Source organism: Sebastes fasciatus, chromosome 10, assembly GCF_043250625.1.
Source record: "Sebastes fasciatus isolate fSebFas1 chromosome 10, fSebFas1.pri, whole genome shotgun sequence".
Lineage (NCBI taxonomy): Eukaryota > Metazoa > Chordata > Actinopteri > Perciformes > Sebastidae > Sebastes > Sebastes fasciatus.
This window is the reverse complement of record NC_133804.1, coordinates 18,821,813-19,077,746: the sequence shown is the minus strand read 5'-3', so window position 1 is coordinate 19,077,746 and position 255,934 is coordinate 18,821,813. Positions and strand designations below refer to the sequence as shown.

Genomic DNA, 255,934 nt, shown 5'->3' with positions numbered 1-255,934 from the left:
AGAAATGCTTGTTAACAGCGACACATGTGGCCGTTAAGTCAACGAAAGTCAGCGTCGGGCTCGTGCTTGTGCTCGCTCTAATAGACATGAACGAGCATCGCTCAACACAGTGAGGCGACACACGTCAACTAAAACCACAATATCACTCTATATTTCACCTGCTTGGCAGTAATGTTAGCTGACCAGATGAAGGTCTCTCCATGAATCACTGCTGATCCTAGTGTTGGCTTTTCCTGCTTCAGCCTCCAGAACTTTGCGGTTTTGGTGCTTCCATGTAGTTTGTGTTGGAGTCTTGTCTGAACAGCATAGCCACACGCGAGCGTGCATATGCCAGCGCGCATGGGACACCGGTGATTTATACGTGTAAAAAGTTACAAACTGTCCCTTTAATTTGAAACAAATAAATAAAAAATAAATGTTTTTAGGGGCCTTCGGGTTGAGATGGCGACCATGAACCGCAGCGTGCCCAGTTCATCAGGAACATTTGCTGCATGTTGTTTCCCATCTCTAGCGGCCCTGAGGTAAGTGTGCTGTGCTACTTTAGGTAACAGTTTGGACACACAGTCACCTTGGGTGAAGTGGCCAAAAACTGCGTCTCCAAAGCCAAAGCACAGCAAAGCATTTCTTCCTTTGAAGCTCCCATCTTTCTCTGACTTATGCCTCTTTCCCTCTACATATATCAAAGGTCACGGGTGAGTCTGAATGTGCCTGTCAGCGCTGACACACACACACACACACACACACACACACACTGAAAGTTCAGGGTAGTGAAGACACAGTTCTTCTCCCTCCAGCCAAACTGGAGTCTGACTCTGGCTTTGAATCGGTCCACCCTGTGGCTCCCAACAACCACTCACACTTAATCCTTACTAGCGAGTACTGAATGAGCGCGTGCACGTTTCTGTTTGTGTGTGTGTGTTCAAGAGGGGAGTCAGTGAGAGAGAGAGAGAGATAGTGACAGAGTGTGTGCATGTTATGTGAGTCCGTATGTAGCAGCATGGATCTCACTACATGCGGATTATGGATGGTTGGTTATAAATATGGAGATGCAGCAGCAGCAGCAGCGGCGGTACAGTCTGATGGGTACATATCCCATCAGTCTCAGTCTGCTGCCTGACGGGGCCACATCATCTCCTGGCTGCCACAGAATGAAGAGATCAGCCAGCTACTCCAGCTATATTTGGACAGTATTTGTGTGATACATGCAATCTTCCTCGCTGGCTCTCCACCAACTTATTGGGTTGCCCTTCAAACTTTTAACAGGGAATGAAATATAGTAAACAAGCCTGGTAATGTTATATTTTCAACACTGTTTTCTTTTAAAATCTGATCCGTGCTACAGTATGACGCTCCAAATCCTCCCAAACGAAGACTTTTCTGACGCCACTTATACAATATTTTGAGACACCAATCAGCTGCTGCTCGAAAGCTTCAGCCACTTTAATCTGAATTTGTGATGGTGTGAGTTTTCTATTTAGATCTTTCTTGAGTGATTGGACTTCAAGTCGGAGCAGCAGTCGGAGCAAAGCAGAGCACAGCAAAGCTCTGGGTGCTAAATTGAGGGATAATACATTATTGAGCCGGCCACATGGATGAATATTTTACATGATTCTTCACTGTTGACGCCGACTGTTAGCGTGCAGGACTCCAGGATGACGAACTTGTCGCAGCGCATGTGTCTGTAGGACTTCATTTCATTTGCTTTTTGTGCTTAAACCTTTTGAAAAATAATTCTGAAACATGCTTTACTTGTTTTACATCTTTTTTTTTGTTGCAATTTTTGATACACCTCGTATATGAAATAAAATAGCTTATTCTTGCTCCTCTCTCTGTCTCTTTCTGTTTTGCTACAGTCGTTTCGCGGGACCCTGTCTACCAAGAAGCAAGGCTGCAATGAAGGGACTTCTGAAGTGGACCACAGGCGCATGCTGGGAAAAGTTAGGGTGAGGTTGTGAAGGGTGACATGGGGGCATACCGCAGAAGGGCGGATGGTGAATTAGGAGAGTCTCTTGCGTCGTCAGGAGCAGAACGGTACGTGCCGGCGGCCAGTCGACCGTGGATAAGTAAAAGAGACTTTCCTCTAAATAATTCATTCCAATGGGAGCCTTCTGAACACACACACTCATGCATGGTCCTCTCATACACATAAATGGTTGCTTCTTGACGTAGAAGACCGCAACACACACTCACACATGCTCCCAAAGAGCAGGCTTCTAATTTTACTCTCTGATGAATATTTATAGTGGAAGAAACATTGTCTTAGAATTAGGAAAGAGCATTTTGGTGGAACAACAGAAAATGCTTCGGGCACTTTTTTGGGGGTTTGAGATGAAACACAAAAAAATGTATGTTAACTTTTAGATAAATATATACTGTACCTTGATAAATAAAGGAGCAAAAATCTTGTTTCTGAATATTTCTTGCCATCTTTGCGTGACTTGCGCTGCTTGAACAGGAGAGGTGGGCGGCAGGGCACATGAATTGTTTTTTTTCCCTTCCTTTCTGTTGATAGAAAAATACCTAATAAGAGAAACATTGCCTCTCTTTATCACCCTAAAATAGCTGCATGGTATTTATTCTGCGTGGGTTGCTGATGTATTGTTCACAGTGATATTCAGCGCTGGTTTTAATATGTGGGAGATCAGGATAATGTAGAATATAATGTAGGAAGAAATGCAACTTAGACTTAGCTATTTATGACAACTGCTACACCATCAAGGAAGCGTGCTAACTCATGCAGAGCTGGAGTCCTTGGTGTTTGTAAGCAGAGAGAGACTACATACTGAGAGACAAGTCAAGAAAACCAAGCAGACAAGCGCTATCTAACACATGGTTCCCAACCTATTTGACTTGAAGCTCCCCCTACTTGTATCTAAGAAAATCCGAGCCCCCCGACATCATCACCCCCCAAAAGAGTTACAAATCCTGGAACAAAATCCTCAATTTGAATAAAGTGATTCAGTGTATTAAATGTGGTAATCCTTTTTATTAAATCATCTTTCTTTAATGAATAGAACTCATCAGTATGTCAACGTAATTAAGCGATGACGTCTTGACAAATTCACCAAGCAAATGCAGATGAATAATATGATCTTTTTTTGTAACTTAAATGCCGTAATGTAATTAATTTACTATAATAGTGTTAGACCTCAAATAGATGTTTTGTTATTGTGGGTAGATATAAGTCATTTATGGTGTTGTTAGATAGCTTTTAGACTGCCCCGTTAATGCAGGTGCGGGCCTCCTTTTGTGTGCATCAAGCTGGAGAGCAAATGTTGTTTTTGAAAGGCTAAACGCCAACAAATATGGATTGAAGGAGGCAATCTAAAAAACACTGTTTAGACCTCTGCTCAGGTTGGAGGTGGGCTGGAGCGTTGATGGGAATTTTTAGGTCATAAATCATCATCTGCCAATAAGAATGATAAAGGTGTAATTTGTCACACCTCTAACAGGGTCAACAAAGCTAACAGGAGACCCAGGAAGATGTCACTCAATAGGCCTTTCTCACAGTATGTTAACTCGTCATAGTAGGAACAGCACAGATGCTAGTAATGACACTAACGATGGCTCTGTTGAACCGGCATGCACAATACCAGGACCCTGAAATCAAAGCAGCTAAATGAAGTCCAGCCATCATTTATTTCATTATCTACACCTGTGCTTTTCCTACTGTGATATGTCAAAATGTCTTCCAGTGAAAAAGGCCTATTAGTCTAAACACGCCCACACAGGAGAGCAGGAGAGGTCTATTCAGCCAGATTAACTGAAAACACCTGTGTGGGTGTACAGAGGCTTTAAATGTCAGGTGATGCTCCATCCACAATATATTAGACGGTTGAACGGAGGAGAAGGTTGCTGTGGGCTGCAAGTCAGTTCAAATGGAAATCAAAGGTGGCAAGTTTTTGTTATGAAAAAAATAAGTCCGTAAAAACCATCAGCAAAATGTCTAAAGACCTACGGTACTTCTCAAACCTCTCCTGACATATAACCCACTCCTTCGCCATCTATCCATTTGCTCAATACAGTGTTGCAACAGTTTTACGAAAATATATACTGTAGCTACACTACTTCTAGTGGCACTTTGGATCTTTTGTTTGACTCTTACCTTGATTTTTTGATCCAGCACCTGTTGAAGTTTTTTGGATGTGTATACCCTACACCCTCTTCATCTTACATTTTAACATAATAAAAAAGACATGTAGGCCTACTAGTTCAGCCCGTTCTCATTCCCAGAGCGTCAAATACCGACGCTTTGTCACGGCCGTCGGCGGCACCCTTTTGCGGCGGAAGGAGACGCACCAGGCTTTCCGTTAACTAGAACGTAAACCCATCCATAACAACAGAAAACGCTCAGAGAGAGTGCTGTGGTGACGTAGTTTAAAGAGCGAAAGCGACACACAGGGCGGGGAGGGGAGGTGGATGGGTCAAGTCACATTTTCACTGTACAAACGTAATCATTTTAATCCCAACCATGTTGTTTTTTCCTAAACCTAACTAAGTGGTTTTGTTGCCTAATCCTAAACAAGTGTTTTTGATTAATTCACATTAAGCATGTGTTATCTGAGACCTAAAAGCGACGCTGAGGGGTCTAACAAAGACTCAGTAAATGAAGAGTTGGGATAAGAACGTGTTGGTTAAAACCATCAACACAATGTCTAAAGACACCTGACATATAACCCACTCCCGCGTGACAGAAGGTGCCTCATTATCCGCCTGTCTTGTCCAGAGGCAGTCGAAGGTTACACAACATTTCTGTTACTCGAGATGAGAAATGGAGACTGATTTCTCCCGGGACAGCAAAGCACTGTGAACTCCTCATGGACACTGACACACAGAGACAGACACCGAGAGACAAAAACGCACACCCAGCCGTCCTCTTTGTTGACACCCCAGGGTGCAAAGCCCTGAGCGGTAACCACATCACTGGGGCACATATACATACATATACAGATATACATACACTCACAGGCAGGCAGACACAAATACACACTGTATATTTATGCAGGCCGATAAAGTAAACACTGACGAAAATATACAAATTCAGATTTACATATTTGCACATCGACAGGTGGACAATCACAATTTTGCATATGTGCACATGCAGAAACACATACATAGAGACACTCATGCATATATGCACAAATACAGATGAGACACAAAGCGCAGCTGACTCACATCTGATGTCAACATCTTTAGTGTGCCAGAGTTCATACACTGCCTCCCAACTGGATCTGGACTGAAGTGTACTGACACACACACACACACACACTGGGAGTGCACAATACAGTATGCATCGTAATACGAAAATGCGGAGCTGAAAATAGATGGTATAGCAATTGCCACGTTATCAATTATGTCTCCCAAAGGGTTCATTCACAGTGTGTGCATACATTAGATGCCAGAGGGCATGATTACATTACGTACATCAACACTGAGAGCTGTCACAGGTCCTGATTGTTGCCTGAAAACATGTTGATTAAAATAAGCATTTGAAAATTGTTGGACCAAGTCAAGCCGACATTTGCTCAGGGATATTCTGATTGAAGCAGTCGTTTATTCTTCAGTTTAGGCACCACTTGTAAAAAAAAAAAAAAAAAGCTGAAATATTTCTTCATTAAAGAGATTCTGTCGCTTGAGTTTGACTTGTGAGGCTACACTGTGGTGCTTTAAATGTTACTGTCAATAACAAGCTCACAATGAGAATGGTAACAAGCAGGAATCATTTAAGCAGTTTCAGTTTTATTTGTCATATGTAGGTTTACACGGGGTTACAATGAAATGTATGGGATGAGAGAACGGGTCAACTCAGCAATGAAAGCAATAGTGGAATAAGATAAGATAAAATGACAGTAATAACATAGAATAACATTAATACGATAGAGAGACAATGATAAGATAAAATGACAATAAGTTGTAATATAAAAAGTGATGACATAAATAGAATATAGTTCTATTTTCATATGAAAATGAGGATTGTGTGTAAAAGTAAGTGACAGTATCTCCAACAGTATTGCACAAAGGTAAAGACAAAGAGGAATGAGATATGGGTTATGAGGTTATAATAAATAATAAATATAGCATACAGTTCATAAAGTGGCTCAATGTTGCATATTAACATTTGTTAATTAGCACTAAACACAAATCACAGGTGAGGCTGATGGGAGTTTTATTAGTATTGGAAAAAGTGAAACTTCAACTTGATGATTGTGTAAGAGAAAGAGAAAAAAACAGGGTTAACCAAAGTTATCACTTGCAATCCATCTCTCATCTATCATAAGTGAAACTTGTATTGTTGCACTCCCAACACACACCATTATTATTTTACACGGCTGTTGCACATGATTATAGCTCCTTAGTCCAGTACGTTATCTGAAGGAGACGGTATTGTAACACCGTCTGGCGGGCTTGAGTTTCAAACAGTGCATGGTCTTTTGTTCTCGTTGCGTCAGTCAGACGAAGACAAAAGGAAAATCACAGCGTGACGTCTCGATCAGAGTATCATGTTAGAGGTCAATAAATATTTTGTGTGTGTGTGTCTGCTGAGTGAGAAAGCTCAGTTTGCTGCTAACCAGCAGTGGCTGACAGTGAACCCTCTTATCCTGAAAGTCATCCATCCCAGAATGCACTGGTCTCATGCTGAGCAACCACTTTCTCCTAAGCCCCATTTTTCATTTTCTTCTCTCTTTTGTGACTTTTGACAAAATTCCCAGTGACTTCTCCTTCTCTCTCATCTGGTCAGAATCTCTCCATCTATTTCGCTCTGCAGTTCTTTGGTTCTTTATGATGATTAAAATATCAAATAACTGAACTCTTGCATTATTGATGAGTGGGGATTTTGTGCATCAGATCACTTAAAAGTTTGACTAATTTTGCAAAAGTTTGCGTCATCTAAAGCCACTTTGGCTTCCATCGATACACCAAAGCTTAAAAGGTTATCAGTGCTGGAGTTAGCATCAGTGGGCTAATAGTATAAGCACGCGTGAGACCACTGACTTTGTGTTTTGCTTTGAAGCTTGTGTGAGATTTGATACCCCTCGCTGTATCCCTCTCCTACCTTCATCACCAGTTTTTAAAAATCCTTAATAATAACAGATTAAGATTAAAACCGCAGGCTTTAGGAGACAGCTAGGGCTGTTTCCTCTCATTTATTAAATATTTCTGCACCAAATAAAATTATGCAGACTTTAATTATGAGCTCAACAACCGGCTGAGAAAACAAAACAACATTCACACACACAAACAAGCTTCAACGTGTGGCAAAGACACACACACACACACACACACACACACACACACACAGATGCAGAAAATGTATTCTCCCTTCACTTTCTGTCTCCTCTCTCAAACACACATTAACTAACACACACACACACTGTGCAGCTGCCCACAGTCGTCTGGGAAGGGGCCGGCAGGTTTCCAGCCTGAGAGAAATTTTTTTTCCGAATGATTAGAGGCGGACGGGACGATCTCGGAGGCAGCAGCTGCCCGCCCCTCGGCTCCAAGTGGAGCAGAAAATCAGGATAATTTCGTTGTGATAATCAGCCTCCCGTTATCCCCGTCACTTCACCCCATGGAGGAGGAGAGAGGGAGTGTGTGACATACAGAGAAAGAGACAGCGAGAGAGTAAAAAGACAAAAATGGGTGCTGCTTAGTGCTTGTTTAGCTTTATGTATGTTGGAGTATGAGTGTCTATATTTTGTGTTTATCTTACTATACTTGTCAGTAACTAACCTACAGTGATATCCTCATTTCACCCACATCACAAGACCATGCAGACGCTGTAGTTTAGCTTTTATTTGTTCAGGTTTTAAGATATGAGTCACAAAGGTTTCTGCCTGGATTTGAAAACTCTACTTCTCTTTCCAGAAACTGTGTCCCAGTTATTTTGGATAATCCACAGGCCTCACTGTCGACAGTTTTCACTGGAACTGGAACTAGAAAGTCCCAATGAAAACTATTGAACTCTGTAGACTTCCAGAGTAAACTGCTTCTTGTCTTGGTGTGAGGCACAACGTTCAGAGGTGGATTATCAAAATGTCTGCACATAAGAGTGAAACTATTTACGGCAACAGTATGGTGAAGACCCTTTCCTGTTTCCTGGCTGAGTGGGAGCAAATCTTGTAGAAAGCCTTCCTAAAATATGTTGAGGCAGCAACATGTTAATTCTTTATGACAAGTGGATGCAGGACCAGCTTAAGGCTTATAGGCCATATAGGCGGTCGCATAGGGCGCCACCTACTGGGGGGCGCTGGTCGCCCTCTAAAAAATAACATAAATTAAAAAGATAATAGGAATTATTTAAAATCCAAATTTCGTCTAGTGCAACAAAAGGGCTAGAGCCGGCTTTGCGTGGATAATGTTTAGACGTCCACATACTTTGTTTGGGTTTCTGTCCATAAGGTACACACCAGGCTATAATTTTTGGTATGTTCGTCAGGTGGCAAGTGGAAGGGGGCAGGTTTTTAGACATTATCCTAAACCTGAACATCCACATTGTCTCAGTGATCCCCCTCATCAGTGTGTGACAGGTTGCTCTGTATGTTGCGCCTCTTTGTGCAGGTGTGTGTGTTTCGGATAGTTAATTCTTTTATTGATTATAGAAAGCTGCAAAGCTCATGGACACTAACCCATCTATTTATATCAACAGCTTATTTCTCACCTCTTTGCACTCTCTCAGAAGTCAATTGGTAGCACAGTACAGATTTCTCAGCACACAGTTCTTCATCCAAAGTGTTGTTGTTCACAGCTGTGATTTATAAACCACCATCGCCATCAGTGTGTGTTTGTGTGGGGGATGCCGTTGCTCTCTGCTCTCAGCTTTCTGTTCTCCCCTTTTTTCCTTCTATCTCTCTGCATGAATCAGACCTTCTGCTCGGTTGTTCTTGTCCTTTATACGGATTGCTAACTGCAGTGTCACTCATGTCACAATTTAAAAGAAGAAAACACGATCAAAGTAATACATGACTGTGATGCAGCATTTGGCCGCTCAACCTGCTGCACTCACAACAACACCTCACAAATAGATGCGCTCTGGTCTTTGGTAATGTTCCCATGAGTCTGTGCAACCTGCTGGTCACAGCTCTCTCACATGTTGCTCTGTGATACATGAATACACAGACAAAGAAACACATCCTGGGATAGACAATGCCCTCATGGCTGACTGAGTGTCTGACACTGGAAACATCTGGCTGTGATGTGACAGTGTGTGCTGTTGAGCTGGTTCACTGATAGGACTACTTCTGTGCACAACACACAGAAGTAGTGTGTATGTGGGCATGTAGAAGGAGAATGGTATTTTATATTTTAAGTTAAATGTTTGAGTTCTGTACTTGTGAAGAGTAAACTTTGAAAGAAGAACAGCATTTATGGTTTAACGCACTGGTTCCCAACTGGGGCCCACTAGGGGTCGCCAAAGCTTCAGACGGAAAATCGTATTAAAAGTTCCTTAAAATAACAGGAAAAGTCATTTCTGATACAATATTCACAGGAAATAATCTGCTAAAAATTCATCCAAATCACTTGTTTTACATCTTTTGTGTACTTATTGCGTTCACTACTTGGGTACAATTTATTAGTTGTGTAATGTTATTGTTATTGCATTGAATATAATATGAATGCATTGAATATAATATGAAATATCCATAAAATATGTCACTTAGTCAGGGGTCGTCAGTTTACTCAATGATAGAGAAGGGGTCCTTTAAGGAAAAAGGTTGAGAACCACTTAACGGATCAAATATTTCATTTACATTAATTCAGACTTTAATGTTTTTGTACTGAAGCACCTGAATACTTGTGTTTCTTCACCCACTATTCTTAATTCATTAAATATAAAATGTTCAGACTTTTCTATAACAACTACATGTGTAAGTAAAATGTCCACAGAACATAAAATTCACTGCACAGGTTTTATGGACTTTTGCATGTAGCTGTATCAGGTAGAGGACAATACTGTAGGACTGCAACTAACGATTATTTTCATTGTCGATTAATCTGTCGACTAATATCTTGATTAATCGATTAGTTGTTTGTCGATCAATTGTTTGTTTCCTAAAGCCAAAGATGACGTCCTCAAATGTCTTGTTTTGTCCACAACTCAAAGATATTCAGTTTACTGTCATAGAGGAGTAAAGAAGCCAGAAAATATTCACATTTAAGGAGCTGGAATCAGAGAAATTTGGCTTTTATTTTCTTAAAAAATCACTCATTGATTAATCGATTATCAATATAGTTGCCGACTAAGTTAATAGTTGACAACTAATCGGTGCAATACTGTATCACATAACACGCCACGATCAGTAACAGCAAATATGATTCTAGCCAAAGTTGTCACACTACTGTAGGCCTATTGAATGAATATTATGACCAATAACATGGTGAAAGAATACATATAATAAACCATGATCCTGATACTGTAAGAACACAAACATGAGTTTCAATTGGAATATTATAATAGTAATTTTTTGACATGCCTGTTGTGTAATCTCTAATGAATCACAGATTAAATTGTAGCTGGAGGGGATCTTTAAAAGACAGAACAGGACTCTGCTGTCATGTACTCTCTAGTAACATGATGTTAGTCCTCCTGTTAGCGCTCTCCAGTGGATGAGCAGTGACAGTGACATGAGATACTCAGCTGATCATCTGCCAATTAGATTGGGAGGCTGTTACTACTCTGTTACTGGGGGGCATACAGCCCTCTGCAGGGAATAAGGTAGAAGTCGCATGACATCCAGCCTTTACCAACATATCCTAATGATATTTTCCTAAAAAGGAAACAATGCAGAAATTAATTATATGTGGGAAAGTTCCTCCAAGACTTTAGTGAAATGTGCAAAAAAATGTTTATATCAGGAATATTCATCTATTTAACTATTGCTTTATTTCCACATCTATGCACATATATATAGCTCCATGCTTGTATGCATATATGTTTGTCTTTGTGAAGCACTGTGGTGCAAACCTGTTTGCTTTTTAAAGTGCCAGCCTATAAAAATGAAATAAACTTGATTATTATCACAATATTTTCTATGCACATTATACTATAAAACCCCTCTCTTGAGCAGACCAGCAACACTGCAAAGATTTTAAATTAAAAATGACACGTGCTTTAGGTTTCAGAGCGGCTTTTAAAGGGACTGTTTGTAACTTCTTACACGTATAAATCTACCGGGTCGGGATCCCATTCGCGCTCGCGTTTGGCTGGATCTCTGCTCCTCTGCCTGCTTGCCTTCACTCACACAGCGCGCGCGTTTTCGCTGTCTCGCTCCACCTCTACACGTGCATGCGCGCACACTAAACACTGCAGAAGACTTCGTAGCTCTGAGAATATCTAGTGAATGTACAGTGGACATTTGTGCTGAAATAACTGCTGCAGCTCCTCCAGACCAACAGAGGTTTCCCGTGTCTTGTGAAGTGACGGAGCTCCGCAGCGAGAAAGGTTATCGTCTCCGACCGGGTGCCGGTGTCTCCCTGCGGGCGCAGTCGGGAAGCGATAACGTTTCTCTTCCTGCTTCAGCCCCGGCACCGACCCGCTTTTCCTGCTTCAGCCCCAGAGGCTGAGGCACTGTTTTGAGCGATGATCGTTCATGTCTATGTAGAGCGAGCACAAGCAGGAGCCTGACGCTGACTTTCGTTGACTTAACGGCCACAGGTGTCGCTGTTAACAAGCATTTCTGATTCTTACAAACAGTCCCTTTAAACTCCACGCCTTCAGCCCCACCCTCCTCCTCCTCCTCCTCCTCCAGAGAGTCGCTCCTCTGGCCGCCGCTCACCGTGACGCACACACCGGGTCCACATGCACCCTCACACCGGCTCCCTCCTCTCTCTCTCAGTGTGAAACTGCAGCAGAGGGCTTGTTTTCCCGCATGTTATTGTGAACAACTGATGGGAACTTCGGAGCCTTCCCCACCTCGGTGTGTGCACTTCCTCTCCAGCTGAACAGCCGAGAGAGTGAAACACGAGGCGGCTGCAGGAGCGCTCCGGTCGGACAACATGATGAAGTTGTCGGTCCTCCTCCTCCTCCTCTGCCCGCTGTGCCTCGCAGACATCCCCGGTAAGCAAACTCTCATGTGTTTTTCTTAATATTTTAAGTATCCGCTGCTACAGTATCGTTTCTGTTAGAGAACAGACAGACCATGTGGTGTAACATGTCTGATAAACATTCAAATGACCTCCGATGACCCAAAAAGTAAAACCTACTCATCCATCGCTTATCCAAAGATATTCTATTGTTACTTTTACGCCAATTTGTTATTACTTTCCCCCTATCCTCTTTCATGTCTGTTCTTATTGTGTAGTCTATTTCTACTCAAAGAAAACATTTCCACCCTTTCTTCTTCTTTTTTTGTTTTTTTTGAAAGCTACTTAATGAGAAATGTAGTTTACTTTATCTAAACAAATACCTTATTTTTAACCTTATATTTAACATCAGATCTTAAAGGATAAGTCTGGGGTTATTCCATATTTTTCTTATTGGCAATGAATCACATGAAAAAACCCAAACTAACAATGAATATTATATCCTATTAGCCAGTATTGCCTCATATAGCCTTTTCCTCTGTGCCATAGACCTCCAGTCTTGTACAAAAACTATTAAAAACACATAAATGAACCACACTGTTACACTGGGAGACAATTTTATTTTATTACCATGATCTGTAGTTTATTTGGACTCATCCTACGTATACTGTCCAGCAGTCAGAAACAACTTGCTAGTGCACCAAATCTGTAAATTTGGCTCCTTTTTTTTTTTTTTTTTTTAAATGTAGTGATAATAATGAAACAGAAATATACTATTTGGATCTAACAAAAGTAACCAGATGTTATCAGAGTTTTTTTCCACTGCACTCCTGCATCAACCAGATGAGATTTTAAGCAGCATATCTGTTCAAGAACATCAGCTCTGTTTGTGCTGTACTGTAGCTGGTTGGTCATCAGACAAACAGGAACACAGGTATATCCGGTGTCGGTGTCCAGCTCTCAGGAACCTCTCACCTTGAAAGCACAGAGAGACAGACAGACAGTACAGAGTGGATCCAATAGGACTGAAATGCCCTCTAACTTTGTGTTTGCTTTGTGGACACTTTACATTTATTCCCTCATGAGTCCAGTCAGATGATGTCAGACAGATGTGAAGCCAGAGGTGAAACCAGCTGCAGGTTAAAGGTCTTCGCTCCTCCTCACCACACACATTGCACATTACATCCCCCTGTGTCTGACATGATAGCCGTCTTTTGTCAACATTACTGTCTCTGTTTCCTCCAGAGACATCATATCACCTCGGGCTGACTGACTTCACGTGGTTACACTGTATCATCTCTGTCCCCTCCCCCTCCATTTGTACTACAGAGCAGAGCTGCATCAATCACTCCTCATCCTCTCTTTTCAGGCTTTTTATGGATGAAGATTAGCTGGATTCGAAGGGAAACCACTGGATTTATACACTTATGTTTTCTCCTTTTGTGTTATACAACACATTTGAGGGATTTACTGATGAGTTGAAGTAGCTAAACACAGTCTACAAGCTTGAAAATAAATCCATTTCATTTTCATCAGGGTTACTGTCCACGGTGCCGGAACATATTTCAAAGTTTTATCCATCTTTTCTTTGCGCGAAGGTCACCTTATGAAAAGAAGAAGCAATTCAAAGTATTTGAATGTCAAGGTGCTGCTGCTGAACTATAGTTCACTCTCAGACTGTACCTTTCCAGAAGTATCTTAAAACTACTTCTCCAAAGACCTACTTTAAAGACAGTACCATCACTCTTATGTTTTTAGGACGTTTTAAAGAAAACACACCAAAAAGATACTCAACATCAGTAATAGAAGATAGTTGTTATTGTCTATTTTCCACTGCTGTCCACTTTTGTTTGTTTTTATGTTTGTGAGAAAGCTTTACTCTATTCTACTTTATTCCCCAGTTAAAACAAAGCATGTTTTAAAGTAATGAACAGTTGCTAATCCACATTCCTCCTCTTTGTTCCAGCACCCAGTGAGTTTGTGTCCTTGGCGGAGATGGAGGACACCCTGCTGAAGAAGCTTTTCCAAGGCTACCAGCGCTGGGTCAGGCCCATCCAGCATGTCAACGACACCGTCAGGGTACGCTTCGGACTCAAGATCTCCCAGCTGGTTGATGTGGTGAGGAAACATCTGCAATCACACAAGCACATATCCATGCACTTCTGTATTCATGACGAGATTTGTAGTGTGGATCCAAACTACAGTACAAGGTGCCACAAAACCCTCAAACTTTACAATGTTGTGTTTAAGATCTATTCACGATCTTATGGTACAGTAGGCTTTTAGACTTACTAAAGAGGTAAATCACACGGAAACATATTAAATTATTAGAAAAACAAAGCTTCATGTCACCCATGTCATCATGTTTTTAAATATTTAGCTGAATATAAGCATGTTACAGCTTCAGAGACCAGATGTAGACGATGAATGTGACATATACAGCATGGAACATATTTTTTCCATTTTGGAAGTTACTTAAGGAGAAATGTAGTTACAAACTAAATGTGTTAACCCCAACACTTTATGTAAACAAACACCTTATTTTTAACCTTATATTTAACCTCAGATCTTAAAGGATAAGTCTGGGGTTATTCCATATTTTCTTATTGGCTATGAATCACATGAAAAGACACAAACTAACAATGATTAGATCCTATTAGCCAGTATTGCCTCATATAGCCTTTTCCTCTGTGCCATAGACCTCCAGTCTTGTACAAAAACTATTAAAAACACATAAATGAACCACACCGTTACACTGGGCAACAATTTTATTTTGTTACCATGATCTGTAGTTTATTTGGACTCATCCTACATATACTGTCCAGCAGTCAGAAATAACTTGCTAGTTCACCAAATCTGTAAATTTGGCTGCTTTTTTTTGGCTTAAAGTGATAGTTCGGGTGTTTTGAAGTGAGGCTGTGTGAGGTACTTCTCCATAGTCAGTGTATTACCTACAGCAGATGATGGTCGGCACGCCCCCAGCTTGGAGAAGCAGACAGGAGTTACCGCTCGGGAGCAAAGCAATGTATTACTGTGGGCGGGGCCGGCAGGAAAACATATTTTGGCCACCTAAAAAAATCTTTATCAGTTTATATAAGTGTACGCTATATTTACAATATTTTCACCTGTTTACCTTGCTGTGAGACAGCTATATATTATCTGGGGAACTGAAGCTGTTATTTATGCTCTGACCAAAGCCACCAGAGTACATTGAAAAAAGAAAAAAAAAAACATTGAAAAAACTTAAACTGATATTCATATTGATATATATTGATCGTATATATTTTTTTCTAATAACGTAGAACTAATGATTTATTGTAATGATGAATAATATCGACCTCTATGTGTCGTCATATTGACGGAATAAGAAACCAACAAGATAGGAAAATAGATTTGTGGTATTTTTATTTACTTATAACCTAATATCATCGGACACTCAACGTCCACAAGTCGTTAAATATGCACTACTGTTACGCCATGTAAACAAACCACGTACCTATCAGCTGGGCGGTCAAGATCAGAATAGAGACGTAACCGCTTAAAAGATGGGTGAGTTGTTTGTGTTTTTTAAACAGAAAACACAGGTTTTATACTGAGATATTTACTGAAAATGACATACAATACAGCCAACAGTAGCTTAAGTAAACTTTCAAGCTCCTGGTGATCTCTCTCCAGCCAGCTGTCACCTTATTTAGGAGTTTGTAGTGAAATGAGGAGGTATTGCATCAGATAACTCCTCATTTCAACTTCACCAATCAGCCGTTCCGCTCAAAATGGCACGCTGTGCAGCACGTAGTCGCTCACAGCCAGTTAGTTCATTTAAATAAAAAACAATGCGATCAAACTGATTTAGTCACTGACGCTTGCTCACATCGCATTCTGTGTGGAAGGTATAATATGTAGGAATCCCCAACCTTAAAGTTCAAACTGCGCCTATGCTTTTAGGTGGCTAAAAATACATATTACTGCCGACCCCGTCCACAGCAGTACATTGCTGTGCTCCCGTGCGGTAACTCCTGTCTGTTTCTTCAAGCTTGGAACGAGCAGACCGCCATCTACTGTAGGAAACACACTGACTATGGATAAGTACCTCATACAACCCCACGTCAAAACACCAGAACTATCGCTTTAATTTTGCTAAAAACTATGGGACTCAGCTGTTTGTGGAAATAATTTATCATTTAATTTAAAATACTTTAATTAAAAAAAGAATACATTGTGCATGTATAGTGACTAGCTTTTGAAAATGTATGTCTTCATTAGGAAGCAATGGGCTTGGGACTGAGAGCCACAGACACAGTGGTGAGACACTGGCAAGAAAGCACCACAGTGCTTCTATTTATTTACAGATGGGCACAGTTGGGTTTGATCTTTTTATGGGATTCACTGACAACAACAAAAATAGAGAACATTTCCAGCTTTATCCTTCAGAAGAAAAGAATAAGTTAACACACATGGAAATATGAACCACAGTTCGATGCGGTTGGTTCTTGCGTGCCGAGCAGTGTCGCTGTCCGTGGTGCTGAAACCAAACAAGCCACTGGCAGCTTGACAGTGTGGAGCTCTCCGTGGTCCTGAAATAGATCTGGAACACTCTCTTCATATCTACAAACACACAGTCTCCGTCTCTGGAGTGTTCCTTTAATATTTCAGAGGCTGGCCGTGATAGGTTGAGATGGTTTAGGTGTCCAAGAGGAGAAAAATAGAGGATGCTAATGGAGGAGACGCTCTTCTCGCCTTGAAATATTCATCTCAACCAGTTTAGATTTAGCTCTTCAATCCTTTCACCTGACACGTAGGCTGGGCAAAGACAATCAGCGATGAATTAAACAAAGGCTCCTTATGGTTCTGCAGAAACCATCCAACTCAGTCTGACAGCTGAGGCCTGGTCCGGATACGCTGAACAGCATCTTTGTGCATCTGTTTCTTTCTCTCAAGTCTTTTGCTCTCAGTCTTTTTCCAGTCTCACCTCCAGTGATGTGGAAATAAACCTGTGTTAACCACTCTCATCTCTCTATTCCTGTCTTCATCTATTTACCTCTTTGCTGCATCTATATTGCTTCAGCTTCAAGGTTCACTTCACTGCACCCACCTCCGGTTTTATGTTTCTTTTTCTTGTTTGCTAAGGAAGTGGTGGAGACAGGTAAATGAGATTCTGTCTGATTTCATGGCGAGGGAAAGGATGATTCTGTTTACGTTCAACCAAGCTTCTCATCGAGTCAACTAATCAAATCTAACATTGTGATGGAAGCACCCAGATCAGACTTCACAAACAACCCTAAAAAGGCAGTCTTGCTTTTTGTTAGTAGAGACAAACATATTCATGTGAACATAACTGATATTGTTGATTAACATTATTTTAAACTACTAATATTTGCATTTGTTATCTATATTGATATGTACTGTAGCTATCTGAAAATCAAGTGGGAGATATCAGAGGCAGTTTTACTTTTTGTATACCGTGGTCCATGTATTAATGACTTAACAATAACATTGGGAGTGATGGTTTGTGTCAGTTGTGTGTTTTTGTTTGATCATGAAATGTGCTTATAACCTACATGCTGTTATCTCGCTTCTGGGGTCTTTCTCCCATTTTTAAATATGACTCTTTTGTCTGTTTTAGGATGAGAAGAACCAGCTAATGACAACTAATGTTTGGCTGTGTCAGGTGAGCAAGACACAAAAAAACAGCTGAGGTGAAATGGTTACCATCGACCTCACCATTCGTATCCACGGGTCAATAAGAGGGAACATGATAATATTGATATGGATTCGCTAGTGTCTCTTACAGTCTAAATACACAATACTGTCTCTATTCTGTCAGATAAATGCAAATCTCTTTTGATTGTATAACACAGTAAAGGATAAGTATTTTAAAAAAGTATTAACTTGACAACAGAATTTGACTAAAAGGCAATGATTTTTCTTTGTAAAAATATTTTAAAATTAGTTGCATTATGCAATAAGGCAATATACAGCCATTAGTTTCTTCTAAACAAGCCCTATGAAAGTTTTAATTTTAGTATTTCTTTGTTGTTTTGTGTATAATAGAACACTCTAATGGATTTGATCCTATTCCAGGGATGAACTTATTAAAATATGTTTCATCAACTGTGATGCCTGTAAATGCAAACAAAAGTACTATTGTTTAGTAGGCTATTGTAATTAGGTCTAACGATACTGCATCCTGTGTCCTCTGTTTGTTGACCAGGAGTGGACCGATTACAAGCTGCGATGGAATCCAGACAAATACGGAGGAATCACTTCCATCAGAGTCCCCTCTGAAAATATTTGGCTCCCAGACATCGTCCTCTATGAGAAGTAAGACTGATTTAATGTGTTAGGAACCAACTGACTGACTGACACTCTCTGCCCGTATGCAAATTACAGCAGCAAAAAGTTCATATACTGATATATAGAATCTAATTTTCAAATTGTAACCACATTTGAATACTCTAATGTAAGCTCTAACGCACTAAAATAACGGTTATGCTATACTAAGTTATGATCAAAAGTGCTACTTTCAGTCCATTCATTTTCAGTAATAAATAATAATAAAGTCAAACCACAAAAGATGCATAAAAAAGCCAATATTAATACAATCACCAGATTCTGTAAATGTGATTCTGAGACTTATTTTCTGTCTTCAGTGCTGATGGGCGGTTCGAGGGCTCCCTGATGACCAAAGCCATCGTCAAGTTCAACGGTGCCATCACCTGGACGCCACCCGCCAGTTACAAATCCGCCTGCACTATGGACGTCACCTTCTTCCCCTTCGACCGCCAGAACTGCACCATGAAGTTCGGCTCCTGGACATACGATGGCCACATGGTGGACCTGGTCCTGAGAGACAACCAGGTGGATCGGAAGGACTTCTTCGATAACGGCGAGTGGCAGATCCTCAGTGCCACCGGTGCCAGAGGGAACAGGAAGGACGACATGTATTCGTACCCCTTCATCACGTATTCCTTCATTCTGAAGAGGTTGCCGTTGTTCTACACACTCTTCCTCATCATCCCGTGTTTGGGTTTGTCCTTCCTGACTGTCCTTGTGTTTTACCTTCCGTCGGATGAAGGAGAGAAGCTGTCGCTCTCCACCTCCGTCCTCGTGTCGCTCACTGTGTTCCTCCTGGTCATAGAAGAGATCATCCCCTCCTCCTCCAAGGTGATCCCGCTCATTGGAGAGTACTTGCTCTTCATCATGATCTTCGTCACTCTCTCAATCATCGTCACTGTCTTCGTCATCAACGTGCACCACCGCTCCTCGGCCACCTACCACCCCATGTCGCCGTGGGTTCGCAACCTCTTCCTTCAGATACTGCCGAGGTTGCTCTGTATGCGTGGACACACCGACCGCTACCACTACCCAGAGCTGGCTCCGGAGAGCCCCGAGCTGAAGTCTCGCTCCGGAGGTCGGAAAGGAGGCCAGAGGGGGAACAGCGGAGCAACTTCTGAGGGGAAGGAGGAGGAGGCCTGGGCGACCATGTTGGACAAGGCTATCTCCTCAGTGCGCTACATCAGCAGACATATCAAGAAGGAACACTTCATCCGTGAGGTGGGTTCAGCTGGATCAAGAAAGACTGGAGTAATCATTAGAATAGCTCTTAATGTTTTTATACATTGTTTTCAATCATCTCCCATTTCTTCTGTTTCCCCAGGTGGTACAAGACTGGAAGTTTGTGGCCCAGGTGTTAGACAGGATCTTCTTGTGGGCTTTCCTCACCGTCGCAGTACTGGGCACTGTCCTCATTTTCACTCCAGCTATCTACATGTTTTTGAAAATCCCTCCGCAGACTGCAAGTGAGGATCCACCTTCACACTAGTAGCAATAACACTCTCACAGGCAACTGATGATCCACCTTCAAGAGTCTATGAAACATTTGTTACCACAGGTGTTTTGTAAAGGAGAACTTTGACTCTTTGATGGTTAGGTTTCTTCTCTAGATCCACTGTGTAAAATGTTCTGTCTGTCATTAAGTCATTATGTCGATACTTTTTATGCACATTATAGCATATTTCAAATTATTGTGATGACATAGGTTGCGTCAAAAATTACAAATTAACGTGCTATTAAGTACGCAAAAACAGTATGTGAGATTCTTTAGTATGTCCGAAGCCTTAGTATGAAAACAATAGTACATGAATTTCAAAATATTTCTGGTGAAATATTACAGTATGCAACGACATAAGGCGGCATAAATATCCCACAGTGCAATGCGGTAGAGACAACAACGTTCATAACAGATGTTGACGGACAGCTCTGTAATGTCAATAACGCTTCAATTAAAGTGCAAGTATAAGATTGCAATTTTTTCCAAGCGTAATATTGATTTTAAATTAATTTTAGACTTAATTTGAATACGTTTTTAGACTTTGATTCTCACAAACCGTCGTTTTGGTCACATGAGGTTGGCACGGGTTACCATGGTTACGTCTCCAACCGGCAAGGAGGATCTCAGGAAGTGACGACATAAATTACTTAATAGTATGCGATTTCAAATAAAGCCATAATGTTTTGTTTTTAGATAAATAAGACAGTCTTAAAAAAGAAAACTGGTGCAACCTGTATTGCTTTTCAGCCAAAGTCATAAAATTCTACACATGGTGGCTTTAAGCAGCATGCAGCTATCAGTACACTAGATTACACAGTGGTCATTTTAGAAAGGTATTCAAGCTTAAAAGTAAATAAAAGGAGAACTAAAACTAATAAAAAGAGAAATCAAACTATACAAAAATTCACCACAAATTCCGCGATTGGCTTTATTTATGTTTCTAAATGGTATTGCCTTTGATTTGGTTTATGTGGTGGACCATCTAAAATTCCCAATGTCAAACTATCCCTTCAACAATATTATGTTCCTTTTATACACAGCTATTCAGTAACTTACTGTAGCTACGTTTTAGTTGTACATTATATGAAAAAGAAATTATTTAATCTCTCAAGGTACCAACAACATTTGAACTACCGTACACACACTACCGATGCAACAACCTGTTACATTACAGAAAAATACATTAATAGGTCTAATTTGTGATGTCTGAACAGCTTGTATTATTTTTTTCTGTTAAATTCTGTGTCCTCGTCTTTCTCAACCTCCTCAAACACACATTTTGTTATATTTTGCTCACTGCAGTTAGTGAAACCATTTCAAGCAACATAATATATAGTGTAATGAATAGATGAAGACTTATTGGACATTTCTTACACAATCCTCAAAAGTGCAGTATTTGTATTGTTCAGATGTACTTTATTGCACTAATAAAGTTGTTTTAAATACATGATGCTTTATTTTTTCATAATTAATGCCATATTTACCTCTGCTCTATTCAATGAAAATTAAAATCCATAATATCATATCTTGAACAGTGTCAACAATTGAAAAAATGAAACGGTCCAGTCACAGATAACAAAGGGACAAAAAAAAGTAAAGTACTAATAAAAATATAGATGAAAAGGGTGAAGTGACAGCACCATCTAGTGGTAAACCAGGGAGATGTAAAAAAAATAAAAAAAATAAATGAAATATCAATTCCAGTGTTCAACCTATTTTCATTAATTACATACAGTGACTTTATTACAAGACAATGACACTCCTGAGGGAATAAAGTAGACTTTTTGCAACTATAAAAAACAACATTTCATTTGCTTTGAGTTTTAGTTTTATTGAATAAAATGTTTGATTGCATCATTGTTCTAACATAATCATCATAAAACTACTCTAATTCACAATGAAATGAATATATAAAAACATATATTAAGCTGTACATTTTACACAACTGCAGCGTTTCATATAAAGGGTATTCAGTTCATTTTGGCATATTACGTTTCTGTTTATCTTGTGTGCAACAGAAGTGTAGCCTTAATATGTGGATTGTTGTTCATTGCCAAAAATCCTGACAAGTACTGTATATCATCTTATGCACCCTTTTAACCATTTTAAACTCTAATGTCCCCTTTATGCAGATACAGTATATCTAAAGGCAAAACTAATACGTTCCTTCATAAAAGTTCATGGTTGAGGCTCAGAATATGTTGCTCCTAAATCACACTAGGGTAAATGTTTGAGCTTCAACCACTTGGAGGCACTGCATCATTTGATCTCAGTTTTCCTCTTTTTGTGTTTTTATCTGTGTTGACCCGTCTGACTGTCCAGGTGAGCTTGTGCATTGCGCAGCATCTCCATATACAGCCTGTTGTTTTCCCTGCAACATAACCAGAAAGGAGAAAAACACGGAAAAATGATTAAAACTTTAATGAAATGTGCTCAATTATATCATTTTAATAGCATATTAAAAGAAAGTTATAGCAGGGACAGCGAGACTGCTCAATGGCAACAAGAGATAACGGTTTTGAAAAGAATAAACTGATTTAGCAAATATATTTAATTAAAACTATAATAACGATTATTAAGTAAAGAACTTGGTAGATACTACCTCACGTCACAGTGGCACAGTGGTGAAGTATGGCACTAAGACTGCCTTCACTTGCAAAATAAAACATTATGAAGTCACTGCTTTTATGGTAAATCAGTGTAAAACATTGCAATCATAAATTATTGTGATGTGATATGAGTGTATATACAGTATAATGAGGTTCACATTGGAAATAAGTGTTGCATTATACTTTCATGTACTAACCTCTGGGCTGACTAAGCATCCAAGGACTGTTGTCTTTTATACCCAAAATAAAAAACAATAAAGGTGCATAGAAAAAGCCTAACAACTGATTTGCTGCTGAAGATCTCACTCACGTTGCCACAGAGCGGTCAAACATCATGTTACTCATGTCCATGTAATACTGAGCATCTGTCCGTATTGCCGTCCAGTACTCACTGGCCTGAGGAAGAAAGATACTTTGTTATAAAATTGCCTCTTTAATGGCTTTTGACTACACACCCTTAAAACTTGACAACATAAAAACACAAATTGGACCCTTTTGTATTTCCTGTTGCGATGTTTGTTAATGCAGTAGCTGACAGGAAGTAGACTTGGACCAAAGCTGTTGCCCTAGCAACAGAATGGCAATGTAAAAGGTCAATAAATCATGCTCAAACTCTCTAATCTATATATTCACACCACATAGCGCAGTGTTACCTGTTCCTGAATGGTGTAACCCCACTGGTTCTGAGGGTGGTGTGGATCCCAGTATCCCGACTGTCTCTTCAGCCTGATGAATCGCTTTGCCTCCTCCTCCTTCATGAACGGGGCGGCAAAAATCCCTAAACACAATGTTAAAAAGAAATGAAAAAACTGTTTTCATTTCAAATAATCAAGTCATTCTTTAACATTTATAGTAACAATAAAAAAACTTAAAAATCAGATCAAACTTAACACAGTTGGTTAGAAAAGAGATATCACATGTTGAATGGTCATAGATAATGCACATGCAGGGTAAATCCAAATGTATTTAAACTAACCAGATTAAATTGCTCAGTCAAGTGGATTATCATGGCCCTAATTCATCAACACATATTAATTAAACACAATTAAGATTCAAAAACATAGTCATTCATGAAAGTGTCTGACTTACCACTCAAAAGAGCAAACAGGATCACAAACCTCATGTCTATAAAAAGTTAAACAAATCAGGTTTCTAATAAGAAAAGTCATGCATAATAAACATACAACTCACAGAAATAATACACACAGACATGCATAAATTGTTTAAAAAAATAGCAACTTCTTCCTTTTTGCCTTTTCTCAATAAATAAGCAATAGATAAAGAAAAAAAAATAATGAAGTTATCAAAAAAGTAGCAGAAATGTGAGATTTACCTGCAGTTTGTGAGAACAGTGAGCTGTTGATCAGATGACTGTCTGAGTGTCTTCAGAGCTCAGAAATCTCTCATCTGACTGTGAAAGTGAACAAGAGTTTCATTCACAGATGTTTACCAGGAACCAGAGAGGAGTGAATGGCGTCAGGCATCAGGCCGCCAGCCGTTCAAGGGAACTACTTACTGTATATGGGAGCCAGAGCTCTGACAGGCCGTCCCAAAACACACACACACACACACACACACACACACACACTGGAGCTTCTCCACAGGACCAATTCAAGCTCTCAGGGTCAACATAAAGACGCCTCTGTCTGGACCAACAGTCTGTCGGTGAACAAACTCTTGATTTGAACGAACCCGATATGTTTAGGTAATGACAGCAATCTGTTGTATCAATAAAAACTTAATACAGTAAGACGAAATAAATTAACTTCAGTGCACAAAATGTGCACACTAGGGCTGCAACTAATGATTATTTTCATTGTCAGTTAATCAATTGATTATTTTTGTTATTAATCGATCAGTTATTTGGTCTATAAAATGGTAGAAAATTATGAAAAATTTCATTCAGTGTTTCCCAAAGCCCAAGATGACGTCCACAACTCAAATATATTCAGTTTACTGTCATAGAGGAGTAAAGAAACCAGAAAATATTAACATTTAAGAAGCTGGAATCAGAGAATTTATACTTTTTTTTTCTTAAGAAATTAGTCAAACTGAACCAATTATCAAAATAGTTGGCGACTAATTTAATAATTGACAGCTAATCGATTAATCGTTGCAGCTCTATGCACGAAAATGCATTTTTTGTTGTTTTTGTTGATGTTAGTTTTTGCATTAATATATCAACTAGTTAACTATTCAGATACCGACATGTTGCATTCATATAATTTTGATTGTATGACATGTTTGTGGTCACTGGAGAATGTGTGTTTATTAATATACAATAGTTTTGTGTACATCAACATTTCTTCCACTGGGTGGGGTTCTAACCACGTTCATGGTTGGTAGGCATTTCACATTTTCTGCTCCAGGCATTTCCCCCATGTGTGACACACATGGAGTAAAAATGTTTTTTTTTGTTTTTCCACAATATTTTGGAAGCTGTGTCAATGGATTAAAAAATTCAGTAGAAGGAAGCAGACCTGTTTAAAAATAGTCTTTTGCAAAAGCACATATGTGAGCTCAGTACGTTGTGGACTTGAAATCAGGAAGAGAAGTGAGAAAAAATAAAGATATTAATTAAAACTGTCTAACTTAAAACCAAAGGGGGAAACATTAACAGAATATGCATGTATGTAGCATCACCTAAGGGAGGGGGATTTAAAGCTTGGTTTTTGAGTCAAGAAAGGCTCGCTAAGACCTAAAAAATTTCAAAGCAGGTCCTGAGAGTATTAATTTGTGATTTTTACTTTTGAAGGTGCTGCAGTAAAGGCTCACATCCTTTAAAGTATGAGCAGGAGGCTTCCTGTGAATTTCTTCGTGTGATGTAATATTTACACTCTCGTTCAAGACGCAGCCACAAGAAAATGACCACCTAAAAGCTGAAGTGAGGATAAGAGAGAGAGACAATAACTAAAGGTCCAGCAGACCACAACTCATTAATAATTTAAACTCCTTCTATTTATGAACCTTAGCATCTCTAAGTATGAAAAAGTGTGACAGTATTTTATTGCATGTAATTGTATGAGCTCTTCTTTGAAGAATGTTCTTTGATCACGTGGTTGTCGTCCACCCACACAGTGCACGACTATTGTTTGCTGTTTCGTTTGTGTCTGTGTGACTCTCTGCGTCTCTCCCTCACCCTTGTGTGCACTGCTGACCTTTTCCACAGTAAACTCCTAAGTGTGTGTGAGAGGTCTGACCTTTCTTCGACATCCCATAATAAACTGAGTCGCTACCTTGCCAGTGTAACGGAGACAAATGGCTGGCTGGCAGCAGGACAACTGAGGAGGAAGTGTTTCGGGAGGACCAAGATGCACTTCATCATGTGGGCGGATATTCATAGAAACCTGAAAACAACATGTATTAGAGGAGAGAAAAAGCCTTACATTAAAGGTGCTCTATACAATATCCAGAGCATTAATATAGCAGCAAACAGCTATTGTCTATATAAAAATATAGAAGAGTCTACCTGAGCAGAGGATGAAGTCGCTCTTCCTCTGTATGTGTTGTAATCAGAGCTTCTCCGTCCTTTGTTGACATCTCCAGGCTGGCTGCACGTGCTTTTAAGTGCATGTGAGCGTGCCCGACTGGCTAGCTCATGACCTCTGCTCTGCACTGCTCTCATATGGCGGTTACAGCGGATAACGCTATCCCAACCAACGGTGTTGTTGCGGAAGCATAGCTCCCACCCTCAGGTTACATCTCAGGTAAACACTGTTAGCTCTGTCAGCACTTTCGCCATCGTTGCTCTGTTAGCACTGTTAGCACTGTTAGCTGCGAGCCGCCGGCTGGTCGTGTCTAGAAGGTAACACGCAAATTGCCAAACTCTTGCGAGAAGGTTAAGGTTAGGCATTGACCTTGAATAGTTAACGTTAGGAGAGGTCGTTGGGCAGCGAGTCTCGCCAGAGTTTTTGCTAGTTTTTGCAATTTGAGAGTTACCTTCTAGACACGACCCCACCGACGAGAGCCAGTGAGAGACAATAGAAATGCTCCCAATCCCGTATTTAGCATCTTTAATTGTTTCTTAGGTCATTTTTCATTTGTCATATTTTGCAAGTATTTCAGAAAAGATCCCAAATGAAAAGTATGAATGCACAATTGCAGACACAGACACATAACATGCACACACACACACACACACACACACACACAAACACACACACACACACACACACACACACACACACACACACACACACACACATAGAAATACAGATTTCCAAAGCATGCATACATACACACACACACACCTTGGGTAGCTCAGGGACCCTTGTGCTCTCTGCCACAGCGAAAGCTCTGCGTCTTCCACACATCAAAGGTAGCGACTCAGACAAAACTAAAACTCATCTGACCTCATTCTATCACACACACACACACACACACGCACACACACACACACACACACACACACACACACACACATATGCACCCTGCTGGGACAGGCGAATATTTCAAATATTTGATTAGGGAAAAGGGGTGATAAGGGTGTTTAACAAAATATAGGATTTAAAATGTCATACACAATTTTTGTCATGCTTTTGTCATTGCTGACTTTATGTTTTGACTTTTGTTCGTGTCTCTGTTGTCAGCAATTATCTGTCCGCTAGGTTTGTTTTAAGTAGTAGAAGAAGACAAGAGGGTTGTGGAGAAAAAAAGGGACTGAGAGAAGAAAGAAAGAAGCAATGGTTACTCCACAACATTTAAGTCCATTAGCAGAACACTTCTCATTTATAAAAGATAGAGAATAAACAGCTCCCTCTGGTCTCTTTTCTGCTCTTTCCTCTCTGCTATTGCTCACTTCCTATCAGTGGGCCGCCGGTGTATTTAAAAAAGCCAAAATATGGTAGGTCCAGCTCAGTATTGAGAGGGTCAAAATCTGCATTTTGGATTCAGATTCACAGGAACAAGACGATTTTAAAAACTAAATCTACAAGTATTTCTCTCATCTTTGATGTTTAAACAAATATAGTTTGGAAAGCACCTGAGAGACAAACCTCCGAGGTACTTCTGAGAAGTGTTCTTGCTTTGTTGTTTTATGTTGTTTTAAATGTGTTGTAAAAAAAAAGAATTGAGGGGTCAGATCTAAGTCAATCTCTGTTTCTGTCTGAGTCAGTTGGCTGGTGGTGAGATTCTGCACCCTTTTTTTTTGTGTATGTGGTTTGTGAATTGTTTCTCTGGTGTGTGACAGTATGTGTTGGCAAGTGTTTGCAACCCCTCCCCCCTAAGGGGAAAAATAATGTTGAGAGGAGGCAACACACGGGGAGACAATTTATATTTATGCTCCAACAGATTCACAGACTCACTGCGTAAACACACACACACACACACACACACAAAGAAAACGTTTGCATACTGAATCTGAATGTATTGCAATGCACCAAAGCTATAAATGTAATTCACAGTGAAATGTGAAGTTTATAATAAGCCTGACGCCATGGTTAACAAACAATAAGCTTCATTTTATCATGCGCTGATGTTTGATTTTCACGTCAGTTAGGGTATGAGATTTTCATGGTACGATAACCATCTCAGAAAATATCACGCTTTCACGATATTACACTATTATTTTTATTATTATTACTATTATTAGTAGTATCAGTTACAATGACCCATAAAGAATGAGAACATAATTATAATAAACAGAATTATAAACCTGATAAAAAATAGCATGTAATAGAATGTATGTTTACATGTTAGCAGCACTTGCATAATTAACTACTAAATGAAAAATGAAAATGAAAAAAACATCAGCTGTGAGCTTCTTAAATAACTCCCTATGATTATTAACATTGAACATATACTGTAGGTGAGCGACAGCGCAGCCAGGCTGATCCTGTCTGCACCTTTGACTCACTTATGTCATTTTTTTTCAATACAGTACATGGTATGTTAACCGTCATCTTCCATACCACCAGTATACCGTTGCAATCAGTTTAAAACTTCTGCAAGCAGTATGTTTGCATGTCCTGTATAAATAATTTTGGATTTCTTCATGTTATCTTTCTTGTTTGATTACTTTGATTCCTTTTCATCTGCATGTTACTGCTGGTGACACAGAACAGTGCTGCTCGTGGTTTCAGCACCATGGACGGCTCTTCATTAAACTTCAGTAAAGTTATTGGTAGTTTTAACAAAACTTTTAGTTCACAGTTGGATCAATATGTTTTCCTCTGTGAAATGAGGATTAGTTTAGTGTAAGCGCCTTCTGACTGGCTAGAAGTTTGCCCAGCGAGAGCGTGTACGAGGATGAAGGTTGCGATCAGAGGTTTCCCTGAGCCCACGGCGGCTGTCTGCCCACCTACAGCACAGACAGACAGATATGGGATTCTGTACCAAATCACATCTAGCAGCATAAATCTCCTCTGATGGAGCTCCACGAGACGTAGACATGTGGGGTATGAAAAATAGCGAGAACTGGTCTAATACCGCTGGCACAGGACTGCTTCTTAGATGATATGCTCCTGTTCCATTGAGAGGCAGAGAAAGGGAGCCATGAGGGGGAACGCTGCACATTTGTGCGAAAATGTTCTCACCGCCTGTCGGATCCTATTTCCGACTGAAATTATTTATGGACTGGAATAAATAGGTCATTTGGTTATGAGCCAGCTTGGCACAAAAAAGGTGACAAATAAGGCAAATATGCAGTTGATGAACCTCTTTGGAAATCCTGGAAGTGGGAAATTGCAGTGTGGCACACATGACATTCATAAATGCTGGTCTACAGCTGTGGGAGAAGGAGGGTTGGGTGGTGATCTGATTCTACTTTAAGGGCCAAGAGTTTTAGGCCTGGTTGTGACCAGCGCTGAGAAAACTGACATCTGTTTTGTATGTAATGACTCCATGGCCTTGGCTTCAGCATTAATTGATTTTTGGCCACTCCGCGGCAGCTCATCAAGCTGTAAACACATGAATTTATAAAGATAATATGGGGAGTGTGTTTGCCAACCGATGCTTATTTACACATCCAGCATTAGAGCAACATTAGCCTTCACTGGGAGTTGTGTCTTTGTCCACGTGATGAATGTAAGGCTAATATGTATGCTTCTTTTGGTCTGTTTTCCTTCAATTGAAGTGCTCATTCTAAGGTAACAAGAACACAACGCGCTAAAGAAAACATACTTATTGAGGTTATATTCCATTTCTGCCAATAGATCCCCGTAAATGTTACACTCTGGTCCTTTAAAATAACGAATTTGACCTATTTTTATTAAACACATATTGATTAGAGCAGAAATAACTTCACAGAGATTTCAAAATACTAGAAATATTGTTAAAGTTTGAATCAACTTTGAATCACATGAAGCAAAAAAACTTCTGCATGGCAACTTCTGGCCACACCCTCATGTGTGATGTCACATAGCTGCTTTATGCCAAAAATAAATAAACAAAGCATTTAATAATGACATTACTTACTTACTTAGTCCTTGTTGCGCCGGGTGGCACATAGGGCAAGGACTAAGGATCTCCACTCATCTCTGTTCTTTGCTTCCTTCTCAGTGCTGTTCCAGCTGTATCCTCTCGTCTTCATTTCTCCTTTGATGGTTCGCCTCCAGGTTGTTTTGGGCCTCCCTCTTTTCCCTCTGGTGTCCAACGTAATGCCACTTTTGTCATGTCATCAGATGGTTTCCTTAATACATGTCCAAGCTATCTCCATGTTCTTCTTATCAACATTGTTTCCATGTCCAAGCACCCTGTTGTTTTGTGTAGTTCATGGTTTGTAATCTTCCTTTAGGCCAGAATATCCTCATGATCTTTCTGAGGCGGTTATTGTGAAAGCTGGAAAGCTTGCCTATATGTCTCTTTCAGTCATTCTCCAACACTCAGCACCATATAGAAGGACAGATAGTACACAGCTGTTGTATAAGTTTATCTTGGTATTTCTAGTTATATGTGTTGACTTCCAGATGTTTCCAAGTCATAACAATGCTGCTGAGTCTTTTATATTATATTTAATAATGACATAATAACACTAAATCTGTATTTGAAGTGATAAACTGACTATCAATAAAAGTCACAATTAGTGATGTGTCGTCGCGAACGAGCCGGCTCTAATAACCGGATCTTTTAAGTGAACAATAAGAGTTCACTTAAGTATCACTAAGTTTTTTTTTTGTTTTTTTTATTAATTCAAGACAATGATAGGACGATCTTCTCCCCGCCACGGGCACTCCATGCACTGACTGTGACTGAATGTTGTTTTAATGACGTCCATGTGACCACTCAGGTGATGACAGACAAGGATCATACCATCAAGCAGGGAGGGGCGGGGGTGCGCGGCGCGCTGACGGTCTACAGGTACAGAGCAGGAGGGAAAGAAGGAGAGAAAGAGAGAGCGGTGCGCGAATAGCAGACGAGATGAGTGACAGTCGGAAACGAATCAGCATGTAAAATGATGATATTCTGGAAATTATAAGGTTTAGTATAATTAAATTGAATACTTTAAGTGATATATGTGCACACATACTAATCATAGGTCAAAACTGCACTAAATTTGGCTTAATTATAAAAGGCAGAAGTGGTAAAATGAAGAGCCGTTTGGGAGCCGAAAGAGCCGGCTCTTCTTGGTGAGCTGAGCCAAATGATCTGGATCACTAAAAAGAGCCGGAATTCCCATCACTAGTGACCACGGTTTGGAGACAGGTGAGTGCAGGAGACACAAAACTGACTTTATTAAGTTAGTAAAACTTACACCAACGTCACTTGTTAAAGTCAATATTCTACTAAAAAATGAATTAAGCGTACATATTGTCAGTTTAAGGATTTAAATATCACATGCAGCAAAAGTAATCTAGGCTATATTCAATTAACGTTAGGAGGAAATTAGAAACAAGCACTGTGAGGTCTTAATTTCACAATTGAATACTCTGCAACAACTCTTGCATGTAGCGAAGTGATTATATCCATCACATTAATGTAGAGACTTTACTGTAGTTCTTGTTATCACCTGTGTGTTTACCTGTGAAGGTATAATTTAACTCAGCAGCCATATTTCTAGCTGACTCCGGCTCGGACGCGCGTCCCCGTGCAGCGCTCTGTGTGTGTGTGTGTGTGTGTGTGTGTGAGGGAATGTGTTTGTGAACCAGCGTGAACGCGCACAATCTCAACTCCACACTCATTCTGGTCTGTGAGGGTTTTTTTCTCCGTCTCTCCCTCCTCTTCGTCTCTCTCCAGCCTCATGTTCACACCGCCAACAAGCCGGAGCTGATTCCCCGTCTAGCCGACACTGAGAGCCCGCTGCAGGGGGCCGGTGGAGAGCGGTGCCAGGATGAAGTTATGGGGACCATGTTCGGTTGGATTTTATATTTGTGTGGCCATGCTGTTCAAAGGTAGGTTTGGGGAAAAGTGATGAAGTTTTCTTTTCTTTTAAGACACTTCTTTCAGTGAGTGCATGAGCTTGTTTAGATAAATGAATACTAAGACATTATTAATTATACAGGGGTTTGACATATGTTTGGGATAATCTAGAGTTTATATTGGCCTTCATCTGTTATTTCTAAAGGGACTAATGAGCCTTGGTGTGGTCTTTGCTGGAAGCATTTTCTACCATTTGGCAACTTGTTCTTTTGGATTATAAACTATTAAAATGAAAGGCAACATTTAAACCTGAAGTTGATTAGAGATAAACAAAACAGAATTTGCATTTCATGTTGGGATGACAAAGTAAAGGAACTTTTTAATAATTAATTATGTAAAAAAAAAAAGTTATAAAGCCCAAAGAATCACTATAATTTGTTTTATATAGTCACCAAATGTCCTATTGAGTAACACTGGCTTCTGAATCCTTGAATGACAAATCAGTTTTAAAAAAACTCCACCTCTGTCTGCACCCTGAATGTACTTCAGTTACCTTGTGTAAAAGGGAGATTTATTACACTAAGAGTTATTTTTAAACACTGCACGCGTGTCTGTGCGTTAATGTTTGATCATTCGTGTGCAATTAGATGTGCATGCATGACTCTAATTCTCTCTTAAGCCCCCATCCCATCTGTAACATCTGGGTTGTTTACTTGCTGGTTTGTGACACAGCGGCTTTGCTGAAGATATGCTTTCGAACCCTCCATGTATGTGTGTGTGTGCATACAGTATATGCATGTGTAAACATCAAACCACCTTCTTCACATCTCCATACCGATCCAGTCAGTGGTCATCTTGTTGTGAAGGAGGAGGGGGAGGAATGGCTTTAATGACTTTAAGACTGAAGGGAGAGATAAAGAGGATGGATTACATGCCAACCAATGACAGGATGCCGCCACTGTCTGTCATGAAGAGTGTTGTTGTCTCATGGTGGGACAGTGTGTCCTGTCTACTTTTAAAGTAGCGAAGGCACTGCAAAAGATGAAGCTACACAAGTCATGTAATTTAATACTGAGTCTAAGAATCGTACGGTCTTTATTTTTATTCTCTTTTAAACAATTCACAAAAAGGTGAGAACGATTCAGCCCTTTTAAGTTCACTGTCTTTTAAAGAATTTGCTGCAGAATTGATGGAAATGGAAGAGATAGATAGATAGATAGATAGATAGATAGATGGATTTCACCTTTATGTTCACTTCAGATGGCTACCTAAATCTAACACAGACACCCCCTACAGTGTGTTTTTTGAACAGTGGATGTCATGGCGAGTCACGTCTGACTGTTGGCAGGAGAACAGGCTTTGCTCATGAGTCTTTGGTCATGGGGATTAAAGAACCAGCTAGCCGCTTGTAGGCCTCGTATGTTCACATTCACTGCACCGTTGATAAGCAGCTTTAGTCTGTCGAGGGAAACACAAGACAATAACCAAAAGAGGCGAGATAGGACAATTTATTTTCTCGTGACAACTTGAGCTCCATGCAGCTGTGAAAAGACAGATGATGAAGTGAATTAGACTTACGTTTACTCCTCAGGCTGTGGACATTTTTGTTTTGGTTATAACTAAATATAAAAGACTCAACAGCCCCGTATTCAGGTGCAGCAATATACCTGCCAATGAATTTATTGTCCTGACCCTCCCTGGTAATCGTGAAGTTGGCTGGCACAGATGCTGTAATAATATCTGCTTGATTTCAATGCGACGCCTCATCTCTCTCGATGTCTTCCTCTGTCTCTTTCAATTATTCTCTTTCTCTCTTGCTTGCCTCTTACTTTTTCCATGCTCAGCAATACTTACCCCGAACTCTACGCTCTTTAATCACAAACTTTATGTTAAATGCACTTTGTATGCCCTTGTTCAGTATTTCAGTCATGTGTTAAGGTATTATAAGTGCTGCTGTTCATTCACTGGCAATGCTAAAATAGTAGACAGGTTGCACTGCCTTCAAGTTGCCTCAAAAGTTTAAAACTCTGGAACTGGACGTCCTAAATTAACAGTTCCTGGTAACGTGTGGAGGTTTCTTTGAACAGTTTTAGTTCAAGATACAGTATGCAAGGCATGGTAGGTTGTGTCCAACGTGGTGTAGAAGTATGGACATGGTAGCCACGCACTCAGCGTTGCAACACAACGAAGGTTTTAGCTCCTGGATTAGGATTAAACATCCAGTGGTTTTAGAGCTCTGAGCCCTCGATAATAGATTATAAATCTCCTGTATGAATCCATCCATCCAAAACTCCATTAAAACACAACACCATACGCTCTGATCCCTGTTCACCACTGTAGATTGTCACATGATGCTGGAAATGATGTGCTAATGGATGTGACTCGTGGGTTGCTTTAAGCATCACACGCACACAGTGGTAATGAGCATTTGTACATGGAAACCCATTCACTGACAGAGAAATACACAAAAAGACAGAGTCACACAAAGAAGTGAAAAACTTTACAAGTTGGCTGCAGAAAGTGGAGCGGGTTGAAATCGCTCATGTAAAATTGATTTTTCAGGATTACTTTTACTGTCCCTCATCTGTCTCTGTTCACTCTATCCCCTCGTGTCTCCTTGACACATCCCCTTCACCCCTCATCATCATTACTGATGACAATGACATGCTACTCCTCTCTTGCCTTTTTGTCTATTTTAGTGGTTGCAGGTTTCAGATATGAGCCTTTTTACTTACTTACTTACTTACTTACTCTTAACTAAAATGTTATGACCTGTCACATTTCTTATTTTGTTCATCATCTAGATTTTACTGTACGAAGTCGTATGTGTGTACATAAAAAACAAACAAACTACGGCTGCCCCCTCTTCGTCGATTAGGTGACTAATCGTTGTTTTGGTCTCAGTCGACTAAGATTTCTTTAGTCGATTTGTAATTTTTTATGCTTTTTCATGCTGAATGACTTACTTCCAAGAAACGTATGAGCACATCTCTGGTAAACAAAAGATTTTAAGTGGTGCTTTTGTATGATTCTTTGTGGTGAAACTCAGTTTCACAGATCTGTTGATTTAATCAAGAAATCGATTAGTCGACAAAATCAGTTTTAGTATACTAAACAACGCCATCGGTCGGGATGGCGTTATCAGCTGTAATAGCTGTGTGCACAGCAGTAGCCGTGAGTTATCCAGTGGGGAACGCTCACATGAACTAACATGCACTAAAAGCATGCGCGGCCCGCCTACATAAAGAGAGCGCAGAGAAACTCAGATTACAACACACACGGAGGGCGAGCGACTTCTTTTTCTGCTCAGGTAGACATTACTCCTCTATATCTTTACATAGCAAATAGTGTTTGCTGCTTTATTAATGCTCTGGATATCAAATTTAGCACCTTTTAAGTTTTAGCACTTGTGTAATTACTTCACAACTCTATCTTGATGAAGTCTCACAAGATGTAAAACTTTTTTTTTTAACAATTTTATCTTTGCATAAGCATTGGAGAAAGCCGTGTAACGTTTTTAAAGGAACTTTCTTTATGTCTCTATAGTATTTTCAGGGACTTTTAGGACCCGTGGATGTTTTGCCCTACCTTCACTTTGTTTTCACCTCCCTCCAACCCAAATCATCTTTCTCCTCCCTGCCCCTCCTTTACAATCTGTCTCCCTCATTTTTGTGTCTCCTGTTATCAACTTTAATCATCTCTCATTTCTCTGACTCCCCCCTCCGTCTCTCCCCGTCTCTCTGTCTGTGTTATTAAACAGGTTAGGTAATGAGTAGCCACCTGGCTTAAGAAGCAGGTTTAAAGCTGCTAAACATCTGGACACTTCACTGCTGACCTCCCCTGACTCCTTCCCCTACCAAATGATTGATAGTGAAATAATGAGGTGCTAGACCAATGTAGAAGTGACCTTAATTTACACTGATGCACACTTGGTTAGTTTTAGAGGCAGCACTGTGCATATGCTACACATACATGAGATTTCCTACACATGCTGATCCATACACAATATAAGTAGGTTTTGTCTTTTGAAGGACAGCATGAATACAAGACAAGGTGCTTTTTACACAGAGAGACACTTTGTTGCAGCCCATCAGACATTATAGTGTCTTGAGTCCCATTATTTTTTACCTCGGGGTGCTTTTCTTTCAGACAGTTAAATGGCAGTTGTCAAGGTCTTTGCCATAATCTGAAGGAGAGATAGATGGTCTCTGTTAAGGTGGACACACCGGTTTCAGAGTGTACATTATATACTATATTCTAGAGCAGAGGTCTCCAGCTTTTTTTCCTCGGAGCGAACTCATAGCGAACTCAGTGAACTCATAGCACCAAGTTATATATCCCCAATAGCAGACATAATTTCTTTGAATAAAGTTTCAGCCATCGCCTCTTATAGTCCAACCATAGGCTAAGGGTTTTTTGTGTTTCGTTAGGATTTACGCAACTAAACAAAGCCTCTGTTGCTGCGTTGGCCTTCTTCGTCAGTTTGATAAACAGAGACTGTTGTCTTTGAGATTGCCGTTGTTTTCAGCTCTTTTATCTTCTCTGTTCGTAGACTGCTACCAGCCGGAAAGTCCCATGAAAAGTTGCTGTGGACTTTGGTGATGTTACATCTTTTACCGACCGACACAGTCGTATCGCAAATGAGACACGCACACATTTGTCATTCACATTCGGGGGAAAAAACTCAGTCAGTACTTGATGTACCTGAGTGTTTTATCTGCTGCTATTTTTAATTTAGTAAAAAATCCCAATGGAATGAGGACCAAATTAAGTTCAGTTGCAGTTTCTGTTTTGTTTTCTCATGCACTCTCTCTCTCTCTCTCTCTCTCTCTCTTTTTTTAAACAAAATTTGGAAGAACACATTTTTATGTGAATCGTGATTGCAAACAATCAGCATGTTGCAACAACACCGAGTTCATAACTCTTGTTCTAGTGTGTATTATTGTTCCAGCTTCGAGGTGTAAATTATATCTGGCAGATGCAACAGCTTCAGAGTCCGACAAACAAAAATATATTGTGGGAGTTTGGCTTTAATCATATCGCTCCTTCCACATCACCATTGTGTCGTGTACATATGCAGTGCTATTTATTTTTCTCTTTCTGTTTCTCTCATACTCTCTCACACATACATAAGATATTTGCATCAGAATGGCTGTAGTTGTGTAGCGTTTGTCGTGGTGTTGACTGTCCAGGCCCTCAGGGAGTGGCGGTCTGTCAGTGGTTTCTTTGTGCAGCCCTGTTCCCCCTCCAGGTTCATAACTCTAGTCCCTCTGTCCCAAAGCATTCTGGGATCAGAGCCCTGTTATGTTGCAGACCGGATAATAGACTTGGCTCTTTACATCATTTTTTTTAGATTTAGCAAGCGTGTTTACCACATTTACTAAACAAGATTACTCTAAATAATGAGGGGGTTGTTTCACAATAATGTGGTGTTTATGTTAGTGCTTGGAGAAGCCTCAAAGGAAAGCACTTGCTGTCAGCATGTAAATTAATGTTGAGCTAAACTGAAGTGAAATTTTCAAAGCCTTTTACTTCTATTCTAATCATCCCAACCCTTTTGTCACCACACGACATGTCTGTAGTGTTCACGATTTCATCAGGATTTGTTACATCATTGGGAACGCAGGGGCCACTAGAGGCCCCATGTCAACCCTGCGTACAGAGTCTGTCTAGCAGGAAAGATTAAAGCCGTGGCTGAAGCCAGTTACACTTGAGCTGTAGAAAAACATGGACATAGCATCTGTAATGTCACATTCTGGAGTATAAGCAGCAGAAATAGAGCTGTGATAGGCTGAGACACCTGCCAATCAAGCAAACACAACAACAATAAATAGACAAATCTGGCGACTGGTCTGTGTGTGCCACCATCTGGCGGTGGTACCATTACTGTGGTGGTGCTAACCGCGTTAACGTGGCGAATGTGTCCGTGGTTGCTCGTAGTAACTTACTACGTAGATAATGGTTGGCGTAGATAATAAACACAGATGGGAGAATATTTTGACTGCAGAACATTATTTGTTTTTGAGTGGACCAAATATGGATTCAAGCAGAATATTTCGTTCTTTGTGTTTTTATCTATCTTATTTCAATAATTTTGACTTTTAAACTGAGACAATTACAGAGAGGAGAACTCAGCGCCATCGCTCGCTCGCTGTTTGTATTTCTTTAAACCAATCACAATCGTCTTGGGTGGCGCTAAGCACAGGATGCAGCGACGATGCTCTTGCGAAATAGTGGTGATAGAGGAAGGGGAGAAGAATGCCGGCTGAAATAGGCGGCCAATTATAGGCTTATACCCACAGTCTACATCTGGTGAGTCAGACTAGCTTTGGTTGAACTTAAAAATGCATTTTGCATGGAATGGTGCTTCATGGCTAGTATGGACTGTAGTGATTGAAGCTACAAATAACTTTTTCAACCTACATATTGGCACGTGAGTGTTGTATTGAGACAGACTACAAAAAATGTGAACCCATCCTTTAAAGCACCTCCGCATCAACCTCAACATTCAGCAATTGTGTTTGTGGCTTTCCATTCAATAATGTTTTCAATATACCTGTATGCACACCAAGCATATGTTTAACATCAAAAATGCCAGAGTCATTTTCTATCGACTAATCGTTTCAGTAGTTTCCGATCAGTTATTTCACTAAGGCCTAATAGTGCTAAAATCCAGTCTTACATGATACAAGAAACCTAATCTACAAGTGCGGTACAGTATCTTGGCAGAAAGAGACTAAGGAACAAAGCCATGATCATTCCTCTGCATGCTTTCATCCTGCCAGTTGTGTGTGTTGGACAGCGGCTCAGCCTGGATGGTTTAGCAGTGTTTGGATAGCCTGTGTCTGATGAGCATGTTTGGAAGCCTCATCTGAACACATTGACCCAGTAAAAAATATTCAGATGGGACCGAATCGCCTAGCTGATTTTCTCCGTGAATGCCAGTGTGTGTGTGTGTGTGTGTGTGTGAGACAGGGAAAGTGAGAGAGAGAATAATTACGTGCCTGAGTGTATTTTCATGGTTCTTGTATTTCCAGATGCCACCTGTAATGAAAACATATACCCCGTTTTTCAGTTCCCACACATCAGTTGTGGAACAAAGTTCCCCTTCTACCTGTTTATTTGGCCTCACTTGCCCTCTACCTCGAGGCGCTTTCTATTAAAAACCAACCATTTGTCTGCAGATGATGCTAACTAACTGGCGAAAACACTGTTCATGACCGTGAATTAATTTCCAGCTTTTTGTTTATTTCCTCACAACCTAATCGGCTCTAGAGAGCACTCATTCATTGCAAATAAGAACAAAAGTAAAAGTCAATTCAGGACAAGGCAGAGCGACTGAAAAGGAGGAATAGAAGTAACAAAAGGGAGGTGTATATAGAGAGAGGGATCAAAAGAGGGGATATCACAAGATTTGGAAAGGCTTGTAAAGGGATAAAGCAACTGATAGAGGGAGAGAGGTGCAGTCAAAATAGAGAAGAATGAAAACTGTACAGTAGAATAGCAAAGAAGTGGGATATTATTCCAAAGATTGGAGTGAGAAGGTGTAAAGAATTGGGATTAGAGGTGGAAAGCTTGAGCGGGATTGAGGGCGAGAGGATTGGAACAATGTGCTTCTGATTTTCCCTTTTATATAGTTATTTATATTTGCATATCACATTAGAAACTGTATTGAATCCCACCATCTCACTGCTTTGTGTATGTGTGAATACACACATCTCCCTCTCCAGCTAACGATCAGCTAATGTTGACAGATCTGAATGTGCATTTTAGACTAAATGAATAAACTTAACAAATTAAACTTGCGAGCACACCCAAAGTTAAAAAAATTCAAATTCTATTGACAAGCATACAATTCAAATCTGTCTCTTTTCTCAGGGTTCACCTAAAAGCGTTTTTGGGAGCTTTCAAATGCACCTCACTGTTTTCTAGGGTTGGGAATCACCAGAGACCAGAGATACAATATTATCAGGATACTTAAGTCATGATATGATCTTATTGATTTTGAGTATTGCGATAAGATATATTGCAATTCATTACCTTCTATCAACTGCAGATTATGCCGTTTGTCAACATCTGTTAAGATCCAATTTTCACTCTGTTCATCTCAGAGTTTTCAGTCCCATATCTTGAGGTCAGAGGTCAACGGACCCCTTTGAAAATGGCCAAGCCAGTTTTTCCTCGCCAGAATTTAGCCTAACTTTGAAGCTTTATTTAGCGTTCTTTCCAACAAGCTAACATGACATGGTTGGTATCAATCGATTCCTTTCCATTTTCTAGTGTCATTTGATACCAGTATCTTCACTCAAGCTTTAAAACTGAGCCTGCTACAACCTCTGAAGGACAGAATAGCGTCCGGAACCGCCGATGGGCCATCGGATTGTTAAGAGGTATATAGTAAATAATAAAGATTGATGCTTGATGTCCATGTATCGATGCGATATTTTTGCAATACTATGCTGTATAGATTTTTTCCCCCATCCCTACTCTTCTCCTAAGTGTGTTTGAGTTGTCAATTGAAACATAAAAGTTCCTTGGAAACAGAAACTCTGCACTTTCACATTTAAATAAACAGAGCGCTACTTTCACTTCACTTCACCATGTTGAGCTACATTCCTCCTAATTAACAAATCTTTGCATCGAAATGAGACTTAAAATAAGTTGTTCTTCACTTGAATTCTGTGCGTTGTCATTTTGCCCATCTGCTCTATTTTGTATAATACAACAGAAAGCAGACGTGCAAAACGAGTGATATATTACTCTCCTACTCTGAACTGCAGCTGCAAAAGTGAAGCCAAAACATCTCAATCACCCCCTGGTGTCTGGCTGGCTCTTGATTTGATATGCAGCAGCTATATCTATGATCGGAGCGCACATTTTAAACGTCAATATTGCAGTCGGTCATGTTCATTTAATTGTGGGAAGCCAAAATGGTGATTGCGATTAATATTTGATTAATTGTGCAGCCCTACCGGATGGTTGTCAATTCTTAATGTGCGCTTTCTAATCCTATATTAAATAGTGGGTCTCGTTCCAAAAACATAATTTCTGTCCTTGGTATTTTAATGGCTCTAAAACGTTACGAGTTTCTCCCAGTCTGGAGTGATTGGAAGCCAGGGTGACTCTTTGTCTCACCACCGCAACACACAAAGAAAAATGCATGAAGATATACAGACCAAATTTACATTTCTACGAGTCTCACATTTTTCATTTCCTCTCGATTGTCTTTCACAAGAATCTGCAAGATAGCTCCCACGTCCAATATACTTCTAATAAATGTTGATGTCGAGGAAACCTAGTCAAAAAGAAAATTGGCTTGGTCTCAAAGGAGGCCTTGTGAACGTGTGAAATGTATTAATATTTTGTGGGTTTTCTGCCGAGCAGACATAAAATGTCCTCTTGGGTGCTGATGCCCTTGAGGACCCTGATACCCAGAAGCAGTCTGGCTCTGCTTATTAAACTAGAACTAATTTTCTATGCAGACATCCTGCAGCTCAGTGGCTACATCAGTGAGGTTAGGTTAACATGCATATATGTTAACATGTATCAGTGTATACAGGGTTGAACACAAACACACAATGTTTTACCTGGTTCGATGGGACATTGTCTGAAGTTAAAATGAGCACAGAAGAGATGAACAAAGGTGACAGTGAATTCTAAATACTACGTTCTTACTTTGACTTATTATAACTTTTTAATAGGGCTGTCAATCGATTAAAATATTTTATCACGATTAATCGCATGATTGTCCGTGATTAATTGTGATTAATTGCACATTTTTATCTGTTCCAAATATACCTTAAAGAGAGATTTGTAAAGTATTTAATACTCTTATCAACATGGGAGGGGACAAATATGCTTGCTTTATGCAAATGTATGTATATATTTATAACAGGAAATCAATTAACAACACAAAACATTGATAAATATTGTCCAGAAACCCTCACAGGTACTGCATTTAGCATAAAAATATGCTCAAATCATAACATGTCAACCTGCAGCCCAACAGGCAACAACAGCTGTCAGTGTGTCAGTGTGCTGACTTGAGTATGACTTGCCCCAAACTGCATGTGATTATCATAAAGTGGGCATGTCTGTAAAGGGGAGACTTGTGGGTACCCATAGAACCCATTTTCATTCACATATCTTGAGGTCAGAGGTCAATGGACCCCTTTGAAAATGGCCATGCCAGTTTTTCCTAGCCAAAATTTAGCGCAAGTTTGGAGCGTTATTTAAGCTCCTTCGTGACAAGCTAGTATGACATGACACACACGGTTTTCTAGTTTTATATGATACCAGGATCTTCACTCTAGCTTTAAAACTGAACCCGGTACAATCTCAGAAGTATCGACTGCGTTAATGTGTTAAAGAAATTATTGGCGTTAAAAATTTGTGTTAACACGTTAACGTTGACAGCCCTATTTTTTTAAGATATAAAATTAGAAAAATAATAATAGTTGTGTCTGATTCAGAAATGTAATGTTTGAACCCAGCCATATAAACAACATGTATGATCTGCAAAAACATGATTTAATTAGTACCTGGACTTCTGAAATGATTCTGGAGATATCCAAACATTGTTTCTGTCTGGCCCTGCTTCAAGAACAAACCCATCTCAGGCTGTCAGAGCTCATAAAGATTCAGGGACAAATGTTGAAAAAGATGAAAGGTGAACTTTTCAGTGTCTTTTGGGAAAAATATTTGCTGGTAAATAATTGGAGAAATGCTTTGATCAGCGATCAATAGAGTCAGTTCAAGCATCAGCTTTTTCAGTCTTTCTTCACATCACTGGCTGTAGGGGGTGATTTCAAAGGGCATATTTTTTTTTTACCTTTCTGGAGGGAACAGGAAAACTGCAAGTTTTTAGTTTGCGATGACACCAGCAGACATTCAATAACGTTTTGACTCTGAGTTTGTTTCACTGAGCTCAGAATGACTCCTGATTCTCTGCTCCTCATATACAATATGTAAAGAGTTTGACTTTAGTGTATTGAGATATTTGTAATTAATGGACAGTTGTGCTGTTTTACTGGTTTAATCATAATTGACAATTTGAGCAACTCCACTAATCAGAATCAGAACAAGACAGATTGGTGACCCTGACATTTCCTGTAATGACCACCATGGCGTTAAACTGATGGAGTATTGATCTGCTTTAGTTGCTTATCATTAGCATGTCTGTATTTAACACAAACACAATTGATCAGGACACACTGGTTTTCTTGTCTTTATCAAGGAAGTAAGTTTAATAGTAGTTGTGTGTGTGTGTGTGTGTGTGTGTGTGTGTGTGTGTGTGAGTGAGTGTGCATGACAGACACTAAAAGGTCAAACCTAATGAAGATAGTGATTCAGTTTAATGTCAAAAAGGTCATCAGGTCATGATATTGATCCTATTTTTCCCCCCGACATCGTTCACATTCCTGTTTTACAAGACGGGCTACACTAGATATAACTTTGTGTTTTTTGTGTGCTTCCGTGGAGTTTGTGTTGGAGTCTGAGTTGTGGTGGAGGCTGGTCGTTTGTTGGCGTTGGTAGGCTCCGTTTCTAACTGAATGTTAGCTATGGTTGCACACCGTCAAATATACAGGCACTCGCAATCACGTGTTGGATTTTACCAAAAAAAAAATGTCCCGCATTCTTCTCATTAAAAGCAGTCTACAGGCTGATAGAGGAAACCCAGAAAGTCGCAGAAGGTCTCATTTTTTAGGTTAGGTTACAACCTGTTCACACATTGGCAATAAAAAACAGTGTAAAAACTTACATTCGGTTCCTTTAAATGTTACATATTGTATATTTTCTGTATCCTATGTTCAGCCTTAATTGGTAAAACAGTCATTCATGTTCTCACTTACATTACACAACAACAAAAATCAATAAGAAATACGACACTGTGTTACTGGCGTAAATCCATCTGATACAAACAATATATGTGTTTAAAAGATAACATTTAGGATAGAAAAGGCTTTTAAGAGTCTTCTTCATCTGCTCTGAGGACCACCTCTTCATCGTGCTCTTTACATGAAAGGTCATGGATGGTGAACAGAGAGATGAGCAAAGAGGATGCTGAACAAACGACAAATCTTCCAGCTCCCCTACTCCCTCTGCCCCCTGCTCTCATCCCCTCCCTCTGCTGGAGTTTGTTTGATGAGGCCTCTCGCTGGGTTTGGAAAATGATGTCTTCTTGCCAGCTTCTCATCTCAGCTTCATTAGTGAGATGTTTTTGTATTTTTTTTAACGAAAAAAAAAGAAAACCCAACAAACTAATGGATGTATCCCTTCATCCCTGGCGTATGCTGCACGCGTTTGTTTGCGAATTAAAGTTGGCACGGTGGTTTATTGTATTTGATTATTTAATTCCTTTCCGAACACGCTTTTATGAGACGAGCAACAACGGAGACTGAGCTTTCAATTCTTCTTCCCTGACTTTATTAGTTTTGTTTTGTCTGTTAGGACCTCAGTTCACAATTCGCAGTAATAAAACACAGGGGAGACACAGGAGGAGGTTGGCAGGATAGCGGCTGTAGATGAGGCTGTAGTTAAATTTGAGTGCACGTGAGTGTGCAAATTACATTGCGAATAGATGGACAGATTTATGACTTTGTGGTGCTGCGTATTGATTTATTGAGATTGTGTTTTGTGTTTTCAGAAGCCATCAGCCATTAGAGCGCTTTTCCAAATTTAACATGCTTACAGACAAAGAGACAGAGAAACAATATGGTGCAAAAGTGTGTCTGTAAGTGTTCATAAATGTGTGTCTGCAGGAAAGCCATTGATCCGTTAATCCAGCTTCCACATAAGGTACTGGAAGATGGATAGACGGATGCCTGAATAGACAGGATACGGTGTGATGTGTTAATCAGTCTGTATGGCTCCTTTAGGAGCAGAGAAAAGGATTCTGCTGCGCTGAGCAGCTTCTCGTAGCTCCTCTGTCTCTGACCTCAGGCTCAGTCCTGCCATAACTCTCCTCATTACAGTCTTAATGGGCCAATCAACACCGTGCCGGGCCGAAGGCACACTCCTCTCGTCTTCCCAGCTTTAGAGGGCTCCCCTCCTTCTCTGTAATCCTCTCGTCTTATTTCTCACCCACAATACATGTCTGTCTGTGGTATTCTCTCTTTTTTTCTGTTTCACTTCCTTCCACCATTCCCCAGTGTATGTGTCATAATACTGTCTGAGCATGGGGGTGACCTCTTGAGCACATTGACAGGTTGTGTATGTAGGCTACTGTATGACAGAGAGGGTATTACTGGGCTTCATGCAACAATCTCTCTAAATTTATCATATATTTTCTCTTAATTTTATGGTAAGAGAAAAAAATAAGTCAACTCCAGATGCACCAAACGTTCTTAACCATCAAAATTTGCTCTTACCCAGATGTGCTGAATGATGAATCCCACTTGATCATAAATTGGAAGTGCCTGGCCAGTTGTTTATTATTAGCATAGGTAATACCCCCCAAACACTATATATCAGCAGGTGTTGTGTCGTGTGCAAATACTCTGGCACATGCCCAAGAACTGGAGAGATGCCAGCAAAAAATGCTGTAAGAAGAAGAAATGAGATGGATAGACAGTCAGACTATGGAACCATCATTTCAAGGCACACAGAGGGGGTGGGCGGCATATGCATTGAAACATAGGCCTCTATTACTACGTTACTGGTGCTGTTAAATAAAGTTAAACAAAGTAAACGTGATTTTCCAGGACTGGTGTTACAGAAAAATCAAAAAGCATCAAAGAGCAGTATGTAAGCCACGCAATATCATCCAAAAGTTTTTATAGTCTTAAATGGGATCAATGGACCAATAGTGTTTCTTTAGCCCCTACATTTAATAAACCAAGCATTATAATTACTCTAAAACGTATAATAATCTAAATTTGATTATATTATAATCATGTTTTTTAATGTTCCTCAAATTTAAAACTCATGTTTCCTTGTATTGGACAAACAATTTGTGGACTGTGACAACAAGATGTTTATTTCTTATCTCGGTGAGAGTGCTCTCGACTACTCAATAACATTTTCTCTTACAAAAGAGAAGAACAACAATAAGAAAACATTGGTGTATCCCAGAAATCAATAGGTACTAACAAAATAAGAACTAATCCTGGATACAAACAAAAATAAGAGATCATTTGTTTGTATGTCGCTTCCAGCATGAGGCCCAATATGTGAGTGTTATACAAAACTGTGTGCTGTTTGTAAGTGTGTGTTCACTTGCTGAAGTGTTTGTACTCCCCCGGTTCATATGCATGCCTCTGAATAATTTAAAATCTGTCATTTAAGAAAACTATCCAACTCGTTTGCCCAACAAAATCCTTTCAAAAACCCTTGGATGGTGTAACAAAATACATGGTTAAGGCTGTTTTTTCTCAATTGATGAATTTAGCTTTTACCCTACAGGGAGGGTATGCATAGGTAAATATACCAGACCATAAACACACTATATTCAAACTGCAGGCCTTAATGATCAGTTATGCTTGACATTGTGGCCAATATCTAATACCAGTCTGAAAAATATTTCTTCTGAATTGACCTCCATGTGTATAGAGTCATTACACAGATCCACTCCCTCATAGTTGGACATTTTGAATGCTCTTTGCTTTGACACTGCAGCCTCCTAGTCATTAAAACAGATCTGTGTCACATGTGACGGACAAAAATAGTGATTGTACTTGCAGTGTGAGCACATTACCAAGAAGCACTGAGCTCTACCGCAAATGATTTTTGCAGAGTGAGGTTTTTATCCTGTTGCACTTCAGTTTTTAAAATGCACTATAGTGAGATCAGTGACTCCAAGGTCATTAACAACGTGGTCTGATTGTGTTTGTGTGTGCGTATTTTGGTACAAATGGGCAGTGTGAGATGTGAGGTAGAGATGATCAATAATGGCGATGAGAGTCGGGCCAACAAACACATCATCGTAATCACCCTGGACCTTAAGACTACACCGACTCACAGCCCTGCCACTCCGTGTGTGTGTGTGCGTGTTACAGTCTGTGGATGTATATGCCGATGTCAGCACATACACGTGTGTATTTACAGTATTTATTATTCATTAAAACTTTCAGCTCAACAACAAACCTTCCTCTTATACCTTGTTCATACCAAAAGGCAGGTTTACATGAAGTACTGTAGGAATTGGTGGCATCTTGACGCAATCTGAATAGACTGAATAGGTTCAGTATATGGCAGTGTGTTTGAAAACCCATCAGGTAAATTATAATCTGGATGCCAGCAAAGGAAGGGTAAAAGGTTAGGAAGACCATTAAAGCTACTTTCTGGATTAGAAAAATATGTTCCAAAGTACAATTAGCAGGAAAGGTATAGCCTAAGCCAAAAAATCCTGTCCTGAAACACCATTAATCCAGCACTAGATTTACGGTTTAAAATGCGAATGAAAAGACTGCACCCCCTGTGTCTGTAAATCACGGAGTGACCTTCAGAAACTGCAGGGAGGGGTGTACCTTCAACTCTGAATTATGAGGTGACTGCTGGTGGTTATGTGTGAAAAAACAATTCCAAAGATCCGTTTACTACTTTTATTGGAGTAAGGACCTTTGAGTCACAAACTTTTACCTATAAGGTCAAGAATGAGCTTCCATTCAAGTGTTGGTGCTTAGTTTTGATCTTTCTTTTAGTGCAGGTGATGCTTTGTATTCAAACCATGTTTCCTCTTGTTTTCTCCAGGATCGCTGCAGGGAGAACACCAGAGGAGGCTGTACAAGGAGCTGCTGGCGAACTACAACCGACTGGAGAGACCTGTGGTCAACGACTCAGCCGCCATCCTGGTGGAGCTGGGCCTCACGCTGCTGCAGATCATAGACGTGGTGAGGGAGGGAGACCGCTTGTATTCTTTATATGATGTGTGTGTGGCACGGTGTTTAGTTTGGGTAGAATGCAGGAAGCAAGATATGAAGTTTGTGTTTTGTTACGGTGCGTTGTTTAATGGAAAGCTGAAGTGGAGTTTTCCCACTATGCTGATGACTTGCATCATTTACATTTTAGGTTTTTAGCTGAGTATCACATTCATACTTGCCAATCTTGATACCTCTTTGCTGCATCCCCTCTCTCTACCCATTTTTCATGACGAGCACTATCATGGTCAAATAAAGGAAAAACAAAACAAAAATAATCTTTTAGAGAAAAAAATAGGGACTATTTTATAACTAAAGCGGGGGGTCTGGGGTTACTTCCCCAGAGATATTTGAGTTTCAGAGACTTTCTTTCCTGCATTCTGGTGACTTTCAAGAATGAAAATAACAAAATAACAAGTATGCTGCAACAGCATTTTTATGTTAAATAGGCCTACTTTTAATTTTACTTTTAATTCTCAGGAAAAAATACAGAATAATTCGCCCCTCTGGCATGGACTTGTGTGAATCTCTGGCATAAACTAACATCATTTTTTATTCATTCAGTCATTGTTTTGCCCTTGTTTGAGTATTTCTTTGTCTTAGTATTCTCCATTTCTCTCTCCTTCTCTCACTCACTGAAGGCCCTTTCAGACAAAGCCCGACAACAGCACCACTGCGCTCTGAAAAACCATGGTTTGCACCACGCCACGATGGCTTTTCGCTGCGTCAAGCAAAGCTCAACTCTGGGTGCTGCACGCTGGGTTGTGCGGCGAGCGCAGGTCGAACCATGTTGTGTCGCAAACAGCCCTCTTCCGCCGGGTAATAACATTAGGTATAGCTGTATCTATTTTCCAGGTGAAAACATTAGGGCTTTTACACACTGTACAGTGCCAGAAACAGGTTGATATAAAGGAAAAGTTAAAAAAAAGTATGAAAATTTGCAATAAATCGGGAGAAATACGGGAGAATTGTGACCCCGGGAGGAAACCTAGAGAGAACAAAGAAAAATTGGATTCTCCCAGGAAAATCGGGAGGGTTGACAAGTGTGTGGTGGCAACTGTAACAGTAGCTTTAAGTCCCACAACACAATCATCACAGTGAAGAATCCAAGAAAAAGTGAGAGAATATGCTTGAAAGAGAAAAACAACAATTGAATCAGTGAAATAAGTGACACAGGATTGTGATTATGGAACGGTGTTAAATGTCTGACTTCTGTCACATAAAGACCCTCTGGACTGGGACACATAATTGTTCTTTAGTGTTCCCAGGTTTACTTTCTACCTGAAAGTCTACTGGCTGCAACTTTACCCTAACTGATTCATTGTATGTCTGAATTTATCTTTTAAAACCAATGTCCCATTGTTTTTAATCTTTATCCACCGGGGAAAAGCTGGCTGAGCATAGTTGTTTTAATTTTGCTGCTCCAGTGAAGCAGAGTGGGGTTAGGGCTGTGTTCAGACCGTCAGTAGCCCTGCGTGAAATAACGCATGGCTAATGCTGGCGCCCATCAATGTGGCGGCGCTGCCAACACATGGGGCTTGTCTGTGAAAAAACATGCAGGTTTGTCTGTGAAAAAAGTTGAACCTTGAAACTTTTGCTGCAGGGCAACATCATCCAGCAAGTCACTTTGGTGGCAGCTTTGTAGCATGAATGCCATATTTGTGCTGTTTACCTGGCAAATATTGTGATGATAGATAAAATAGTTGTCGCCGTCCAGTTTAAGCCTTTAAAGGCATTAATATGTTACTCAAACGGGACTTCCTGGATATCTCACCATATCCGAAACAACACTCACCAACGCAGTCCGTTACATTCTTTTAACCCAGTGCTGTTTCCTGTCTAAAGTGTTTTTCTCCTCAAGATTAGTTGTTGCATTAACGTTGCTTATTTACTTTTCCTTCCACATTTGCTCATGTTGTCTAGACTATAGATGAGAGGTGTCTAACTCTCCCCAGGGCCGCTGTGCTAACAGTGTTTGTGTCTACCTGAGTTTGACACCCCTGACACATTCCCAATTTATGAAAATTACCATTCCTCCATCCCTCCACCGCTTGACCCAGAAATCAATCCAGGTTTCCTATCTTTAATGACTTTTCAAATTGTTAAAATTCTGCTCCGAGTAGCAGGAGGCTTTCAAATGAATCCTCGACTCATTAACCAGCAGAGAGGACCAAAAACCTGCGAGACACTCCATTTTTCAGCCAACCTGATAGAGACGGCACTTTAGGGACGTGTTAGTATGTTTCATAACAGCCAGATGTCTGCTCTGATTTGTCAAAAGAAAAAAACGGATGTACTGGGTGGTATGGAGAAAATGTTCCTGGTAGTTGTTGTTGTCTCATCTTTTTCTTCAGAGGAGGATGGAAGAGATGGAAGATGCATGTTTTAATCCTGTTTTAATCCGATTCTCTGGAGAGTCTAACAGAGACAAGTCAAGTGGACAAGTAACCTGATTTATGAACTGTGGTTTTGTGGTCATTATACTGTAAGAGACGGATGGGCCAGACACCATCTGGAATTTATGGTAGGTAGTAAAATGACAGGATTTTATTGTTGCCACTAACGATGCGTGAAATGTCAGAAAATGCTGAAAAATGTGGATCAGTGTTTCCCAAAGCCCAAGATGACGTCCTCAAATGTCTTGTTTTGTCCACAACTCAAAGATATTCAGTTTACTGTCATAGAGGAGTAAAGAAACCAGAAAATATTCACATTTAAGAAGCTGGAATCAGAGAAATTTGACTTTTTTTTCTTAAAAATTACTCAAACCGATTAATCGATTATCAAAACAGATTAATTTTATAGTTGACAACTAATCGATGAACGGATTAATTGTTGGAGCTTTAAACTAGATTTTTTGGAACACAGCAAGGATTCAACTCATTCAACCTTGCCAGAGGGACTGAATTTCAGCATAAAAAACACATTTCAATCCTCTTAAAACACCTTTCAGCCCATCTCTTAGCAAATACCTTGTATTCTTCCCTGTAGCCTCCAGACAAGCTACTAATTTGATGCTCAGAGTTTAGATGTGATGATTTTTTTAAATAACAAAAGAGAAAAATATCTGAAAATACCTCTTGTCAGTGTGTGGGGTTGCTTCAATTATGTAGCAGTAACTGATGTGCTAGTACACTGTAACTTTACAGGTCAGTTGTCATGGGAACACCAATGTCCGTTTAACTTACTTATTCATCAGCTTTAATGTAAACAGCGTTGACTGACTGGTGCCTTCATGTTTCTAGGTCAGGTTCTAGGTGTTTACAGGTAAATAATGTCCATACAGAGACTCCTATAAACACACATGTGTTATTTATATATGCATAATATATATATATATATATATATTATATATTCATGTTGAAACGGAAAATAATCATTAAGAAAAGTGTATTGACGAAAAGACATCAATAATAATGTTGAGTGTTTATAGAAAAACAAAAAATAGCTACACATACATCTATAGATAACATGACAAATCAATATGCTGAAGATGAGTACTTATTAATACAAGACAACAATACAATATACCTATTAATTTACAAGATTGACCTTTTGATGAGAGAATGACTTACAATAAATATTTTACTTGAAGTAGATGAAGAAAAGTGAGTGTGTTAGTGTTTATATTGAATATATGCTCACTATCCACATAATGCTGCCGGCAATCTGCTGCTCTGACCTTGAATAGGTGAGTCAAGTTAATATTTTCAGGTTATCAATTTTATACAACCCACAATTTTCATTTCAACAAATTGCAAACACACAAACCACCGAGGGATTGGAAATCTCTGCAGAGACGCACATTTCCAATCATTACTTTCAGCTGTGACTTTTGCTCGATCATCTGGGTCATCTGCTTTCAGAAAAGACATTATAGAAGGGTTTGCCGTATGTGTCTGCATTTTCAACTCCAAGCTCAGAAAACGGACAAAGAGAGAGATAAACGGATAAATAGATGCAGTGCGTTGAAAAAGAGGAAACTTCTTTGATCTGTTTCAGCCTTCCTTTCTTCATTGCAGTCAGTCCTGTTCTGACTTCTCCACTCTGCACTCGGAGCTGAAACTCTGAGGCTTGCAGAAATGCTAATTTCACCCTGCGGCTAGAATATTAGCAACATCATTTCCCGAATGCTATAAGTACACTTTGAAAACATTTCTGAAGTACATTATTTGATAAAGACGTGGGTTTCAATCTGCATTGTTTTTCAGCTTCATTTTGGATAAATGATTTATAAGCAGAAATTAACAGTAATTACTTATTGTTAATAATAACTCAGTAGTAGTATTGTTTTTAACCAGGATATTGTCTCACTGAGATTAAAAGTGCTATTGATAACATTTAAATAACAATAACATTCACCACATGAGCATGTCTAGGCATGTTGGCATTCGCCTTAATTAAATAAACAGACAGACGCAGATGAACCTGCTGCAAATCTGTTTATTGTGCATCAGTGAGTCGAGCAAATAAACACTGTGAGCATTCCTGTTGTGATGTTATTTCGTCTGTGAATATGATTGGATTTTTTTATATTGGAGCCAGCATGGCATTTTACAGTCCATCGCCACTGTTTGAATCCACAAGGACTCTACTGTGTTTTAGTTTTAAAAGGGTTGAGATGGCTCCACTGTGAAACCATTCAACAGAACTACTCTTGGTTACATAAAACCAGCTTTTACACAGTTTTACATAGCCTGGTTTGTTCTTCTTTGGATATGCAAAGCAACTGCACTGATGACAAAGCCCTTTTCCGCGACATTAAATATGGATTGGCCTGCTTGTCTTCTTTTATACAAAAGAAAAACTTATTTTCTCTTTTCCTCTTCTTCTTTTTTTTCTGTTTCTGTCCTCAGGATGAGAAGAACCAAGTGCTGATGACCAACGCCTGGCTGCAGCTGGTGAGTCGAAGTTTGAGAAGGGCACGCTATTATCAATTTAATATGCTTTAATTATATTTCTATTTTTATTACATAATTATCTTCTGAAGACGCTGTGACTGTTTTTCTCAAATTACTAGTGCCACTCCATTAAGTGCTTGTTGATGATATTGAATTTTAACTGTGCACGTCCTACATACAATTTAGTTCCTGGATTCATTCTTTGTACTTGCTCACAGTCTAAAAGCAATATTCATAATCTGATATTTACTGTATATCCAGTTAGTATTAGTTAGTGTTAGCTTATTTTCGGAGCTCACAGTTTCACACAACATACATCAATAACTTAATAATTTAGCTACTTGGCTGTAAATGTTTATAGATGTTTACATTTTTTAAGCCCTCAAGTATGCCTGTATGATCAGAAACATGTTTACAGGAATAACCTTTTCTATCCATTGCTTGATAACTTCAGAATTGCTGTTTAATTTTGAAAACTAATACTGCAAGAATCCTTTTACCCCTCTATTTTTATTTCCTTCTTGGCAAGATACAGCCCTTTTTATTTCTAGTGAATGTGCCATTTTCTTATAAAAGTTCAATTAGATTAATTCAACTAGCCACTGGACATTACGGGTTTTGCAGAGCACGAGAGTTATTGCATCCATTTTAAAAATCATCGCAAAGTATTAAGTGAAAATCTCTCCGTCTCTCTGTCTCAGTACTGGACCGACATCTACCTGAGCTGGAATCCAGATAAATACCCCGGTGTGCAGAACCTGCGATTTCCTTCAGACCAGATCTGGACCCCTGACATCCTCCTATACAACAGGTCAGAGCTGCTTTCTCCTGCTCATCACCACCTTCCTTCCTTCCAACAATATTTTCATAATAACAATGAATCAAATGACAATGTGAAAACAATGTGACAATGAAAAGGGTCGCTCGTAGTGATGAGCCTACAGAGAATCTGAATCTGCAGCTCCTCTCGGCTTTACGGAGCTTTATAGTGAGTTTCAGCTCATTGTTTAGCTGTCCGGTAGCAGCTCTACTGTTTTCCTTCACTCCCACCGCTCTCATAGTGTTGTTTTCAGCTGCACAAGCTGTATTTGCTTTTGGCGAAAAAGCTCTATAAACCCACTGTATAATGCCTGCTCAGTACTAAACAGCAGACAGACACAGTTGGTGAACATAGTGGTGCATTTAGCAGCTAGAGAGCAGATATAGGAGGTTGGTGGAGAACAAAACAGAGAGTGAATATGGGTCTTGCAGGGGACTAAAACATGACTCCAAATTAATGATAAGGTTGCTCCATCATCACTGAATGTAGAAATAAACAACTGTTTGTCAACAACTTTGTCTTATCAACTTAAAAGGTGTTTCCGCTGCCACCAGGTGACCAAACAAATCAGTATGCAAGTTTAAATTGGAAAGGTTGTGACCTTTTTCTTTACTTTTTAAATATTCTCTTTTTTGAGTTTAGTATAATTACATTTTTTCTTGTTGTCAAACTTGATAAAATAGGTGTTGTAATCCACCAGTCAGTCCAGCAGATAAGCACACCTGTCAGCGTGTTTTCTTACTATTTTTATTTTTTGGGTAGGTGTGTTGGAGTGATTTGAAATATCAGTTTAATCCTTCAGATGTGCCGCTGTTTTATTAGATTCTGTCTTTAATCTCCACAAACCAAAGCCGTATCAGGGTTCCTTTAAGCCAATGTGATAAACAATCACACCCAATCAAACGCAAACTCTGTGACACAGGCAACAGGAGGAGACGGGTCGCTTTAAAAACTTAAAAAGAAATAAAAAATATATTTTTTTCTAATTTGCATTTTAGGAAATAATTTAGCTACAGAGCATACAACAAAATAGAATAAAATAAAAATAAGATAAAATAAAATAACGAATATCAACGAAACAAAGGAGGAATAAATGAAAAATAGAAAAAAATGTTTAACTCAACTATATCCTATGAATTGATAATCATGTAATCAATAGCTTTCTTTTAGAAAAGGAAAAAAGTATATTACGACTTTTGATGTCCTTTTAATTAAACATCTCACTTAAAAACAACCAGAGGTGTATTAAAAGATCAAACATTTTGACAAGTATTTTGCTTTATTGAAATATGATTAACATGTTGGAAGTGATTTCACACTCCCTCCATCATCTACCGTTGACAGAAAATCAACTGTCGATCAGTGAAATAGCTGACAAGGGCTGCCAATCTCCTTGATGATTTGATTTGGACTCTCATGTTAACAATAAAGATACTAATGTCATTGAATTGAACGCTGATAAAGAGCTATTGGTGTCAAAATGCTACATTTTTCATTGCGTTTTTTAAGAATTAAGGAAGAAATACGGGCTGAGGGCAAAGTCCGTATTTTAATAAATGAGGTTGAGCGAGCTCATTGCATTTTTTGATTCAGGTCAGGCTGTATTCGCAGTTCTTCGTGCGGCGTTGCAAGGCTTCTCAAGTCAATTAGTAATGTAGGCCAGTTGTTTTTCTCCAAAAACAACTAATTGCGTTGCGTTTGCATGCTTGAGTGAGAGACTGATGTTCGGGTCTGAGGCTGAGGGGGAAGGACTACGAAGATTCAATCACAAAGAGGGAGACGATGACACAGATGGGATGTGTGGAGAAGCTTGTAAAACAGAAGATTTGATGGATTTGAAACATTAAGTGAGGTTAAGAGAGACTGACGGCTTTGCAGTTGGTTTTCGCTGATGCTACTGAGAGGATGGAGAGAGTTTCTCTTCATGCCCATATTTCCCCCAATACACTCAAACACACACATGAACATCACAGGGAATATGAGGACAAAACAAAGGTTTTCGGGGGGTATTAACCCAAATTTTAAAAGCTCTGCTTTCAGACCTGCCATGGATTATGCATCCTAATCTCCCCGCTCCCTCTGCGTCCTCTCCTCCCTCTCTACCTCCATCATCCATCCCGTCTTACCATCTCTCTTCTCATCTCATCCTTTTTGTGTTTCCCTCCGTCTCTCTTTCATAACTCACTGTCTCACTATAATTCACTCTATTCAATCAATTCTTTCTCTCCATATTTTTTATCGTCCCCAGCCTTCACCGACTCCTCTTTATAAATCATCCCAGCTCCCTGTCTCTGTCTGTCAAGGTGGCGGCGTGTTACTCTATCCCTCTTCTCACAGTCTACCTGTTTGTGTCTCGCTAGTTTCTCGCTGTCTTCTCTTGTGCTGCGTGTTATAAATCTGTTCAACAGCCCTTTTTTCAAAACAAAAAAAAACCTACTCCTAATTTGCTTTGCTAAATATATACTAGAGGAAAAATAAGTGCTGCGTGGTTGAGTGCACAGAGCACAGGACTCAGGACTGTGGTTTGTGTCCTGCACATGTTGTCAGGTTTAGGCTTCAAAAGCACTTGGTTAAGGGGAAAGTTCATCATTTTAGTTAAATACTGAACAGGACTAAGAGTCTGCAACATAGCGGCTTTGTGGGGCTGTGCGTACTGTACTGTACTGTACGTCAGCATGCTAAAACACTCACAATGACAATGCTAATATATTGATGTTTAGTAGGTGCAATGTTTACCATGTTAAACATCTTAGTTTAGCGTGTTAGAATACTGATATAAACACAATGTAGAGAAATATCCTTTGTTTCGCAGGTATTTGGTCATAAACCAAAGTATTGGACAAAGTAAAATTTTGATCTGATGATGGTGCCAGCAGAGTAAAAGGCCGTTCACATGCCGCGTCTAAAACGCGTGGAAAACGCCAGCTGTGATGCTTTCATTCTTTTATCTAAGTTGCTTCGGAGGTTGCGCTACTATCGCGCTTGCTGTTACTATGCAACCAAAACCTGTATGCTGCGATGATGAAGTTGCTGTAATTTAGCAGTAAAAACCTCACTGACTAAACTAAACAAAGTTAAATGGATTTTCAGCACCATAAATCCATCACAGTAGCTTTACTGCTTCATCTGTCTGTCAGTTTGGCTCACCTTTCAACCGGATGTTGTGATGTTCTTGAACGGAAAGGGTGAAGCAAGTAAATGAGTCCGTGGGACAGATCATGAAGATTAAAGGTAGCCCTGAACTAAAATAACTTCCAAGAGGGCTGTCCTCCACCAGAGAAATTCTTAGTCGACTAACTACTAATAACACTCATACAATTTTGTCGACTAATCGATTAGTTAATTTAATCAACAGATTTGTAAAACTGAATTTCTCCACAAAGAATCACACAAAAACACCACTTTGAATCTTGTGTTTACCAGAGATGTGCTCACAAGTTTCTTGAAAATAAGTCATTCAGCATGAAAAAGCATAAAAAAAGACTAATGGACTAAAGAAATCTTAGTCGACCAAAATAACCCATGGTAACACTTCATTTTACAGGTCCGCAAATTTCATGGTATTTAGGTGATAATTAGCAAGTAACCTATTTGAAATTTCTTTGGAATTACTGCCAAATTACCCCAATATTTACCTAAAAATGGATCAAAAATTACTTTATTATAAACATTATTTAATAATTATATGCTAAAATAGAATATAATCATTAAAATAGAGCCTTTAGGCTTCAGAAGTGGCTGTGAGCTGCTCTTCATAAGAGGTGGCAAAACCAAAAACGTTATTTGCTAATTATCATCTATTTATCAGCCGACATGGAAATAAAGCATATCAATTAACTTTGTATTCTTTTCCTGGAAATGTATTAAATAAATTACCAGCTATTGGGAAATAGCGGAATATAATTATTAAATAATGTTATAATAAAGTAATAAAGGAACAGTTAGTTTACATCCGAGCTGAGAGGTTTACGCGCCTCCTGGGGAGAGATGCAAATTTACAGTTTTCAGCAATAATATGGATCGCTGCTTGAAACCCACACATGCACACCTAACTAATTACACCACACACCTCTAATCTCTTATGTCACTAATACACAGTAAATATCCGTGCACACACACAAGTTGCAAACAGACGCACACTCTTCAACACATACACACACACATACACGCTGTCACACTTTTACAGACAGTAATGGCTCAACACGCGTCATTACGCCGCGGGCCATCAGTGCGCAGCCAATAACACGCTACTCTCACTGTGTTGCATAGCAGATGCATTCAGGCTTATTAGCATGCAGCTCAGACGACAGCTCGCCATAAATCCATTCATTCATTTCTATTGTTTTATTATGAAGTTAATGATGTTTAGGAGTGCCGAGGTCAGATGCCATCTCAATATGTGATACGTTCAAGGAAAAGAAGAGAGAGATAAAAATCAGATATTGTCTGTGATGAGTCACTCAGCTCTTAATATCCCAGTGTGAAACCTCTCATATTGTGCTCACACTGACTGAAAATGATGTTTCACGCATGGATAATCTATACTGTGAGTCATGGATTTACCATCCCGACCATATGCATGCATACTGCCTGGGGAAAATATGTTGTTATTCACCATATTTGGTGAAAAGTAAAGGTTTTGTTCTGTGACTGACAGCTGAAATCTTCCAATTCAGATCAAAGAGTTAAAATTATTATACGTCCAATGGCTTTCAGCATGGCTCAGACTAATTAGTAACGGCAAAGATACTCTATAACAAAGATGACGCATTACAAGCTCCGCCAGTGGTTAAAAATGATTTACATTTCCTGTCTCCTGAGTGGGCGGGGTCATCATGCAATATCACCTCGTTTGGAAGTGTATAATGTATTTATATTTTCTTTTGCTAACATTAGACGTTTACACAACTAATAGCCATATTTAGCATTACGAAAATTTGTTATCTACGGCATTAGCGAACGTTAGTTGCCAGATCTTGCGAGAATTTTCTCCTGATATGTCCGTCTGAAAATTTTTATTTTCATGTCAGAATGTGCAGGAAATATGTGGCTTGTGAAAAATGGGTCCAATATTTACTTTGGTGACTATGGGGCAAATGAATCGGTCATAATATTTGTTCACGTTCACTTCTCCCATTGGATTTAATCGACTCAGGACATGCTGCTAGTCTCCTAAAGGGGCGCGTCGGTGGCGAACGTGACACAGATACAGGAAACTGACTCCCACTGCTCCGTCTCCTTTCTGAACTTTGCTAATGCGTAAACATTATTAACTCAGCTCATGAAAACTGAACCTTCTGATAATCAATTGAAGATATTGGTGTATGTGATATAGAGACATTTAATCATTCCATATACATTAGAAGGTTATGACAAATGTGGCCTCCACTGAGACGGTTTACAATAAAGCTCTTTCTCTTCACTGATGAGAACCAACCGTACACTTTATGTTGACTCCGGCTCGTCTGCTCCCTGTGTGTTAGGCGAGCACGGGTTGCCTTCGTGTGTGTGTGTGTGTGTGTGTGTGTGTGTGTGATTGTGTTTGTATAAATGATATCCTGATCTAAAAAAGCTATGTAAGCTGTTGACCTCCTCTCTCATTGGAGGGAAAAGTCAATGGTCTCACTTGACTGGGGATCGATGAGGCACATGAAGGACATCCAACTCAGGTAGACCACGGACAGAATCCTAATTCTGCCAGCAGGGACGGTAGATGTACAACACAGACGGAGCGTAGCGACAGGCCATAAAGATGAAAGGAGAATTAATTGAATAAATGGATAGTCGGAGGGATTTTTTAGATGGGTGGATGGTTGACTGAATGGACAGATGGACGGATTTGATGACTTTTCTGTGATCACTCAAATGACTAAATACTTTAGAAATAAAATATAATATGCACTGTCTTTAGGTGCATGTTTTCAAAGTGCATTTTGGTTTGTAAAGACCTCATGAAGATGATGTCACAGTAAAAACATTTTCCTGTGAATGAGGTCAAACCCACATTTTTTCTGTAACTTTGATGCTTGATTTATACTTGTGCGGCGTGCATTCTGTGCGAGCACCTCTGGTGCGCACCAGGCATATACTGTATAGTTTCTTTTTGATTTGGACCCGTGGTTTTCAAATCCTTCGTCAGGCGGCTTTGATTAATTTGACGGGTGAATCAATAGCTTCATATAAGTCTGGCCCAACACTAAAAAAAATCCTGTGCTTAGAATTAATACAGTTTTTGTAACGGATGTGAGGTACGTGTCCGGAAATGCCACCTCGGGCCTAAAACTTCTGCCTGGTCACATTTTTCGAGAGGTGTCTCTGCAAACCACCTCTGGAGGTCTGCACAAGCTTTTCTGCAGAAGTATAAATTAAGCATGAGGCTCCTCTTTTTCTATGAAAACAAATTAGTGAGCTGATGACATCATGATCATGATGAGCCTACACTATTTGTAGCCTATGTATGTGTGTACAAAGATGTACTAAAGCTCAGATTGACGGTATCAAGTGTGCGTACCGTCCTATTGATATTATTCTTACTTGACAAGGTGAGCTTCTAGAGGCCGAAGAGACAATGGAGTGCCTGTTGACATCTAAAAGCCTTACTGAAATTCTGCTTATCATTAATAATGCAGTTTAATCAGTAATATAACATAACATTATTTTTGCATGCTGGAGTTTTCACACACAAAAGTGTTTAGTCTTACAACAATTATATCACATATCCTTATCCCAACATAATGATCCCAAGCTGTCAGTTCACTCTTGAAGATGACAATGGAGATTTTTATAAGTAATCCATTCATCATGGGTGATGCACTGTATATGTGCTCTGGCCCTATAGGAATAAACATCCCACTGTGAACTGAAAACATACTGTACTTCTAGCCTACATCTTCCTTGATCAGCTAGTTAACCACAGAGTCTCACGGCTGTCAAACAGACTGCCTAATGCCAAGAGCCCCTGAGGCTGTTTAGTTGAACGCTACAATATATTCCTGGGATATGACATAATGTACATGGATGGATAGATCTTTGCTTGCGTGCCGACCATATGTAGCTGTCAACTGTGCATGGCTAAAAGATTCAGGGAAGGTGTTAGCTTTCTCCTATGGAGCAATTTAGTTCTCTCTTTCCGATTTGAAAAGTTTAGAAAAACAAATTTGCAAAGAAATAATGTCAAAGCTAACAGTGTTCTGTAGTACTCCTTGTTGCTCTTTAATCATCTGTGACCTATGTAAGTCAAATCATGACTTTAAAGGCACAAAATATTGTTTAGGGCTGCCCCCTCTTAGTTGATTAGTCGACTAATCTTCTCGGCTCTCGCGGCGGAAAAGAGGAAGGAGAGGAGGTATTCGCCGCAAAATGAAAAAACTCTGCCTCGATAACCGGCGTCAGTTACCCCCCTTGCCCTCGGTCTTTTTATGTAATGCCCAGTCTTTAAGGCGCAAGATTGACGAGCTGGAGATCTGGGCAAAGTACAAACGTGAACTTAAGGAATGCTGCCTGCTCGCGATCACCGAGACGTGGCTTAATGAGAGCGACCAGGACAGCGACCTGGCTCTCACTGGATTCGGCTGTCCCATCAGACTGGACCGCTCCTCTGAAGCGACGGGGAAAAGCCGCGGAGGTGGGGTCTGCTTCTATGTAAATCAACGGTACTGTAACAACATCATTGTGCGGGAGAAAATATGTACCCCTGATATAGAGCTACTCTCCATCTCCCTACGTCCTTTTTATCTGCCACGTGAGTTCCCCCAACTGTTTTTTACTCTTGTGTACATCCACCCCAGAGCCAACGCCAGTGCTGCCACTCAGCTGATAGTGGATGTATCACACAAGCTGGACTCTATTTGTATTGATGCTCCTAAATTTTATCTTGGAGATTTGAATCATGTCCGACTAGACAGAGTTTTACGGACATATGAACAATATGTAAGTTGCTCCACCACACAAAAAAACACTATCCTCGACTTGTGCTACGGAAATGTGACGGGAGGCTACAAGTCCATACCTATGCCAGCTTTGGGAGCTTCATATCACAACAGCATATTTTTACTGCCTACATATAAACCATGCTTCAGACGCCAGGAGAGAGAGGAGAAGGCTGTTAAGATCTGGACAGAGGACAGCATCTCCTCCCTCCAAGCCTGTCTTGACTGCACAGACTGGCAAGGCTTCTTTGATGCTTGTGGTGATAACATTGATGAACTTATAGAAACTGTCTCATCCTACATCACTTTTTGTGTTGATTCTGTAATCCCCTCTAAACAGGTTGTTATTTTTCCCAATAACAAACCATGGGTAACAAAAGATCTTAAATCTGCTATTAATAAAAAGAAAAAGATCTTTTTCACTGGCAACCCTCAGGAGAAGAAGGTTGTCTCCAAAGAGGTTAAGGTTGAAATAGCCAAGGCTAAAGCCAAGTACAAAGAAAAAATAGAAAGTCAGTACGTAAATGGCGACCTAAGGTCAGCCTGGCAGGGGATTAAATCTATGGCCTCTATTAATCAGCAAGCAAATACATCCAAGCAGTTTATTAGCATTAATGGAGTTGAGGATGTAGACTTGGCGAACACTTTTAATTTGTTCTTCTCGCGGTTTGAAAGGTCTGACTTCACTCAGGATGTATCCAGGTTGAGGGACTCCCTGGTACCCCACAGCGATATATTGATATCTCAAGAGCAGGTCAATTGTTTATTTAGGAAAACGCGGACAAGGAAAGCTTCTGGCCCTGACGCCATCTGTGGTCGCACTTTGCACCACTGCTGATCAACTTAGTGAGGTTTTCACTAAGCTCTTTCAGATTTGTGTTGACAGCTGCCAGTTACCCAAAATTTGGAAATCCTCCACCATAATTCCCATTCCTAAAGTTAAAAACCCCAGGGAATTAAACCAATTCAGACCTGTTGCACTCACTTCCCTGGTAGTGAAGAACCTGGAGAAAATCTTAAAGGAAGAGGTTCTTTCCCTGGTGGAGGGCAAACTGGATTCACTTCAGTTTGCATATCAAACAGGTAAAGGAGTGGAAGACGCTAAACTCTTTATCCTGGACAAAGTTTATAGACACCTGGAAACACCAAAAGCTCATGTCAGACTCTTATTCGCTGATTTTTCTTCAGCTTTTAATAAGATGCAGCCTCACATTCTGATTGAGAGGCTTGCATCTCATTTTAACCTACCTCACCAGCTTTTAAAATTGGTTTTAAACTTCTTAACAGACAGAACACAACAGGTTTTAGTTAATGGTATTATGTCTAATACCTCGGTCTCTAATACAGGTTCTCCGCAAGGCTGCGTCCTTTCGCCATTGCTTTTTATTTTGTACACAGATAGCTGCAGGTCTTCTAAGGAGGGCAGCTTATTAGTGAAATTTTCAGACGACACTGCACTCCTGTCGCTCCTACAGGGGGCAGAGTCAGATCATGGCTGCGCTCTTCCTGCCTTTGTCGAGTGGTGTGACAAAAATTATCTTGATCTTAATGTCTCAAAAACTAAAGAACTTGTGATTGACTTTAGAAAAAACAAGATTAATCCCACTCAGAGTATAATTCATGGCGACGATGTTGACATCGTGCACTCTTATAAGTACCTGGGCACAGTGTTTGACTCTCATCTCAAGTTCGATGTAAACACTGAGTCCATTGTTAAACGAAGCCAACAGAGAATTAATTTGCTGCGGAAAATCAACTCCTTTGGTGTGAGTAGATCTATCCTGTGCACTGTCTACTTGTCATATATTGAGAGCCTTTTAACCTTTTCATTTATTTGCTGGTTTAACGGTTTGTCTATGAAGGACAGGAATTGCCTAAATAACATTGTGAAAGTCTGCTCCAAAATCATCGGAGCCCAGCAGAGCAACTTAAACTCTCTCTGGGAGAAACGTGTCCTCCAGAAGGCCAAAAACATTATTAATCACAACCAAATCCTGTCTAGTGAGTTCACACTACTGCCTTCAGGACGGCGCTATCTGCCGCCTCACAGAAAGACAAACCGCTACTCCAAGTCATTCATTCCTTCTGCCATTACACTGCTGAACGCAGAGTAACTATCATGAATGAACGACAACAAAAAAATGTTTTATTTACTTTGAATGTACAATTATTTTGCACTAACCACATAACGGTTGTCTGTGTTTGCATTAGGTACATTCTTGGAATACAATTTGCAATGTGCAAATACTCTTGGCACTTTATTCTATTCTAATTATTTATTTATTCCGTTATTCTTTTATCTCGTCTCGTTTTTATTCTTGTATTCATTGTTTTTATTGCGAAGATTTTTAATTTTTAATCTTGTACTTTTATTGTTCTGCACCTCCCCATATGCCACCTACTGTGTTCCCTCTGTCAATGATGATTGTGCAGTATGAATGTGTGTATATGTTTCGGTGGACTGCAGAAACTGAATTGCCCTTCGGGGATAAATAAAGCTCTCTGTATCTGTATCTGTATCTGTAATCTATCGTTTTGGTCTTAGTCGATTAAGATTTCTTCAGTCAATTTGTTGTTTTATGCTTTTTTTCATGATGAATGACTTATTTCTAAGAAACTTATCTGCACATCTCTGGTAAACATTAGAATTAAAGTGGTGCTTTTGTGTGATTCTTTGTGGAGAAACTCAGTTTCTCAGATCTGTTTATTAAATCAACTAATTGATTAGTCGACGAAATTGTGTGTTAGTCAACTTAAGAATTTCTTTGGTTGAGGACAGCCGCAGTATTGTTATATTACATATTATTTCTTAGTCTGGCATTGAGATCTCGCTTTAAAGATCAGTGCATTCTACATATTTGTAACATTACTTAATCATTTATTCCACCCTGCATTGCTCTCTCGCTGCCTCAGGAACACTCTTGACTTTGTGACTTCCCTCTTTTTGTCATTGGTGTGTGTTCGTGTTCCTGTGTGAGGACAGCAGCAAGTGTTGAGTGAGTGAGAAGAAAGCTTTGGTGACTCATGTCCCATGGTACAGGAACCTGTCACTGCCACCATTGTCATTGTCGGTCAGTCTCTGTTTCCACCTCCACTCTCACATGCCCACAGTACTCTTTCTCCAGTGTGTGTGAGGGTACGCTGTACAAACACGACCACTTCCTGTTCTCCCAGGGCTATCACTTTAAAATCTTAAAATCTTTTTTCCTAACAGTCATTAAAAGAAAATTGTTTCTGATTAGATGATACAATAGTTTTCAGTATATTTCTATCTTGAAGCAAGCTACAATAAAGTAGAAATATATTTGTGTGCTTGATCTAATTTATCTTTTTTCGCTAAGTTTAAATATCTTGTATTGTTCTGTACACCTCTCCTTTTCTGCACATACATACTTGTACATTATGTACTCTCCAATATACACACACACACACACACACACACACACACAGTCCAGGACATGCTGTGCTGGGATGTATTTAAGCGCTGATTGCGGGAAAGCGCACACCTTCAGATGAAGTAAGGCCAAAGCTTGAATAATTCATCGCATAGCTCCGCCTTGGCCAACCCACACATCCCTCCCCCAGCACCCGGAGCCACAGCTGATAGCAACACACACACAGAAGAGAAATAAATTACCACACTTAACTTTACCGGTAAAAGGTAAATCACTCAATCTCGAGCAAAGGCAGCGACAAATAAAATGGGTCCGTCCACAAATTCTGTTAAGATGCACGCAACGTCCTTTTGTCAGGGCTGAATGAGGCTCCAGGATGTTTCAGACACGCTGGCGTTATCGCTCTCGCTGGGGATTGCATTGTGTGTGTGTGTGTGTGTTGATTTGTGTGTGCATGTATAGGTGTATTGTGTGGGCCTTCATGCTGTATATGTATGTAGAGGTCAGTGTGTGAGGTTGAGCTCTAAATTGGTGTGGATTGTAAAGTGAAAAGGACTGTCAGGACTACAATGGGCTTTTGTAAGGCCTACGATGACACAGGACTTTACTGATAGTGTGTGTGTGTGTGTGTGTGTGTGTGTATGTGTGCACGCGCACGTGTGTGTGTGTTTGATAGGGGCATTTCTGCTGAAAACTGACAGCAGGACTTTGAGACAGGGATCGTGCCCTTTTATGTCCCCATTTGTTTGCTCAGTATTTGTGTGGGGTTCGCATTTTTCTCTACTGCTATAGATGCATTTTACCATCATTTTCTAATGCCTACGGCTGTCCGCTCAAATGTTAAGACACTTGAAACAGTTATATGAACAGGAGATGGGTTAAAGGATGATTGATGATGATATTTGCCTCCTCAGTTTGAATTGTACATGATATTCACAATGTTCAAAGGGATTCTTTCCCCAAACCCTACTTAAAACTATCTAATCTTTGGACAATGTTTAACCAGGTAACCTTTGGTTCTGAAAAGTGAAGCCAATGCTGAAGTGCTTTAAACTTGCATTCTTTCTAATAGCCAGCAGGGGGCGACTCCTCTGGTTGCAAAAAGAAGTCTGATTGTATAGAAGTCTATGAGAAAATGACCCTACTTCTCATTTGATTTATTACCTCAGTAAACATGAGTTTAAGTTCTCAATCTCTAGTTTCAAGTCTTCTTCAATACAGCATGATGTTCATTTAGTAAATGATGGTCCCATTTAGAGTGGAATAGACCATAAAGCAAGGTATACTTTAGGGTGTGTCAAACTTGCAATTGACAGGTCGCTACCACGGCGTTGTCCGGTCTGGGAGTTGTCTGTGTTTTTGTCTTACAACTTTAACCCTTTCACAGTGTGATTCAGTTCATGAAAGTTAATTACAGTATAACCTTTTTGGTTGCCTAGAAATGCCTTATTACGGGTTCGGTTGTACTTAGCTCCACCCTCTCGTGTCACTTCTGGTTGCAAAAAGCCAAGAAGTCTTCAAAACGGCAGTCCCCAAACCAATGGGTGATGTCATGGTGACTACGTCCACTTCTTATATATATATACAGTCTGTATGTTTTTTTTGGACCAAATGTGTTCACACATTTTTTTAAATCCAAAACCGGGTTTTACCCAGAAAACTGAAATTAGTGAAGATTTTATAAATGCTCTTGTTCCCTAAATGTTGCATGGTTTTGTATACAACTATCCTTAGAGAGCAGGGGTTGGCAACCTTTTTGATATAAAGTGCCATTTCTTTATTTTCTTGTTAATCAGTGGGCCATTAAGGTTAACATTGAGTTAAATTCTGACACCACATCAAAATTGAAATCTCCAACGGACCTGTAATTTTATTCCATCCATATAGGCAACGTGCATAGCAACATAAAAAAAAAATGTTTTCTCCTATAATCAGGACATTGTAATTCTATATGAGAGCACTATACAAGAAGGCTGCCATCCTTTTGAAAACATCCACATCTGTTGTGAAATCATTAACCCGACAAACCTTCCACCAATCGTGTTTATCAGCAATAGACTTGACAAATAAATGTATATTTTTAACCCCTTGTGGTTACAAATTATATGCACAGTTCCCATTCTGAAGACGACCTCGCTTAATAGTAAATCAGACGCAGAGTGCGGGTCAATCAAACTACCGTAAATAACAGGCCGCGCAATTGCCAATGGCTGTGAAAGAGGTAATTTGGCATGCGGATGAGAGGTCACGTCTACATTTCCAAAAAACTCTCTTCCACACAGTGTGCCATTGGTTAAGCTACCGTGTGCCTCTACCTAAGGTTGCTGACCCCTGCTGTAGAGGTTTTCATTCAATTACCTCCATGCAGACTGTAAACAAGTGAGTAAAAAATCAGTGAACTGTCTTCTGAGTGAATCATCTGAGAGAAAATATGAAACCCATTGTCTGGCTGATGAAAATAGATAAAGATAAACTGGTTATGAAAAGAAAAGCCTGTTATAAATTACTTAAGCCTGACCAGAAACTAAAACGTTAACAAATATGTATACCACCATCTTCATTACGAGTTTCCCACTTATGAGACACACTTGATTGTAGAAACAGAATTCGGATTTCAGATACACAAATTGGTTCGCTGACAAGGGTAATAATCATCCACCCACTTTTTTTTTATTTTTATTTTTTTAAATTTTATTTATTTTTAGTTAATATTTTTAATATTATTAAATATTTTATTCAATTATTACTTTTTTCTGTTGGTAAGGCACACTATTCTGTGAACTGTAAATATGTATTATATGACAGATTGTTTATTACAAATGTATAATTTTTATTCTTGTACTTTATATGATCTCTCATGTGGAGAGTTGTGTTTTGCAAGTTTCAATTGTTAAAAGCACAATAAAAATCGTGTTATGTAGTGGTTATGTAACTGTAAATGGAGGCATGTAAATCCAGATGACTAAGACATTCAATTAAATAACATTAGTATCTCTGTTAGAGTTAATGGATAATCCAAAACAGATATAGCTCAATGACAAATTGTATATCCTATATTTTGCGGTCATAATTTTGAGCTGATCTTTTAATCTCTTCAGCTGCCCGAGTGTTATCATATAAAAGAAGAGGAGGAGAGGAGATGCTGCCTTCCAGATAGTTGCTGCAGTGGAGAATCAATTAGTATGAACAGGATTTTGTCCGTATACTGTACAAGGAAACAAAACAGAAGACACTGCCTAAGTTCAGACTTTGCCTCCGGCACTTTATTTAAGAGTTCACACACTCGTCGACACCAGAGGAGCTACTCTTTAATTCTTAATTAGAGTTCAACTGGAGTTTGCCAGAGCTGCAGTGTGTCTAAGGTTAGCTGTCTAGGCGTTTTCTCTACTGTGAGCATCTGTCCCCAAAAGTTGTGTTTTCTACTCCCAAGACTTTCAGAGAATATAGATTCTACTTCAATGGTTTCATTGATTTTTGAGAGTCTGGTGAGTGAAGCCATCTGAAACTTTGAATATTTGAACCTTAACTAATACAAAACCTGTCCATAGCTGCCCTCATATCATCCCAGCAGGTTGTGAGTTGCAGATCCTTGAAGGACACATCTGTGGTGTTTTTTTCATGTCACTGATTTGGTTCCTGTTAGTGCACATTTGGCATAGCGGTGGAAGTGAATATTTAATTTCACTGCACCCTGGATTTCACCTGGGTTTTAACTGTGCGTATGTGGGGTGACGGACCGGAGCGGCAGGCTGGTTGCTCCACAGATGGCTAGTAGATATGTAGATATGGATATATCACTTCACTGCTCGCCGATGTGGCAGGTCAGGCTGAAACAGCAAATAGACCGGCAAACGTATTCAAATACACGTACAAAAACAAATGACCTTAAAGTGTCTAAAGAGCCAGATAATTCCGAAACAGCGAAAAAATTAGTGAATGTTGAACTTGCATTCTTCAGGTAGCCAGAAACACGACTCAAAATGAATGATAACATTTACTACAACATTGCCATAACTGCGTGGCAGTGTTGTAGTCAAGACCACCTAAACAGAGACCAGAGTGTATGGAGACTGAGACAAGACCAAGACTTTGAGGGGTTGAGACCAAGTCAAGACCAAGACAGGACAAGATAGAGTCCAGACCAAGACCAGACCCATGCGAGTCCCACACTGCATGACACACTAATGATAAGATGTGGAACATGCAAACCAGAGGCACTCCTCAAATTGATCTGAGAGATTCACATTTCCATAAAAACACCATCAGAAAACAAATGAAGATTCTTCTTCAGTCACCTATTTTATTGCCATATATATACTGTATGTGTGTGATGTATAAGTGTACCATGAGAAATGTCTTGATAAAGGAATTAAAAGGCAACGCAGAGGTGAATTTTATGTCTAGGAATTAATTTTCCTTTGTTTTCTATGACACACAAATACAAACACTAAGAAGCTGAAATCAACTTAACCGTCTTTATTCAACACTCATTTTCCATGTTTTACCATCTACCTAACATAACACAAACATAACATAATACAATTTCTTGTGCAAGCATCATTTTTTTCTGGGAGACTCTTGTCTTCCCCTAGAAACTATCAGTACAGAATGTACCAAACAATATGGGAGTGCATGTGAATATTTGTAACAGTTACAAATGTTTTGAATTAGAAATGAGTCAAGTTATTGGTTGCATTTGAAGCAGGACGTTTTACTTCCAATCACAGTAATGATGTTAACAAATAAATCAGACAATGCACAGGCAATTAAGTGATATCCCCGAAATTGTGGTCTTGACCGGTCTTGAAATAAAGTCGCTTTGTCTGAGACAGAGACAAGACAGAGTAAAAATCCAGCTGATTCCGAGATGAGACCTTCAATAAGTGGTCTCCAGACCGGTCTTTGTGCACTTATTGACCGAGACCAATCTTGAGTACTACAACACTGACTGCTGGATTTGCAAATAAGCAACTGTTTGCTACAAGTTTGCCATATCAACTTAAAAGGTGATGATATGTCCATGTTATGTTCACAACTTGTTTCTGCTGCCCCCAGGTGGCCAAAAAAAGGTTGGAGCTTTAAACATACAAAAACGGTTACTGTTCTTCAAATTAATGTTGTATTCCTCTAACTAACTTTTCTTATTTTGTAGATGTAATTTGTCTTAATCCATTGCGCAGACTCTCTAATTTTATTGTGTCTTTGTCTCTCGACGATAGTACAAATTGACACAACCCATTTCAGTAAGTAATTGTGGTACCCGAGCATGATGTCAAAAATAATTAAAAAGGCAATAAAGAGATTTCAGCAAGATAGAGCTTTAGCTCACAGCAAGATGATGAAACGTTTTGAAGGTGCACACACACAATACTCTCTCTTATTCTCTCCTCAGTGCGGACGAGCGGTTCGATGCCACCTTCCACACCAACGTACTGGTGAATGCGTCCGGTTACTGCCAATACATCCCTCCTGGCATCTTGAAGAGCACCTGCTACATTGATGTGCGCTGGTTCCCCTTCGACGTGCAAAAGTGTGACTTGAAGTTTGGTTCCTGGACGCACAACGGCTGGCTGCTGGACCTCCAGATGCTGGATGTGGACACGTCCACCTACATACCCAATGGGGAGTGGGACCTTGTGGGTAAGACAAGTCAAGTAAATTTTATTTGTATTGCCCAATATCACATATTTGCTTCAGGGGACTTTACAGTCTGTACAGCATATGACACCCTCTGTCCTTTACAGTACCACCCTCTCATCGGATGAGGAAAAACTTAACCAAAGAAAAACTTTTAACAGGGAAAAAACTGAAAGACAGATGTGCAATAGATGTTGTGTGTACAGAGTAACAACATAATGAAAATACAACATAGGCAATCCATATGACAAAATTGCCATACAGTATATAGTGTGAACATTAATGAAGAGATGGATCCAGGAGGATGTCAAGCAGCTTCCAGGCGTCGCCAAACAAAAAGAGCCTGAGCAACACGACCTACACTGTTTTTCTCTGCAAGTGCAACCGTCAGGATAGATGGCTGCACTTGAAAACCCTGTGTCTTTGTATAATTCAATAAGTATATTTTAGCTTCAAACTGGTTTCTCTAGTTGTCTCCTAAGATTTCTCCGTCTGAGTCATGAGATGAGTTGAAAAAAAACTTTGAAAACAATTGTTTCAGGGGGTATAAACATAAGGCTGCTGTATTCAGTCTATGCAATAAAAGTGGGATACTCCATCACTAGACTCCTTAAAGGGATAGTTTGGGTGTTTTGAAATAGGGCTGTATGAGGTACTTATCCATAGTAGGTGTATTACTTAGATGACGGTTGGTGTGCCCCCAGTTTGGAGAAACAGAGCACCGACACCGGAACAAAGTAATACAGTGCTGTGGATGGGGACAGCAGACAAACGTATTTCAGCCACCTAAAAGAAAGGCCCACTTAAAAAAATCAATATCCATTCAAGTGTACGCTATATTTCGAATATTTTCCCTGCTTTATCTTGCCGTCAGACCCTTTCCTTCTCCTTTACGACGGGGAACTGAACTGAAAGTGAAACTTATCTATGCTCTCCCCAAAGCCAGCATGCTCAGTTGACAAAAACAGTGTAGATACGTTTCCCTTTCAGTTCAGTTTGCCATCAGAAAATATTCTAAATATAGCGTACACTTAAACGGATATCATTTTTTTTTTTTTTTTTTTAAGTGAGCCTTTCTTTTAGGTGGCTAAAATACGTTTTGCTGCTGGCCCCATCCACAGCAGTACATTGCTTTGGTTCGGTGTCGGTACTCCGGTCTGTTTCTCCAAACTGGGGGCGGGCCGTCCTCCATTTACTGTAAAACACCTACTAAGGATAAGTACCTCATACAACCCCACTTCAAAACAGCCAAACTATCCTTTTAAGTCAATATTTTCCAAGAGTTTAATCCATCAGACAATGCTACACAGATGGATACATAAATAGACTCTACATTTGTGCTCCCCCTTAATTACACCAGGATCAGGCCTTGTCAACTTCCTGCGTTCAAAGTCTTTTATATAAATGATTCACCCGATGGGATATCATTTGTATGGTTGCAGCCGGATGATCTGGAAAGGGGAGAGTTTTTGGAAGACCCCCCAAGCGGGGTGTTTCCAGCTGGGAGAGAGTAGCAGCAGATCGCAGTGCTTCTGCCCCCGGGGTGATGGTTAGCTGGAGATGGGTGTCAGACAGCAGCAGATGGCATGCAATGGGAACGTTTGACATGTTGGCAGGTGTGTGTAGCCAGGCCATATGTGAGAGCAGCACGCCGCATCCCCAGAGTTGGAGTTCAAGGTGAGACAGTTCAACCATAAAAAATCTAAACTGATTCAGCTTTTTTTTATCTTGTTTTATGGCTTGCTGAACATTTTTTACTAACAATACAAAGATAAAATAAAGGCAGAGCAAAGTTCCAAGCCTGGTCTGAGTGGAGCATCCCATAAAATATTTAGACTCATCTTTTCTTTTTCCATCTGGTTTACACACATTGTAGATGCTATTTAAATCTTCAATGGCTTTATTAGTCCACATGACCTGTATGTGTTGTGCTCCTCTCTTAGGTGTGCCAGCCAAGCGCAATGAGCTGTACTATGACTGCTGTAAGGAGCCCTACCCTGATGTGACGTTCACGGTCACCATGCGCCGCAGGACGCTATATTATGGCCTCAATTTGCTCATCCCATGTGTGCTGATCTCTGGCTTGGCCCTGCTGGTCTTCCTGCTACCTGCAGACTCTGGAGAAAAGATTTCTCTGGGTGAGTGAGGCTTAAACACAAATAAACACACACATATTATTCACATGAAATGATTCTGCTTTCGAAACATTTGAAAAATGTGTTATTGATCTATAAAAGAAACATAGAAGTGTGAACATGTTTGTACAGTTTTTAAGTACAGGGCATTTGGTAGCATAGCTAAAAAAGCTTGGAGTAATTTGGTTTTCAATCACCGAGAGTAATATATAAAATTGAGTTTGAATATGTATATAAAGATGGACAACGCGTCTCCACTTCCTCCCACTGTACAAAAGTGACGCCAAAATATCCCGGTTATGGGAGCTGCTGTCTTGAGATTTTGACGTCATTTGGAGCCAGAGTCTGTGCAGTAGTGATCGAGGTGCTGGAGCCACAGTATATACACAACCGCCCGAACCAATTACGAGCCGTGCACGGTCGCAGCTTGTTAGTGTGAGCGACCTGGCTCCCACGTTAGCACCACGGTAGCTGTTTGACTAGAAAGACACAACAACACACAATAATATCTCTAGAACTACATTTGTTATACACATGTTCTATTACAAAGACTCGTGACGGTTATGGAAAGTTGAAGTTAAATATCCTCTGTCGTACAATTCCCGGACGACTACTTCACTCAGAGCAGCTGCCAATCACAGCTGTCAATCATGATGTCACACCCCCTTTTTATAGCATCAAATAACTAATTAAAACCAAACCTATCAGAAAAATGAACATTTGAACATATATCAGCGTGATAAGAACTACCTAAAATTACAAAAAACATCTTTGGGAAAGATGTATTTGACGTGTACTTTGACTTTTTAGCTTGGCCCATGTCCCGTCCGCTAACATGGATGGGGCAGGATTTATGACTTTTACTGCAGCCAGCCACCAGGGGGCGATCCAGATGTTTTGGCTTCACTTTTGGGGAGCTTTCATGTCGTCCATCTTTACATACACTCTATGGTTCAAGCTTATACAAATATAATACACCAATGCATAAACGTATTAAAGCACACACATATTTGTCTTCATGAATCATGTAGCAAGCCATGAATACTCTACATGCATGTCAAATCACCTTGGAATAATTGAATTTCAAAATAAGAGGCTCGCCATTTAAATTTTGGATATTCTGTCAGAGCGAGTGAGTTTTGATGGATAGCCGTCTGTGAATGAGCAGTTACAAAGTCAAAGTGTTTGAGGGATTTCTGGAGCGGTAACCCACCTTTGACAGAGTAGCCGGCAGCTGATAAATGGTTGTAGTCACGAGAACATAACTGATTACATACATAAGTAATTACAGGACTGATTTCATACACCAGTGACCCCGATCACATCATTATGTATATGCTCATGTTCTCTCTCTCTCTCTCTCTCCGTGTGTCTCTCTTTATCTCACTCAAGGCATCACTGTGCTGCTTTCGCTAACTGTCTTCATGCTTCTGGTAGCAGAGATCATGCCTGCCACGTCCGACTCTGTTCCTCTCATCGGTGGGTTATATTTATGTGTGTTGTGTGTGTGTTACAAATGCAATGTACTGTATCTCACCAAAGCTATCACTGATGTGTGTTTACCTCCTGTGAAAAGCTTCTCTAAACGGAGGGAAAACGGCTCCTTAGAATACAGGCAAATTAAAGTGACTGTATTATCCATTCAGTACATCAACACACAGACTGACAGTCCACAATAACAACTTGACTGTCCTTCTGAGTATTAGCTAGTAGGGGGAGATAGCAGGTCAGCAGTAGATGTCACATAGAAGTGGTGTACATCATCTGAAAGCTGAGAACCTGAAGATTAATTTGCACTTCTGTTCTGGAAAAGCCATCCATCTCTGAATGCTCTAGGTTTCTAGTTTGTGACTGCAAAGTTTCATGAGGCTGTGATTATCCTAGAGGTCACCATAGGTCATTTTAGACAGTCAAGCTCCAAAAAACAAAACGCAATGATACATGATATAATACAATGAAGTGGCTACTATGGGGAATAACATCATCACACATGAATACAATTGGGCTCATTGGATCCACAAGAGTCTCAGCTTTGTAGTGATACCCACTTAATGCAATTCCAAGACTGTTAAGGGCAGCAAGTATGCAGAGACCATTTTTAGTATCGGCGAAAATAACACATTTATACTGCATGCAAAAAAACTGCATGGTTTTTGCCCCAAACTGCTTTTTGATTATCATGAAGTGGTTATTTCTGTAAAGGGGAGACTCGTGGGTACCCACAGAACCCATTTTCATTCACATATCTTGAGGTCAGAGGTCAATGGACCCCTTTAAAAATCACCATGCCAGTTTTTCCTCGCCAAAATTTAGCCTCCTTCCCGAAAAGCTAGTATGACATGGTTGGTACCAATGGATTCCTTAGGTTTTCTAGTTTCATGTGATATGTGAAGAGTACCTTTACTCTAGCTCTAACACCTGCTACGGCTTCTGAAAGACAGTAAAGTCGGTTCCCATCAGCCTCAAGGAGTGGAAGAGGTTAAATGTAGGCAGTTGCCTGACCTCTCTATATGCTATAAATGGTCTCCTGATAAAAATCATAAATAAAAACCCGTCTCGGTGTCTGGCTGGGTTTTAGTCTGAGCAGCCTGAGGGCGTCTATGCATCATTCACAGCCTCCCTGTATGGTGTGTGGAGTAAATTGGGTGGCCAGAACTAAAGCTGTCAGAACCATTAATAGGCTAAGAAAGGTCTGATTGTCCACTGGGGAGTCGAGAAGGAAACGGGGATAGAAGAAGAAATAATAAATGGATGAAGAGAGGCGGAGAGATGAGTAACGTTTGGGGCTAAAGTTCTCAGACAGAAAGGCCTCAAAGGCTTTGTGGAGCAAGTGAAGAGGCAGACAACATGTCAGTTTGGTTAACACTCCTCTCACCAGGCCATGAAGACTTTTTTTTTCTTGTATGTGTGTGCGAGATGCTTTGAATTATAACTGCTGTCCTGTATGTAGTGTGTCTTATCAGTTTCTCTTGGTCAAAGTGAAATATATTATGTGAGTGTATTGATGTGAGTAGTGTTTGGTCATGCTGAACACGGTCACCACTACACCCTGCCCTCGCCGCTGATAAATGCTTTATCAATAGAGTGATTAATCTGTGTTTTTTATTTTCTCTCGACCTCAACACAAGGCCAACTGGGACACTTTTAGCAGCCCTGTTAAAATGACTCATGCCCCCTTTACAACACAGTGGCTGAATGTGGATATGAGTTATTGTAGCCGCTTGAGCTTGACTGGGAATATATAAAGCGAGTGTCCAACGCCGCTGCCAGAATCAGGCCATATGTCTTTTATCATCAGCCCTTAATCACCAGATAAGCATAGTGTGTTCATTTCATTTTAGCTAATTTAGTTAGACCTGTCTCATCTGTTTCAAGGCCATTTGGCTCAGCTCATTTTAATTCTGTTCGGTTTTAACTCATTTTTAATTTAGTTAGTTCAGCTATAATCAGAAATGTGGTTTTGTTTTTGGAATTATTGTACGTCATATCTGTAGGCAGTCTTCTTCCAGAGAGAAAACAAAGTGATTAGTTATTGACCATAAAGCATTCAGGACACAGCAAATAGAGTGGTGCAGGAATGAGTCCTAAAACCCGGAAATGAGTTAACATTTTAGCACTTCGGTTCCCTCCTCTCAAAGTCAATGGGTTTTTGAATGGGCTGTCAAAGTTAACACATTACTGCAAATTCGTTTTAACGGCACTAATTTCTTTAACGCATTAACGCAACTTTCGACTTTTAGAGTGTAGCGGGCTCAGTTTTAAAGCTAGTTGTGAAGGAGGCTAAATAACGCACTCGCACTGGCATGGCCATTTACAAAGGGGTTCCCTTGACCTCTGACCTCAAGATATGTGAATGAAAATGGGTTCTATGGGTACCCACGAGTCTCCCCTTTAGACATGCCCACTTTATGATAATCACATGCAGTTTGGGGCAAGTCATAATCAAGTCAGCACACTGACACACTGACAGCTGTTGTTGCCTGTTGGGCTTGAGTTTGCCATGTTATGATTTGAGCATATTTTTTATGCTAAATGCAGTACCTGTGAGGGTTTCTGGACAATATTTGTCATTGTTTTGTGTTCTTAATTGATTTCTAATAATAAATATATACATAAATTTGCATTAAGCAAGCATATTTACCCACTCCCATGTTGATAAGAGTATTAAATACTTGATTTCCCTTTAAGGTACATTTTGAACAAATAAAAAATGTGCGATTAAATATTTTAATCAGTTGACAGCCCTAGTTTTTAGTTCGATGCCTGAAATAAGGTCTGCGGTTAAAACAAGCTTATGAGATTTTAACGTTTTGTTCTATGATATAAAATACGTCAGTAAATATCGCACTCATGAATTTTGAAGGTTTTACGTGTCTTGAAAAAGGCACCTTTACAGCCTCGCTTTGTGTACTCACTCATACGACCGTGATGTAGTTTGTTTATAGCCTAATGTTAGCTTTTTACTTCTGCCGATTGCATTCACACTTCAAAAATCATAAAAGTGGTGTTCATTTGTGGAGATTATTATAAGATATGATGATTATGATAAGTATCATAAACGTGTGTTTGCCATATCTTTTCTGCAATAATCCCAAACCAGATGGAAAGCTCTCATTGGCTTTTTGTCGAGGGAACCAGTACGATTCTAACTTCCTGGTTGGCCTACAAAAATACGTCATCCCTGTAGCACTCTATAGCCTTCCACCTCTCATAAACACATCCTTTAATGCTATTTTGTATTTGCTGGATGTTATTTCTTCCCTCATCTCTCTCCCCACCTCTTTGTTTTATCATCCTCTGCCTCACCTCTTATTTGATCCTCTCCTCTCTCCTTAAGCACCCCTCCCTTTCTCCTTCCTTCTTTCTTTCCATGATCCTAACAAATAAGGTTGGACTGCCTTGGTGTTGAGTTAATGCTTCCCTCCTCTCTTACTGTTCCCTCCTTTGGGTGAAAACATGCCTCCAGAACCAGCGCTAATCTCTCTCTCTCTCTCTCTCCTCTACTTTTTTTGGTTTGTTTACCCCTATTCTCTGTTTTGTCACAATTTTTTGCACAGATTCCCCGTTTCAGTGTGCATCTTTTCCCCTCGGCAATATAACCTCTTGCACAAATTGATCAGCTTTGCTTTCCTTTCATGTTACAGTGTGAAATCGACCTATTTCTGGAATTAATTCCCGTTTAATGTTTTACCTGTTAGTACATGCTCATTAAATGTGAGCGTTGGGTAGTTCAAGAGATAGGGGCATGACCTTATATGCATCTCTGAGCAACACTGAAAGTATTGATGTTGATGTTTTTTGTGCACTCGGCAGCCCAGTACTTTGCCAGCACCATGATGATCGTAGGGATGTCTGTGGTGGTGACCGTTATAGTGCTGCAGTTTCACCATCATGACCCTCACGGAGGCAAGATGCCCAAATGGGTGAGTGACTGAAACTGATTTAATCAGATAATCATCTCTGTTGTCATCGATAACGTTTAGCACAAATTCCTGTGTTTGTATGAGTGTGTTATTGTGTGTGTTTGTTTGTGAAGATTTAATAGTTTTGAATTTTCAATTAGTTTTTATAAACTGAAATTAATTTATGTTCATTTTTATTTTATTTTTATTAGTTTTTTACCCAAGCAATATATTTTTGTTTTAGTTTTTCTTAAAGGATACAGTTTTTATTTAGTTTCAGTTTACAAAAAAAATATTTTTCACTGCTTATTTTCGTTTTAGTTTCAGTTTTAGATTACTATAATAACCCTGAATATGTGCGTCACTGACGGAGCCTGATCTCTTCAGGTTCGGGTGGTTCTGCTGAACTGGTGTGCCTGGTTTCTCCGTATGAAACAACCTGGCGACGAGCGCAAGCGGCGCGGTTACAAGTACGCCTCCCAGCACCACTCCAGCACCAGCTCCATAGAGATGGGCACCGTACCGAGCCTCAGTATGCCCCTCTCACAGACGTCCTGCCCGCCCTGCCCCACTGGCACCTCCAACGGTTCCATGAGCCTCTACTTCGGCAACTACCACCCCATGGAGAGCCCGCATTGCCCGCCTTCCAGCGACTCCGGGGTAGCGCTAGGGGGGCGTGCCCGTGGCTCCGTCAGTGATGAGGCGGAGCCGTCTGGAGGAGTTGGCGGTGGCGTCGGAGGCCTGGGGATGGGAATCGGCTTCCCCCCGCCGGAGATCCAGCGCATCTTGGAGGAGGTGTCGTACATAGCCCAGCGGTTCCGGGACCAGGACAGGGCCGAGGCCATCTGCAGCGAGTGGAAGTTTGCGGCGGCGGTGGTGGACCGGCTGTGCCTGGTGGCCTTCTCTCTCTTCTCCATCATTTGCACCTTCACCATCCTCATGTCAGCACCCAACTTCATAGAAGCTGTTTCCAAGGACTTCACATAGCTGGTTGCAGCAGCAGGAGAGAGGGTAGGAAGATGAAGAGAGAAAGCAATGAATGGTGCCATTTGTGGTCCCCAACCTACAGTCTGGGCACCTTGTTGGGAAGGAGCCATGCAGCGTTTTATGAGAAAAAATAACTCAAGAAACTACGTGTCATATAGTCAATTGAACCAATCAGGAAGCAAAATATTCATGATTGATGAATAAGTAATTACAAAGACAAATCATTATGTTACATCCCAAATTAAGAATAGAAACATACATTCATTGTTTCACTCTGTCTTGATGTCAGGGACAAATATAGGTTGGACATGCAGACTAAACAACAAACCTGGGGAGACTAGAGGTAAAAGGTTGGGAATCACTGGGGCAGCAGAGGAAGGATCTGCATAGATTTTCTTTTTTACATTGTGTAAGATATCAATAAGGGAAAGATAATGTGGCAGTCTACCCGGAAAACAGTATAAATATCATTGTTTTACCTGCACCATTCATTTAAAAAACTGCTTAACTTACTGTACAATGACTCAAACAGCACCACAGTCCACCTCACCTCTTCTCTACTTCATTTGAAGACATAGTCTTGTCCTGTATGTAGAAATCCACACACACATACTGTATGTACAAATATCGCCTCAGTCTGAGCTCAAACACCGACCATTCACCTTCTGAACTCTTAATAAGGAAATCAGACTTTTTTCTGATGATGTACCATCCCCGTAATGATGTTAGGTTAGTTATTAAAATGAGATGTTTCACTGTGAATTTTATTGTTTTTGCTTTCACTTCGATCAACAGAGCATTGAACACAAGCGTAGAGGCATTTTCTTTAGTCATCAGAGTAGGAATGCTTATTTAGGATCACTTTTCACTTTGCATTGCCTGTTTTATTTTAGAATATGTAGCATAATAAGAGTTTGGGACAGTGTAATAATGAAACATCCAGTTTATTATATCAGAAAGTACTGTGTCGACTGGTATGTACTGGTGTTGACCAGTAACACAACATGCACCGTCTTTCTAAAGTACAGTCAAATACTGTATTTTTGAACTGTACTTTAGTGGTCTGACATTACACGTATTGATTTAATTGTTGGAAACAGGTCAAGTAAAAGTTGTCTAACTGCTGTAAAAATATCAGTGTACCTTGTTGGACTTCACTGTACATAAGTGGTCACTGAAGATGAAGAGAGATGTGACTTTTGAACTTCTGACACCACAGACAATGGCTAGAGGCTCGACAGCAAGAAGAAAACTCCACAACCCCATCCGCCACTATATCACTGGAGAATATACTGTAGATTTATAAAAGGCCCTATACTGTAGTTTCAGTAAGTTTTGTCTGTGTTTTGTAGAGGGAGCCGAGTGACTGATTCACACAACACAGTTGTTAACGTGTTTAGTGCCACCTCCACCTCCCAGCCACCTCTTCTTTGTCGTCATTGGTCTCTTTATCTCTTTCTCTGTCATTCCAAGTGTGAGTTTTTGGCTCTCGGTGTTAATAAAAGTCTATTTATTCTCTGTATAACAGGCTCTTGATAGATCTGTGGAGGGAGGGGAAGAAACCAGTAGTTTGTTGCTAGTCATCTGGAAGATCCGCCACAGAAAGTAGACTAAGCATATTCACTTTGGTGAATAAATTGAAATTACAGCGTGTTATGTTGTGGCATTCATAGCATAATAGCTGAAACCTCTTCTTAGATTGCTACAGCTGCCGGGTTAAACAAATCAACAGACTTTTGCTTCACTAACCAACCAGTACTTTCAAATCTGCAAACTCCATCCACAATTTTTAAGTAAAACAGAGTATATGCAGCTTTACTGGGAGCTGACGAGTAAGAAAACAGATCGGCCAGATGTCTGAAACGCTAAATTAATCAGGATAATGCAAAAAACATTGGGAGTGAGTCATTTATCTGGTTGTGAAACAGTTGCAATAATGGCATATTTAAAGATGAGCACATCCACAAACACAATGTCATCATCAGTGTCACCACTATTTATTAGCAAGACTAATGAGACATTAAAGTGTCTCCAGCTTTCATAACTGTACGTTCATTATGTCGTCGTGTTAATGGGACGGGATGTGCTAATTTAATAGGAGGGCAAAAAAGGCATAAATTCAAAGTCGATGCTTTTGGTCAAACAGCAAAATAACCTGGTCAGAGAAATGTAAAAAAATTCCCTTTATTTTAGATAGTGGTAAAAAAAATTCTTTGTTCTAAGGAAGGGAAATAAAATCCTGAATGGGAGAGTAAATCAAATATAAATCTGAGCTGAAATATGTGTTTAAATAAGCATGAAAGATGAAGAATGTGGGGAATGTTTTCCTCCCGTGGTCTAGGAAATATGCTCAGATTTCTTTTTTTGTGTGGCCAACAAAGGCTGCCTCTCAACTTCCAGTTGTTTGATGTTTTGTGGATGAACTCCAATCCATAATGCAGAACCCACATTTCAGGCAGAGCGGCTGCATTTATTCCTTTAAAGTCAAGGTCAACTTTATTGTCAATTCTTCCACGAGTGCGGGACATATAGACGATCGAAATGGTGTTTCTGTCAGACCACGGTTGTTGGTATATAGAAGTATTAAAACAAAACAACAAGGGTTTAGAAATAAACAAATCAAACTGGGGTCGGGGTACAGTCAGTGCTCCTCTGTTGTGAATACATAGGGACGCTAAAGTGCTGAGTTATGCCTCCTGCACTGTGTCAGTATTCTAATCCTTTATTAACGGGGCAAGGGAATAAAAATGAGTGAAACAGTCCATGACGGAGGCCGATGAAAATACAGCAGCACTTTGAACAAACTTTCTAAACAGAGATTCACTAGAAAAATTAGAAATTACCCGTAGATGTATCAAACATCAAACTACCGGTTAATATTTGGACTGATCGTACTGTATATAGACGAGCAGCTGTGTTAATATTGCAACCGTGTATCCCCATACAATTGCACCATTAAACTGATGTTCCACTGGCCCAGCTCTACAGTTTTAAACGGGATGTGCTGTTACATGTTTAGTGGAGAAGACACGTACATATGTGTGAGATGAGAAGTCAAAGAGGAAAGGAATAAACAGGGAACACATTTCAGGTGGGTGACGATGGCAAATAGGAAAGAACCAAAACCAAATACGATGTGATGTACATTCATTCAGATGAACAGTGTAAAATAAATCCTATTGGAACTTAAATTGTGTGTTTTAAATGCTCTGTTTAAATAAAAAGGGAGAGATTGGACTCAACCAGTCAGTAGGCCACACATAAAGAATATTACATAACTGAGGATAAACATTAATAAACAGAGAATCCAAGCTGCAAGGATATTATAGGTTAAGGATAGAAGTGGCAAATTCACAATAAAGAGTGACCTCCGTGTGTGTGTTTGTGTGTACGTGTGTGTGTACGTGCGTGCGTGTACCTGGTGCCTGATGGTTCTCAAGGCATTTTGGCTGGGAGACAAGCAGTCTCTTTGTATGCTGTGTTAAAGGTTAATCCCTCTCTCTCTGTTTTCTTCTGCTTACCTTAGCTACACCCTTGAGGTTTGGGAGTGTGTATGTGTGTGTGTGTGTGTGTGTGTGTGTGTGTGTGTGTGTGTGTGTGTGTGTGTGTGTGTGTAACAACAAACTGAGTAAGTCGCTATGAACTGAAGATAATACTGGAGCCAAAAAATACATAAAGAAGTAGAGAGTGCAAAGAGCATGTCCTTCACCAATCTGCAGAATCATTTATGACCAGTGAGATATCATCACATTTGCTCAAAGTAGATTTGTAAAGATGGAGTTTTGATTGTATTTGCATAATTTGTTAAGGAATTAAGGTCTGTATATCAAATAAGTCATGCATACAAGTGTTTTGCAACCAGTTATAGGAAAAGGGTACGGCGTATAGCAAAACATAATGTTTTCAAAATAACTACAGAGTGGCACTACAGGCACCTAAAACTAATAATTCCTCCGTTTCCTTTTATTGAAATCTGCTTTTACTAACAAACAGACAGGCAACTGAGATAACATTACCTCCTTGTGAATCTAGCTCCAAATATCTGATGTAGGTTATTAAAGGGGAACACCACCTAAATTAAGAATTCCTATATGTTATTTCCATGGTCTAGGAAAGTTCAATCAATGTTTGTGAACATGAGCTACTCTCTCTCAAAGCTAGAAACCAGAGAAGTAAGTCACAAACTGGTGATGTCATAGGGTATAAAGTCTGGAGCTGCTTCATAGACAATGAATGGGAGACCCACAGAATGTTTGTTTTCTTTTTTTTATACCCAAATGATCTTTATTCTATTGTATTGATGTCAGTTGTGAAACAGAAAATGTTCCCATATACTCAGATCACTCCCCTGGCTGCTCTCAGTGTCATCTAGAACATCTCTACCCATTCATTGTCTATGGAGCAGCTCCACACTTTATACCCTATGACATCACAAGTTTGAGTTTAAGCACTCTAGTTTTTGGATTTGGGAGAGAGTTGTTCATGTTTGCTAATATTTTTTTAACTGTCTTAGACCAGAGGAATAACACATATGAATTTTTAAAACTGGCCCCTTTAACTCCAACATGGTCACCTTCATTAATGGAACAAAACAAGGTGGAAGGACGTCAGTATCGTCTTGGTACACATAAACAACAACCGTCACTGGAGGCAGCAAGCGTCAAGGACGCCCACACTGCAGCCACAACCTGAAAGTAGGAGGAAACACACCGACCTACACACTGACCAACGCAGACAAACTCCCACCGGCAAGACCCTGAACTACTGCTGCCCCAACCTTTCTCTGACTAGACTGAATCACTGCGAGTAAAAGCTCAGTCTGACCAAATTATAAGGACACTTATAAGCTCTAAGGGTTATGAAATGTTAGCTGTTGTTAATGCATGAAACAATAATATATCAGTAAAAGCACTTTAAAATGACATCAGGGGTGACCTTTGAACCAGAAGAGAAAGTAAACAGCCACAGAAACACCAAGTGAGCGATGCAACAGGGAGGCAGCATCCGGAGTGACAAATATACAGTAAATTGGTGATGTTATCTGTGATCATAGAGATCTTATGGGGAAAATATATATTACTTGTGTCGTGTTTGTGTGTGTGTGTGTGTGTGTGTGTGTGTGTGTGTGTGTGTGTGTGTGTGTGTGTGTGTGTGTGCAATGCAAAAAGCTAACATTCTGGTTTAGGATCTAAAAACACGTACTACATTGATTTTGTACGAGGGTAGCAAATTGGAGCACAATGGTGTTTGTCACGAGGGAAAAGTCAGATATTCTAAATCAGTTTTAACGTAATTATTCAGTCACTAACTACATTGTACACAGTTTAATTAGAAATTTGTTCAATCTTGTTTTTACCTCTGAGACGGGAGAATTTCATCAGGGATCAGAGCACAACAGTGATGAAGAGATGGAGGCTCAGCGAACACAAGACTAAATACACACCATATGAAGCAAACATCATCTTTATTCTGTTATGATTACCAATGATTCTCCAATATATTCATCTACCATCCATTATAAAGTATTCTTTGACAGGTTGAGGAAGATTTGCGAAGGTATACGGGGTAAAATGATGCAACAAAATACAGAGAAATCCTTTGTTGGCGTTTCATTTTTGCTCCTGTAAACAAATTGTTTCTTGTTTCACTGAAAGGATTTCCCCTGGTCTCCAAAATTTGGGGACTTTTTGCCCTTCCCCACACTCTCCCTTATGTTTTGCATGTCTTAAATTACGTCTTACATTATGAAAATTAGATAACACTCTTGAGGAAAACAAACCATTGGAACAGATGCGTGTGCCCCAATCTCATCAACACCGCCTGGTATTCACAACAAACCCCCTGTGAGGAAGAACAGCTCAGCTGCCAGACTCAGGCTCCTGAGATGACAAAATGTAAGCAAGTGTTGTTGTTGTGTTTGTTTATTGTTGTTTTATGTCGTGCCAGCGACAAGAAGCGTGATGATATGAAGTGATAACGTGGCAAAGTGCAAGACTGAGTGTCATGTACATGTTTGTAGCCGCCACTACTAGCCGCACACATAAACACAAGCGTGCTTGTACACTGTCAACACATTCACACTCACTGTGCACGGCGGGGGCCTGAGCGAGACCAGATTGCCTGTTCAGAGAGTGTCAAACGGTCAGACTGCTGAGCTCAGCGTGCAGCTGATGTATACTTCACAGGGAATCAAAAAGTTATGAACCAAAACAGAGACACTTTCCTTTTTTTCCCCGGGAATACAGATACAAATCTAATCTGTGGTGGTTAATAATGCAACTACAGTATAGGTGATATATTGTAGGTAAACTGTTTTGAAATCCAAACCATGAACAGGTCGAGGGAGCTGTAGGGCAAAGTGGGGAAAAGGGCAGGAACGTAATGAAATCCATGAAAAAGTTATGGGTGGAAGCTCAATCTTATTACCATCCAATATGGCAACGACCTGTGCCTGCTGAGCTGCTGGCCCAGCATTATTAGTTAGAAGAGAAACGCAGCTCTCGCTGTGTGTTTATGTGTGGCAGGTGGATTGTGGGTGGGTGGGCTTCGTCAGCCAAATGCTATTTCTTCCTCAACAAACACAGAGACACGTCAGCTCGACCGCAGAGTTACTGGACGTCACCCCCCCGGAGCCTTTACCTCCTCTCTTGCTCCCTCTTCACGTTTTCTCATTCTAGTTCCAATCAATCCCACAATCCCTTGGGGGGTTGGAGTTGGAAAACAACCCTGCTGGACACTGCTGCCATGCCAGACTATCGTCTTTCCCCTCTTTGCCCTGCGAGTAGCACAGCTACGTGTCTGGTCCTCAGGTCCAAACGGTCTCTCGCCTTCACACTCTCCAAACATCGCTTGGTTAGATCGGTTACATCATTTTCCGTTCTTACTCTATTCTGCTTTTTTTGCTCCTCATCCGCTTGCGTTCCTTTTTAGCTATGCTGGTGGCGAGGCTCGATGGATGGCGATGTCAGTCTGTCGGTCCACCTCTTTGGTTCAGACTGAAGTATCTCAACAACTATTTAACTGACATTAATTGGTAATATATTACATCACAACGTCTGCTGAATTAGCCGTGTGTTTACGACGTGTTTATTTGCATATAGAGCGGGGAAGTGAGATCGGATCACAAGTGGCCACTCAAGACGCATATGGAGACGCTTTCTAGTACCAGGTGTGAACAGGGCCTAGCTCCAGTTTGTTCTGGGTCTTGTGCGTTGAGTATTACCTACAATTTAACAAGACAGACAACAATTTGTAGGACTTGTTGTCATGTCATTGATCTATTTACTGTCTTGTCGTGCTTCTCCTCTCTTGTCTGTTCTATTTTCTTTATTGTGTTCTATTTTTCTGTGTCTTTTATTCCGCTATTCCACTTCAGTAATTCATTAAGGCGTTATTTAATCAATTCTGTCGTGGCACTTTCATTACTGTAATAAGCTGTGATTCATTTCAGTGGGCGGGGAAAAGGAGACAGCCTGAATGCTAATGTGACGCATCGCCAAATGAGAGAGCAGCAGCAGCAGCGCTGGCCCGGACAGGGAGTCCTGTCATCCATCAGTCTCTTCTCTTCTCACTTTCCTCATAGTCGTCCTGACAGAGCAGAGCCCTTGCTCCTCTGTGTGGCCCAGAGGTCTGGATAACTGTCTACTTGGCTCCGTCTGCAGGCTGGAACCAAAACAGGACTTTTATATGTGAGACGTGTAAATCCCCCCCAGTAGAGATATAGTGGCAATTAAATGAGTCAAATGATATTCATATTCATGGCACACACAAACAATGAGAACAGCATTTGCAACTAAGTACGATAGAGTCAGCCAAGTGATGATTTTTGCCAAGTTTCAAGGACAACCGCAGAGAGAGCAGACTTCTGAAAAAGAGTATTACAATGTAGATTAATGCATAATCTGAAACCGTGAAAACCGAGAAAAAACAGAGCAGATTGACGCCTTTGAACTGTAAAATGGGAATGATGCCAAAACTAAACACAGCACAGTGATTAACCAATCTTCCATCTAATAATGTGCCATTAGTTCCGGTGTGCTCATGGAGCTCAGAGGACAGGCTGCAGGTCACACTTTTGATGGAACCGACCTGCTCTTTCGTCGTGAAATTACATTTTCCAAAAGAAAAGGGGAAAAAAAACAGCACCATACAGCATTTATAACCGCACAAACAGCCAGAAATGCATGAAAAGCAAACATACACGATAGCAAATACCTACTAGAAAACAAGCAGGGATACACAAACAAACAAAAAACATTACAAGCGTGAATCTCTCTCTTTCAGAAGCAAATATGAGATGATGCATGACCCGTAATCCGCAGGCATGAAGTAATCTGAGCGAATGTGCATTTGGATTATCAGTCTGGAACAGTCTAATCTGAAACACTTCTCAAACTGGTTGACTGAGAGGTCATGAAAGAGCTTCAGCCATGTGGAGATGCAGCGTATCAGTTTTTGCCTCAGTGCTGTCAGGATGATGAGCAGCAGAGGATATAGCACTAAGCCTTGAGGCCTAACTGGATAGTATCTGCTGCAGCAGTTTAAGGGAATGTGGTGGTTAACTTGGGTCCTGTGTTTACCTCTTGTGTTGGCAGATATCAAGTATGGCACTTGTTTCTATTCTCATTGGCTGAGTTCCCTCGGCTGCTGCTGCTGCTGCTGCTGCTGCCACGCCTTTCTCTGTGAGTCAGTGTTACTTTTATCATCATGATGTGCTGCTGATGTGACAGCTGCTATGGCAAGTCTACCAGCACCCTGATCAGATTTAGGATGTGCAAATGTGTTTTTCTGTTGTGCCCATGATTCCTTATTCTGCCTAGTCAACCAGGCCATACTATATATAATAAATATATTCATGATATCAATGAAAAGATCCTGGTATACTCAGTGATACTGATTTAAATCTGCAAAACAATCCTGGAGTATTAGGAGTTTTGGTATATCCAGGTATAATCTAAAATCAAAAGAAGATTTGCAGCACTAATGTATTGAAGTCAATTTTGTATCCTGCTTTATGAGGTCTCCCCAGGTTGTTCCACTTATCATATGATATGAGAGCAAGAGAGAGAGATTTTAGGAATGGCAATTTTGGTCCACCACTTGGTTCAGACTGAAATATCTCTAACTATTGAATGGATTGCCATTAAATTTTGTATAGGCCCAGATATCTGTATGAATCCTATGACTTTGGTGATCCCCTAACATTTTGATCACAGTTAGTTTTCACTTATCCAGTGATAGCTCAACATCTACCAAATGGATTGGCACAACATTTTGTAGCCTACAGACATTAAACCTGCAGTAGGCAGAATGTTTTTGGCATCATTTGGCAGGAAATTCCATAATAACCTTTCAGCATATTGTAATTCAAGTGTTCTGAGAGATAACTAGACTTCTGCACCTCCTCATAGCTCTGTTTTCAGGCTTTAAAAAATCTAGCCCGTGACGGGAGACTTTGGCCAATCACAGGTCATTTCAGAGACAGCGTTCCTATTGGATGTGCTCCAGCTGGTGGGCGGTACATGGTATTTCCTCAACTGATCTCAACATGGCTGCCGGGTCAAAGACTTTCTCATTTTACAGCTAAACAGTACACTACAAGATGTTTCTGAAAACATTTGAGGCGAGAAATAGGCATTACAGTCAGCGCTGCCTAGTTTGACCGTTCGACGTGTATCGAGGCTATCAGTGTAACAAAACGTCAGCTCCAAACAGAAGCCCTGACACCAAAATCTGACATTTATCATTTAGTCTATTTTCAAAGACAAATTGCTTTTTTGCCACTCATGCTCTCTGTGTCACAGCTGTGAGACTGCATGTTCTATCTCTGATGTACAGTCTGTAGGGATTCGACTCCCAGTAAAGGGACAAGTATGGCTGTTCAAATTAAATTAATGCAAACGACCCCAGCTGCAAATGCTCACAAACATGCTTATTCAACACACACACATGCACACTTTGCTTGAGAACATAAATTACAGGCTACACACATTAACACAACATTGTGCATATGCGACACTTTCACACATGCATGCTTAACAGGAACTGACACATTCTTAACACAGAAGATAATGGCCTCATTCTTGTGTCTGTCCATTTGCTAATGTCCCATACTGTATGTGCTCGCTCGGTTAGGATTCAGCCCTTATGCCCGTCTGTATTCTCTTCAATGAGTCGCAAAGTGCGAGTGCATCCCTTGGAGTGTAAATAGAGCATAATACTGTATATATTGATATGTCACATAAATCAAACAAACATTTCCTGACTATACTGCTTTCTGGTGTACTGAGGAGTTCAAATTTCTGCCAGTTTTTCTAATGGTATGTAATTGTTTCATATTGGGTCATAATGGTGACTTAAAGCAGCAGTGGGTAGAATTGGAGCAAATATCATTGAAAGTTATTTTTTTAGAAAAAGTTCCCTATATCCTCACAGAAGTGCATGAGACAGGTAATTTAAAAAAAAAAAAAAATCATATGCTGCTGTGCTCCTAATGGCATCTGCTAGATTTCACAGACCGGAGGAAAACAACCAATCAAAGCCGAGCTGGAGCCTGCTGTCTATGAGCAGCTGTCAATCACTCGTGAACACCGATTTCTCTCATTTTACAGCTAAACAGTACACTACAAGATGTTTCTGAAAACGAGAAATAAGCATTACAGTGACAGAATATTAATTCATATTTGATCAGCGCTGCCTAGTTCGACCATTTGATCGGAGTTTGCGAGTGATTCACAGCTGCCTCCGTTGAATGAACAGCCAATAGGAACGCTCTCTCTCTGAAATGACCTGTGATTGACCAAAGCCAAAGTGTGCATGTGTGTGTGTGTTGAATAAGCATGTTTGTGAGCATTTGCAGCTGGGGTCGTTTGCATTAATTTAATTTGAACAGCCATACTTGTCCCTTTACTGGGAGTCGAATCCCTACAGACTGAACATCAGAGATAGAACATGCAGTCACACAGCTGTGACACAGAGAGCAAGTGGCTTTTTTTTCTTACACTGATAGCCTCGATACACGTCGAAGGGTCAAACTAGGCAGCGCTGACTGTAATGCCTATTTCTCGCCTCAAATGTTTTCAGAAACATCTTGTAGTGTACTGTTTAGCTATAAAATGAGAAAGTCTTTGACCCGGCAGCCATGTCGAGATCAGTTGAGGAAATACCAAGCACCGCCCACCAGCTGGAGCACAGCCAATAGGAACGCTCTCTCTGAAATGACCTGTGATTGGCCAAAGCCTCCCGTCACGGGCTAGATTTTTTAAAGCCTGAAAACAGAGCCATGAGGAGGTGCAGAAGTCTAATTTTCTCTCAGAACACTTGAATTACAATATACTGAAAGGTTATTATGGAATTTTTGCCCAATGATGCCAAAAACATTCTGCCTACTGCAGGTTTAAGTAAGAGGCCCTCATCCTTCCTTTTGAGGGATTTATGTTTACTTTTTATTTTTCTATTCGTTGTAGCTGAACTGGAAATACAGGTATAACAACAAGATTTCACGTCATCTGTGCTTGACTAGGCGTTACCCAAAAGATCAACATATTTCATCAAACAACAGACTGAGCTTAGAAAAGCATAAAAATACAATGCAAACCTAATTTGAAGGAAATAAATACTGCTCAATTCAAGAATTTTATCTCATTTCAATGGCTCAAAGTCAAAGTGAGAATAGAGGAAATTTGTATAAAAAAACTTGATTTTATTGCAGCTGCTGTTTTTAATCTAGTACAAGGTTTCTGTGATCTATTCTCTGCACTAATTGAGCTGGAATTCAAACTGTTAAAGTTGTTGCTTCTTATCTTGAGACGTCATCCCTGCTGACACCACATCAGTAGTTTCCAACCTTGTGCCCTCACATCCAGTCGAAGATGTGACGTGAGGGTTTGTGTCAGCTTTGAATTTGATGCCACAGTTAGTGGGTTGAAAAAGCAAACTATGCACCAATCATTAGCACAGTTTGAAAAGTTTGGCCATCACTAAATAAAGAGAAAAAGCTGCAATTTGGGGCAGTCTGAGCATCCCTCAATATTTTCCCTTGAATTAATTTCCCCCATTTTAACTCTCCACTCCGCCTCCTCTCCTTTGCAAGAATGGAAGAGTTGTCTGACAACTCTCAGAGTTGTGTTGAGTTTGCTCTGTACACCCAGCGGAGGCATAAAAGATGAGAAGCACTTCTCCACCCCTTCTTATCTCTCCTCGAGCTATGTGGGTTGACTACTGCAGGAAGTCTGGAGGCCGAGCGCAGACACAAAAGGCTAGCAGATTCACAATTTAACAGCTTGTATCAAAGATTTGGCATTTATTACTAGAGTTTATGATGACATAATCATGGTCATCGTCGTCATAAACTTTAATTGAAAGTGTATTTTTGACCTTGGACACAGTTCACAAAACAACTTCACCACATAGCACATAACCAACTGTCATAGAAGTGTATTTCGGCAAATTTTCATTTTTCTGAACACTTTAAAGGCTTCTCGTTCGTGTTGGCAGATTGAAAGTTCTTTCTTTTGTCCATTATCTCTCTGGTTCATGATTTTCTTCCAAAGTAGGTTCTTTCATGTTGTAAACATGGAAAAAGTCAATTTGGGGTCATTTCTACACTGCATAATCTAATGTGGTTTGATTCTTATATATTTCGGTTGCCGTGAAATACTGCAATTTGTAAGCAAAATCCCCTCAGAAATGTGCTGTAAGTTCCTGGACTAAACTCTGAGAACCAGATGAAGGGTGTCTTGTTGCTACTGCTCTTTACTTTACCGTAATATCCACCCACATGGAAGTTAAGCTTCATAAATGATGTCTACTTCCCTGGTGATCTTTTTTCCGCTTGACCCACAACCTCACCAATCCTCTTACTTGCTCTACAGCTCTTTTTCTCCTGCTCTGTATCATTTAACATCTGTGTATCAGGACTTGTTTTATCTGCCTCGGGAGAATAAAGAGACAGCGCTGAGCTTCCCTGGACTCCCCTTTCACTTTGCAACAGGAATAAAATCGTATTGATTTGTCCATCAGCGTACCGACAGGCTACAATAAGAAACGGGTGAAAGGCTCCACCTGAAAGCCGTTAACTTTGTTTTAATGGGATCTGTCTATTTCTGTCTATTCTGATTGGCCTGAAGAGTTACAAGCTGAGTGACAACGGGGCGGGTGTAGACCATAAATTAGCTGGAGCCTGTTGTCCCCTTTTAATACTATAAAGGAGACATGGGGGTCAGGAGGGTTGGTGCCTAATGAGGAGCTGTAATAGAACATGAGCAGTTCCTGAGACATATGATACTTAATCAGGGCGATAAGGACAGGACAGGAGAAACCCTTCGGAGGAAGCTATCAGTGAAATGACCTTTACTAACGTCAATAGATTAGCTTTCAGATGATTTAACAATGTGTTGCTCTGTCAGAGGAATTCAATGTTGAAGTAAATATCCTGTTTTAGATGACTTTCAAAGTCTGGATGACTTTCACTCAACATGTTAATACATCATTTGTGATTCTTTGGACAGTTATTCACCAGAGCTATGTTCACAGTCACAAATCATTTTTCTCAAGTGTGAATAATATCTCCTAAATATCAAAGTGAGGGAGCTAGTTTTCAAATGCACGCAAAAAAAAAGACAATCTGCATACGTGCTCTCATTGCAACCCCAGTGTTTGTGACTCCGACATCACTCACACACCAAAGTAAATCTTCTGGTGACGCCTGGAGTCATGTTTGACTCGCATCACTGTAGATAATAGACAGCGCAGGGACGTCAGCGTTAAAAGTAGGTTGCCAGAAAATAAACTTTGGGAGGGAATGTTGTGTGGCTCACAGATATTAGATCAGTGATTCATCCCATCTCCAGTGAAAGATAATTACAGCTAAGATCAGCACCCATCATGTATGATCCTAATCCTAATAATAGCATGCATCCTTTTTCCTCTCTGTAAGGGTGTGTTGTCTCTCACATGTGCAGCTCTTATGGGTATAAGATCACATTAATGTTTTAATTATGGCCTAGCAGTGTCAATTTAAGCATTTTCAATGTGTGCGAGGATGTGGTGCCATCTGTTGGTGAAACACAGCACTTCACCAAGACTGTGATATCTTAATTTTTACTGTCCTGCCAGCAGTGAACTGTGATACAGGTGATTTATTATGAATCAATTATTCACCAAAGAAAACTAAGAGGTAAAATCAGAAAAAATAGGTGTCAAATCTTACACATTATCAAGAAAAATAGTTTATGTAGAAGAAAAGGGAAGGTTTGAAAGTTAGAACACAAGCTCACATTGCTGTGAACAACAATTTACGCTCTTCCTGGTAGTCACAGTAACAATGCATTGAGCAACACATTATAACACAGAGCACTTTCAACTGGTGAACAAGGAAATGAAGAGCTGGCTTGAGATTCACGTGATTATTTTTCATGAGACACGGACACTAACTATGAAAATGTGTCATTAAGTTTAATTTACTGGACAGCTAGCTTAAAACAAAAAACTTTTCCCCATCATATGGCAAGTGTCCAGTGGAAAACCTCAACCTCAAAATATCATGGTAAATAAGCAAACACAATGAGTACAGTTACACACAATGACAAATTATATAAGACACCAACAAAATGTCAACACACACACAGGAAGGTGCAAACTCAGATGGTCTCTCTCATGCTTCTTTGTAATCAAAATGAGCACAATTTTTAAAGGCACATATACTTAAGGAGCTTAAAGGTCCCATATCGTTCTCATTTTCAAGTTCATACTTGTATTTTGTGTTTCTACTAGAACATGTTTACATGCTGTAATGTTTAAAAAACACTTTATTTTCCTCATACTGTCTGCTTGAATATACCTGTATTCACCCTCTGTCTGAAACGCTCCGTTTTAGTGCATTTCAACGGAATTGCAACGGAATTGTGTTGCTAGGCAACAGTTTGGGTCCATTCTGACTTCCTGTCAGCTGATGTTATTTACATAAAATGCAACAGGAAATAAACTGGGACACATTTAGAATGTTTACGTTTAAAACCGTGTAATGGTCTAAATATTGTAGATTTGTGACATCACAAATGGACAGAAACGGCTTGTTTCAAATGCACAATTTCTGAATACGGGCTGTGTGTATTTCTCAGTATATTGAGCGTTTTGATAGTTTAACAGTATTTATATAGCACTTAAACCTGCTTTATAATGTAAAAGACATGAAAATCTCACTTTTTACAATGTGGGACCTTTAAGAAAATCCTCAATTTTACTTGCTCTTGTCCTTGCTCTTGTTCTTGGGTATACGGCCCATGTTATAAAATTCTAAGTTTGGCCTCATGTCGGTGAGGTGAGCGAGCCGGTTGGACATGGCAAAGAAAGCAGCGATGGCAGCGATGTCCCACGCATCCTCGCGGTCAAAGCCCACTTCCTCCAAAGACTGGAAATGCTGCTCTGTGATGGTCTCGCTGCGACACACGGCCATCGCAAAGTCCAGCATGGCGCGCTCCCGAGGCGACAGCTCTGCGTTCTCGTAGTTAACAACGACCTGCGGGAGAGTAGGGAAGGAGATAATTAGACAGAGTGGTCGGGAAATGTATGCGATTTAAATTAATATATAACTTTTTTTGTGAAGAAAGGAGGTTATATGCGCTTCAACCGTTTCACAAGGTAAAGTAAGCCTGTCCGGTGCTCACAGAATAAGGCAATCTTGTAACAGGAGAGACTTCAGAGACCAGGTCCAAAGCACACTGGAGCACACAGGTTTAAGGCAACTTTATTAAAGACTAACATTTTGACACCAACTGTATCTTCATAATTCATAAAAATGCAGTTGGCGTCAAAACGTTAGTCTTTAATAAAGTTGATTACCTTAAATCTGTGTGCTCCAGTGTGCTTTGGACCTGGTCTCTGAAGTCTCTCCTGTTACAAGATAACTTTTTTTTGTATCACAAAAACATTGTTTTGCTCTGATTAAAATGCCTAGTAGAACTTATGTGACCACTACAGTAATTGTGTATTATAATAAGCAAAGCAGGGACGAGTAGTAAAAAAATCAATTTAAAGATTATACCTGATCGGAAAGAGTGGGTTTCTTGGAGTAGATGCGGTGCAATGCACTGTGGGATACCACACAGTAAAGACATTTGTTGTGAATACTGGTAGCCACTACAATCATCTCACGATCTGCCTTGGTCAACCCGCCTGGAAGACATTAGACATGGAATTAATGTGAAATCGTGAAAAAACAAAACACACATTCATACAACAAGAATAAAGTATAAAGTAGAGAGCCGGCTGGCTGGTTTTAGTCAACAAAGTTTTACAGATAAATGAGTAAACTTCCTCCTGGAACAGATCCATGATATTCAGGAAGTGACCACAAGACCAAAAAAAACCATCTGTTTTTAATGTTCAGTTTAGTAGAGACGGTTTTCATTCACATCCCTGAGAACTCTCGGGTTATAGTGTGTGATTTTGTTGCTCAGGATAGATTTGCATTGTAAGCTGTATAAGTGTAAATGCACAGAGGCCAATAAAAATGTAACAAAAAGCCAGACGGTGGTTATCCAATAACCACACGCAGACTGCAAAGTGGACACGGTTTGGCTTTGTGAAGTCAAATATTAGTTAGCTGAAGTGGAGTGGGCCACTCTCAGGTTAGCTTCTGTTCCACATAGTGTCTTAATGTCTTCTTCTCATTAAGGGCTTTTCTTTATTATCATTCACTAAACATGATAATGGGGAGCTCTGTTCATATTCCGAGCCGCTGGTTCTTAATTGGTCTACCCTCAGGGTCCACAGTTCTCCTGTCAGCAAGTCACAGTTCAGGCTAACTAAGCACCCATTCAGTTTTATTTCACATAATGGAAACAAAACAAAGTGCAATTGAGGTTTAAACCCCAATGAAATAAAAGGCACAGCAACTAAAAAAATCCGACTAATGTGTTCAGCAGATCTCTTTGGTTTTATTATGGCCCTCTCGCTATGACAACGAGATCTCACTCTACCTGCCAACGGCGCTGCCAACTACATTTTTAAAACCCCATTGGTGACTTTATTTAAAATAAGAGCCTATGGGCACATCAAGAAGCTTTATGAGAAGACATTAACTTCTATTTAAATCAGTCTTCCCTGCTTGTTATGGCTGTCTGGGTGGACATCTACTGCATGTTTAGTGAGTGCACAGCAGACACAGTCAGACTGAAAATGATACCCTTCTCACTTTCTTATAGTGGCAACGCCGTAACTTCCCAACTAGAGAGGTAGAAATGTGAATTATGTGTGCAGAAGCCAAGTTGCCTGAAAGCTATACCGATTCTGTGAGAAACATGATGCAGTCTGCGTCATTGAATCTGTATGTCTGACCACCTTTCTACCCTTTACACTGGGTGCACACACCGAAACCCACAGTGCCTGTTGAAAGTGTGAGTCTGTAACAAATGGGTGGTTTCCTTTCCACATAAATTGTTTCCGTACCTGATATACCGGTTTCTACCAGACTACATGCCACTGCTAGTTCATCAAGAAACAGATTTTTTTTCAGATTACCTATCTCATGCACTACTGTCAGGATATAGTGACTGTTTTATAAAAACACCTTTTTTTTAAAATCATATTTGCTATTTTCTACCCACTGCAGCTTTAAAGGGACTGTTTGTAAGAATCAGAAATTGGTTGTTACAGCGACACCTGTGGCCGTTAAGTCAATGAAAGTCAGTGTCCTGTTGCTCGCGCTCGCCCGTGTGCATGTGGTACATGAATGTGAGCGAGCATCCGTCAAAACAGTGAGGCGACACACGTCAGCTAAAACCACAATATCACTCTATATTTCAGCTGCTTGGCAGTAATGTTAGCTGACCAGACGAAGGTCTCTCCATGAATCACTGCTGATCCTAGTGTTGGCTTTTCCTGCCTCAACCTCCCGACCTCGGCCGGAGGAAACATGGGAGACACCGGCACCCGGTCGGAGACGATAACGTTTCTCGCTGCGGAGCCCCGTCACTTCACAAGACACGGGAAACCTCTGTTGGTCTGGAGGAGCTGCAGCATTTATTTCTGCACAAACGTCCACTGTACATTTACTAGATATTCTCAGAGCTAAACTAACTCTTCTGCAGTGTGGAGTGTATGGGACACCGACCCGGATTGATTTATACGTGTAAGAAGTTACAAACTGTCCCTTTAAGTGGTGGATGATGTGTAGTCTGACCTTGTAGCCGGATGAGGGGTAAAGTGTGAATGATGCATTGGGCAGATACAGATACATCCATGGCCCAGAGGGGCATAAGGGTCCTGCAACAGGTTTCAGGAGCCCCACCTGCCTGGAATTTTGTATCACGGCCCCTGAGTAACATCATTTACTGGCACCACACATAGAAACATAACAAACACAAACCTGTCTCTTTGCTCATTAGTTCATTGTAGTAAGCGAAGAAGGCTCTGAACTCTGCTGGTCTGTGAGAGAGGGCTTTGAAGACATTGGGTAAAAAGCCTCCCTGTGAAGAAGGAAACGTTGAAGTTTAAGATAAGATAAGATAAGATAAGATAAGATAAGATAAGATAAGATATTCCATTATTAGTCCCGCAGTGGGGAAATGTACAGTGTACAGCAGCAAAGGGAATAGTGCAAAAAACAAGATGCATCAGCTAACACAGTAAAAAAGAGCTAAACAAAGTGTAACAAAATATGAACCATTTAAATAGAAGGAAGTATAAAAATAGGAGCAGTATATACAGTATTGACAATAAACAGACTATTAACAAAAGTGCACAAGTGGAAAATGATATTGCACAGTGAGAATGAAATGAAAATATCAGGTTATTGTCAGTTTTTGGTGTGTAAGTGGTCTACTGGGAGCAGTGCTGTTTGTGGTCTACTGGGAGCAGTGCTGGTTGTGGTCTACTGGGAGCAGTGCTGGTTGTGGAGTCTGAGGTAAAATAATAACACTCAATGTGAAAAGTCGTTTTGTTGTTTACCTTTGACTCCACTTCCTCCATCACCTCCAAAATATCATGCGGGAGGTCTTTCTTGTGAGGAACCGGATACCGACTGATGTTCTCTGGTGGCGGATCGCTGGAGAAATGTCTGATCCTCCGAGACGAGACACATCCCGACCGGAGAGACGCCTGGACGGAGGACAGCAGAGTGTTTATACTGAAACAGCACTATATAGTAAAGCATGGTTTAAAGGTATTCAACAACTTACCAGCTGTGTGAAAACAAAGGGACGAAATAACTTGGAGACGAGCTTAGTCGCCATGTCAGTCACCTGAATCTTCTATTTACTGTTGGTTCATGTTTCAGATGTTGACAGTCGAGTAAAGAACAACCAATCACAGAGTCGTGTTGAGACGCGCCCAGCTGTCTTCTTCTTTGAGGTTTATTGGCGCTTGGCAAACAACGATTTGGTGCATTACCGCCACCAGTTGGTCTGGAGTGTGGATCATTCTGGCTAATAATTACTATATCCAGAAAAAAAGAAAAGAAAAAGAAAAAGAAAAAAAAGAAAAAGAAAACCTCATATTTTTCCAATCATATTAATTTGTCTAAGATACTGAAATAATGTTCTATAACACTCATTTAGTGAGTTCTTTTGTAGAATATCTATTAAATCAAAGTGTACTTTAATCTCTTTGAGGCCTTGACTCAAATGCCTTCTTCCTTCCTCATATCTCTCACAATGCAATATGACAATATGATCTTGTTGGGTCTCTAAACTATGGCGTACGGTCTAAGACCTGCTCTCTATATAAAGCGTCTTGAGATAACTTCTGTTGTGATTTGACGCAATATTAAAAATAAATTGAATTGAATTGAATTGAATTGACATGCTCCACTGTTTCTTCTTGTCCACAATAATTACATATACCTGTGTCATGTTTACCCATTTTAAATAGTGTGCTGTGTAGTCCAGTGTGTCCAAATCTAAGTCTTGATATGATTGTCTCATCTCTCCTGTTCCTTCCCACACACCTCATTTCACCCACTTTCATTTGAACTCTGTAAAACCACCGTCCTTTCCTCTTTTTTTCAACAGAAAAATAGCATTTTATAAAAAAAATCAATGCCACCAATATAATTAAATAAATATGCAGGGAAAGCATTCCAGATAATGTTGGGATTCTTCAAAAAGTCTATAATCCACTTGACCTTATAAGTATATATATATAGCTTATTTTGTAAATTGTACATTTTTATTCTTATTTTATTCTACGTTTTTATCTATTCTTTTGTTATTATACTGTTTGTCTTGCACCAACAAAGCCAAAGAAAATTTCTAGTGTATACCTCTTACACCTGGCAATAAACACCATTCTGATTCTGAAGTACTATTCAAGATATTAAAATCCCAAACCTCAAGGCCACCTTGGAGGGGGAGTAACTTGACAACTTGATAACCCACAAAGTGCGAGAACTTGCAAAGAACTCTCGCGAGACTTGCTGCCCAACGACCTATCCTAACCGTAACATGAATAATCTCGCGATAGTTGTACAAGTTGTGGGGTACCATGTAGACGGATTCTGGTGCACTACTCCTCCCCGCCGTCAGGGGTCAGTGTGAAGGGGACTGGTGGAGTGTTGCTATGGTTGCCTGTATCTTATGCTGTTTACAAGTCAACAAGATGGTTTAATTTAAGTTTAATATCAAACCCCTTTTAGTGCAGGTTTTCTACATGCTTCTGCCAGAGTATGTTGCTCTGGATTTATCCCATAACCGTGTAAATCTGATGTGAATGGGACGTTACGCTCCTGCGAGACAAAACACAGGGCAACCAAAAAACCTTCCCCGTGACCCGGAAGTGATTTACTCACAAATACGCTTCATGGTTTTCATTCATAAAGTGAGAAACGCTTTGGATAATTAACAAAACAAGAACATTGATCTAGTACGAATTGAACATTACAGCAAACAATGTTTTACCATGTAAGTATGTGTGTTACCCTCTGTGTGTTTGAGCCGGCTAACAGCAGTGTGTTGGTGTTTTGTTTAACAATGTGTGCCTATGATCGGTTAGCAAAGCTTAAAGTAACGTTAGCTATGCGTTACATGCTGTCCCATACTGTGTGAGCATTTAAGTAGTTTCATCTTTAAGTTTAAGCCACCTGGACTATTGCTTACCTGTATGGTCTTCTGCATTGAAAAGTGTACTGCGGAAACTACAAATTGCCCAAAACAGAGCTGCAAGACTCGTCTTACACTTCCCCATGAGAACCAACACAGACAGCATCATAAACTGTCTGGTTACCAGAAGAGAGAAAAGACTCTCCTTAAACACAGCGACATCCTTTAATAACAGCATTTATTCTACGAAACCAGAGTTTTTATACAGTCAAATTACCAAATGCAGAGACGTTCACAGTCATTTCACCAGAACAGCAGGTGATGACCAAATCATGTTACCTCACCCAAAATCTAATGCCTTAAAAAATACATTTATCGTGCCATCAATCATTGGCATAGCTGCCCTCTTTACATCCGCCAGTCCTCTAACACATCCTCATTCAAAGACCATCTAAGAATACATTACTGAAGCAGCTGATCCATAGTCCAGTGTTGGTCATGTATGGCTTTTCTTTTTGTTCCTTTTCCCTGATGATGGGTTTTGAAGCTAAATGGTTGTGGAAGATGTGTATGAATGTGAAATTTATATATGTTTGGAAAATGTCAATGTTATAAGTGTAACACAGATATGATGTTGTATATAGTATGTATGTGATAAATGTAATGTACTTGATTTTGGACCCCAGGAAGATCAGCAAATGGGGATCCTTTTTAAATAAAATAAAATAAATAAATAAATGTTAGCAGAACAAAACTTCTCCTTGCTGCATTGATTAGCATTGTTGTTTTATATAGCCATGCATAAATACCACCAGTTTTCCCTCTTCTTTGAGTAGGTACCATTAGATGCATAGAGGCAGTACCCACAGGATCACATTTATAACTTGAAACAGTAAAATATCTATAACATCATGCACACCACGCTATCAATGGAAACATTGTCATATAATGCATATATTTTTTGTGTGTTATCAGATTTCATTGGAGCATGAAATCCTGCTACACCCGAGGTATTTTGGCCCCAACCTCCTCAACACCGTGAAGCAGAAGCTTTTCACAGAAGTGGAGGGTACCTGCACTGGCAAGTGAGTGGCTGCAAAGACTACATTGTTGAGCAATTACATGCAAATAACTTGTTGTTACAGAGGCTGTAATTTGACTGGAAATTCAGGTTTAGCCTGTCATTTCAACGGCATGTTGCATATGTTAGGTTGGAACAGATGTTACTAGGTAAAAGTGCTGTAAACTTCAAGCCTGTGCAGAGATACGTGTGGACAAACTTTCAGGGGAAGAGGCAGAAATAAATACATGTGCATTTCCGTCTCCTTCAAAGGGGATAGACAATTTGATAACTTGTGTCATAATATGTGTAATAATTTTAAATACTTTAGTTTAGCTTAAGTCATTTTGGCATATGGAAAACAATGCTTAAAACTGTGTGTGTTAACATGGTGATTAAAAAAAAAAACAGATCAGGGCTGATATTTGTTATGCCCTTGAAGTCATCATGACAGTATCAACATGTATAACATATTCCTGCATGTCACACATATAAGTCATTGATTTTTGTGTGTCCCTCCTTCAGGTATGGCTTTGTCATCGCAGTCACCACCATTGACAACATCGGGGCGGGTGTAATCCAGCCAGGGAGAGGGTTTGTCCTCTACCCAGTCAAGTACAAGGCTATCGTGTTCCGCCCATTCAAAGGGGAGGTGGTTGACGCCGTGGTCACTCAGGTTAACAAGGTGAGGGACAATACAGTGCAGGTTTACTGACCACTACCGACTGCAGATTTTTAAGCAGGAACATTATCTTTCTATGATGATGTGAAATCTGACATATTAATTCTGACATATTGATACTATAATAAATCATCTTGACACGGCACTGCTCACTAACATTTTCTAATGTCTAAATCGTGTACATTTACTTCTGAAGAATCTGCAGTTATATAACTGGTTACTTTAATAGCCAAAACTCATGTTTACATATGCTTTCCAACTAAACATGTTGTTAGAAAGTAAAATGAGATGCTTTGTGATATAAATTGTATTAATCATAAAGATAACATTTGGCAAGTATAATTGTAAATACCTGTATTTTGTTTTGACTCGTGAAATTCTCTGCACATCTTTTAAATATATCAAAGTAAATTTGCCTCCTGTGAAGATTTTATACTTGAATTTGTTGAATATGAAATAATCAATAACTAATAATGGAAATTATTCTTTTGTGTTTTATCTAAATTATATTTTTGTCTGCTTCTTGTAGGTCGGATTGTTCACAGAAATTGGTCCCATGTCTTGCTTCATTTCTCGCCACGTGAGCAGATTAACGTCTATAGTTGTTGACCAAATCGGTTGGCTTTAATACGCTTTTCGATTTATATTATCTTTATCTCACGAGAAACTTTGTTTTTGCAGTCCATCCCTTCAGAAATGGAGTTTGACCCCAACTCCAATCCTCCTTGTTATAAGACAGTTGATGAGGTAAGAAAATTCATTATTTCTTGTTATCAATCAGAAAAGAAAAAAAAAAATCAAATCACATTACACAAAAGTTTTAAATAAAATAAATGTTCACCAAATAATTTCCTTGCTTTACAAAATTAATAAATGAGCACCTAAAATCCAGGTAATTATAATAACACTGGCGTTAAATAAGGTATTTTTTCAGGAAACGTAAGAAAGCGAGAGTGAAACAAAAAGTATAACGTCATAAATTCAGTATACAAAGTAGTTGTGGTGCTGCATACTATTCTGCTCCTTTCATTTTACTGTTGCTGAGTCTTGGATGTGTTCTTCTCTTCTTTTCAAGGACATTGTAATCCAGCAAGATGATGAGATCCGGCTAAAGATTGTGGGAACAAGAGTGGACAAGAATGACATCGTAAGTGTTTTCTTATCTTTTTTTTTAGGACTGCACATTTCTCCTTGCTATTGGTAAAAATAACAAGAAAAGGTGTGTCACTATATATCTCAGATGTTACTTACTGTATGTTGACATATGAGAAGTTAACAAGCTTTTCATTTGTTTTTCAGTTTGCCATTGGCTCTCTCATGGATGATTATCTGGGTGAGTATTACACAGAATATTGTCATACAGGTGTTAGATCTGCTCGATGGCAGGGGCGGACTGGCCATCGGGAAGTTCAGCAACACTCCCTAAACAGCCGATCCAATACAGGATGAATGCAAGAGGATGCTCTTGATATAATAATTTGACGTCAGCAGCTGTTTGCACTTGTAAACATAATGTCACGATTATGAGATTGAATTGGATGTAGCCTACATTCAAGATAAAAACATAAGTAATATCAAGATGAAATGTCATTAAGGAATGCGGTTAGAACAGTGCCTTACGAGGCGTTCCACAAACGCAGAAAGGGCAGAAAGTTAGATCTTTTATAAGTCGTAGGTGCTGAAAACTCTTCCGCAAAGGATACACCAGTGTATCTAGCTTATAGCTCCTCCGGCAAGCCTCCTCGATCCTCGAGATGCATTATAGGAGTTGGGACATCCTTTAAAGAGTGGTGAGATCAATTCCGGGTCACAAGCCAGAGGAGAGAGGAGACGAGGAGGCACAAAATTGAGAAATCAGAAAGACCCCGAGGCTTGCCTGGCTAATCTTTATTCGCTTTAGTGCAACGGTGATGTGCTTATGCAAATTGAGGAGGCAGGTGTCCGCAAGACATCCTAAAGTGTCATGAGGGTCTTTAGCACCATCAAATTCTCTTTATACCACAAAAACTGTATTAGTGTTAAAATTAATGCCAAAAAATGTTCAGCATAAAATGCCTCTCCATCTAAAAAGTCTGGGTTAAATTTCTGTCCCAGTACGTCCCTGTTCGATTGATAAAATGCCTTGCACATATTTATTTTATGTCAAATAATTCTGCACAATTAGGGAAACATGGTATTGCTTCAATGTGGCTACTGTGGTTGAGGTAGAATAATTGTGCTGTGCTGCGTATGACCTGAGTTTTATAAAAAATGTTTTATTTTCTGTTTTATGATTGATCGTTGAACTTTGCCTTCTGTTCTTTTATTTCCAGGTCTTGTGAGCTAAATTCGCCCCGGAGGGAGCACATTTCACATGGGACATTTTATGTAGTATGCTAGTTATTTTTGTTGTTGAAATTAATATTTTTGTACACTGATCATCTGACATCATTTTGATATAATGCTAAACATATTACATTTGTTTTTTTATTGGACCCAGTGTAAGATTAAAAGAAATCTCAGGAGAATGCTTGATAAATTTATAGTAAGATGGCATACAATGCAGAAGCTTCAAGGAGAGGAAAACATGGACATTCTCACAATTGTTTGGTGCTGGAAGTAGATCCCCTCCAATGTGTACTTTTTAAAAAATATGACTTGCTCCCGCACACACTTTTCTCTGCTTTATTAATCAACGTTTCGGTCATCAAGGACCTTCATCAGGACATTAAGAGAAAATGGTCCTGATGAAGGTCCTTGTTGACCGAAACGTTGACTAATAAAGCAGAGAAAAGTGTGTGCGGGAGCAAGTCATTTCTTTTTTAAAATACAATGCAGGAATATATTAATGTACTGTTTCTTTCATGTAGAATTCACAATTTCTATCAGTAAGCTCTATATATATATATTTTTTTTTTGTAAGTTGACTGTAATAAAATATTTGTTATATCTCTGTATCCTTTTTTTCATGTTAATGTCACAGTATGTTAATATCTTATCAAGAGTATTTAAAGTGCAAAGAGACTGCTGCATCAGTGTGATGTGGCAAAGCAACACCTAACATGGGACGAAACGTGAACGCGGAAACCCTAAAGTGCGCGCACGTCGTGCGGACGTAAATACGTCACCGGAGCGCTCGCTCTTTCTTTCTCTCGTCCTGAAGATGGCGGCAGGGGTGAGTACGATGGATGGATGGCTAGTTTGGGGCTTTTCTGTTACAATCCGACTTAAATCAGGCCCATCTGCACTGCTACTGAGCACTTAAGCACGTAAACAAAGCTTTAGGACTATTAGGTAGTTGTTAAAGGGGATATTTACGAGTAATTTCATTCAGTGTTCATAGAAAACTGCTGTTAGCTTGTTGCTATCCTGACGTCGCATTCACGGTGAATGACGCCCCTCTGCTGACCCAGGATACTGCCACGTTACCCAGGCTATTGTCAAGATAACATACTGCTGTTTTCACCTAAAGCTGGTGCATATGTCCTGTTTTTTTAGACTTAGTCTAAAGCCAGCGTTACTTGATGTAAAGCTATACAAACGGTAGACTAGTTTACCGGCTATGGTAGCATCAGTTAGCCTTTAAAGCGAGCTAAAGAAACCCACGTGAATATAGCTCTCTGTGCTCGTAGCTGGTAAATGAGGTATATTTGGTCGTGGTAGCAGGCAGTTTAATCCAAATAAATTGCACCAAAGCTTCACCTGTTTATATATATATTTATTACATCTACTTTACCTGTTTTATTTGCTTTATAACTGTGTTTTACCTGTTATAAGCACTGACCAGAAGTGGCAGCTGTGAATCTCGTATTTAATACAATGACAATAAAGCTGTCTACCCTGCTCACATTCCTGCCCAGTCTATTTAAATGGTGGAGCATCTAGATTTGGTTGAGCATCATACCTTTGTGTCAGACCAAAGCTAGCTCACTTAAACTAGTTTTGTGTCTTTCTTTAATCTTTAACGTACCACAGCTCCTAGATATTTCATATTGTAATAGAGTAAGACCAGAATACATGATTTTGTTTTTGTACCATATCATAGTAGTGAGTTATTTCCATGAGAACATTTTTAAGTCAACTTATTTTTAACCTGCTATAAAAAGTGATGCATGTATGTTCAAATTGGTGTTGTTTTTTTTAAATATAATAATTGTTGTTTTGTCTCCTGTCCTTTTTTCCAGACTCTATACACGTACCCAGAGAACTGGCGGGCCTTCAAGGCCCAGATTGCAGCCCAGTACAGTGGGGCTCGCCTCAAAGTTGCCAGCAGCTCCCCTGCCTTCACCTTCGGGCAGACGAACCGTACTCCTGCCTTCCTCAACAACTTCCCTCTGGGCAAGGTTAGTGGACCTTTCTTCACAGTAGCCCTTGTGTCAATGTCGACAATGAATGTGGCGAATAAGTTGCTGCATTCAAATCTCTTAGCCTAAATCAAATTAAGCAGAAAGGTTTTAACCGGTTTGACTACGACACAGATGTCTCATCATGCACTTAACTGCTTGATTCTCTGGATAAAAACATGCTCAATTGTTCCTGAATTCTGCCATTGTAGGTACCCGCCTACCAGGGAGATGACGGTTTCTGTCTGTTTGAGAGTAATGCCATTGCTCACTACTGTAAGTCTTATTTATTATTCAAATGGTTAACTTAAATGTCTAGTGCACTATCAATTTGGTGTTCATCCAGTACATGGGTCCCTGCCTGGAAGGCAACTATTAGCTTTACCTGATGGACAGGTTAAATGTTTGTGTTGCAGCGTTGCATTGTTTGCTGCATTCCGTCAGACGTTTTAACTAGTCTGCTCTTGTTACTGCTTTTCCATGCATGCTTTTAAAGGCCATACATTAATACTGAAATACAGAGTTAAAGCTTCAGTAGGCAGATTTTTTTTGGGGCAAAAGTGCTATAATAACCTTTCAGCATATTGTAATTCAAGTGTTCTGTAAGAAAACTAGACTTCTGCACCTCATGGCTCTGTTTTCAGGCTTTTAAAAAATCTAGCCTGTGATGGGAGACTTTGGATCAGGTCATTTCAGAGAGAACGTTCCTATTGGTTGTGCTCCAGCTGGTGGGCGGTGCTTGGTATTTCCTTAACATAGCTGCCGGGTCACAAACTCATTTTACTAAGAACAAGTTAATAATGGTAAAAACAATTTTAATATATAAAACCAGAAGACAAGTATTATAAATATAAAATGTTAGAAGATGGAATTAATTAAATGTGTTGGGAGGTAATGGGCCTGAACACTTATCAGGAAACTCCCCGTCGATGGGCAAGGCAGTGTCCAGTCATGGCACCAAGTCTTAATCTGATGGGGAAAGAGAAACTAGAGACCATGTTCATCCCAGTCATCTCTTGTTCAGTGAGTTAAAGGCTGGTTCATGCTATGGGCACAAACCAAATTGAACCTCAAGATCTACAGTTGATCTGAGGGTAGTGAAACATGACTGTAAGATGGGTTAGGTTGTGTAAGTAGTCTGTAGTGCTTCAGTCTGACTTTCCACGTCCTATAATGTAGTTAAATTTAAGGTAGCAGACAGTAACTGTCCCTACCTTTTTTTTGTTTTTTAGGGCTGGGACAATACACCTATCTCCCGATTCGATACTATCACGATACTTGGGTGCTGATTCGATTCTGCACCTCCTCGTGGCTCTGTTTTCAGGCTTTTAAAAAAATCTAGCCTGTGATGGGAGACTTTGGATGACAGGTCATTTCAGAGAGACTGTTCCTATTGGTTGTGCTCCAGCTGGTGGGCGGTGCTTGATATTTCCTCAACAGATCTCAACATGGCTGCTGGGTCACAAACTTCCTCATTTTACAGCTAAACAGTACACTACAAGATGTTTCTGAAAAGATTTGAGGTGAGAAATAGGCATTACAGTAACTTAATTAATTAACGTAATTGATTCATATTTGATCAGCGCTGCCTAGTTAAACTGATCGGAGTTCGTGAGTAATTGACAGCTGGCTCTCATAGACGGCAGCTGGACAGCAGATTCCAGATCAGCTCTGACTGTTTGTTTTCCTCTGGTCTGCAATCTTGCAGATGTCAGTAGGAGCAGCGGGGGTCACAGAGGCACATGATTTTTTTCCGTGCACTACTGTCAGGATATAATGACCGTTAGGATAATCACTGGCAAATGTATTATGCATCAGTGTGGGGAAATGATTTACAGCCATCTCGTAATCAATGATGTCCATTAGCCCTACATGAAAACCCAACGTTCTATGCGCTCTGTGAACAGAAACAAATGATGACATTATTATGAATATAGTTTTTTTTATTTAAAAGAAAAAAAATCTAATTCTTCAACACTTTCCACCTTTCAGTGAGCAATGATGCCCTGCGTGGTGCCACTCCCCAGGCCGCAGCCCAGGTGCTGCAGTGGGTGAGCTTTGCTGACTCTGAGATCATCCCTCCAGCCAGCGCATGGGTCTTCCCCACTCTGGGAATCATGCAGTTCAACAAGCAGGTTTGCAGTTCAGCATTTTTCTGGTCCATCTAAAGACTTAAATGATTATTTGGTAGCTGCAGTGGTTGGCCAGAGTGTGACACCCTGTAGTTGAGACTTGGCACATGACCATGTAGTACAGTAAATATGTTGTGTAATCCTGCATAGTCATTCTTCTGTCTGGGTTTGTCCAGGCCACAGAGCAGGCCAAGGAGGATGTGAAGAGGGCCCTTACGGTGCTGAACCAACACCTGAACACCCGTACCTTTCTGGTGGGGGAGAGGATCAGCCTTGCTGACGTCACGGTGGCTTGCTCCATGATCTGGCTCTACAAACAGGTTGGACACACACCCAGCACATAACGGTTACAAAAAGCCACACACTGTTCATTCATTTTGATCTCTGTAATGATATTTGAGTCGAGATGCTCTCCAGAAGGCCTTAATGTCTCTTTGTCCCCTGTAGGTCCTCGAGCCTTCTTTCCGTCAGCCTTACTCCAACGTGACTCGCTGGTTCAGCACCTGTGTCAACCAGCCCCAGTTCAAGGCTATCCTTGGAGAGGTCAAGCTGTGTGAAAAGATGGCCCAGTTTGATTGTGAGTCATTAGAAATATGATCGGAAGGCGCGCACACACACGTTGAGCACGAGGCTGGCTGATGGAGCGTACTGTGTAATTCAAAGGATGAAGTTAGACATGCCTTTCGTCACAGAAGTTGTAATTTTTCAGCTGAAGTGATTAAAGCTAAAGTCTTTTCTGTTTACACGTTTGCAATAGATTCATGGTTGTGGTCAAGGATTGCACTAAAAAGTTAAAGTGTAACAATAATATTAATGAAATACTGAATTACTTTCAGGGACAGAAAATCTCCTTTTTAAACAAACATCAAATGTCTTGCAATATTTCACAATTCATCTCCAAAGACCTAGCCAGAACGGAAGCTCCCCTCTTTAGTGAAACCAGCTGGTCCCCTGTCTTGGGCAAGGCAGTGTCCATTCATGGCACCAAGTCTTAATCTGACAGGGGAAGAGAAACTAGAGACCATGTTCATCCCAGTCATCTCTTGTTCAGTGAGTAATAGGCTGGTTCATGCTATGGGCACAGTAAAAAAGAGACCGACCTTTAGGGTATTGAAATGTTATAAAAAGACAGAACTACTCAGGTGTTTTAGTTTTGAGTGCATAACCAAAGTCAGATAATTGGAACATTTAACTGAAAACATGTTTTTGTTCCGTTTCTCCAGCCAAGAAGTTTGCAGAGATGCAGCCCAAGAAAGAGACCCCTCCTAAGAAAGAGAAGGGAGGAAAGGAGGCAGCCAAGCCCCAGGAGAAGAAGGAAAAGAAAAAGGAAGAGAAGAAGCCAGCCCCTGAAGAGGAGATGGACGAGTGTGAGGCTGCTTTGGCCTGTGAGCCCAAAGCCAAGGATCCCTTTGCACACCTGGCAAAGAGGTAGAAATATATTTGTGCTTTCCTTGTCTAAATATTGGTATGCTTTTTTTTTTTTTTTTTTTTTTTTTTTTTTTTTTTATTATTAAAGCTAAGAATTTCTAGATCAGCAGTGGCCAACCGTGTCCCACAGAGAGCCAATAGTCAGCAGATTTCCATTCCAATTGATCACCTCAGCAGATAATTTCCCTGAATACTTAAAGGAGTGACCCATGGGTGGAGATGGTTGACTCTGTGCTGCATTTGGAACATTCAGTGGCATATTGAACATTGATTCGTTCACATTCAAAGTGCTTCACAAGACAAACAAATCAGTGACATAAGTATTAAAAACAGGGTATGCGAGGAGTGAAAACAATAAAATAGAATCCTAAATAGATACCAAATAGGAAAATTGTATTAAACACAAGTTGATAATGGTAAAAACAATTTTAAGATATAAAACCATAAGACAAGTATCATAAATATAAAATAATGTTAGAAAAAGGTGTAATTAATTAAATGTAATGGGCCTGAAAACTAATCCGGAAACTCCCCCGTCGATGGGCAAGGCGGTGTCTAGTCATGGCACCAAGTCTTAATCTGATGGGGGAAGAGAAACTAGAGACCATGTTCATCCCAGTCATCTCTTGTTCAGTGAGTTAAAGGCTGGTTCATGCTATGGGCACAAACTAGATTGAACCTCAAGATCTACAGTTGATCTGAGGGTAGTGAAACATGACTCTGTAAGATGGGATAGGTAAGTAGACTAGTGCTTCAGTCTGACTTTCCGCATCCTATAATGTAGTCCTTAAATTTAAGGTAGCAGGCAGCAACTGTCCCTACCTTTTTTTTTATTTTGTTTTTCAAATTACAAAAAAAAAAGTGACGTTGGTGAGCTAGGTTTATAAAGGCCCTGTTCACAAGTGGACAGCTTGAAGTACGTCTGTTCACACCTGGTATTAGAATGCGTCTTGAGTGACCACTTGTGCAGACGCCTACATGCACAGACATCAGATATATATAACCTGATCTCATTCTCCCTTTTCTTTTTTAGTGCGTTTGTCATGGACGAGTTCAAGAGAAAATATTCCAACGAGGACACCATGACGGTAGCCATTCCCCACTTCTGGGAGCACTTTGACCATGAGGGTTACTCAATCTGGTTCAGCCAGTACAAATATCCCGACGAGCTTTCCCTTACCTTCAAGAGCTGCAACCTTATCACAGGTGAGTCTCAGCAGCAGCCACTTAACCCAACACCTTCAATGCCTTTAGGGGTTGAATAGTATATTTAACTTATTTTCTTAATGTCCTACTTATTTGTTATCTGGAGCAATATGGTGATTCAGTGGTTGGAAAGAAAAGCTCCATCACCCCTATTTGTTCACATTGGCTCCCATTTGTCCGAAAACATTGCAAGTATGTTTTTATAATAGTGGTGTACATCATGTTTGTTTCGTTAACACAATGGGAATCAAGCCTTACTCAATTAAAGGTTGCATGTTTGTAAATCTTTATTTTAATGAATGGTTTAGGCTTGTATAATTATTAAACATCCTCTGGAGTAGGGCTGCAACTATTATTTTCATTCTCGATAAATCTGTAGATTATTTTCTCGATTAATTAGTTGTTTGGTCTACAAAATATCAAAAAATGGTATTTATAAAAAAAAAAAAAAAGACGATCAGTGTTTCCCAAAGCCCAAGATGATGTCTTTTGTCCACAACTCAAAGATATTCAGTTTACTGTCTTTGAGTAAAGAAACCAGAAAATATTCACATTTAATAGTTGACAACTGGTTGATTTATTTGTTGCAGCTCTAATCTACAGGCCTAGTGTGTGTAGATTCTTTAGTGACATAAACTGGTTCGTTGTGTGGTTTTGGCCAATATTTCTATGTAGCACAGCTTTTCTGTTTTTAAGATCATGCTCAGAATACATAACTAAAGATGAGTAACAAGTTTTGGTCTCTGCTCAAGCCTGTGCTTGTATTGGGAATTATTACATTTTAAAACTGTTGGTCAGAAACAGGCCTGTACACCAATCGGGGAAACTCCCCTCTTTGGGGAAAGCAGATGGTCCCCTGTCTTGGGCAAGGCGGTGTCCATTCATGGCACAAAGTCTTAATCTGACGGGGGAAGAGAAACTAGAGACCATGTTCATCCCAGTCATCTCTTGTTCAGTGAGTAATAGGCTGGTTCATGCTATGGGCACAGTAAAACACCTTAGGGTACTGAAATATAGACAGAACTACCCTACGGTTCTTAAAGTTTTGGCCTTTTGTATTTGGCCATATCAACAAACGTATGACTGCATTGGTCAATGTGTTAAGTACAGATGTTGAAATTTCTTGTTTTCTATTGATTGCTAAAATGTCTCAAACCCCATCCATGTTCTTCGCAGGTATGTTCCAGCGCCTGGACAAGCTCAGAAAGAACGCCTTCGCTAGTGTCATCTTGTTTGGCACCAACAACGACAGCAGCATCTCTGGCATCTGGATCTTTAGAGGCCACGACCTGGCCTTCACTGTAAGTATTGAAAAGGGTGAACACACTGTCCACAATGTCCTGAACTGATAACATCCCCACCGTCACGCATTTAGTGCTGGTTTTTCAACCAACCAATCAACTGATTTGGGCGGTCATTGATGTGTGTAGTCACTATTAGGGGGGTCACGATTCTCCAAATCCATGAAGCAATTTGATTTTTTTAAGGTCACATTTTGATTCAAACATGCCATTGTTAAACTACGGAGTCTTGATTCGTAATCCTCAACAGATCATTGGTTTTATGCCCTTACATTGGCATTTACACTTTCATAGTCTTCTTAAAAAGTGGCTTCATGGTATCCAGTGTGATATTTTATTGGAATGTGCCACATTAAGCCCATATGGTAAAATGTTATGTTATAACTAGGGCTGTCTAAGTTGACGTGATAACGCTTTAGTGCAAATTTGTTTTAACACCACAAATTCCTTTAACACAATCGATCTTCCGGGGATTGTACAGGGCTCAGTTTTACTGGCATTATATGAAACTATAAAACCCAACAAATCCATCAGTACCAACCATGTCATACTTGCTTTTCGTGAAGGAGGTTAAATAACTCTTTAAACTTGCGCTACATTTTGGCAAGGAAAAGTGGTCATGGCTATTTTCAAAGGGTTCCCTTGACCTCTGATCTCAAGATATGTGAATGAAAATGGGTTCTATGGGTACCCACGAGTCTCCCCTTTACAGACATGCCCACTTTATGATCATCACAGCTGTTGCCTGTTGGGCTGCAGTTTGCCATGTTATGATTTGAGCAAAATTATTTTCTATGCTAAATGCAGAACCTGTGAGGGTTTCTGGACAATATTTGTCATTGTTTTATGTTAATTGATTTCCAATAATAAATATATACATACATTTGCATAAAGCAGCATATTTGCCCTCTCCCATGTTGATAAGAGTATTAAATACTTGATAAATCTCCCTTTAAGGTACATTTTGAACAGATAAAAAATTGTATTAATCGCGTTTCAATATTTTACTCGACAGCCCGAGTAATAATTAACTTATTTCACCAGTCAATTGGGGAACAAGCTGTTAAACAACAAAAAGATGATCCACTAGATGGCAGGAGTGTACTTTACAACAACAGCTAGAGTTTCTCAGAGTTTGAGGTACACCTGAATACACCATGATATCCCCGTCAGCGCCTACACTACGGCGAGCTTAAACAACGCTTTACCGTACAAAGCGATGTAGACGGTGTGGCTGACATCACCAAACCATTTGCTAAGCACAAATGTATTTGGTTGCTGCAGTTTCTAACTGTTCTGCAGCTTCCAAACTAGTTTTTCTGTCAACGACATGTTGTTTACATAAGTCACGGAGTTATTTTCCGTCATCTCCGACTCTGGCAGCGGCCATTGTGACTCATAGTGCCGCTAAACGCTAACGGTAAGATATGCTGTCGTCTTTGAAGTTTTTTTTTCTTTGGATGCACGCAAATAGGCGGGAGCAGAGAGAAAAATAATATTGAGAGAATCGACAATCCTGTTTTTGACTTCTAAGGTCAAAATTGAAAGCTCATTTTGATTGTTTTTTTGTATTTGGAATCAATCGTGACACCCCTACTCACTATAAAATACTTTGACTGCAGCTTAACATTAAACGGATGTTTTCCTGACAAAATGTGGGAGTTATTGGACGGCCCCCTGTCTTGGGCAAGGCGGTGTCCACTCATGGCACCAAGTCTTAATCTGACGGGGGAAGAGAAACTAGAGACCATGTTCATCCCAGTCATCTCTGTTCAGTGAGTAATAGGCTGGTTCATGCTATGGGCACAAACGGTATCCAAGATCTAAAGTTGACTTTAAATATTAGATGTTGATGGGCGTCCTCACTGCTTTATTCTAAGTGAAGTGATTAGACGGCAGTGCAGAATTGAACAGATTGCATGCAATTTGAATGAGTCTTATCTGTAAATGTTTTGACTTGACATTCTTCAGATTGTTAAAGCACACACCGCAGCTTTCGGTCTGCATTTCAATGCACACCATGTGATGGTCCAAGTGTTCTCTACTGGATAATCTTATCTGATCAGTTTATCTGACCCAAAAGTAATTCACTCGCATTCAAATAACATGTTTTTATTCCCCTCCTAGCTGTCTACAGACTGGCAGATCGACTACGAATCATACGACTGGCGTAAGCTGGACTCAAACAGCGAGGAGTGCAAGACCATGGTAAAGGAGTACTTCAATTGGGAGGGTGACTTTAAGCACGTTGGTAAAGCCTTCAACCAGGGCAAGATCTTCAAGTGAGAGGACACTGGGCCGGTCTGGACGAAAGCAAACTGCGCTTCTGCTTTCCAGCACTTAAAACCTATTGACTTTCAGCCACCACGTGCTTACTTTACTGCAAGAATGACTGTGTAAGACGAGAGTGAATGGTCTCAGTGGCCCCAAACTGGTTTTTCTGTTGTTTGACCTGCGAAATAAAGCATTTTCCACAATGCCATCTATGGGATTTTGATGTCTGTGGTGTGACTTCAGTCTGTCTGGTTTAAAGTTTTGTTTGAATGCCAACCCATCTACAAATTAATTTCCTTCATCTTTTCCCAGTCAGAGTGCCAACCAGCAAAGCGAGAAATGAAATATTAATGAGAAAACATTTAATTTGATGCACAACTATCAACAAACAGACTTGGAAAGCAACAACAGTTTAAATCATGTTTTTTTTTTGGGGGGGGGGGGTTTCCAGTCAAAAGTAAATTTAAACTTTATTAGAATTGTCCTTTACATACAGGTGCATACATGAAATTTGACCTCTGCATTTAACCCATCCTAAGCATTAAAAGCACCCGGGAAACTAGTTGAAGTGAAAACCAGAAGTACTACAGTTATGTTTATTCAACACTCGTGATATCCCTGTCGTATTGTACAACAATCCACACTTCTTACCACACCCAATGCTGGGTGTGGTTGGCAACGTGTCAAGAGTCGGTGAAACGAAACTTTTCAGCTTGGTGAAAAGACAACACTTGTGATGCACTATAAAAGAGAACTAGGCACGTTTGTTCTACTTGTACTGCTGATATTGTGAATGGGTGAATACATCTAGCATGCATTCTGACTGGGAAACTTTATAATTTAGATCACTTGAATTAGGAGCAGCTGTTTTATCACAGTTACTTCTACACTGGAACCTAAAGGTTCAGCTGCAGTGCTCTCTGATTCCAGCAGGGGGCAGCAAAGACTAGTCATTGGAAAGCTGTTGATCTCGTTGAATGGGGAGCATCCCACAGAGAGAGAAAATGACGGGGCTGAGCTCTGTGGTTTGCTCACTCTGAGACAAGAATGTCTGCTTTAAACTATGGGTTGTTTTGATGTTTCTGGTGCTTCCCCAAAGAGAGGAAGCCTCAAACAAATCTTTATAAAGAGCATCCACTTGGATGCCCTTTAAAATGTCTTCTCCAAGGTCACTAACACAAAATGTGCACTTTTTCCTCTAAGTTTCACTGAGTGAGATGTACAAGATTTAGCTTTGTGGTACCTTTAAGTTAAATCCACTTATAGGTTCATTTTATGAATGCAGGTACATTGATGAAATGAGAAAAGCCTGCACACCGGCTACAACATTACTTAAGTAGACTGTTGCAGCCATTCTGATCTTTAAGTTAATCCATCTACAATTTAATTTCAAATATCCTATATGAACATACAGCACATATACATACGTACATATACAGCATATTGTGAATGCATAGTTTAAGGATGACTTTATTTACTTCATAGTTCTATAAATCTGTTTTACAGTTTGACCACACCCTGCTAAAATGCAGAAATGACGTTTTTCGGGGGTGCCTACTTCTGCAAGTTGGTGTCGTTAGTCAAATCATTTGTTTTAATCGGACACCCAACTGTTTCGAAATTTGTGTTGCATTTGTTGTTGGGTTCTCCCACACCTGCAGCCTGGCTTATCCTTTCACTTCAGCTATAGCTGATTTCTTTGTTTGGTGCGTCATTGTGTGTAGTCTATAGCTGCAGGACAAATAGTTCACCTGGAACAGCCCATATATAATGCATTCAGTTTATTTATATTCATAAGTCACATCTACTAGTCTTGGGTGAATCTGTTTTTCTCTCTGACACACACACGAGAGATGCACAAGAAAGAAATTGCATCCAGGAGTGAGTCAGATGTGTCATTTTTTCCAGCCTACTAAGCGTGATTCAGGTTCATTTTGGTGCAACCATCTTCCACCATAGTGTTGTTGAATCAGGGAGGCCATTTTAGTTTGTTCTGTGGTCTCATGGAAATCAGAAAATGGAAATGTTCCCACAACAGCAAAGCGCCCAAGTCCTTGAACACATGACTCACCCATCCTGTGGATCGTGGTGGAAGAGGGCTGTAACTTGAGCAAATAACTTGAGCTTCATCCACAGCAGTTACAACACCGCTGAGGGCTAACCCTTTGATTGCTGAAGGAGTGGCGTAACAAAAGCCTTTTTCATCAGGCAATCAAATATGAAATTAGCGTGAGGAAATCAAGAGCAGTTTTAAACTCATGAGGCCAGTTTCCTACGCAGTGTGCTGCAATATTGAGTCCATATGATATCCTGGTTTCTTAAATTTTTGTTTAGTTACTTCAGAGTTAAAAAGCTAAACTAAAGCCAGCCACGAGAACAATACGCACTTTTATGCCAACAGCAACATTTTCTCTTTCAGCCCTGCCAACCTTCCTCCTCCCCTGGTCTTTATTTCTCTCTTGGCCACACACACACACACACACACTCACTACTTCTTTTTCCCTTCCTCTCTCCTCGCTCTCTGGACATTTTTTCTATATCTATGCACGGACATAGAAAGTGTTGGCGGTGGTGGTGGGGTTCTTAAAAGCAGTTGTGAGGAGTTATGGAGAGGGAGGAACACAGAGAGAGACTGTATTGTTTCACCACATAAGGTCTCTGTGTGACTGTCAGCCCCCTGTAGGAGCTTTACGCATGGTATGCATGTGCTGAGCATCTGGTGGTGGAAGACACACATCTGGAAAAGAGTGAGGCGGCCGGTGGGGGGGGGGGGGGGGGGGGGGGGCTTGAAACAGCGTGGTGAAGAGCTAACACGGGGGGAGAGTCTGAGGCTTAAATCCAACAATGTTTTCTCTAAAGAAAGCTCAATACATTGCAGATGCTATTGCTAAAGAAGTTCTTCTGTGGGTTGAAGCGTTTTTGTGACTCTAGAAAAAGTTATAATTAGACAGTAGAAAGAGCAGTTCTTAAAGTTGTGAGCCGCAAAGTCCTTAAATAGATATTTCTTCCCCCTTTAGAGATGTTTGCTCGCCCCTGCTACAGCGTCTGGGCTTTATGGCCGATACGAGAGTGTGTTGGTATTGTCAGACGGTCGTAAGGGCGTCTCTAGGCGGACAGGAACAACACGCAGCCGCCACACATACAGAGTCCCACCCTCAGAGTTTTATGGAGTTTTCCTCGGGCTTGCAACCCCGGTAACACACACACACACACACACACTACACTTAAGCAAAAGCAATGGGGGCAGGAAAATGGATCCTTAGTCAGCACTTCACCTTAAGCGTCCTCTCTTTGCATTTGAGCTACAGCCAGGGCTGGGACATGTAATGTTAATGCTAGACAGGAATTCTAGCAAAAGGCAAGTAAGGACACTGACTTGTAGTGCCTGTAAATCAGGGGAATTATGGACAGCACGCAAACTTTAAATGACGGTCGAAATGCGTATCTGCGTATACACACCGTTGTTTCTATTAGGCGAGAAAAGTGACCTTCGGATGTTAACCTCGGTTCCTGAGTGAGGGGCGTATCTTCCCATTGGTTCACTTAAAGGGGTGTGAGCTGTCTTTGTGGCACTAAAACGCAGCCTGGTAATTTAATACTGGAATGGAATGAAGGAGGTCAAAGGTGACTTTGCTGCAGGGAAATAGCTGAAGAAGGCAGGGAGATGATACGAGATGATACGAGATGATACGAGATGATACGGCGACCACGGAGGCTTTGCTCCGTAACAATGCCTGCTAGTAACATCCTTAAGTTGAAGTGTGACATCGTTGTTTAGAAAAGGGGAATATTTATTAGTTATTTTTCTTGGTGAGTTTGCGTTACCCTGCAGCAGAGGTTGCCAGTGTGAGAGTGGAGAGGAAAGTGCGTGACATGAGGGAAGAGAGAGAGAGAGGTATGGCGGAGGGAAAACAGACAGCCCCTGCGTTTTTGGACATGAAACCCCAGAGTTGCCTCTGGCTCATATTACCAGAATCTGGAGGTGGGGCATTGGGAGTGATGTTGTCGAACTGAAGGAAAACTTTAATACGCAGTAACATAACTACCAAGTGTAGCAATATTGATCACTGTCATGGAAAAAAATAATAATACCTACTAATGGATACCCTTTCATCATCCTTCCAGTTGATGCACCACCTTCCATTGATATCCAGCGTTGCGTATTAAAAACACTACATTTAATAGTTAGTTATGAAAGCCTCTCAATCACTCTGTGGTTTTGGTTTGTGTACTAAACCTTTAATTTTCACATGGGACCCAGGCTATCCATTACCTTCCCATAAAACACAACTATAGGTAGTTTGCAGGTATAAGAACTGAAATCAGAACAGTTTAGAGTAACTTACATTGATTCAAAAAACATTTAATAGACTTCTTCTTGCGACGTTCGGTTAAGAAAGAGGCAGTTTCGCCCTGGGTGAGCTTTCTCAACAAACAGGTACCCCAACCCTGAACGCATAGATTGCCGTTTCATGTATTGACTTGTTGGAAGTTTACATCTCACTCGAAGGAAGAGCTGTAGTGTTGGAACATTTACAGTTACGGCAGGAATGTGCAGCCGAGGAAGGTATCTGCTTCTGTTGAGGCACAACAGATGGTTTGGTTGAGCCAAAGGGAGGAGAAACTCTTGCAAAACCTCCTTATCGTTCCCTTGGATAAATGATTCAAAACACACAACAGTGAGTGATTGTCAGACGCTGTACAGAAATTGATCCCGCCGTGGGCTAATCACACCCAAACACAGAGAGCGTCTCCTGACTGTCCGGGGGCTGATATGTTGAAACAATTGCGCATTAGTAAGACACCCAAAGCTTTGAGTAACTTAATTACTCTGACTGCACAATATGACGGAGTTGTCAAGACTGAACATGTGGTCTGTTTAGATGAGTCTAGTGTGCAGACATGAAAAGACTGTTCAGTCTGCTTGAAAGAACAGGAAGATCAGGGAGGGTCATCAAAATCTAAGAATCAATTACAAACAAAGTAGAGTAAAGTTCCTCACTGCGTTACAGACTGCTTTGTGGCATGTGATATTTATCCATACACACACAGGGCATCGCTATGGAAACACCCCTGCAAGTACCTGCCCCCTTTGCTTATTATGTTGCTATAACAGCCATCCCAGAATAGTCTTTTTTCTCTCTCCGTCCCTCCCTCGTGTTCGTGACTCACAACTTGCAGTGGAAACCACAATTCAATCTGTCTCTCATTCCCCTTTTTCCCTTTACATTCTTCTCTGTACCAAAGGAACAGCTCGCCTTTCTGAATCATCACTGTGTGTGTGCGTATGTGTGTGTGTGTGTGTGTGTGTGTGTGTGTGTGTGAGGGAGCACGCGCTGTGGGGAATTCCGGAATGATTACCAATGATGAGTTACCATGGTGATGGCAAATATCAGGCGGAGTGACCTGCGTGTTGCGAGATAGTGTACAGGATATCTTGAGTAGTGCACACTATCATTAGCTGACTGTGATTTCTTTGTAGTTGTAATCTCTCCATGGATACACTCTGCTGTCTGTTGTTGCTTAAGGTCCACTTTGTTTTGAGAAGTCCCAGATTTGTGGTGTGCTTGCTCACAGGGCTCCGGGCGGAGGATAGCACAAAATCACACGTAATACGTTGCATACGCTGCAACGAATGATGCATGTGGCAATTAAGTTAAAGTTTTTTTTGCTTTAGTTCTATGGTTCCTAACTAATTTGCCAAGAAGATGAAGAAAATCCAATTATATGTGCTAATTGAATTAGGTTAAATTAAATTGCATTTTAAAAAACAGGATGAGGCCGCTCCTTAACTTTCACAGCAAATTTACACGTTAGGAATTTTCCAATTATAGTCAAAGCTTGAACCTGCAGTAGACAGAATAAGAAAAGACTGTCACTATAACCTGACAGTAGTGCATGAGACAGGTAATCTGAAAAAAAAAGCATGTGTCTCTGTGTCCTCCGGTGTCCTCAGATGTCCTCTGGTGCTCCTAATGTCACATGAACGTTTTTTTTTAGAGTGAAACATAGTCATAGTTAGGCTACAGTTCCTCTTACAGCCTACTGTTATTTCAATTGTTTTAAGAATAAGCCATGAAGGATTATGTTTCAGTTTTGAATCCAGAGAAGTGAGGGGGCTTGTGGCAGAGTATGTTGACGAACATTTGCAGCCTCTGTCCACAGTAGAATCACCAGCCTTTAGAAAGCTCTACCTAACGGTTTCAACCATTTCTCCATTACTTTAACTAACTATTTAGACCATTGATCCATCACTTTAGCTAACCGTTTCAACCATTTACAGACTAAAGCTGCAGTGGGTACAATTGGTGCAAATGTAATTAAAAAAAGTTATAAAACGGTCACTATATCCTGACAGTAGTGCATGAGACATGTAATCTGAAAAAAAATCATGTGCCTCTGTGTCCTCCGGTGCTCCTAATGACATCTGCAAGATTTCACAGACCGGAGGAAAACAACCAATCAGAGCTGAGCTGAAGCCTGCCGTCTATGAGCAGCTGTCAATCACTCGCGAACGCCGATCAAACAGTCAAACTAGGCAGCACTGATCAAATATGAATCAATATTCTGTTACTGTAATGCCTATTTCTCACCTCAAATGTTTTCAGAAACATCTTGTAGTGTACTCTTTAGCTGTAAAATGAAAAAGTTTGTGATCCGGCAGCCATGTTGAGATCAGTTGAGGAAAAACCAAGCACCGACCACCCGCCGGAGCACACTTTCTCATGACTATTGAGAATGTTTGACATTGAGTATGACTATCTTGGTCATGGGTTTCATACACTTTCTGCAATAAAACATCTAAAAGCAAAAATCCTATCAGATGGGGGACCCTGGGACAAAATCTTAGGGGTCCTTGACGTGAAAAGGTTTAGGAACCACTGCCTTAGACTATACAGCTTACTGAACACATACTGTTAAGAAGTTGACATGTATTTCCCAACAGCAATTGTATGTATTTTCTTTTCTTTTTCTTTAAAGGTGCTAAAAGCGAGATTGGGGGCATTTCTATGGCCTCTGCACGGCTCTCAACATGGCGACGGCTGAGTCGGGACGACGTTGAAAGCTGTAACCGCCATATGAGAGCAGTGCAGAGTGGCGGCCGTGAGCTAGCCAGTGGGGCAAGCTCACATGCTCGAACATGCACTAAAAGCATGCACGGCCGGCTCACTGATGTCAACAAAGCGAGGAGAAAACTCAGATTACAACACACACAGAAGGTGAGCGACTTCATTCTCTGCTCAGGTAGACATTACTCCTCTATGTCTTTACATAGACAATAGTTGTTTGCTGCCATATTAATGCTCTGGATATTTTATAGGGCACCTTTAACCTTATATCATCTATGAGCATGAGATTATATGGTATTCATAACATTGCATTACATTAAACTTCTGAATATAATAGCAGGTAAATTTGAGGGGATTCAACAACAACCTGTGGGTTCAATTATTACCAGCTGCGACAGTGACGTTGGCATTGTTTTCATCTTGTGTATCTGTGTGTGTGGCAAAATGTGGTTATGGACACCACCTGTAGCGGAAACTCTACTGTTTTCAGTACTTTGCCAGGTGTTTATATTTCAGTCTTTCTTGTGACTGTGATAGTGTCGCAACTGTGCAAGATGCATTCACAAAACTTTACAGATGTGTAGTTGAAATCAAAATGAAGGTCAAAGATAGGCGTGGTCCGAGCAAGGGGGACGTTCTCATTCCCAGAGCGTCAAATACCGAGGCTTTGTCACGGCCTCGCAAGCGATACTGCCGCACAAAGCACCCTTTAGCGTCGGTATGAGACGCACTGCGCTTTCCATTCCATTCGGTTTGATCCCTTCCAGTCCACATGTTGAAGTATCCTTGAGCAAGATACTGAACCCCAAATTGCTCCTGAAGGCTGTGCCATTGGTGTGTGAATGAGTATTTAGATCAGATCCTGATGGGCAGGTTGGCACCTTGCATGGCAGGCTCTGAATATGACATTTAGTTTAAAGTGCTTTGAGTGGCCGGTAGACTAGAAAGGTGCTGTATAAATGCGAGTCCATTTACCATTTAAACCCATCCACGGCAACAGTAAACGCTCAGAGAAAGTGCGCCAGGAGTGACTGTGGTAACGTAGTTTAAAGAGCAAAAAGACACTCACAGGGCAGGCGGGGGGGGGGAGGTGTATGGGCCCGCTGTCATGTGTCCCGTGCGATAATTTTCCCGTTACATCAGCTGGTAAATCAGTGGTAAAGTGACACCAAGGGGCGTGGCAAAGCGGCAGTATGTGAGGAGTTGGGATGAGAACGTGTTGCACTTACGCCTTGGGCCCAATTCGGTGTCACAAAACTTTAAAAAATGTGTTGTTGAGATCAAAATGAAGGCTGAGTTCGAAGATGGGTGTGGTCCGAGCAAGGAAGCCAGAGGTAGGGGGTAGGAAGTGAGCAAGGGCCCCCCCACTTTACAGCCCTGGACCGGTTTGGCGTCGTGGCTGGTGTGAACCCATTGTAAGATGGACTCTAGTTTGATTTAATCAATATTTTTATATCAGCAATGCAGACAAGAAATAATACCGTAGTGTCAGACATTCAACTGATGTGTGTAACCCAGTGTGTTTATATCAATCATTCTCATACAAGAAAGAAAAGATAACACTAACACAGGAATTGTTTGTCTTGTTGCAGGACTCTCAGCTGAGGGAGCAGATGATCACACATAACTTGCACTCGTCCCCATCTTTACACAGGAAGAACTGGTATGTTCTTTTATATGTTTCCCTGTACATATGAAAAAGAGATCCTAATCTCAATGAGTTTACCCGTTAAATAAAGAACACGGAGTCAAGGGCTATTGAAAGAAACAGTTACAAGCTCAAGAGTAAACAGTAGGATGATATGCTAAGTCACTATTTATGCTGTTTAATATTTTTTAAAGCGTATTCATTCATTTATGAAGAACACAAGAATCTGTAGTAAATTTGCTTTGGCATTCTTCGACGCTGACAATGCCTCTTTGACAGCGTTTATCTGTCTGTTTCTTCAGTGGTCACAATATTGACAACGTTGCATTGTGTAAAAAAAACTGATGAAATTGGGAGACAAAGAACTCTTCTATATACACACAATCTGGTTTGTGTAGCGAGTGCCTTCTTTTAACAATGATCTCGACAACGACTTTTATGTTTAATGACATTTTCAAGCAACCACAAATGCAGCAAACAAGATCAGATTCAGTGAAAGCTCTCTGAATAGGTTTGCTGTTTTATGTAAATCAGTATTTTGTTTGCGATGACTGCCGATGGAAGTTATACTCCATCTTTATATTGCTTTCATTTCACAACAGAGGTGATAAATGAATCCCAGACGCTAGCATTTTGAAAATGTGACGCATGCAATTACAGAGTTATTGATGGTTACGCCTTTCAAAAATACATGTTGTAGTCACCTAGACATAGAAAAAAATAATAAAAAAGAACATAAAAAGAGCAGCGAACATTGAGTTACATTCTCAAATGTGTTTTGGAATAAAACGCTTCTATTGTATCTCGTGTTCTCACAAATTATCTGGATGACTCATACAAAACAGGCTGTGAGCCAAGTACACTGTGTGCATTGTCTGAATTTAGGAAAGAATTTCAGTTGATAATTGGGACGCTTTGCAAGTATAATACAAGGGTTTTCTCTCTTTTGACCGCATCTTAACCTTTGTCAGCTATTTTCAAAACTATTGTAAATTCCTTTGGGTGATAAACTCTTATTGAAATGTGTTCAGATAGTCCCTTGTGCCGGATTGAACTTGCGTTACGCAATCAAATGTGCAACTCCCATCCATCTGGCTCTTAATGGGCAGTTGCTAAAGTAACTGTGATATTTAAATAGTCATTATCCAGGTGTGGTGTCATTTTGGTTTAATGGTATCACAAGTTACAGTTTTGCTCAGGCCAGTGCCATGTGACTTCCCTTATCCTGTGGTAGATATTAATCATACACGCACAGTCACACGTACACAAACAAGCATACGCGGGCACACACACACATTCAACCGTCCATCCCCATCTAATCCTCTCATTTTCCTCTCCTCTACAGTCTGAGCTGCCCTGTTTTCATTGTAGTCATGGGCCGTGAGTCATCGAGCGTCTGAGCCAAGCTATTTGCGCTGGTTCACACTGGGTGACACACCTAGGCCCAGGAAACACACCCATTCCCACATATCCTTGTATTCAACTAAAATGACCTGCCACAAAGTGCATGGTGACAGTGAGTTTGTAAAAAACATGCACTGAATGCTCAAAATATTTAGGACATCTCCCTTTTTAGTTGTTTAGTCTCATCCCTATTGCACGATCCACATTTTAGTTGACTCAAAGCTCATTCTCCAACTCTTATCGTTATCTGCTTATCTTGATCTTCGACTCCTGCTGTGGATTGATTTAGATTTCATACAGGCAACTCGATGAGAAATCATTGTGTTTATCTGGAGCCGCCTCATCAGTGTAAGAATGAGCTTTTAAGTAACAGTGAAATTGCACGGTCATTCTGAGTAGTAAAGAATACTCGGCAGTGCCAGTGTTTACTGTGGGGTTGTTATGTGACCTTGAAGACTCAAAACCTACAGAAACGGTGTTTAGCAGCACACAGTTCTGACAGGCCTCCCGCTGTTTACATGTGCACACATGATAGGAGTCGCCTGTCTGGAAGCACCATTTGCTCTTAAGCTGAAACTGTTCTTCAAAGGCAACAACAGCCACACCTCAGTGGCAAAAAAGTCAAACATGTGTGAAGCTGAACAAACAGGTGCAGTAGCAGGACACTTTGTGTGTATATGATAATGATCCTTTTCACCGATTAAGCAATACGGTTGAAAAGCACCAGAGGGTTTCTTTAAAAAAGTGGACGCTATAAATGATCTCTGCAGTCAATAAAATGATGTAATGCATGTTGTTCACCTACTCATTAGCAGAACCTCCTGAGCCCTAGAGTAATGAAGATTTGGCTCTCTTTTAGCATTGTTTTTTTTAAAAGCACTGTTGCAATCCAAAGAGTAAAGCAACACCACACTTCATACAGAGTTCTTTAGGATCTCATCTTATCTTGCACGTAGTTGGGATTACTTCTTCCCTTTTATCTCTGCATGCACACAATTACAGACCAATACACACATGCACGCACACAAACAGCGGGGCTTCTTCTCTCTATGGTAGAACTGCACCCTGCCTTCTAGCAAAAACAAAATCAGAGCGTCTTGGCTCATGGTGGTGTAATGTGGTAATATTAAAGTACGTGTCTGCGCACATTTGTGTGTGTGTGTGTGTGTATGTGCCACTCCCTGTTCGATCCTTACAAAGCCACGCAGTAACTTCCTCTGTGTTTACTCAGCTCCTTGCATGTTTGCTAATTCACCTCACTGATGACATGCAGAATGAGGTGAAGGGTGTTTCAAGGACACTAATGTCGTGAGAGAGATGAACAAGCACACACATATCCTAAATCAGTGATTCACTGTTTCCGGTTGTGGGAGGGTAGAGGTGGAAAGATTATAGAACTAAACTAAAATAGAAAAACAAAAAAATAGAAATTACGCTTTAATTAAAAGAATATATCCTCATAATTGAGTCAGCTATAACACTTAAAACACCACACATTTTGATTGAGAGTATGTGAAAACTAGCATTCGAGCAGAGCAGTCAAAACTGTCAAAGGGTTTAAATATAATGCAACAGTTCAAACTGTAGTAAACTGTTGAAATATAACTAGACGTAATGGATAGATGTTTGAAATACCTAGAAAAAGTAGCCTAATAGATAAACTGTTGAAATCACTCCTAGTTTGACTGTTTGATCAGAGTTTGCGAGTGATTGACAGCTTCTCAGAGATGGCAAGTTTCCATCTCGGCTTTGATTGATTGTTTTCCTCCGGTTTGTGAAATCTTGCAGATGTCGTTAGGAGCACCAGAGGACACAGAGGCACATGATTTTTTTCAGAATACATGTCTCATGCACTGCTGTCAGGATATAGTGACCGTTTTAGAAATATAACTTTTTTGAATCACATTTTGCACCAATTGTACCCCATGGCAGCTTTAGTCCGTAAATGGTTGAAACGGTTAGCTAAAGTGATGAATTTATGGTCTAAATAGTTAATTAAAGTAATGGAGAAATGGTTGAAACCGTTAGGTAGAGCTTTCTAAAGGCTGGTGATTCTACTGTAGACAGAGGCTGCAAATGTTCGTCAACATACTCTGCCACAAGCCCCCTCACTTCTCGGGATTCAAAACTGAAACATTATCCTTCATGGCTTATTCTTAAAACAATTGAAATAACAGTAGGCTGTAAGAGGAACTGTAGCCTAACTATGACTATGTTTCACTCTAGAAAAAGCTTTCATGTGACACTGGCTATTGCATATGAATGGGAGAGAGTGTGGTCTTCATACTGACAATGACAGTGATTACTATTACAATTGCTATTTTCTGCTATGAAATAGCAACATAAAAAAGTTTGCTTTGAAAATATTGAATATGTTATAAATCCGAAACAGAAAAAAAGTTATTTCACATAAAACGTACAGCTATTTAATTCAGTAAGACTTGGTTCAGGGTGGGCATTGTTATAATGAAACAAAAAAAACCTTAGAAAATCCTGTCTTGTAAATACACACTTTGCCTTTCGTATGTAAGTAAAGGACTCCTTAGCTAGTCATTTTTGTTAATTATAACTCTTTTTCAGTTTGTGTGCAGTAGTTTAAATACTGTAATAACATGTTTATGTCATTGTCCATCATATCATCTTGTGGTGTGTTACTCTGTGTGGTACTTCATTCTTACTCTAAAATGTGAAACAAAAACTGATAAAAAAAACAGTTTTAAAACAGTTTTATTTTGTTTAGTAGATTATAAAATAACAAGAAGTTGAGAAACAAAGATACAGTGGGGTTTTGACTGCTGCATTGATCATTGTGTAAGCATTTATGCAGGGCAGTTAAAGGCTGCCTCTGGGTGTAGTTGGGGAGGTGCGTCACATGCTTTGAATCAGCTTAAACCGGTCCAAAGCTATGCCTTGCTTGAATGATATATTATATGTCTCAAACAATATATTGTCAGTCACTGCTTGTTGCTCACTTTGATATCCCTTGCCAAATAAAAGTTTATTCAAATGTGTAATTAGTATAGCGAAATAGCAGTTATTTTAAACTTAAAATAAGAGAGCATATCTTTACTTATCAGAGATACACGTAAGTATACTTAGCTTATACTAACAAGTATACAGAAAAGTTTAAGTATACTTAGCTTATACTAACAAGTACACAGAAAAATCTAAGTATACTTAGCTTATACTGACAAGTATACAGAAAAAGTCTAAGTATACTTGGCTCATACTTTATACTTGTACTTTCTATCTTTTGATCGAGATATACTTAAGAAAAGTATAATTAAGTATTCTTGCATTCGGCCTACAGAAAGGTATACTTGACTTGTAGTTGTGCTTACTTTTCGAAAGAGTAGCCTATCATAGTGTGTGTAGATGTTTGATATGAATTTACTTAATTTCATCAAGAATTTTGACGTTTTTGGATTCACCGTGGAGACGTGAGAATTTTTTTTTTTAATCATCACAAAACATCAAGTCAGATAGCAAAAAGGATCAAGTCTATTTATGAAATACATAAATCATTGGCTGAGTACAATGAGTTTAGGTATACAAAGTATACTTTCTTTACCTAAAAAGTGGGCTACAAGTACAATATGCATATTCACTTGTAGTATAGTTCATAGTATAGTTGCAGTACAAAATACAACTCAGATGTAAACTAGTTGTGTACTCAAAGTTTACTATTCTTGCACTTTAAGTATACTTAAAAGTATACCTTCATAAACTAAAAAGTGGGCCAATTTACTCCCAATAAGTACTGAAGTAGTGCACTTACAAGTATATTACTAGTACATTGATATTAGTTTACTTACTACATAAAGAATACTTGAGGGAAATATACTTGACCTTTATTTGAGTATACTTCATAAAATAAACGCCATTTCATAGCAGAACATAGTCAAAATATTGCAATAGTAGCCTCGGCCTGCTGTACTTATAATATTATAAGTAGGCCTATGCTACTTTTGATAAAAGCAGTTTCAAAAGTGCTGATTGCTGGTAAAAGTTTGATGATGAATGTATAGATACTTATGGACATTTAATGTAGCTATTTGATGGTAAGTTAACATTTCTTTCCCTTTTTCTAAGCAGAAGTTACTTTTCATGTCATTTGAGGCCTCCCTGTATATGTGAAGCAGTGGGTGGGCCCCATGGCTGCTGGGAACCACTCCCTCGCACCGGTTCCTCCCCTCCATTCCACTCCTTCTGCAAAAACCAGGAGCCCTACCCATGCAGCTCTCTCTGACTACTCTGTTCAGCCCAGAGGAGCAGCCACACTGAAAAAAAAAAGTTTAAGTCAACTCTGAAGCAGAGGAGGGTGGGAGAGAGGGGGAGAGAAAACGCCCTGGAAACTTGGTAGATCAAGAAATAGGAAAAGAGTGACAGATTCCTAACAGACTGCAAAGTTGTGACTGGAAGAAGTGCTTTGCTCGTGGACTGGGGAGAAGGGAACACGTTTTCAAGGATGCTCAAGTTGGTGTAAGGCTTCGTGGGCGCACGGTTTGCGCACAGGTAAAGATGCACTTTTTTCTTTCCTCAGATTTCAGTGAATGCTTTTTTTTAAAACTGTGTTTGTGAACTTTGTTGCCAGCTTTTGTGTTGTGCTGAAATCTAGCAAATCACTTATTGGCCAAAGTTTAAAGTTGCAAAATCCAACATTCCTGTAACAGGCACTGTTGACTTTGTCCTACTTTATTATGTTTCTCTTCTGTGGTATCCTATGTTTTTTGGTTTTGCTAAAAAGTGAGGAGAAAATGTGTATTATTACTTATGTTTTTTCTATAAAAGGGCAAAGTGGCTTTGATTTTGTGTTTTAAAGTTGAAATACTGATTTAAAATGGCAAAAGAGTGAGAAGTGGGTGTGTACCCACAGCCGCCACATGAACGCATGAGGGCTTGATTGGAGTTGCGCACTTCACTTTTCTTTTAACTGCACACAAAGGCTGTTAACCAAGATGCATAAGACTGCTGAACCAGCTGTTATTGAAAAATATCTTCATATGAGTTTAGTCGAGAAACAAGATGTACCTCAAATCACTCTACTTGTGTAGTGATTTGACTATTGTGCAACGTGGATGTCCATTGAATACACATAGTCTTCGAGATTGTGGACTTTTTTGAATGTCCCTACACACTAAATGGAAGTTAAAGCAGCTTAAAGAGAAGAGTTTGCTCTGATGGTATTGTTCAGGTGTTTGGTAACTGTCCAACGCCCTTTGCTGAGAGTTTAAAAAGTAAAGGTATAGCCTAATCTCGAGGAAAGCCTGCAGCAACAAGCTTGGGTGTGGATTCCTCTCTTTCACCTCCCTCCTCCCCCTCCTTTTTTTTACCCCCTCCCTCCCTCCCTTCTTGCTTTGCTGTCTCCTCACAGAGGCACACCCTTTAAAGCAAAAAAAAAAGAGTAAGAAATGGGGCATCCAAGGGGTTACAGCTAAATTTAAAGTACTGATCGTAGCTTTTTCTCTGTGTTTTTAGGGTGCTGTATAATTATCAGTCGTATGAAACAATGGAAATCTCATTTATGGGCCTTTTTAATGCAGTCTGCTTTTGTGGAATGCGACAAACATGTCTGCAGGTTCTTGATATGATATGAAAACAGTTTTTTGAGCACGGCTCCTTTCCAGCTTACGTAAGAGAAAGATGGCAACTATCACTGCTGCTTTGTACGGAGGCATGTTTGATTCTTATATGACTTAAAATCTTAAAGTCTTTCTTTTACCTTGGGGCTCTTTAACATGGGCGACCAGCCAGGGTGTGCAGGGGAGGAAAGAGGAGGAGGAGGAGGAGGAGGAGGAGGAGGAGGAGGGAGGAAGACGGGGAAAGAGAGGCAGGGAGTGAGCTAGTGAAGGGGGATGGGCGGGGTGGGGGTTGAGGAGGGGAGTAATGGAATGTAGTGGTTTGGAAAGACAAGCTAATTGAAACCAGGTTTGAGGCTCAGAGGGTGGGAGCTTACATTTTGCACTTTAGGAGAAATAGAGAAACGCACTTTATCTGCCCAAAAAGTTGCGAGATACTTATTTCCCTTCCTAACTTGCGCACATATATAAAGCACCAACGGCGTCTTTCCAGGTGTGGTTCAAACTAGAATCATCACGTATTGTCTCGCCCTGTTGGTGAAGCCTTATTTGTTCAAGTTGAGGAGAAAGCAGACCAGATGTAATCCTTTGTTGACTCACAGTTGAAAGTCAAATGTCTTGGTGTGAAGTAGCCTGCCCTCCACTGCTCCCTCCTGCCACACCCAAAAAAAAAACATGTCAGTGTTAGGGAGAGCTGCTTTTTTTGCTCCGCTCTGCACGGTCTTGTCTGCAATGTGCACTTAACTCATGTCGAGCGCCTCGCCGTTGTAAATGTCTGGCATTACTCAAATTGCTGTTGTCAAGGTGATTGATTGTGACACAGGCTGCTTGGAGAGCCAAATGGTGGCACTGGGCTAAAAGGTATTTGGGTTGTAGATTGTTATTTAAGCTATAATATGTTTAGTGGTCTTCCAAAAATGCACGTTTTCCTCGGTGTAATTATGTTACAGGTGTAGAGTTTTGCTGCAAGCAAAAGGATTGGACCTCCACAAACATTCGAGCGTTGAAACTTTCATAACTGGTTCCTGACTGCCAGCGGCTAAAATGCTTGTCAGTTAACAGGGCCTCATGTCGGCCTGGGGCGGATACTGTTTGTCTAAATACTCACGCTGTCTACCAATGCAGCAGTACAGAGGTTACATTATATTGTCACCTGGTGTAATGTGGGACATTTGGAATTCCAACAAGCACACTGTGAAACTTTGAAGAAGCTTTATTGCTCTGTCATTCTAGCCGACATTGGTGGTGCCAGTCACGCTGATTTTGCCGCACTTGCCACCCATGTGACAAACAGCATCTTTACTAGCCTTAAGAAAAAGGACAAGCCTCATGACTGTTTGGAGTCTTAGCAGGATCATGTTAATGTCACAGGAGCACTATATATTCTCGCCCTGTTGACTGGCAGTAGAGGCGACAGGAGTGGTGTTACTCAGCCGTGCCAGTGTGAAACGGAAAGAACGGGTCTCTAGCACACTTCCTCTGCCATTTCCTCATGGGTTTGTGCAGTGTGTGGTTGGAAGGAGGGACAGCGAGGAGGGGCAAAAAAAAAAGGGAGGTGGATGTAGTGAGAAAGCTAAAATAAGGGTGATTGCAATCAAACTTTAGCTTCTTTTTTTTCACACTTCTTCCCAACTGGGAGGTTTAGTTCTCATCCAGGTGCAAATAAACAGCTAACTGTAGTGTGCGATTTTATAAAGTGTCTCTAGGCGATCCACCCAGCAGCCACTCCCTTCTCGTCCATCCAGTGCCGGTTTGGAATGTTACAGCATGTCTAGCTCTGCGGAGCACCTATCATTACCATTGCTTGCCTTGTTGTTGAGAAATAGTGATTTGGGAAGTATGATGAGACAGTCACAAAAAAAAAAAAGTCACACATAAAACCTCTGTAAGTTACACCCATGCACATGCATGCAATTCAGACTTGTTTATTGTAGAATCAAGCTTAGTTGAATTCTGCAGTCATGGGATTTAGAAAGGGTGTGAATCATTTTTCTGATAAGCCGATAATTTCTCCACTTCTCTGCCAGACATCTGCTATTGGTATCCATCCAACAGAAGTCCCATCTTACATGGCCTTATTGCACGTTCTACCTGCCCTCCACTAGTTGTCTGACCTACAGTATACGCCCCAACCCCCACAAACGCTGCGATGTTGCCCTGCGCAAGGAATGACGCACAGCATGTGTTACAAATCCTCTATTTGGCTTGAGGCAGCCAAAATGTCAGGGCAACAGGGCTTGGAATGTAACTTTAGAAATACCTTCAGCTTTGTTTAGGTTTTCTTTATCTGCCACAAGATACTCAAGAATGGCACTCACAAAAAAATCCAGCACTCTCTCGCTCTAAACAACTCTGCACTATACCCCGGTGTGGTCGATGAATACATATCCTAAAGCTTATGCTTCAAGCTCCACAGCTACGGAAGTCTTATGTCTATGTATATACATTCTGCTGCTATGGTTGCCCTCTAGCTCTCCTCTTAACCTTCTTGTCTCCTGCTCCATGAATGGACTTGCATTTGTTCTTGTTCAAACAGCAGCTGTGTGAAGACAAACTAAATTGGGTTGAAGTTGGGCAGTTATATAGCATGGCCTATATATGGTTGCTATGGATGTCTGTAAACCTCACATGCTTTCTTATTTAAGTGGTAGAACCGTGTGAACGTCACTCTCCTCTTTCTCTCTCTCTCTGGTGTAACTAGTTATGCTACTTCAAAATTTGCATCCTGAACTAGTGCTGCTTGTCATCCTATTTTTTATTCTGTTAGTCGCTCAATGTTCTTGGCTCTGAAACTGCCCGTATGGGCACAGCCCGGGATCACTTCTCATTTCAGAACATCAGCTATAGACACAATGTGTGCAGGTCCACTACGGCAACAGTTTGTAATGCAGCCAAAGTTCCTAATAGGACAAGTGAAAACTCCCTGAAAACCATAGCGCATAAGGGAAAAAATGGAAGAGACCCCGGGGGAGGAAATACAAAGTAAGATCCTCCCATCTTGGATGTCTAGGGGTGTAATAGAGAACAATGAGTAATGATAGGAGCCATGATTTATCTAATTTAACTTACCGCCTCATAGAGTATAGCACGTTTCTTTTACTGTCCTTTCGTGAACATAAGGCTTAGAAAATAATTTACATGATAATCAAGACATAGTTGATTCTCAGCGGAGCCCCATGTCCACTTTGTGATCTCATAAAAAAAACAAGAGAAGAGGATTTTAAGAGTTTTCTTCACTTTTTCCATTTTGTGCGCAACCCCTGCCAGAGTCACAATAGTTTAATCAGCAGCAGGCCAAGTTGGCGTCAGTGGGCAGGCTTTGGTCTTATGCAGGGCTTGTGGTTTGGTTTAGGGCTATGTGGACTATGGAGTGCAGAAAAGAACCATTTATTTTGACGCACATTCCTTTTATATGTGTCACACATGCATGTCCTATCTGCGTTTTCTGAGGGGAGAGTGAACCTAAGCCGGAGCCTGCTGCTTTCTCTTTTGCTATTTGTTGTACTTGTTGCGTCAAACTTCAATGGAGAGAGGAACAGGGAGTCTATTTTGTTTTGACAACACTTGGTCACTGCTCGTCCCTCTCTTTCCCTCTCTGCACTGAGGCCTTTTTTATTTGTCCATAATCAAATCTTATCCCGCACCAGCGCCACTGTGCTTGATTCACTTACGATTGAGCTTTAATCATTGTCACGCTGCTCCTGTTTTCTGGTCACCAAATTGATTGGATTTGTCAATCAACCTGCCGGATTGACTACTTTGATCCACTTTGATCCGTTTCCAGCTCGCTGTGACCTACTTAAGCACAAACCGTCACACGGTGCAGGTATGTGCCCCTCAAGGCATACAAGAACACACAAGGCCTGGGATGGGGTGTAAATGGACAACAGTGAGGTGTAGAGTTATGTTTGCTGCATCTACTATGATGCACAGGTGGAGTCAACTGAAATGATGATTGGATGATGATGAAAATGGGATCCGTTTAGCCGGTTTGGCTTCTCAGCGTTCATTTTGAGAGTGTATTGCCTTTAAATGTGCATATCGGACTGATTGTGGTGTTCTTGTTTATTTGAGCAGAACCTGGAGGTTGGAGGTGGGGGGGTGACTGCACAGGGGAGGGCACTCAGGCAGGGTACACGGTGGGCGGCATAGAATTAGGCTGGAGTCAGAGAGAAAGAGGACATTTCTTTGGAGTTAGTCACTGCGGGGAGAGGCTGGGCTCCCTTCCAGCTGGCCTGACGGCTCTATCAAGGAATGTGTGTGACTGGAGGCCTGGGTGGGGCCGTGCACTGAGCTGCTCCCTCTGCAAGCAGAGCATATTAGACGCAAAGCGACCTGATCTTCTTCGTGGACTGTGGCGTGGTATTTCTACTCGTCCAACGCGGCATGTGTTTTTATTTGCTTTCCCCACTGTTGGTGGCCACACTTCACCCTTACTGTGCATGCCTGTGTGTGTGGCCTCACCAAAGTATTGAGAACAGAAGGCGGGGCAACTTATTTCTTATCTTTTGAGTCATGTATCTGGACGTTATCGCAAATTCAGCATCAAATCTCACAAAAAAATAAGCATCTCTTTCACAGTCAGTCAGCACCTTTGTTATTCAGTCAGCCCTTTACCTGAATGACTCCCGACATGGCAGTCTGATTAATACGTCTCTGTAACAGGAGTATGGGTTAGAGAGTGTACACAGCTGCTGTGGCGCAAGTTTCCTTACACAAACATAATGACTACCACGCGCTGGCTGGCATTTATCAACAGCTATGTCTCATTTATTTCAGTATAGGACCCGTTTCAAAAAGGTAATCAACAACAACGCGTTCTTATAGGCAACATTTTGAAGCGTTTTTCCAACTTTGCACCATTGTGGAGCATGTTTAGTCACTTAGCATAGATATTCAAAATCAGATCAGTTTAGAAATTGTTTCAGTCTCACAAACACAGTCATTTGGCATACGTTTCTCAAAGTAATGAGCAATTTATTTTAATGAACACGGGGGGCTGGGGAGGGGAAGGTTAATGATGGGGTTGGAGAGCCTGTTTCAAAAGATTTTTTTTCTGAGGGACATGTTCCCACTGGTAGATGCCTGTCTGTACACACATCAAGTCTGGTTCTGTTTGTACTGAGGCTGACAAAGAGAAGGCTTTGTTTCACAATATGCCGGTGGGTTGAAGCAATAATGCTCGTAAGTCCGGTAAGACTTTGGGCTAGTCACAGCAGGTAATAGCAAGATTGACTCGGTATGCAGGACACTTGAAATCTAAATTATGAATACAGTTGCAACTTTATTTTATTGTCATATTGGCTTATGTGACCGCCCATTTCTGCTGTTACACAATAGTTTTATACTTTACATCTTGACAGTTGTCTCACAATCATCACTCGAGCAATGAAACTAGAGCAGAGGAATTCACAAGCGTATTACATTTCCTTTTAAATGTCCTTTTGAGCTGGATTTGCTTCCTTTTAAAACTGGATCCTGGTTAGATAGTGTGTTCGCCTATCTTCTCATCTGCAGAAGTGAGGGCCACACCAAACAAGTAGCTGGATTTATTTACTTAAAGGGAGTCTTTTGCATAATGACTTGCCAGGGTCAATACTGCTGCTACTACTCTTGGTTAGTTATTAAAGCCTCTGAAGGCTCTGATTGGTCATGGGAAAGTCCATTGAGTGTGTAAACCGAAATGTAACCACAGTGGCTTTGTCTTTTAATGTTGGGACACACCTCTTAAAGCAAAAGTGATTTGATTGTGAGGTATATGTTTTGTTATCTGTCAAATGTGGTGTGTTGTTGCGCAAGAGAGCAGCATGATGAACTCAGGGTAGGCTTCTTTTGTATCACCCATTATAACATGTAGACTTATTGTTCTGGTTATTTAAGTAATTCTTAATCACATTATTTAAATCCCAATCCTGTTTTTGTTCTTCTGTCAACAGAAGCCAAGGATACAAGAAACACAGCAGCAGACTGAAGGCCTTGGCCTTGCTTGAGCAATCCAAGGTGAGCGTCCTTAGACATAATGCAAGAGATCCACACAATCTGTTACTGGCTTAGGAAGAAAACTACATTTCTTATCACTCCTCACTCCACTCCAAAGCCTTCTAGTCAATGTCACCTCAGAACAGCGATCTGTTATGCGTCCAGACGCTCAAACCTCTGCTGGAATGTTTGTTGCAAAGCCTCCTTTGAACCTGGAAGGTCACGCCACCTCCATTCAGCTGTGAAGGGCCTGCCTTGTGGAAACCTGACACTTGGTTGCTTCTGCTCACGGTGCCTCCTCTTAGCAGCACCTCCTTCCTCCCCCGGACACCACCTGTTCCGCTCGGACCCCTCTCCCCTTCTTATGAAACAGTCAAAAGCCTGCCAAGCTCAGATTGTTTTTACGGTTGTAGTCGGCAGCTTAAGAGTGGAGGGATAGCAGGAGAAGCTAAACCAAAACCAAACCGTATGCAGGCCAATGACTATAAGAGAGGCGTATTCAGAAAAGCTCTGTGGTCGCACTCTAGTAGTTAACAGAAGCCTTTGTCTGGCTGGCTGTCCTCACATCCCCCCCTTGCTCAACACACACATACCAGACCATAATAAAACTTAGATAGATAAACAAGCTCATCTGCTTCCCCTTTGACCTCTTGCCTGCATGGTTTCCTTCAAGGCTTCTTGCATCTCACTTTGTTTGATCTTCTTTTGACGACATCATGAAATTTAAAGACATCAGGAATGTCACTCTCAGGCATGTCAGAGAAATGAAAGGGAACGAATAGAGGACTGGTTGATTCTCATGTTGCTTTGAGTCACAGGCTGCCAGCCTGTCTTATGATCCCATGAACAGAGGCTTACTTATTTAGCATCTGTTTACAACACAATTCCTATCTAATCATATGATCTTTGTCAAGTTAATTGTTCCTCTGTGCTCTAATTCCACAATAGGTTATTCTATGTTAGGGCATATTGTAAGCCTGTCTAAATAGGGGGATTCTTACACTTGAGACTGATAAATACAGAGAGTGGAGTATTCGGGATGCCCTCTGCACAGCTGTTGTAAGAGACTCTTCAGTGATAGCCCCATATTTTTATTCCTACTTGGTGGTTTTCTCTCGCCTCTTACTGTTATCTTGTATGCTAACATTCCATAGAGTCAGTTTCACAACCATTCCTCTTATTTTCTCAATAACTGTCTCGCTCACTTTCATTTTTTTTTTACCATTTCCTCTTCTCTCCATCTCCCTCCCTCCCTCTAAGTTCCTTCCTTCCCTCCTATATTGCTGCGAGCCTCAGCTCCTCCCTGCAGCTTGCTGCCCGAAATATGTCAGAGCTGTGAGAACAAGGACGGCTCAAATAGTTCACTCTCGATCATGTAGAGAGCCTCAGAGCGACGGTACACTGTGGGAAGAAGTTTATATATGAAAGCTAATTATGTATGAAAATAGATAGATGGAATGAGAGAGAAAGTAAGTAAGAGGGTTGTGTCCTGAGGTTGTCCCTATGAGTAAGAAATCAAGGATTGAATAAGAAAATTGTTTTCTCTCCCTTGCTCTTGGGGATTTTTACGTGAACAAATGAACGTCGCCTTCCGCTTTCCTCTATGAGATTTTCATTTTTCAAAAAACTTCCAGCCAACAATAATATGTGCCTTGTTTGAGAGTGAAAATGCTTCACATTCACTGAAGCTGAATAGTTTTATGTAATGTCAACAAGCCCTGAGAAGCATGTGCAAGAAAAAAAAAAAAAAAAAGGGAGGAAACCGAGATCATGTGAAAAGTTTGTTAGCTATTCTTGTCTGTTTTCATTGACTGAATGAAGAGAGGAGGTGTAAAATGAGCCACATTGGGACCCATGGGGAAAACACAAATTCCTTTGGTTCAGCCCAAATACTCTCGCGCTGGTTAAGATACTATTACTGGCAGTGTCAGTTGACCGTAGTGAAATTTGATCTACATGAGTTAATTGGGTAAAGCTGGGTCTGGCACTGCAAACTGCCTTGTCTGTCCCCTCCATACTCGCACATTTCAGCTGTGTTTGATGCATATAATGTTGTGGATGCTGTGAGGCTTGAGGCCTTGATAGATTAATGTTACTAGCTACAGTCAAGTCACACTGACAGAGACAATTAGAGAAAGAGGAAGGAGAAGATCAAGTTGTTGGATGCCTGCGAGTTGTTGGCGTCATATTTGGCATAAACACCATCCCTATCTCCAGTATTATCGCTCTCAGTGGCCCTGGCTCTTGTTATTCAGTCCTGAGAGTGTGCAAAAGGCTATTTTAGAGAGCAGGCTTAATATTACCTCAAAGCATTGCATGCATTTTCCAGTATTCCCAATCATGCAGGACCAGTCTATTTATTGACTTGCGTTAATTGGTGTATTGCTTGTTGTGTGCCCTTGGACAAGGTCCAGCAAACTAGGGAGACCAGTTTGCAAACCACTTGGCATTCCAAACTGTTTGTTTATTAATGCTTTTTCACACACCCTAACTTTAAAAAAAAAAAAATCTGCTGTGTTAATAGTTGAGATACAATTACATCAGGAGACATACAGGTCTCTAGCTCACATACGCCTGCATATGCACAAAGAACTACATGCACCACCTAGATTTACACCACATTGTTTGGCGACCCAGTGAACTAGCTAAAACATCAGCGCTGTCTTCTTCTAACCTTCTCATTTGTTTAAAATACTGTATACTGGCAGTGTGGCGAGAGTGCCAGATGGCCGTTGACAGAGTGATGCTTATTACAGACCCTTTTGAAACAACTGTTTCTTTATCTTTGCCTCAGGTTCCTCTTGTTCCCAGCAGCTTGTTATCTTGCAGAACAGTGTGGCAGCTTCAATGAATGGTGGAAGGGAGTTGTGGCTTACTGGTGTAATCATGTTATTTACTGTGGTGCTAAATAGTATGGAAAAAAATTGTGTTTTGTAGTAATAGTTTTAGTAGTCTGAATAAAGAGAAAGTCTTTATTCAGACCTTAAATTGGGGTTTCTGCTCACAATGGAAATCCAGCTGTTGAGGCAGTTTCTTATGAGTTTACATGTTTTATCTTGATATATTCAAACGTATGTGAATTAAAGGATCACTCACAGTTTGCTATGTATTATGTCAGCAAACTGACTACATCACCTTAAATAAGGGTCTTGGAGGAGGTCTACTTATCTCAGGGTAAAGATAGAGTCACGACAAGCCAAGTGAAATAGCTCACACAAACAAAGGAAGACACAAGTGGAAAAAGGCATAATTGACACCCCCCCCCCACATATGAAGTGCGTAGCTGACCACCCAGAAGTTGTATCTTGCAATTCTCTGAATAAGTATGTTGCAGAGTGATAAAACCAGTGGAAATCCTCTACCGTCCCAAGTTGGTCTCTGGTTGTCAAGTCCACCCCATAAAAAAAAACCTCCACATGCAACCAGTCACCACTATGACTCATATCCTGTTCGTATCCTGTTTTGTGCCATCCTTTGGATAGGCTTTTGACATTTATTTTGGCTGATTACAGGCAAATAGACAATTTGCTAAAAGCTACTGAATGGCTGGACAGCTTGATGTGGTAAGCTGCACCAGGCAGCAGCAGAATGATTCTCTCACTGAAATGACTGTGGTAATACAGCTTTGTCAGTGTCTCTTGTGTCTCAGCAAAAAAAGTGTTTAACTACTGTCAAATATTGACTCTTTGCTGTTGGTATGATCAAGTCAAATGTCCTAGCATTAGATGAAAACGCAGCACACAGAGTGACCATGCTTTTCTAAATGAAACTACTTACAACAACAATCTGTGATCTGTTGGCAAACTGTATGCAATGAATGCAATGTGAAAACATGCAAACCATTGCTGGCTAGGTACAGAGACTGAGTAAAGAGACATGGCTCAGACAGCTTTGTGTAATTGAAGGTGTGGGTTGTGGAGAGTTTAGTAATAATGAAACAATGGCGTTTCTGTTCCAAAGAGCAGGGTGGGTAGGACTAGTTAAGATGTTTGAAGAGGCCGGTTTGAGAATGATGTAAACAACCCTTATTATCTTTGTGATGGTTCCAAATGTGTTCTACAGCGCACATAAAGATAGACATTATATTATAGAAAAGCTAAGCATGATTGTAAATTGGCTTGATATGAGCTAATATAAATATGGTGAATTGTTACATCATTGTTTGTTTATTGACAAATATTCTGTATTATGGCCAGCAATATCTAGTAAAGTCGATTGACCACACCCAGTAAGTAACATGACATGTATTTTTTGCATTGCTGAGTACACCTTAAAGGTGATCAACTTAATGATGCAGTGGTAGTCATGAATACAGCAAATATATGGTCAAGCTAGATTGAAACTGATACGTGGCTGTCATTAAATGAACAGAATAAGAAGTTTGATGTACATTGTGTGTGTTAGCATATACAAATGTGTAGTTGTTTTAGTATTAGACTACTGTTTGTGGAAAAGAGAGGATGTGCACCAACATGCTGGTGTATGTGTTACTGTGCATTTCTGCACCTCTGTGTGTTTTCATAAAGCAAGGCAGCGTTAACCATCATTGTTCTCTCTATTGACATTGGAGCTGGGGTGTAGGCGCAGGATTGGGCTGCTTTCCTCAGGGCAGGGTGTGGTCTGACTCCAACCAAATTTCCAAAACACAGAAAGCCCAGGAGGGAGGGAGTGAGGGGGTAGATGCTGTGTTATCTGAAAAGGTTTTACCACCATCTAGTGTTCACCATTGGGTCCTACAAGCCAGACCTACAATATAGGATTTAAAGAAGTACTTTGTGAACATAAAGTGATGCATTGTTTGTCATGATTTTGTCTTAATGATTGTTATTGTCTTTTCTTTATGCAGGAAAACCAAGATAGAGGTTCGAAGACGCCAGGGCTTAAATAGAGTAAAGCAAAAACAAGGTATTTTATAAAGTTGAAGTCGTAAAAAAATCCCTTGTACTTTCTATATGGCATCAAGTATACCTTGGTGAAAATGCATATACTGTAAGTTCTTGATGACTATGTTGTGTTTTTTTCTCTCTCAAACCTGTTATTTGTATGGTTATGTTTGCAGATGGCTGAAGAGGAGGAAACCAGAGAGGTGCTCTTCCCAGATTGGGAGGGTCCAGACAAAACTGGCTTGACCATTGAACAGACAGGAGGAGAGATCTTTGTTAAGGAGGTGAAAGGAGAGTCACCTGCAGCAAGATCTGGACAAGTATATGAAGGTAGAAAATTATTTTTTTCTCAAATCATCAACTATGAAGTAAGATTTGTTTCACCAACATGCTGACTAGTATTCTTAACAGATTTATTTTGCTGCTTTCTCTACGAAATTCATAGGTGACCAGATTGTGGGTGCCACTGTTTACTTTGATAACATGAGCTCAGAAGAAACAGCTGAGCTACTGAAGACATTGAACCGCCACAAGGTTGGACTGAAACTACAAAACAGAGACAAATCCCCTCACTGCTCGCCTTTGAGCACACCGTGTCGTTCACCAATTGGCACCCTGACATGGGAAGGGAAGACCCGGTTTGGAGGTACCAGTCCAGACATCATCCTTGTAAGTTATTTTTTTAATCATATGATCACTGATTTGTTTGAGGGGAAGCTACTGAACAAAATACATGGTATAATAACGTTTCCATGTTGTATGTCTTCCTGTCTTTTTTCTATCAACAGGGTGGGGAGGATGAGGACTATAAGAGAATATACACAAAGAAGATTAAGCCAAGGCTGAAGTCTGAAGACCTTGCAGAGGGAGTAGATGTTCGCACAGAGCGGACAAGCAGCACGAGCAGTGATGGCAGCACAATTACTACCATCACCCGCCGCATCACTACCTACACCGTAGATATGCCGGGTGGCATAAGTGAGCAACCTGAACTTTCAAGCCCAGAGTTCAAGGGGCTAAGGCACGAATCCGGTGATGGCTCTTCTCGTATACAAATCTCACCTGGCAGCCTTTCAGGTAACGTGGGAGCAGACAAGGGTGTTTTTGAGTCAAGCAATGTCTCTTACACTGGGCCACAAGTTAGCTCCACAGAGACAAGCTGGGGCAGTGGGGGAGTTCAGACCACAACAACTACAAGAGAGGTAGAAGGTCTCAGATTTAAAGGTCCTAACTTTGGAGCAGGGGGTAAAGGCCAGGGAGGCTTTGAGATCTCAAGAGGGAGTGGTGAGCAAGGTGATGGAAGCATTCAGATGTCAGGCACAAGCATGACACTGAGAGACAGCACAAACACTGGTAGTAGACATGTTACAATAGGAGGGTCGGGAGGTGCAGAGGTAACCTCAACTGATGAGAATGGAGGGTCAATTAGTCTTTCTTTACCAGGAAAGGGCATGCAGGGTTTGACTTCATCCATGGATAAATCACTGGATGGAAGTGTTGACACAAGTTTTGGTGAGAGGACAAAGGTGAAGGTATCTAAATCTACCATCAGTCACCCGCAGGCAAAGGGATCAGGCAACATTGATCTTCCGAATGTCAGACTTGGTGGAGGTTCCATAGGTATTGATACTGAATCGAGAGGTGGCAGGATAGGAGGATCAGCAATAACAGTGGGCAATGTTACTTCAGGATATTCCTCAGGGCCAGGCACGATTTCAGGGGCAGGTGTGGATGTCAACCTTACAGGTTCAAAGTTGAGAGGTGAGGTTGATGTCAACCTGCCAAGCACAAAGGGGGGAATAGACACTGAAGTTCCAGGCTATGAAAATGAGGGCACTGTGAGTAGTATGAAAACAATCAAGATGCCTGGGTTTGGAATTAAAGGAAACAAGAGAGAGGGAACCAGTGTTGAAGTTAAACTCAGCGGTGATGTGTCAACGGTTAAAATCCCATCTTTACCAGATACAGATGTGAACCTGAGGGGTTCCAAGGTAGGAAATATTGACGTAACAGGGCCAAAGACTGAGGGAGAAATAAAGGCACCCAAAATAGACATTAAAGGTCCAGCTATTAATATTGAGGGGAAGGCCAAGGGACCAAAAGTTGATATAAAAACTCCGGGGGTTGCCTTTAAAGCACCAGAAATCGATGGTGGGGAATCTGATATGAAAATTGATGGAGCAAAAATCAAGATGCCATCCAAAACAGGATCCACAATGCCAGAATGGGATATCAGTGTGAAAGGAAGTAATATGAAAGGAGATGTGTCAGTTCCAAAGATTGAGGGACACACAACAAAATCTAAAGTTGAGATCAAAGGACCAGAAGTTGATATTGAAAGGCCAAAAGGTGGATTTGGGATTCCTGGAATCAAAATTCCATCGTTTGGCTTTACAGATCCTAAGGTGAAAGCTCCAGATATGGATATAAAACTTTCAAAACCTGAAATTGATGTCAAGGCACCTGATGTAGACATAAAAGCTCCCAAAGTTGATATTGATATTAAGGGACCTAAAGGTGGATACAACCAGCCAAAATTTACAATGCCATCCATTGGCTTGAAAGGTCAGAAACTTGAAAGTGATGTGGTTGCGTCCATCCCAAAGATTAAAGGAGACATAACATCACCTGGCATTGACATCGAAACTCCAGAGTTTAACATTGAAGGCCCTGACGCAAAAATCAAAGGACCCAACATAAAGATACCAACTATAAAAGGACCAAAGATGCCAGAATTTGACATCAAACTAAAAGGTCCTAAAGTCAAAGGAGATGTGGATGTTTCAGTCAAAGGAGATCTAAAAGCTCCTGATGTGGATATTGAAGGACCAGATGTTGACATTGAGAGCCACAAAGGCGGATTTAAAATGCCTAAACCCAAAATCCCATCGTTTGGCATGAAGGGTCCAAAAGTAGAAGGTCCAGATGTTGATATAAACCTTCCCAAAGCAAACATTGACATCAACGCACCCAACATTGACATTGACAGACCAGAGGTTGATATTGAAGGGCCAAAGGGTGGATTTGGAATGCCTAAAATCAAGATGCCATCCTTTAATATCAAAGGTCAAAAGGTGGAGGGTCCAGATATGGATGTAAACATTGATGTGAAAGCACCTGATGTTGACATTCAAGGGCCAGAAGTTGACATTGAAGGACCGAATGCAAAACTCAAGGGAACCAAATTCAACATGCCAACCATATCAGGACAGAAAATCTCCAAGCCAGGTGTGGATTTCAATCTGAAAGGGCCACAAATGAAGGGAGACTTCGACTTGTCAGCGCCAAAGATAAAGGGAGACTTCAAAACACCTGATGTTGACATTAAAGGTCCAGAGGTCAATATTGAGGGGCCGAAGGGTGGATTTGGAATGCCTAAAATCAAGATGCCATCCTTTAATATCAAAGGTCAAAAGGTGGAGGGTCCAGATATGGATGTAAACATTGATGTGAAAGCACCTGATGTTGACATTCAAGGGCCAGAAGTTGACATTGAAGGACCGAATGCAAAACTCAAGGGAACCAAATTCAACATGCCAACCATATCAGGACAGAAAATCTCCAAGCCAGGTGTGGATTTCAATCTGAAAGGGCCACAAATGAAGGGAGACTTCGACTTGTCAGCCCCAAAGATAAAGGGAGACTTCAAAACACCTGATGTTGACATTAAAGGTCCAGAGGTCAATATTGAGGGGCCGAAGGGTGGATTTGGAATGCCTAAAATCAAGATGCCATCCTTTAATATCAAAGGTCAAAAGGTGGAGGGTCCAGATATGGATGTAAACATTGATGTGAAAGCACCTGATGTTGACATTCAAGGGCCAGAAGTTGACATTGAAGGACCGAATGCAAAACTCAAGGGAACCAAATTCAACATGCCAACCATATCAGGACAGAAAATCTCCAAGCCAGGTGTGGATTTCAATCTGAAAGGGCCACAAATGAAGGGAGACTACGACTTGTCAGCGCCAAAGATAAAGGGAGACTTCAAAACATCTGATGTTGACATTAAAGGTCCACAGGTTGATATCGAGGGTCCGAAGGGTGGATTTGAAATGCCTAAAGTCAAAATCCCATCATTTGGTTTGAAAGGTCCAAAGGTTGAAGTTCCAGATGTCGATATGAACCTCCCAAAGGCTGACATTGATGTGAAAGCAGCTGGCATTGACATTAAAGGCCCTGACGCAAAAATCAAAGGACCCAACATAAAGATGCCAACCATAAAAGGACCAAAGGTGCCAGAATTTGACATCAAACTAAAAGGTCCTAAAGTCAAAGGAGATGTGGATGTTTCAGTTCCAAAGATCAAAGGAGATCTGAAAGCTCCTGATGTGGATATTGAAGGACCAGATGTTGACATTGAGGGCCACAAAGGCGGATTTAAAATGCCTAAAGTCAAAATTCCATCGTTTGGCATTAAGGGTCCAAAAGTAGAAGGTCCAGATGTTGATATAAACCTTCCCAAAGCAAACATTGACATCAACGCACCCAAAGTTGACATTGAAAGACCAGAGGTTGATATTGAAGGGCCAAAGGGTGGATTTGAAATGCCTAAAATCAAGATGCCATCCTTTAATATTAAAGGTCAAAAAGTGGAGGGTCCAGATATGGATCTAAACATTGATGTGAAAGCACCTGATGTTGACATTAAAGGTCCAGAGGTCACTATTGAGGGGCAGAAGGGTGGATTTGAAATGCCTAAAGTCAAAATCCCATCATTTGGTTTGAAAGGTCCAAAGGTTGAAGTTCCAGATGTCGATATGAACCTCCCAAAGGCTGACATTGATGTGAAAGCAGCTGGCATTGACATTAAAGGCCCTGACGCAAAAATCAAAGGACCCAACATAAAGATGCCAACCATAAAAGGACCAAAGGTGCCAGAATTTGACATCAAACTAAAAGGTCCTAAAGTCAAAGGAGATGTGGATGTTTCAGTTCCAAAGATCAAAGGAGATCTGAAAGCTCCTGATGTAGATATTGAAGGACCAGATGTTGACATTGAGGGCCACAAAGGCGGATTTAAAATGCCTAAAGTCAAAATTCCATCGTTTGGCATTAAGGGTCCAAAAGTAGAAGGTCCAGATGTTGATATAAACCTTCCCAAAGCAAACATTGACATCAACGCACCCAAAATTGACATTGACAGACCAGATGTTAATATTGAAGGGCCAAAGGGTGGATTTGAAATGCCTAAAATCAAGATGCCATCCTTTAATATTAAAGGTCAAAAAGTGGAGGGTCCAGATGTAGATCTAAACATTGATGTGAAAGCACCTGATGTTGACATTCAAGGACCAGAAGTTGACATTGAAGGACCAAATGCAAAACTCAAGGGAACCAAATTCAACATGCCAACCATATCAGGACCAAAAATCTCCATGCCAGATGTGGATTTCAATCTGAAAAGGCCACAAATGAAGGGAGACTTCGACGTGTCAGCGCCAAAGATAAAGGGAGACTTCAAAACGCCTGAGTTTGACATCAAAGGTCCTCAGGTTGATATCGAGGGTCCGAAAGGTGGATTTGAAATGCCTAAAATCAAAATACCATCATTTGGTTTGAAAGGTCCAAAGGTTCAAGTTCCAGATGTTGAGATGAACCTCCCAAAGGCTGACATTGACGTGAAAGCAGCTGGCATTGACATTGAAGGCACTGATGCAAAAATCAAAGGACCCAACATAAAGATACCAACCATTAAAGGACCAAAGATGCCAGAATTTGACATCAAACTAAAAGGTCCTAAAGTCAAAGGAGATGTGGATGTTTCAGTTCCAAAGATTAAAGGAGATCTGAAAGCTCCTGATGTAGATATTGAAGGACCAGATGTTGACATTGAAGGACTGAATGCAAAATTCAAGGGAACCAAGTTCAACATGCCAACCATATCAGGCCCAAAAATCTCCATGCCAGATGTGGATTTCAATCTGAAAGGGCCACAAATGAAGGGAGACTTCGATGTGTCAGCGCCAAAGATAAAGGGAGACATGAAAACACCTGAGGTGAACATCAAAGGTCCACAGGTTGATATTGAAGGTCCAAAAGGTGGATTTGACATGCCTAAAATCAAAATGCCAACAATATCAGGACCCAAGATGCCACATTGGGACGTGAATCTGAAAGGGCCCAAAATAGAGGGAGATGTTGATGTGTCAGTTCCAAAGATTAAGGGTGACATCAAAGGTCCCAAGGTCGATATTGAAGGACCGGATGTTGACATTGAGGGCCACAAAGGAGGATTTAAAATGCCTAAATTTAAAATGCCATCCTTTGGGCTGAAAGGTTCAAATGTTGAAGGGCCAGAAGTTGATGTCAGCCTCCCAAAAGCTGATATTGACATTAAGGCCCCTGACTTGGATTTCAAAGGACCAAATATTGACATTGAGAGTCCAAGTGGTAAAATCAAAGGACCCAAATTCACCATGCCAAGCCTTTCAGGACCGGAACTTTCTATGCCAGATGTGGATTTCAATCTGAAAGGGCCACAAATGAAGGGAGACTTCGATGTGTCAGCGCCAAAGATAAAGGGAGACATGAAAACACCTGAGGTGAACATCAAAGGTCCACAGGTTGATATTGAAGGTCCAAAAGGTGGATTTGACATGCCTAAAATCAAAATGCCAACAATATCAGGACCCAAGATGCCACATTGGGACGTGAGTGTGAAAGGGCCCAAAATAGAGGGAGATGTTGATGTGTCAGTTCCAAAGATTAAGGGTGACATCAAAGGTCCCAAGCTCGATATTGAAGGACCAGATGTTGACATTGAGGGCCACAAAGGAGGATTTAAAATGCCTAAATTTAAATTGCCATCCTTTGGACTTGGAAGTTCAAATGTTGAAGTGCCAGAAGTTGATGTCAGTCTCCCGAAAGCTGATATTGACATTAAGGCCCCTGACTTGGATTTCAAAGGACCAAATATTGACATTGAGAGTCCAAGTGGTAAAATCAAAGGACCCAAATTCACCATGCCAAGCATTTCAGGACCGAAAGTTTCTATGCCAGATGTGGATTTCAATCTGAAAGGGCCACAAATGAAGGGAGACTTCGATGTGTCAGCGCCAAAGATAAAGGGCGACATCAAAACACCTGAGTTGAACATCAAAGGTCCACAGGTTGATATTGAAGGTCCGAAAGGTGGATTTGACATGCCTAAAATCAAGCTGCCATCAATATCAGGACCCAAGATGCCACATTGGGACGTGAGTCTGAAAGGGCCCAAAATAGAGGGAGATGTTGATGTGTCAGTTCCAAAGATTAAGGGTGACATCAAAGGTCCCAAGGTCGATATTGAAGGACCAGATGTTGACATTGAGGGCCACAAAGGAGGATTTAAAATGCCTAAATTTAAAATGCCATCCTTTGGGCTGAAAGGTTCAAATGTTGAAGGGCCAGAAGTTGATGTCAGCCTCCCAAAAGCTGATATTGACATTAAGGCCCCTGGCTTGGATTTCAAAGGACCAAATATTGACATTGAGAGTCCAAGTGGTAAAATCAAAGGACCCAAAATCACCATGCCAAGCCTTTCAGGACCGAAACTTTCTATGCCAGATGTGGATTTCAATCTGAAAGGGCCAAAATTGAAGGGAGACTTCGATGTGTCAGCGCCAAAGATAAAGGGCGACATCAAAACACCTGAGTTGAACATCAAAGGTCCACAGGTTGATATTGAAGGTCCGAAAGGTGGATTTGACATGCCTAAAATCAAAATGCCATCACTATCAGGACCGAAGCTGCCACATTGGGACGTGAGTCTGAAGGGGCCCAAAATAGAGGGAGATGTTGATGTGTCAGTTCCAAAGATTGAGGGTGACATCAAAGGTCCCAAGCTCGATATTGAAGGACCAGATGTTGACATTGAGGGCCACAAAGGAGGATTTAAAATGCCTAAATTTAAATTGCCATCCTTTGGACTTGGAAGTTCAAATGTTGAAGTGCCAGAAGTTGATGTCAGTCTCCCGAAAGCTGATATTGACATTAAGGCCCCTAACTTGGATTTCAAAGGACCAAATATTGACATTGAGAGTCCAAGTGGTAAAATCAAAGGACCCAAAATCACCATGCCAAGCCTTTCAGGACCGAAACTTTCTATGCCAGATGTGGATTTCAATCTGAAAGGGCCACAAATGAAGGGAGACTTCGATGTGTCAGCGCCAAAGATAAAGGGCGACATCAAAACACCTGAGTTGAACATCAAAGGTCCACAGGTTGATATTGAAGGTCCGAAAGGTGGATTTGACATGCCTAAAATCAAGCTGCCATCAATATCAGGACCCAAGATGCCACATTGGGACGTGAGTCTGAAGGGGCCCAAAATAGAGGGAGATGTTGATGTGTCAGTTCCAAAGATTGAGGGTGACATCAAAGGTCCCAAGCTCGATATTGAAGGACCAGATGTTGACATTGAGGGCCACAAAGGAGGATTTAAAATGCCTAAATTTAAAATGCCATCCTTTGGACTTGGAAGTTCAAATGTTGAAGGGCCAGAAGTTGATGTCAGCCTCCCAAAAGCTGATATTGACATTAAGGCCCCTGACTTGGATTTCAAAGGACCAAATATTGACATTGAGAGTCCAAGTGGTAAAATCAAAGGACCCAAATTCAACATGCCAAGCATTTCAGGACCGAAAATTTCTATGCCAGATGTGGATTTCAATCTGAAAGGGCCACAAATGAAGGGAGACTTCGATGTGTCAGCGCCAAAGATAAAGGGTGACATAAAAACACCTGAGTTGAACATCAAAGGTCCGCAGGTTGATATTGAAGGTCCTAAAGGTGGATTTGACATGCCTAAAATCAAAATGCCAACAATATCAGGACCCAAGATGCCACATTGGGACGTGAGTCTGAAGGGGCCCAAAATAGAGGGAGATGTTGATGTGTCAGTTCCAAAGATTGAGGGTGACATCAAAGGTCCCAAGGTCGATATTGAAGGACCAGATGTTGACATTGAAGGCCACAAAGGAGGATTTAAAATGCCTAAATTTAAACTGCCATCTTTTGGACTTGGAGGCTCAAATGTTGAAGGGCCAGAAGTTGATGGCAGTCTTCCGAAAGCAGATATTGACACTAAGGCACCTGGCTTGGATTTCAAAGGACCAAATATTGACATTGAGAGTCCAAGTGGTAAAATCAAAGGACCCAAATTCAACATGCCAAGCATTTCAGGACCGAAACTTTCCATGCCAGATGTGGATTTCAATCTGAAAGGGCCACAAATGAAGGGAGACTTCGACATGTCAGTGCCAAAGATAAAGGGTGACATAAAAACACCTGAGTTGAACATCAAAGGTCCACAGGTTGATATTGAAGGTCCTAAAGGTGGATTTGACATGCCTAAAATCAAAATGCCAACAATATCAGGACCCAAGCTGCCACATTGGGATATGAGTCTGAAGGGGCCCAAAATAGAGGGAGATGTTGATGTGTCAGTTCCAAAGATTGAGGGTGACATCAAAGGTCCCAAGGTCGATATTGAAGGACCAGATGTGGACATTGAAGGCCACAAAGGAGGATTTAAAATGCCTAAATTTAAACTGCCATCTTTTGGACTTGGAGGCTCAAATGTTGAAGGGCCAGAAGTTGATGGCAGTCTTCCGAAAGCAGATATTGACATTAAGGCACCTGGCTTGGATTTCAAAGGACCAAATATTGACATTGAGAGTCCAAGTGGTAAAATCAAAGGACCCAAATTCAACATGCCAAGCATTTCAGGACCGAAACTTTCCATGCCAGATGTGGATTTCAATCTGAAAGGGCCACAAATGAAGGGAGACTTCGACATGTCAGTGCCAAAGATAAAGGGAGACTTCAAAACGCCTGAGTTGGACATCAAAGGTCCACAGGTTGATATCGAAGGTCCGAAAGGTGGATTTGACATGCCTAAAATCAAAATGCCATCAATATCAGGACCCAAGCTGCCAGATTGGGACCTTAGTCTGAAAGGACCCAAGATAAAGGGAGATGTGTCAGGTCCACAGATTAAGGGAGATATAAAACCTGAGATTGAGATCAAAGGTCCTAAAATTGATTTAGAAATTCCAGAAGGACAACTTAGTGGGCCAAAGATGAAGTTACCAAAAATATCTGGACCAAAGATATCCTTGCCAGATGTCAATCTGAAGGGGCCAAAGTGGAAGGGCGATGTGAAAGGGGATGTTCAACTGCCAAAGGCTGAACTTGAGGGACCAGATGTTACAATTGAAGTTCCAGACATTGGCACAAAGAAAAGTAAATTTAAAATGCCAAAGTTCGGCTTCAAGGGGCCAAAGATAAAGGCCCCAGACACTGATGTGGAAAGGGTAAAAGGGGATATCAGCATCAAAGGAAAGACTGGTAGCTCTGAAGGTATTGATCTTGATCTGGGATTGACTAGTCCGAAAGCTAAAGGATCAAAATTCAAAATGCCGAAATTTGGTTTCAAAGGCCCAAAGGTCGAAATGCCAGATGTTGATATTAATCTTCCCAAAGCTGGCGCTGAAATAAAAAGTCCAAATATTAACATTGAAGGACCAGATGTTGACATTGAGAGTCCAAGTGGTAAAATCAAAGGACCCAAATTCAACATGCCAAGCCTTTCAGGACCGAAACTTTCTATGCCAGATGTGGATTTCAATCTGAAAGGGCCACAAATGAAGGGAGACTTCGATGTGTCAGTGCCAAAGATAAAGGGCAACATCAAAACACCTGAGTTGAACATCAAAGGTCCACAGGTTGATATTGAAGGTCCGAAAGGTGGATTTGACATGCCTAAAATCAAAATGCCATCACTGTCAGGACCCAAGCTGCCACATTGGGACGTGAGTCTGAAGGGGCCCAAAATAGAGGGAGATGTTGATGTGTCAGTTCCAAAGATTGAGGGTGACATCAAAGGTCCCAAGGTCGATATTGAAGGACCGGATGTTGACATTGAGGGCCACAAAGGAGGATTTAAAATGCCTAAATTTAAACTGCCATCATTTGGGCTTGGAGGATCAAATGTTGAAGGGCCAGAAGTTGATGTCAGCCTCCCGAAAGCTGATATTGATATTAACGCCCCTGACTTGGATATCAAAGGACCAAATATTGACATTGGGAGCCCAAGTGGTAAAATCAAAGGACCCAAATTCAACATGCCAAGCATTTCAGGACCGAAACTTTCTATGCCAGATGTGGATTTCAATCTGAAAGGGCCACAAATGAAGGGAGACTTCAAAACGCCTGAGTTGGACATCAAAGGTCCACAGGTTGATATCGAGGGTCCGAAAGGTGGATTTGACATGCCTAAAATCAATATGCCAACCATATCGGGACCCAAGCTGCCACATTGGGATATGAGTCTGAAAGGTCCCAAAATAAAGGGAGATGTCGATGTGTCAATTCCAAAGATTGAAGGTGACATAAAAGCTCCCAAGGTTGATATTGAAGGACCAGATGTTGACATTGAAGGCCACAAAGGAGGATTTAAAATGCCTAAATTTAAAATACCATCATTTGGACTTGGAGGTTCAAATCTTGAAGGGCCAGAAGTTGATGTCAGCCTCCCGAAAGCTGATATTGACATTAAGGCCCCTGACTTGGATTTCAAAGGACCAAATATTGACATTGAGAGTCCAAGTGGTAAAATCAAAGGACCCAAATTCACCATGCCAAGCATTTCAGGACCGAAACTTTCCATGCCAGATGTGGATTTCAATCTGAAAGGGCCACAAATGAAGGGAGACTTCAAAACGCCTGAGTTGGACATCAAAGGTCCACAGGTTGATATCGAGGGTCCGAAAGGTGGATTTGACATGCCTAAAATCAAAATGCCGTCATTTGGCTTCAAAGGTCCAAAAGTGGAGGGTCCAGATGTTGATATAAACCTTCCCAAAGGTAAACTTGACATTAAAGCACCTGACGTTGACATTGAAGGGCCAGATTTTGATATTGAAGGTCCTGATGCAAAATTGAGAGGACCCAAATTCAAAATGCCATCAATATCAGGACCCAAGATGCCACATTGGGACATGAGTCTGAAAGGGCCCAACATGAAGGGAGATGTCGATGTGTCAGTTCCAAAGATTGAGGGTGACATTAAAGTTCCCGAGGTAGATATTGAAGGACCGGATGTTGACATTGAGGGCCATAAAGGAGGATTTAAAATGCCTAAATTTAAAATGCCATCCTTTGGGCTGAAAGGTCCAAATATTGAAGGGCCAGAAGTTGATTTCAGCCTCCCGAAAGCTGATATTGATATCAACGCCCCTGACTTGGATATCAAAGGACCAAATATTGACATTGGAAGCCCAAGTGGTAAAATCAAAGGACCCAAATTCAACATGCCAAGCATTTCAGGACCGAAAATGTCTATGCCAGATGTGGATTTCAATCTGAAAGGGCCACAAATGAAGGGAGACTTCGACATGTCAGCGCCAAAGATAAAGGGAGACTTCAAAACGCCTGAGTTTGACATCAAAGGTCCACAGGTTGATATCGAGGGTCCGAAAGGTGGATTTGACATGCCTAAAATCAAAATGCCGTCATTTGACTTCAAAGGTCCAAAAGTGGAGGGTCCAGATGTTGATATAAACCTTCCCAAAGGTAAACTTGACATTAAAGCACCTGACGTTGACATTGAAGGGCCAGATTTTGATATTGAAGGTCCTGATGCAAAATTGAGAGGACCCAAATTCAAAATGCCATCAATATCAGGACCCAAGATGCCACATTGGGACATGAGTCTGAAAGGGCCCAACATGAAGGGAGATGTCGATGTGTCAGTTCCAAAGATTGAGGGTGACATTAAAGTTCCCGAGGTAGATATCGAAGGACCGGATGTTGACATTGAGGGCCATAAAGGAGGATTTAAAATGCCTAAATTTAAAATGCCATCCTTTGGGCTGAAAGGTCCAAATATTGAAGGGCCAGAAGTTGATTTCAGCCTCCCGAAAGCTGATATTGATATTAACGCCCCTGACTTGGATATCAAAGGACCAAATATTGACATTGGAAGCCCAAGTGGTAAAATCAAAGGACCCAAATTCAACATGCCAAGCATTTCAGGACCTAAACTTTCCATGCCAGATGTGGATTTCAATCTGAAAGGGCCACAAATGAAGGGAGACTTCGACGTGTCAGTGCCAAAGATAAAGGGAGACTTCAAAACACCTGAGTTGGACATCAAAAGTCCACAGGTTGATATCGAGGGTCCGAAAGGTGGATTTGAAATGCCTAAAATCAAAATGCCAACAATATCAGGACCCAAGCTGCCCGATTGGGATATGAGTCTGAAAGGTCCCAAATTAAAGGGAGATGTCGATGTGTCAGTGCCAAAGATAAAGGGAGACATCAAAACACCTGACTTTGATATCAAAGGTCCACAGGTTGATATCGAGGGTCCGAAAGGTGGATTTGAAATGCCAAAAATCAAAATGCCATCATTTGGCTTCAAAGGTCCAAAAGTGGAGGGTCCAGATGTTGATATAAACCTTCCCAAAGCTAACATTGATGTTAAAGCACCTGACGTTGACATCAAAGGTCCAGAGTTTGATATCAAAGGTCCGAAAGGTGGATTTGACATGCCTAAAATCAAATTGCCATCAATATCAGGACCCAAGATGCCACATTGGGACGTTAGTCTGAAAGGGCCCAACATGAAGGGAGATGTCGATGTGTCAGTTCCAAAGATTGAGGGTGACATAAAAGCTCCCAAGGTCGATATTGAAGGACCAGATGTTGACATTGAGGGCCACAAAGGAGGATTTAAAATGCCTAAATTTAAACTGCCATCCTTTGGGCTAAAAGGTCCAAATGTTGAAGGGCCAGAAGTTGATGTCAGCCTCCCGAAAGCTGATATTGATATTAACGCCCCTGACTTGGATATCAAAGGACCAAATATTGACATTGGGAGCCCAAGTGGTAAAATCAAAGGACCCAAATTCAACATGCCAAGCATTTCAGGACCGAAACTTTCTATGCCAGATGTGGATTTCAATCTGAAAGGGCCACAAATGAAGGGAGACTTCAAAACGCCTGAGTTGGACATCAAAGGTCCACAGGTTGATATCGAGGGTCCGAAAGGTGGATTTGACATGCCTAAAATCAAAATGCCGTCATTTGGCTTCAAAGGTCCAAACGTGGAGGGTCCAGATGTTGATATAAACCTTCCCAAAGGTAAACTTGACATTAAAGCACCTGACGTTGACATTGAAACGCCAGATTTTGATATTGAAGGTCCTGATGCAAAATTGAGAGGACCCAAATTCAAAATGCCATCAATATCAGGACCCAAGATGCCACATTGGGACATGAGTCTGAAAGGGCCCAACATGAAGGGAGATTTCGATGTGTCAGTTCCAAAGCTTGAGGGTGACATAAATGCTCCCAAGGTCAATATTGAAGGACCAGATGTTGACATTGAGGGCCACAAAGGAGGATTTAAAATGCCTAAATTTAAAATGCCATCCTTTGGGCTAAAAGGTCCAAATGTTGAAGGGCCAGAAGTTGATTTCAGCCTCCCGAAAGCTGATATTGATATTAACGCCCCTGACTTGGATATCAAAGGACCAAATATTGACATTGGGAGCCCAAGTGGTAAAATCAAAGGACCCAAATTCAACATGCCAAGCATTTCAGGACCGAAACTTTCTATGCCAGATGTGGATTTCAATCTGAAAGGGCCACAAATGAAGGGAGACTTCGACATGTCAGCGCCAAAGATAAAGGGAGACTTCAAAACGCCTGAGTTTGACATCAAAGGTCCACAGGTTGATATCGAGGGTCCGAAAGGTGGCTTTGACATGCCTAAAATCAAAATGCCGTCATTTGGCTTCAAAGGTCCAAAAGTGGAGGGTCCAGATGTTGATATAAACCTTCCCAAAGGTAAACTTGACATTAAAGCACCTGACGTTGACATTGAAGGGCCAGATTTTGATATTGAAGGTCCTGATGCAAAATTGAGAGGACCCAAATTCAAAATGCCATCAATATCAGGACCCAAGATGCCACATTGGGACATGAGTCTGAAAGGGCCCAACATGAAGGGAGATGTCGATGTGTCAGTTCCAAAGATTGAGGGTGACATTAAAGTTCCCGAGGTAGATATCGAAGGACCGGATGTTGACATCGAGGGCCATAAAGGAGGATTTAAAATGCCTAAATTTAAAATGCCATCCTTTGGGCTGAAAGGTCCAAATATTGAAGGGCCAGAAGTTGATTTCAGCCTCCCGAAAGCTGATATTGATATTAACGCCCCTGACTTGGATATCAAAGGACCAAATATTGACATTGGAAGCCCAAGTGGTAAAATCAAAGGACCCAAATTCAACATGCCAAGCATTTCAGGACCGAAAATGTCTATGCCAGATGTGGATTTCAATCTGAAAGGGCCACAAATGAAGGGAGACTTCGACATGTCAGCGCCAAAGATAAAGGGAGACTTCAAAACGCCTGAGTTTGACATCAAAGGTCCACAGGTTGATATCGAGGGTCCGAAAGGTGGATTTGACATGCCTAAAATCAAAATGCCGTCATTTGGCTTCAAAGGTCCAAAAGTGGAGGGTCCAGATGTTGATATAAACCTTCCCAAAGGTAAACTTGACATTAAAGCACCTGACGTTGACATTGAAAGGCCAGATTTTGATATTGAAGGTCCTGATGCAAAATTGAGAGGACCCAAATTCAAAATGCCATCAATATCAGGACCCAAGATGCCACATTGGGACATGAGTCTGAAAGGGCCCAACATGAAGGGAGATGTCGATGTGTCAGGTCCAAAGATTGAGGGTGACATCAAAGGTCCCAAGGTCGATATTGAAGGACCAGATGTTGACATTGAGGGCCATAAAGGAGGATTTAAAATGCCTAAATTTAAACTGCCATCTTTTGGGCTTGGAGGATCAAATGTTGAAGGGCCAGAAGTTGATTTCAGCCTCCCGAAAGCTGATATTGATATTAACGCCCCTGACTTGGATATCAAAGGACCAAATATTGACATTGGAAGCCCAAGTGGTAAAATCAAAGGACCCAAATTCAACATGCCAAGCATTTCAGGACCGAAACTTTCCATGCCAGATGTGGATTTCAATCTGAAAGGGCCACAAATGAAGGGAGACTTCGACATGTCAGCGCCAAAGATAAAGGGAGACTTCAAAACGCCTGAGTTTGACATCAAAGGTCCACAGGTTGATATCGAGGGTCCGAAAGGTGGATTTGACATGCCTAAAATCAAAATGCCGTCATTTGGCTTCAAAGGTCCAAAAGTGGAGGGTCCAGATGTTGATATAAACCTTCCCAAAGGTAAACTTGACATTAAAGCACCTGACGTTGACATTGAAGGGCCAGATTTTGATATTGAAGGTCCTGATGCAAAATTGAGAGGACCCAAATTCAAAATGCCATCAATATCAGGACCCAAGATGCCACATTGGGACATGAGTCTGAAAGGGCCCAACATGAAGGGAGATGTCGATGTGTCAGTTCCAAAGATTGAGGGTGACATTAAAGTTCCCAAGGTAGATATTGAAGGACCGGATGTTGACATTGAGGGCCATAAAGGAGGATTTAAAATGCCTAAATTTAAAATGCCATCCTTTGGGCTGAAAGGTCCAAATATTGAAGGGCCAGAAGTTGATTTCAGCCTCCCGAAAGCTGATATTGATATTAACGCCCCTGACTTGGATATCAAAGGACCAAATATTGACATTGGAAGCCCAAGTGGTAAAATCAAAGGACCCAAATTCAACATGCCAAGCATTTCAGGACCGAAAATGTCTATGCCAGATGTGGATTTCAATCTGAAAGGGCCACAAATGAAGGGAGACTTCGACATGTCAGCGCCAAAGATAAAGGGAGACTTCAAAACGCCTGAGTTTGACATCAAAGGTCCACAGGTTGATATCGAGGGTCCGAAAGGTGGATTTGACATGCCTAAAATCAAAATGCCGTCATTTGGCTTCAAAGGTCCAAAAGTGGAGGGTCCAGATGTTGATATAAACCTTCCCAAAGGTAAACTTGACATTAAAGCACCTGACGTTGACATTGAAGGGCCAGATTTTGATATTGAAGGTCCTGATGCAAAATTGAGAGGACCCAAATTCAAAATGCCATCAATATCAGGACCCAAGATGCCACATTGGGACATGAGTCTGAAAGGGCCCAACATGAAGGGAGATGTCGATGTGTCAGGTCCAAAGATTGAGGGTGACATCAAAGGTCCCAAGGTCGATATTGAAGGACCAGATGTTGACATTGAGGGCCATAAAGGAGGATTTAAAATGCCTAAATTTAAACTGCCATCTTTTGGGCTTGGAGGATCAAATGTTGAAGGGCCAGAAGTTGATTTCAGCCTCCCGAAAGCTGATATTGATATTAACGCCCCTGACTTGGATATCAAAGGACCAAATATTGACATTGGAAGCCCAAGTGGTAAAATCAAAGGACCCAAATTCAACATGCCAAGCATTTCAGGACCGAAACTTTCCATGCCAGATGTGGATTTCAATCTGAAAGGGCCACAAATGAAGGGAGATTTCGACGTGTCAGCGCCAAAGATAAAGGGAGACTTCAAAACGCCTGAGTTTGACATCACAGGTCCACAGGGTAATATCGAGGGTCCGAAAGGTGGATTTGAAATGCCTAAAATGAAAATGCCATCATTTGGCTTCAAAAGTACAAAAGTGGAGGGTCCAGATGTTGATATAAACCTTCCCAAAGGTAAACTTGACATTAAAGCACCTGACGTTGACATTGAAGGGCCAGATTTTGATATTGAAGGTCCTGATGCAAAATTGAGAGGACCCAAATTCAAAATGCCATCAATATCAGGACCCAAGATGCCACATTGGGACATGAGTCTGAAAGGGCCCAACATGAAGGGAGATGTCGATGTGTCAGGTCCAAAGATTGAGGGTGACATCAAAGGTCCCAAGGTCGATATTGAAGGACCAGATGTTGACATTGAGGGCCATAAAGGAGGATTTAAAATGCCTAAATTTAAACTGCCATCTTTTGGGCTTGGAGGATCAAATGTTGAAGGGCCAGAAGTTGATTTCAGCCTCCCGAAAGCTGATATTGATATTAACGCCCCTGACTTGGATATCAAAGGACCAAATATTGACATTGGAAGCCCAAGTGGTAAAATCAAAGGACCCAAATTCAACATGCCAAGCATTTCAGGACCGAAACTTTCCATGCCAGATGTGGATTTCAATCTGAAAGGGCCACAAATGAAGGGAGATTTCGACGTGTCAGCGCCAAAGATAAAGGGAGACTTCAAAACGCCTGAGTTTGACATCACAGGTCCACAGGGTAATATCGAGGGTCCGAAAGGTGGATTTGAAATGCCTAAAATGAAAATGCCATCATTTGGCTTCAAAAGTACAAAAGTGGAGGGTCCAGATGTTGATATAAACCTTCCCAAAGGTAAACTTGACATTAAAGCACCTGACGTTGACATTGAAGGGCCAGATTTTGATATTGAAGGTCCTGATGCAAAATTGAGAGGACCCAAATTCAAAATGCCATCAATATCAGGACCCAAGATGCCACATTGGGACATGAGTCTGAAAGGGCCCAACATGAAGGGAGATGTCGATGTGTCAGGTCCAAAGATTGAGGGTGACATTAAAGTTCCCAAGGTAGATATTGAAGGACCGGATGTTGACATTGAGGGCCACAAAGGAGGATTTAAAATGCCTAAATTTAAACTGCCATCTTTTGGGCTGAAAAGTCCAAATATTGAAGGGCCAGAAGTTGATTTCAGCCTCCCAAAAGCTGATATTGATATTAACGCCCCTGACTTGGATATCAAAGGACCAAATATTGACATTGAGAGTCCAAGTGGTAAAATCAAAGGACCCAAATTCAACATGCCAAGCATTTCAGGACCGAAACTTTCCATGCCAGATGTGGATTTCAATCTGAAAGGGCCACAAATGAAGGGAGACTTCGACATGTCAGTGCCAAAGATAAAGGGAGACTTCAAAACGCCTGAGTGTGACATCAAAGGTCCACAGGTTGATATCGAGGGTCCGAAAGGTGGATTTGACATGCCTAAAATCAAAATGCCGTCATTTGGCTTCAAAGGTCCAAAAGTTGAGGGTCCAGATGTTGACATAAACCTTCCTAAAGCTAACATTGATGTTAAAGCTCCTGACATTGACATTGAAGGGCCACACATTGATATTGGAGGGCCAGAGGGAAAAATCAAAGGATCAAAATTCAAGCTGCCATCAATATCAGGGCCTAAACTGCCAGATTGGGATCTGTCACTTCCAAAGATCGAGGGAGATATAAAAACTCCCAAGTTGGATATTCAAGGACCAGAGTTTCACGGCCACAAAGGAGGATTTCAAATGACAGGTCCAAATATTGAAGCGCCAGAAGTTGATATTAACCTTCCCAAAACAAACATTGATGTGAACGCACCTGATTTTGATATCAATCTAAAAGGGCCTAAAGTCAAAGGAAAGATGGATGCATCAGTGCCCAAATTGAAAGCAGATATCAAAGGTCCAAATGCTAACATTGCAGTACCCACCATCACTATGGAAGGTGCGTCTGTTGATTCGGTAAAGACAGGTGTTACATTTCCCAAGTTCAAAGGTCCTAAGTTTGGATTGAAATCCCCGGAAGTGGAGGGGAAGACAACAGCAAGTGAAGCAAGTCTTGATGCCCCTGATATTAATATCAATATAAAGGGGAAAAAGGGGAAATTCAAACTTCCTAAAGTGAAAGGAAAGTCAAAGAAACCTGATCTTGAGTTAGAAACACCAGACTTGGATGTAGACACACCCAATATTCATGTCAAAGGAACAAAGGTAAAGAAGCCTGTTTTTGGTAAGCTTCATTTCCCTAATGTGGAATTTGATCTCAAATCACCAAAATTGAAAGGCGATGGATCTGACATCAATTTTCCATCTGCTAGCTTGAACGCCGGTATTGAAGGTTCTGGTTATGACAGTCCGGATGTTCATTTGGGAGGTACAGATGTGAAATTAAAGTCTCCTAATATTAAAATGCCAAATGTGAACGTGTCCGCTCAAGGCCCAAGAATAAATACAAAAGGTGGTGTAGAGATTGATGCAAGTGCTCCAGGGGGCAGTGCAAGTGGTGGCCTTCATTACCCAGAAGGTACTGTAACCTTTCCCAAGTTCAAGGTCCCAAAATTTGGTATCAAACTGCCTCAGTTGGAAGGCCAGGGAGGGGGAGGAAATGTTGAGTCAGCTAGTGGAGGCATAAACATACAGTCTCCATCTGTTAGTGGCCAAGTCAGTTCACTAAATATTGAGGTCCCTAGTCCAGATCTGAGGCACAGAGAAGGTAAAATGAAGGTAAAGATGCCAAAACTGTTTGGCAAATCAAAAGCAAAGGGCAGTAGTGCAGGTGACCTTCGAGGACCAGACGTAGGATTGAGTACAAGTGGAAAAGGGGAACTGATGGGTGGAAAATTAGAATTTGAGGGTGATCCTGGGCTCAGTGTGTCAACTAAAGGCAAGTCAGCCTCACTCGATCTATTTAAGAAATCAAGGCATCGGTCTTCTTCTGATGAGGGGGGGCTTGCAGTTAGTCCTCATTCAGCTACCTTAGAAGCTGGGAGTGGTGACATTTCATTAGACCTAGGAGAAAGCAAGGTCAAAGGAAAGAAAGGCAAGTTGAAGTTTGGCACCTTTGGAGGTTTTGGTGCAAAGTCAAAGGGCTCATATGAAGTGTCACTTGGTGAGGAGGGTGAAGCAGGTGCAGGTGTTGCTCTATCCTCGAGAAAAAAATCAAGATTGTCTTCATCTTCCAGCAGTGACAGTGGTTCAAGAGGTGGTTTCAGGTTCCCAAGACTTGAACTATCTGTTTCACCAAAAAAATGATTTATGAGGTAAATTAAACTCTCTCATGTACTCCCAAATATACTCTCCTAATATGGCAAATTCTTCAATCTAAAGCTAGATCTTTAAAACCTAAGGGGACGTACACAGTCATCTCAATATCGTTAACTATGAGAAATTATTTTTTTCAGTAATTAGACAGGAGTGCATGAGATTGTTTAAAATCCCTTATAACTGTAAATAAGATTAATTTGTATTGTAATAATAATATTGTTTTTTGTACATAGTCCAGATTTATTGAACATATGCCATCTCACCAAATTTTCATCAAGAGTTTATTACAGGGTTGTCATTTTGTCCTATTTCATTCTATTAAATGAATGTTATTAATGAACGGGTGTGGTATATTTGTATCCAGGGGTCTATTGCACAGAACAGATAGTTACAATTGTTATTTTGAAGGAAAATGTTGTTTATAAACCCAGACACAAATATAAACAGTTACCTTTTTTTTTAATGTATGAAATGATTTTATTTTCGAGCTTTGATATTATATAACCAGTGTAGAAGCATATTTAGGCAACATAGAGCTGGTCCTTTCTAACACATTTTAAAGAGTAAAGGTGTTGCATTTAGCGCAATTGCAAAGACAATCACTGTTTGGAAACTACCAACTCTCTGAAGTGCTGTTCATTTTTTTAAGAAATTTTATTCACCCTCTGATTCTGTGTCATTTAACAAAAACATGCATTGTTTCATTTGCTTCCTAATGTGTCTGTGTAATTTTCATTCTTACCTGTTTTATGATGCCCCTCTGTATTTTATTTGCTGTCACTCTCTCTTTGTACACACACCTTATCATAATGTTAAAAAAAAATCACAAATAAACTGTCACTGTTTGATTTCAGTAAAATCTGTGTTGGTAGAGAGTTGCATTGTTTAGATCAGATATGATGGAGATATAGCATGATTCTTTGGGTCTATTCTTGTGTGTGTGTATTCTGCCGGATAAACTAAATAAAAAGATTTATAGAATTTAAAAGGTTTCTGAAATCAGTTTTTGCCAGTGTGATATGGACAATACGTGCTTGTGTTTGTCTATATTTTGTTCTACATTACAGTCATTTTATCCAAGTTTTCATTAATATCCATCATCATCAATTAATCCCACTTGAATTATCATTTGTATTTCTAAGCCCTGATAGCAGTGATGTCACCACTGATGCAGAGACTTAACAGCTAACACTGGATACAGGGATACATTAAATCTAGTGAACAGTTCATTACACAAAACCAAGGGTAGAAGAAGTGTTAAGATCTTTTACTTACTTAAGTGCCAATACAACAATGTTAAAGTAGCCTACTCCACTACAAGTAAAAGTACTGTATTCAAAATCCTAGTTGTGGTAAAAGTAAAACTACAGTTCATGTCAAAAATTATCAGAAGTAAAAGTACTCATTCTGCAGAAAATGGCCTCCGTTACTGATATATTATCATATATTTTCTCATCAGGTTGTTAATACTAATGCATCATAGTATAAGCAACATTTTACTGTTGTAGCAGGTTGAGATGGAGTTAGATAGTTTCATCCAGTGGTTCCTAATTTAGGGGTTAGGCTCCCTCCAAAGGGTCACAACGGGGTCTTCAGATTATTAATGGTGTAGAAAACATCAAAAAATAAAATAAAAATAAATGTTCTGTTTCCCAATTGTGTATTTTCCTTTTGGACGTTTCTCAAATCTTTGCTTTTTTCAGAAGTAGTGGATAATTTTACCTTTTTGAGCCTCAAACAGTTATTAAAATTGAACCATCTGAGAAGTTTAGAGGTGAAATGTCTCTTTAGTGGAACTGCTAACAAGTCATGGTCACAAACCAAAAAGATTTGAAACCACTGGTTTAATTTTTTTAACAGATTATTGTATTTTATAAGCTTAACATGTGTTTTTTTTCTATCTGAAAAGTAACTAAAAAGTAACTAAAGCTGTTAAATAAACGTAGTGGAGTATAAAGTGCAATACTTACCTCTGAGATGTGGTGGAGTAGAAGTATAAAGTAGAATGAAATGGAAAAACTCAAGTATACCCCAAAATTGTTCTTTGTCACCTTTGTAGAGCCAAAAGTTTCAAATTTGGGGTACTTAAATACCAAACATAAAAATATCAGTGGTGGAAGAAGCACCCAGATCTTTTAATGTAAAAGTTGCAGTATCACACTGTAAAAATACTCTGTTACATGTAAAAGTCCTGCATTCAAAATCTTACTGTACTTAAGTAAAAGTACAAAACTTTTATGTACTTAAAGCTGAAGTGGGCGAGATTGGAGCAAATATGATTAAAAAAAGTTATTTTTATAAAACGCTATATTGTGACAGTAGTACATGAAACGGGTAACCTAACAAAAATCATGTGCATCTGCAAGATTTCACTTACCGGAGGAAAACAAGCAGTAAGAGCTGATCTGAGGTCTGCTCTCCAGCTGCAGTCTATGAGAGCCGGCTGTCAATCACTCGCGAACTCCGACCAAACGGTCAAACTAGGCAGCGCTGATCAAATATGAATCAATATTATGTTACGTTAATGCCTATTTGTCACCTCAAATGTTTTCAGAATCATCTTGTAGTGCACGGTTTAGCTGTAAAATTAGAATGTGTGTGACGCTGCAGCCATTGTTAAATCTGGTGAAGGAACGCCAAGTTCCGGTCACATGACCAGAGCACAGCCAATAGGAACGCTCTCTCTCTGAAATGACTGGTCAAAGCCTCCCGTCACGGGCTAGATTTTATAAAGTCTGAAAACAGAGCCATGATGATGTGCAGAAGTCTAGTTATCTCTCAGAACACTTTAATTACAATATGCTGAAAGGTTATTATGGCATTTTTGCCCAATGATACCAAAAATATACTGCCTACTGCCACTAGTACCAAAAATAAAAAGTACTCATTATGCAGAATGGCCCATTTCAGAATCATATACGGTGAAAAAACAAAAACATTCTGCCTACTCCAGCTTTAAGGCTGTAATAGAATAACAGTGTGCGATTAAAACCAGTAGGAGGCAGCAATGCAATCAACTGTTGGAATACTCCAAAGAAGAAGAAGAAGAAGAAGAAGAAGGAAGAAGAAGAAGACTTTTTTTTTTTCAACATACTCTAGTATAACTTTTTTTTCACATACTATACTATGACTTTTTTTTATTTTTTCAACATACTATAGTATGACTCTTTTAAAAAAAATATTTTTCCACCTACTATACTATGACTTTTTTTTGACATACTATGACTTTATTTTCAACATACTATACCATGATTTTTTTTTTTTCGACATACTATACTTTGACTTTTTCTCGACATACTATACTATGACTTATTTATTTTTTCGACATACAATACCATGAGTTTTTTAAATTTTTTCTTCATATTATACTATGACTTTTTTATTTTTTCAACATAGTATACTATGAGTTTTTTTCCCGACATACTATACTATGACTTTTTCTATTTTTTCTTCATACTATACAATGGCTTTTTTTCGAAATACTATACTATGACTTTTTTTTCCGAAATACTTGAGTATGACTTTTTAATTTTTTCGACATACTTTACTATGCCTTTTTTTTTTTAAATACTTGAGTATGACTTTTTTATTTTGTCGACTTACTATACTATGACTTTTTTTCGACATACTATACTATGCTATTTTTTTGACATACTATTCTATAACCTTTTAAAAAGTTTTTAAACATACTTTACTATGACTTTTTTTCGACATTCCATAGGGTGAATTCTTTTTAATTTTTTGACATACGTTACTGATTTATGATATAGTATGTCGAAAAATGTATGATATAAAAGTCATAATATAGTATGTCGAAAAATGTATGATATAAAAGTCATATTATACTATGTCAAAAAATTTCATGGAAAAAGTCATAATATAGTATGTTGAAAAAATAAAAAAAGTCATAGTATAGTATCTCGAAAAATTTCATGAAAAAAAGTCATAGTATAGTATGTACTATGAGTAGATGTGTTTTTTTCCCAACATACTATAGTATGACTTTTTTTTATTTTTTCAACATTATATACTGTGACTTTTTTATTTTTTCCACATTCTATACTATGACTTTTTAAAAATGTTTCGACATACTATACTATGACTTTTTTATTTTTTCGACATACTATAATATGACTTTTTTTCAACATGCTATATTATGAATTATTTTTTACAAACTATATTATAACTTATTTTTACGACATACTATACTATTACTTTTTTTCATAGTATAGTAAGTTGAAAAAATAAAAAAGTCATAATATAGTATGTCGAAAAATGTATGATATAAAAGTCAGTATAGTATGTCGGAAATTTCATGAAAAAAAGTCATAGTATAGTATGTTGAAAAAATTTAAAAAGTCATAATATAGTATGTCGAAAAATGTATGATATAAAAGTCATAGTATATTATGTCGAAAAATTTCATGAAAAAAAGTCATAGTATAGTATGTCTGAAAAATCTTTATGAAAAAAGTCATATAGTATGTCGAAAAATTTCATGAAAAAAAGTCATAGTATAGTATGTACTATGAGTAGTCGTGTTTTTTTTTCCCCACATACTATAGTATGACTTTTTTATTTTTTCAACATTATATACTGTGACTTTTTAATTTTTTCTATATACTATACTATGACTTTTTTTTCCTACATACTATTCTATGACTTATTTTTTCAACATACTATACTATGACTTTTTTTCATGAAATTTTTCAACATACTATATTATATATTAACCTAAACTCGTCTGTTGTAAACTGCTTAGTCGGTCTAGTTTGATGCTGAAGTAGTTCTGGTTATCTCTGTGTGCTCGGCGCTACTGTGTTTATACTCGGTAGCTTGGAGATAACCTCGCCGGTAAAGGGCTCACCTGTATGGGACTGTCAGGTCTCCTCTGTGCTCTCTGTGGCTGGATACTCTGACATGCCCCCCGTTTTATGATGGTTTAACAACGACATGTTACTTCCACCTTTATGACTTTATTATTCTCTGAATTGCAAAAGGTTGCTTATCAAGAAAAATAAAACTCAGTTATGTGTTGTGATGAGACATTTGCAGTTTATCGTTCAGTTGTGTTGTACAAATAGGATATTATAATACGGCACAAAAGAAAAAAAAAAACACGTTTGTTGATATTGTTCCAATTCACAGGTCTTAACTATCACAAAATATTTTCAGACTTTTCACATTACCTACAATGTAGCTGAAATTGGGCTTACATGTGCGAATGAAGCTAGAGAATAGGATCATTTTGGCAAAATAAAAATCTTTTATAGCCCCTTGAAATGCCTGACCCTTTAAACTAAACTTTAAACTATGGATGGAAGTCTTCTTAAGAGAAAATGTTAAATATGCCACCCAGTGGTTAAAAGATAATACACCACCACTGTTACAAGGATTTGATAAATACAGTCTTCAAAAGAGTTTTCACTGACTTTTTTGGCGAATAATTAATTCTGCACTATATTTTATCAGACTCAAAGATACAAAGCTACACAGTCATTATACAGTTTTACAACTTTTTATTGTTTATCAATGATTACTCTTTATGTGACATTATAATTACTTAAAATGTATTTGCAACACACATATATGCGTTCGTTTCAGTAATAATGTTCTTTTCATGCAGCTGTTGGAAAAAAAGCAACACAAGTTTTACAGAAACATGTTTTTTTAGGGTAAGGCTTTGTGAAAGCGGTGTTTTACCTCAAACACAGGATGTGATCCCAGTGTTCGTTGCTTGAATGCAATTGTTGTAGTGCAGAGGAAGGAACTTATCAGGAGTTTCCTTTAAAAGAGGAAAGAGCCCCCTTCCTTTCTGGAGAGGCAAACATTTTTTGCGCTGAAAGAGGGACACAGGAGAAGAAAAAGTTGGAACAGTCCAGCACAGTTGTTACGTGTAAATTATTGGATTACATGCAGTTCGCCTCCGTTGGCCATCCATTTTGGAAGATAATTCCACTGTTTGAATGCTGAGGAGTAACAGTTTCTCAGGTAAGAAGAAAAAATGACTGACATTTGTTTAAAATGTATATAGATGAGGGTATTGCATGAAAGAGATTTACTTTAGCCAGTACCATAAATCTGTTCCTCAGTAAAAAAAACATAACTTTTTACTTTGCATCCTGGTTACGGTATGTCCTTGGTTACGTTCAGATGCATCTAAAACGATGCAAGCTATTGATTCAGAAGATATAATAACCTTGTCTACCGTTCCAGCCATAATATTTAATTGTAATTTTCTCATACATTTCCAACTTGTTCCCCCTGACCTCCATAGTGAGTGAAAGGCTGTATCTCGTTTCTGCACCCTGGTCATGGACATGTCAGGGATGTTACAGCAAATAACTACACATTCTTACATTTGAAAGTAATCTCTTATATTGCTCTGAAACTTCAAATCATCATTTGTGTGTGTGTATGTATAAACTGTAAATGCTGTGTGAGTGCCGGTGAGCACGTGTTGGTGTGTGTGGTTGATTCGTCATCGCGTTTTATTTTTCTGAGCTATAACCTCTTGTTAGTCTCATGAATATGGACAATGGTCTATTATATTTGAAATATCACTGCCCAACACAGCATGGGATTTGACATGCGAGGCCTTTCCTTCATCTTTCCAAGAAGCATTTAGTTAACATTCATGCTGGGATTTTGCAGAGGTAGCTGGGGTTGGTGGGTGTTCCCATTCATGTTTGTATCCCACATACTCCACAGTATAACCTTGTGAATACAATGTAAAATACACACACAGAGACTGTAGATACAGTATATAAGCACACCCCGTTACCAAATGTCTGATAACTCTAGCAAGGCATGGCTGTTGTAGTTTTCCTGACATGGATCTTGGCTTTTTATTGATTTACATTTCATATTCTATAATTATATATTGTTTATAACACGATACAAAAGACATTTAACTTAGTTTGATTGCTAGTGCAAGGCTCGAAGAATAGCCGTCTAGGCACGTAGGTATGTTCACTGGGGAGGCAGATGTTGGATGATAATGTGGTTTACCACACCAGTCTGACATCTGACATCTCATGTGTCATGCGGAGTGCAGCCAGATGGTGTCCTTGACTCCTGCAAGAATAAAAGAGGTTACGCAGTGTGATGGCTTGTTACTATACATTAGATCATCTCTCACTCTAATGAGCCTTTATTATTATTATAATACACCTAGGCTTCCTAGACATATAGATAGTGTCCTTAAAATACACTATTAATTCTATGCAACAGTAATATGAGTTTCATTTAGAATCCATGTTCATGTACTAGTAGATAATGAATGGACGCTAATATGGAAATTGTCTAGTTTGTGTTTTTACTAATGCGATTTTCATAATGAATGGGTTTTTGGTAATATACAGCACATTCACAGCTTTATTCAAAGCTGCTTTCAGATCATGTTTGATTCAGAAAGGTATCAAGTGCAAAGGAGCATCGAGTGCCTCCAGGACCAACAAAAAGCACTCGGGAGACGAGGAGATTTCTTTCCAATAACAAAAACCGAGAGAATATTAAAGTCTTTGCTTTCATCAGTTTATGCACACAGCTAATGCTACCTGCGGTGATAATGACTCTTAGTGATTAACGACTGAGGCAAAACATTAGTAGTGGTTAGTAAGAAATAACAACGGAACCAAAAAAACAAACATAATTTGATTGTGTATTCACAAAATCAACCTCAGCCTAGGAAATAATATGGGCAATAATATTCCTCAACATCATTTTGTTCAGTTCAATAAAATTATTATATACATTTTTATTCCTGTAGTAAAGTATGTCCCATTCTGGTTGTAGAACAGCAGAGGGAGGTTAGTAACACCACAATTTTATGTACATTTAATGTTATTATGGCACTTAATGAAAGTGGCTTTAGCATCACTTAGAGCATAAACCATAAACAATGTGTGCAACATACTCAAACTTGTGATCAATAAATACTGTACATCCAATGATATTGCTGGTTTCAATTAATGGAGGTCATTCATTTAACTGATGTCAAAAAGGTGAAGGTCTGAGGCACGGCAAAACAAGATGGCTTCCCTTACAGACAAAGGAAATGCGAAAGCATCTGAACTGTTTTTGTGGTGAGAACACAAAATCCAAGCATGTAGATGCTGTGCCCTCTAACAGGAAACCAACACACAGCTCTCGCCTTCACTCGTCTCTGTATTGAGTTACATTTTAAACAATGTAAACAAAACGCACTCAGCTTCAGGACCACAGTTATCGTGACTAAATTATCTCTTTAAATTGTGTTTTTGTACCATTCTCAAAATGATCTACATTGTACTCCAGCTTAATGTTTTACTTATGATATATATTAGAACTTTTTTGGATCACTAGACACATCAACAGACCTCTAACAGTGATAAAATAAACAAACGCATAGATATGAATGTAGCCAAGCTTAAATGCCAATGACAGGGTAAACTGTATGAATGTACATGGAACAGTCCGACTCTACGGCAGGACCACGAGGTTACAGGTAGGGTCGAGTAACGTTACCGATTCCCGTCGATATGCGTTTCCCCACCTGAACCAACTCTTATCCCTAACCCTAACTACCGAGGGAGCGCTATCATTTTAACAGGAGAGAAACACTATTCAACGGGGGAACAGACGTCAACATAACACCGGCAGCTAGTGTAGTGTGTTGACCTCGAATAGTTAAAGTTAGGCATTGACCTAAAATATTTAAGGTTATGCATTAGTTAAGGTTAGGATACGTCCTCGAGCAATGAGTCCCTCCAGAGTTTTTGCAAGCTTTCGCAATTACTAGGTTACCCTCTAGACACAACCAGAGGAGCAGGCTTTATGACCTATACTGCAGCCAGCCACCAGGGGGCAAATGAAATGTTTTGGCTTCACTTTTGGGAGGTAGTGGCTAGATGGGAACTAGCAAACTGGGGAAACTCTTGTGAGATTGTTAAGGTTAGGCATTGATCTTAAGTGGTTAAGGTTAGAGGCATTGCCCTAGAGTGGTTAAGGTTATGCATTGGTTAATGTTAGGCATTGACCTTGAGTAGGTAAGGTTAGGTATTGGTTAAGGTTAGGATAGGTCGTTGGGCAGCGAGTCGCACAAGAGTTTTCGCGAGTATTCGCAATTAGCAGGTTACCTTCTAGACACGACCAGCAGAGCGTGATCCCCTACTGGAGCCCCAAGGCATTGCCAACAGATCAACGCACAATTAACCTACACAGACAAGGATCTGTATCTGTATCTGCATTCCTCTTTTGTATCACTTGCAGCATAATCTTAACAGTGACCTGTATCAATATATATTTACAAAAAATTGTATTACTTGTCCTGAAAAATGTAACAACTGAGACGAGAGAGGAATTGGCTTTTCTCCAAATTAAATATTTTTGCCTGAAAATAAATTATTCTTGGCTGTCACATACTTAATCTTGTCTCTCACATAGGCCTACTTATTCACACAGAAACTCCTTCAATTATCAGAATCCCCAGAAGGAACCAGTTAATTCGCGCTGGTCCTTTTTGGTTCCAAAACAATTTAATACAATGTAAAATATTTTTATATGCAGAGAAAGCTCGTATTAATAATTCAGTGTTTTGCCTCTTGACTGTGAGAATTATCATCCACTCTTATTGTATCATTAGCATAAAGACTTGGATATAAACAAAGGATGATCCACACCCTTCATGCAGCCTTTCAATCTCCTGTAGTTTCTACAATAGAGTTTATTTGAATAATGCATCGACTTGAATTTTTATGATGTGTATTTCTTGATCTTATAGTAGTTGTGGGAAAATCCTTGTCTCTGTAATAATCATAATCTCTGTCTCCACTGTGTTGTTGTTTGGCATGTGCGAAGAACAGTAAAAGTGACATTCTCAGCTAATTTGAGTAGAAATGACTAGTTATCTGTAAATCCCTCACCAATGCTTCTGTCAATGACTTACAAGCATTTGTGAGTGTAAATAAAAAAGTGTGTGTTTCATCCTCGGCTTTAAATATGTTATCTATGATCAGAGAATGGAGGCAATGTGCAGTCTGTGAGTGGAAGATATTTTCAGATCAATTCCTGTCCCCATCAAATATTATGGCCAGTTATGGTTTAGGTAGATATAGTGGACACAATAGCTGGATAAGTCCACTCTTCCAAACCTGCAGTGGGAGGTTTGTGGAGGCGGATGAGAGATTTTACAATATTGAAATCCATCAGTTTGAGTGCAAGCTTCTCCTCTCACCTTTGTCATGGAAGTAGAAATTAGAAAACGAGTACAGAAAGACCGTGCTGCGTTTTCATTTTCATCTATTTCACAGGAATACAAGTTCACTGTAATTCTGTTATGTCAGTGTGTAAGCTTGCAGTGATAACAAACACAGTGTTAATAGGGAGCTCAGGTGCAGAACATTAACATTGATTCCAATGTAGAAATCCATAAATCCAGACCAGATGCTCAGGAGTATCAAGCAGTTAGGATTAGGCTTGTCGTGGTTCACAATCTTCCATGGTTCACAATCCATTTCTAAATCCAATTACCACCTGCCCTTTGGGCATATAGAGCTTCCTTTGACAACTGGATCATAATAAAGTACTTAAAAACACCCAGATCCAATAGTGTACACAGAAAACTCTATAGTAACCGTTTTGGATATAGGGACCGGCAAGCTAGCGAAGAGTGGTGGGTGGGTGTGGTTCTTTGTAATTAAAAAATCCAAAATGTATCTAATCTATGAATATTAAGGCTGTCAATCAATTAAAATATTCAATCACGATTAATCTCATGATGGTCCATAGTTAATTGCAATAAATCGTAAATAACTCATATTTTGTATCTGTTCAAAATATACCTTAAAAGGAGATTTGTCAAGTATTTAATAAGCAAATATGCTGCTTTATGCAAATGTATGTCTATATTTATTATTGGAAATCAATTAACAACACAAACAATCACAAACATTGTCCAGAAACCCTCACAGGTACTGCATTTAGCATGAAAAATATGTTCAAATCATAACATGAAAAACTGAAGCCCAACAAGCAACAGTTGTCAGTGTGTCGACTTGACTATGACTTGCCCCAAACTGCATGTGATTATCATAAATTGGGCATGTCTGTAAAGGGGAGACTCGTGGGTACCCATAGAACCCATTTACATTCACATATCTTGAGGTCAGAGGTCAAGGGACCTCTTGAAAATGGCCATGCCAGTTTTTTCTCGCCAAAATTTAGCATAAGTTTGGAGCGTTATTTAACCTCTTTTGTGACAAGCTAGTATGACACGGTTGATACCAATGGATTCCTTAGGTTTTGTAGTTTCAAGCTTTGAAATTGAGCACGCTACAACCTAAAAAACGCAAGTTTTAATTAGAAATTGGTGGTGACAAAACAAATTTGCATTATTATCGCGTTAACGTTGACAGCGCTAGTAATAATCATTGTTTTGCGAATGCAATAGATAACTTCAACTTCCAGTTTTTCCTCGCCAAAATTTAGCGTACGTTTGGAGCTTTATTTAGCCTCATCACGACAAGCTAGTATGACATGGTTGGTATCAATGGATTCCTTAGGTTTTTCTACTTTCATATGGTACCAGTATCTTCACTCTAGCTTTGATACTGAGCCCGTATCAAGTTGCTTAACACATTAAACAAATTAGTGGTGTTAAAACAAATTTGCGTCAACGCGTTATTATCACGTTAATTTTGACAACCCTAATGAATACGCAAATGTGTCTGACACAAGATGTCCTCTCATAGGGATTTGTATTGGCAAGAATCTGGCGATACGATATGTATCATGATATAGGGGTCAATATATATTCGATATATTGTGATACTGTAAGTAAGGTGTTATATTGCAATTTTTAAGATACAATTTTAGGAAAACTGTCATAGTATAAAGAACACACCACAATATGCATAAAACCTGAGTAAAAAAGTTTTGTTTTTTATGCAATCAGAACAGTGAGATCTGCATTTGCATTTATCACAGTCTCTGTAACATCCAACATCATCGCACTACTTTGAGAGGGCACATATGAAATAAAGCATTGACTGAGTCAATCTTCGTAAACTATTAATTAAAAATCGATTTTGAGAATCGATTTTGTTCACAAAACATAATATTGCCCTATTCGATATTTTTCAATATATTTTTACACCCCTATCCTCTACTTCACTAAAAAGTCAACTCTCAGTGTGTATGCATTGGAGGCATCTTATTTCCACATCACAATTGCGCAAATTGCATAGATTTAAAGTGAGCATAGAGAAAACATTACCCTTCATAGCCTGCATCATTCTGCACAGTGAACGGGGATGATCGGCTCCTGTCAGATAACATCTCTGCAGCCCGGTAACCCGCTGTATGCGGTTGCGGCCTAGCGGTTGAGAATCACTGCCCTACATCATACCACCGTGCTGTTTTCATATGCTGGTGATGCCCTCATTATTGATCAATTGTCCCCATATTACCTTGTGTTCTGTTCCAGCGTCCCTTTGCCTTTGGAGTTAATGTGTGGGATCTCAATTACCTGCATGGTGCAGTGTTAACCTTATGCAGAATCTATTTTTGAAATGCAAAAGACTGAAGCCCTGACCGGGGAAGAGGCAGCTTACTGACCTTGAAGATTCATCAGTATGTAGTTTCTCACTTGTAATCGCAGGGGGGGATTTCAAGACAGTGACTGAAGGAGAATATTTTTTCTGCATGGCTACATACACTGAGACAGTCCCCCATGGGACTCTGTTTGATGTGAGAATAGCAGACTGCACACAGATGTGTGTTAGTGTGAGATACATTTCACTTGCCTTGAAGAATGTGTGTGTTGATGAGTGTTAGTTATTTATGAGAGAGTTATTAATGTATCCTGCTTTTCTATTCACGGATGAGCTTGCGTGTGTATCTACATACATTAATGGATTACAAGCTCCTGCTACAGTAATAGTCCTGATGGCACAGTGTTGTTAGTAGTCTTCCTCTTTCCTTCCTTGAGCAAGCAGTGATTTACTTTGTGAAGGTGTGACCTCATCATCCTGGCTCTATGATACCCCACCTCCCCCTCGCAGCAAGAGAAGGCAACCCTGTTATCACACACACACACACCACACACACTTTTACAGGGACACAGCGGCAGAGGGGACTGGGCAGGGCTTGGGAGATTTTCTCATTTTATTTTCAGAGTATATATGTCTATCCCTCAGAGTGGGTGTGTGTGTGTGTGAATGTGTGTGTGCAGAGGAGAGACAAGCAGAGAGGGAGAGAGAGTGAGAGAGAGAGAGAAAGCGAAACAGGGGAGACGAAGGGGAGGGAGTGTGGATCATGCATGTGCATTAACTCAGCTCCAGCGGCACAGCAGCAGCAGCAGCAGCAAACAGAAACAGCAGCAGCACAGGAGGGAAAGAAAGAGAGAGAGAGAAAGACAGAGGGGGAGAGTTGGAGGGAGGGTAGTAGTCTCAGGCACAGGAACAAAAGCTGCAGAGGACTGCTTTCCATCTCCACTAAAAGAACAACGGAGGAGTAATAGAAGAAGGAGGGGGTGGTCATGATAGTAGTGAGACAATAACGGAAGAGAAGAGGCACATTGTAGTCAGTGAGGACTGAAATCAAGGCTCTTCTCTCCTCTGCTCTCCATGTTTTTGGGGACTCAACGTACCATTGCCTTCGTCTCCAAACCCAGAGGAGGATGTCTGTGTCGGGGAAGAAGGAATTTGACGTGAAGCAGATCCTCAGGCTCCGCTGGCGCTGGTTCAGCCATTCATCCCAAGGTTCGGCTGGCGGTGGAGGAGGCAGCGGCGGCGGGGTGGGAGGTTACATTCAGCAGGATGGCCTGGACCACAGAGGGACGCCCGTCCAGGGCCGGCTGAAGAGTCACTCACGGGAGAGAGGCGTTGGAGGACTACGGAAGAATAACAGCCCGGTCCACAGCATCTTGGCACAGACGACAGGGCCCACACCTGTCTACGTCAGAGCGGGTCAACAATCATGGCATCAGCAGAACACCATCCAGGGTCTCCAGGTCAACGAGGAATCTTCAAAGAGCAGCTCCTCGCCGAGCACCACGAGGAAAGAGGACGCCATCACCGGCCAGGAAGATGTGAAGAACAGCACAGAGGAACCTGCAGAGGTGGAGGCCAGAGAGAGGTATGACTGTTAGGTGACAGAGATTTATTATGTGGCGTCACATCAGTCACATTGCATAACGTATGCTCAATTAAAAACCAGATTATGGGATGCTATTTTGGGAAGACATGGCTCCCTCGTTTCATAGTGAAAGAAGATGAAATCTGCATCTAATTGAGAAAGTCTGACGCCTGAGGCAGCACCCGAGGATTAAGAAGTAAGAATGTTTTGTTGTGATCAGGAAAAATTAGCACAACCCCGCTTTAAACAGGAAATGCTGCTGACATAGCACACAACAGCTATACTTAGCATCTGTTTTCAACATTTCTGAGACTAAATACACGCATATATGAAGAGTATACAGCTTTTTAACTTTGTTCAATATTTGCACTTCCACCCTGCATGTAGATCCTTTAATTAAACTAAGATTAAATTATCTGCACGGCTCTCAATTTCCAGTTTACTCTGGCTCGGCAGCTGCCACCATGGCTCACCTGGGGAAAGCTCACTCTCATTGTCCACAGCATGTTGGGCAGGACAAACCAATAAAGCATCCTTTTAATTATTCAAAGGATGGACCGAAAGCCAGGGCATTTTCTCTGCTCCCTTGTCTGTGTTGTGGTCAAGATTACATGCACTGTATGACTTTGCCTGATTCCTCCAGAGTATTTAGTATTTTACACATTACACTAATGCATTCTTCCATAGAGTTAAAAGAGGATGGCGGGAAAGAGCCATTACATCAAGTAACACGTACCGGACCTATAAAAAGAAGAAGCAGTGCAATCACATGAATTATAGACTGCTACTACAACCACTTTATGAGCCAAAAGCTATCATTGCTAGTGGCTGGCACAAGTGATTTAATTTATTTCCTGCTAACATCTTGCCCAAACCCTGATGCCAAACTCTCAGGGTCATACATGTTTTTCCAGCTATAAATCCCACCCCCTGCTTTTCCAGGTTGTGTTTTTCCCCCCCTGTCTTCCCTGTGATGCTACATCTTCCTCCAGGAAGTAAACAGGTTAGAGATGTGTGTGTGTGTGTGTGTGTGTGTGTGTGTGTGTGTGTGCTGTCTGGCAGAACACTAAAAGCACCTCACGTCAAGGATGAAAAGACCAAGTCTGCCTTTTATCTTGTCTGTGACATTCTGAGGTGATTGGTCCTTAAGCTTTCCTGCGTGCTTTTGTTCCATGATGAAATGAAACAATGAAAGTGAAACCTATCCCTTTGTTTTATAAAGAGCTCACCATGATACCATACCATAAACAGGTAATTCCAAATATACACTCTCTGTCTGCTGTCAAAAATGTGTCAATGTGGAATAAATGAATGTCAGTGGACGGTCGAGTTCCCTGAACAGAATATGAATTATTCCCAGTTAAGATACAGTTTTGGAATCGGCTCGACGTTCTGCTCTCCGTGTTGGTATAATTGGCAGATGTTCATGTTTTGGGGTCCCTGTATGTGAAAAGTGCATGCATAAAAGATGTGCCTCACAGTAAAAAAATGTGTAACGCTCCAGCTCTCAAGGGGGACCTTGAGTTCACGCTGGCCATGTAAAATACAGCACAGCTATCATATTTTGACAATTATACTGAAATATTAAAATGGTTCTGCTCCGGTGGATCATAAAATATATCCTTAGCTCAGCTATACTTAGTTGTAGAGATTCATCCATTCATGAATTTGATAATCAGCAAAGGAAGCTGACATACAAAGTATTTTTAATGGTTTTATTTTCTGTCCCGCTCAAATCGTCCGTTCTTCTAAATAACGAAGTATCATTAAAAATATTCACAGCCAGTTCCCTCACTTCCTCCTTTCATTGAAATAAATTAATCACCCTGTCAGGACCTCTTTTACATCATTATTAAATCAAGGAATTTGTGATTTCTGAACATGCAGTGGCTTGAATAGCAAGCGAGACTGCAACAATTAGTTTTAGGGATGCACCAATACCGGATCGGATATCAGGCCGATACTGACTCAAATAGCTAGATTGGGTATCGGTGACAATGGGGCTGATCTATTCATTTCAATTTTATGTTTATAAACTATGAACATTATAGACTGGAATTTAAATTCTTGTTTAAGTTTTGTCCAATTTGTTGCTGCATTAAAAGGGTTTACACCTGAATTGTAATTCCTCTTAATTTTGAGGATTTATTTTCCAAGTTGCTGGTGTACGATTTATTATTTTAATTATATATATCAATTCACTAAATTAATATCTATGTATTTATTTGTTATATTTTGTTTCATGAAGTTAAGAAAGCAATGTTTAAGTCAAGCCTGATGTCTCCTTACACATAAATGAATGACCCCAGTCACTTCCACACAGTGAGGCATACAGCCTATTAATTAAACACTAGTATCGTATTGGTACTCGATATCGGCCGATACCCAGAGCCCTGGTATCGGTATCGGGACTGTAAATGTCAGATCGGTGCATCCCTAATTAGTTTGACTTGAGATAAATACATATTTGCGTGTGGCATGGTGGTACGTTTCAATCAAGTTCGTCTATAATGGAAATGCAGTCACTCGATAACTGTGAAGTTGCTGGAATGTTTGGCCGAGCGCTGCATCTGTAGATGTACAAAGTTGCACCGTGAATTAGGCCAGTGACTGCCTGACACATCATGGCTTGCATGTTCTTCAGCGGCTAAGCAGATGTGTGGATGTCACTGAGATATGCACATTCATTTACTCCACCAGCTGGGTGGCCCTATTACGTCTCACATCATAAATCCTTGACACATAATTTGTCACAATCCTTCAGGCTGAATGAAGAAATGAATCCTGCTAGCTGTGAAAGAAAATACAAAAAGTTTTAGCCGTTCGTCTGTAGTTGGAAAATATGTGTCAGTCATTTTGTGGTGCCCCTCAGTGATTAGTTTCATTCACACAATGTCTACAAGAAATCCATCCCATCGGCTTATTCAAACCTTTCATTGATTTCCATTGAGTTTCCCACTTTTGTTATTCATATTTAAGATCGATGTCAAACTGAACTAACTGACAAAGTCAATGAAAACAGCTCATCCTAACTTGTGCGTATTGGAATAAACAATGTTAGCATATATTTAGGATTCTGCTTGGCTTTAATAATTGATGTTTCATGTTAATATGCTTAAGGATAAATGTATATGTTCACATTATGTGGCAGGAAGGTTCTTGTAAACATGAAAATTGAGCTAATGAAAGATCTTTTTCTTTATATTTAATGTAGTTAATTCTTAAAACCCACCTAGGTGCCATGAATACTCAAGATAACTCAAAAAGTCAGCGACTCTTTTATGTTCTGGTCTTGCTGGTATAATTATTCTCGTTCTGTTGGATTTCTCTTGAATTTAGTTAATCTTTCTCATCTGATCATCTACAGAGTTGTTAAATCAAACATAGTTTAGTAAGTAGCAGATAATACCATGTTGTTTCCCACCCGTGCTCCTAATGCTCTACAGTAAGCTATATACTGTATATTTGTTGTGTCCTCACGACTCTCATCCAAATAACCTCTCCCCATCATTGGCAGAGAATATATGACAGAAGTTAACCTGAATGGAATGGAAACCCTGACCTCTCCCACATAAACACTAACAGAGGCTTGAGTCAGCGGGCTGTTAGTTTGAATTATATCTCAATTCCCTCTCTGCCGCCTTGGAAAAGAAATACCACCACCTCTCCCCCTGTCAACAGCAGTAATTCAGATATTTGTTGGATGTCTCATAACACCACAAGGCTTACAGGGTCTTGGTCTGCGTGTGACACATCCAGTGGAGGCGTCTTAAAAGAGGCTGTAAATTGCAAAATACAGTATATCTGTTGTAATCTCAAAATTACATCCTCAGGAGATTTTGTATTTCGCATATAATTGATTTTGAGCGTTCTTTAACTTTGCCAAATCAGCATTCAGTACGCAACAAGGCCATCTCAGATGGAGGCTAAAGATAAAGGCAGAGTTTTCCGTAGCCCCTCCTCATGCTTTTGCAGGAGGTGGTGAACAGAGATAGAGCAGCATTATATGCTGGACACATTCCTCATTTCTGTTCAAGTGCGGATCAGTCATTTTTTCTCCCCCAAATGGACCTAATTCAAAGGAAATAATCCCTGACACGGCTCTCTACAAATTTTACCCGGGCACTATTAGTAGGGGCCATGACTTCGTTCAACAGTTTCTGAGGCACTCGGTAATTTGCATTGAAAAAGAATCATAGTGGCGTGGACAACTGTGATCAAGCAGAAAATTTGATAGTGTCGACAATTTTTTTAACTAAATCATCTCCAACTGCAGGAAGGTGTTCAGTAGGCTTTTCTGTAATATGCATGGTTAGAATATATAATACCATTTAAAAGGGACCGTTTGTAACTTTTTACACGTATAAATCTACTGCCTCCGGGGCTGAAGCAGGAAAAGCCAACACTAGGATCAGCAGTGATTCATGGAGAGACCTTCGTCTGGTCAGCTAACATTACTGCCAAGCAGCTGAAATATAGAGTGATATTGTGGTTTTAGCTGACGTGTGTCGCCTCACTGTTTTGAGCGATGCTCGTTCATGTCTATTTAGAGCGAGCAAGCGCGAGCCCAACGCTGACTTTCATTGACTTAACGGCCACAGGTGTCGCTGTTAACAAGCATTTCTGAAAGTTACAAATAGTCCCTTTAAGATCTGTAGTAGGATTTGGGGAAAATATAAATAATTTGCCCTGTTTTAGGGTCCCTCCCATCCCCAGCTCACCAAGCTAGATAGGTTGCAAATGCATATAGCATCTAAAGATCTAGATCTATAAATATCTAATATATACACGGTAGACCATGTGCGACCTAGGACCCACTGCTTTAATAATGTGGATTAATTTGTTTACCCACTAACATCAGATGTAAATAGATTACAACGATGTCAGTCTCATACACTAAGCAAGTTAACCTGCCATCAGCAAAGCAGTGAGAAGCTTTCTGCTAAGATCTGCACATTTTTCACTTACGCCCCCAGCCACACACACACACACACACACACACACAATTTTAATCAGCATGACAATGCAGAGCTCAGCATTGTAATCACAACTGATCTATGAACAAGGACTGAAAATCTTATATGGAATTAAGATTTACCATTAAAATGTACCAAACCTGTACCCCTCTCAACGCAGTTCTAGTATTAATATGCTGTGCTTAACAACAGGGAAATTTAATCTCTATTTTGAAATATATTCATCTCCTGGCACATTATTCCTCAGTGGCTCCAAGCAGATACTGTATTTCACTTGTGTGTGCAAGTCAATTATGGAGATTTTCATTATTAAACGAACAGATATTTCCACTGCTGATTTTTCATTTTTACTGTGCAAGATTTAACGCCTCTTGATGCAGTTTCTTAATATTCAAAACAGGAATCGCTATGCCACCTGAGATGTTCATTAACTGTTCGCAGACATTCTGCTGACATGACTTCTCCACCATCACTTCTTCTTTACAACGTGTGCGGTTTTGGTAAAAAGCTGAGGGGAAAAGCTATAAGGGGGTAATATTTCATTTTCTGTTAAGTGCAGTGGCAATTTTCCACTGCACTTTCTAACATAAAGGGCCTGCTGGACACATTCAGAGCAGATTTCAAAAGACATGGATCCCCTATGCAGCTCCATTTCCTCCATCATTATCAATATTAAGTATGTCCGGTATAACAATGGTATCAGAAGAAGAATGACTGTTGCGAGGCCTCGGCGAGATAGTAAAGTGCAGAGAGGAAAATCTATTTCTGCACAGAGTTATCATCTCTGCCTCACTGCCGGGATCAAGTTATTGCAGTCAGTGTGTATATTTCTTTCTGCACAAAGCCGAATGATAGTAATACCGACTGTCAAAGCACAGAGGCATAAAGATCTCATGGAATATATAGACTTGGAACATGCTGCACGAGGCTTTGTAGGAGTTGTTGGATTCCCAACCCAACCCAAGATACTCAGCAGCCTTCAGGGGCAAATGGCTGTTATAATCCATTTTGAAAGAGACATTTCCCATTTGGCCCAGGCAGGCACGACTTCCCCTCTTGTGGAGGGATGGAGTTGACACTAGTTGGAATAAGACTGAGATTCTCAGCAAATTGTCTGACTCATAACCTTTACAGCTAGGGGCTAATCCTGGCTGACGAAAGCACATCTTGAATAGTCTGACCATTCATCTAAGAGGGCAGTTTTGGCACAGTGAGAAGTCAGACTGATTGCAGGAGATGGAACAGAGGAAGGTACATTAAACATGATATTTTAATATTTTAACGAACTTCTCCGTATTATTGTTAATGAGCGTCTTCTTTATACTAGTGTGGTGCCCGTTCGTAGTGCATGCCCGTCTGGAACGGGCGGATTGCTTGGCCTCCAGAATCGCTGCTTGCAGCGTTGTCAAGAACCGTGGTATGGCTGCTTGTACCCACCAAATAATGAAGTTGATTGGATGAACTGTTCTTGAGCCATGCGAATGGCAATCATACATAATACATACACAGATAAAGAGAGAATACTTCCTTTATTTATTTATTTAAAAAGGATCCCCATTAGCTGATACCAATGGCACCAGCTAGTCTTCCTGTGGTCCGAAATCAAGTACATTACATTTATCACATACATACTATGTACAACATCATATTTGTGTTACACTAATAACATTCAAATTTTCCAAACATATATAAATTTCACATTCATACACATCTTCCACAACCATTTAGCCTCAAAGCCCATCATCAGGGAAAAGGAACAAAAGAAAAACCATACATGACCAACACTGGACTATCGATCAGCTGCTTAAGTAATGTATTCTTAGATGGTATTTGAATGAGGATTTGTTAGAGGATTGACGGATGTAAAGAGGGCAGCTATTCCAATGATTGATGGCACGATAAATGACCGTCTTTTTTAAGGCATTAGGTTTTGGGTGATGTAACATCACAACAACATGTATAGTTAAGATGTTACTGCTTCAGCAACACCTATTGGCCAAATGGCATCAAATTTGTCACGGTCACTCAGACATATCTACGACTATCTAAGCGTTCAGGTGATATGACATTTTTTTGTAATATACGGTAAGCCGTGCCCACAACGTTTGAGCTAACTTTGAGGGCCAGCTATGGCAAAACTGTATGGAACATCAAAAATCCAAAAAAGTTACTATTTCCAGCTTGGTCCAGAGATGTTCTGTACCAAATTTGGTGACGATTGTTCAAAATTTGTAGGAGAAGTTGCAAACAAAAAAATCAGATTTGGACAAAATCTAGATGCAAATGGGCGTGGCTTATATAGATCGATTTGTCTGGACCCACAAAATCAGAATTTGTTTCTGAGACTTACGTTTCAAAAGTTACAAGCCAAAACGTAAAGTTAATTGACATAGCGCCACCATCTGGCCAAATTGCACCACATTCAATACTGCACTCCCTTGGGTACTCAGCAAGTGTGAAGTAGATTGAATGAGCGGTTCTCGAGCTATGTGAATAACACACAGAGGAACAGACAGACACATTCCTTTATAGTTAGATTAACATTGTATCTTGTGCTAAAAAAAATAGCATATGAAGTTTCCATAACACAGCCTTAAAACCTGCTCCAAACCACACAGCCTCTGCTTCACCTGAACAGCTCGTTAGAGTTTTTTGAATATTCAATGTCTGTTCTCAGATCCAATTATTCACATTGTGGTGTGATATCTTGGGGAGGTGTGAGCCAGAGCAAATGACAAGACTGCAGGTGAAATTTGCTCACGGAAGTAAACGTCATGTAGGATGAGATGGGATTGTATTCTTGTAGGCTAATTCAACTTCTCACTGTTCAAGGAATGCAAGTTTGAAATAGTTTGTAGACCACACAAAGAAATCTATAGTCTTTTAGGGACTGTGACTCTCTGTGAATTGCTTAGTAATATGCAACGTACAGCAATGTCCCTACAGCGGTTTCTCTGGAGTAAGGTGTTCTGGGGCTTTAGTGCCTCAATAAAATTGGGCTATACCTCCGACGATCCAACCCTCTACTGAAAGCGAAATATACCCCACAGAGAAATTTACTGCTCCCCAGAATGTGATACCAAAGCAATTAGTGTCGGAGAGATTGGTAGGCATGAAAAATCCTTACAGCATGCCTTGGAGCCAATACAAAGGCAATGCATCTCAGTTTTACGGCCCCATTGCTTATTCAGTCTTGTTTGGTGTTCCTCTCCAAGACTCCGGAGTCAGTGGGGAATTATCGTGACAGGGCAATAAATTACTCTTGCATTTAGCATAAAGTCTCCCAATAAAGATTAGACTATAGGATACTGTTGTGACCAGAGGGCGATATAAACAATTCCCAGAGGGAAAATGTTGTTGCTTTTGGTAATCAAAGAGGAGAAAGTCACACACTCGGCTAAAAAACTTTATAATAGTGTTAATCAGGACATCGATAAGAGCCATCGCCCCCTCCATCCCTCCTGTGTTATCAATCTTGGTATGTGCCAATACATTGCGCCGCCAAGCATAACGGGGTTTTAGGTTCATTTGTATTGACAAATGTGCAACTTTACTAGTTTATGCAGCTCTCATATCAGCGTGTGAGTGCTAATAAGTGTCAATTTAAATAGCAGTGACTTTTCTTCTTGAGCACAATCAGTCTTTACACAGCCGCAGGACCGTGAGATGACAGTAAATTCCCTCGGAGAGGCGACTCGGGTCTGTTTATGTAGCGTGACAAACAACCCTAAATGTCAATGAGTGGACTTTCTCTGTGAAGGACACCAAAGTGTCTGGGCTGCATTATTCGCCACGAGTCTGAGGGATTACTTGGGTGCCTGTAGAACAGCATGTAATCTAGCAGCCCGCGGGGACAGGGACTCAGCCTCGCCACAATGCTGCGAGGAACAGGCTTGTTCACTTGTTAAGTCCCTGTCTTTGGGAAACCCACGTGCACACACAGATATGCAGATGCACACAGGAGCAGACACAAAGGCATACGACACAGAGAAATTCCGTCTGGAAAGCTGTTGCATAGATTGTGGAACTCGCTCGTCCCATTAGACCGCAGCACTTAGTTATCGACTTATGTACGGAGTTTAGTTCATAACAGTTTTAATTTCAGCTTAGAGTGGCAAGACAGATGCAGATACACCGCAGGGAATAGAGGATTCAGGAGTGCCATGTGTCTGAATAAGCGCTTCTGTGTCCTCAATAATATGTTGCTTATCTTGCTGTGTACAGCGTTTTGATTATTTTTCTATTTCATAGCCTACTTATGATAGTGGACCGGGAGAGGAAACAGTGGGTGAAATTAATTAATTTCTTTAATTAATTAGTCTACCTAAATTAAAAGTCTTTATTTCACCTGATGTGTCTAATGTTTTTTTATTTATTTGTTTTGTCTGCGTTCTATGAAGTCCCCATTTAAGTGAAGTTATTGCTTACGGCTCACTATTTATTACACATGCCTATGTCCAAAATGAATAATAAGGGGAAAGCTTAATGCAACAAAACCTTAAAGGGTAACTTTGGCATTTTTCAACCTGAACGTTCATTCACTAAAAGTGCTTGTTTTTCACCACAGACAGGCTCAGACTTTTATTATAGTCTGTTTGTTATTATGTCCTCGCTCAAGGAGAAATCTCGTTGTTAAATCTGAATATCCCTATACTCTGGCTCAAATAAATACGGGCGGCCATCGAATTCAAACACCTCATCCAAATTGTCGAAATCATCTAAATATTCAGCCATGACATTGAAAATCTTTTAGATAACACTAAGCTACGCTTTCTGTATTCCAACACAACAAACTCTGCCAGGCTGGCGCTCGCGTTTCCACCATGGATGTATTCCACTATTCCACCGTTGTCTTCCGGCAACACGTCACCTCGCGAGATTTCAGAACGAGACCTCTCCTTGAGCGAGACTCTCTCCATAACATCAGACACTTATAATAACAATCAGAGCCTGTCAGGGCAAAAACAAGCACTTTAGGTGTAAATGATGGTGCCAGCTTGCCCCAATAGCACCATATTGCAGCCTGTGAGCCGCTGCCATCTACAGCGCTCTCCCTCAATAATGGACAAATTTCAGAAATATTGTCCCCATCAGTCAGTTAGACACGAAAACATGGGAAAAATAGGGTCCAGGTTAAAAAATACCGAAGTGTCCCTTTAAGTGCTCCTCTGGTTATTTAGGAGAGACTACATGCAATGTTCTGAAGAGCAAATGGCACCTGGTGCAAAGCCCAAATGTTGGAAATTGCAACAATTTCAATTAAAAAAAAAAAATGCACATAACATGCACAGAATGCAAAGATGTTATAGTCATACATCCATTGCTTTGGTCCATTCTTTTAGTCATACAACATCTCTCCTCTCCTCCACAGGTTGGCTCTGAGCACCTTCTCCAGAATGAACAACAACTCCTCCGATGAGTTTTTCCAGGCCACAAATCATGCGGAACAGACTTTCCGTAAGATGGAGACCTACCTCCAGCACAAGCAGCTGTGTGACGTCCTATTGATAGCAGGGGATCATAAGATACCTGCTCACAGGTTGGTGTTTGTGCTTCTGTCCTCTTTGATTCCATTAATTACAACCTGCATCGATACAGAAGCTCATCTGGATTCACTTCATTAAGTTAAGCAGTCAATGTGAGCGTTCAGGCTTTGGTCTGGACCACAGTTTCACATGCTGAAACATATTTGGTCGGTCTCGTCCCATCTGAGGAATAATCAGATAATCTTTGAAATGCAAAGCAAGATTCGTCGTCTGATTTTCAGGTGATGGGAAAGATATGCAAACTCCATGTTCACTGGTTTGCATCTAAATAATGCACACACCGCTGTGATCTAATTACACCTCTGCCCTTCCTCATTTCCACATTACATTTGCGTCGTGTGATCCAATACATGGAGGTGTCAATATTTGGGCATCCAGCCCCTCGGTTGAATGGCTGAATTGAACAGATCGCATGGCACCATCCCCTGAATGCAGAGAGGCATCACGTCCTACTGAGTACATGTGCTTGTATATGTCTAGCTGCCAGCATATTGTGTTAGTTCACCCAGACAGACTCATGAAACAGAAAACCAGAATTCACAGAGAAAGTGTCAGTGACTGACCTAGTTGTAATAATCAGCTCTCTGACTGCAATGTGGCTTTATATTTGCTCATAGGACACAACCAAGTAAAGCAGGGATATTATAATAATAATATGAATGATGAATGATATAATACAAATATTAGAAATCCACAACATTATGGATGTATGGGTAATGACGATCTCGATTTCACTTCTTTGTATCGCCATATGATCTCTCCTTTCCTTCATGAATCAACCACTGTGTCATGTGAGCTAGACAAATGAGCTAACATAATTAGAAGTCTGACCAGTGAAGCTATTAGCAACATGACATATGTGGGATACTTTCATTTATCATACACTGACAAGATGGAATGATACAGAATGTGGGGGGAATAGTACTAGCATGGTGTAAAAACACACAAGCATCACTGTTAGAAACAGTACTACTTGAAATTATTGCACCGACAGCAGGGCTACAGAATAACTTTTGACATTGGTTGCACTGGTGCGCCTGACTTTTTTTCATTTAGGTGCACCAGCAATTTAGTAGTCGATACCAATACCAGGGAAATTTCACGATTCTCGATACCACGGTAAAAAACAAAAGTCAAACAATGAATCCTATGTACTTCAATATACGCACCTTTATTACCATTTGCATACTGGTTTTTGTTAGGAAGTCAAACAGGTCATAATTCAATGTCTATTTTATACTGCTGTGAAAACATCTCAACAAAAACTACATTTCAAGAGAGCACATTTACACACATCATAACGTTCTAATTAATCTTCGTCCAATAGTCATTAACTGAATAGAGCCTGAACGCATCGTAATGTAAATGAATGACACCTCCCATTTAGCTCTCGCTCTGCCGATTTCAATACAGATTTGTTCTTCATAATGTAGCATTATCGGGGTCTCCTGGACACATCAATAGCGAGTTTAACAGTCTACCTACGGTACCGTCAGGTATCCACATGTTTACATATTATGTTGGTATAAGAGTAGCCTAATGTAATGTGAGCGCAGCTAGTGAGTGGTCAAATGACAGAGAGAGAGAGATGCACTACGAGCAGATCAGCTGTTTGGCGATCATCGGAGCAGAGAAGTGTTATTAAATGTACCTATAGTAGTGTCACGCACACAAGAGACAGGAGGTGGAGTGGTGCTCCGCCGGTGATGCCGGTCTGGGCTGTGCTATTCAGTACCAGGGACAGGGGTAACGGGAACTGCAGCACTTTTCTTGACGTAAAAACAATCAAATGGTCTCTTCATTTTGAATAACCAGTATGTTTTATGGTTGTGATTTTGTTCGAGGAGGAGTACAAGGCGCGGTTTCACACATACACGCAGAGACACAACCTGTCAGGCGCACTGGTGTGACTACTGAAGATATGTAGTCACACTTAACAGATTTTTGGTTGCAAAATGGTCGCACTCTGGAGCCCTGAACAGCACAGTGTGACACACTATACTCCAAAGATATGCCCTTTCCTTATGAAGCAAAGCTACATTCGAGGAAATGCAATCTCAGGATTGATTCACTAACCACTCAAATTAATCAGCATATAGATCTCCTATGGACATAATTACGGTACAAGAGCATTAATTCACTGCGTTTTCTTTATGGCAGACTGGTCCTAAGTGCCGTGTCGGACTACTTTGCTGCTATGTTCACCAGCGACGTGAGAGAGGCAAAGCAGGAGGAGATCAAGATGGAGGGAGTCGACCCGGAGGCCCTCAGATCCCTGGTTCATTTCGCCTACACCGGTGAGTGCTCGTAAAGACGTTCACTACCTCTTGTAAGTAGTTATGAGACTTCTGAAGTCCGAGCTTGATTAAAATGGATCAATAAGGCAATTCATCACTGACTGACTGGGCAGCACTTTAACATAACGTTGCTTTATTTTACAGGACAAATCCCCTTTGATAAGTGCTGTTGTTGGGAATATCCATATTTACAGTATTTAAATAGTAAAAGAGGGAAAAATAACATTATGATGATTATCCAGTTTGCTCGGCTGCAATACGTCTCCCACCGCTGTGTTTGCCATTATGGCTACCTCATAAATATATATTTTGCTTGTCCTGACATTGCAGGCGTCCTTGAGCTGAAAGAGGAGACCATTGAGAGTTTATTGGCGGCAGCTTGCCTCCTCCAGCTCTCACAAGTCATCCAGGTTTGCTGTAACTTCTTGATGAAACAGCTGCATCCCTCCAACTGCCTGGGAATACGCTCCTTTGCAGACGCCCAGGGCTGCGTGGACCTACTCAACGTGGCTCACAACTATACCATGGTAGGAGGGTGATTAGCGCTAGACCACATTTACATGGCTGGGGTGGGCTAAATTTATTCATTTTGTGAGAAGAGATCACACTCTCAAAGTGACTCTTCATTGCATGAATACACAAGGGGAGCACTGGTAATGAAAGCTATTACAGCATTTTTAAAAAAATTTAGTTTAATTAACATTATATGTAATTTCACATGAAAGGCAGCCCACACTGTATCAAATTAACTCTGCTTCACATAATCCAAGGTGGGTTTTTTCCAGTGCATATCTAATTTTGATTTTTCTCACACTGACTCTGTGTAATAACTAAGCCCGTCAATCGATTAAATATTTAATAGCGATTAATCGCATAATTGTTCATAGATAACTGCGATTAATCACAAATGAATCACAGGTTTTATCTGTATCAGTATTTAATACTCTTATCAACATGGGAGTGGGCAAATATGCTTGCTTTATGCAAATGCATGTATATATTTATTATTGGAAATCAATTACCAACACAAAACAATGGCAGATATTGTCCAGAAACCCTCACAGGTACTGCATTTAGCATAAAAAAAATATGCTCAAATCATAACATGGTAAACTGCAGCCCAACAGGTAACAACAGCTGTCAGTGTGTCAGTGTGCTGACTTGCCCATGACTTGCCCCAAACTGCATGTGATTATCATAAAGTGGGCATGTCTGTAAAGGGGAGACTCGTGGGTACCCATAGAACCCATTTTCATTCACATATCTTGAGGTCAGAGGTCAAGGGACCCCTTTGAAAATGGCCATGCCAGTTTTTTCTCGCCAAAATGTAGCATAGGTTTGGAGCGTTATTTAACCTCTTTTGCGTGAAAGCTAGTATGACACGGTTGATACCAATGGATTCCTTAGGTTTTCTAGTTTCAAGCTTTGAAATTGAGCACGCTACAACCTAAAAATCGCAAGTCTTAATTAGAAATTGGTGGTGGCAAAACAAATTTGCATTATTATCGCGTTAACTTTGACAGCCCTAGTAATAATCATTGTTTTGCGAATGCAATAGATAACTTCATGGCTTGGTATACTGTACATAGGACATTGAAATATTTGTGACCGTCCTCTGTTTTGAGGCTACTTAATTTAAATAACCTGTCATAACCTGTAAAGGAATGAACTGTCAGTGTCTTGGTTATTTATATCATCTAATTTCAGCAGAGAAATGGGTCGACATCCACATTTGAATAGAAATTGAATAGTTTCATGCTTTCACTTTATCTAATTTGGTTATGTGGCTGCCAATAAGAGATACCGCGTTGCTCCGCATTGATTAGTGCGCTGCCAGACTTGTGAGAATGTGATTTCCTATATATTTCTGCAAGGATTATTTGCATTGGATTAAGATTCAAGCACGTATTTGTCAGATAACGTCTCTCTGCTCGGCCACGCAGAAGTGACAGCATGAGGCAGGGCGTTATCTCCTAGAGGACATCTGCTCAGCCTGTTTACATAGGCCCCATCCAGGACCAGGAGGTTAATCTAATCATCAAACTGCACAAGAGGGCCAACTTCCTGTTCAATCACTTCAGTAATGAGCAGCGAGAGCTGTGGGCTTCCTGGAAGTCCGTCCTCTGGGTTGGGAGCGGGGCGAGTTGTGTTTTGATAAGCTTGTGTTTCCTGGTTGAGCACAGCAGCGGAGATCCGCCTCTAACATCCTTTTCCTTTATGAAAGAGCTGCCCTTTTTTATGTTGCCGTAGATAAAAATGTATTGTTTGGGATGTCTTTCCAGCAATAAAACTATATTTCAGTGATATATATCTCAATAACTATTACAGAATTTGGATTTTGTCAATGAATCCCAATTTAGAAAAATGACAATATCTCTGTCTGTCTTTGCCAGCCTCTGCAAATTACATGGTAATCAAAGTGTTCTTGAAAAGTAATTCTCCCACCCTCACTCCCATTAAACATCAGCGTTCCTTCTCCTCTGAAAACACTGTTATTACACAATTACTCTTTTGCAGTAGTTAAATCAATTAGTATCCTCTCCCGCTGATCTTGTTTTCCAAGCAGTTTACCCACCAATGAGTTTGCCAGCATCGGAAAGCACAGCCTTTTAAATGTTCATGAAACAAACTCGGTGGAGCTTTCAATTTTGTTGTCAGCTGCTCGGGACTGGTAATTACAAATAATTGGTCTAAAGCAACGTCAAAGAGTTGGATGGCATTTCTCCCTCAGTGTTAGCACAACAGATCGATAGATGTCCCTCATTTCATTAAGGCCGTCTGTGTTGAGCTCTTAAAACCTGCTCTCATAATAGATCGGGCCGAGACGCCGTAATTTGCTGCAAGTTGATGATCAATAGCGTGCTTGTTTTTCTTAATTGTTGAGCATCCAGTCTAAGTCATTCAGGCAGCTTAATAATTAATGCTCAGCTGCCTCGTTCAAAAAGGAATCAGGGCGTGATTATGGCCGAGGATCGCTCCGTATGCCGTTTGAGTGTTTTAATGTTGGATATAACATAGAGGCGTAGCGGCGAGAGGGTGTTTTATATAGCATCATCGCTAATGGGACTGCCCAGAGACAATGTCCTTGAAGAGGTAGCCATGCAGCGCTGTAATATCGCCTGGGCTTCTGGCCAGTAAATGGAAGATCAATCTTAAGAACGGCAATAGAGAACCGCTTCCACAAAACTTGGAGCCGGGCACTGCATTGGTGTGATGGTTATGTTGGTGTGCAGCGACTCTCTGTTTCTCATCAAAAGGCTTATAATGGTTTAATGGTGTCATGTACGATCATTCTGTATAAGCTTATGAAGAGGCTTTTTTTGGAGATGTTTTATGCCAGATTGATTTGTAGCCCGCTGTTGCGTGGATCAGATGCTAAGCGAAACAGATGACAGTTTCATCTGTTCATTCAAAATGTGTGAGAAATGGAGAGCATTTCACGGTGGCTGTGTCAGAAATTGTCGCTTCTAATTTGGCGTTCTCTATCTATTCACACTCGTTTTTCTTCACCTCTCTGTCCTTGTGCTATTTGGTCCTCATAGGTGTGGTAACACAACCACACACACACAGACACACATGACGCAGCAGCGAGCGTACTCCTCGGCTAATGACTGATGATTATCTGCCTCCTACGCGTCTCCTCTGTGTTCCAGGAACACTTCCTGGAGGTCATTCAGAACCAGGAGTTCCTGCTGCTCCCCACGGCTGAGATTGTCAAGCTGCTCTCCAGCGATGACATCAACGTCCCCGACGAGGAGACCATCTTCCAGGCTTTGATGATGTGGGTGCGACACGACGTCCAGCATCGACAACAGGACCTCGGGGTGCTTCTTGCCTTCATCCGCCTGCCTCTTCTTCCTCCACAGGTGAGATAGCGGGTAAAGGGGTAGTAGAGATGGTGGCAGAGGAAAAGGTGTGATCAGAATCATATACCGTGCTTTTCCTTTTTTGGAAGAGAACTAAGCTGTCACAGCGTCTCCTGTGGCCTCACAATAAAAGGGATGTTGTTCGCTCAGATGCTCTACCAGGTTGCTAACTGCCATCTGTCTGCTCTGCTGCGTCACCCCGTGCCCGCCTCAGCTCCACCGATGATCCACCTCTATGCACATTTCTGGATTAGCCGTGCGTTAGACTGTGTCGTCACTGCCAAGATGGTGACGGCCGGAGTCACCCACTTTGAGCTTCACAACGGCTCTTCACAAACCTATGGGTGACGTCACGGAGACTACGTCCATATTTCATACAGCCTATGACACGGCCTGAAAGAAACTTTTTGGGTACGTTTGAATGGATGGCGGCCAATATCCAATAGAACGTTTTCAAATAGAAAGCATTTGTTTATTTTGTTTATAATCATAAAGTAGGCTACTATTGACACCCTCCCTGAGGATGTCTTTGTGAAACGAATCAATCGTCCCCATGTTCTGTGATCGTGCGCCAGCTATTGAGCCTTTTGGCAAGTGCAGACCAGACTTTACTGTGCATGTGTTTAAGGCTACCCCGATGATATGACGCGATATGGTGCCACAAATTCTCTTTTAAGCCTCCTTGGATTTATAATGCACTTTTTTTTTACAAATGTTTTCTTAATATTTTTACAGGATGTCAGTCGTTTTGTCAATACAATGTCAGGAAATGTTGAAAATCATAATTTTCCAGAGCATAACATGACATATTCTAAGGCAGTAGTCTAAAATCCAAAGAGATTCAGTTTACTATCATATAAGACAGAGGAAAGCAGTAAATCCTCACAGTTGAGATGCTGGAAACAGGGAATATTTAGCATTTGAGCATGAAAGACGATCTACTAATCGATGAATCGACTACTTTCAGCTTTAAGTACCATACATTTACCTCAAGAGAACCTCCTAGTTCACCCTCAGTCTTCCAGTTGACCACTGGAAGGCAATGAACTACTGCTCTGTCAATAATCACTTTGTTTATGTTAGTGGCTGAAGAAAAAATATCTCCCCTCTCAGTGATAAATCAAACTGACAGTATGACAGCTACACATGAGTTTTTAAATGCATTGTCAGGCTATAAATAGCTTGCTTACATTTGAATTATTTTAGTTTTAAACACAGCAACTCAATTTTATGAATGTTGTATTTCTGAGAAGAGGCATTGTTTTACATCTGTGTCATGTCTATCTAATTTACATAACAACAAACCCAGATACGCAATTTTTAGTAGATCTGAAGTGTGAAAGTATCTCCCTTATAAATGATGGCAGCTTTATTTTCACCGACAGATTTCCAAAACTAATTATGCACCTGCGTATTTTATTTATTACTTTATATTGTATGAATAGATGCAGGAGAAAAAAAAACAATCCACAACAGTGTTGTCTGCACACAACAATGAAGTGAATGTTTTTATGAATAAAAACTATGTGGAAAATATGAGCTAACACATAATTTATCTCATCCATTGGCTGGGGAGATATTGTTGGCTGTTAAGCGAGTAAACAACAGAAATGAATCACGGTATTTGTCAAAACATGTACTGCATTTAGTAGAAACTGAAAATATGAGCAGAGCAGTGCCGCCGACATTACTTGCAGGCATAACAAGATCAATAGTGATATATAAAATCTTCATCCATGAAAATTAAATGTGTGGTGAAATATTCAATAAAACCACATCAAAAATGTTCTCCTTTAAAAGCAACTGCTTCAATCTACAGTGAGAGGTTCAATATTATATAGCGGTGAGATGTTGGGTATTTTCTAAAAGAATTGGTGAAGTATTTTCCAAATAGATACAAAATATTACTAATGTGGCTACAAATGGTTTTATGAAAATGTTGATTTCCTGCTTTTAAAATAAACCATATCACTAAAGACTTGCTGATACCACATCTAAAGATCTGTTTATGCACAACGGTCTTTGTGTTGAGTAAATCTGCTATTTAAGATGCTCTTCACTCTTACACATGTAATCATACATAAAGTACTCAAGGTAATTCTACACGATATTAACCTGGTTTTAGATAAACAGGCATTTCATTACATCTCTTCAAAGGTGATTTGTATAAACACCAGACGTGTGTGATGACTTTAGACTCGACAAAATCAAAAAAAGACTTGCAACTCGACTTGGACTTTAACACCAGCGACTTGTGACTCCACTTCAGCCTTTTGATTGAAAATAGCCTCTTTTGTAAATTTAATATATTATTATTTTGTTGTAAAAATGGCATTACATTTGATGAAGAGCGTGTTATGACTTGTTTAGAACTCAACACTCAAAGTTTAGGACTTGGGTCCATTCCTGTTTTGACTTGGGACTTGAGTGCAAAGACTTACTGGTAACTTGCAAAACTCTGACTTGGTCCCACCTCTGAATAAACACTAAACATTTACCCCTTTTTCTACACATTACATTTTGAATGCATTTGCAGCCTGCCTATTAATGAGATTCCTTGAAATACAGCTCCTTGCAGATCTGGAAAACAACAAGATGTTCTCTGATGATCTGGAATGCCAAAAGCTGCTGATGGAGGCCATGAAGTACCATCTCCTGCCTGAGAGACGTCCCATGTTTCAGAGCCCAAGAACCAAACCTAGAAAGTCCACTGTGGGCGCACTTTATGCTGTAGGCGGGATGGATGCTACCAAAGGTACTGTATGGCTCATATGCAGTAGTTATCAATTCAATACACAGCAACGCAGTTCATTTATATTGCAATATACTTGCTGTGTCTGTGGTTTTTAGGCTCCACCACCATAGAGAAGTACGACCTGCGGACTAACACTTGGGTCCAGGTTGGAGTCATGAACGGACGCCGGCTGCAGTTTGGTGTCGCAGTGATAGACAACAAGCTGTATGTGGTCGGAGGGAGAGATGGACTCAAGACGTCCAACATGGTGGAGTGCTACAATCCGATCAATAAAGTGTGGTCCACCATGCCCCCCATGTCAACACACAGACATGGACTTGGTGAGTGTGTCTTGTGGGGCAAATGTAGCTCCACTTATTTCATTAAAAAGAGAAAATATATAATATAATAATTACAGACATATTAATTATTATTGCCATTCCAAAATATCTAGTCACTTTTCAAATTCAACATTTTAAAAACTTACAACGAAATATGGACACTCTCGAAATGACGCATATGTCAGGGCTGCAATTAACAATCGTTTGTTTTTCCAGTTATTTTCTCATTTAACCGATTAATAGACTTGTCTATAAAGTGTTACAAAATAGTGCAAAATACCCGTAAAACTTTCTCAGAGCCTAACATGATGCATTCAAATTGCTTGTTTTATTCGTCGTACAATCTTAAACCCAAAGATATTTAGTTTATCATCATGTTTGACAGAGTTTACATTCACATATCTTGAGGTCAGAGGTCAAGGGACCCCTTTGAAAATGGCCATGCCAATTTTTCCTTGCCAAGATTTAGCCTAACTTAGGAGCGTTTTTCAGCGTACTCCCGAACAAGCTAACATGACCGTCGGATTGTTAAGAGGTTAATAGTTAATATAATAAAAGATTGATAGTTGACGTCCGTGTATTGATACAATATTGCCACGCAAAAAGTTGCGATACTATGCTGTATTGATTTTCCCCCATCCCTCATGTATGACATAGAAAATCATCAAATCCTCCCATCTGAGAAAATGCAACCAGAGGATGTTTGGTAGTTTTGCTTGATAAATGACTGAAATGATTCATTGATTGATTAATCAACTCTTCTCAGCTCCACATGTCATCAAGAAAATTATTTCAAAGTTCTCAATCCACATTTTATGTGTATATATATTTCTAATATAATTATATCTATATACTTCTAACTTTATTATAATGTTTTCAGTGGATGTTAACAATAAAACAATTCTTCCAACTGATTCAAGGTTTGAGGTTTTAGCTTGGTCAGGCTACCTGGCGTTATGAAACACCAAAAACTGCAGGATGCATGCTCAGGAGGGTCACAACTGGCAATGCTGTAAAAAGAAAAAAAGAAAAAGAAAAAAAAAATCATACATTTCTTTTTGAGATAGACCTTTGATATTTTCCCATTCCCCTATCAAAGCTTGGCAGGCTGTGCTGGCCCTGCTCTTCCTTAGCCTTCCCTGCCCAATAAATCTCATATCAGAAGCGTTTTGATTCACAGTTGAAACAGGTCTGGGTAACAGAACAGGGAGATCTTGTCAAAGCATTCAGCTCGCTCACCCAGTGTGGTCGGAGGTATCAGCCAGCCCAGGAGATCACACTGTACAGATTACCTGTGTTGTCTTTCATCTTTCCCGTAGCAAATATCTCTTGCTGCTTTGCTTGTGGCGTGCATATTTTGAGTCTGAATATATTTGAGCTTAGCGTCTATACCAACGCCCCTGCCCAACCATTTCCTGCTGTGTGCATTATAGGTTTTCTTTTTTATTCCAAAGCCACCAGTCGGTAATAAAAGAAAGTCTCACTACGAGAATTGTTTCTGTCTGACAGTGTTTGTGTCATTCAAGGTTCTCTGAATGCAGCCATGCCCTCATGTTCCCTCCAAATAATTGAACTCTCACAAAAGGAAATCATATAGAAATCTATTGTGTTAAAACATCCTCTGCAATGTTGCAGGGGAAAACCGCTTTCCTCTGCGACTTGAGAATGAGGAATAACAATGCAGTTTTATAGTCTTCCTGTTTTCTGAATAGATTTGGTCAGCTGCATGACTCACTCTGCCCAGTTCTAAAATGAGAAACGTTGCTCCACCTCAGCTCTCTCTAAGAACTGTTGAAAGAAAACAAGAGTTTGATTTGGAATTTTTTCACAATCACCTTATACAAATACACACATATTAATACATAATACTTACAGGCATCGTTAATCATCTAATAGGATATCTTCTTTAACTAAATCACCATATAAAAACAGCAGGCTCTTTTGGGTAACATGTATCTCTGGTTTCCATTTGTGCAGGTATTGCTGTGCTGGAGGGCCCCATGTATGCTGTGGGAGGCCACGACGGCTGGAGCTACCTCAACACAGTGGAGCGCTGGGACCCGCAGGCCAGACAGTGGAACTACGTGGCCAGTATGTCGACACCACGGAGCACCATGGGAGTCACGGCACTCAATGGAAAGTAAGTTGCTTTATCGAACCTCTACAGACCTTCTGACATTTTAATGCTGAAAAATGTGCATCTTTACACTTTGAAGCAAAGTCCATTATTGTCTTTCTGCTACTGTGAAATATCACGGGGCCTGAGTTCGAGGTCACTGGCATTTGTAGAGCCACAACAGACAGTGAGGAGGCGGACGAGTGCAGGCAGTAAAAAAGGAATGCCAGTGTCGGTGCATGGTCTTGAACGGGCCCCGTCTGCCTTAAGTATAAGTTTGCTTTTTAAATGTAGAAAAGTTGAATATTACAGTGTTATAATAACCAGACATCGCAAGGGTGCTTGCATTTTTGTGCACTAGTGCAGTGCCCGTTCGGAGCGCGTATTCGTCCGGAACGGGCCCAGAAGTACTGCTTGCAGAATTGTCGAGAACGCGGTATGGCTGCTTGCACCCGTCAAGTGTGAAGTTGATTGGATGAACGGTTCTCGAGATATGCAAAAGGACAGTCACACATACATAGACAGACATTCCTTCCTTTATAGTTAGATGATGCTGCTACAGCGCCTCCTAATGGCCAAATGGCACCAAATTGGCCATGGCTATTCAGACATATCTACACGGCAAGCAATTGTGGTTGCAATAGCACAAAGCGTTCAGGAGATATGACATTTTTTGTAATATAAGCCCTGTCCACAGCATTTGAGCAAACTTTGAGGCCTAGCTATAGAATAACTCTATGAAACATCAACAATTCAAAAATGTAACTATTTCCAACTTTGTCCAGATATGTTGTGTACCAAACTGTGTGTGAAGATTGCTCAAAATGTGTAGAAGGAGTTGCAAGAAATCTGAATTGGACACAGTTCAAAATGGTGGAAAATCAGACACAAATGGGCGTTGCATATATGGATAGATTTGTCTGGACCCACAAACGTAAAGTTCATTGTTATCGTGCCACCATCTGGCCACATTGCACCACATTCAACACTGCACTCCCTTGGGTGCTGAGCAATATACTCGCCAAGTTTAAAGTCATTCGGATGAGCGAGATTCCTTGCTATATAGTAACATGTTTTAGGCAGTCTATTACAAAATCACCTTGTTTATAGACTTGAAATTCAAGCATGAACATCATGTCTGCTTTTAACGTGATAAGCCATCTGTTGTTTCCATGCAAAAATTATGTGACTGACAAAGACACTAAAGTAGAGAATATGTTTATATCCACCATTAAATATTCTGAAAGTTAATTTTACTGACTGTACTGAAATGAGTTAACATGAAAAATTCAATAATTTGCTTTGGGAAAACGGTCAGCAGTAATGTAATACTTGGAATAGATCATGCAATAACACAGTCATAGTTATGTAACTCACAGTGTACTGGTCCAGGAAAAGCTGAAGTGCAGCGTCAGTGCAGTAATAGTTTGACAACGTTATACCTCCAACCTTTGTGACCTGTGTGAGATAAACTACACCGTGGCTGCAGTAGTCAGCAGCTCACAGCAAAAGGCTGTTCTGATCAGTGTGGTAATTTATACAGGGTAATCTAGACTCTATAAAAGCAAAACACTTTGTGTATTTGCATGTATTAAATGCCTAACAACACTATTTGAAAGTAAATTAAGCAAAGAACAGACCGGCTCTCAGCCTAATTGAAATATTTTGGTGTGCCGAAGGAGGAAAGAGGCTGCTGCTCGGCTCCATCCAGTATTCAGCGTTAAAGTCGATGCGGAGTTATTTCTGCATCTAGGTCAAAAATAGACAACAAGGAAACTGTTTCCCTAGCCTCTACTTTCTTGCTGTCGGGCCTGTGAGCTACAAGCACTTAAAACACTGATGTGATCTTTCTGGGAGAGAACACTCTCAAGGAAAGGGCCTTTGAAAAAAGCTATCCACTGCACACTGCTGTATCTTACAAAATATGTCACTATAATCACTGTTTTTATAAACATCTGACAACTGATGGGAGCTACCCCCACCAGACATCCACTAGTACTGTATGCACATGTCAGATTGTTTGAGATTTTGAACCCCGTTTTGTGTAATTTCTCAGATTGTTTGCAGTAGGTGGTCGAGACGGCAGCTCGTGCCTGAGGTCGATGGAGTGCTTCGATCCGCATACCAACAAGTGGAGCATGTGTGCTCCCATGGCCAAGAGGCGAGGAGGAGTGGGCGTGGCGACGTACAACAACTTCCTGTATGCTGTAGGCGGACACGACGCCCCCGCCTCCAACCACTGTTCTAGACTCTCCGATTGTGTTGAAAGGTCGGTAAACGCTTCTTCTCTGGAGAAAACACAAAAATGTTGCGTAAGAGGTTTTGTATTGCAGTTGAATTCAGTCACGGGAGGGGAGGAGGCTGTAAAAACAAAAAGGAGAAACTCTTGATCCCCACCCTGTTCCAACATTTTGAGACATGTCTGTATCATACCATGATATTCAGATGAAGAGATCATAGTTTCCACAGATGGTTTTATTTGACAGTATCTGGCACCATCTGGTGGCCGCAATATCCCTCTGAATCTGAATCTGATGTAACTCACAGTAGAGCACCTCCAGTTGTAATTCACTGCTCAGAATACCTTCTCCCATTTTTGATTGCAAATTACGCCTCATTTTTATATCCTTCCTATTATTTGTGTATTTAAAGAAAAAACAATCTGCTGCAATCTTCAAATTAACATCAAATAATCTCTTCTTATTTTGTAAGTGGTGGTACTAGAACTAAAACAAGGATACCCCAACAGACTAGCTTGAATAAATGTAAATATTTTTGTGTAGGATAGAAACACATTTGAGAAGATGTTTCATTTTAACATCTATGTACTTTCCCAAACGTTCTCAAATAGCATATGGTTACCCTTCAGAGCTGTCCGATTGTTTCATATTTTCCAATGATTTTACTCACTGGAAAGCATTTTGAATCATTTGTATTGAGCTTTTTATAGTCGATTAGCCTCATTTTAATGTATTTAATTAATGTAACTTAAATGCATATATTTGAAGTATTTTGCTCACTTTAAGCAATATATAATATCAAATAATTTAGAATATATATTAGTGCCTACTCGGTCACATATTTGAGAGATTATGGCAGTTTCACATATTATTATGCAGTCTTATTTGTACTGTTGTTGCATCTAGTGTTTATACACAATATACTTCACAATTATTATAACAGATCACATTCGGTCATATCATTATTTGACATGTTTTGCTTGAAACTGATATAAACCTGCATGAGGCAGCTTTAATCTTTGATAGAACCAAGTCTCAGCAAGACATGACTTCATTACCTCAAAATGATTGAAAGTAAATCATATAATGTCTCATTTTCCTCATCTTAGTGGTCAACATGGTGAAATTATTATTTTTTTCCAGCAACTTCTGCCTCCACTGATGAGTCCAGCTCTCTGTGGAGCCAGCTGCCGCCAGCTGCTGTCCAAGAGACAATTTGTGGCTTTTAAGTTTCAATCTGGCTCTCTGTGTGTGCTGAGAGGAGTTGCCAGTCTGTGATTAAAGAGGGGGAACATCAGGGTGTCTCAGTTAGTGAGGCTGGGACGCTGCTTTCTTCTTGAGATTCATGCTGATCGGTTAAATGATTTTTCACCATTACCAGTCATAATGCAAAAACAATCAAAATTTTGCAATTACAGGTATGACCCAAAGACGGACACGTGGACCACTGTGTCCTCCCTCAGTGTTCCCCGGGACGCCGTGGGTGTTTGTCTGCTGGGCGACAGGCTTTATGCTGTGGGTGGATACGATGGCCAGTCATATTTGAACACGGTCGAGTCCTACGACGCACAGAACAATGAGTGGACTGAGGTAATCACATCCACCAATAATTTATCACAGTTTCACACATGGATGGATTATCATGACCACGGGCCCTGGGCACAAAATCGCCACGGACCCCTACCTACACATGCAAATAGTACACATGCACGTGCCCTCCCCAAACAGCAAGAGTTTGGTCTAACAATAGCACAAGGCAACCCGCAACCACACAGCATTAGGGCTGTACTGAATAGTTTGAAGCTTTGACATTCAAATTATTATTATTAATAACTTAAACTGCATGCATAGTATACCTTCTCTCTCTCTCACACACAAACACAGCTAGCGATGCAACACTCAGTCTTTCTCTCTGTAACTGTCTCAGTCCTCAGTCCAAAAGTCAAAATGTATTGAAAAAAAGACAATTATTTCCAAAATTCTCAACATGTTTTTATCTAATGAAATATTCTGCTTCAATCCATATTTGTTTGCGTTTAGCCTTTCAAAAACAACAGGCTAGCACCTGTATTGACGGGGCGGTCTAGTCACAATCTAACAGCACCATAAATTACATTTATATCACAACAGTAAAACAAAATCCCATTTTTTAGGTGATGACAACATAAAATATGACAGCGAAGCTTCCTTCGAAAACCTCGTTAAAAGCTTTGAATGTAAAAAACTGACATTCGTTACAGCCCTACACAGCATGTATTTTACTTTGAAATTGTATTTGTTAAATTTAATTTACTGCCATTTTCAGCCTGTTTTGTTCTATACCCTATGAACAGCACACTAGACTATATACATCTTACAAACACTTTAATTGAAATAAAATGAATAGCCTATGAACAACAAATGAAGTACAGATCCACAGCTACGACAACACAAAACCGCGGTGAAAAATATCCTCCTACATAAACCACCTTTCTGGTCAGAGAACATTACCAAACGACATTTTCAAAATCACATTGACTAACATTTTAAATAAAAATACTCTACATTGAAAAAAGATAATTAGGGCAGTCAAAGTTAACACGATAATAACGCGTTATGCAAGTTCATTCTAACGTCACTAATTTCTTGAAAGCATTGATGCAATCGATCTTTCGGAGGTTGTAGTGGGCTCAGTTTTAATGCCAGAGTGAAGATATTGACATAATAGAAAACTTAAGGAATCCATTAGTACCAACGTCATACTAGCCTGTTGCAAAAGAGGTTAAATAACGCTCCAAACTTGTGCTAAATGTTGGTGAGGAAAAACTGGCATGGCCATATTCTGACCTCAAGATATGTGAATGAAAATGGGTTCTATGGGTACCCATGAGCCTCTCCTTTACAGATATGCCCACTTTATGATAATCACGATTGAGCATATTTGTTATGCTAAATGCAGTACCTGTGAGGGTTTCTGGACAATATTTATCATTGTTTTGTGTAAAATGATTTCCAATAATAAATATATACATACATTTGCATAAAGCGATTATATTTGCCCACTCCCTTGTTGACAAGAGTATTAAATACTTGACAAATCTTCTTTTAAGGTACTTTTTGAACACATTAAAAAATGTTCAATTAATTTGCGATTAATCGCTATTAAATATTTTCAATCAATTGAAAGCCCTAATAATAATAGTAAACCTTAAGACCAAGGGCCCCCCATTGGCTCAGGGCCTTGGGCATGTGTCCACTTCGCCCCATGTGGGAATCTATTTCAGTCTATGGTTACACAACACAGTTTAAATATTCTATTATTATTGTTTTAGACATGAATACAAATAGGGAACTTTTGACATTTAAAATGGTTCTTAATGGGATTGTAGCTTGTTTTTGCCAGAACTGGTTACACGTTACACATCGGGGTTCCAGTTAACACCGTTCGGGAGCATAAATCTGCTGAAGTCACTAAAGCCTATCAATATTTTATGGCTTGCTTTGTTTTTCCAATCTTGCCTCTGTAACCCTCTTATCTGCATGAAGTAAAATGGGATTCTTTTTGAAGACGGCCTCAGACGAGAGGCTGCATGCTAACCTCTCTGTCGTTCTGCAGGAGGTCCCTCTCAACATTGGCAGGGCAGGCGCCTGCGTGGTGGTGGTGAAATTGCCTTGAGCGCTTTGTCTCACGACAGCATGGGAAACAAATGAGAGCGCGGCGAAGAAGAGTGGACAAACAAAACAACGGATCAAGGACACATCCTTCGAGAGTCGTGTGTTTTTTTTTTTTCTCCTTTAACTCTGCTTTCCACATTTTTCAGATGGGAAACACAGGCAGAGCCTTGCCCATAAACCGTTGTTTCTATCATTAGTGGACATGCCTGCCCACTGGGGAGGACTTATTCACAAACTGGAATGCACTGCACATTCTCCACATTCTCAACCGATCAAGAATTTTCATAGACTTGGCTAAAGCTGTAGCAAGTGCCAAGCCTTTGTTGTACTGCTTTGTTATACTAGTTTTATGAAATGTTCTGTGTATGTCCGTAAATGTCAAAGTTACATTTGAAGTAAATAAGCCTGCAGGTTAGTATACATCTATACAGAGACTTTTCTTATCAGTGCCATCACATACAGTACAGTATATTTTGGGGTTTGTATTCCACTTTATAGCCACTGAAAGTTGCTATGATACATACTGTAAATGTAACCTGTGTCTTTCCTTAGTGGGTGGTCTGAACAGATTTGTACTCTTTAGGGAAGAAGACCACTGTGAACAGGAGTTTGTCCAGGTTGGTTTAAAAGAACGGGAATGAAATCAAACTTTTTTGCTGAATAATATATTTCTTTTTTTATTGAGCCTGTAGCTACAGAACACCAAAGTCATTTGCTTGTCTTGGAAGTCTTGTTACGCATTAAATAAAAAAAGTTTACAAAATTGTGAACTGCAGAAAAAAATATATCATATTGATATTTCACATTGCTGTACAGATTTATTTGTGAACTTTCTGAAACTACATTGGTGTTGATAGGATCATGCCTTCACTCTGGTGACTACAGTTATTATTCTTTATTTCTGGGCATGCTGGCTGAGCGAATGTTTTGTATTGATTTACGCAATATTATATATCAACATCACTGTCTGTTCTGTATTTTTTTGGGTGGTGTATATGATCTTATCATTTACATCACAACCGTTGGAATAACACAGAAGAAACAGCAAACTATGGCTAACCAGGTGCATCCAAACCAGCTATCCGAGTCTGATGTGACTCTGAAAACGATTTGTAACTGCAATTATAACATGTTTTTGGGGGCCAAATGTTAGTTTTTATCATAATTTTGTACAGCATGCAAACCTATAAATAAAATGACTTCAGTCTTCTCTGCACGTTCACATCCTTGTTCAGAGCCGAATGTGGCAGATTTTGATTTCTCTTGTTCTGCTTTAAGTAAACTTCTTCGACTAAACACACCTGGATGCTACTTTGATGTCGGCATTAACCTCTCGGTGTTCTTCTCACTGCAGCACCCACTTTTTAAATCAAGCGAGCGTGTTTGTTGATATCGCACAACAGACTGAGGACCAACTGTTATTGCTTGCCTTCCATTGTTTACCCTCCAAATAGTTTCAAGGTCCCCCCGTCCCACTCTCCTCTCGCTTGTTTGGTTAGATATTGATGGTTTTCGCATACAAAATACTGGCTTACGTGTTCACATGTACAGTTTTAGTTCTTTTCAGAATACACAAAATATTACACACCCTTTATCTTTTTCATTTTGGAGGCATAGCCCTTTTTTGCACAATCCGTATCTCAGCTGATGTGAAGATAAATCTCCTTCCCTAACTTTCTATTTCTGTTTATCTGCATCTCCTCCTGTCAGATCTTATAATGGAGATCAATGCAGGATAATAGCTTTCACCTGAGTTCACCTGTTCAGAGTATAATATTACTGAACGCCACAATATACCGTACATCTCTGTGCAATTAATTCAAAGGCAGAGTATAATGCAGAAACGAGCCGAGAGTGATGAAAATAGCTTTATTATATTTGTCCCTGCAATGGATATGATTGTTGCACAACATTATATTCTTCTCCTGGGGGTTAGCTCAGTATTGCCCAATTTTAAATTCCACATCTGTTAGACTAAACTGCTTTGTCGACTCTAGTTGCCGCCCACATTTTGGCAACCGCTGTTTATAACACACAGTGATTTAACACTGAGCAAGTCAGCATCACATGATAAGCGTATGATAGTCTGATTCAGGCTGAAAGGGCTAAATGTGCTTCATGTTAGAGTGCAACATTATGATGGCAATGGATACACTTTCACTAGAGTCATTTGACCATTGCTAAATGTTTTGCTGGGATTCCTAAGTAATAAAATTCACTCATAATTTAGAAGTTAGATGGTGCAGCAATGACTCAACTCAAAGCTGGATGAAGTTGTACAACTCTGATGTTAAAATACTATCAAAATAATCCTTATGATCCCATTATTTGACCCTTTTAGGTATTTAACATGAACTAAATGAAATAAATCACTTTAAAAAGAGGTTCCTCTTCAAAATTTAAACCCAATAATTCAACATGCTGGCTAAATAATACGTCCCTGTATTGTACATGTGAGTCACCTTTAATGAAAGATTGAGATTATCAATGCACAAATTAAAATCCAAGTATGCCATCATGTACAATACATCATAAAACAGTTAGTTCTTCCCTGAAATGTGTGAATTCTCACCTGAAAACAGGTCAAATCCCCAAATAATGAATAAGTGAATAATTAAACCCAGAAACATTACAAAGGAGGAGATGGAGAGAAAGATAAACTGATAATTTAAGATGATGGTTTTAAGCTTTGTGACAAATGAGATGCGCATTTAGTGTAGAATAGCATAATATAGAAACTGGGAATGGGATAAGGGATTTTTAGTGCAGAGGTCCCAACACAAATTCATATTGTCAGCTCCTAATTCAGGTACTTTGTAGGAAAATTATGCAAACAAAGTATTTCAATTTGCATTCATCCGTTTTGGTTTTGTCAGTGCGTGTTCAGCTTTTCAGCAGTTTGAGTTCTAGTACATTTCCACCAGTATGACGCACTCACATGCTCCTTCGTGGTGATGTAATCATATCATAAATTATCAAGAGAGGGTGCTGTTGCACTGCAGAGAACACACCGAAGCACACTTAACCACCGCACACCGGCAAATCAAAGATCTCCAATACCATTACTGTTCATAATAAATGTCAGCCGGCATTAAGAATGCCAAGGACAAATACTTGAGCTAATAACCCTGCATAATTATTGAGACGCGATGATGAAATGTTGGGAAATTGGATGTTAAGGCGTCTCCTTCTCTTACTTTCAAACAAGCGTCTTGCTGAGTTTTAAGGGGAAGGCACGGAGACGACGAGGAAGATGAGTCCTGACTTGAGAGATGATTTGTCAGGTTTTAAAGGGATTTTGGCATCACAAAAGTTTGAACAATCTCTCATAATTGTGTGACAAATGTAGACAGATTGTTCCATTGTTGAGCTCTGCGCCAAGCCCTTTTATATATTTATATATATATATATATATATATATAGATATTATATATCTATCTATCTATCTATCTATCTATCTATCTATCTATCTATCTATCTATCTATCTATCTATCTATCTATCTATCTATCTATAGGAGTGAGGGAGCAGCTCTCCCTGTTTTTTTATTCTCTTTTTGTGTGTGACAGAGAACAGAGATGGAAAGTGATGAGAGAAAGATGCAACAGCACAGTGCGAGTTGCAAACATTGTACCATATTGATTGTTCGTTGTACAGGTTGCTTTCTTATATAACGTAAAGATGAAAAGTTTTCATAAATTACACATCACCACATTGCAAAGATGTTACAGGCACAGATTTTTGGATTTCACCAAACACATTTTCTTCTGCCAGACAAATGATAACGCTGCATAATTGTTTGCTGTCAAAATACAGTCTCAGAACTTCAGTGCAGATCAGTTGGCCTAATGCTCACTGAAGAATGCCTGAAAAAAGGGATTTGGATGGTTTATTTGTCAAAACACAGTGTTCTGAGAAAGACTGAGAATAAAAAAAGAAAACAGCATGCGAGGGATCATCTTCACCACGGGGACAAAAGACAAGATGGATCCCTCTACAAGTGCCACAACAAACTGTCAACTTAGAATAAGATTGTCTCGTCAAGCCTGCTTAAATAAGCCTGTTAACATGGCACTTCTGACATCTTGCAATGGAGTGCCATGTCAGGCAAAATGTTGTGTCTTCTCTTCCCAGGTGACGGCAAATTGATGTTACGCTGCGACAGTTTTTTTTTTTTGTTTTTTTCAAGCGACTGAATTCAGAGAGTGATTTAACATATCACACGGGCAGCAGGACAGTCACCACAGAGCTGTGTGTTCCTGTTCGGCTAACAATCCTGGTGAGCTTGAGAAATCACCTGCTTCAGGAGCTACACAAACTATAGCCTTTCAGTGACACTGGTGGTGATAAAGTAGTTAGCTGCGCTTTCATGAGTCCAGCACTGATACAAAAAATGACAGTTGCTTTTCTCGTCTGATCAAAGGCTGCAGACAAGTGCTGCAGAATGTTTCTCCCTCCGTCCCTGTCCCCCCCCCCCAAAACCCTGTCTCTATCTAATGATAGTTGAATACATTGTCATCTCATTATCTTTGAAGAGGGGAAAGATCCCTCCCGTATGAGTGGGCACTGTGTCTCTTGCCATCAGACGGGCCCTGAGATTGGTGAAGCGCATTACCGTCTCATTATGTTGAGTGAGAGATATCAGACACATCCCATCTGCCGAACGCCTTCCACACACATGCCGCCATGCTTGAGCCATGCAAGCTGGTACTGAATAACTGCGAGTGGTTTATCTGTAATTCTATAACTCGGTTATGAGACTTGTATTTTATCTAAGCAGGTCCGGACACTGCTGTTAACTAAAATCACTGCATGGTTAAATATAGGGCTGACCTGAATGCTTCGAAGCTTCGAAGCTTTGTCCGTTGCCATGGTATTCGACCTCCAAAACTCGATTCGAATGCTTCGTTTTTTTTAATTTTTTCTATTTTTGATATACAAGTATGTAATAATAATGTACAAATCCCCAAATAACCCATGAAATAAGGAATAATCCCACCACATTATTCATTATTATTAGTTATTCTTAGATGGATATGGTTTATTATATATGGTGGATATGGTTTGTTGTGTGTAGAGGTGCGTGAAACGGGGGAGATGGAGACAGATAGAAGGACTTGTCAGCCTGCTGCTCCGCGAAGCTTCGAATTAGGGATGTGACAGTGAGAACATTTTCCCAACGGTTAATAAGCTCGTGACAACACCGGTGTTACCGATTACACCGGACATTTTACAAGAAAAGATGATGGTCAATCTCACCGGCCACTTTATTAGGCACACCTGTTCAATTGCTTGTTAACACAAATAGCTAATCAGCCAATCACATGGCAGCAACTCAATGCATTTATGCATCTAGAGGTGGTGAAGACGACTTGCTGAAGTTCAAACCGAGCATCAGAATGGAGAAGAAAGGGGATTTAAGTGACTTTGAACGTGGCATGGTTGTTGGTGCCAGACGGGCTGGTCTGAGTATTTCAAAAACTGCTGATCTACTGGGATTTTCACGCACAACCATCTCTAGGGTTTACAGAGAATGATCTGAAAAAGAGAAAATATCCAGTGAGCGGCAGTTGTGTGGACGAAAATTGCCTTGTTGATGTCAGAGGTCAGAGGAGAAATTGATTTGAGAAAGTGGTTCAAGATGATAGAAAGGCAACAGTAACTCAAATAACCACTCGTTCCAACCAAGGTATGCAGAATACCATCTCTGAACGCACAACACGTCTAACCTTGAAGCAGATGAGCTACAGCAGCAGAAGACCACCCGGTACTAGCAAGGTGTACCTAATAAAGTGGCCGGTGAGTGTATGTAGCGCTCTTTAACGTCGGGTGGCGGTGTGTCTGGTCTCTCCGGTGGAGCTTTCACTGAGGGGCCGCATGTTTCCACCACACCGGCTGTGATCGCTCCATCCTCCGCAAAGCGATGGCCTCATTAATGTTATGGTTTCCTTATAGCATTGGATTTAAATCTGAAATATTGCCAAATAGGTGCTTTTGCTTTTTCGCTTCGCATTTTCTTGTATGTCAACTCTCTCTCGTCCTGTGTGTGTGAAATATGATCTTCGGTCAGCCATTAAATATTAGAAGAAGGGCTGTTTTTTTTGTTACAGTGGTGGTAACCATCAAAGAGCGCCCGACTCTTTAGACGTGCGTCTAGCCTGCATCTCATATCATCATTAATATTGCAATATCATGCAGTTTATTTCTTAATGGTTTCAAACTAGTATACAAAACTCATTTACCCTCTGGCAACTGGCTGAAAGCCTTTTTTTCTGGTTCCTTCAGACAAATAAAAGGAGAACAAAATCTGCAGTCCCTCCCACTTTTCCAATTTGCAAACCCTCTCCGGGGTAAAGAAACAGCGGAGATAGAGGAAAAACTAAAAAAATCGGAACACATTACAGAATCACACAATCTGATGCAACGGGCACCGTAAATTGCAACCTCAAAAATGATCATGAATGAATATGATTATCTTCATATATATGCTTTCAAATTAACTTTTTTCAATTTAGACATACAGTGCAATTACATCCAGGAATGGTATTGTGTGACTATTCTAATAAGAATGAATAAAGCTCAAAGCCAAAAGCAAACAATAACTTGTGACAGAAATGCCAAATTGGTCCCAGTTTCTCTTGACTGGCTCTAACAGATGTCATGGGCCGATTGCCAAAACATCTTATCGTGGACACAGTACAGTGAAACCACAACACTGATCTACATGATGGATGTCAGATCAAAATGAATCCAGCCATGGTTTTACCAGCTTTGAATTCATGCATGGGGAAGCCTGTCAGGGGCGAGAGATGATGTGGACACTGGCTCTCACTGTTTGTCAAGATTTTACATCCCTCCCCCTCGCTACTCGTTTGAAGCTAGTCATCTGCTGTCAAGCAGCTTGCTGCCAATACGCCTGAGAATCTAGATTCAACATTTGTGGACTTCTTACAGGAATGAATGCAATTAGACTGGTTTGTGGGTGTAAAGCATCCCTTTGCATACACCATGCAATCTATCATTTTAATGGGCCTCAACTTTCCCGGGGAACATGCTTTAATTTGGTAACAACACTTGTCTTTTTCGGATTTTACGTGTCTAATACTGACAGTAAGCTAGTGACCCATCAATGGTGTATTTTTTCTCACAGCAGTTTTGCCTCTGTTGGAAGGCTGGGAGGAATAAAGAAACACACAACGAAAAGCAGACTTTTGAAAGTTGAGCATCAAATGATGTTTTGACATCAAATGGGATAATGAGGGGGCATGAAATCCCGAAGATCACCTACAGCCCGATTCTTTTAAATGAGATGTGTTGTTTGTTTTCTGACTGATACAGCCGTGACGATAAAGTTGCTGTTGTCGAACTCACTTTCTAAGCCTTTGCAGCATCCATAATTCAGAGAGCATCATGTCCACTTCAATAACACAAGCTCTCCCTACCCTGAAGGACACACACAATATACATTTTTACTGCCTCCTTTTTTTCAAATAAATCTTTGCAATAGGAGGATGAAAAAAAAAAAAATAGCGTCGCTTGTGTGCCACTATCGTGTCTGATACGCCTCTTACCCCGTATGATCTTTCTCCCGGCACATTACTGCTGCCCCTGCAACGCCCGCTTACGAATTGCCTCCAGAGCTAAATCACTTCCTTTGTCAGACACGACTGCCTTTCTTCCACAGACCCATTGCTTACTGCTATTGTTAGTGAAGATGAACAGCCCACGACAATTAAAGGTGTGGACCATTACTTCTGCTGTGAGGAAGGTTAGGCTTCATGCTTTACAGCCTGAGGGAGAACACCGCCGTATCTACATCTGTCATCCAGAGCCATAATGGAGAGCCTTGGAATGGATGAAGAGCCAACAAATGTCCGCCGCTCTGCAGTCATTGGGTCAGGTTTACGCAGCCATGCCAGAGGTCTGAAGGATGCAGGGTGAGAATATAGGCTATTATGGAAACATAGTGAAACCAAGTTAGAGAAACGAAGCATACTGGAAATACAGAAAACACAAATGCTGCAAGTCCATGTCTACTTCTCGATGGTGGAGTTCAAATTTAGCTAAAGCAAACAATGCTTATTTTTGATTTAACATTGTGATATTACTGGAGATATTGGGTAAACACTTAGCCTTATAATAATTGCAAGCGTGCTCATCAGTGCCTTTGTTTTGTAACTGTGTTAAGGGATAACCACAATAGACCGCAATGCATTTGTGATGAACATTACAGTAGGCCTATAGGCGTGAAGACTGGCAACACTGACATTAAATGCATCCCCCCATTTCTGCAGAATTGCTGTATTCTTTGTGCCTGTGACTGCACTTAGAGTATCTGTGCTAGTATGGAGAAAGGCCAGCAGAGGACGGTCTGAGTTGAACTACGTCAGTGTGCATCGCTTAAAACGATTCTTGTCAAGAGCGACAGCAGAGTGGATGCACGTTGAGTTGATGATATGAATAGTGTTGCTGACGGTTGTCATAATTATTATATTTTGCACAGGTAAGAGTACTACAAAGGGACTTCTGTGGTGATAAAACACAGTATAACCTTTCTTTTAAACACTAAAAACAGCATGCTTTGGTTGCAAGTAATGTTGTGAATTTGAATTTACATGTAAGACAGGGATATTTGTATGTGCTGGAAGGACTAACGATTACGATAAGCGGTTCACCGTCTAATATTGTGTTCGCAATTAGCATAAGTGACTATTCTGACGATAGAGGGGTTATGATTCAATATATTGCGAAACTGTAAGCAATATATTGTGTTCATAGTATAAAAATCACACCACAATATGCATAAAATCTGAGTAAAAAAAGTTTACTTTTTTATGCAATCAGAACAGTGGGATCTGCATTTGTATTTATCATAGTACCTGTAACATCCAACATCATAGCACAACTTTTTGTGCAATCTGAGCCAATCTGAGCCACTGTCTGTCTTGAAACTTTTCATGTAAACTATTAATTAAAAATCTATAGTGTTTTTGAGAATCTAAACAATATCACACAACATAATATCACGAAACTCAAGTGTATTGATATTTTTCTTACACCCCTACAATTCACTGCCTAATTAAAGTGTAAATGTTTTATGTTATTGTGATTAAAATGAAGTCTTGCAAGAAGTTCAGAGCAGAACTATGAATTGATGTGATTACAGCCCTGTTCACAGCCGATAGCAGAGCCAATGATATGGACAATATTGCTGACTATGGTCTTAAATACGTTTTGTTCAAGTAACTCCTGCAATTTAAGTGTTGTTTCGCCATTCTTAACCAATAAGTGTTTCATTCCAGTCTGTAACAGTAACCAGTTGGGCAGCAACACATTCCTAAGTAGTGTTACAGTAATGTGAATACTACTTGTTCATTCAGGGGAGAGACTGGTCTGGGATGTGAGGAGAACCGTGACTCCAAGTGACCCCAGAATTGTCTTAATTAGCACTACATGTTGTGTCTCCTCAGCTGGCTTGGTAACGTTTGCCACTGGTAAGCCTACATTTAGGAGTCACCTGGGGTTTGGTTCATTGTTGGACGATGCTCGAACCCTGCAGCTTCGTAGTGAGGATGGGATTTCTAGAGTGCTGTTAAGCTGGCTGTTGATGGTTTGTAAATATCTCCTAACCGTAGGCCGGCTGCTTGTTGAGAACCATAATGTCTTGTTTTGTATTTCTAAGTGTTAAATACAGAAGGCGTGATGTGTTGGTGTTTTGCCTTTGGAGTTGTTTAAAGGCAGCTTTGACAGCTGGGCTGAGGAACAAAAGTAATTTATTAAATAATTACTTTGCTGCTGAGTAATTAGTAAAGTAGTACTTTTTAATGAGAAAAATTAAATGAGGAATTCATCAAAATGTTCAAATAACTCATGCAACAATGGTTGTAAATTTGTACATTTCTATACTTTCTTCTAACTTGCTGTATTTGCAGTCTCTCTTTATGCAACATAATATAGTCAAACTAACATGAGATGATTACAGTGAGAACTGGTTAATCCAATAGTCATTGGTTCATTCTTTATATTGCTTAACACTTAACACACTAGTACAATATCCTGTGAACTGTGTAGGACTGCTTTAAGGCACACAGATAGATCGTCAACTAAAACAGAAAGAAGAAGAGGACATATTATAGTTATATTGAGTGTTAGCTATTGCAGAATATCAATAGAAAACTTACAAATACAATAAATTAAAGCAATAAATACAAATGGTAAAAGTTTAATGATAACAATCCTGTTGTGTTCATATCATGTTAATACATTATGTGTTCCCAGTCCAAAATGACTGCCCCATTATAGCCGATTATAAATCCATAATAATACATACAGTATATTATCACATAATGTTGTGTTAGGTCTTTTTATCAATCTATGCTCTTGGGAACATTACAAGTTTTGAACTTCCATTTGCTACTTATGGCCTGTATAGGCCTCACCAGCCTGAGCTCATACAACTCCTTTTTGAATAAAAAAAAAGCATAATGTATGAATTATTTTGACTATAAAGAACATATTATGGTATTTATTTATTTCACAGACGTTGTGTCAAAGTTTAACAAGAACATTTGTTTTGAGACTATTTAAATAGTGGTACAAAATAACATCTGTGCTCATGGTTAAAACGGATCGGTATGATTTTATTAGTACAGTAAGGACATAGACATCGGTTGTCTCTTGGTCCTGATCATATTCTGTGTCGTTGACTTCCTCCTTTAATGCATCTTCCCTCTCAGTTTCCTGGCCTCTCTTCTCCTCACCAGTGTCACGATCATAGATGTGATCAAGAGCCTCACATACAGTATATTGTTTGGCCATTGTTCTGGCACAGAATGAATTGTGAGCAAAGCCTCAAAAGAGCTTTATAAAGCCTCCCAGAGCTGAGAGAAAAGTTCTATATATTATTGAAACAACGTTGGGATTGTTTGTGAGAATGCCAACAGGTATGGTTCCCGTGGGGGAAAGATCCTACTGGGGAAAGGTTCATCTTTGGTACCAGAATGTTGTGTTTTTGTGCATCACTTCCCAGAGACTCTGCTTTTGATGATGAGTGTTGTAATAGGTGTAAAAGCTGGTGCGGTTGTTTTTTTTTCCTTTCAGCCATAGTGGCCAAAACTGTTTTTGTGCTACCCGATCCTCTTCCCCCTCTGTTTAAAACAAATCCAAAAAAAAGTCAAATATAGTACGTCCTGTGCGGCGAGGGATTTCCCCAAGGAAAGTCCTGCCAGACACGAGCGATTAGAGTTACAAAAACGAAATTCATTTATGTAAAAACGTAACAGATTACTTTAATCTTTAAATCACTTTTAAATCCGTCATATGTATCTTACAGTAATATGTTCTTAAATCAAAAGACAGGTTAGGTCAAACCTACTTTAAATCAATGAAGACAATACAGACGTTAAGACTACTGTACACATGCACAAGGATGAAATGTGTATGCGAAATATGCGAACGCAACAAGGAAATGAAAGTACCAAAGTAATAATAGTGTGCAAGTACAATGGCGTGTGATATTGCAACACTTCTGCTACAGCGTTTCAAGCTGTAGGCAACAGTCTGACTACCTACAGATGGGATCTGAACAGAGGCACACCAGGGTTGATTTAATCATATTTTAGAACATTTTGTTTCTTGCTTAACCCCGGGCAATGAGCAGCACACAGGCAAAACCCACACGGCATATATATTGCCAGGAGGATTGCCCACGGTGGACAAAAGCTGAACCTTTCTTATCCTTCTATAGCCCGGTATCGGAATCTCATAGCATATGCAAGCAGATAACAACTTCAAAAAGATTAATTCTCATCTTACTACACATCTTTTTGCAGGAAAATCTCTTGTAGTCAGAGTAGCCTAAGTCTTTTGTTACATAGCCTTTAGCTTGGTAAAGAACTTTCCCTTCAAATTCATCCCGAGGCTCATGCCTGATACTCCTGTTTGACGTGCAGTGGTGTTAAATTATTTAGGTTGAATCTGTATTTTGTTATTGAATGGAGTTGGATGGAATACTAAAAGGTATCAAGCTATCAGCGATGAAGGCTGCTCTGGGTGAATTAAACACCTTGTAAATGGTGGGTTTGTACACCTGATCATTACATAACTTAATGCTTCCCCTGACTGCCACTAAGCATATCACATTTTAGCAAGTGGAAGTGTTCAAGAAAAGAAAATCTCTAAGGTGTTCTGCATGTGAGCAGGCTTTTAATGACTATAACCTTAATAGTCAACGCATGCGCCAAATGTTCATTAAAATGGTAAAGTAGGCTTGAGTTATTTAGGCTGTTCTCATACATTGTTCGTAGCTATATCTACGAAAAGTAATGCACTGTAATTTATATATATCCACCAAAATCAATTTGTAAGTAATCCACGTAACTTTGAACCAGGAAGTGTAAAGAGCAACTATCTCTGCGTAGGGAGGATGGGTGGGTCCAAAAACACCAGACTTTCACCCAAGAAACCACTGTTCGTGTCCCATGTGAAACCAGAAGTCAATGTTTATTTATTTGTAACGTAACATCCGTACTTAAAGGTGCAGTGTGTAGGATTTGGTTGCTGAGGTTGAAGATTGCAGCCAACGGAAACTTCTCCCATGTGCCAAGCTTGTAGGAGAACATACGGTGGCTTGCACGAAAACAAAAACGCGATTGGCCCTATCGGGAGCCAGTGTTTGGTTTGTCTGTTCTGGGTTACTGTAGAAACATGGCGGCCGGCTCTCTGAGGAGGACCCGCTCCACATGTAGATATAAACCGCTCATTCTAAGGTAACAACAACACAACGAGCCTCATGCAAGAACCACTCGTACGAACACATTTGTTCTTAAGTGGCTTGTACGAGTGATTTAGGAGAACTTGTCACATTTACCAATTTTCTCGTATTTCAAATTTTCTCTTCGGTACGAACACAATTATCCAGTGGTCCAGACCTGTTGTAAGAGTCATGAGCAATTAGTCTGCTGTTTTTCACTAATAGATGGTATATTTTATTACTTTGAAGCAAATTTGAGTTTGAAAATCTTATATAAAATTACACTTATGTGTTATTATGTTGACATTATCCTGTTTGACTCTGCAATTTAAATTATAATTCTAAATGTATTCATATAGCCTTATGATATCATCATTCATTTAAATTGGCCATTGATGCTATTGTATAGCACTACAATATCAATATGAACATATCAAGTTGCAAATTTCCCCACTGTGGGACTAGTAAAGGATTATCTTATCTTATCAAACTGCAAAATGACTTTAATTATGCACCAATAGAACAATTCTCATGTTTGCACGCTCATTTACGCACAGGTGGCATTCATCATGTTTACATGGGTCATTTACACAGTTATCTGAAGTCAAGAGCGTTTTGCTGAATCGGATGTAGCACACTGATGAGCCCACGGTATGAAGAAAGTTAAGACAACAATACAAAAATGTTCTTGCATGAAGCCTAATGATTCATATTTTCTGGTGATTATACACTAAAGAAAGGATTTTTTTTTTTTTTTTAAAAGACTGTATTTATGTGTTGCTGGACATTTGTAGAAGCACACACAAAAAATAATGAATAACTTTTCCTAAGATATCATGCAAACCGTTGTATGAGGACACATCGAGTCATTACGTCAATGTATACAACGTAGCACCACTTTGAAAAAATTGTAGGAGAATTCGCAGCCGCCTTGCGGTGTTGAGGAAAGTGATCTTTGAATGTTCACTGCATGACTTAGACAGCAATTCTGCAGTTATTTGACGAACTGAAAGCTATTTCAGGCCGTCACAAGCAACATTATTTGGAACACCCTGTACCAAGGACCTATAATCCCCATTCATAGGAGAACACACGAAAAATAACGAATAACTTTTCCTAAGATATCATGCAAACCGTTGTATGAGGATACATGGAGTTATTACATCAATATAGCACCAGTTTGAAAAAATAATAAAATAAAAGCACTAAAACCAAAAATTAAAACCACCGAATAAAATTTAAAAAATGTGAATATAGTGTCAGGGCCAGCAGTGAATATTTGATTTTTAATATATTCCGTCTCCCCTTCTCTCCTCTTGCACTGCACTGTAAGCCTTATGTCCTTCACAGCATAGGAAACCATGCATATAGACCAGGCTTCCCAGCATGCCTCAGGCTTTCCAACATAGTTGCCAGCAGGATGCAACACTGTGAAAAGGTGCTGCCTCTTTAAGTCTCCTGTGTGGCATGTTAAGCAATGGTAATCTGCCGCAGTGCAGACAATAAATTCCACTGCATAACTAAGCGTCGCCATGACATCGTACCTGGATGGAATATCATATGGGCAGATGGAGGGATAGATAGATGGAGGCCATGCCCCTCGCAGAATAAATATGTGTCCTCAGTGTTGACACAAAAGGGACAAAATCTGACAACTAGTGTCACCACTTGTCCACCCGCTGTATTAGAGAAAAAAAAAAGAAAAAGAGGACTCTGCATTAATTATTTCCCCTAGCTTAGTGCTGGTTTGGTCAGCATGCGATTCATCTGTTCAGTGCAACAATGGAGCTCAATGCTATGAGAAATCTGAAGGCTTGGGCTGTCTTCCCAGTTCCCAAAAGCTTAATAGCGTGCCATGTGGAATGATGTAATGCTAAAACACTGCAAAACTTGAGTGCTCACCAGCTTTAGTGAGGGCAGGGGAAAGAGGGAGAGACAGACTGGAGAGAGAAGGGAGAGAGACGGAGAGACAGAAGGAGACTCAAAGGGCCTGATTACTGCATATCATCTAGAATACAACTTGTACCGCGCAAATCTCCAGTGAGATCCCCATACTGTTGGAGTACGATAACAGAAATGAAAAGCGAGTTTGTGTTGGGGCTCTCTTAACGCAGCCGCCTCGCAGTGTTGAGGAAAGTGATCTTCGAATGTTCACTGCATGACTTAGACAGCAATTCTGCAGTTATTTGACAAACTGAAAGCCATTTCAGGCTGTCACAAGCAAAATTATTTGGAACACCCTGTAGCAAGGACCTATAATCCCCAACAAAGAAATGTTATTATTCACAACAGTGTGAAAAGAGACACACCAAAGCTGCCCTGCACTAAGTGTGGGTTTTGCTACGGGGTTTTGATCTTTTTCTTTTTTTTTTCTCAATTTTTTTTCATGAAAGATATTAGACTGGCTTTTTATTCTTTTCACTTCTTTTAACTACAGAAGATTAAAGGGTGGTACTCTATAGCAAGCACAGTAACACTTGATAAAACAGCTCTTTGCATAGATATTGCTTCTTACTTAAAGGAAAACAGTCAATGCAACTTTTGCATGTGACAGCATGATGTCAAATGTAATGAGAAATGCTAAATAAGTGGGAATGAAATATAGAGGTAATTGTTCTAATCGCTTCCATTAATGTACATATCAAACCTCAGCATGCAGTGCTAATTATTCAGATTAGATAGGGATGAACCAATCTGACTTTTTCCATCCCGATACTGATAGCGATACCTGGGCTTTGGGTATCGGCCGATACCAAGTAGCCTACCGATCCAATACCAGTGTTTGATTAATAAGCTGTATGCCTCACTGTGTGGAAGTGACTTAAACATTACTTTCCTATCTTTGTAGACAAAAATAAAATAAAAACAAATAAATACGTAGATATAAATTTACTGAATTGTTATTTATTATTAAAATAATAAATCGTGCACCAGCAACTTGGTAAAAAAATCGTAAAAATAACAAGAATTATAATTCAAGTGTAAACCTTTTTAATGCAGCAAAACATTGGTCAAAACTAAAACAGGAATTCAAATTTATATAGTATATAAACATAGAAATTAATTAAATAGATCAGTCCCATGTCACTGATATCCAATCCAGCTATTGGAGTCAGTATCGGCCCGATATCTGATCCGTTATCGGTGCATCCCTAATGTTTATTACAAAAAAAATTGCCACTGCTTACAACTTCCAACAAAGTTTCTCCGAAAAATTTTACTTTGTTGAAATTGAGGCCAAACATCTACATCAGGTTAATGAATTTCTATAAACAAGGGTGAGGTATTACAAGAATAACATTTTGTTCCAAGGAGTTCATGCAACCCAGATCACTGTGGCATTTAAATCACTTGAAATGAAAATCTGATATGATTATGTTTATCTATCACTGCAGTCTGGGGGCATATTTCAGTCTCATCTCACACTGAGCCAAATATGCACAAGGAATACATATCAGATCCCGATCAGAGAATTCCAGAGATTAACCGTCGTAAGCCACCGTTTTTTATTACATTACCGACCAAATTACATTATGTCATTAGGCAACATAATTGCAGTTTGTATTTCAAATCTTGATTTAGAGAAAAACATTAGATCCGAGGTGTAATGAGGTCGGATTCTTAAAAAGGTCTCGTAAGAGCAGTTTCCTCATGGTGAGTCGTTATTATTGCATGGTACAGAAATCAATTACGGTTTTATAGAGAATCTTGATCCCTTTACGGGGAATTCAGCGAGGAACACTTTGCATTTTTACGGGTCTTCAGGATTTAGACAGCAAAGTGGTGACTTGTTCAAGGTGTTTCAAAGCCAAATGCATGCTGGGACAAGCATAATAATAATACTGATGATGATGAAAATCAACTCTAGTATAATTCCTGCATCCAATCACTATACCTCCATCAATATTACATATTGAAATACTTTTTTGGGGCTTTTTGGTGACTTGGTATCCTAACATTCATAGTCGATTTTCTATTTCATTTCAGATCCCAGAACAATTTGTTGCCACCCGTAGAAACGCCCTCTTTACTATGCATGGCGTTCTAATACCCTTAGCCCCTTTTTGGACAAAAGGCAGAGCAGAGAGCCAGGGGCATTTCATTTCATGCTCTGCCACCTCAACCCCAGATGTTCACCTCGAAAACATCTCCACTGATACAGGTAGAAGCTTAATGGCCTGCAAATTGCCCCGAGCTCAGGTAATGAAATGCAACCTCTGTATAATTTTAATTGAGAACTCTGGATGGAAATCAAATGATAATGTGCTCCATGCATGGAAAGTTTTCAAGTAACAGTGAAATTTGTGTCTGGTGTGTGTAAGTGCAGCTCGGTCTAAAGGTAAATGGCTTTTTCCTTGCGAGCCTCTCCCCCATTTTAATTGTGGATTGCACGGTGTAATAAATGCGTTGGTCATGACTTAGCATCTGGTAAATGAAGCAGAGGATGTACACACCTCTGAATGCACAATGGTGCTCCATATTTACAATTCAATCCGACAGGGTGCCTATTAGAAGCCGTAAAGCTGCTCAACTGTTAGATAAGATACCCTCAATAACCCCGACCCTCACTGCCTCAACACACACACACAAGTCCTGCACTTAACACTGTTCAGTCAATGTGTCTTCATTATATTACATGTTTTCTCTGTGTTGGGTATTGCAGGAATCTGGTGTAGCAGTGCCCTTATGTAATCACCTGTTCCTGTTTCAACAGGGTGGCAGTACACGGCAACCCAAAAAGCTGACAGTTGCAAAGAAAGAGGCTTAAGTGTCCCAAAATTGTTGGGATCAGAGCTTTTTTCCAAAGGTGAGTGTGTAAGTTTAATTTTAGCAAGCTAGCTACTCTTATCAGCACAGACAGTTAGCCGGTGAAATCGTCTGTATTTTGGCATGTTGTCTCCTGAAACTACTCTGCAGTTTTCACAGAGTTTGATTTAGACATCTTGCATAATTTTATGATGGAAGACATTTCGGGATAAAGAGGAAGCTTTTTAGTGACAAAACATCCCCGATAACAATTATTACAACCAAAGATTCCCTGTGTGTCCTTGTATGAAGGCCAGGTCTGTAGTCAAGACCAACTTAATCAAGCTCAAATCCAGTCCAAGACCAGGTCCAGTTGAGTCAGAGTCAAGACCAAGTCCAAAGACAGTCGAGACCAAGTCAATAGCAAGTCCAGAGCAAATCGAGTCCTGTTCAAGATAATAGGCAAGAGCGTCTTTCCAATGCTAATGTAGTGATTGAGGAGTTAAGATGGACAGAAATAATCTATCTATAAACAATACTGATACATCTTCTACACAAACTAATCAATGCATAGAATTTAGGTTTGAGGACCATTAATGTTACATTCATTAATAAACCTCGAAATTGATCCAATATTTGCTGCTGACGGCCCTACCCCTGGGACCGCCTCCAATAGGCCCACAAGCAGGGACATTTTCATTTTCATTCAATTTTCAGTTTAGTTATTGAGATAAATTGTTTATGCAAATAATATGGAGGAGTGTTAGCACAAGTGTTTCCCCTTTCTTCCTGTGATACAGGCTCTATGTGGAGTGCGCAAGTAGTCAATTTTTGGTGGGAGAGAGAGTTTGTTGTGCTGCTACTGAATTCATACAGGGGAAACACTATGTTGGTAGAATCAGGCAACATCTGTACAACTGATTCCAAATCAGCAGCCAGGAACAACTTAACCAATTCTCAATAGCCAAGCCCGAGATCAAGAAATGACAGAATCCAACAAGGCACGATTCCAAGACAAGTGCAAGACTTCAAAAAAGTGGACTCGAGACCAGACTCAAAACCAATACTGGACTCGACTACTATAGCCCTGATGAGGGCTAATCTCTAGCATGTTGGTTCTCAAAAACATGAACTGTTCCTTAAACCTGCATTAATGTTTTGTTTTTTTTTACTTATTTTATTAATTTGGTATAGCAAATGTGTTACCAAACAGTGCCATTTCACACGTCCAGCAGACACATAGCAACATTCACATTCATTTGAAGTCGTTTTTCAGATGACCTGTCCAATATTCACTCTCCTTTTGCCTCTGTTTTGGTCTCTACCAACCACTGAGGGAAATAATTGTCTTTTTAGCTGCTAAATGCTACACTATATTCACCAGCTAGTCGCTAACTTTTTTTTACTGCCGGGGAAGTTGCGTACTGTGGATTTATCTGAGCTTTTTCCGTGAAATCCTGCTGGAAACAGGGGAGATGGGAGCGTTAAGACTGAACCAAAAAAGTTAACTTGCATGTGCAGGCCTTCATCCTCCTCTAAGCTGTATTAAATTAGATTTACACCACAGGTTTGTTGACCGAAAGCAGGTCCCAGTCAACAGGTGTGAGTGATGCAGAGACGCTGTGGGCGCACTGCACTGCAGGACGGGGAGTACAGATGTCAAACTGTCAAATAAAGCCTCGCCATATTTGCGACAAATACAGTATTTGAACCAAAACTTCAGTGACAATGACATGATTAAAAAAAAAAAAAAAAGGTGAGGATGTTGAGATACAGCTCAAGTGTTTGAAATAGAGCGCCAGCCTTGTGAACAGTTCACCAAAAAGCAATTTATATACAGCAAATAATGTGTCTTTTTGGATGTCATTTCACGTGAGGTGCAGAGGTGCAAACTAACTGAAGTGCTAGTATCATCTCCAGACACTAGCGCTTATTTGTCACCCGTCTCACCTCTCCCAGATGTTCACAAGAGTCCTAATGACGTTCACTCTCTCTCTCCCTCTCACTCCGGTCTTCTTCAGGACGAGGATGAAATTCATGTTGAGCCTGAAGTTGACTCTAAAGTATGTTGCACATGTACACAAACACACACATACGCAGACGTAGATACATACACTTAGGACATGGATGGACCGTATCCGAAAGCCTTCTGACAGGCAGCAGGTGATGGCGCCAAGGCCAGCTGCTCCTGCCCCACCTCTGCTCAGCTGTCCAAGCCCAGAGCAGCCTTTGAACAGCCTATTACCCCGACACAGCACCGGGGGAAAGCAATCAGCTCCAGAGGTACACCGCTCTCGCACCAGATGGTGTGGGAGATGAATCGAGCCATTATATTAGTGTTGGATAATTCCTCAGATGAAGCTAATTAAAAAGAAAAATAAGTGCTATCCTCCCTCTTCTTACCTCCTTTGCAATCTGAATGGAAACTCCACTGACACTCTCTCTTGGTGTAAAAAAAGGTGAGCTTTTTGAGATTCCCTCTGTGTCTTTGCTCCGAACATCAATAAATGCAAAGTCAAATAAGAAATAAAAGAAAGAATCACATCAGATAGCCAACATTTGAAAAAAAACACCTGGTCTTAACAAAAATAATTGACAGCACAATCTGATGCTTCTTTTTCAGACAACAAAGGACGCTGTTGACAAAGTAGACACGCTTTACAGACTGGAACCTGTGTATTTTAATTAAACTGAATGAGATCATAATCCGATGAGATCAGCAGCTCATGATTGTTTTTATCCCAATATGTTTATAATGCTTTGGGATTTACCACTTCAACTGCATGAGCAGTTAGATTATATAGACGCTTTTATGAAGATATTAAGCACATAAGGAAACAATTCACTTGAAATAAGGAAGCATTCTGCAGCCTTTCCACAGTAACCTTTTTTCCCCATTCACACTTAATGTAGAAAGCAGTCATTAAAGTACTAAATAGAGGCACAGCATTTTCTTACATGCATTTTTTTTATTCCTTAAATTCACACCGCCAGCTGTGAAATTAACAGCTATTGTTTGTAGTCGCACCTTGAAAAATGCAGCTGAAAAAGTATGTCAAAGAGCTCTGTAAATATGGTACCTGCATTGGCTTAAAGCCCAAGCAGACAGAGACAGGCGACACCAGAATGTGAATCTCAGTTAGCTCTAAAGGATTTAGGTAAACTCTGAAACAGTGCTTATTGCTCTCTTATCCACTTTTGTGTTAATGAAAAGCATGTCCTGAATCTGTCAAGGGAGATTAGGTGAATATCATTACTATTGTCCTTTTGCCAATGTCGATTCTCTGTATCCACAGGGATTATAGTCCCACCCATCCAAACGTGTATTACCTCGCTCTGCCAGGGGAACTTAAGAAAGGTTGAGCTGATGATAAGGACTAGAAATCATGTGTCACGGGAAATTCAGACTGCATCAAATCCTATTTTTGACGACACCAACGCCATCCATTGTCCCCAAACGCAGTACTGAACTTCAGATGGTAAGACAGGACTTATTGACCATGATGTCTGTGCGCTGGTTTCAAACACAGCCAACTTCTAAGCTGAATTGTGTGTAATGAAAGCAGTGGGCAATTTTGAAAAGTGAAGCCAATGCTGAAGTGCCTTAACCTTGCATTCTTTCTAATAGCCAGCAGGGGGCGACTCCTCTGTTTGCAAAAATAAGTCTGATTATATAGAAGTCTATGAGAAAATGACCCTACTTCTCACTTGAGTTATTTCCTCAGTACACATTGTAAACATGAGTTTATGGTCTCAATCGCTAGATTCAAGTCTTCTTCAATACAGCATAATGTTCATTTAGTAAATGATGGTCCCATTTAGAGTCAAATAGACCATAAAGCAGGGGATGCTTTAGTACATGGCTACTTTGTGACTGACAGGCCGCTACTGCAGCATTGTCAGGTCTGGGAGTTGTCCATGTTTTCGTCTTACAACCCTTTCACAGTGTGTTTTCAGCTCATGAATGTCAATTGTAACATTTTGGTCGCCTAAAAATGTCTTATTCAGCGTTCGGTTGTACTTAGCTCCACCCTCTCGTGTCACTTCTGGTGGCAAATAACCAAGATGGCGGCGGCTAAAATGCCAAACTCGAGGCTTTAAAATGGCAGTCCACAAACCAATGGGTAACGTCACGGCGACCACGTCCACATGTTATATACGGTCTATTAATAAAAGTCAGATTTTAATAGAATTTTGACAACTTGCATTTGTTTCACAGGGCCTGATTTCTTAAAATTACATCACATGTTGTAGTATTAAATACATATACTGAAATCCTTAATAAGGGAAAAAGCACTGCCTATTGTCTTGTAAGGGTGATCCAATCAGGTCTGTATCAGACAAGAAAGCAGATTTCTAAAAGAAATGTCTTACATTCTTAATCTAGAAATGAACAACACTTGTGGTTTTTAATGCTTTAGTCCATAAATGACAGCTATATTGTTTCCTCTAAGCAAAAATGATCAGAAGTTGATTTAATTTAATAAAAAATACCACACACTTTCAGATTGATTGCCCACCCTAATGTCCGACATCAGTTCTACAATACTCGGTGTGTGCTGAACCTGTTTTTGATGGTCTTTGGTGTAAAAAAAGTTTTCAATGCAGCTCCAAGAAATGAGGCTTCTCCAAATTCAGTCTTTCAGCTCAGGAAGTTCTTCTCTAGCTCTCAGTGGCCCAACACCACAAAACAGACTACCTGTTTTGATGTTTCCTTTAAATGCCACCAAAATCCATATCAAGGCAAAAATATTCGTATTCAGAACAGAGCTGTGATGAGCTTAACTCTCAACTTGGGCACAACATCAGAAATATTTAAATCACTCATCTCGAGCTCCGGCCCCATAGCTTTTGAAACCAGGGGCAAAAAGCTCTTGGCCTTAATTCCAAGAAAATGGACAGGTTCACCTGCCAATGCCTGGAGATAGCCTGAGGGCTTTTCCATGAAAGATTGCAGCAACTGAATTATATTTTTAAATTAACTAATTAAATTAACTATATCTTTATATTTTACATGCATTCAAGCCACATTTTGACTACACATTTAATACATTTGTGGTTTAATAATTTGTTTTTTGACATTGTCCACTGGTGAAAATAAAGTCAATCTTAAGAATTCTGATTATACCAGATTTCCATGAGGATTAAAGCAATCTAAATCTCATTTTTAGTTTTCAGAACTGAACTTCATTCACAAGAGCAGTGTATTATATGGCACGATAAGTTCAGTTCAAAGAAGTGAATCCCGGTTATCAAAGGTCATACTGCTTAGTTGAACACTTCCACTGCAGCCAGTGCAATGTTTAGAGTTGAGAGCAATGTTCTCCGCACATGTTCAGCATTTTAAAAAAACTCACCAAAAAAAAAAAAAAAGCCAGCTGAGGATGTCAGCTCGAAATAGAAAAAAAAGTCAAACACATCCAGAAAATGCAAAGCAGCCAATTATGTAGTCTGTGTAAGTTGCAAATACATCACAGACATGCCAGTAGCTGTCTGTGAACCGTTACATGATATCAACTTTATTTTAAGGCACATATGCAATGGTCAGCAATGTAAAGGATTCAGCAGAAGAGTTAAACTCAAGTCCGTTATTGGAATCCTATACCCTGCTCTGCAAAGCTTAAACCTGAAATCTATTACTGTTCACTTCTCATTTAACTAAAATGGAACAATGTAAAACTGAAATCAAGTCCTCTGCTCCACCATTTTTCTATTACTGAGAGAGGAGCTAGGCCTTCCTTACAGATCCATCACTGGCACTATAGTATTAGTCTAAACACAGCACGGAGCTGAGGGAATTTTAAGGCACACTATACAACATTCAGAGCATTAATTTAGCAGCAAACAACTATTTGCTATGTAAGGTGGAGTAATGTCTACTTAAGCAGAGAATGAAGTCGCTCTCCCTCTGTGTGTGTTGTAATCTGAGCTTCTCTGTGCTTTCTTGACATCGCCAGGTCGGCCGCAGGTGCTTTAAGTGCATGTTATTTGAGTGTGCCCCATGCACTGGCTAGCTCGTGGCCGCCGCTCTGCACTGCGCTCATACAGCGGTTACAGCCAGTGGGCAACCACCGGGTCTGAAAAGTGAAGCCAATGCTGAAGTGCCTTAAACTTGCATTCTTTCTAACAGCCAGCAGGGGGCGACTCCTCTGGTTTCAAAAAGAAGTCTGATTGTATAGAAGTCTATGAGAAAATGAGCCTACTTCTCACTTGATTTATTACCTCAGTAAACATTGTAAACATGAGTTTATGGTCTCAATCACTAGTTTCAAGTCTTCTTCAATACAGCATGATGTTCATTTAGTAAATTATGGTCCCATTTAGAGTCAAATAGACCATAAAGCAGGGGATGCTTTAGGGCGTGGCTCCCTTGTGATTGACTGGTCGCTACCAAGGCGTTGTCCGGTCTGGGAGTTGTCCCAGTTTTTGTCTTACGACTTTAACCCTTTCACAGTGTTTTCAGCTCATGAGAGTTAACTATAACTATTTTAGTCGCCTAAAAATGCCTTATTCAGCGTTCGGTTGCATTTGCTCCACCCTCTTGTGTCACTTCCCGTCACGGTGAAAACATCCAACTTCTTACAGTCTTGTAGATACAGTTGATAATGCCGTCCCGACCGACAGCGTTGTCGCTGAAGTGAGCACCCACCCTCCGGTTCCACCCCAGGTAAACACTGTTAGCTCTGTCAGCACTGTTGCCATTAGCGCTGTTATTTGTTGAGAGCCGTGTGGAGGCAATAGATATGCTCTGAATTTTTTATTTAGCACCTTTAAATGTAGATGTTCCCATCTACATAATGCAGTTTGTTTTAAACCAGCAATGAAGTCAGGAGAAAACTAGTTAATTGAAAATAAAATAACATGTCTGAAATGTCTAAGAATTTAAATGGTGTTTCACTTTATAATTCTGATATTACTGGGGCTCACCGAGGATCACCTGCAAGATAAGTTTGTCACTTCAAACTTAGCTCGGAGCCTTGAGGAGGACTGAAGGCACAAATGAGATTGTCAGTGCCACAGGTTACAGGCTATCCCTGAAGCTAAGACGCGCTTAAAAATTCATAGAGTATCGATCCTTACACCGGTGCAAAGTAAAATACCACATATGAAGCCAATATTGATGTATACAGTAGTTGAAGTATAATGTTTAAGATATGAGTTCAGGAGACCACATATTGCAGGTCCAAGAAGAGGTCTGCTCAGGTTTTAGTTGTTAACTCATGTGATGCGTAAGTCCTCTAACCTTTGTGCAGAACGGCTTTTTTAGTTGACACAAGAAAGAAAAAAGGAAAGTTGAGGTTATGACGGCAAATAGAACAAAAATGAAGGTATACTGAAGTGTCTCTAGATAAAGAAAAATCATCAACTAAGCTTTTTTCTAAATAGGCACAGATTAGCTGTTTTTTTTCCTTTGGTGTTAAAAAAAAAATCCATCAAGCTGGTCATTTGCTTCTCTCTGTACAACTGTAATTCCAGGCCTGTGCTCAGCCCTGTTTAGCAATAACAGCTAATCATGCAAATGGCATCAAGAGTGCCACTTTTGTCTCTTTCACAGGTGACACTCACTGTGCCCACATCACAGGCCTTTACACAAGCACACACAAAACCAACACGAGCTTACACTCAAAATACATGCCGCGGACAAACATCGTGAAATTTCCATACAGTTGTCGTTAACAGCAATTCCATCACGCAGAAAGCTGTCGTACTACATGAGTGGTATACAATCAGTGGCAAAAGTAATCCATAAAACGGCCATGCACTTGTCCAAGGTGTAATTTCCATTTCAAGATGTGATTGCATGCAGTAGCTGAGCAATTTATTTTCTTATCACTAGCTGAATACTACATGATGTGTAATGTTTTTCTTACATTTTACCACACATGATGGTGAGTTATGGACTGTTTCTATCTAAGGCGGAATGCGTTTGTTTCTCAGACTCAAAACGGATGTTAATTACCAAGTTATTACATGCCGACACTTTTGCTTTGGTCAGAGATATAAGCGACCGTATAACGATAAATTAAAAAACACAAAAATAGTCTATGCAAAACAGATATGAACATCGTGTAAATGTAACCTTGAAATGCTAATATTTCGCAAGTCTCAAGAGTTCCCCTGACAGATACTCAGAAGAATAGTTTGATGTTTATGTAAATCATGTCTTGCTGACAGATGTAATGCTGCCTTTGGAAGTGCAAACAAAGAAAAACGGGGAAGGGGAAAGTAAGCACTGAAGAGCATGTCTATTGTTTCGACAGCTTGTGTCCCCAGCATCTGGCATCAAGCAGGAACAGCATGTCAAGATTAATGAAATGTTACTTTTATTGATCTACAGCATGCAGTATATAAATATATACTTCTTTAGAAAACTGCAGGCACTCATATAGTACCCAGCAGCGAGTGCAGGCTCAGTTTGCAAAGTTTCTGAAGTTTTTAGGGCTGCAAACTCAAAAAAGACAAGGCTTCAGCCATACTGTACGGCAATTTAAAAACAAATGTTCGGTGCACGGTTTAGGGAATAGATAATCTTAATGTCTTCCTTGCTATATTCCGGGGCTTTAAATTCCAATCAATGAAGTGAAATTAAAGACCATGTGAATGACTTTCAGCGCGAGTCGACTGAGCGGACTTGTTAGTGGGAGCAGGGGCACGGTGACAAGAGCGTGGCAGAGACTGCTCCCTCACTCTCCTCTCCCCATTTAATTTTCCAATCCACTTCCTCCACATAGTTAGGAGAAGTGAGTTTTGTTCTGGTTTGATACACCATCTAATGAGAGCTACTAAGAGCCTGTTGAAATCATTCCCTAATAACACATTCTGAAGGCTGCGAATGAGGAATATTTTTCCTCCCATCTCTCCATTCAGGGCTTAATATATTCTCTTCACTCACCTCTGTTCCATTTCCCTTCCTACACTGTGTTTCTCCACTTTCATTAACTGTATTTCAAGGGGAGGGAGAGGGGGAAAAAAAAAGATTTTGAACAATCATTACACTTTGATTTGATATGATTTTAACAAGCGCTGCATTTTGGTTTTACAGTATGCGGTCACTGGCTGCTGATATACTCCAATAAAAACCTAGAAAGACGTCTTTGAAACAGCACAAAATGAGCAGCGGAGGGATTGAGATTTTCTATGCTGAGATTCACAGATACAAGTGTTGATGTAAGCAGAACTGCTTATCTCAATACGGCCATAGGCTTCACCAGGTAAGCTTGATTTGATCCGAAATTGGTCACACATCCACCATGAAAATGTGTTAAGATCCTGTTTATCAGGCATATACTGTCGAGGCATTTCTACAAATAATTCATTATTCAACACTACGCATCAACAGATGCCCTATTGAACTGAATGGTACATGACAGCATAACTTGTCCGCCGTTAATCCATTCTACTTGCTTGACACACTCCAGCTGTAACAAGAACAAGTGACCTGACCTGTGCTGCTATATGCCGTCTGCTTAAAACTCCTCTGTGGTTTAAATGTTATCTGCTCCAAAGATAAAGCGCCCTCCCTTCCGATTCCTTGGGCTGTGGGTATTAGTTACAGCTGAAACACTGGTTGGTATTCCGCTTTGAATCCTGGAATTGTGTCGGCACCTTGACGTTTGATTGGATCTGTGCAAATGCATGTATATGCAAATTTGCCAGATATCGCTTCTTGCTCGGGGTGAAACGGGGGAAACAGTGGTTGCATTCTGACGAGCCTCCCGCGTGGACTTTCCCTCCCTTCCTCCTTAGAGAGCGGCATTTGGTGATCTATAAATTCCCAGTAAATCTCAGAGCCTGGGTGCCTTCCCTGACATTTCCACGCTCCCACATAGCATATTTTTAAGAAGGTAAAATCCATAATCTGTGTCAATGGTATCACACGGTGTATTTGCAGGGGGCCCTGTGCGCACTAAACTGGCCAAGGATGCAGTGCAGAGGCTCAGAGGAGGTAAAAATGTTTGTTCTTGCCTCTGTTGTCATACTCGTGCCTCAGGGCCTACACCAGAGTTACTCATACCTCTGCAGAGACAATCCAATATTCTCCTTACAATTCTGCAACGACTAAATGTAACCGTATTTATAGAAATGACGCAATTGTTGGCGTACTGAATAGGAATAGTGCAATTATTAATGCTACAGAATAATAACATAAAAGGTAAAAAATATGATATAAATAATATATAATAATACGATAACAATTTGCATGGAGTCACACTGAATGAGTATTAGGTACATCCCTTCTGTGTTGAGTTAAAATCACTATTGCCTAATCCACATCCTGGTTTCAAAATCACTATTGCCTTTCTTTATCTTAATCTCCTCCTTTTCAAAGAACAGAACATCGCTAAGGGATAATGGCTTTAATCGTGATATAAAGCCGATATATCTGTATAACATGTGCAACGTATCCTCATACAACGGTTCGTAGGATATCTTACAAAAAAGTTATTCCTCATTTTTTTTGTGTTTTCCTACGAATGTGACGTGACGCATTTGTCAATTTCCTCTCCAGTCTTATCAAAATTAAACTACATAGGTTTAGGCAACAAAACTACTTGGTTGGGTTTAAGCATAAAAACTACCTGGTTGGGTATAGGCAACAAAACTACTTGGTTGGGTTTGGGCAACAACACTACTTGGTTGGGTTTAGGCAACAAAACTACTTGTTTGGGTTTAGGCAACAAAACTACTTGGTTGGGTTTAGGCAACAAAACTACTTGGTTGGATTTGGGCAACTAAACTACTTGGGTGGGTTTAGGCAACAAAACTACTTGGTTGGATTTGGGCAACTAAACTACTTGGTTGGGTTTAGGCAACAAAACTACTTGGTTGGGTTTGGGCAACAAAACTACCTGGTTGGGTTTGGGCAACAAAACTACTTGGTTGGGTTTGGGCAACAAAACTACTTTGTTAGTTGTCGAAAAAGATCATGTTTGGGTTAAAATAACACCGGAAGTGGGAACTTCAGTACGGAAGTTGCGTAACATAAGGATCAACGTTGACTTCTGGTTTCACATGGGGTACCAAAACCTCCTCCCTATGCAGCGTTTGTATACTTCCTGATTCAGAATTTTGTGGATTATATACACATTTATTTTGTGGGATATACACAAATTACAGTGCATTAATTTCCGTAGGTATAGCTACGAACAGTATATGATAACAGCCTGAATCATGATATAAATCAGTGTAAAGATCTGTATAACATGTTCCTATGTAATGTAAAACTATTTAGCACATAATCATGTGAGTTTCACCTACTTACAGTATATTACACTCATATGTACATTTGTTACCAGTATATTTGCTGAAACTCTATACTATATGTACCAAATGATGATGCATTACATCATCCACTATACACATGTACTGTGTGCTCCAAAGGGAAGGTATAGTAGCGTAAATCATTTTATGAACTATTCAGTTGAATATAAAAAGAGCTCAGAAATGCTTCCCCACCAGTGTCCCATTATTCTGTAATGACTGCTCAAAGTCTACACGTCCTAATCATTTGTGGTATTTGGATTTAGATGCGTTGCTACTTTGACACTCATTCTTGCAGGGAAGAACAGATAATTGTATATGATGCCCACTAAAAAGCGGTTACACTGCTGTGTCTGCGCATCTATGCATTCTGACAGTGGTAATCATTAGTCTTTCAGCGATCTTTGCAATTAATCTATCTTGACATGATAATTTGCGTCAGTTCTATTTGAGGTGTTTTTGTGAACCTTTGCTCAGCAGGGTGGCACGGCGGTGTGCCTCTGTAGAAGAAACAAGAGGCAGATGCATTCAGTGATCCAGTCTGTCAACACTACACAGGCTTCTGTTAGCAGCAGAGATCAGAACAGAACGGGCCTACCAGATTTTTGTTCATTGTGTCACCAAATTACACTTGACAAGTGGAGGGAAGAATTGCTTGATTGATGAACAAAGTAATTCTCTACATGTAATTAATACACTACTAATGGCCATCCATTTGTCTTTCATTCTGCGCAGTAAAACCCAGAGGATGGCAGGGAAACATATTGCCACGAAGGCTCCAAACTGACCGCCCTGCCATGTGAAAGACTGGGTTTCCTTCGCCAGATTTTGTTACCTAATGGCTTGTCGGGAAACCGTAGGGACAACGTAATGGAGCATGTAATGGATAAAGGATTGCGTTGATGGGCATGTGTTGACTTAACAATATTGATCTGGAGAATTTATATTGATAAATGCAAAAAACATTTTTGCAGTGAAACTCTAATGCACTTTGTGTGATTCATACAAGGAATAGCTCAAAGCGTTTGCATCAACATAAAGTAATAATCTGACATTTTCATAAAAACAAATGTGTCTTTTGATACCCGTTATCAGTACATAATGTTCGATGACGTGGAAGCTTTTACATGTTCTGCTCTAAACACAAAGGTCTTCTCCTGCAGTAGAAGGTGATGCTTTGCATTTTCATCAACAGGAAACAAGAAAACAAGAAAAGCTGAACACAAGAATTAAGTTGCTATAATGAGCAGAGATGCCCACAGACAAAAAAAGAACACCACATACAAACTTTACAAATGGGAAATCAAAGTAAAAAAGATGCAAGATCGCTTAACACGCTGGCTTGATTGAGAGGAAACCTCTAGGGAGCTTAGTTCAGCAACACCACAGCAATGAACGCTTGGCACCGAAGACGGCAGCAAAGTAAAACAACTGAATTTTGGCAAAGGCTTTAATTTAAACTTTAAAAGGAGTGGGATTACTCCATCAATTAAAAGTAGATAGATGAGACGGTCAATTCGACAGATTGATAGGTAACAGAGCAACTAATCAAACGGTGAGCACGGCACGATGGTGTAGACGGAGAGAAAAGAAAAGAAAAACGAGAGAGATTGTGATGGATGACACAACATCCAGCATAGTATCATATCTCTGTGGATTAAATGCTCTGGGAAGCTGGCCCCGGAGTGTGCTTGTGCATATCATTAAGCCCCATGAAGAGGAGGAGGGCACGTCGAAGCCGCTGCCAGGCCAAAATGCACGGAGAGGCCACGTCTCGCAGCTGGTGCTCGCTAGACTCCAAAGGCAACCGTTTCTAAGAAGGATTGGGTTTTATAACTTGTATATATATATATATATATATATATATTTTTTTTTTCCACACAGTATTTGAGATGATAAACATTTCATCTGGACAGAGGGAGAAAAATCAAAGTAGCCCTGCAGGACCCAGTGGTTGTTTGTGCGTGCCTGAGTGAGTGTGTGTGTGTGTGTGGGGGTTGTTTGTGAGTGTCTTTGCACATGTATGCACATCCTTGTATACCGTTCAGCTTGTGTACGCTCCAAAGTGTATTTACCTGTGTGCGTTGGTGTGTGTGCACTGTGTGCGTCATTCTTCCGGAAGGCGGTTTTAAAAACACACTATGTCAGATATTGGACGGCTACTGTATAATTTGACGGGTCTGTGCACAGAGACCGGCTGCGGTATGAGTCATTGATTACACATCAGCTTAGTATGCTGCAGTGCAGACCCCTACATTGGTGGAGAGGCAACCTGAAGCCCCCAATCGATAGCTGCAGGCCTGTGAAGCTTCCGTCGGGTCCGGAGTGAAGGACTCCCCACCTCTCCACTGGGCCCGGGCCTAACCTTTTCCAAAGAGAGGTGATGAAGAAGCTCATCATTTCTAATGAGGAATTAGCGATCGGTCCAGAAGAAATGACTGTCAGCACCGAATCGAGGAGTCAAAAAGGTCTCGGAGACTGGGAAGTGCCAAACGGTATTCATTAGGGACCTGGAGATTTTCTTGATTTGCTTTGAGCGGCAGTCAGCGGGGTTTAACGGCCAGGATGGGAAGCCCAATGATTAACGCTATCTGTGTTCCTGTCATTAAATTAGTTATGTTGTGATTTGGGAAAGAGAGAATATTGCTTTAAAGGTGCTTTTGATAACATTGATGACATTCAGCCACTAGATGTCACAGATGTCCCTCCCCTGTTACATTGCATTTACTTCAAAACAAGTCGTTGCCAGACACTTATTGTCAATCTCAGCCATTTGTCTGTTTTGCACACAATAACTGACGACACAGAGATACCACGTGATACCAACGTCGTTTTACTATTGGCTCATAAGTCAGATATCTTCCACAGAGATCAACAAAACATTCATTTTGGACCCGCCAAAATTTTTAAAATGATTAATTCTAGGGCTGTCAATCGATTAAAATGTTTAATCGTGATTAATCGCATGAATGTCCATAGTTAAAGTGGCAGTAGACAGTATATTTTTGGCATCTTTGGGCAAAAATTCCATAATGACCTTTCAGCATAATTGTAATTCAAGTGTTCTGAGAGACAACTAGACTTCTGCTCCTCCTCATGGCTCTGTTTTCATGCTTTAAAAAATCTAGCCTGTGACGGGAGACATTGACCAATCACAGGTCATTTCATTGAGAGAGCGTTCCTATTGGCTGTGCTCCCGTCATGTGACCAGAACTTGGCATTCCTTCAACAGATCTTACAATGGCGGAATTCTCATAGACAGCAGTTGGACAGCAGACCTCAGATCAGCTCTTACTGCTTGTTTTTCCTCCGGTCTGTGAAATCTTGCAGATGCCGTTAGGAGCACCGGAGGACACCGATATAGCGACCGTTTTATAAAAATAACTTTTTTAAAAATCATATCTGCTCCAATCTCGCCTACTTCAGCTTTAATCACGATGAAATTAATCACACTTTGTTTATCTGATCAAAATGCACCTTAAAGAGAGATTTGTCAAGTATTTAATACTCTTATCAACATGGGAGTGGGTTAATATGCTTGCTTTATGCAAATGTATGTATATATTTATTATTGGAAATCAATTAACAACACAAAACATTGACCAATATAGTCCAGAAACCCTCACAGGTACTGCATTTAGCATAAAAAAATATGCTCAATTCATAACATGGCAAACTGCAGCCCAACAGGCAACACCAGCTGTCAGTGTGTCAGTGTGCTGACTTGACTATGACTTGCCCCAAACTGCATGTGATTATCATAAAGTGGGCATGTCTGTAAAGGGGAGACTCGTGGGTACCCAGAGAACCCATTTTCATTCACATATCTTGAGTTCAGAGGTCAAGGGACCCCTTTGACAATGCCCATGTCAGTTTTTCCTCGCCAAAATTCAGCGTAAATTTGGAGCGTCATTCAACCTCTTTCACGACAAGCTAATATAACATGGATGGTACCAAGGAATTTCTTAGGTTTTTCTAGTTTCATATGATACCAGTATCTTTACTCTAGCTTTAAAACTGAGCCCCCTGCAATCTAAAAATCACAAGTTGCGTTATGCGTTAAAGAAATTAGTGGTGTTAAAACAAATTTGCAGTAACGCGTTACCTTAGACAGCCCTAATTAATTGACAATCATTTTTTTCAGGAAAAGCCTTTTATTCAGCACCTTTCTAAAAGCTCTGTGGATGTATTACTTTTAAAAAAATATCTGTCTATATAAAAACTGTTATCAATAACACCTTTAAGCTAATGCAGTTGTCTCCTCTTGCAAGAAAGCAATATCAAGAAAAATGTATATTTTTTTTCAGAGAGACTTATATTCTAATGACAGAACTTTTAACCCAGAAGATACTTGTTCTAAAATCAGTACCAACGCACCCTTTTCTGAAATCATGGGATACATTTCATGTTTAAGAGATGAATCACTCCAATTGACAGAAACATATTCACGGCTAATTAAAAACGTAATTGCGTGCACTTTAGCCATTTAGAGGAAGATGAATGTGAAATCATTAGGCATCCTCAGAAAACCAGATGTTCATTAAATTATGTCTATACAAATGCCATTGTTCAATAGATTGCCAGAATATATGCTTACAGTAAAATGCTGGGTAATTCATCCCTTAAAGCGCTTTAATTGATTTAAGCCTGCAAAAATACGCCATCACTGCAGCGCAACATTAAAAAAACAGAACCGGCATGGCAGCTAAATGCTATTTTTCTCCCCTTTCTTTCTGTTGTTTCTATAGCTCATCTATTATTAAGATCCATTTTAGAATCTGAAATGAAATGTGAATGAAAAAGGAAGTCTGATTAATCTTAAGAGAGTAATCCAGTTGCCGAGCAATGTTGCTTTTTAATAAATAATGTCTGTAACCTAGTAATATGTATACGAGTGTAATCTGCTTTTGAGGCGTGGTAATCACAGCAGAGATAAGGCGACATTCCCCTTCGCCCGGCCTCAGACAAAACCATCTCTAGAGAATGCAACAATCATGCCTCAGTCGCTGTCTCTCAATTAGCCCCCGCTGTGCAATTCATTGGGTTTGCTGTAACAGTCCCTTAACAATACTTACCCAGGCTAGTCATTACTCAGTTCTACGAGATGGGGACCGCTTTCTGCATATTCGGGAGACATAATGTACAGTCTGACAAAAGTGATCCAAATCTAATGGCTCCTGATTATGAATAAGAGATACAAAATTATCCAAATTCATCAAAACTAACTGAAAACTGTTTCGTATCTTGTTAAAGCCACCTACATGTTATTCATTTCTCTTAGTTCTTGTCAAATTAAGCTCAAATGTTGGCCACATGAACACAAAATCTCTGTTCGGACTGCCAAGTGGCAGTGACAGGCTGGAAACAACAATCCTCACAATGTCTTGCTCGTATTTCTTTTTGATTTTCTGGCTTTTTTCGGATATTAAAAAAAAAAGTTGGACTAACTTAGTTTGTACAAACTGTATATGTATTTTTCTGTTCTGAGGCGAGATCGAAAGGCTCTGCTTCAGTGGAGGGATAACAGTTGTTTTACTGGTCGACACAGGGTCAGTGACCTTTCTGATGTTATTCCTCTATCCTGCTCATGTACATTTCCTTCTCTCATACAGCCGGTGAATCCTTCCTTTTTGTGTGTTTTGACAATTATTATGAGACTCTGTCAGGCGCACCCGGCAAGCCAACTCGCTGTGGTTTATGTACCTAATAAAAGCTGTGCTGAGTAATTTCAATTTCTCTGAAGCCACTGCCTCTGCTTTTTACATTAGACAACTCTTCCACTGGCTGTGGATTGGACTAATGGAAAGTGTGCTTCTGCCTTTTCCTTGGAAGGATGGAGGGGGAGGAAGAAAGAGTGAAAAAGGGAGGAAGAGAGAGTTAGATGTTGAGAACGACAGATGGGTAGACCGCAGTACTAATTGGTGTTGAAACAGCATCTTGTTTATTAAAACACAGATTTCTGCATCTTTAGCGCACATTATGATAAGTCTCAAATGACACATTTCACTTTATATTAGAACGGTTTCCACTTTTCTTTTTAAATAATATCTAAAATGTCTACAAAGCAGCCAACTGATTGGATTCCTTAGTGATTTTTACAAACCTACAATTAATTTTCCCCCTGTTACCACTGGCAACAGCCTAAATGTGTTGCCATCAAAAGGGTCTGCTTAGACACCTTCCCTCAAAGCAGCTGCATCTATCTTTCAGTCGCCTCTCATGTGGAATCCAACAGGGGGACCTTTTAATAGCATTCACTAGGTGGCAGTCTAGTAACACTAAACCTATTGGCTGATATAAGCCTGCATGCATACATCAAGATACACAGAGATGAGCCGATAATATGGATTAACAAGATTTGTCTGTTTTACAGCTTCATCAGAATATATAATTTGATGTTTGGATTGAAATAACTTGAAAAATAAGTTTTACACATCAAGTGTCCTACTGGCTGAGGTAATCAGTGTTTTTCTCCTTTCAGTAGATCACTGGGTTTGTCGATGCAGTTGTAAAAGGATGGAGTCTCTAGGCTGCGGTGGGTGGTGGTGGGGGGGGGATGAGGTGGTCTTTTTACTTTAAGGATCTGTAAATTGTCCAAGCTGTGTTCTTTCCTGTGATACCTACCCACCTGAAACTGCTGTTCCTACACTTCACTGAAGCAATTATAGAGAAGGACTTTGGCAGATCAATGAAATCCCCTTTAGATGAGAGAGCCGTACGGGCGTTTTGATCAATCCCGGATCAATTCCACTGTTTTGCCCAAACCTTGGCCAAATAAAAGTGGGACTTTTGGTTGAGGAGTAGCACTCGCCGATAATGATAACGTCTCTGTCCGTCGATGGATGCCTGTATCGGTTTTCTGGCTACAGTATATTGTCTGCACTGCAAGGCTTAGCACACACCTGCTGGTCTCTTTCTCTCTCTCTCTGTATGTCTCTCTATCTCCCATCTCTTTCGAATGTGGAAAAGTGACAGGTGCTTGAATGCAATCTGAGTTGGCAACGCACATCAAAGCTCTCCGTAAATTCTAAAGAGGAGCTGAAAGTCGTCATTAAAGAGACTCTGCATGGCTAAATCTGACAAGACTAAGTACTGAGTGTAATTGAGATGGCAGGAGATTGAGTGATAGAATAGCTGTAATTCTTCCGAAATCCACTGTCATTGTACAGTATGTTCATTGTCAAAAAAGTAGTCCGTATCATTTTTTATGGATCGTCATGATGCATCCCATTGGTCTCGATTTATGGTCCCACATTTACATTTTAAGAGTAAAAGCTACACTCCGTAGTTTCTAGGTGGCTCCTAATTGCAGCCGTTTGAGAACTTCTTTTTCGGAAATCTGTAAGATGACACTACAAACGCAGGGTTTATCATTTCACTAGCTTTATAAAAAAAAAAAAAGAGAGACACAAACGGGATAAAAGGATGCACTGCTGGTTCGTCTGTCTTTCTCTGCACAGAGGAGTGGTGGCTAAGAAGTATTCATAACAGCATCAGAATTTCATCTGGGCAAATATAGGCCGAATCAATGTATTTTCAATTAGCGAGGGATGGGACCTGTCTTCTCTAATGCAGCCTCACTTTGTGATGAGCCTGGTAGAATGATGGGTGTCTTTTTACATTAAGAAATGCCTTATGCAGCTTAAAAATATCGACAACTGCTGCTTTGTTAGCTGACAAAATGTATTTGTTGAATCTACTCCCATATATGTATGTTTTTCCTTTATGTTTTAACCCTCTGGTCGTGTGAAGCTCTGCACTCTTACCAGAGTTAACATAACAAGTGCGAGTGATGATTTCATACACTTGAAACATAAACTCTGCTCTGATCACCACACAGACACACACCAGCTTTGCCTCTTCTCCTGTATACACTGGGAGCACAGGCAATATTTGTAGAGTCAAGCATGCTCATCCTGTACTTTGCACCAGAGCAAGTCAGGAGCTGTTAATACATTTTCTGTGCAGCTCCGGCTCTCCACAGCTTCATGATAATATATTTCCATCAGCTGAAAACAAGAAAAACACATCCGAGGCCTTTAATAATGTAGACAAGAGAGCCACTTTGCCCCACCCGCACAATGCATCCAAAAATTAGTGTCAAACGCATGCATCTTCTGAAATAGCTTGGCAGCCAAAGCAGACTGAAAAATAAATACGTCAAATGTATTGGCGTTCCGTATGAATAATGGATATTCTAATACATCAGCGCGTTGTATTGTATTGCAAAAGAGCCATGTGAAATATACATCATCTAATTAGGCGATGTTCTCGGACGTGGCGCAGCCCGTTTTTTGATCAATACGTAATAAGATCTAGTATCAATTAGTGATGGTTGAGGGGGGAGATTTAGCAGCAGAAAAATGGTTTCTCTAAAAGTAAGTAAAATAACAGTAAAATCTCTGCGGCAGCAGGAATAAACAAATCACACCATAAAGATTTAAAAGTACCATTTTGAAAGCAGAATATTGAAATCTTTGGATTTACCGCATCATTATGCTGTGGCTCAGCTATAACCACTCTATTGATCAAAGGAATTATGTCTGCCTGGGTTTCTACACTGCATCAAGACTTTTCCATCTGTAAGAAGATAACTTCTGAAAACAGTGACAAAATGATTGCTGGCATAGCAATAAATCCAGTAAATCAAATGATTGGGTTTATTCACAATCACCGGGCTTTTGCACACTGGTTATTCTTTATTCTATTAAACAGCTATTTTATTTTTTTTAAAAGGGAAACAACACTGTACCACTGGATGACAAAACTTGTCATGTGGGATCGGAACGTCACTAAATGAACAGTGTTATTGCACGGGTTACGTACTCAATCCATTTATTGAAGTCAATACTGTGCCTTGTTACTCAAACCGGGAGATTAATCCTGAGTTATATGCACATCCATCAATCCACTCATAACTGCAAGTCAGCCCGGCACAAGGATCTCAAACAGAGAGGGGATAGTAAAGGAAGATTGGGATCTGACCTGTTCTGCCGCCGGTGGTGGTGGCAGGCAGCCTATCTGTAACACAGGGCCAGTGTGCGCCTGTGTGTGTGTTGAGGGGGAGTCACTGAAGCAAAGACAGAGCATGCACTTGAATGATTGAGGTTACCCGGGTGACCTCATAAACCAAAACCCATGGCAGTCTCCCAAGGTGAACGCTGAATTATGCCGTCATTAAAGGACAGGCCCAGTTGCCAAGGTTAGTATGTAAAGTATAATCATCTTCCTCCCCCTTCTTCCAGTCACTCATTAGTCCCCCTCATGGGCCAACAGAGATTATACCTTGAACTTGCTTGACTATCGCTATCTGCCCGCTGGGAATGGCTCCGCTATGGGCCATTTATATCCCCTCCCACTATCGCCAGCTAGCTCGGCCTACAATTCTGCAGGTGTAGCGTCTGTATGTGCCTGAGAGAGTCTGAGTGTACTTGTGTGTGTGTGTGTGTGTGTGTGTGTGTCTTCGTTCTGGCCCACACTCGGCACACAGATCATCGAGTTTGTCCCATAAAAAATGAGGGGTGCTTTGACTTACCGCCGCATTATGTCCCAATTTATAAAAGAACTGCTGGGAAGAAGCCCACTGGCGTCGCAACAATTTGTTAGAATTAGGACCATTTGTTTGGTTTCCCCGGGCACTCGGTGCTGATTCAAATCCTTTGCTTCCAAAATGGTGTTGTGCAAAAAGTAGCACTACCAAACATCTCATAAATATGTGTCAAACGTAACTTGCACCCTTCAATTGTAAAGGACTATCTGTTGGGAGGTAATGGCAATCAAAATACATATTGCAATCAAGCCAAGACACTTTGGGGCACTTCATCACATTAGTATGCATACAGGTCAGCCAAGTTTAATCAAATCCTGGAGAGCAACCAAAGGTTTCGTTTTTAGAGGAAATCATGTGCTGCTAAAACCAACCCGACAACTCATCACATTAATTTCCTTTTGTTTACCTGACATTGACCACTCGGAAATAAGTGCCATTCAAAGTCACAGCGATGGCTACAACGCACACTTTGATTTTGAATGATTAAGTGTGGTTTTGTCTGCTCGTGCCTCTTTTGAATATTCAAAAGGTATTACTATGAGTCGAGCTGTAATCTTGTTAAATATTTTAACAGTAATGTGAACAGACTGTTTATGTTTGCATAAAGTGATAGATAATGTTTATCCACTTTCCCATTTACTCTAGCCAATTGCCTGCTAATGTTGGTATCGGACGCTAAGAGAGGGTATTCATTTCAAAATTGGCAGCGCCGCTGAGCACACTTCAAGCTACGAGTGCTTCTGGTCGGATGTACAGCTGCTAAAAAAGTAACACGTTCTGACTCAATTGATGTGTCTCCTTTGAGTTAGTCGTACATTGCCATTCCATTTAGTGAGTATCATTTCCGCCGCTTTGTGTGAATGGTTTTACAACAAGAGAGCTTGTGCATCAGGTAACCATTATATTGGCGGTTTATAGCATCAGAGTCTCTGACAGCACATCTCAATCCCCTTAAGAGAATAAAGAACTGCTTTGTTCCTGTAAAGTTGAGAAAAAGAGAGTATGATCAAGATAACAGTTTTTGCTGGACATTGATAGAGAACTACAGGGAAAAAAGGCTACGGTGTGTCACACACTCTAAGAATACAAAGCTTCATTATCATAAAGTAGACTTTGTATTGGCAACTAAAGCTTTCTTAGTGCCTTTTTGAAAATACTGTCTCTTGATGTACAATTCTTTCAAATGGATTAAAGCCAACTGACATGCACTGTAAGGCAAAGACTAGCCTTTTTATGGTTCCAACAGGCTTTGATGTACCAGTGTCGACTGTATTGCACAGTAACAGGCAAGTATACAGCACTACAGTATGTGGTACTGAAGAGTGACCCTCAAAGTGCAAAAGATAAGTCAGTCTTTCCCACTTTTATATAATGATAAAAGCACAACACATTTGTTCAATGATCACTTGCAGGCAGTGGTGGGGAAAGTGTTCAGATAGTTAATATGTGTCCGTTTGCGTTCACTTGTGGCTTTGCATTAACTTTATATCAAATTGCGCTGCAAAACTCACTTTGAATTCTGTCTGAACACATCTTTAGAACTAAAGTTACAGTTTGTACCAGACTTTGGTTTTGCCCATAGATTGTATTTAAGAAGTGGACGTAGTCACCGTGACGTCACCTATTGGTTTGTGGACTGCCGTTTTGAAGCCTCGAGTTCAGCATTTTGTCTGTCGCCATCTTGGTTTTTGGCTGTCGCTTTCTTGGTTATTTGCAACCAACTGTGATACGAGAGTGTGGAGCTAAGTAGTACAACCGAACGCCGAATAAGACATTTTTAAACGGTCAAAAAGGTTATAATTAACTTTCATGAACTGAAAACACACTGCGAAAGGGTTAAAGTTCTAAGACGAAAAAAAACGCGGACAACTCCCAGACCGGACAACGCCGTGGTAGCGACCTGTCAATCACAAAGTAGCCACGCCCTAAAGCATACCCTGCTTTATGGTCTATTTGATTCTAAATGGGACCATAATTTACTAAATGAACATCATGCTGTATTGAAGAAGATTTGAAACTAGCGATTGAGACCATAAACTCATGTTTACAATGTTTACTGAGGTAATAAATCAAGTGAGAAGTAGGCTCATTTTCTCATAGACTTCTATACAATCAGACTTCTTTTTGCAACGAGAGGAGTCGCCCCCTGCTGGCTATTAGAAAGAATGCAAGGTTAAGGCACTTCAGCATTGGCTTCATTTTTCAGACCCAGAGGTTGCCATCAGGTTTTAGCCTCCAAGGGGCCGGTCACATGCCGTGTTTTTTTGTGCCCTCAAATCCATTATTGTCAAGGTAGATGTGCGGAAAGCGAGTGCAACGCCATCGCAGGACGCTAACGTTCCCAAGCGCCTATTTTTCAGGGCGTGACCTCTGTGCCTGGATAAAAAGTTAGTTAAACTTTTGGAACGCAGCAACACGCGTCGCATGTCATGTGATGAGAAACAACCAATCACAGCCGGGATACGGTAAATATATGGAGGAGAGGTGAATCATTTTATTGCAGGGCTATCCAGACTTTTACGATCAGTCCCGTGGACTATTTTACTTGCTTCACACTCTCCGTCCTAGAACGTTACAAAATCCGGTTTAAAGGTGAGCCAAACTGACGCAGAGAAATCGAGCAGTAAGGCTAGTGTGAGGAATTTACGCTGCTGGAAATCCATTTATCTTTGTTTGACTTTGTTTAGTTTAGTCAATGAGGCTTCCTGCTAAATTACCACAACTTCGTCATCATTGCGGCGCAGGTTTTGGATGCTTAGTAACGGCAGGCCCGTCAGGAGTGCAACCCCCCAAGCACCTTGGATAAAGGATGAAAGCAGCACGGCTGGCGTTTGACAAGTTTCTAGATGCAACATGTGAACAGCCCCTAATGGGACCAAATCTATCTATCCTGCTATTCTTGCTTCACATCCCGATCGACACAATGCAACGGGTCGGCCAGTAATGATCTGCCACGCCCACCCTATTCTCAGGAGAAGCTGGGCAAGAACAAGGTGCTCCTTGTTCTGAACATACAAGCTCCACTACACTGAACTGAACAACACTGAGCTCTTAGCAGTGCATTAGCACCTAAGACTCTCACACAACACGTGTCTCACTCACATCCTTTAATGCTGAGCACAGCCCTGAAGAAAGACTCAGATACACCAAGCAGGTACATCTGACGAATGTACAGGAGAATGAAGCACAAAGCTCCACACGGGCTGCACTGAACGAGGCTTGATGCCTCACAACTTCTTGAGGAGTGCGCACAAACAGCTGTAGAAGGATCCCATTTTGGTATGCCATCTTCCCAGGATAAATTATGCAACCTCTCTGTCGCTGTCCCTGTCATCCTTACGGGTGGGAGGATTGAGTGCATTGTGCTGATGCGTTAGCGCTAAATGTTCTCAGACAAGAAGGATGGATTCTGTTTGAGGCACCACTCTGATCCGCTCTTTTAAATATGCAGCTCAGGTTTACTGAAAGGTACACAAATCACTCCGTCTCTTTGCTGAGGTCAAAGCAAGTAGTTACACCATCTTAATTGCCAGTGACTTGAAGAAATGTGCCAAATGTGCTCGAAGGACTCTTTTGACAGGACCTTAATAACCAAAGGCAATTCAGTGGACAATTCCTTAACACCCAGTATGAAATGCTTCACGACAGACTTTCTTCAACTCATTAATTTGATTCAAATGTAACCAGTCCTCCTTCCAGCAGAAGCTACAGAAGTTGCACTGGTTCTTTGTCATAAAACAGCACAAAATCAGTGCAGCAACACAGTGGACTGGCACCAGTTTCTGCAAACCATTTGCAGATGTTCAACCATTTGGTTTACTTTACATACAGTAATAATAATAATAATAATAATAAACTATTTTAAATCATATTAATTTAAACCTCTGTATCCACAAAAAGACACCAATCTGTCATCGTCATTGACAACAACAGTCCCGGTAGTCATGGGCACTTTGACCATGGCAGAGGTTCCTAGTGTGATTGGATTTGAACGCGGGTGGTGGGTGAATGCAGATTGAATGTATTCACCTGGCTTTTAATCTGGACTCGTCTATCCCTTTCTGATATTGTATCAATTAATGTGTGGCATTTACCTCAAATCAGAGACTGCAGATTACATTAAAGGCAAATAACAGTGCTGCTGCCTTCAGATGATTGTGGGGAGTCAGTCAGCTGAAAAACTGGGCCTTAATTTTTCCTACGAATATCCCGCAACACGTGATGCACATGTCAATTTCCGCTCCAGTCTTTCAAAATAAACTTCCATCTCCATCTTCCAGGACACTGGTCGGTTAATGTGAATGTGTGATTTCCCCCGATAATATAGCCACACTTGTAGCCGCAAAACGGGTAACATTGGCTGTCGAAGCGGCTTTTTAAGCTGTATGTTTCAGAGCTAATTTTTTAAGTAGCCCACTGTGTTGCGACCATGGGCGTGGATGTCGAGACAATATCTCCCGGTGATGGAGGAACATTTCCAAAGAAGGGCCAGTCATGTGTTGTTCATTACATAGGTATGCTGCAGAATGGGAAGAAATTTGACTCCTAGGTTTAAGAAAAGATCGTAATTTGGGTTAAAATAACTCCCGAAAGTGGCGTAACTTAAGTACGGAAGTTACGTGACATATAAATCAACATTGACAACTGGTTTCACACGGGGTACGAACGCCGGTCTCCTGGGCGAAAGTCCGGTGTTTTTTGACCCGCCCCTCCAACCCGACCTCCTCCTTACGCAGCGTTTGTCGCTCTTTATACTTCTTGGTCCACAATACATAGATTACATACAAGTTGATTTTGTGGGATATATACTAATTAAAGAGCATTACTTTTCATAGGTATAGCTACCAACGGTGTATGAGACCAGCCTGATTTTCATTTTGTATCTATACCTGTAGTATATGTCTTTTGTCTATTGGCTGGTTTAAGTATAAACAAAGTAAAACAGGCAAGCGTGACATGACAGTTCATGAAAGGTCAACTACAATAAAATAATTGTACAAACTTAAAAGTGCCTTGCACAGTAAAATACAATGTCAAATGTGGTCTGCGTTGATAGCAAAATATCAGTGTGTCCCTGGATTACTAAAGACACACCCACTACTGTAGGATACCTCTTCTCCCACTATAGCACACTGCAAGTCATCTATAGTGAGGAACCTAGACTCTGAGAAAATGTCTCTTAGCCAAAACAAAGTTGTGACTCACACTATACACATGCACAAAAATGGGAATTTGAAAACATTTCAATCGGTTCTCTCGTGGTTGCAGGCGCTGTGGCTTTGCTGGTGAGATTCTGGGTTTGAATCCCAGCTGTGCTTTGTCCTGAATTTCTCCTCTGGGGATCAATAAAGGTTTATCTTATCTTGTATTTATAGAAATGGGTGATTATAATTGCGCCAATACTGACACAAATAACAAACATTTTGATAATCATCCAGTTACTGGCAAGTACACAGCTAGCAATTCACTGGAGAAACTTGTTGGAAGAAGCAGCATGCATTTAACTGTTTACGTAAATCAAATAAGTTGATTTTGGTTCAATCACTACATCAAAACAACAGTTGAGCTCCTGAGTAGTTGAGCCAATAGCACCCGCTCTAACCATAAGGGATAAACAGGTTTGAAGAGCAAGAACTTCTTATTCAGTTTTTAAAAGTTTAAATTTATTTGACAATTTGTATATTTTTCCTGCATCACAAACAACAAAATGACCTTTTCTAATAAGAAGTGAGAGAGTGCTGCTCACATCCCCAGGCTCCACAAGCACACAGGCAGCCATGGTTCAGTACAGCTGGGTGTGGATTTTCTTAAGAAGGAGCCCCTCTAGCTGGGACAAGCCCAGCAGCCTGTTCTTTCCTGCTCAGCAGCTTAACCATAAGAGCAACGGGAATAGGTTTACTGTGAAAGGTCACTGCACCTTAGGCCAATGGAGAGAAATCGGAGAAGGGCACTTAACCGACTGCTCATGTTCGGACACAAGAAACTGAGGAAGATGTGCTACATTTTAAGTGTTTCCATGAGGTTTTGGCCATGAAGACAAAGTTGTGGCATGTGCTGAACAGCAGTGCCCATAGGCCCCTCCTGATTGGCTCAGCACACGTGAAAATATAAGCACAAAGACAGAAATGGCTGGTTCCCTGAAAAGGTCCAGTGAATAGGCCCTCCCCAGATCCGCTTTACTCATATCAACACATGTGCATTCTCTCTTTCTTCTACTAAACACATACATCTAAACTGAGAGAGACTTACTCAGTGACGGGGGCTACACAATTCACTCCGACATTAGCGAATAGTCAGTTTGGATCAGTAAATTGCTCAGGTCATGCGGTTGTGTAGAAAGCCGGTCCTGACCCGTGAGCCATGTAAACCATTTGCCATTGCCACACCGGACACTCCAGTGCTCCCACTACAATCCTACCTCCTTTAAAATGGTTTGCTCAATCTGTCTGTGTAAGAATAAATAGACCTATACAGAAAAGAATGAGCTTGAAACAAACATTTGTTGAACATAATACAAATATTCATACTAGGTTATGTGTTGGCTGGATACCTGATGGTTATTATTTACTGAGAGATGTGCATCCATGTTGCCCAGCATGCCCAGCCAGTGGCGTAGGCAGAAATCACAGTGTCTCGGTTGGCACCGAGAAAATCAGGTGTGCCTAGCCCGTCCAAAACCAAACATCTATATGTTAACCAAAATAAATAGGTCATTACTAGTAAACTTCACTGAATGCACCACAGTCTAATCATACAAGCCTTATACATCACCATCAGAGGTAATGGTACAGGCACCTGACATGTATACTGTACATATTTACCTACTTCGTGCATATAAAGTAACCTGTTACATTAATCATTCAATATTTATTCCAGCATATTTCCACTCTGCACCATTGCCATGTATACCATAAATATATATTTTTTCTTTACTCTTGTTCAGCTTTGTTGACCTTGTTTTTAGCTGCATTTCTATTTCCACATGTAAAATGACAGAAAAATAACCAGAGTCAAATTCCCAGTAGCCTATGTGTAGGTGTGTAGGCCAAACGTCAACAGCATGGCCTGGCACGGCGGCCACATATTCACACACACACAAAGCAACATCAGCATAAAATCCACTTGTGCACCGAACAAAAACTACACCCAATAAAAAAATAAATTAGCTTACTTGTGATGATCACAGCCGGAGACGACGGGGCTTGGTGTTGAACACTGAACAGGAGAGCAGGGGCAGAGAGTTTAGTCTGATATGATGCCCTGATGCCAGTTTTTATCTGACTGACAGTTGAAAAGAGTCTGTAGGCCTACAGCTTGTTGTGGGTAGGGTGACGGGGGGACACATACTTGTTGAGGAGAAACTGCCGCAGGAGTAGGACTTGGTTGAGGGTGATAGCTGTACTTCTTCCTCCTGCTCCTCAGGCTTCTGTTCCTCAATGCACAGGTGTTTAACGAGTGACCGTGTTATCTGGTGACTCTCAGCCGAATCCATGCATTTTATATAACTGGTTGACATAGATCAGGGGTCTGCAACCTGCGGCTCCGGAGCCACATGTGGCTCTTTAGCCAAATGAATAACTGTTTTTTTGTTTACATTTTCATTTTTATTTATCATTGTTGTAGGTCTATGGTAAGACGGTATGACGGAGTATTAGGGCCACATAATTATTATTATAAAATAAATCTGAGATTTTGAGAATAAATTCCTAATAATATATATATATATCTATATATATATATAGATATATATATTTATATATATCTATATATATCTATATATAGATATATATAGATATATATAGATAGTAGTAATTTTACAAGTTAATTTCTTTTTTTCCCCGTAAAGTTATGACTTTATTCTGGTAATATTACGACTTTTTTTCTCCTAAAATTATGACTTTAATATTATGACTTTTTTCTCGTAAAGACTTTATTCTGATAATATGACTTTATTCTCGAAATCTCAGATTTTTTTCCCCCTCAATGCCCCTACCTCACTGCAAATGTTTTGCGGCTCCAGACAGATGAAAATGGCTCTTTTGATAGTAAAGGTTGCCGACCCCTGACATAGATAATAAACACAGAGGAGCATTTATTTAAAATTGATAAAGTAAAATTCAAAGCAAAAAAAATGTTTTATGATTGTAGTCAGATAATTGAAATAACAGCTGACTGTCATTCACTGGATGATCCAACAAATAATGAAAGCCTTCTGATTGGGTGGGTTAATGCCAAGTGGGTGGACCCCCAGACCTACCTGCAGTGGAGTCACCTAAACCTGCATGGCTCACTGTCTTGTTATAAACTATGTGCGTCTTTGAGGAGTGCCATCACGCTGCTGCAGTTTATAAACACCGTTTGAGTTTATAAATAGTTGTATTTCACTCTCACTTTAGTCAGGTACAAAGTCACAGAACACCTGGAAGAGACAGACAGACCAGAGATGTACTGCAGCCAGGTTAGCAAGACGGACTAGAGAGACATGCACTGCAAGCTCCAACAACTTAACATTAAACACAAGTTTACCTGATTGCTGCTCCCGAAATTCACTCTCATGGTGTTTTATTTCTCTTTTTCGTGGACACTTCTGCTCCATCTTTTAACCGAAGTTGTAAACATTGATTGGCACCCGCTTTGACACGAGGAGGAGGAGGAGGAGGCGGGACTTTGTGTAATTTACCAAAATAAAATGACTCATACCATTCTGAGGAGAGATAGGGGGGTTTTCATTATGAAACCTAAAGCAAAAATAAATACAACGTTTATTTTTTGTTATTTTAATACATAGACTAATGGTGACATTTTTGGTTCAAAATAAAATTTGGATATCCATGAGCTACGTTGGCTTGCACAAAATATTCCAGGTTTTGCCCTTATTCTGAAAAAGACAATATTCCTACTAAACTGTTTAAATGGCTAATGATAATAAATATTCCACTAATATTTCTGTTTACATGCAGCCATGTCAGGTAATGTTGCCTTAATGGTGGACACTGCCTAAGTGGGACACCCAAGCTCCAGTGGTTCTAGGTCGTCCTCAAACAAATAAAAGTCAATAAAACTATTGTTTGACACAGGGGTCAGCAACCTTTACCATCAAAAGAGCCATTTTAGGCAAAAAAAAGAAAAAAAAAGAAATCTGTCTGGAGCCGCAAACATTTGAGCATTGTGATGAAGGTAACACAGTTTATAGTCTAAGTATATAGTATATAAGTCTAATGCAGTGAGGGCCAAGAGACAATGTACTTTGGAGTATTAGGGCCACATTGAGGGAAAAAACATCTGAGATTACCAGAATAAAGTCATAACTTTATGAGAAAAAAGTAATAATATTACGAGAATAAAGTCTTAACGAGAAAAAAAGTTGTAATATTACGAGACTTAAGTCATAACTTCACGAGATAAAAAGAAAATAACACATAAAATGACTACTTTATGTTATGACTTTTTTCTCATAAACCTCTGTCTTTATTCTCGAAATCTCAGATTTTTTTTTTTTTCCTCAAAGTGGCCCTAATACTCCGTCGTACCATAGACCTACAACAATGATAAATAAAAATGAAAATGTAAACAAAAAACAGTTATTCATTTCCATTTTTAAAAATCCACAGGAAGCCACTGGAGAGGAGCTAAAGAGCCACATGAGGCTCTGGAGCCGCAGGTTGCTGACCCCTGGGTTGACACAAGCTGTGTTTCGTATGTACAGGCCTGCACACATGTATGAATTATTCGGTCTACCATATTCTGGTTAGAGGGCAAAGGCAGAAGCCTATTTCACCTTAAGTAACCAACACAGATTACCATTAGGCCCCCAACAAGGTCCTAAATATAAAAAAAGGTGATCATTTTTTATATAGGTAAACCAACTTCCCAGTACAAACACTTAAATATCACTTTTTTTAAATTATTAGATCCATTAAGTTGTAAAATGAACTAATAGCCGAAGTTGAATGCGCTGACAAGAGTGGATTTTGTTACATTTATATGTGGAGTTTTGAGACTATTCTTTGTGTAGTTGAAAACATATGCTATTCAGTCCATTTAAGCAGAATGCAGAATAACAATACTGTGAAAGGCTTTTTTCCCCTGGTACAATACATCCATTAGTCAATGTGCGGTACTCTCAAGTTGAGATATAAAGAGAAGACGTTTCATATGCTGTCAGACACAGACTCCAAACATGACAATGTTTATTGACTTACTGTACATGTATTTTTAGACAATAATATAATAATATTGAGCTGTTTTGATTGTTATACCTTTCCTCAAGTTGGTAGGTACTTGTGATTATTAAAGTACCTAACAAACAGAAAATAGCCTATTTACACATTGTTATGTATTTATAAATCTTGTTTTATGTGTCACATTTTGTTAGCTGAATCTCTCTCTCTCTCTCTCTCTCTCTCTCTCTCTCTCTCTCTCTCTCTCTCTCTCTCTCTCTCTCTCTCTCTCTCTCTCTCTCTCTCTCTCTCTCTCTCTCTCTCTCTCTCTCTCTCTCTCTCTCTCTCTCTCTCTCTCTCTCTCTCTCTCTCTCTCTTCTCTCTCTCTCTCTCTCTCTCTCTCTCTCTTCTCCATACTGCTGCATCCCAGAGTTCACGTATTGACACAAAAGGTATTAGAATTCAACATTTCTGCATTGACTGTTGGCTGACTGATGGCATTATTTTATTAATGATTTAGCACTGAACTTTGCATTGTGCTGACACCAGAGATGGGGTAGCTAAGCTGTGAATTAAGCCCCAAATCCTTTCGATTCCCCCTGGCTGGCAGTCTGCTCATCACTATTACTTATTCACCAGAAATAAAAAAGGGACTTCCAGTGTGGTAGCAGCTCTCTACATACACTATATCCTCCAAGTCCTACCTACCTGTTATAATCCTGCATAATGGAAAAGTGGAATGTCACCTTGTGTGAGAGGCAGCTGATATCTCTCAGCGAGCAGAGGAGAAAAAAAAAGTCTTTTAGCACAAGTGCAGATCACATTTAATTAGACGAGAGGATTTAAATTGCCATGCATCAAACACTGCGGATGACCAAAACGGAAAGAACTTGGGCCACGGGCCAGATTCCATGAGCTCTTCCATAACCCATCAAAATCCCTTGAGCTACGGGGGTCAATAAGTCAGAACACAGCCGCCTTAATTAACGATGACCATAGCTGGGAGGTGCCCAGAATTTAAATGCCTGCCACCTGCATTCCGGTGAAATATGGAGGAAATTTACAAATGAGCAACTTTAGTTACAAAATCGCCATTATTGTTTTATTCAGTGCAAGGCTTAATTTGGAATGTCTGTCCAGGAATGTGCCATTAAAAATCCTCCTGCATGGGCAAGAGCATCCAGAGGATTATACAGCAGTAACTCATTACTCGTGCAAGATAGATATCTCCGTAAGGCGTCTCGGGTAAAATGAGTTTGATGTTTCTAGTTCACTAATGACTGCAGACTAGGTATGGTGGGGTCATTTTTTGATACATGTTAACCTGTCAGAGTGGGCGAATATTTTCACCATTTAGCTGCCACCTATTGTTGAGGAGTGATTTCACTTTCATTATGCTTCGCTGGGACATCAATAATAGCCACACAGCTGTCAGAGTCCATTAAGACACATCTACATAAGGATGGGAGCAAATATTCATAGGCATATCAGTTTTCTGGGAAGCGCTCGGTGAGATGGATTGGAATGACACAAAGATGAACTCCCTTTTGAATCCATTGTGAGACAGGAACTGCCATATTGGCTCAAGGTAAAATATCACCCACACGTGTACACACATATCGAACGACACACACACACACACAATTCACTACACACATACTGTAAAAAACGTATTTATATATTTTTCAGTCATGCGGCAGCTTTGCTTCTACAGAAGTGTTATTGTCTAGGAGCTTATCTTTCAAATGTGCCAATGCAGATACACTTTACAGGCTGGACATATAGAGTCACTGCTTCTCTGAATATTTCTTTGCTGTTTTAACTTAATGCAAGAATGTGAATTAAATATTTTGCTGGTGAACCGGACACAAATTTGGAACTCCAAACTGACCAATATCAGATTATGAAATAAATAATCATATGAATAAATACAGTACAATAAATAACTGAACAGGTAAATTGTCACATTATAGTCAGCTGTTTGTTTATGTCTCGTGTTCACAATGTTCAGTGTTATTTTCACTGTACATATATGTATAGTAGTTTTAAGCCCAACCATGTCTTTTTCCCCCCTAAACCAAACTATAGTAGTTTTATTCCCTGAACCTAATCAATTGTTTTTGTTTAATTCACAACATTAAACCTGCAGTAGGCAGAATATTTTTTGCATAAAAAATTTCATAATAACCCTTCAGCATATTGTAATTCAAGTGAGAGATAGTTAGACTTCTGCGCCTCCTCATGGCTCTGTTTTCAGGCTTTAAAAAATCTGGCCTGTGACGGGAGACTTTGGCCAATCACAAGTCATTTCAAAGAGAGCGTTCCTATTGGCTGTTCATTCAACGGAGGCAGCTGTCAATCACTCCCAAACTCCGATCAAACGGTCAAACTAGGCAGCGCTGATTAAATATGAATCAATATTCTGTTACTGTAATGCCTATTTCTCGCCTCAAATGTTTTCAGAAACATCTTGTAGTGTACTGTTTAGCTGTAAAATGAGAAAGTTTGCTCCGGCTGGTGGGCGGTGCTTGGTACTTCCTCAACCTATCTCAACATGGCTGCCGGGTCACAAACTGTCTTATTTTTTGATGATTTGATTGTTTTTGTCTTATGCACTACTGTCAGGATATAGTGACCACTTTATAAAAATATTTTTTTTTAATCATATTTGCTCCAATTCTACCTATACTGCTGCTTTAAGCAGGAGTCTGACAAAGCGACAGCATATGACGAGTTGGGATGAGAACACGTTGCGTGACCGGGGTTAAAATGTGATGCAGAACTAATGTTTTGACGTTAGAATGTTTTTCATGGCGGAACAGTAAACAAATTGTGCTTTCACAATAGTCTGTAGTTTTACAGAATGGACAGATATTTGACAGGGAGGAAAAGAGTAATTCTGAATTAATCGGCTACTTGGTGTTTGCTACACTCTGATATAAAAAGTAGCCTCGGGAGAAAATACCGTAAGTCACAAGCTTAGCTAGTTATCTGTCATGATAGGTAGCAGCTCCAACCCTGGTGAGATAAATAAAACAAAATCGTATTATGTCTGTGCACCATATTGATTCACAGCAGCGGCTAGTCATGCAATTGTTGTAGATGATAAATCTTTGCCATTGCTGCTTTAGCTATCATGTGGTTGCTACATTTTGTTTGTGGAATAATGTCATCAACATTGTTATGAGAGTGACTGTCACGAGGAAAACATACTAATAAATAATAAACTCGTGCAATTGCAACTCAAGTACAAATCCATGCTTTTTCATCAGGAGCATAACATTTTGTACAATTAACAACTTGCCTCATTGTTCTCGAATCACATCTGTAACATAATGAGCAAAACAGCCAAACTGCGATAGCATGACATTATTGCCTTCGATAGCTCCATAGCCCCTAGCAGTCTCCGCATAACGAGAACAATGTGCTTGATGGTCTCATGATTACTGCATATTGCTTTGCATACAGAAGTCCTCAATTGCACTGTAGGTTGACATGCACTGTACTTACATACAATATTCGATGGCCTATTGCTCTTGTCTGAGCTCAGCAAAAAAAAAAAAGGAAGAAAGAAAAAAGAATGCCCTGCTCCAGTATTGCACTGGATTAAATCCCAGATGGAGCAGTATAGTTACAATGACCGAATATCCCAGCCCACATCCAGGTGTCCCTGGAAGCACTGGTATTGACCATCACAACAGTGCCGGAGCGAGAACAAGCTTCCCTGTGGGGCCCAGATGAGTAAGGAGCTGTCAAGCTTGGCTCCCCTAAGCGTTAATAGACCCCCTGCCTGCACCTATCTCCAGGTCTGCATCTAGCCTCCAGCTGAGTCCTCCAAAGCTGTGGAAACCTGCTTCTATATTCACCTCCATCTCATTCTATCTCATAAATGAAGAAATGGATGAAGGTACCACACAGAAGATCGAGTGG

At 40.2% G+C, this 255,934-nt stretch overlaps 8 protein-coding genes and 1 long non-coding RNA gene across 14 annotated transcripts; 6 read left to right on the top strand and 3 right to left on the bottom strand.

Moving 5' to 3' along the window:
• Positions 1-11,477: 11,477 nt before the first annotated feature.
• On the top strand, positions 11,478-21,017 carry LOC141775401 (neuronal acetylcholine receptor subunit non-alpha-3-like). Its single transcript, XM_074648738.1, has 6 exons — positions 11,478-12,055; positions 13,988-14,139; positions 17,645-17,689; positions 18,233-18,342; positions 18,672-19,575; positions 19,679-21,017. Exons 1-6 carry the CDS (start codon positions 11,995-11,997, stop codon positions 19,841-19,843), a joined length of 1,437 nt encoding a protein of 478 aa, XP_074504839.1. The 5' UTR covers positions 11,478-11,994; the 3' UTR covers positions 19,844-21,017.
• A 262-nt stretch (positions 21,018-21,279) lies between these two features.
• On the bottom strand, positions 21,280-23,885 carry LOC141775408 (uncharacterized protein C3orf85-like). The gene is made up of 5 exons (XM_074648746.1): positions 23,795-23,885; positions 23,551-23,586; positions 23,115-23,239; positions 22,772-22,857; positions 21,280-22,223 (listed from the first exon to the last, which is right to left on the bottom strand). Exons 2-5 carry the CDS (start codon positions 23,582-23,584, stop codon positions 22,145-22,147), a joined length of 324 nt encoding a protein of 107 aa, XP_074504847.1. The 5' UTR covers positions 23,585-23,586; positions 23,795-23,885; the 3' UTR covers positions 21,280-22,144.
• A 7,112-nt stretch (positions 23,886-30,997) lies between these two features.
• LOC141775400 (neuronal acetylcholine receptor subunit alpha-7-like) lies at positions 30,998-80,330 on the top strand. 2 transcript variants are annotated; one of them, XM_074648737.1, is made up of 10 exons: positions 30,998-31,101; positions 31,633-31,787; positions 47,446-47,585; positions 52,469-52,513; positions 53,215-53,324; positions 70,049-70,296; positions 72,237-72,431; positions 73,821-73,907; positions 77,742-77,851; positions 78,218-80,330. In XM_074648737.1, the coding sequence occupies exons 2-10, from the start codon at positions 31,727-31,729 to the stop codon at positions 78,815-78,817; spliced, it is 1,596 nt and encodes a 531-aa protein (XP_074504838.1). In that variant the 5' UTR covers positions 30,998-31,101; positions 31,633-31,726; the 3' UTR covers positions 78,818-80,330. The 2 variants fall into 2 exon arrangements, with proteins under 2 accessions (XP_074504838.1, XP_074504837.1); XM_074648736.1 differs by lacking the exon at positions 30,998-31,101 and having other exon boundaries at positions 31,114-31,787.
• Positions 80,331-93,029: 12,699 nt separating this feature from the next.
• Positions 93,030-98,159, bottom strand: LOC141775404 (uncharacterized). Its single transcript, XM_074648742.1, has 5 exons — positions 97,996-98,159; positions 97,766-97,915; positions 97,185-97,284; positions 94,860-94,990; positions 93,030-94,334 (listed from the first exon to the last, which is right to left on the bottom strand). The coding sequence occupies exons 1-5, from the start codon at positions 98,047-98,049 to the stop codon at positions 94,056-94,058; spliced, it is 714 nt and encodes a 237-aa protein (XP_074504843.1). The 5' UTR covers positions 98,050-98,159; the 3' UTR covers positions 93,030-94,055.
• Positions 98,160-99,477: 1,318 nt separating this feature from the next.
• Positions 99,478-104,292, top strand: polr2g (RNA polymerase II subunit G). Its single transcript, XM_074648745.1, has 8 exons — positions 99,478-99,714; positions 100,828-100,937; positions 101,438-101,597; positions 102,124-102,174; positions 102,276-102,341; positions 102,670-102,741; positions 102,894-102,927; positions 103,907-104,292. Exons 1-8 carry the CDS (start codon positions 99,703-99,705, stop codon positions 103,918-103,920), a joined length of 519 nt encoding a protein of 172 aa, XP_074504846.1. The 5' UTR covers positions 99,478-99,702; the 3' UTR covers positions 103,921-104,292.
• A 319-nt stretch (positions 104,293-104,611) lies between these two features.
• Positions 104,612-114,465, top strand: eef1g (eukaryotic translation elongation factor 1 gamma). The gene is made up of 10 exons (XM_074648739.1): positions 104,612-104,748; positions 105,758-105,916; positions 106,129-106,192; positions 107,909-108,051; positions 108,225-108,368; positions 108,496-108,625; positions 109,272-109,476; positions 110,510-110,682; positions 111,859-111,983; positions 114,111-114,465. The coding sequence occupies exons 1-10, from the start codon at positions 104,737-104,739 to the stop codon at positions 114,267-114,269; spliced, it is 1,314 nt and encodes a 437-aa protein (XP_074504840.1). The 5' UTR covers positions 104,612-104,736; the 3' UTR covers positions 114,270-114,465.
• Positions 114,466-128,633: 14,168 nt separating this feature from the next.
• Positions 128,634-162,636, top strand: ahnak (AHNAK nucleoprotein). Of its 3 annotated transcripts, XM_074648715.1 has the most exons (8): positions 128,634-128,894; positions 135,895-135,958; positions 140,784-140,842; positions 140,997-141,150; positions 141,266-141,489; positions 141,609-150,305; positions 150,663-159,258; positions 159,967-162,636. In XM_074648715.1, the coding sequence occupies exons 4-8, from the start codon at positions 140,997-140,999 to the stop codon at positions 161,634-161,636; spliced, it is 19,341 nt and encodes a 6,446-aa protein (XP_074504816.1). In that variant the 5' UTR covers positions 128,634-128,894; positions 135,895-135,958; positions 140,784-140,842; the 3' UTR covers positions 161,637-162,636. The 3 variants fall into 3 exon arrangements, with proteins under 3 accessions (XP_074504816.1, XP_074504815.1, XP_074504817.1); XM_074648714.1 differs by having other exon boundaries at positions 150,663-162,636; XM_074648716.1 differs by having other exon boundaries at positions 141,609-150,662; positions 152,556-162,636.
• A 4,764-nt stretch (positions 162,637-167,400) lies between these two features.
• On the bottom strand, positions 167,401-249,553 carry LOC141775389 (uncharacterized). Of its 2 annotated transcripts, none has more exons than XR_012595594.1 (4): positions 249,192-249,553; positions 249,016-249,059; positions 175,279-175,741; positions 167,401-167,487 (listed from the first exon to the last, which is right to left on the bottom strand). It is a non-coding gene; the product is annotated as an uncharacterized LOC141775389 (long non-coding RNA). The 2 variants fall into 2 exon arrangements; XR_012595595.1 differs by lacking the exon at positions 167,401-167,487 and adding an exon at positions 168,587-168,725.
• klhl4 (kelch-like family member 4) lies at positions 167,477-204,748 on the top strand. 2 transcript variants are annotated; one of them, XM_074648713.1, is made up of 11 exons: positions 167,477-167,639; positions 186,114-186,281; positions 188,449-188,585; positions 188,916-189,112; positions 192,239-192,451; positions 195,020-195,206; positions 195,302-195,526; positions 197,504-197,666; positions 199,699-199,911; positions 201,301-201,472; positions 203,478-204,748. In XM_074648713.1, exons 2-11 carry the CDS (start codon positions 186,139-186,141, stop codon positions 203,535-203,537), a joined length of 1,710 nt encoding a protein of 569 aa, XP_074504814.1. In that variant the 5' UTR covers positions 167,477-167,639; positions 186,114-186,138; the 3' UTR covers positions 203,538-204,748. The 2 variants fall into 2 exon arrangements, with proteins under 2 accessions (XP_074504814.1, XP_074504813.1); XM_074648712.1 differs by lacking the exon at positions 167,477-167,639 and adding an exon at positions 175,309-175,766.
• Positions 249,554-255,934: the final 6,381 nt, after the last annotated feature.

Bases quoted from the DNA above. Each gene is read 5' to 3' on its own strand.
- LOC141775401 (XM_074648738.1), top strand. From the start codon at position 11,995: ATGATGAAGTTGTCGGTCCTCCTCCTCCTCCTCTGCCCGCTGTGCCTC. The intron at 17,690-18,232 runs GTGAGCAAGACA...TTTGTTGACCAG, and splicing joins CTAATGTTTGGCTGTGTCAG to GAGTGGACCGATTACAAGCT. The intron at 19,576-19,678 runs GTGGGTTCAGCT...CTGTTTCCCCAG, and splicing joins AGGAACACTTCATCCGTGAG to GTGGTACAAGACTGGAAGTT.
- LOC141775408 (XM_074648746.1), bottom strand. From the start codon at position 23,584: ATGAGGTTTGTGATCCTGTTTGCTCTTTTGAGTG. The intron at 23,240-23,550 runs GTAAGTCAGACA...CATTGTGTTTAG, and splicing joins CCTGTTTGCTCTTTTGAGTG to GGATTTTTGCCGCCCCGTTC. The intron at 22,224-22,771 runs GTGAGTGAGATC...GTTATGTTGCAG, and splicing joins TTTGACCGCTCTGTGGCAAC to GGAAAACAACAGGCTGTATA.
- LOC141775400 (XM_074648737.1), top strand. From the start codon at position 31,727: ATGAAGTTATGGGGACCATGTTCGGTTGGATTTTATATTTGTGTGGCC. The intron at 52,514-53,214 runs GTGAGTCGAAGT...TCTCTGTCTCAG, and splicing joins CCAACGCCTGGCTGCAGCTG to TACTGGACCGACATCTACCT. The intron at 53,325-70,048 runs GTCAGAGCTGCT...TTCTCTCCTCAG, and splicing joins GACATCCTCCTATACAACAG to TGCGGACGAGCGGTTCGATG.
- LOC141775404 (XM_074648742.1), bottom strand. From the start codon at position 98,049: ATGGCGACTAAGCTCGTCTCCAAGTTATTTCGTCCCTTTGTTTTCACA. The intron at 97,916-97,995 runs GTAAGTTGTTGA...TCCTCCGTCCAG, and splicing joins CCTTTGTTTTCACACAGCTG to GCGTCTCTCCGGTCGGGATG. The intron at 94,335-94,859 runs GTATAATCTTTA...ACTCTCCCGCAG, and splicing joins AACCCACTCTTTCCGATCAG to GTCGTTGTTAACTACGAGAA.
- polr2g (XM_074648745.1), top strand. The intron at 102,175-102,275 runs GTGAGCAGATTA...TTGTTTTTGCAG, and splicing joins CTTGCTTCATTTCTCGCCAC to TCCATCCCTTCAGAAATGGA. The intron at 102,742-102,893 runs GTAAGTGTTTTC...TTTGTTTTTCAG, and splicing joins GAGTGGACAAGAATGACATC to TTTGCCATTGGCTCTCTCAT.
- eef1g (XM_074648739.1), top strand. The intron at 109,477-110,509 runs GTAGAAATATAT...TTTCTTTTTTAG, and splicing joins TTTGCACACCTGGCAAAGAG to TGCGTTTGTCATGGACGAGT. The intron at 111,984-114,110 runs GTAAGTATTGAA...TTCCCCTCCTAG, and splicing joins GCCACGACCTGGCCTTCACT to CTGTCTACAGACTGGCAGAT.
- ahnak (XM_074648714.1), top strand. From the start codon at position 140,997: ATGGCTGAAGAGGAGGAAACCAGAGAGGTGCTCTTCCCAGATTGGGAG. The intron at 141,490-141,608 runs GTAAGTTATTTT...TTCTATCAACAG, and splicing joins CCAGTCCAGACATCATCCTT to GGTGGGGAGGATGAGGACTA. The intron at 150,306-150,662 runs GTGGACATTGAA...AAAGGTCCACAG, and splicing joins TCGATATTGAAGGACCAGAT to GTTGATATCGAAGGTCCGAA.
- klhl4 (XM_074648712.1), top strand. From the start codon at position 175,309: ATGTCTGTGTCGGGGAAGAAGGAATTTGACGTGAAGCAGATCCTCAGG. The intron at 175,767-186,113 runs GTATGACTGTTA...TCTCCTCCACAG, and splicing joins GAGGTGGAGGCCAGAGAGAG to GTTGGCTCTGAGCACCTTCT. The intron at 195,207-195,301 runs GTACTGTATGGC...TGTGGTTTTTAG, and splicing joins CGGGATGGATGCTACCAAAG to GCTCCACCACCATAGAGAAG.